Source organism: Haliotis cracherodii, unplaced genomic scaffold (assembly GCF_022045235.1).
Source record: "Haliotis cracherodii isolate W230 unplaced genomic scaffold, xgHalCrac1.p SCAF_6, whole genome shotgun sequence".
Classification (NCBI taxonomy): domain Eukaryota; kingdom Metazoa; phylum Mollusca; class Gastropoda; order Lepetellida; family Haliotidae; genus Haliotis; species Haliotis cracherodii.
The window spans coordinates 5894590-6122087 of NW_027266319.1; the positions used below are offsets into that span (position 1 = coordinate 5894590).

The 227498-nt window shown below is 40.1% G+C and overlaps 6 protein-coding genes across 8 annotated transcripts; 5 read left to right on the forward strand and 1 right to left on the reverse strand.

Moving 5' to 3' along the window:
* Window positions 1-4126: 4126 nt before the first annotated feature.
* Window positions 4127-7407, forward strand: LOC139446210 (C-type lectin domain family 17, member A-like). Its single transcript, XM_071227538.1, has 3 exons — window positions 4127-4439; window positions 4760-4939; window positions 7089-7407. The coding sequence occupies exons 1-3, from the start codon at window positions 4127-4129 to the stop codon at window positions 7313-7315; spliced, it is 720 nt and encodes a 239-aa protein (XP_071083639.1). The 3' UTR covers window positions 7316-7407.
* An 8340-nt stretch (window positions 7408-15747) lies between these two features.
* LOC139446215 (C-type lectin domain family 17, member A-like) lies at window positions 15748-19220 on the forward strand. Its single transcript, XM_071227540.1, has 3 exons — window positions 15748-16045; window positions 16379-16558; window positions 18994-19220. Exons 1-3 carry the CDS (start codon window positions 15748-15750, stop codon window positions 19218-19220), a joined length of 705 nt encoding a protein of 234 aa, XP_071083641.1.
* An 11999-nt stretch (window positions 19221-31219) lies between these two features.
* Window positions 31220-43607, forward strand: LOC139446174 (C-type lectin domain family 17, member A-like). The gene is made up of 3 exons (XM_071227477.1): window positions 31220-31532; window positions 42960-43139; window positions 43387-43607. Exons 1-3 carry the CDS (start codon window positions 31220-31222, stop codon window positions 43605-43607), a joined length of 714 nt encoding a protein of 237 aa, XP_071083578.1.
* Window positions 43608-51615: 8008 nt separating this feature from the next.
* LOC139444989 (cysteine-rich with EGF-like domain protein 2) lies at window positions 51616-80261 on the forward strand. Of its 2 annotated transcripts, none has more exons than XM_071226027.1 (11): window positions 51616-52169; window positions 52905-52987; window positions 53368-53425; window positions 54840-54954; window positions 55376-55464; window positions 57563-57689; window positions 58086-58187; window positions 59209-59292; window positions 60357-60452; window positions 63271-63411; window positions 80031-80261. In XM_071226027.1, exons 1-11 carry the CDS (start codon window positions 51993-51995, stop codon window positions 80123-80125), a joined length of 1167 nt encoding a protein of 388 aa, XP_071082128.1. In that variant the 5' UTR covers window positions 51616-51992; the 3' UTR covers window positions 80126-80261. The 2 variants fall into 2 exon arrangements, with proteins under 2 accessions (XP_071082128.1, XP_071082127.1); XM_071226026.1 differs by lacking the exon at window positions 80031-80261 and adding an exon at window positions 68563-70536.
* Window positions 80262-83495: 3234 nt separating this feature from the next.
* Window positions 83496-98246, reverse strand: LOC139445841 (serine/threonine-protein phosphatase 4 regulatory subunit 2-B-like). Its single transcript, XM_071227069.1, has 7 exons — window positions 98166-98246; window positions 98001-98082; window positions 90771-90941; window positions 89107-89200; window positions 88357-88394; window positions 86969-87711; window positions 83496-85375 (listed from the first exon to the last, which is right to left on the reverse strand). Exons 1-7 carry the CDS (start codon window positions 98230-98232, stop codon window positions 84900-84902), a joined length of 1671 nt encoding a protein of 556 aa, XP_071083170.1. The 5' UTR covers window positions 98233-98246; the 3' UTR covers window positions 83496-84899.
* Window positions 98247-103163: 4917 nt separating this feature from the next.
* LOC139444638 (uncharacterized) lies at window positions 103164-224684 on the forward strand. Of its 2 annotated transcripts, XM_071225557.1 has the most exons (20): window positions 103164-103260; window positions 127759-127845; window positions 142845-143039; window positions 148704-150078; window positions 198835-198987; window positions 199674-199780; window positions 201092-201136; window positions 201837-201980; window positions 202521-202613; window positions 204464-204604; window positions 207283-207343; window positions 208908-209056; window positions 211954-211971; window positions 213304-213384; window positions 218283-218475; window positions 218883-219025; window positions 219301-219416; window positions 220276-220422; window positions 221454-221553; window positions 222738-224684. In XM_071225557.1, exons 2-20 carry the CDS (start codon window positions 127759-127761, stop codon window positions 222888-222890), a joined length of 3501 nt encoding a protein of 1166 aa, XP_071081658.1. In that variant the 5' UTR covers window positions 103164-103260; the 3' UTR covers window positions 222891-224684. The 2 variants fall into 2 exon arrangements, with proteins under 2 accessions (XP_071081658.1, XP_071081659.1); XM_071225558.1 differs by lacking the exon at window positions 211954-211971.
* The last annotated feature ends 2814 nt before the right edge of the window (window positions 224685-227498 follow it).

Consider the following 227498-nt stretch of genomic DNA (forward strand, 5'->3'; position numbering starts at 1 on the left):
CTTTTACTGAATATAATTGTCTATGTGTCCAATGTCTTTCAAACATCCGGAATTATAGATATTCGTGTATGTAAGGCGGACAAGCAGTCCCATTTCATCAATAAGTCTAAATATTCCTGTTATTTGCATTTCTTTTAAACCGATGGAAACAGTAGAAACATAGTCCGAAAGATATCCATTAATTTCAAACATGAATAAAAATGATCACATAAAATTTCATGTAATTCTTTATATTTCAGCACCATTTGAAAAAAAGGAAATAATTCAATTTCTGAGTACAGGTGGCATACAAAGACATATGACAATATGTTTTTTTTTCCATAGGAGATATCGCCTTTGGCTAAGGAATCCAACAATTATTCAAAACATTGGTGCATAAATAGAACTCTTTCATGTACTCTTGCATACATGTGACCGCCTCCGTGGTCTAGTGGTGGAGCGTCTTCCGGAGAGCCGAAGGTCCGGGGTTCGATCCCCGACCGCATCATCTTCGTACACGCACGTCGCTATATAAGTGCAATAATCCTGATAATGTAAAAACAAAACTGATGCTCGCAGTCTACATTTAGAGAGTCATGGTTACCTTTGTAAAGAAGTTTTTCAAATGATTTTGCTATTATAATAACTGTTTACTTACATGTTGAATACAGGATTTGGACTAATTTATACAGACTCTCTGTTTATGTAAATATAAGACGGTATTCAGCATCTGAGTATACACACCGTCAGCAAAGAACAGGTTACCACACAACAAACAGCAGCTCATTGCTTAAACTAGTCATGACATAAACAATGCCTAATCACTACGCAAGTATTGATTGTTGGCTTATATCTAATGTCATAGAAAGTATATTGGCAAGGGTCCATATGGGTTACATCTGTAAAGAAGTTTTTCAAATGATTCAAGTCATCATTATAACTGTTTACTTACATGTTGAATAAAGGATACAGGCTCTGAGTTTTTGTAAATATAATACCATATTCAGATTCTGAGCACACAAGCACACACTAAAAGAATAGGTAACAACACAACAGCTCATTGCTTAAAATACCCATGAAATAAACCACGCTTAATCAATGCGAAAGGAAACGCATGTGTACATGTACGCACTGACATGTTACATCTGTACTCGGCAAACTCTTTTCCTTATTCCAAGAGACCCCCTCCGTGGTCTAGTGGTAGAGCGTCCGCCCGGAGAGCGGAAGATCAGGGGTTCGATCCCTGGTCGCGTCATACCAAAAGACGTTAAAAGATGGTTCTTGTTGTTACGGGGGCGGTCGGGTAGCCTGTTGGTTAAAGCGTTCGCTCGTCACGCCGAAGACCCGGGTTCGATTCCCGACATGGGTACAATGTGTGAAGCCCATTTCTGGTGTCCCCCGCCGTGATATTGCTGGAATATTGCTAAAAGCGGCGTAAAACCATACTCACTCACTCTTGTTGTTACCCTGTCTGGCGCACGGCAATAAGGGACTAAAACAAGGACTGGTCGGCTCGGAGTCAGTATACTGTGTCTGAGTGGGGTATTCATGTTAAACTGCGGCATGGTATCTCAGTGAGCTAGCACTATAAATCGGCATCAGTCCGGACTAGCACAAGCAGCCACACACACACGTACATGCACGTCGCTATATAAGTGCAATAATCTTGGACGCGACGTTAAACACCATTTCACCTCACCTCACCTTATTCCAAGAGTCTACAGATGAGTGAGTGAGTGAATTAAAATTTAACGTCGCATCGGCATTATTTCAGCCATATAGCGACGAGACCAAGATAATATATTTACAATTTAGTTATTAATTCCAAAAGCCTACAGATGATTGGTTGGTTGGTTGGTTATTTAACGCCGCACTCAGCAAGATTGCAGCTGTATGACGGCGGTCTGTAAATAATCGAGTCTGGACCAGACAACCCAGTGATTGACATCATGAACATCGAACCACACAATTTGGATCAATGACATGCATCAACCAAGTCAGCGAGCCTGACCACCCGATCCCGTAGCCCCCTTTACGACAAGCATAGTCACCTTTTACGTCAAGCACGGGTTGCTGAAGACCTATTCTACCCCGGATCTTCACGGGTCGACTCCAGATGAGACTACATTGGTCGCACTGTATATATGCAGAAAAATAACTACCACAGTCGTAGCGATGTATACTATACATAATATTTAATACAATTGTGTCAGAGGTATGACATGGTCCTGGCTTGTAAGAAGAAGATCTTCCTTTGGATATTTCATATATATTCTTCAGAATCACTTTCATTGGTATGCAACTTAATAATGATAGAGCATTAACACACTTTAACGAATGAACACAACTGTGTGCTTATTGGTATTAGTGAATACGCAACACACACATTGAGACAATGAAATAGTACATGTATAATATGTATTTTGATGATAAAATGGCACCTTTCGAAGACAAGTCAACAGCTGATCAAGTCGCTTTCTCAGTCACAACAGTGATCGACAGCTTGAGCACAAAGTAGTTCCTCATAAAAAGTTAACAAAATACAACACGCACTTTTATGTTATTATAAGTTTCAATATCAATTATAAATCCTCCATATCTGGAAGAACATGTTTAAAGCAACAAGTATACAAAATTTTTGAAAATAAATATCTGTACAAATAGCATATTTCTGTCATTTTTTAAAATACATAAGCCATGAATTATATAATAATGCTTATTGTTGTTCCAAAATCACATGAAGTATTCATGTATACTCCTACTTGATGGGGAAAACAATTAGTAATGTTAGATAGTCTGTGGAGATGATGGTACACCCACTGTCTTTATATCAATACCTGGGACTTGTACTCACCCCAGAGATTGGAATGTCCCGGGAGATATCAGTTAGCACTGGGTGAGATCAGAGTGAACTGAGAGGGATAAGAGTGTATCGGGACTGATAACGCATGGGGTGAGATTGGAGTGAAATGGGAGGGTGTGGAGTGCATATGGTGAGATTGGAGTTATCGGGAGGGGTTGGTGTGTATCAAATCTCAGCCCTAAGCTTCGTTGCCGAGGTAAACAAGAAAAGGGTGGCCGGAAATAACGGCGCTACTCGGGCTTGAACTCGCATAACGTTTCTGATTGGCTAAAATGAATAATAGTGGATCGAAATATTAGCACACAGTGAAAGGAGGGAAATTCAGAACCGTCAATGGTAGGCCTGCTTGCAAAATGTTGGGGTTGACAAGGAAATCTACAGCATAGTTAAACATTTCGAAGCAGATTATCATTGACGGTCTTGAATTTCCCTCCCTTCGCGACCCGTGAGGATTCCGGGGTAGAATAGGTCTTCAGCAACTCATACTTGCCATAAAAGGCGACTATGCTTGTAATAAAAGGCGAGTAATGGGATCGGGTGGTCATGCTCGCTGACTTGGTTGATACATGTCATCGATCCCAATTGCGTGGTTCGATGTTCATGATGTCAATCACTGGATTATCTGGTCCAGACTCGATGATTTACAGACCGCCGTCATATAGCTGGAATATTGCTGAGTGCGGCGTTAAATAACAAACCAGCCAACCACCCCCCCCCCCCCCACCCCCCCCCCCCCCCCACCCCCCACCCATCACCCCCACCCCCCCACCACCACCATGTGCTAATATTTTGATACACATTTTAACCAATCAGAAACGTTTGCAGAGTTCAAGCCCGTGTAGCGCCGTAATTTCCGGCCACCTTTTTCTTGTTTACCTCAGCGGCGCAGCATAGAGCTGACATTTGATGGTTGTTTTAAAATAAATATGAGGTAAGTTCGCCACAGATGAACATGATTGTATAGCCTATGGTTTGTTTAGCAGGTTCCAGTGGGTTGAAATAAGTGACATTCATATTTCATGCGATATCGAGCTGCAATTCGAACCGAGTGCGAAATCTTGAATAAGAACCAAGATGGCGGGTGTTACTCCTCGTCTCCTTGTATATAAGGGATTTGATTTTTTTCTATACGAATATATTATGTCTTACACGCTATCATCGAGTTCCTGTGCAATTTCAATACATTTCCATACTCATTTGCATTGAATCAATATGTGAATCCGCGACTCATCTCGGTACATATGTCTTGACTAGGCCCATAGATGACAGTGACTTCAGTCGTTGATGAGTGTGAGAAAGATGTTGGTAGCTCTGATAATCCTTCTAACGGGTACCTACACATCAGCCTTTATTGGAACTGGACGAGGAACTAAAAGAACAAACATGGCAGACGTTTTAGTAAATATGAATATCTTAAGTGAATTTTCAAACGTTCTTAGTGGCGTCCGATGCGTTGATCTCTGTCTCCAGAATGAGGCGTGTGTGTCTGTATTCTACAGACGGCAACACCGGCGGTGTCAGCTCCATGACGTGTTGTTCATGTCGCCGCAGGACGGAGAACAAGAGACGGGTACAGTGTACTACAGCGTCACAACAGGTCATTCATTCATTCATTCATTTATTCATTCATTTGAACTTACATTTCAAAGGTTTATTGCCTCAGAAATCTTCTGATCAATCCGTCTGAAATGTACATGCCCTGTCAACTACGTAACTTTATGTTCACTATAAGCGGCACTTTAAAAAAACGCAGACAGTACTATCATATTATTATATTTGTATTTTATCATCAATACAGTTGCACCACAACTGTGTTACCTAAAATGTTTTTATCACTCTGCTACCTGTTAATGTATAGGATGGTATCATATGTTCACTTTTTTACATATAGAAGATAAGTGCCCTTGTCTGTCTCAGGTGATTGTCCATCTGGCTACGTCCACAACCGCCTCCTCAACTTCTGCTACCAGCTTCATCAGGAGAGGATGACGTACGACAAAGGTCTTGCTGACTGTAAATCCAGAGGAGAACACTTTGTTGTTATTGACAGTGAGGACAAGCTGAACCACGTCGTCAAGCAGATCAACTCGTCACTAGGTTTGTATATTTTACTCTTACTGTTGTATGCACGTTTCATATATCAGACTGATACATTTCGTCCTCGCATTAAACATTTGTGTTGAAAACATGTATTGATTTGTCTATTGTTATCCGATATAACCATGTGCGAGCATAACGTCTTAGGTGCCGCAATTTGCTCTGCAGAATCGCGTTCTTTGGGCACGCCAGAAACCTATGATGGTGGGTTCAAAAACCGATATTGTTTCTAGGTTTGTCAGCACCATACCCGTGCTCGTGGGTTTCAATAAGGTGGTAAACTTTTGAACCCTGCATCACTTCGGTCTTTCCGCTCACATCAAGCTGACACGCCATGATATAACTGGAATACTGTTAAAAGCGGCGTAACTCCAAACCAACGTAAGCATGTGTTTATGAATCCGTATCAGATAATGATGATATCGGGTGTTCGCCAAAAGGGGAGCGTATTGGCACCCATCCAAAACACATTCAAAGGCAAGGCCAGTATTTACTTGAACAAACACGCAAACATTATCTCCACATAAATTAAATATACTGTATACCACAGTTTTTCTTGAAAGCTTTACTGATTCTTTTACTTATGTAAGCCTGATATAAAACAACAACTTCTGAGCCAGAGTCGTTTGACGGTCTTTAAAATGGATTGCTGAAGACGGGGCGTCAAACTTGGATCCGGGGTAGAATAGGTCTTCAGCAATCCATGCTTGCCGTAAAAGGCGACTGTGCTTGTCGTAAAAGGCGACTAATGGGATCGGGTGGTCAGGCTCGCTGACTTGGTTGATGAATGTCATCGATCCCAATTGTGTGGGTCGATGTTCATGATGTAAATGATGTCTGGTCCTCAGTGTGGCGTAAAACAACAAACCAAACCAAACCAAACCAAAACATGTCTTCAATAAAACACTTTGAAAATTATACTGAGGACTTACCTCTTTTTTTTATATTGTTAAACTCCGCAATCAGAAAAATCCCAGATATATGATGGCGGTCTGTAAATAATCGAGCCCGACAACCCGATCCCATCCCGTTAGTCGCGTCTTACGACAAGCATAGTCGCCTCTTGAGCCAAGCGCGGGTTGGGATCTTCACGGGACCAATTTAACATTAATTGACAATAACAATCCTCGTCAGTTATTCAAATATGGATCACAATATCTTGAGCAGCCTCCTACTAATTGGGTTTAGAACTGGTTAAATTATTATGGAAGTATATGCCAAAAGAGAGATGTGTGATGTTGTCTTTGGTAGAATGCACCAACTGAAAAAGGGGAAACAGAATTGGTACATACCCATTCTGTCCCAGCCAGCTGTCATCCAAAGTATGGCTATGAAAGGCTATACTACTTGTAACCATCACCACATTAATTGTTTGATAAAAGAAGTTTGTACGAGTGACATATCAAACAATGTCTTATACATTTGTAAGGCCAATATGTTAACTGGGGAAGAAATCTGCCCAAGCCATGCATCGGCATTATCAATTTTTGGCTTGGTTCTAAAACCTGAAGACATGTCCATTGCTCTTGTTTACTGGATTCTAAAGTTCCATAACAATTCATACAAAGAGATATATGTTACTGGGTCCATTCCTCATTGATAACATCAATGTAAAGTGTGGGGATAAGACAACTAGTAGCCTTTTACGGCAAGCATGGGTTGCTGAAGATCTATTCTACGCCGGATCTTCACGGGTCTAAAAGAATGGTGGATTGATATATCAAACATAAATACATTTCAACAATACACAAATAGTTGAAGTGATGCTGTATTAATTGTGTTTCAGTCTATCTATGACGTTGAATATCATATTGCACGTAGAAATAACTACTTCTCTGCCTTTAACAGAAAATGGGCTTTGTATACTCAAACTGTAAATAACTTATTCGCTTGCAACAAAATATGATGTACCATAAAAACCGCACCTTCTTAAATGTATACATAAATATGCCTTCATCTGTACCATGCTGTGGATTATGCCCTATACCTCCTCTGTACCACATCCTTTTGCGAATTACCTTTATACATGAATTTGTACTGTTATTCGACTGCATCTGTATCCTGTGTATATGACTGAATAAAAAAATAAAATGAAAAAAAAATGTGTTTCAGTCAAGCAGTAATCATGATAACACACTCTTATTTGCAGACACTGGGCCTTGCAATTACTACATCGATGGGTCGGACGCAGCAAATGAAGGGAACTGGGTATTTCATGATGGCCGCAAAATGACGTACTTTCCCTGGGCTCCGGACTATCCCCGTGGCGACAAAAAGAGGGACTACCTTATGGCTGGTAGTGATTATAACTTTCGATGGCTCAATGCGATTAGGGGGAAATATAAGCATTGTTACATTTGTGGAAGGGATGTGTGACATGATGTGAGCAGTTTTGCAGCCGTGGACATTAAAACGCCTCTCAAAATGTGATTATGACAGAACTATAGATAAGCTCTTGGTTATTTGAGTATTTTACCCAGGGATTTAATTTTGATTGAGTATCCACAAGTTTTAGAGGGTATTCAAATTTTTTACCCACCTGTTTCTTGACATTTGGCTATTTAACTTTAAACCTGTTTCGTAACAATCCTTGTAAATCATTTAAACTATGTGAATGGTAAAAAACTCATCTGCGTCTGTTTGCAGCTCCTGCTCCCGGAAGCTTTTTTTGTTTACAACCTAGCTTTGTATCTTTTGTCTGTTGTTTAACGCCGCACTCAGCAATATTCCAGCTATATGACGGCTAGCTTTGTAATAAAGACACCTTTGTACAAATCTAATAGATGTAATATACGCATTAATTTATTTCAATGGTGTATTTGTAGTTTTTTGTGTTTGATACCCTAGAATTCAATTTTTCTGCGTATTTCAGCTTATTTAATGCATAGTTTACGCAAATACGCAGCTGATCTCTGAATTATATAAGGAACATATCCTGGATCTGTAACATAATGATGGAATGCATGACCTTTAAACTTACCAAGAGCTCCCTTGTTACAAGTGAGTGAGTATGGTTTTACGCCGCTTTTAGCAATACTCCAGCAATATCACGGCGGGGGACACCAGAAATGGTCTTCACACATTGTACCCATACCTGGAATCCAACCCGTGTCTTCGACGTGAAGAACGAACGTTTTAACCACTAGGCCACACGACCGCCCCCCTTGTTGCTAAATACATGTAGGTCATAGATAATTCATCATATGTATTTTGGTACCAATGTGTCCATAAATCACTATCAAAAAGTGACTATACCAAGTGTCCTCGAAAAGGTGACAGTGTCCTGCTCCACCCGTAGCATCAGTCCCAAACACAACCCGTGAAGATCCGGGGTAGAACAGGTCTTCAGCAACCCATGCTTGCCGTAAAAGGCGACTATGTTTGTCATAAAAGGCGACTAACGGGATCGGGTGGTCAGGCTCGCTGACTTGGTTGATGCATGTCATCGATCCCAATTACGTGGATCGATGCTCATGATGTCAATCACTGGATTGTCTGTTCCGGACTCGATTATTTACAGACCGCCGTCATACAGCTGGAATATTGCTGAGTGCGGCGTTAAACAGAAACCAACCAACCAACCAACATGTGTGCTATTTATTATCCTTACTGTACATCTGGCTCCATTGCATGTGTGCTATTTGTTATCCTTACTGTACATCTGGCTTCATTGCATGTGTGCTATTTGTTATCCTTACTGTACATCTGGCTTCATTGCATGTGTGCTATTTGTTATCCTTACTGTACATCTGGCTCAGGCCAATGATCTCTGTGTTACTTGTTGTCCATTACCTATTGTTGTTGTTGTTGTTGTTGCTGCTAATGTTAACTTGCTTATCACAACATGTTATGCATATTTTAATCTCATCACGTGGTTGCATTCACTCCAGTTTGATAACGGTGTAAGAATCTTCATCGAAACATCTCTATATGCAATAAACCAGTTTTCCATTTCCAAATAATTGTTTAACTAATGTTACATTTGGGATAACACTTTCTTAGTTAAGTACAGATTCTAGTACTTTTTTGGGTTGAATCCCGTCCGGGATTCGAACCCACACCTGCCAGGGTGGGGCACCTAATCGCCGGCACACCTTGATTTTTGTTACACACACAAGCGAATTACTGTTTTAAAACAAGGGCAATAAATTGAATTCTTGAAGATTAAACAACTAATTTGTGTCCACTAATTACATCTCAGTATTTATAATGAGATGGTTATATAATATGGTGTAATTATAATTATATCACTAGCACAGTGAGTACAGGACCTCAAACTCCCAATCGCACAGCTGAAACGTAGTTGGTTACTTTTCTAAAATTATCAAAACGTTTTTGTGTTTTTGTTTTTTAGTGTATTCATAATAACCGTTTGATATGAAGATGAATGTCATAACAACTAATGTGTTTTCGCATCAGCGCCCTGTTTAACATTTCAATATGCATATGCAATAGGGTCACCTCGTTGGCTTGGCTGATGCATGTCATCGTATCCCATTTGCGTGGAACGATGCTCATTATGTACATCATGCGGCGTTAAACAACAAACAAACAAAAGCATAAACATTAGAGAAATATTTTGCGTTTATATCAATAAATATATCTCATGCACTAAGTCCCTTCTCAATGGGATTGAACGAGTGCAAGAATAATGAGCCTATTTGCTCAAGTTTTGATTGTCTTCAAGTTGTTTTTTAGTCAGTAATTAAGTAAATACTAGCTTAATGATTGCTAATTGGTGTACCTTGATGTATATAGGAACACACTTAAACTTGGTTGTTGGTTTTGAACCCGTGGATGAACCAGTGACTTCAGAAACGTGTCCTGTCTCTTTCGTCTCTGTAAATATGGCCGATTTGAAATAAAATGTAGCTTGATAATTATGAACATCCTCCTTCAGGTGAGTAAATATTGTTATGTGGTACTACATACTGCAACTTTATTTCTGATGAGTGTTAGTGGCAGCAAGACAAATACTCATAGAATGCCATTAGCTGTTATGGCTAGGTTTCTATTCAGTGGCATGCGTGTATAAGAAAGTGACCTCTCACTGTTGATTATACTGCACGCACGCACACACACACACACAAACGCACACACACAAAAACGCACACACACATAGGACCAAGCTTATCTACTTGTCTAGTGCGGACGGGATACTTATCGGAAAACACCGATTTCTTGCCTGCGTCCAACACAAGATTCAAGAACAGAGCACGTGCCTCATTCCAGACATTCGACTGTGACAAATTCTGGTCATTCGTGGGTTCATTGAAGTCATGATAACGGTATCTGTAGGTCCATATTTCAGTAATTATCATACATAATACACCATTTCCATGACAACACCATTTCCACAATCATAAGAAATCTTTACCAACTATACGATTCCGACAATACTACACTCGATAGGGATAGGGAGTGTCAAGATGGGGATACATTTGACTGGAAGTTTCGAGACGCTGAATGAATAGTAAACGATATGGGATGGAATTGACGCATCTTAAGAATAATTTCAGATTAAACAAAAGTATGAATACACAATGCCATTTAGAAAGTGGTCAAATGTAACTAATGTTATATTTGGGATAACACATGTATCAAAGTACGTGATCTAGACTACCAGTTGTCGGAATTTCATTTTTGAGGAAGGCTCGGTGGCTGAGTGGGTTAGATCGCTGACTTTGTGTTCTGGCCATTAGGTGCCTCACCCTGGCAGGTGTGGGTTCGAATCCCGCACGGGACTCAACCCCCAAAAAGTACTAGAATCTGTACTATACTAAGAAAGTGTTATCCCAAATATAACATTAGTTAAACAAAAGTAAATAATAATAAAGATCACTATCTCTCGACTTTCGTAAGTCCACAGATATTTATTGTATATATATATATATAGAGGTTATGTCGGCATATGGACAGAGAGGCTGGCCATGTTTGCTGATGATGACTCGGCAATGTCTGACACGTGTTCACAACTTAAAGGAAAGATAACAGCACTGGAAAGTTCTTCTAAACATACTGGTATGAAAGTAAATCTGAATAAAACGAAGATTATTGTGTCAGAAATAAAGTTGCAGTATGTTTTACAAAGGAGGTCTTTTATTGGTGCACACAGGTGCATTTAGCAAACAATATGTAACCAAATAAAAGCGACAAAACCCTTTCCATATTCACAAAATCTCTGTCAAAAGCAGAGTCGAGTGTAGGATTCCGACTACATCATGAGCATGTGTTTATGAATCACCATCAAACAGTGATGATACAAAGTGTTCGCGAAAAGATGAACGTATCCTGACCTACCGGTTGCACCCGTCACAAACACATACAAAGGCAAGTCAATTGTTCACCTGAAAAAAACATAGGAACATATGGTACAGGTCAAAATAGGGAATTCCATCGGACTTTATTCTTGTCACTGATGCGTCAAATTTGCAAATGTCCTCCACGTGTCTACCGTAACACTAAAAAGCGTTAATGAGGCCTTGAATGTTGTAACGTTGATCAAACATCGTTTTACGACGTTCTTTTAAATCTTGGTATGCACGCTCGATTGTACCTCAGAAGCTGTGAAAACCAAGGTGGTGCGGGAATATTGCTCGAAATAACTGTCATACAGTCTTGTGGAGAGTGATTTGGCACTCTTTATACATGATGATTTATGCATAAATCTCGGCAAATGTTATATTATTGTACATCGTAAATAATATGCGCATCCATGCTCTTGCTCTTGTATGTAAATTGGGCCGGAGTCCTTTTACTGAATATAATTGTCTATGTGTCCAATGTCTTTCAAACATCTGGAATTATAGATATTCGTGTATGTAAGGCGGACAAGCAATCCCATTTCATCAATAAGTCTAAATCTTCCTGTTATTTGCATTTCTTTTAAACCGATGGAAACAGTAGAAACATAGTCCGAAAGATGTCCATTAATTTCAAACATGAATAAAAATGATCACATAAAATTTCATGTAATTCTTTATATTTCAGCACCATTTGAAAAAAAGGAAATAATTCAATTTCTGAGTACAGGTGGCGTACAAAGACATATGACAATCGCCTTTGGCTAAGGAATCCAACAATTATTCAAAACGTTGGTGCATAAATAGAACTCTTTCATGTACTCTTGCATACATGTGACCGCCTCCGTGGTCTAGTGGTGGAGCGTCTTCCGGAGAGCCGAAGGTCCGGGGTTCGATCCCCGACCGCGTCATCCTCGTACACGCACGTCGCTATATAAGTGCAATAATCCTGATAATGTAAAAACAAAACTGATGCTCGCAGTCTACATTTAAAGAGTCATGGTTACCTTTGTAAAGAAGTTTTTCAAATGATTTTGCTATTATAATAACTGTTTACTTACATGTTGAATACAGGATTTGGACTAATTTATACAGACTCTCTGTACATGTAAATATAAGACGGTATTCAGCATCTGAGTATACACACCGTCAGCAAAAAACAGGTTACCACACAACATACAGCAGCTCATTGCTTAAACTAGTCATGACATAAACAATGCCTAATCACTACGCAAGTATTGATTGTTGGCTTATATCTAATGTCATAGAAAGTATATTGGCAAGGGTCCATCTGGGTTACATCTGTAAAGACGTTTTTCAAATGATTCAAGTCATCATTATAACTGTTTACTTACATGTTGAATAAAGGATACAGGCTCTGAGTTTTTGTAAATATAATACCATATTCAGATTCTGAGCACACAAGCACACACTAAAAGAATAGGTAACAACACAACAGCTCATTGCTTAAAATACCCATGAAATAAACCACGCCTAATCAATGCGAAAGGAAACGCATGTGTACATGTACGCACTGACATGTTACATCTGTACTCGGCAAACTCTTTTCCTTATTCCAAGAGACCCCCTCCGTGGTCTAGTGGTAGAGCGTCCGCCCGAAGCGGAATGTCAGGGGTTCGATCCCTGGTCGCGTCATACCAAAAGACGTTAAAAGATGGTTCTTGTTGTTACGGGGGCGGTCGGGTAGCCTGTTGGTTAAAGCGTTCGCTCGTCACGCCGAAGACCCGGGTTCGATTCCCGACATGGGTACAATGTGTGAAGCCCATTTCTGGTGTCCCCCGCCGTGATATTGCTGGAATATTGCTAAAAGCGGCGTAAAACCATACTCACTCACTCTTGTTGTTACCCTGTCTGGCGCACGGCAATAAGGGACTAAAACAAGGATTGGTCGGTTCGGAGTCAGTATACTGTGTCTGAGTGGGGTATTCATGTTAAACTGCGGCATGGTATCTCAGTGAGCTAGCACTATAAATCGGCATCAGTCCGGACTAGCACAAGCAGCCACACACACACGTACATGCACGTCGCTATATAAGTGCAATAATCTTGGACGCGACGTTAAACACCATTTCACCTCACCTCACCTTATTCCAAGAGTCTACAGATGAGTGAGTGAGTGAATTAAAATTTAACGTCGCATCGGCATTATTTCAGCCATATAGCGACGAGACCAAGATAATATATTTACAATTTAGTTATTAATTCCAAAAGCCTACAGATGATTGGTTGGTTGGTTGGTTATTTAACGCCGCACTCAGCAAGATTGCAGCTGTATGACGGCGGTCTGTAAATAATCGAGTCTGGACCAGACAATCCAGTGATTGACATCATGAACATCGAACCACGCAATTTGGATCAATGACATGCATCAACCAAGTCAGGGAGCCTGACCACCCTATCCCGTTGTCGCCTTTTACGACAAGCATAGTCACCTTTTACGGCAAGCACGGGTTGCTGAAGACCTTTTCTACCCCGGATCTTCACGGGTCGACTCCAGATGAGACTACATTGGTCGCACTGTATATATGCAGAACAATAACTACCACAGTCGTAGTGATGTATAATATATATAATATTTAATACAATTGTGTCAGAGGTATGACATGGTCCTGGCTTGTAAGAAGAAGATCTTCCTTTGGATATTTCATATATATTCTTCAGAATCACTTTCATTGGTATGCAACTTAATAATGATAGAGCATTAACACACTTTAACGAATGAACACAACTGTGTGCTTATTGGTATTAGTGAATACGCAACACACACATTGAGACAATGAAATAGTACATGTATTATATGCATTTTGATGATAAAATGGCACCTTTCGAAGACAAGTTAACAGCTCATCAAGTCGCTTTCTTAGTCACAACAGTGATCGACAGCTTGAGCACAAAGTAGTTCCTCATAAAAAGTTAACAAAATACAACACGCACTTTTATGTTATTATAAGTTGCAAAATCAATTATAAATTCTCCATATCTGGAAGAACATGTTTAAATCAACAAGTATACAAAAATTTCGAAAATAAATATCTGTACAAAAAGCATATTTATGTCATTTTTTAAAATACATAAGCCATGAATTATATAATAATGCTTTTTGGAGTTCCAAAATCACATGAAGTATTCATGTATACTCCTACTTGATGGGGAAAACAATTAGTAATGTTAGATAGTCTGTGGAGATGATGGTACACCCACTGTCTTTATATCAATACCTGGGACTTGTACTCACCCCAGAGATTGGAATGTCCCGGGAGATATCAGTTAGCACTGGGTGAGATCAGAGTGAACTGAGAGGGATAAGAGTGTATCGGGACTGATAACGCATGGGGTGAGATTGGAGTGAAATGGGAGGGTGTGGAGTGCATATGGTGAGATTGGAGTTATCGGGAGGGGTTGGAGTGTATCAAATCTCAACCCTAAGCTTCGTTGCCGAGGTAAACAAGAAAAGGGTGGCCGGAAATAACGGCGCTACACGGGCTTGAACTCGCATAACGTTTCTGATTGGCTAAAATGAATAATAGTGGATCGAAATATTAGCACACAGTGAAAGGAGGGAAATTCAGAACCGTCAATGGTAGGCCTGCTTGCAAAATGTTGGGGTTGACAAGGAAATCTACAGCATAGTTAAACATTTCGAAGCAGATTATCATTGACGGTCTTGAATTTCCTTCCCTTCGCGACCCGTGAGGATTCCGGGGTAGAATAGGTCTTCAGCAACCCATACTTGCCGTAAAAGGCGACTATGCTTGTCATAAAAGGCGACTAATGGGATCGGGTGGTCATGCTCGCTGACTTGGTTGATACATGTCATCGATCCCAATTGCGTGATTCGATGTTCATGATGTCAATCACTGGATTGTCTGGTCCAGACTCGATGATTTACAGACCGCCGTCATATAGCTGGAATATTGCTGAGTGCGGCGTTAAATAACAAACCAGCCAACCAACCAAGCACCCCCACCACCACCACCATGTGCTAATATTTTGATATACATTTTAACCAATCAGAAAAGTTTGCAGAGTTGAAGCCCGTGTAGCGCCGTAATTTCCGGCCACCTTTTTCTTGTTTACCTCAGCGGCGCAGCATAGAGCTGACATTTGATGGTTGTTTTAAAATAAATTTGAGGTAAGTTCGCCACAGATGAACATGATTGTATAGCCTATGGTTTGTTTAGCAGGTTCCAATAGGTTGAAATAAGTGACATTCATATTTCATGCGATATCGAGCTGTGATTCGAACCGAGTGCGAAATCTTGAATAAGAACCAAGATGGTGGGTGTTACTCCTCGTCTCCTTGTATATAGGGGATTTGATTTTTTTCTATACGAATATATTATGTCTTACACGCTATCATCGAGTTCCTGTGCGATTTCAATACATTTCCATACTCATTTGCATTTAATCAATATGTGAATCCGCGACTCATCTCGGTACATATGTCTTGACTAGGCCCATAGATGACACTGACTTCAGTCGTTGATGTTGGTAGCTCTGATAATCCTTCTAACGGGTACCTACACATCAGCCTTTATTGGAACTGGACGAGGAACTAAAAGAACAAACATGGCAGACGTTTTAGTAAATATGACTATCTTAAGTGAATTTTCAAACGTTCTTAGTGGCGTCCGATGCGTTGATCTCTGTCTCCAGAATGAGGCTTGTGTGTCTGTATTCTACAGACGGCAACACCGGCGGTGTCAGCTCCACGACGTGTTGTTCATGTCGCCGCAGGACGGAGAACAAGAGACGGGTACAGTGTACTACAGCGTCACAACAGGTCATTCATTCATTCATTTATTCATAAATTCATTCATTCATTCATTCATGTGAACTTACATTTTAAAGGTTCATTGCCTCAGAAATCTTCTGATCAATCCGTCTGAAATGTACATGCCCAGTCAACTACGTAACTTTATGTTCCCTATGAGCGGCACTTTAAAAAAACGCAGACAGTACTATCATATTATTATATTTGTATTTTATCAATACAGTTGCACCACAACTGTGTTACCTAAAATGTTTTTATCACTCTGCTACCTGTTAATGTATAGGATGGTATCATATGTTCACTTTTTTACATATAGAAGATAAGTGCCCTTGTCTGTCTCAGGTGATTGTCCATCTGGCTACGTCCACAACCGCCTCCTCAACTTCTGTTACCAGCTTCATCAGGAGAAGATGACGTACGACAAAGGTCTTGCTGACTGTAAATCCAGAGGAGAACACTTTGTCGTTATTGACAGTGAGGACAAGCAGAACCACGTCGTCAAGCAGATCAACTCGTCACTAGGTTTGTATATTTTACTCTTACTGTTGTATGCACGTTTCATATATCAGACTGATACATTTCGTCCTCGCATTAAACATTTGTGTTGAAAACATGCATTGATTTGTCTATTGTTATCCGATATAACCATGTGCGAGCATAACGTCTTATGCTCTGCAGAATCGCGTTCTTTGGGCACGCCAGAAACCTATGATGGTGGGTTCAAAAACCGATATTGTTTCTAGGGGTTGTCAGCACCATACCCGTGCTCGTGGGTTTCAATAAGGTGGTAAACTTTTGAACCCTGCATCACTTCGGTCTTTCCGCTCAGGGGGTACGGGTGGCCCAGTCGTCTAAGGCGCCACGATTCGCTGTGCAGAGTTGCGTCCCTTGGGCACGCCAGAAACCTATGATTGTGGGTTCGAATCCCGGTTCGCCCTAATTATGTTTCTAGGTTTGTCAGCACCATACCCGTGCTCGTGGGTTTCACCGAAGTGGTAAACGTCTAAAACCTGCATCACTTTGGGCTTTCCTCCCACATTAAGCTGACACGCCGCGATATGACTGGAATACTGTTAAAAGCGGCGTTAAACCCAACTCACTCACTCACTCACTTTCCGCTCACATCAAGCTGACACGCCGTGATATAACTGGAATACTGTTAAAAGCGGCGTAACTCCAAACCAACGTAAGCATGTGTTTATGAATCCGTATCAGATAATGATGATATCGGGTGTTCGCCAAAAGGGGAGCGTATTGGCACCCATCCAAAACACATTCAAAGGCAAGGCCAGTATTTACTTGAACAAACACGGAAACATAATCTCCACATAAATTAAATATACTGTATACCACAGTTTTTCTTGAAAGCTTTACTGATTCTTTTAGTTATGTAACCCTGATATAAAACAACAACTTCTGAGCCAGAGTCGTTTGACGGTCTTTAAAATGGATTGCTGAAGACGGGGCGTCAAACTTGGATCCGGGGTAGAATAGGTCTTCAGCAATCCATGCTTGCCGTAAAAGGCGACTGTGCTTGTCGTAAAAGGCGACTAATGGGATCGGGTGGTCGGGCTCGCTGACTTGGTTGATGCATGTCATCGATCCCAATTGTGTGGGTCGATGTTCATGATGTAAATGATGTCTGGTCCTCAGTGTGGCGTAAAACAACAAACCAAACCAAACCAAAACATGTCTTCAATAAAACACTTTGAAAATTATACTGAGGACTTACTTCTTTTTTGTTATTGTTAAACTCCGCAATCAGAAAAATCCCAGATATATGATGGCGGTCTGTAAATAATCGAGCCCGACCACCCGATCCCATCCCGTTAGTCGCCTCTTACGACAAGCATAGTCGCCTCTTGAGCCAAGCGCGGGTTGGGATCTTCACGGGACCAATTTAACATTAATTGACAATAACAATCCTCGTCAGTTATTCAAATATGGATCACAATATCTTGAGCAGCCTCCTACTAATTGGGTTCAGAACTGGTTAAATTATTATGGAAGCTGTGGAAGCATATGCCAAAAGAGAGATGTGTGATGTTGTCTTTGGTAGAATGCACCAACTGAAAAAGAGGAGACAGAATTGGTATATACCCATTCTGTCCCAGCCAGCTGTCATCCAAAGTATGGCTATGAAAAGCTATACTACTTGTAACCATCACCACATTAATTGTTTGATAAAAGAAGTTTGTACGAGTGACATATCAAACAATGTCTTATACATTTGTAAGGCCAATATGTTAACTGGGGAAGAAATCTGCCCAAGCCATGCATCGGCATTATCAATTTTTGGCTTGATTCTAAAACCTGAAGACATGTCCATTGCTCTTGTTTACTGGATTCTAAAGTTCCATAACAATTCATACAAAGAGATATATGTTACTGGGTCCATTCCTCATTGATAACATCAATGTAAAGTGTGGGGATAAGACAACTAGTCGCCTTTTACGGCAAGCATGGGTTGCTGAAGATCTATTCTACGCCGGATCTTCACGGGTCTAAAAGAATGGTGGATTGATATATCAAACATAAATACATTTCAACAATACACAAATAGTTGAAGTGATGCTGTATTAATTGTGTTTCAGTCTATCTATGACGTTGAATATCATATTGCACGTAGAAATAACTACTTCTCTGCCTTTAACAGAAAATGGGCTTTGTAAACTCAAACTGTAAATAACTTATTCGCTTGCAACAAAATATGATGTACCATAAAAACCGCACCTTCTTAAATGTATACATAAATATGCCTTCATCTGTACCATGCTGTGGATTATGCCCTATACCTCCTCTGTACCACATCCTTTTGCGAATTACCTTTATACATGAATTTGTACTGTTATTCGACTGCATCTGTATCCTGTGTATATGACTGAATAAAAAAATAAAATGAAAAAAAAATGTGTTTCAGTCAAGCAGTAATCATGATAACACACTCTTATTTGCAGACACTGGGCCTTGCAATTACTACATCGATGGGTCGGACGCAGCAAATGAAGGGCACTGGGTATTTCATGATGGCCGCAAAATGACGTACTTTCCCTGGGCTCCGGACTATCCCCGTGGCGACAAAAAGAGGGACTACCTTATGGCTGGTAGTGATTATAACTTTCGATGGCTCAATGCGATTAGGGGGAAATATAAGAATTTTTACATTTGTGGAAGGGATATGTGACATGATGTGAGCAGTTTTGCAGCCGTGGACATTAAAACGCCTCTCAAAATGTGATTATGACAGAACTATAGATAAGCTCTTGGTTATTTGAGTATTTTACCCAGGGATTTAATTTTGATTGAGTATCCACAAGTTTTAGAGGGTATTCAAATTTTTTACCCACCTGTTTCTTGACATTTGGCTATTTAACTTTAAACCTGTTTCGTAATAATCCTTGTAAATCATTTAAACTATGTGAATGGTAAAAAACTCATCTGCGTCTGTTTGCAGCTCCTGCTCCCGGAAGCTTTTTTTGTTTACAACCTAGCTTTGTATTTTTTGTCTGTTGTTTAACGCCGCACTCAGCAATGTTCCAGCTATATGACGGCTAGCTTTGTAATAAAGACACCTTTGTACAAATCTAATAGATGTAATATACGCATTAATTTATTTCAATGGTGTATTTGTAGTTTTTTGTATTTGATACCCTAGACTTCAATTTGTCTGCGTATTTCAGCTTATTTAATGCATAGTTTACGCAAATACGCAGCTGATCTCTGAATTATATAAGGAACATATCCTGGATCTGTAACATATGATCGAATGCATGACCTTTAAACTTACCAAGAGCTCCCTTGTTACAAGTGAGTGAGTATGGTTTTACGCCGCTTTTAGCAATACTCCAGCAATATCACGGCGGGGGACACCAGAAATGGTCTTCACACATTGTACCCATACCTGGAATCCAACCCGTGTCTTCGACGTGAAGAACGAACGTTTTAACCACTAGGCCACACGACCGCCCCCCTTGTTGATAAATACATGTAGGTCATAGATAATTCATCATATGTATTTTGGTACCAATGTGTCCATAAATCACTATCAAAAAGTGACTATACCAAGTGTCCTCGAAAAGGTGACAGTGTCCTGCTCCACCCGTAGCATCAGTCCCAAACACAACCCGTGAAGATCCGGGGTAGAACAGGTCTTCAGCAACCCATGCTTGCCGTAAAAGGCGACTATGTTTGTCATAAAAGGCGACTAACGGGATCGGGTGGTCAGGCTCGCTGACTTGGTTGATGCATGTCATCGATCCCAATTACGTGGATCGATGCTCATGATGTCAATCACTGGATTGTCTGTTCCGGACTCGATTATTTACAGACCGCCGTCATACAGCTGGAATATTGCTGAGTGCGGCGTTAAACAGAAACCAACCAACCAACCAACATGTGTGCTATTTATTTTCCTTACTGTACATCTGGCTTCATTGCATGTGTGCTATTTGTTATCCTTACTGTACATCTGGCTCCATTGCATGTGTGCTATTTGTTATCCTTACTGTACATCTGGCTCCATTGCATGTGTGCTATTTGTTATCCTTACTGTACATCTGGCTTCATTGCATGTGTGCTATTTGTTATCCTTACTGTACATCTGGCTTCATTGCATGTGTGCTATTTGTTATCCTTACTGTACATCTGGCTCAGTTGTTGCTGCTGCTAATGTTAACTTGCTTATCACAACATGTTATGCATATTTTAATCTCATCACGTGGTTGCATTCACTCCAGTTTGATAACGGTGTAAGAATCTTCATCGAAACATCTCTATATGCAATAAACCAGTTTTCCATTTCCAAATAATTGTTTAACTAATGTTATATTTGGGATAACACTTTCTTAGTTAAGTACAGATTCTAGTACTTTTTACTCACACCTGCCAGGGTGAGGGACCTAATCGCCAGCACACAAAGTCAGCGATCTAACCCACTCAGCCACCGAAGCTTCCACAAAATGAAAGTTCGACAACTGGTAGTCTAGATCACGTACTTTGAGTACCCCCCTGACAAGAGTAAATTGGCACGGCTCCCATGGCCGAAAGCTATGAATACACAATGCCATTTAGAAAGTGGTCAAATGTAACTAATGTTATATTTGGGATAACACTTTCTTAGTAAAGTACAGATTCTAGCACTTTTTGGGGTTGAGTCCCGTCCGGGATTCGAACCCACACCTGCCAGGGTGGGGCACCTAATCGCCAGCACACCTTGATTTTTGTTACACACACAAGCGAATTACTGTTTTAAAACAAGGGCAATAAATTGAATTCTTGAAGATTAAACAACTAATTTTTGTCCACTAATTACATGTCAGTATGTATAATGAGATGGTTATATAATATGGTGTAATTATAATTATATCACTAGCACAGTGAGTACAGGACCTCAAACTCCCAATCGCATAGCTGAAACGTAGTTGGTTACTTTTCTAAAATTATCAAAACGTTTTTGTTTTTGTTTTTTAGTGTATTCATAATAACCGTTTGATATGAAGATGAATGTCACAACAACTAATGTGTTTTCGCATCAGCGCCCTGTTTAACATTTCAATATGCATATGCATTAGGGTCACCTCGTTGGCTTGGCTGATGCATGTCATCGTATCCCATTTGCGTGGAACGATGCTCATTATGTAAATGATGCAGCGTTAAACAACAAACAAACAAAAGCATATGCATTAGAGAAATATTTTGCGTTTATATCAATAAATATATCTCGTGCACTAAGTCCCTTCTCAATGGGATTGAACGAGTGCAAGAATAATGAGCCTATTTGCTCAGTTTTGATTGTCAGTAATTAAGTAAATACTAGCTTAATGATTGCTAATTGGTGTACCTTGATGTATATAGGAACACACTGAAACTTGGTTGTTTGGTTTGAACCCGTGGATGAACCAGTGACTTCAGAAACGTGTCCTGTCCCTTTCGTCTCTGTAAATATGGCCGATTTGAAATAAAATGTAGCTTGATAATTATGAACATCCTCCTTCAGGTGAGTAAATATTGTTATGTGGTACTACATACTGCAACTTTATTTCTGATGAGTGTTAGTGGCAGCAAGACAAATACTCATAGAATGCCATTAGCTGTTATGGCTAGGTTTCTATTCAGTGGCATGCGTGTACAAGAAATTGACCTCTCACTGTTGATTATACTGCACGCACGCACACACACACACACACAAACACACAAAAACGCACACACACATAGGACCAAGCTTATCTACTTGTCTAGTGCGGACGGGATACTTATCGGAAAACATCGATTTCTTGCCTGCGTCCAACACAAGATTCAAGAACAGAGCACGTGCCTCATTCCAGACATTCGACTGTGACAAATTCTGGACATTCGTGGGTTCATTGAAGTCATGATAACGGTATCTGTAGGTCCATATTTCAGTAATTATTATACATAATAGCGACAACACCATTTCCGCAATCATAAGAAATCTTTACCAACTATACGGTTCCGACAATACTACACTCGATAGGGATGGGGAGTGTCAAGATGGGGATACATTTGACTGGAAGTTTGGAGATGTTGAACGAATAGGAAGCGATTTGGGCTGGAATTGACGCTGATGATGACTAGGCAATGTCTGACACGTGTTCACAACTTCAAGGAAAGATACCACCACTGGAAAGTAAACATCCTGGTATGAAAGTAGATCTGAATAAAACGAAGATTATTGTGTCAGAAATACAGTTGCAGTATGTTAGGTGGAGGTCTTTTATTGGTGCACACAAGTGCATTTAGCAAACAATATGCAACCAAATAAAATTGACAAAACCCTTTCCATATTCACAAAATCTCTGTCAAAAGCAGAGTCGAGTGTAGGATTCCGACTACATCATGAGCATGTGTTTATGAATCACCATCAAACAGTGATGATACCAAGTGTTCGCGAAAAGGTGAGTGTATCCTGACCTACCGGTTGCACCCGTCACAAACACATGCAAAGGCAAGTCAATTGTTCACCTGAAAAAAAACCATAGGAACATATGGTACAGGTCAAAATAGGGAATTCCATCGGACTTTGTTCTTGTCACTGATGCGTCAAATTTGCAAATGTCCTCCACGTGTCTACCGTAACACTAAAAAGCGTTACTGAGGCCTTGAATGTTGTAACATTGATCAAACATCGTTTTACGACGCTCTTTTAAATCTTGGTATGCACGCTCGATTGTACCTCAAAAGCTGTGAAATGTAGACACCATGGGCTGGAGGTGCGGGAATATTGCTCGAAATAACTGTCAAGCAGTATTGTGGAGAGTGATTTGGCACTCTTTATGCATGGTGCTTTGTTACAACCCTTAATGTAAAAATTACTCTTAATGTAAAAACATTTACATTAAGGATCACGTGTTAAGTCTTATTGTAAAAAAAATACATTGAGAGTAACATCCCGCAACCCTTAAAGTAAAAAATATTTTTTTTACTTTAAGGGTTAATATAATATATATTGCCCCTTAATGTAAAATATTCTTATAAACAAAGTTTGATTGGAAATATACGATACTTTTTTTTGTTATTTTCACGTTTTATATTGTTTTTGCTCGGTTTCTTGCAATTATTCGAGGGGCTATCATAAGAAGGACAGGCTCGTCATTGTGGACATGCCAGCTACTACTCTGGAAGGTGATGAGCATCAGTTGTCGGCTCCAATCGCAGGTCGCGACTCAAGTGGAACATCGTCAACTGTGGATTAGGAGCGGGTGCTGCCTTCAAGATCGAAGGTTATGCAAAAGCATATCTTACATTGCAAGGAATATAGAAGATTTAACCAACAAACTGTCCGACATTGGCTTTATTCTCCCCCGCCACGAAGTGGAAGGGGTATATAGGAATGGGTGCCGTCCGTCCGTCCTTCCATCCTTCCGTCCGTCCAGCTGTCTGTCACATTTTGTTTCCGGAGCAGATCTTGAAAACCGTAAAATATTTATTCACCAAACTTGGCACATAGATAGGTCTAGTGGTGAACTGGTGCCTTTTGATAGTTTGGGATTTAAAAAAGAAATTTTTCGAGTTTCCATGGCAACAACTTTGATTTAGACTACAAATTGCGGTAGTCCTCGTTTCTGGAGCAGATCTTTAAAACCGTAAAATATTTCTTCACCAAACTTGGCACATGGATAGGTCTAGTGGTGAACTGGTGCCTTTTGCTAGTTTGGGATTTTAGAAAAAGTTATTTTTCGAGTTTCCATGGCACCAACTGATTTAGACTGAAAATGGAGGTAGTCCTCGTTTCTGGGGCAGATCTTGAAAACCGTACCATATGTCTTCACAAAACTTGGCACATAATATCACCTCACAGTATTAAATACATTTCCTTTCTTGTTGGTAAGTTCTGCATTGCTTGAGTGTATGTTCCTCCAAAAGAAACATGGACACGGTTGTTGCATTCACTGACTAATTTCATGCAGAAACACAACTCATTACAAATACAACAGTGTAACTGATCTTAAACCTACTCAACTGTATAAACACTGCCTCCTATCCTGTATATATTCTTGTCAACCATACTCTGTTCTTCACTTGCTTGATAACGGTGTTAGAACCTACACCGAAACCATCGCTCCTAATTGTAATAAAGAAGTTGTTCGTCCATATGTCTCATCCTTACTCATTACAAATACAATTACATATTCTATCATAAACTGCAGATGGCAAAACAACACCAGTAATAACTTTTTTTAGTGCTGCAATTAGGTCCAGTGATCATAGTTCACAGAAGCTAATGCATTGTACACAACCGGACATGTCATACTGGCATATTCTGTTGGATAAAAGTTTGTTTGGTTTCTGTAGAGCTACATTATGTGTGTTTACATATATCCAGCCGGAGAGGTCGACCTGGTATCATAACAAAGATAGGTGGTGAGGAGAGGTGCACTTGTGTTTAACGTCGCGTCCAAGATTATTGCACTTATAAAGTGAAGTGCATGTGTGTGTGGCTGCTTGTACTAGTCCGGACTGATGCCGATTTATAGTGCTAGCACACTGAGATACCATGCCGCAGTTTAACATGGATACCCCACTCAGACACTGTTTACTGACTCCGAGCCGACCAGCCCTTGTTTTAGCCCCTTAATGCCGAGCACCAGACAGGGTTACAACAAGGACCCCGGACCCTCCGCTCTCTGGGCGGACACTCTACCACTAGACCTAGGAGGCACTCATAACAAAGATAGACAAAATGGAGTAGAGATTTTGCTGGATGAGAACCCAGCTTTTTTCTATCACTGTACTTGGATTTGTTTGTTTGTTTGTTTGTTGTTTAACGCCGCACTCGGCAATATTCCAGCTATATGACAGCGGTCTAAATAATCGACATCATGAGCATCGATCAACGCAATTGGGATATGATGACATGCATCAACCAAGTCAGCGAGTCTGACCACCCGATCCCGTTAGTTGCCTCTTACGACAAGCATAGTCGCCTTTTACGGCAAGAATGGGTTGGTGAAAACCGATTCTACCCCGGATCATCATGGGTCCATTGTACACGAATAATAGAACAGGTGTGTCGCGGGACACTGTGGAAAACGATGTTATTCACCATGTTGAAAGTAATAATTAGTTGATTTTTTACACAATTTGAGATGAAAAGATATTCATGTGATAAATTACTGCATAACTCTTTTGGAAAAGTGTTCAATTCTGAACATACATATTGTGAATGGAAGAGTTGGAACTGAGTATCAAATCGGCGACTGTACAATTATTGGGCAGTTAGTGAGTGAGTGAGTGAGTTGGGTTTAACACCGCTTTTAAAATTATTCCAGTTATATCACGGCATATCAGCCTAATGTGGGAGGAAAGCCCGAAGTGATGCAGGCCTCAGACGTTTACCCCTTCGGTGAAACTCACGAGCACGGGTATGGTGGTGACAAACCTAGCAACATAATCGGGACGAATCGGGATTAGAACCCACAATCATAGGTTTCTGGTGTGCCCAAGGGACGCAACTCTGCACAGCGAATTGCGGCGCCTATTGGGCATTTAGGGCATGTTCCCCGATGATGAACGTCCTTGTAAAAAAACATGAACGGTGCCATTATTGAAAGAAGCTAAAGATAACTCATACCTTATTAAGTATAACAAAGTTTGCAATGAATACAAATAACTGTATGGAATCAAGAAGTACCAGTTTCCACAATGTATAAGGAGTGACCTAGAAAATGCAGCAACGTAGACTCTAAACGTTTTGGGGACATCATATATAGAGCGTGTGTATGGACGACCGTAACGACCCAACCCTACTGATATACAAGACTGGGGGGACTATTCAGGATAATCTTGTTGAGGTGGAGGACATTGTGACATGTCAAGGTTATGTGCAAGAATTGACAATTGACAATCTGGTACTGTTACATGTTGCTCTCTCCAAACGTACTCATACCCGCAAGATTGGAGTATCTTTTGACACCCGAGGTCCAGTTATTTTTACCTCTGCAATCGTAAAGAATCATCATGTTATAACATTTCTTTGGGAATCTGGTACTTGGCACAATTTTATCCAATATTTCATTACTTTTATGTAACTAACTATATACATCCGTCATGCGAAATCTATTCACAATCCAGTACCATTTACTCATACAGTATGTCGAAAGATAGCATTTACAGCTCAACTGTACGAAGTTCCGTGGTGAGCTTATGTCAGCTCCCCCAGAAGATCGAAGAGTCGGTTCCTAACGGACATAAAATACACATGCCGTATGCCTAATGTTCTTTTTCGCTATTTTCAACCAACAATGGTCTTACCACAGGATATGCTGAACTGCTATAGAAAAAGGTATAGACTTCATATCCGAAAAATATAAACTTTAAGTGGCTTTATTTGACTCGGCACGGTACTTGGTACCTTTAACCACACATCATTGCATTGTAATTCCTGCCGTTTGTAATAATGATTCTGGTGTATGCTTAACTGTCACACCCGTAATACTGCAACAAAATGTCCATTATTTTATGCATAAAACTCTGTTAATGAACCATTCTAACAACACAACATCATCTACAACTTGGTCTGATCAGTTTGGGCTGAGTCCTCCTTACCGCTGTTGCGGTATTAGGCTAGTAACGAGGTTACCTTGCAGAATATCGAAAGAAAGTTTGATAAAATCGGTTAAGGGGGGTAGGGGTCATAAACCCTTTTATGAAGGCTGAATATAACAACCAGGTGGTCGTTGTGGAGGGGGAATCTAAAAATGATTAGTCATTTCACAAAGTAACGATCAATTAAATCTGCGAAGTTTCACGAAAGTTCGATAAGTATTATTTCATAGTGATAACCCTTAATGTAAAAAACAATTATCTATCACTTCAACCCTTAATGTAAATATGTTTACGTTAAGAGTAATTTTTACGTCGAGCGTTGTAACAATGCTTTATGCATAAATCTATCAAATGTTATATTATGGTAAAGCGTGAATAATATGCGCATGCATGATCTTGTTCTTGTATGTATTTTGGGCCGGTGAGGCCTTTTACTGAATAAAACTGTCTATGTGTCCAATGTCTTTCAAACATCTGGAATTATAGATATTCGTGTATGTATGGCGGACAAGCAATCCCATTTCATCAATAAGCCTAAATATCCTGTTATTTGCATTTCTTTTAAACCTATAGAAACAGTAGAAACATAGTCCGAAAGATGTCCATTAATTTCAAACATGAATAAAAATGATCACATAAATCCTTTATGTTTAAGCACCATTTCAAAAAAGGAAATAATTCAATTTCTGAGTACAGGTGGCATACAGAGACATATTTGCAAATGACAATATTTTTGTCCATAGGAGATATCGCCTTTGGCTATGGAATCCAACAATTCCAAACATTATTCCAAAGATTGGTGCATAAACAGAACTCTTTCATGTACTCTTGCATGCATTTGACCGCCTCTGTGGTCTAGTGGTGGCGCGTTAAAAGATGGTACTTATTGTTACCCTGTCTGGCGCTGGGCATTAAGGGGCTAAAACAAGGACTGGTGAGATCAGACTGTACCAAGGAGGGATTGGGGCGTATCAGGAGGAATCAGTATGCATGGGGTGAGATCAGACTGTACCAAGGAGGGATTGGGGCGCATCGTGAGGGATCAGTATGCATGCGGTGAGATCAGACTGTACCAAGGAGGGATTGGGGCGCATCGTGAGGGATCAGTATGCATGGGGTGAGATCAGACTGTACCAAGGAGGGATTGGGGCGTATCGGGAGGGATCAGAATGCATGGGGTGAGATCAGACTGTACTAAGGAGGGATTGGGGCGTATCGGGAGGGATCAGATTGCATAGGGTGAGATCAGACTGTACCAAGGAGGGATTGGGGCGTATCGGGAGGGATCAGTATGCATGGGGTAAGATCAGACTGTACCAAGGAGTGGTTGGGGCGTATCGTGAGGGATCAGATTGCATGGGGAACTGGGAGGGACTGAAGTGTATCCAGATTAAAGATAATCGGGTGGGATTCTGAGCGTAATGAAGGAGAAAATGCGTACAGTAAAACAGCAACATTCACACATTAACTTCACCGAAAGCTTTGTCTTCTTATGAAACATGGCTTTGCGTGTGTGTAGTGCACAGTGGTTCAATGCGCCGCATGCCGAATGAATATTTTATCAGTGGTTGTAGCTTGGTTTATTGACACCACAACGAGTTTCACCAAAGCGGTAAATATTAACATCCTGCGTCACCACAGGCTTTCCTACAACAGAAGCGTGACTGTTGTGATATTCTATGTGCATTAAACCCGACATAACGCCATTTGTTCTGACCAAATGTTTACTATCTTCTCTCCAGATGCTAATACTCGAGAATGATTATTCCCCAGCGTTCGGTTTTTCACATTTCCACGACCATCTCCATCAAAGCCCAAGCTGCGTTAGTTCATTGTCCTGCTTGATTTATACAGGCAAATGTTTTGTTGCGTTAACATTGTGTCAAGAATGTAAATACGAAAAAAACAAATCGATTTCTTAAACTGAAAAGACACATAACGTATATGCTCTTAAAATAAAGTAGGGGATCATGATATATAAATGCTAACACCAAGTATTAGAACAAAGATAAGTGTTGACGACAAACATCCTATGTAAGAACATTCATATATGTAAACCTTATAACCAAAACACATCATATAGTTATCACGTGCCTCACACAGTAGCGCCACATATGTGCGCAGGGTGTCATTCCTGATTTTGGAAGGTCGATTAATCTCTGTTGACCATGTGGGGGCACGGTTGGCCCAGTCGTATTAGGCGCCGCGATTCGCTGTGCAGAGTTGCGTCCCTTGGGCATGCCAGAAACCTGTGATTGTTGGTTCGATTCAAGGTTCGCCCCGATTATGTTTCTAGGTTTGTCAGCACCATACCCGTGCTTGTGGGTTACCCCGAAGTGGTAAACGTCTGAGACCTGCATCACTTCGGACTTTCCTCCCACATTAAGCTAACGCGCCGTGATATAATTGGAATACTGTTAAAAGCGGCGTTAAACCCAACTTACTCACTGTTGACCATATGTCTCTCAATCTTATTGATTCTGCTTATCATACAGTTATGGTTACTTGATTTCATCCAATGTTTGTGTGTAAACTAACGATTGGCGTCTGCAACGCGATGGGTACCAACAAACAGGTACCAACAAACACTAAATGTTGACACTCGACCCCATTCAGGGCTTCCCAGGTCAACGACAAGAGCACAGGAGCGACTGCTCAGTAACCAGACTCTACGGCGAATCAAATTGCAAACTTCCATCAGGATACTGCAGTACGAGTTAAAACGGTTCAAACGATCAGCAATAGTCAACATGCAGCTCCTCTCCATGCTCGAGAGCCGCGTGTTACAAATTCTCATCTTGCCAACAGACGTCAAAGGTGTGCGAAAAAGTCAAACTGTAATAATTATTGCTAGTCACTTGTCATGTTTACCCGATTCAACGGTGAAAATCCGGATAGAATAGGTCTTCAGCACCCAATGCTTGCTGTAAAAGGCGACTATGCTTGTCGTAAAAGGCGACTAACGGAATCGGCTGGTCAGGCTCGCTGACTTGGTTGATGCATGTCATCGTATCTCAATTGCGTGGATCGATGCTCATGATGTCAATCACTGGATTATCTGGTCAAGACTCGGTTATTTACAGACCGCCGTCATATAGCTGGAATATTGCTGAGTGCGGCGTTAAACAACAAACAAACAACCAAATTATCCCGATTCACCTCGCACTTCCTTAAGGCGTGGTCATGTCTGGTGACGTCGAAATGAACGTCAAGCCAATGTCAACCTGAGACCTTATCACAGATTTAGGGGCGGATTGGTGATGGAGTTGGTGGCATCTCTATGTCTGAGCGAACCCCTCTCCATATTGTGCAAGGAAGGGTCACTGGACAATACTATCGAGACAACATACTGGCAGTCTTTTTCGTCCCGTTTGCAAGGTGTGTTGGTCGATCATTTGTTTTTCATGGTGTCGTTGTACAAAACTACCTTAGCGCTACGACTGTCGTAAGTCTATGTTAAGGTCCGGGAGTTACGATCCCCTTTAGTGCCCTTTAGGTCCCCTTTTGTACAACACCAGGACGACACCGTGTTCACCGTGCACGGATCGTCAGTGCTCACCTCCAGCAGCACGACATCCATAGAATACCAAGGCTAACAATGAACCCAGAACCTTCTCCCATGCAACACGTCTGAGACATGATGTTTGCGTCAATATCATACATCGCCGACCACGTTGACTGAACTTTACCAGGCACCGAAAAAGCAGTGGGACGAACTCCCTCAAATCGCCATTGGGAGGCTCATGCGCAAATTGCTTTCTGCAAGTGAATTTTGGACACACCGTGGCAACATTTCGCCAAAAACGTCATGACATCTACTGTCAAACTTCTCTACTTGTAATGTGTTCCCAAATTGTTCATTACCAGACAACTATTAACAGAAATGATATTTCTGCCAATACTGGAAGTTTTTAGTTATTTCCGAATATCCCCTCCGTTTTTTAAGAGTATATGCTTTAGTAATTCATGTTAAAAAAACACACTAGGTAAACCCCTCAGGTCATTACCCTTTTAACACATTTCTATCTTCATTTGCATTTAATCAATATGTGAATCAGTGACTCGTGTCTGTACATATGCCTTGAATAGGTCCATAGATGACACTGACTTCAGTCGTTGATGAGTGCGAGAAAGATGTTGGTGGCTCTGATAATCCTTCTAACGGGTTCCTACACATCAGCCTATATTGGAACTGGACGAGGAACTAAAAGCACAAAGATGGCAGACGTTTTAGTAAGCATCAATATTTTGACTGAAGTTTCAAACGTTTTTAGTGGCGTCCGATGCGTTGATCTCTGTCTGCAGAATGAGGCTTGTGTGTCTGTATTCTACAGACGGCAACACCGACGGTGTCAGCTCCATGACGTGTTGTTCATGACGCCTCAAGATGGAGAACAAGAGACGGGTACAGTGTACTACAGCGTCACAACAGGTGAGGACATACACATTATTCCGGGTGGTCGGGTAGCCTAGTGGTTAAAGCGTTCGCTCGTCAAGCCGAAAACTCTGGTTCGATTTCCCACATGGGTACATTGTGTGAAGCCCATTTCTGGTGTCCCCCGACGTAATATCTCTGGAATATCTCTAAAAGCGGCGTAAAATCATACTCACTCTCTCACTACATTAAGCCACTGAGGTGTGTAGGCGAATGGTGCTGTACGCCATTGCATCCATTTTTGGGTGAGAAGCGATACATTTCAAAAGATAAGTTTTTTTAATTTCTTTGAAGTACAAAACATTTGAACTTTCCGTAATAGAGCTTCAGCAGTCTTGAAGATAATGATCTTTAAATATTTCTTGTACCTTTTAAGCCAGCCATTGTGCAGAACGTCAGTCATTAAGTAATCTTTTCACAAAACAAATCCACGAGAGTTTAACAGTCCGTGAAGCGTAATTAACTTGTATAAAATGTTTATTAATTTGGGAATATTCTTATTTGCCGAATAACGAAGCCCAGTTGCAGTTTTCAGAAGTTTTAAATGTACTCTTTTCATAATGTATGTATTTCCAAATCCACAAATTTCTCTAGTCAGGTATTCTCTGTGATTGTTGTGAAAATAAAGAATATAAGAACAAATGATGATGCCCAGCATAAAAATATCGTGTATATATACTCACACGCAAAAGAAACGCAAGTGGTATTAAGGAAATAGGTAACAAACAGGGAACCATAAATTGAGTTTTAGCATGTAGTGAAGCCTGATGGTGATGATGATGATGATTAGTAAAATGTTTTATAGGTGTTCGGGCAACTAGGCCCATTTACACCTTGCCGATAAAAAAGGTTTGTGAAGTACCTGGATATTTTATAAAGTATCAAAACTGCCACATGCTTTATTATAAGTGAGAATGACATTCTGAACATCATGGTGAACAATATTCCTAGAATAGAAAATACCCGACAACGAGAAGTCAATATTGAGAACTGTTAGAGACTCCACCATTGCCTTACACTGATTTACATACTTTTGGCAATGCAATAAAAAATTAGCTACATTATCAATCTGATTATACGGAACCTCCACTGGCTCAAAATCAATGAGAGAATCCAATATAAAGTGATGCTGATTGTTTTCAATGCAACACAATCAAAAACCAACTTATATCAGCGAGCTTCTTGAAGAGTACGTGCCTGGGAGATCTCTCAGATCAAGCTGCCAGTTCCTACTTTGTGTGCCTAGTGTTAGAACGGCAACTTTTGGAGGTCGGAGTTTCGCCTAAGTTGCCCCTGAGCTATGGAATAGGCTGCCATTGGATATCAGGAACATTGACAGTCCTACTTTGTTCCGATCAAGACTCAAAACCTATGTTTTCACCAAATCTTTCTTGGAGTATTGAGGCTTTGTGTTTTCCTAGCTGTGTAATGTCTCTTTTTTTGTAGACTCAAATGAAGCGATTTTTAGCAGTTCTTCGAACTGGATACCAGCGCTATATAAATCTGTAGTTATTATATTATTATATTATTACACACTGTACAATGTGCAGAAATGTCTTTATTAATAACATTTAGATAAGCACCAAGGCCACAATGCCCAAGACGAAGTCTGGTTAAGAGAACCTCCTCTCTCTGATTATTTCTAGATATGTGTATTTTAGTGATAAAAGGATCGATGCCAAAGAAATGACGTCCTTTTAAGGATGATGCCCATCTCTGCTGCCATTTTGTTTTAGAATGGGTCATACTGACGTTGCCTAACTCTGCAAGGTAAAATTGTTTCATCCTGTTCGGATTCATCAAATTCTAGTTCAGCTTTCAGCTTTCTCATTTCCAAGTAATCCAAAATGAGCGGGGATCCATAAAAATTCAACATATAACAGATCTTTACTTAAGTCATTATAAAGGACGAGAATAATGTTAATCAAGTCCTGCCTCGCTGAGGAAGAACCTAGCCGAATTGCTTGTAATGCACTGACAGAGTCACTGAAAATTCACGCTGAAACAGGCCTTAAAAAACTAATCCAACGCAATAGTTCAAGGATTGCTCCTAGTTCAGCAGAAAATACTGATAAGTGATCAGCCAGTCGGATAGAAAGTTCTCTCTTTTCATTAACGATGAATATACCAGCACCAACACGACCAGACACTTGGCACTTAGAGCCATCAGTGTAAATCTGCATAGCATTCAACCACTGTAGACTTCGGATATGTTCCTCAGCTGTAACTTTAACTCAGGGCGCTGGCTCACATTTATTTACCTGCTCCTGGACATCAAGATAAACTGATGGTAGTTCAAGCAGCCATGGTGGCTTTTCAGGCAGAACAGTAGTGTCATCTATTGCAACATCACGCACAATATTATTTAAAGCCGTTCTCTAAGATCGCATCCCAAAATGCCCCATACCATTTTTCCAAGTGTCATGAAAATATTCTACACTTTCATTCAACACAGTTGACGTTGAGTGTTTTCTCCCAAAAGATTTCAATTTTAACATATATCTAACGTCTAACATTTCACGCCTGAGATCTAAAGGCATTTCACCTGATTCAACTTGTAAAGCCTCAACAGAGATGGTCCTGAACGCTCCAAGACATAATCTTAGGGCTTTGGACTGAACAACATCAAGTCTTGCTTTTTGTGTAGCATATGCAGATCCATAGGCTTGACAACCGAAATCAAGTCGAGATCTAATGAGGGCTCTATATAAGATTAACAAACACTTCCTGTCTGCACCCCATTTGGTACTGGAAATACTTCTCAGAAGGTTCAGGACTTTATTGCATTTCTGAATCAGATAGTCCATATGCGGTTTCCAGGTGAGCCTCTTATCAAACCAGAGACCTAAAAACTTGACTTTATTGTCAAACTCCAATTCAGAGAAAATGATAGCAGAAGATTTAGAAGCTGAAATCTTAAAATCCCAATGTTCACACCAATTCTGTACAAGATAGAGAGATTGTTGAACGACTTTGAAGACAGTGTCAAAATTACCGGACCTTTTCCACAACGCTCCATCATCTGCAAACTGTGATGTTTCAACCAGGATATTAATATTCTCAAACAAATCATTTATCATGACATTAAATAATGTTGGGCTTATCACACTTCCTTGGGGTGTTCCATTCTCTAAAATATAAATATCTGACAGTGACGTTCCAATGAGAACTTGTATAGTTCTACCCGTTAAGACATCTTTTATCCAATCAGGCATTCGTCCACAAACTCTAAGGTTATACAGTTTAATTACCAAACCGCCCCTCCACAACATGTCATATGCTTTTTCAATGTCCATGAAATCAGCCATTAAATATTCAGTGCTACCTAATGCCTTTTTAATTTCAGTTTCAAGTTGCACTAAATGATCAGCACAGGATCTATTTTTTTCTAAATCCTGATTGAACTTCTAAATCTGAAAACAGATTGTTCTTTTCCATGAAGTACACCAGCCGGTTATTTACCATTCCCTCCATTATTTTACACATGTTAGAGGTAAGAGGTCTGCAGGATGTGGCTTCGGAATTGGAACTACTATTGCTTTTTTCCAAGAAGTCGGAAGTTTGCCTTCAAACCAAATATTATTAAACAGTAAAAGCATGGTTTCAAGGCTGATAAGGGGAAGATGTTTAAAAATATCATAGCATAATGAATCATCTCCTGGAGTAGTATTTTTCGGTCCAGAAATAGCATTCTTTAATTCCTGGAAACTAAATAATGAGTTGTAATCAGCAATATATGTTGGACAATGTAAGATGGCCGAGAATTCTGATTCAAGTTTTTCTTTATAGCGAAGAAAATCTGAGTTAAAGTTATCTGTACTCGATACTTTTAGAAATGACTGAGCCAGTGTATTACTCTTGTTTATACTTGTTGTTGCGGGCTTTACCAATAGACGGAATAGCACGATTGGAACTTGAACTACCAGAAATCTTTTTCACTTTCCTCTATACCTGGGTTATAGGTGTATTGTTATTTATAGAACTGGTGTAATTGGACCATGACAAACGTTTTGCTTCAATAACAGTACGTTTCAGTAATGCGGAAATGTGCCTATACTCAATTAAATCACACGGCAAAGCCGATCTTTCACCAATTTCTTTGCCCTCTTCCTGACACCATGTGCTGATTGACATTTATCCGTCCACCAAAAAACAGGCAGTTTTAGCGGACGTTTACCAGAACTTCTGCCTATAAATCTATTGGCAGCATCAATAATGTTAGAGACAAAGCATTTGGAAAACTACTCCATATCAATAGAGTTTATAGCAGGCGTGATTGTGTCAGAGCTCAAAGCAGTAAATGCAGACCAGTCAGCTTTAGAGAAAAGCCACCGCTAAGGTGTACCACTCAGTTCAGCGATTGGGTCAAGTTGAAGGCTAGTAAACACAGGATAATGATCACTACCAAATGAATCCTGCAAATACACTTCCCAATCAAAATGTGGAGCCGGTTGTGGACTGACAATGGTCAAATCCAGGGCCGAAAATGAAGCAGAAGCCAAGTCATACCGAGTCATAGAACCATCATTAAGAAGGAAAAGATTCTTTTCATCAAGTAGTGTCTCAATGGCTTAGTAGCTCCCCACAATGGACTATGACTATTAAAATCACCACACACAACTGCAAGATTGTCTGACATGTTCACAAGAGAAATATAGTCATCGTAGGTAGCGAGAGCATTATTTTAGACATTAAAAATGGAGACTGATCTTTTATCCTTCAAATGAATATATATTGCATTCACTTCTAATTGGGATGGAGGCAACGTAAGTTCACTAAATGATACAGTGTCCTTTATGAGCACAACCACCTCTAAAACCAACCTGACGATCTTTACAAAGGCAGACATAACCTTCCCAATGGAATTGCTGTTTAGGATTCAGGAACGTCTCCTGAAGACATATAACATCAGGCATTGGATCAAGACTGTTAATACAAACCTTGAATCCCGGACCATTAGCATTTACTGATCTAGCATTCCACTGAAGGATCAAGAGAGCCATAAGAAGGATTAAGACTTCCATTGTTGACCCTCAAAGGCCGGCATGCGGGTATAAAAGAGGCAGGGGGTGTGTCCTCCCAGTATGGCTTAATGCTAAGAGCAGAGCAACATTCAAATACATTTTATGAAATATTTCGAATACTATCTAATATTTCAAGATGATAATAGTTAGGACCATGTACAAGGGTGATAGGAATACATACTGTGAAAAACATTGGTACAGGATAGTCAAATAAGTCTGCATTTAGAAAAGAAATATAAACTTTGTGATTCAAATTTGAATTTCCCTCCTGTCAGTCAGACAGCCAGAGGGCGGTGAGTATCCATAGCAACTTGTCTGGATGGAAGGGAGAATCTCATTCATGGTTTCACATTACATTCTCCTATCAGCTGGGAGTGAAAATGACCCCCCATGCACTGACCTCCCGCTCTGTGATGATAGCATGGCACACTTTGGGGGACCCTTCTTTCTATATCAGTGGGGGTGGAGACAGTTGTGCAAGATATATTTGTTATTGGTATTGGGTCATCTTTCAGTAAATTTAATGTAAATATTTCCTTTAACCCCCACGTTCAACCACTGATGATTCTAGACACACTCTAATTACCATTTTCTGTACCATGGTTGTTTTGCCATGTATCTCCTCCCCTACCCTAAAAAGTGGACTCTGGCCAGCCCTTGTCTTAGTCACTGACTTCATTATCATTTTGTTTTCAATTGACTACTGACCTTCGACAACAAATCTCTTGTTTCTGAATTATCTAACTAATAAAAGTGATCTTCTGCTATGGCGGATCCTAGTGGGCGCTTCACTATTGAAGTACCTGGTAATGATGATGTGGAGAGAGTCATTCTTCAAAATATTAATCAGGCGAAGATACATTTGCGGACAGACACTAATATGCCTGCCAATAATGCTGCCGTCCTCGATCGTGTCTTGACGTACTATCTCCAAAACCATTACCTGACTGTCCCAGAAGATCCACCCGTGACACACGTCAGAGCAGGAGTTGGGGACACTGATGACAGGTTTTTCATCATATCCGAGTCATCCATGAAAATGTGCCTAGATGTAGCAGAGCAGCATGGGCGGAAATGTTCAAGTAAACTGTCTCTGAAGCAGACCAACTACAAAGGACATGCTGTATGATGAAAGTGCGGTGTTCTAGGTTACACCAGTACCGTTTAGCATCGTCACCTTATCTTCCCAACAACAAATTCCTGGTTAATGAGAAGCTTGGACATGCATTTTACAGCAGTGGTCTCATACCTGTCCAGTATAAAAGATTTTGTTCAGCTGCCGGTATTGGAAGTCTCTCACAAAGATATAGAAAGGATCAACTGAATTCTTACATGAACATTGTTCAATCTGAGTTTGAAGATTCCTGTGACACAGCCTTATTGGAAGAAGAAGCTGGATATGAGCATTTAGATGGTATTATCATTATGTCCGATGCCCGACATGGTTGGCGGAAGAATGCCAAGGACAGCAGCGTTGTTGCTATTGGAGATGCTAGTCACAAAGTATTAGTGTGTGAGCATGTCACCAAACAACATGATCCAGTATCTCAAAGACATGAACGCATTGAGACTGAAAGAATTTACAACTTTTTGAAAGAAAGGGATGTCCCAATAAATGTGCACACCCATGACCGGAACTTTTCAATTAATAAATTTGTTCGAGACACTGGATCAACGACAAACCAGAATGAAAGCAGTTACCAAATTGTTGACTGCTGTATCCACTGGGCCTCGCTACAAACATGGGAGCACATGGCATGAGCAGCTGTCAGACAAAGTCAAACCAATTACCACTCATTTTCATTTTGCAATTCGGAATTGTAATGGTGACAGTGCCAAACTGAGGTCTTCACTATCAAATATTGTGGAACATTACAAGGACAATCATTCCGATTGTGATGCATCTTCCAGATGTAAATTGGATCAAAATTATGAACCATCACGGATTGTCTTGACCAGTAAAAAAGCTGTGGCTTTATTGACGAGAGTTATCGAAAATTCGGTTGTCTACAATTATGCGGATGATGTCAATTTGGCAAAAGATACCTTTTATGTTGAAAGTTTTAATAATGTGATGAATGTCTTCCAAGACAAAAGATTATCATTTTCTGACACTATCTATAATATGCGTTCTCAGTTAGCCATGTGTCATTGGAAAGAGAATGTTGACCGGGACTTTACCTCACAATGGCATGCCAGTAACTCTTGGGCACCAAGATCTCGAACCAGGCAGAAGAATTATAAATCTGTCACCTATCACTGCCGAGGAAATATTTGGAGCCGTTATGTGGGAAATTTGTTCTTATTGTCAGACTTTTAATTATTGCCATCCTTATGGCAGCTGTCTATTGTAATTTATTGTCAGTTGTACTCTGTGGAGAATTGTTTTAAAATGCATTCATAGTTCTATAACTATTGACGATGGGAGAAGCATCGGAACACCAGTCCCTGACATTGATGGTAACCCCTTTACAGAGAGAGACTATTTACCATCTGTTTAACTACCACGACTGGGATATCATAGAGGTGCCAAGTATTGTGGCTGTACCATCAGCTACTGATATATCAACAACACCAGATGATGATCGTGATGATGAGCAAGAATTCATTGTGCAGCACAGAGCGGAAGAGGAAGAGCGTCCACATTGTTTATGTAAACCTTGCGTAACCAACCCATTGAACAAGCAAATGTGGTGGAAGGATGGCACAATGCCGGCACATGTCCAAAATTCATTTCTAAGGAAGGGGCATTATAGACGATTACCTAGACAGAAAACGACTGGCAATGGAGAGGCAAGCTAACCGCCAACATTACGTATGGAGTGGAACCAGACACAAGCGTGATTTGATGCCACATTGTGCAATAACGTTAGTTCGCACTTGGTTACCTAACCAACATGATCAACCATATATGTGGGAATGATATCTTAACGCACAGCGGTGTTTCCCAGAAAGTTTCAGACAGACATTTGAATATTTATGTTTAATGTGCATTTATTTTCTGATATGGAATACAAGCTAAATGATTCAATGATGTGAGAAATTATTTTTTTAATCCTCATTACATGAGAAGTCAAGCTATTTAAATTTATCACATTTCTTTTGGTAACAGAACAGAGGAAATGTATGTATAGTGTATATGAAAGAAGAGATATTTTGTATATTGACGTTAGATATTGAGTACATGTACATGAAATTAACTGACCTTTTCAACAGTTAAATTAATGAATATTAAATATTTAAATGTTTCTTTGTATGATCATATACTATGTCCACCCATCCATTTGTTAGTGTTTTATGTATTATATGGTCTTAGGTATTTCACATGTGGTATTTCATGTAATAAGTGTATATAGTCTCTAATGTGTTGTATTAAATATATAAAAGATGAGATGTTGCAGAGATTTGTGTTAGCCTTATCATTTTTACTGAAAACAATAATGTTGTATGCTTTAAATGGGATTTAACAGGCATATAAGATCTTCCCAGCAGAGAAGTAGCCAATCAGATGCTAATTGGAAACCCATTGGGTTTTTTCATGTTTGGATCCCGGCCTTCAACCATGCTCGTCAGATCACCCAGGGACAAGTTGAGAAAATCGACGGGAGACATTGTTAAATAGAGGTTTGCAAGATGATTCAGGCATGATGTCAACAGCAGGATCAGTCTGACATTCAACTTCCAATGTTTCATCTCTGAGTACTAGCAGTCACCATGACTGGAGAAGACACAACATCTGAAATTGTAACAACCTGAGACAGTTGTTTAGCTGCAGGAGGTGGTTTAGGAACTGCTGGAACCTGAGCGACATCTAAATCTTCACGCACCTGTCGAACAGCCAGAGAATAAGACAACTTACCCTCAACTCGGACTTTCTGAATCTGGACAGCTTCCTGGTATTTAATGCAGCCTTTGTTATGCCGCAGAGTGTGCACACCACAGTTCCTACATTTAAGGGGACTTTCATTGCACTCCTCATATCTGTGCTTCCCTCCACAATTAGCGTACACATGATGAGTGCTCCTACACTTAGCAGAGACATGCCCAAATGACTGACACTTGAAGCATCACAGAGCAGGAGGAACATACATCCAGATTGGAAATCTCTGGAAGAAAATGACAACATGATCTGGTAAAGACTGGCCAGGAAATGTAAGAAGAACAGATTTGGTGGGAACTTTATCAGGCCCACGAGTCAGACGCACATCAGAGCACATTAATGGTAACACAGGTTTAAACTCGTCCTCAAGTTCATTCATCTCAATATCCAGATCAATACCATAGATGACTCCACATGTTCTCATGAGTGGTGACAAACTGTTCATCAAGTTCTGTGACCTGCAAAAGTGTTTTGGCAGCCTCAACGGTTTTTGCTTTGACACTAACATCTCCCGTGGCCATCCACTTAACACTGACTATTTCTGTAGTGCTTTTAGCCAAGGCTCTAGCCAAAGCACGCTGTGTCATAAGTTGACAGAGGGTCGTTGAACCATCATCATATTCATCTACATCGGCTTTGAAGATAACAGTGGTTGATTTGACCTGCGCTGGCTCATCAGAAACAAAAGTAAGAGCAGACCATGCAGTTGGAGGGACAGTATTTGGTTGCTTGGCGACACAGGCATTTTTAAAAGTAGCATCTGGAATATGGCCGATTTGCTTCCTCCCTGAAGCCACCACTTCTCACATTCCATTCTGTTGTCAGCCATTGCCGAGGACAATCCCCAACAACTGACTGTTACAATCAGCAAACACCAAATAGAAATTAAAAGTTTGAATGCACTCCAACACAAGAGAAATCAAACGCCAAAAGAACCAAAGAGGAATTATAACACTAGACACGTTGCTGAGAAGCAAAAGACGTCCAAACTCGACGGCAGTCAAGAGCGAACCTCAAGCCTGATGGTGTTTTCAATGTTTGGTTGCATTTTGGAAGCCCCTAGTAAAAACACAACATAATAAATGAATCGCCAAAACGCACCATTTCAATGAATATGCGGGTATCAAGCACCCATTTCTCGCGAAATCGAAAATGCACGAACTGCCACGAACTGTAGTGGGTATGAAACTGAGGCCGATTCTTGGACCTACCACTCCTTGGTCAACAATGCCACGGAGAATTCAGAGAAACCAGGCTATCGGACGTTTGGAAGTTGGAGAGTCCGTCCAAGATGTTGCCCGTCATTTCAACGTTAACATAACCTCAATTTACCGTCTCCTGCATCGATACAATGCTACACAGACCACAGATGACCTTCCTCGGAGCGGTCGTCCTAGGTTCACAACACCTCCACAAAATCGGCAGATTACCCGTCAACAGCGACATCCGTTCCTAACTGCAAGTGAAAGTGCTCGACAGACCATAGGAACACATAATCGACACATTAGCCGGGACACTGTGATCCGACGTCTCCGTTACAACAACCTCAGATGTCGCCGACCAGGACGTCGTCCTGTTCTCAAACCACGGCATCGACTAGCACGACTTCAGTGGGCACAGGGTCATCACAATTGGCGTCATCTTCTCTGCTGAAAGTTGATTTTGTGTCTTCCATGCAGAAGAGTCAGAATTTGGCGGCGTCGAGGTGATCGTTTCGGATGACAGAAACGTTGTGGAAAGGGATCCATGGGGTGGACAAAGCGTCATGATATGGGCAGGGTTTGGACTTAATGCGAGACTTGAACCCATGTGCTTTCTGAATGTTGGTCAAGGTCGGGGACACGGCGTCACTGATCAGCGGTATATCGACCAAGTGATCAGACCCCACTTGTTTCATTTTTTTTCCATGGCCTTTCTGCAACAACACAACATCCGTGTTCTACCGTGGCCAGCCCTCAGCCCTGATCCGAACCCCATTGATTACTTATGGGATGAGGTTCAAAGGTGTCTGCACAATGTGCGCCCAGTCCCTACAACAGCCGATGAACTACGCACAGCTGCTCTGGACGTGTGCAGAAGGACCCCTAGGGCCTTCACAAATCGTCTGATCAACTCAATGTACAGGAGATGTGTGGCAGTAATCAATGCTAATGGTGGTCACACTAGGTAGTGACTGACATTTTGAGTATTGACCCGCAACTGTGTAAGCCCTTAACATTTGAAAAAAAAAAAATTATGTCGTCTGCCTTTTAATGCATTAAACTGTCTTCAGTCAAATTGTTGTCAATCTTGCCCTATAAGTATTTCTTGTCTTTACTGTTGAAAATAATGAACATGTATACTGCATACTCGACTTGCGTTTATTTTGCGTGTGAGTATATTTATCAGCAATAAGGGTGAGCTACAACTGTTTTTCCTCATACGGTTTGAATATTCTGCTTACTCTTAATATTTCGGGTGGTATCTATCTGTTTATTTTCTGTACATATCGATGTATATAAGTGCCCTTGTCTGTCTCAGGTGATTGTCCATCTGGCTACGTCCACAACCGCCTCCTCAACTTCTGTTACCAGCTTCATCCTGAGAGGATCTTGTATGACGATGGTCTTGCTGACTGTACGTCCAGAGGAGAACACCTTGTTGTTATTGACAGCGCGGACAAGCAGAACCACGTGGTCAAGCAGATCACCTCGTCATCGGGTCTGTATACTTTTACCAAATAATCACCGCCCCTTTAATGCCATATATACGCTTTAAAAAAACTTATATAACAGACTGCGACATATAGATCTCGCATGAAAGTCCCAACGGGACTAAAGAGAAAACCAAACACAGAGAAAACCAAACATATATTCATTTCAACATTACACAAACAGTTGACATGATGCTGTATTATTTGTGTTTCAGCCAAGCTGTAAAAATTATAATGGCATATTCCTATTTGCAGTCACTTGCCCCAGTTACTACATCGATGGTTCGGACGCAGCAAATGAAGGGCACTGGGTATTCCATGATGGCCGCAATATGACGTTCTTTCTCTGGGCTCAGGGTTTTCCCCTTACAAGCAATGGGAGAAACTGCATGGTCGCTGACAGGAAGGATGAATTTCTATGGCATGATTCGGCAGCGATGGGGGACAAATGTTACATCTGTGGAAGGGATGTGTGACTTGCTGAATACACATCTTTTGTCGGGTACTGCAGCAGAGGACATTATAACGCCTCTCAAAACGTATTCATGCCAGGTAACCCGGGAAGATCCGGGATAGAATAGGTCTTCAGCAACCCATGCTTGCCGTAAGAGGCGACTATGCTTGTCGTAAGAGGCGACTAACGGGATCGGGTGGTCAAGCTCGCTGAGTTAGTTGATGCATGGCATCGTATCTTAATTGCGTGGATCGAATACAACCTGCATCTGTAGCGAGTGAGTGAGTATGGGTTCAATATTCCAGCAATTTCACGGCGGGGGGACACTATAAATGGGCTTCACACAGTGTACCCATATCGGGATTCGAACCCGTGTCTTCGGCGTGACGAACGAACGCTTTAACCACTTGGCTACCCGACCGTGATGAGTGAGCGCATGACCAGCTCTCTAATCACTAATGACATGTAGGGTATAGATAAATGATAGCGATACGACCCTTTCCTTATTCATAAGATTTCTCTGCCAAAACCGCCGTGATATTGCTGGAATAATGCTAAAAGCGGCGTAAGATCAAACTCACTCGGTCTCTGCCAAAAGACACGAGCGAAATGCAATCTTAAAATAGCCTGAAAGTCAACTTAATGCTGGAAACGATTTTAAGATTAAAAGGTGAATACCGGTACATATCGACATGCTCTTTTGTAATGCGCCTGAAACTTTGCCGACCTGATTATTTTATTTACATGCACATTTTTTGTAAGCCTACACTTATATGTTACTTTTGCGTGTTGTTAATTGAAAACACCAAGCACAATTAAGTGGGTTTTTTATCTTTTGCACAAAAATGTAAATTGATCATGATTTGTTCAAAGTAATACGGAACAAAACAGAATAGAATTTATTTCCCGTATGTCGGCCACGAGGCCAATAGGACAGATCATCAGTCAGTTTGAGAAGAGGTTATAATCAGAGCGCCTTTGTTTTATCTTTGTTTGTCTAAATTGAACATTTTTTCAGAAAAATGATATACTGAAGCGTTGTTTCTGATCATTTAGACCCTTTAATCTTGAACTCAGCGTTTTAGCATGATCGTTCACGAATATCCTCGCTACGACCCATACTAGTGAATCTATGCAGGGAGAATGTAATCCAAGTTTGCAGGACAGAGAGCTTGCTTAGTTTTCTGTTGATGACCTCATGTTAGCTTATGAAGTCGCTGTTCTACATGCTTTCAGTGCCTGTCATACGTGAAGTATTACGGTGAAAACAAACTGCTTGGGCATATAGATCGCCATATTTTGTTTCCATAAATTCTCGACGACAACCCATTTGCTAACACCAAATAGTTCGCGTTTGATTTAGTCATGGTAGAATGGAAATTAACAAAACAGTGTTTTCAATATATAGCTGTGTTACCTGTAGCTTTAGCCGCTCTAAATATAACATTTGATACCTCCAAATCCAGTTTAGGTAAATCTGCAGATAACTTAGCTCTACATTGAAACACTGTTTATGTCCTACATGTATACAATATGCGGCTTATGTAATGGTATTCCCTCCCTGTTTCTGTAGCACTACCAATTGTTTAGTACCTCTGTCTACATGATAGCCGTGAACGTGTAGCTCTTTGCTTTTCATGTACTTAAGAAATATAAAGATCGACATGTTGTCATATGCGTTCGAGTATTGATTTCTGGTCGCAGTCTAAATTCAGAGTTAGTCTATTATCAAGGATCCATGGTTACCTATGTAAAGAATTCTTTTCGAATGATACTAGTAACTGTTTTTCATAATAACAGACTAGTTACAGTCATGTTAATGTGATGGATTAATCGATACAGACTGAGTATATGGAAACAGGAACGTACTAACATCTTACATCTGTATTCAGCAGAGCAGACAAACGAAACAAAAGCAGTAAAGCACAGTACGCTATTCCTTATTCTAAGAGTCTACAGATGAAGCTGCAATGGTCCCACAATGCAAACGCAGAATACTAACGACTACAATCGTCGCTAAGAAAAACTGCCTCTTCATCCTGAGGGATTCATCATTTGATTTACAACATACAACGTAGTCCTGCACCATGACCGTGGAATATATTTATTTTATGAAAAAATAATAATCTAGAAATGCATACAAAAGCAAGTCTAGCCAGCTCAAGCTAGCTCTATTCCACAGCATCAGCATAGGGAATTTTTTTTGTTTTTAGAGTCAAGAAGGATATTGTGTAATATAAGATTTCAGAGACTAAATGTTAGTCTACACACAACCTACAACACACACAAGTAAACAAAACAGTAAGACAAGGTAAAGAATATATTTCTAATATGTCTCCGCCTAACCCTGGGCATATCAGGGGGTTGTAGGTAAAGTACTGTCGGAAATGCTAGAAAAATGTTTTTCTGGCTTCATTTAATAAATACGAGTCCTTAGGCTATGAAAATAGCATATATCAAAGTAACGTAAATTGACCGAATCTAGCCTATCCTAACTGTCACTGTGATTACCCTTAAAATGTACCTATACAGGTAAAATGGTGATAAACTTTGAAAATATTTTGTGTTGTCATGCATGTATGAAACGGCCTATAACCTGAGGTAATTACCTAACACCTGTCCCAAGGCGATGACCTCACACCGGCCCGTGCATCCTCACCCGAGTTGGGGACGGTCTGGACATATTGCTAATATTGTACTCAATTGACAGGTGCGTTGGGGTAGCAATTTAGGATATGTACTGCATTATATTTGCTTGGATAAATGATAGAATAGTTAAAAGCTATGAAACGGGATGTGTACTGGAAGGTTGTGGTTTTGGAATCAAAAAGTATTTGTTTTTCTATAGATGATTTCTTGAGGTAGCATCTATCTTCGCTGATGACGTATTTGAATCTGTATTATCACCCAAAGGTATGATAACTGGTTCAACAAGGCTGACAGCAAGCAAAGACTGCTTTGATCCTCCCTTTGACATGTGTGAGTTTGAATGTTTCGTTATGTCTTGCCACGAACCTTGTAGCTAGCAAAGATAGGTTCAACAGGGCTGTGTCAAAATGTCTGACTGGCGTACGTAAGACAACGTCTTGTACTTTACTGGTTTCTTATTCACTCGAATTATCTCCAAGAACTTTCGTTTCAGATGGTCTGAAGTCGACAATGTCATATATTCCTGTATGGTCGGCTTCAGACTATTCATGGTTGGCTCGACTGTATCTGGTTCGCGAACGTTGTATTACCTGGCGTTATCCATGACTGACACTGCGGTTGTTTAAAATGGGCAAATGTTCCAACTAGTCTATGAACACGCCTGTAATTTCTTTATGGAAATCACCAGTTTTCCTTTTCACCTTGAAAACTAGCTCACATCCATCAATACGCCCCAGATCACGGGTTGCGGCGAGCAAAACACGATTACCTCTACCTGGTGGTACCATGGGTGCTTTTTGTCAACCTTCCGATAGCCACATGTAATCAGTGAAATGATATATCAGGGTAAATGATCTGGAAGCCCTGACTGTGATAGTTATGAATGGTGGGGAGAAACTGTGACCTCATCGACAGGATGGAATATTTCCCCCTGAAAACTGCTCTTAGGTACCTTCTGCTCATACAGCTTGTACACCTACTCACCCGGTATCAAAGCTATCTAATATCCTTTTATGTCCCGGTTTTGTTTTTGAGATCCCCCCCCCCCCCCCCCCCCCATACCTTTTTAATTTTATTTTTCATACCGTAGACTTGGTGGTATGAACTGAAAATCCCATTGCTTGGAAAGTTCGGTAATTCAACCCATCTAAACTAATACATGGTTCCCTATATCTCTCTAAAGTGTAAAGAACTTGTATGCATTTTCTAGTACGGGCTCCATGTCGTGTACCGTGGCTATGCCTATGCAAGTGTAATGTAACATGCATCATGGGAGCAGTGTTGATAAAACAAACTTCTTTAGAAGATGCACATCTAGAATTTTCTCCATGTGATTATTTTGTGTTGATTAGATGTTTTCGGAAGACTACATTATTATCATTATATCATTATAATTATCACGGAGTCACTTGCGCATAGTTCTATAGTCCGTTTTAGACCGCCATCATTGGACTAAATCTGAACTTACTGTTTTCGTTCTCATTTTTCTCCTGTAATATTGTTGATATGACTCCTTGTAGGTAGGCGGATCGGTAGTTATTCAATATTTCAATTTGTCAGCACCATACCCGTGCTCGTGGGTTTCACCGAAGTGGTAAACGTCTGAGACGTGCATCACTTCGGGCTTTCCTCCCACATTAAGCTGACACGCCGCGATATGACTGGAATACTGTTAAAAGTGGCGTTAAACCAAACTCACTCACTCACTCACTCAACATTTCCAAAGCAACAGTCTATCCTTTCTTAACTGACAAAAGGCATTTTCTAGCATTTCCTACAGTACTTTAGAATATCTGCCTCGGAATGTTTTGTGTATATTCTTCAGTATCATTTTAATTATTATGGTACTTAATAATTTGAAATGAACTTTTATGATTATATCATTATTGAACATTGATGCATTGACTTTAAGTTTCCGACTGAACACAAACGGTGTGTACATTAGTATTAGTTAAAACACAACATACATATGGAGACTATGAAATAGTAAATTTATTATAATATTTTTGTTTTGAATGCTCGAATCGACAAGCATTTGTCTCAGCGTAAAGGTAGATTCTACGTCGCTTTCGTAGATTTTAAAAAAGCGTTTGATTCCGTAGATACAAAATATTTATTATATCTCTTGGAACATATAGGTCTAAAAGGAAATATGTTTAATGCTATTAAATCTGTGTATGAAAAGGTTAGAAATATCGTAAAGTCTAATGGACAATTTTCAGATATATTTGAATCTCACATAGGTTTAAAACAAGGGCGTGTTTTAAGCCCCTTATTATTTTCTCTGTATAAAAACGAACTCGTTGATACTTTAGACAACGAAAACATTAGAGGGGTACAACTTTTTCCTGAATATATAGAATTGTTGATACTTTTATTTGCAGATGATATTGTATTGTAATGAGAGAGAGAATTTATGGATGTTAACTTCTTTATTATGAGGAATACAACGTTTCGGAGTATATGCCTCAGTCAAGACATTCGACTGTGACAAAGAATATCAATAAAGCTTTTGGAAGTCCAGTATACGATTCCAACTAAAACCTGTGTTTATGAATCAGTATCAAGTAGTGATGCTACCAGCTATTTGCGAAAAGCTGAGCGTATCCTGTCCCACTGGTGCCACCGTCACAAATACATGCAAAGGCAAGTCAAGCGTCCACCTGAACGTAAAACACGGGAACATAAGGTACATGTACAAGTCAGAAAAGAAAATTGCATCGGACATCTATTGTTTCATTGATGCCTCAAATGTTCTGCACATTCACTGGAAGCAAATTGGCTTTTGACCATTATTGAACGAGATCAGATCATCATATTCCTCAAGCATTAGTTGAACTTCTTGACCAAATTACTGGGTTTTGATTTTGACAATACCAGTAGAAATTCCTTCCTATTCATATACATAAAAAAGAGATGGGCAAGGGAGGGAGCGCAATTGGTAGCCATGGGGATGCTACCCGTGAAGATTCCGGGATAGAATAGGTCTTCGGCAACCCATGCTTGCCGTAAAAGGCGACTAACGGGATAGGGTGGTCAGGCTCGCTGACTTGGTTAATGCATGTCATCGATCCCAATTGCGTGGATCGATGCTCATGATATTAATCACTGGATTGTCTGGTCCAGACTCGATCATTTACAGACCGCCGACATATAGCTGGAATATTGCCGAGTGCGGCGTTAAACAACAAACCAAAGTCAAAAACATGGGGATGCCAACTCCATTGTTCACCACTCGTGTAATGAGCATTTAACTCTGCTCTGGGGTTTCGTGTCAGGTTGCAATGTACATAAACACTACACTAGCGAACTTTTAATTCATATGGTAAAAGGTGTTAATAACACATCACCAAGACCAGAGGGTGTCGCTGTTTAACTTTTGAAAACTTCTAGGCATCTAACTGTACAATTTCTTACTCAAATCTTTAACAAGCGTCTCTTTAAACTGACCCCAACAACTATACAACTATATTGGTACTTCTATCATTGTCTTATACTGTCAACTATCATTTTAAACAGACGTCTACAAACTTTGTGTGAAAGTCATAAAATTATTAATGAACAAGATGACTTTAGGCCTCATTACCCCACTATTGGCATGTTTTATATATTTTTTTATTTTTTATTTTTTTACATTTTTTTAATATATTTTTTCCAGGCTCGCTGACTTTGTTGATGCATGTCATCGATCCCAATTGCGCATATCGATGCTCGTGATATCATTCATTGGATTGTCTGGCCCAGACTCGATTATTTACAGACGGCCGTCATATAGCTGGAATTAAACAACCAACCAACCAACCAAGCATTTATTTTGTTATTTTTGGCTATTGTTCAGAAATGTATACATTGGTGAGAAAAGGGAAAGATTTTACTGCCTCTTCATTGACTTTATCAAGGCATTTGATGCTCGAAAGTTCTGCATTCACTGTGTGAAGGCGGCATTAAGGGCACATTTTTGGATATAACCACATCAATATATAATAATATACCTGCTTGTGATAGAATATCTATATTTATAAACAAGTTATGCACCCATATGAAAAGAGAGAGTGGTCAGAGTATTACTGGCACATCTTTAATTAATTATTTGTGTTCTCTCATGTTTGCTGATGATGTCTCAGCAATGTCTGACATGTTCATAACTGCAACGAACGATAACTCTATGCGTATACATGTACGCCGCTAAAAAACTATAAGTGCGATAATCTTGAACACGACGTTAAACACCTTTTTCACCTCACTTCGCCTGTACTAACCTCAATAATAACATATTTTAGGTGGCGTCAAACCAAACTGTCTCTCACGTTGTTTTTACGTTTAATTATTTTTTAAATATATACAAAAACGGATTGGATTTCTTATTCTCATTGTTCTTAGCAGTTATCATGATTCAGTATGATATAAGTACACTAAACGTAAATAATCATGGTTACTGTAACTTTAATCTTACGGCACAAATTTCTGCGTGTATTTTACAATATGTACACTCTAGACCCGTCAGATACTTGTTGCACATATTGCAAATAAATACATTCTCATTAAATTAGGCAGTGGGATAGCCTAGTGGTTAAAGCGTTCGCTCGTCGGGCCGACGATTCGATTCTCGTCATGGGTAAAATATGTGAAGCCTATTTCTGGTGTCCCCTGCAGTAAAACCAAACTCACTCCCTTTTTTAAATCGGATCGTATATTATTACTTTTGTTGTTCTTACAGGTACATACATACATACATACATACATTATCTGCTTCATAGCATTTATTCACTTGATGTAGGAGTAAGTATATACTCCGAAACGTTATGTTCCTCGTGATAAAGAAGTTGACAGCCATAAATTCTCCCTCACTTAAATTGCTGAATGCCTTTCAAAGACTTATACCTCTCTGGTTGTTCCTAAATGGGGAACTCTACTCGCTTCTGCGTTGAGCCGTTGAAACAAAAATTCACATGAAAAATTACGAGGGGTGAAAAGAACAGTTATTTTACCATTTCAGCATCGATACATGGAGTAAATAGCTCCAAACCATAATTTACGGTAAAACAAAAGTATGTGTGTTGAAATGATTGGCCGATCTCTCAAAGATCAAACATTTCCAGACATCTGAATTTAAAACCGAAATCGGCATATCCATCTTATGTCTGTTCGGTATATGACGTTTATCTTCAGTCAAAATCATTTATATGATTACTCGTACAGTTACATGCTGAATTCAAAATGTCGTAATATATTACCTAATGAGGTGTCATTTGCCTGAAATTAATTAAGTCGTTCGAGTTGGATCATTTTCCTAACCAGAAGTCCTAATTTTAGTTTAACCGTTATAGGGGAAATGAATGTCGTGGCCAGTTTTGATTGGATGAAATTAAGAGAATGTCGGCTGCTAGTCAACATGTGTAGGTTCGCTGTGTTTGCAGTCACCAAATGGGTGTCTTAATACTTACGTGAGCATTTGGACTGTGGATAAAGGCGCTCGAGGCTCGGGCAAACGTGTAGTAATCATTATAAGTTCATAATATTCCACTACCACGCTCCGAGCCGTTTAGATACAGCGTTTAGAAGCAGGTGCCCGTTCACAGATAAGGACGTTTTGCTCGCTTCTGGAATTATCGTCTCGGGTAACGCAAACAAGACCTCGTCGAACAACAAATACTGTGCATTTCTTTTAAACAGGAATCGTTGCAGTCATTTTCCATGTTGTTTCTTTGATTATCTTTTCAAAATCATCCCCAACTCGACAGGCACTAACTCCCCCAAAATGCATGGAGATATAAGGAAGGGGACAAGCTTAGCCGGGTGCGTGTCGGTGAAGAATGCTTTGGTTGTTGTGTTTGTGTTCATATTACTGTTAGGGATGCCTGTTCTTGTCCAAGCTAAACAGAAGAAGACGCCTGACTGTTCCACATGCAAAGGTTTAGTCAGCAGTTTTGAGGAGGTAAGTATAGTGCATGGTAATTGGGTTTAATCAGGGACCATGTCAGAAATAATGGTCTAGGCTTATTAAAGTCGGATTTTTGGACCAGTGATTAAAGTCCCTGAACACCACTTTGTCCGCTGACTCAATTCAGTCATGTGTGTCACTCTAGAAATTAATTGTGACTATTATATCATAAAGACATTCACATTGTCTAAGACATTTGTTGCACTCAACCAGTTTGTGTATGCTCACATGACTGTTTCGATTAAGGCTCTATCAGTCTATGTATTATTATTATTTTACAGTTTCTTACCTGATAGGCAGTGAAATAATACTAGACAGAGTATTGCAAAACTTATTATTGCAAATATTACTTTTGAAGGAATCAATAAAGAATTAAAGCATGAATGATACATAGATAGGCATACCATGAGCACAGTCAAGTGTAAATTTGTGTCATGCATTGATACATTTGTGAAGCCCAGACCTACTAAATAATGTCCAGGAGTGTCTGGGAGAATATCTGTGTCCACCACCAACTGTACAGAATTTTTTACACTGAACAGAATTAAACAATGCAAGTTCTAAAATTGATGTCAAAACATCTTTATACTTTACTAGTCTTTTTACCATGTTTACAATACAGAAAAGCATTACCTAATTCTTTCTATACAGGGTAGATGCCAATGTAAATTCAACTGTGCCCATTGCCCACAAGACTTTATCATCTCACGCGACATTGTTTTCTTTCAGGGACTGAAAAAGACTGCAAAATCAAATTATGGAGGTGGTAATACAAATTGGGAAGAAAAATCTCTGGGAAGTTATGCCAAGAGGTAGGATGTGATGTTCTGAAACAATTTGCCAGCGGCAAGTGATACTGTCGTCATGATTATAACTAAGGAAGAGAATTTATGGATATCAACTCTGTGTTCCTCATTAAAAAGAAGTTGACATCCATAAATTCTCATCCTTATGTGTATCAGTATTCACTTCTAAATGCCATACAATTACAAAGACTTCATGATTATAACTGGTTAATTAATAGTAAATTGCTGACGCATTTATTGCAATATTCACTCACTGCATTGATCATTTGTCAACACCTAGGCTTTTTGGGGCAGATGTATGAGGAGTGTTTACAACAAATGTAACACTTAAACTGAGTTGGAATATTGAAATCCTGTATGTTGTCACATGTGTATTTTTATGACAGTGAGGTTCGCCTTGTGGAAATCATGGAGGATCATTTATGCAAGGGAGGTGCAAAAGAGGTAAGAGTCTAATGTTTGAAAACAAATTTACAAAGATTAAACAAAGTACAGCTTTTCTAACACTGTAAAAAAAATATGCTGATCTTGCAATTACTAAATCTACACATTACTACATGTTAGATATACTGGTGGGCCAGTCATCTGGGACTCCACAATCTGCACAGTTTGCAGCACTCAGACATTCCAAAATCTTATCATCCTTGTTCAATCCCGGATAAGATTTGTCCTGATTGATTCTTGGTTTGTCAGCACCATATTTGTGCTCATGGATTTCAAAGTCACCTCTGTGGTAAAGTGTCAGCCCAGAGAGCTGATGGTCCGGGATTGGATCTCCGGTCGCATCATTCTAAAAGACATTAAAAGATGGTACTTGTTGTTACCCTGTCTGGCGCTCAGCATTAAGGGGCTAAAACAAGGACTGGTCAGCACAGTGTCAGTGTACTGTGTCTGAGTGGGGTATTCATGTTAAACTGCGTCATGCTATCTCAGTGGGCTAGCAAGATAAAGAAAATCATGGTGTGATAGAAGCAACTTTGTGGCAGTGTGTGAAAAAACACCTACAATGACAACTGTGGCATGTGACGTTTTATGTGAACAGTAGGTTTAATGTTCATAACACTTTTACCTTAATTTTTCTAAACATGCTAAAGGTTTGGGAATTTTTACTGACATGCAAAAATTATTGGTTAGAAACTTTTGATATTTGAACGCCTTTCCAACTCATGAAATGTTCACATTAATCTGTTAATTATTAATTTGTTACTTGATGGCTGAAACTATCAGTATATACATTACAATTACAATTCAAGAGTGTGAACAAAGATAACATAGATTGTCACATGGAAAATACACATGCAAATTGAGCCATGAAACAAGACCTGTGAAGATCCGGGGTTGAATTGGTCTTCAGCTACCCATGCTTGCCGTGAAAGGCGACTATGCTTGTTGTAAGAGGCGACTAATGGGAACGGGTGGTCAGACTCGTTGACTTGGTTGATGCATGTATCCCAATTGTGTGAATCGATGCTCGTGATGTCAATCACTGGATTGTCTGGTCCAAACTTGATTATTATTATTACATTTACATTATTTAATCCTATTACTGAATGCCCAAAGGGCAGGAAAATGGCACAGTTGTGTGAACGCCAGTGAATCCCCCACTGACAATGATGCACCATTCTAATGTTGATTAGCCCATTATTGAACAGGTAAAGAGCTTATGCCAACACATGCGATAACCTCCTTGCCAAAGTTTACCCATGCTTCTGAGCATTTGGAAACACCATTCTGATTTATGACAAGTCACTGTCTGTTATTTTTGGTTTTCATCATTTAATATTTAAGATATCAAACAATGTGCCATGATATGTATGTTTGTTGACAGTGTATGATTGTCTTATTTTCATCTGTATAGTGTCACTCAATGCTAGAAGAATTTGAAGATCGGATCGAAGCCTTCTGGTTCAAAGAATTTGCTAAAAAGGACAATTATGATTTCCACCAATGGCTTTGCATTGATAGTATCAAAGGTGAGAGTTTGCTGATAATGATTTGCCTCTTGGTTTCAACCAAACAATCGTTAACATAAAAGAAAAAGATGAAATTATGTGCATTCACGATAGCTCATTTTATTCTTACCTATTGAGGAAGGATGCAACTCTGAAGTCTGTCAAAGCTGATCTTTTTTCATTCTTTTTTTTGTAATAAAAGAATGTACTGTAAGTTAGTCTGTAACTGCTAATCAACATACTCTTTGCAAATATGTACAACCCAAGCTCGTATGGAAACAATGTTCTCAATGATCATTTGCTCAGAACATATTGACAATTAGATCAGTTTACTAGTCAGTATTTGTATTTCAGGGACCCAATAATCTATGATTATTGACATGAGATCTATGGCAAGGACCTGAGAACCGTGTGCTTAATGTCAAACATTGTTACTTTCCAGCATGCTGTCCAGAGAACACGTTTGGCCCTGAGTGTAAGCCGTGTCCAGGAGATCCCAACAGACCCTGTACAGGAACTGGCAACTGTGATGTGAGTCCCTCTGCCATTAATCACGCTGATTCTCTGTATGTTCAGTGAGTCTTGTGAAGAATGCAGCAATCAATATATCAGTTGGAGATCAATATATTGTAGTTAGTGTGTGAATGTGTGTAATTAGACATATAGTCGGACCCCATCATCCCAAATGTACCGATATGTCAAACCTTTTCTCCAGCCTCGACCGCCTCACTACATGAATATATATAAATTTGACCACTGTTATCAAATTCGAGATGAAACTTCTTAGGGCTATCTCGAACTTGGACTCGGCTTCTGTTTTGACTTTACTATATGATTTTACTATAGGATTTCTCAGTGTTGGTATTTGCCACATTTACAGTTTGAGAAGTGCAAATAGCATTTCACATAGTGGTGAGCAGTTCTCCGAGATATAACTAGTACCTTTCCTCACAACATTGTCCAACATCTTTGTAAAAGTACATTTAAATTTGAACCAAATGTTCAACCAATTATGTACTTACCTTTTAATTCAAATTGTAAATGGTAATCTTTATTGACAATTGAGACAACGTGTGTAGACATGAGTAAAAACATGGCTGCTCTTCCTGGTTAATCAAAAACAGAATAAAGGTATCAAACTATAGACATGAGTAAAAACATGGCTGCACTTCCTGGTTAATCAAAATCAGAATAAAGGTATCAAACTATAGACATGAGTAAAAACATGGCTGCACTTCCCGGTTTAATCAAAATCAGAATAAAGGTATCAAACTATAGACATGAGTATAAACATGGCTGCACTTCCTGGTTAATCAAAATCAGAATAAAGGTATCAAACTATAGACATGAGTAAAAACATGGCTGCACTTCCTGGTTAATCAAAATCAGAATAAAGGTATCAAACTATAGACATGAGTAAAAACATGGCTGCACTTCCCGGTTTAATCAAAATCAGAATAAAGGTATCAAACTATAGACATGAGTATAAACATGGCTGCACTTCCTGGTTAATCAAAATCAGAATAAAGGTATCAAACTATAGACATGAGTAAAAACATGGCTGCACTTCCTGGTTAATCAAAATCAGATTAAAGGTATCAAACTATAGACATGAGTATAAACATGGCTGCACTTCCTGGTTAATCAAAATCAGAATAAAGGTATCAAACTATAGACATGAGTAAAAACATGGCTGCACTTCCTGGTTAATCAAAATCAGAATAAAGGTATCAAACTATAGACATGAGTAAAAACATGGCTGCACTTCCTGGTTAATCAAAATCAGAATAAAGGTATCAAACCATATCCTCACAATACGATACTCACAATATCCAAGCAGTGAATTAACAAGTTTGAGGTTAGAGCGGCACTTTGTTGTTTCTGCCAAGTGAACAGACTAAATAAAAATTAACTTCTGACGTAACATCAAGTCAGAGATAGGTGATTATGAGCAATTTAGAGAAGGACCCAAGCCTTCACGCTCGTGTTATGTTCCTAATGTCTCAAGTATTCAATCTTGTTGACATGGACCTGATACTGTTACTTGATCTGTCTGGCTATCCATGCCTTGCTATCTCAAACGTCCGAATATCTCAAAGTTAATTCAACGAATTCCAGTTAGGTTCGAGAAAGCAGTGTCTGACAGTATGTGCATTTTGTGACTCGGGCATTTCCAATGATGTCTGTCAGGGCTTTACGCTGATTTACAAAAGTACTGGTCCAGAAGCCCACAACTGATTTTGTTGCGTTTTGGGTACAATGGATATTATTGTGCGTCCCATGGGTTGTAGTAAATTCTTTTTCTTTGTCCGTTTCTGCGTAAAACCTTGAACAATTGCTGTATATATGCTTATAACAAACTTCAGTTACAACAGTCTAAAATTAGTGGTCCCTTTGAGTTCATTATATCTGTAGTTTACTGTGTCTGGACTTAAACAATTTATTGGACTCATGCAATTACTATATTAAAGACAGAACCTAGTTCATTTTGTATTTGTCCTGGCAATTAAGCAACCTATCATTGTAGAGTTCAGTTATGTTCTCTTATTGTGAGCCATTTTGCACCAGTCAGATAATTAAGAAAATAGCTAGTTGTAAACAATTAGTATATATTTCTTTCTGTTGTCAGGGGGAAGGAACCAGAGGAGGATCAGGGGAATGCCGTTGCCATGCTGGTTACCGTGGTGACATGTGTGACGAGTGCTCGGATGGATATTTTGAACAACATAAAAATGACACACACATAGTTTGTAGATGTATGTAATTGTTGTAGCTCTCATTTTGCCACGTAGGAATACCCGAGTAACCAACAATCTTCCAGCTCTGATTCTCTTGATTGTCCCTTGTATTATACATACTTCTCTAGGTAATAATTTGTCAACCCATTTGCATTCAACCAAGTCAACCAAGATTAGAGGCCCCTGATGGGCTGAGTTGCTGTTTATGCCATCCGCCAATGGTTTGCCTACTTGAGGCTAAATTATAACCAAGCTGATATAGCTGGTATATTGCTGTCTGTGGCATAAACCAACATTCGTTCACTCAACAACAGTTAGGACACTTTGGTATTTCCAAGCTGCAAGTTTAGTTTACTTCATGTAATTTTGACTTTATCTTACATCGCCATGACAACACAATGTTCTGCATTGCAGCATGTCACATATCATGCAAGGGCACCTGCTGGGAAGATGGCCCCAAGGGCTGCGATGAGTGCAAGTCAGGCTGGCTTCACACGGAGGAACATGGCTGTAAAGGTATTAATTGTCCTGATTGTGTCGTGTACTGACTGAAAAGAAAATTTGATAATACTGTTTCAACACCCTTGCCTCTATTGGCTACATATGATAATCAGAAGGTTTTGATATCATGTGATTATACATTTTCCCAAAGCAAGGGCGTTAACTGTCTGTAAAAGTCCAGTTTCCAAGTTTGCCGAACTAGGTTGGAATTTCAGAGTTTGGCATCTTTTACGTAAACAATATGGCAACTGCCATGCAGATTTCGGTCCGTTGCAGGAATTGCAAAGCATGTGTACAGTCAACTGGGCATCAACCGATAGTCTCCAAATCTTTTCATGTTTTTATTATGTGCTCTAGTCTTGTGCTACAATACATACACACTGGGTGTCCTATGTAGGGAGTGTTAAACTTTTCTTCGATGAACTTGATCAGACCGTCTTGCCTGGGCGCTGCCCTCTAGGTTCAAGCTTATGCAAGTGTTTGAAAAGTGGAGTCTGATTGGTCAATAGGAGGGACATAGAAAGGACACAACTCGTAATAGACACTGGTGGTGCTACAGTACAATCGAGTCATGCAATTCCAGCCTAGTTCGGAAAGGGGGGGATTGAAAGAAGCACAGGATTCTGAGGAATGGATCCAGGAGTTAATGCAGCTTTAGCCCTGGAGATATAAGAGGATGTTATTGGAAATGCACCATGAGATAATATGCGTCATTATTGAAATACTTATAGGCGATGTAATGCCACACTGTTAAATGAGCATTAAAAGTTAATAAAATTTCCATAATCATTGTCAATAAAAGTACTGCTAAATGGAATGTTTTTACATCTTCACATTCACTTTAAGCATGTGATGAGGATGCATTTTCCTTGCATAAGCCCATTGAGCTGAGAATGCAATATGAATACACACTGACCCATTGACCGTTTGACTTGACGCTGCTTCCATGTGGAATCTGGTGCTATCTACAGTGCAAGTGTACCAATATAATTATTAAGTAATGCTGATTTTGACTTCTCCAACTTCATGATTGCAGATGTGGATGAGTGCAGCACCGACACGCCACCTTGTGATGAGGATCAGTATTGTATCAACACTGAGGGATCTCACTCGTGTCTGTGTAAGTTTCTCCACATCAACATTGGGTCTGCACTGGAAGAGAGAGAGTATCAATAGGTTTCATGTCAAACAAGATAGGCCCGAAGTAATTCAAACAAAGTATCTTAATGTAATAAATGTTATATTTGGGATAACACTTTCTTAGTAAAGTACAGATTCCAGTACTCTTGCTTTCTTTCAACTAGGTCAAGTAAGGGCTTATTCATGTCTCTCTCAACAAGCCTATTCCACTAGGTGATGCTTTTGTGCTGCTCTACTCAAAGGCAAAAGTTATTGTGACCGTCAATACAATTTACTGCAGTGGATGGAATTATATCCAATGAAAAGAACAATGTCTGAAGGTGTGGTTATGAGCAGCAGTCCATGTGAAGGGAGCTCCTGGATTTTCTAAACTTACACATGAATGTCATATTCTGAATGGCTGAGACCCATTCTATTATTATCCCCCGCCCAACAAAGTTGGCGGGGGATATAGAAATGGGCTCTGTACGTGCAACCGTTCGTCATGTTTCGTTTCGTTTCCGGAGCATAACTCAGAAACCGTTCCATATTTTTTCATGAAACTGTGCAGGTCTGTCACGTACATGCTGAACTGGTGCCTTTTGCTATTTAGAAATTTTAGAAATTTTTATTTTTTAATGTTTTCAATGCAACAAGATGGACTTAGGTTCTGTGAGGGTATTTTTTTTTTTTTAATAAAGTAGATCTAAGTGGAATAACTATCTAAGTTTCTTTTCTGTCCATGCTGTCATCTGCTTTAAATAACTGCCTAACTGTAGTGTTTGTACCGATTCCGACCAAAGCATGTATAGGACTTACCTGCAATATAATTAGTGTGCGCTGGTCTCTTGGTTGATTACCTCTGGGTTAGTTAATGTTCCACGAGCCCAAGCTTTTTCATAAACACTTTCCCTGGTTCAAATCCAGAAGTTCACATAAAGGTTTGCAAATGAAAAACATCCACATCACAATAATATTTGCCTTTGCGTTAAAGTAAGACTGAAAAAGAATGAGCCAGCTTGTTTTAGCCTGAGCACTCGTAGTTTATGTATGTGTCTGTTTCAGCGTGTGACATATCGTGTGAGGGCTGTACCGGGTCAGGGGACGCCAAGTGTAAGGCCTGCAGCGAGGGCTTCTTACAGGAGGGAAACATATGCAAGGGTAGGTGGTGCAGTCTTGTGACATACTGCTTGTCGGTGTAGTGCTGTGACAATATTTTGTCGCTATATATGATATTATTCCACTGAGATTAGTGCGAAAAAGATAACCTGAATGTGTTCCCTATGCTCCACCACAGATAACCTGAATGTGTCCCCTATGCTCCACCACAGATAAACTGAATGTGTCCCCTATGCTCCACCACAGATAACCTGAATGTGTTCCCTATGCTCCACCACAGATAACCTGAATGTGTCCCCTATGCTCCACCACAGATAAACTGAATGTGTCCCCTATGCTCCACCACAGATAACCTGAATGGGTCCCTTATACTCCACAGATTACCTGAATGTGTCCCCTATACTCCACCACAGATAACCTGAATGTGTCCCCTGTGCTCCACAGATAACCTGAATGTGTCCCCTGTGCTCCACAGATAACCTGAATGGGTCCCTTATGCTCCACCACAGATAACCTGAATGTGTGCCTATGATCCACAGATAACCTGAATGGGTCCCCTGTGCTCCACCACAGATAACCTGAATGTGTCCCCTATGTTCCAAGGATAACCTGAATGTGTCCCCTATGCTCCACCACAGATAACCTAAATATGTCCCCTATGCTCCACCACAGATAACCTGAATGTGTCCCCTATGCTCCACAGATAACCTGAATGTGTCCCCTTTGCTCCACCACAGATAACCTGAATGTGTCCCCTATGCTCCACCACAGATAACCTGAATGTGTCCCTATGCTCCACCACAGATAACCTGAATGTGTCCCCTATGCTCCACCACAGATAACCTGAATGTGCCTCTATGCTCCACCAGAGATAACCTGAATGTGTCCCCTATGCTCCACAGATAACCTGAATGTGTCCCCTATGCTCCACCACAGATAACCTAAATGTGTCCCCTATGCTCCACCACAGATAACCTGAATGGGTCCCCAATGCTCCACCACAGACAACCTGAATGTATCTGCACGGTTACACTGACAATGTGTCCCCTATGCTCCACCACAGATAACCTGAATGTGCCCCCTATGCTCCACAGATAACCTGAATGTGTCCCCTATGCTCCACCACAGATAACCTGAATGTGTCCCCTATGCTCCACCACAGATAACCTGAATGTATCCCCTATACTCCACCACAGATAACCTGAATGTATCCCCTATGCTCCACCACAGATAACCTAAATGTGTCCCCTATGCTCCACCACAGATAACCTGAATGTGCCCCCTATGCTCCACAGATAACCTGAATGTGTCCCCTATTTTCCACCACAGACAACATGAATGTGTCCCCTATGCTCCACCACAGATAACATGAATGTGTCCCCTATGCTCCACCACAGATAACCTGAATGTGTCCCTATGCTCCACAGATAACCTGAATGTGTCCCCTTTGCTCCACCACAGATAACCTGAATGTGTCCCCTATGCTCCACCACAGATAACCTGAATGTGTCCCCTATGCTCCGCCACAGATAACCTGAATGTGTCCCCTATGCTCCACCACAGATAACATGAATGTGTCCCCTATGCTCCACAGATAACATGAATGTGACCCCTTTGCTCCACCACAGATAACCTGAATGTGTCCCCTATGCTCCACCACAGATAACCTGAATGTGTCCCCTATGCTCCACCACAGATAACCTGAATGTGCCCCCTATGCTCCACAGATAACGTGAATGTGTCCCCTATGCTCAACCACAGATAACATGAATGTGACCCCTATGCTGCACCACAGATAACCTGAATGTGTCCCCTATGCTCCACCACAGATAACCTGAATGTGCCCCCTATGCTCCACCACAGATAACCTGAATGTGTCCCCTATGCTCCACCACAGATAACCTGAATGTGTCCCCTATGCTCCACCACAGATAACCTGAATGTGTCCCCTATGCTCCACTACAGATAACCTGAATGTGTCCCCTATGCTCCACCACAGATAACCTGAATGTGTCCCTATGCTCCACCACAGATAACATGAATGTGTCCCCTATGCTCCACCACAGATAACCTGAATGTGTCCCTATGCTCCACAGATAACCTGAATGTGTCCCCTTTGCTCCACCACAGATAACCTGAATGTGTCCCCTATGCTCCACCACAGATAACCTGAATGTGCCCCCTATGCTCCACAGATAACGTGAATGTGTCCCCTATGCTCAACCACAGATAACATGAATGTGTCCCCTATGCTCCACCACAGATAAACTGAATGTGTCCCCTATGCTCCACCACAGATAACCTGAATGTGTCCCCTATGCTCCACAGATAACCTGAATGTGTCCCCTATGCTCCACCACAGATAACCTGAATGTGCCCCCTATGCTCCACAGATAACGTGAATGTGTCCCCTATGCTCAACCACAGATAACATGAATGTGTCCCCTATGCTCCACCACAGATAAACTGAATGTGTCCCCTATGCTCCACCACAGATAACCTGAATGTGTCCCCTATGCTCCACAGATAACGTGAATGTATCTGCACGGTTACACTGACAATGTGTCGGCTATGCTCCACCACAGACAACCTGAATGTGTCCCCTATGCTCCGGAGATAACCTGAATGTGTCCCCAATGCTCCACTGATAACGTGAATGTATCTGCACTGTAACACTGACAACTTGAATGTGGCGGCTATGCTCCACAGACAACCTGAATGTGTCCCCTATGCTCCACCACAGACAACCTGAATGTGTCCCCTATGCTGCACCACAGATAACCTGAATGTACCTGCACTGTAACACTGACAACTTGAATGTGTCGGCTTTGCTTAGGCTGAATGTGGTCCTGTCTTCCAGATGTCGATGAGTGTGCCGCGGACGGTATCCGGTGTATTGGGATCAAGGAGGAGTGTGTGAACGAGCCGGGGACCTTCAGCTGTCAGTGTCAGGAGGGCTACCACAGGAACTCCGACGAGAGATGTGTCAAGAAGCCCAAAGGTGAGTGTGACACTAATGATGTTTACTAATATGACAGCCTTGTAATAGCTGGTGTTGTGCAGTATGGTGTCAGTAGCTCATGTTGAAAGTTAGCATTGCTCTGTAATGGAGTTATTGCTTGTGTGTATCATAATGATGCTATTGTGTTATGACAGTTCTGAAGGCAACATCAGAGAAATAAAAGCGGACAATAGAACATCTGTCAAACAATGAAACATTGTTTCTTGCTTTGGTCATAAGAATGCAATATTACTCAAAGGGGTAGAATGATAGTGTGTAATAACTTCCGATATTTGCACATCTGCATTTGAGCAATTCTCAATGCTGATCGGTTAATCGAAGCCATATGACATCACAGCGCTTTATTGTGGGAAAAAAATGTGATAGGACGTCATCATCCATTGGTCATAGGGGCGGTGGGGTAGCCTAGTGGTTAAAGCGTTCGCTCATAACGCTGAAGATCTGGGTTAGATTCCCTACATGGGCACAATGTGTGAAGCCCATTTCTGGTGTCCCCTGCTGTGATATTGCTGGAATATTGCTAAAAGCAGCGTACAGCTACAATCACTCACTCCATTGGTCATGATGTCACCAATTGCTTCCATGACATCATCTGAACAATAGTTTGCCTTAAGTGAAGTTCATCCGTAGGGTTGTCATGTCATACATTTTTTCTTCATTTTCTCTAAAAATATCAAAGAGTAATATGTAGAATAACCTACTCAGAACTGAGATTTACAGCTGTCTGTCCCTTGCCCAAGGCTCGGAATGAACACCATTCATTCACTCAGAACAGATAATCCATAATTCCTCATAGCTGGTTGATTATTCTCCAACCAATCAATGGTCAGAACAACAGAACCATACAACAGGGACTAGTAGCTTGTCACTGGGTGAAAGTTCAGTCCAGCAGCTGTCTAACCGGCAATGGAAGGAACTGTGTACTTATAGCCTTGACAGTGCATGGAGATGTGAAAGATTTCAGGATATGTAGGGTAGGATGCAATGCTTCGAACTACTGTCAATGACTATGTCAGAAGTATCTCCTGTGTTCAGAAACTGACTTGTCACAGGATATCAGGCAGGCGTTTTGAAGACTGATAATAATTTTTGTTCATGTGTCATCCACTGTGATAAAATGCAAAGAAAAGGTTAATGTTGCAAGCAACAACATTCAGATTTACAGGGAGTTGTCCAGGCCTGCTCAGATGCTGATATTTGGCCCGAAATGTCCTTCAAATAATATCATAAATTCCAAAATTGAATTAATATAGTCCCAATTTATGTTATAAGGTATAGAGATTATTATACGATTATTATGTTCATGTGTGTGTTCCAGACTGATTTTTCGAAATGAGGGTCAGAATTCTTGTATTTCCCAAGCGAGAGCTAGGGTAATACATGAATTCTTACACAAGTATAAATCATTATGACACAGATGTGAGTGTAATAATTTCTTTATTACCGATTATTCCTTAGTCCCTTTGAGTTCCCAGTTAGAAAAATGCAGTCACAATAAGATTTGAATGACATCACCAATGCCGTCCGGATGAAAGAATCGATTCACTGGTGCACAAGAAGTGATATTTGCACTGTGCACATACAATTTTTATGAACTCAGTTATTTCTAACCCTATAAGTTATAAATAGTTAAATAACGAATGTTACAGTTTTGCAGAGGTGACTTGAAGTTCACTGATAACGGACCTATATAGAGGAAGAGGCTTTGATGTTCAGTTTTATGTTATTGCACTGAATGATTTGTCCCCAAGTGGCAGGACAAGGGCACTTAGTTTGGAATCCTAGATAAATCCCATCATATTTTGTCCCCTTTTTACTTGCAGTGCTTATTAATCCCAACATTCAAACATCGACAGGAACTTCCGATGATGTGGAAATATTAAATCATGTATTGCAGATATGGTTGACGCACAGTTAGGAAATCAATTGGATTCATTTTATCATGAATGGAATGTGAGATTGTGACCTCATTTAGGTTAATTACTAACATAGTTTAGTTTTCAGTTATATCTACAGATGAGAATATTTATAGATTTGTAAAAGACAAGGAGTTGAACCTAGCAGATTTTTCTGTGGTTCTGGATCCTACCCACAAAGCGTGCATAGCGTTACGACCTATCGTAACTCTATAGTTTATCATAGGCTTAATGATGTTGTGGCACAACAATTGCTGTGTGGATCGGGGCTCTGAATACTTACCTGTGCACCAAGATAAAAAAATAAATAAATAATAATTTGATGCACTTCAACCAAAATTGTGCAATCCATGACCCTTGACCTACAACATGTCTTTGTTTTATATATAGGCCTCTATTTTTGGTTCCCTTGAACAAATGCATTAATGGCTTCCCACTGACATTATGGCTATGAACCATCAGCTGTACTAGTATTCTTGGAGTAGCAGTTTTGAAAGAAGGGGTTTGTGGATTGAGGTTTTTTACATTAGCATTTGACCCTTTTAGTATCCGGGATAAAATAGTTCTTCTGCAACACATGTTTGCTGTAAAAGGCGACTGTGCTTGTCGTAAGAGACGCCTAACGGGATCGGGTGGTCAGGCTCACTGACTTGGTTTGATGCATGTCATCGTATCCCAATTGCGAGGATTGATGCTCATGATGTCAATCACTTGATTGTCTGGTCCAGACTTGATTATTTACAGACTGACGTCATATAGCTTGAATATTGCTAAGTGCGGCGTTAAACAACAAACCAACCAACCAACATTAGCATTTTCACTATTCCAGGGATGGAAATTAACCAAAAATGCCTACTAGCCCAACATATAGCAATACCCTACAAAATTGTACTGCCCCTTAGGATAACTTTCACTAACATTTACAAGACTCACCTGCGTCAGCATGCTGGTGCTAATTACCATCCCTGATTTCAATGTATTGACCCCTGTAATACTGTGTTTCACTTTTTAACATGAGGAGTGTGACATTGACACTTTGACTTTTATCACAAGCTTCAAACACTGAATAAGATCAGTGTTGTCATGACACCTCCTTGCTGTAAGTTAGTTTAATGCTTTGAGTGGGTGTAAGTTAGAGCATGGTTTTTGTCTTAGTGTGAGAGGAACGCCAAAAGTGAGCCATTTTGGATAAGGCACTGACATTATCTTGGCTTATAGATCTAGACTAGACCTACGACCAGCAGATCCTGGCATAGCTAAGGGACTCAACTCTGTTGGCTTGTTTCAGAGTTTTAGACCACTGTTACCCCTAATGTGTTGATGAATCTAGACCATACTTTTACCATACAGATATCTCTATATTGTGTTGATAGTAGGTTGTAACATCGTAAAGTTCATAAAATGTTAATCACACAGGAAGATTTGATGATGTTTTAACAGTCAGACTTCATCTGATATTTTGAAATTGTCTATGTCTGCTTGTCCAGAATTTGTAATGGTTCATAATGTATTGTTTCAGCAAACATGTCTTTGAAGACATGTAATAGCAGTTTCAGCAGTAATATATATATCTGCAATAAAAACACTGTGTTGTATATGATGTGGGTTTAATAAGCATGTTAGGTTTCTTGTGAGAACTCCAAGCAGTCTCCCTTTTGAATCGGAGTCTCTGTAGGAAGGACATGGTATTTCCAAGTTCTTAGAGTTACGCACCTTGGTTGATAAGTTCTGAGTCTCACGTAGAAGGAATAACATAGTGAAATCTTTTGTCGTGGATTACATGATCACAGCACGTTCCTCAAGTTTCTCCTTTTCCCAAGGGGCACAGCCGGCCCAATCATCTAAAACACTGCGATTCGCTGTGCAGAGTTGCGTCCCTTGGGCACACAAAAAACCTATGATCGTGGGTTCGCCCCGATTATGTTTCTAGATTTGTCAGCACCATACCCGTGCTTGTGGGTGTCACTGAAGTGGTAAACGTCTGAGACCTGCATCACTTCGGGCTTTCCTCCCAGATTAAGCTGACACGCTGTGATATATAACTGGAATACTGTTAAAAGCGGCGTTAAACCCAACTCACTAACTCACTCACTCCTTTTCCAAAGATCACTGACCCCTTCATATTTTACTGACTTGTCAGTGAAACAATTTGCTCAAATCACTCAAGTTTTTGTGGATATACCTCTATTACATCATGTAATGTCCACAACAACAGATTTCAATGTTAATACGCAATTCCTCGTAACTAACTGGCATGACAATAGTCAATATTTCTAGCAGAGTCAACTGTAGATATGTAGTAAATGACACAAGGTTTAGTTTAAATTGATAATTGTATTAATACCATTTCCAGTCACTTTTCTGAGAAACAATTATTCCCGTTTTGATATTTCCTAGTTAATAGTTTTAATACATAGTGTATTAACCTACCTAACACTTTAGATAAATCCAGGGCACAGTCAATCTCATCCCTCGATGTTGCTGACTCAGCTACTTGCTCATGCCATCAACCACTTGCTTGTCTGGCACAACCTTGATTATTTACAGGCCGTATGTATGGCTGGAATATTGCTGTCCTCGGTAATACAGTCAAACCTACTTGTTTTAATGAGGCATGTTTATATGTAACTTGTTGTAAGGTCCATAGAATATGTATTGGCTCAGCGTAAAAGTGTCGCAAATGACTACTAACATGACTAAGATTTGCCTTACAAGATCCCCACTGTGATGTTGCTGGAATATTGCTAAATCAGTGTAACAAGAATATAACTAGTTGAGGTCTAATGTATTTTTCACAGTGTTGTTTTTGGTGTATGAAACTTATCTCCTTCAATAACAACTGTTCTGAAAGCAATATCTTTCTGTTCTAAAAAAAACAGTTTGTCATTTTCGATTCTTCAGTTCATTGCATCCTTTGGATGGACATTCATTTCAAACAACTCTATGGAGATTCTGTGCTGTCTACTTCTAATTTCTGAAGATGGATCTTAAAACTGCTGCCTCAGCTCGCTCTCCTTAAGACTTCTTCACCCCCTTGAACCCTAACTCTGTCCTTGGACCTGCCTGACCTTGTTTCTTTCTTAACCGACTACCAAGCGTGGCATTCCGACATGGTTCCTTGTCTTCCTTCCCAGGCTTCCTTGTCATGTGCAGAATGGTTGTTTGTTCACATTTCCAATATGAGTGGTATTTAATGTCGTCCCCTCTCTTTCAGACATGCCCAAATCGAATCATCCTCCACACTCAAGCATGGATAAGAAGAAAGCCAAGAAGCAAAAGACATACAAAAATAAAAATGCCCCCAACCTTCTGACTTTCATTGCTATATTGGCAGGATTTGGCATTTGTTTGAAATTTTCTCGAGGCAATATGATCATCATAGTGCCATTGACTGTCCTGATATCCTACTTTGTATACTGGTATGCGTCGTTTTACTGATGACAAGACTAGGGGTCTTCAGCCAGGATGTTCCCCAGACTGACATCCTAAGCAAAGGCTATTTTCCTAAAACAATTCTTCGATGACTGTTTGTAAATTTCAACATTTTCATTTTTGCATCAGTATACATTATCTCTATCTATAATAATGAAAATGTTTCTGTAAAGAATTGAACAGCACGTACAGCAATAAATGTGTTATGACTGACATGTAACTGATCAAATTGTCAAATCATTGTTTTTATATACCCTGTTGACAGAGGATGTAAAGCTGGTGTACAAGGTCTATGTATATATGATTGTACTATAACTTATGTCGTAGATGTAGAGTGCATTTTATTTATTTTTGTGGATGCAGTTTGATATTTTTGCCACCTTGTCTGTCTCTTGGTTTATCCTTCCTCAGTCTGTGTCTTTGCCTCGAGGCCTTGTGACAGTTGTTTTTCTTTTCACTCAGCTATGTAGACCCAGTGTTTCTCTGTTTGTTTTGTCCCTGCATGGCTGATACTAAATATATATTCAGCATGTCATAGACATAGTTACCTCCCCTTGTCATGTTTCCATGATAACAACAGGATTATTTGTTTCTGGAATTGTCTTAGACATCTAAATGACCTTTCCTGGTTCATGGTAGTGATTTTGTTAAAGACAAATGGCATAAGGACATTTTCAAGATTTTAGCAAATTGTGAAAGGTCATTCTGCCATACAACTGAAAAATATCTTCTGGACATTTTGGATGACAATCAGTCAGTCCTATTCTGTAACACTGCATGGAATAGATATGCAGAAGTTTGAAAGATCAACACACAGACAAAGGATACCCACTACCATTCTTAATAATATATTGGTTTGGCCCTACCCTGCCTGGTAGTGAGACCCGCGGAGATTCCTGGTTACATTTGGTCCTCAGCAACCTACGCTCGGATCAGGTTTATTGACTTGAGTGTAATTGTACCCTGTGGATCGTTGCTCATAATATCGATCATGTGATTGTTTGGTCCAGAATTGGCTGTTAAGGCTTCCATCATATAGCTGGAATGTTCCGGAGTACAGCATTCAACAACGAACAAATAGAACTGGGAAGGTGAATTACCGATCCTTTTGGGGGCTCAGCTTATTTTTAATGTCCTCTCTTAGAAAAAGATGTTGTCCCAGTGTAAAATACCCTTTATCTAGTTACTTTTGATAATTGATAAAGAACATAACACAAGTCGCAAAGATCATCATAATCAGTCACATTTGTTGATTGATTTGATTTCCTATGTAAAAAAGTGTGAATATTGTCAGATATTTTTGGTCGTTAACCAGTTCACTTTTGGTCAGTAACAGTCATAAAATCATTTGAATGAAGCCTGTTTTTATCCGATCCTCAGCTACGGGCATGGTGACCTGAGCAAAGGTCAAGTGGCCAATATTTTCTGCTGCTTATAATGGTCTATGATACTTTGCCAAATTCATCTCTGCTGAGCTATCACAATCAGGGAATTTTGTTTGCGTTTGAGTAACGGTGCATGTGTGTTCTGTAGTTCTAGCATGTTCTGCTGACTTGGCTTTTTGTTGTCATGGTTACTGTTAGTCCAGCGGTTTTGTACATACGAAGTCACTGATTCCCCTCATCTGTATATGCAACTTCATTGGAACTCACCCATCATGTTTACACCGCCATTGGCATCATGTATTTATTTTACACTTTCAACCGGTGTTTGATCATAGCTATGTACTGGTGGAAACGAATAAGGGAACAATGAAAGATATTGGGAAATAGTTGAGAGCTTTACTGTCAGTACAGAAAGTACACATTCAACACGTCAGAATCAAATGTTGAGATGTGTTTGTGTGCATTGTTTCCAACGGATATTTGGTAGACAAGGCTGGGAAGCCGTGATAGCATGTCATTTTACTGTGGCAGAGCGTATCTGCGGTCAGGTAGCCTAGTGGTAAAAGTGTTAGCTCGTCACGCCGAAGACCCGGGTTCGATTCCTGACATGGGTACAATGTGTGAAGCCCATTTCTGGTGTCCCCCTCTGTGATATTGCTGGAATTACTGCTAAAAGCAGCGTAAAACCATACTCACTCGCTCAAAGCAAGGGTGTCTTCAAGCTGACATGGATATATGGATGGAATGGAATAAGGGAACACTCTGTTACAGACACTGTAACATGATATGGCATCATGGGTTCCCAGCCTTGACTACAAAATATGCACTCAGACACATCTCAACATTTGATTCTGACGTGTTGAATGTGTACTTTCTGTACTGACAGTAAAGCTTATTGACCTAAATTGTTTCTTGTTCCCTTATTCATTTCCATCAGTATATAGCAGAAAATAATATGTGCAGTAAGTCAACGTTATTCTTTTATTTAGGGGGGCACGGGTGGCCCAGTCGTCTAAGGCGCCGCGATTGGCTGTGCAGAGTTGCGTCCCTTGGGCACGCCAGAAATCTATGATTGTGGGTTCGAATCCCGGTTCGCCCCAATTATGTTGCTAGGTTTGTCAGCAACATACCCGTGCTTGTGGGTTTCACCGAAGTGGTAAACATCTGAGACCAGCATCACTTCGGGCTTTCCTCCCACATTAAGCTGACACGCTGTGATATAACTGTAATACCGTTAAAAGCGGCGTTAAGCCTAACTCACTCAATCACTCTTTTATTTAGGAAATGGCATTTAACATTTTGCTAACATGGTGACAGGTTGTTGTGGAAGTATGTGACGTCATCCATTATTTGATGATAGCACTGCATTCCAAAGTGGTGCAAATTCTTTATACAACTGGTATTGAAATGTTGACACTCAATCACATCTTCATGTTTTGTCCATATCTTGAACAGGTGTTACTTTGGGGTTTTTAATAATGTGTTATGTATTGGATGTCAGATAGAATCACAGATGACTGAGTCGAATGTATTTGTGTTTAACATGTTTGATGTGTGTTTATTGGATTAACTTTTGCTCAACTGTATGAAGTGAGTCACCACAATGTGCTACATTGTATGGTTAAATCATCCCATTGCAGGGTTTCAGAGCAGTTCATTTTCAAGGACATCAACTGTTGTCAAAAATGGCCAAAAGATGTTTTTCAAATATGGTCATGATATTGAAAAATGTCCCATCAATAATTGATAAAAATGACCTTTTGTCATTTGTATGACCAAAACCACAGCATAGATTGGCCAAATGTATGTATGCATGCAAGTAATGTTTCAAAGAATGGTCTGTTCATCAACTTCAGTGGTGTAAAGTTAATGTTTGCAAGAAAGCACACAGGGATTTTGCTGAATACAAATGTTTTCTTCAGCTTTAGATAGGGCATCCTTCTGTTTCATGACCAATTGTTTATTTTTAGGTCATTTTGGTTGACAATCAGTCAATGTCCTGGAAATTGAGCTGATTTGAATCCCAGCAAGACTCAGAGAGAGAACTGTTTGGTATTATTCTTGATTTCTCTTTTCAATCACATCAGACAATTTTCCTGTGGCATTAGGAAGTCCAGAATTATACATCTATATTCTATGTGTCTACAGTTTGCCTAGTTTTAGAAAGTAGTCAAGAGATCCTTGTTATAACCTTAATGTTACAAGTAAATAGTTGGTCCTTTGATAAAGTACTAAAGTCTTCAGCAACCCATCCTTTCCGTAAGGGCGACTATTCTTGTCATAAGAGGCGACTAACGGGATTGGGTGGTCAGACGCGCTGACTTTGTTGATGCAAATCATCCTATCCAAATTGTATGGATCGATGAGCATGATGTTGTCAATGGATTGTCTGGTCCAGATTTGAATATTTACAGACCGCCGCCATATAGCTGGAATATTGCTAAGAGCTGGATTAAACAACAAACAAACAACACAAGTTCAGAAATATCACGTTTCTGATGACTTCAATTGAGGATGTATAATTTTTGTCCAACAGTTATTGTTTGTTTACAACAAATATTCCAGAAATGTATTAATCTGGACCATTTCTCTCAGAACAGTATCGTCAAGATTTACAAAGTTTGTACATTTGTATTTCCATGTAATTACTGAGTATCTGCCAAATGTTCTGGTGCTCAGTATTAATAGCCCATTATACTTGGGTACACAATCAGCCAGAACAAATTCTCCTCCATGTCATAGCTGTTTACATGTCATTAAGGTGACTATGCTTGTCGTAAAAGGCGTCTATGCTTGTCGTAAAAGGTGTCTAACGGGATCGGGTGGTCAGGCTCGCTGACTTGGTTGATGCATGTCATTGATCCCAGTTGTGTGGATCGATGCTCATGATGTCAATCACTGGATTGTTTGGTCCAGACTCGATTATTTTACAGACTGCCATCGTATAGCTGGAATATTGCTGAGTGCGGCGTTAAACAACAAACAAACAAAACATATCATTTAAACCTGTATCCTCCCCTGGGTTGTCCAGTTCCTTGGCATGCTACCCTCATTAAGCAATCAGGCTAAAAAACATTGGTTTCTTGTTAATTCATGTGCCGATTTTTGTCAATTAACATGGCAAGGGAGATAACTCTAAACACTGACTGATCGGGATTATGGGTTAGAATAGGCCCCCAGCAACCTGTACTTGGCTACTTAATTGATGGGGTGGCTTAGTTGATGGCATGTCAATGTACCCAGACAGTGTAGAGCGTTGCACATAATATCAATCACAAGGTTGTATGGTCCAGACTCATTATTTATAGGCCGCCGTCATAGAGCTGGAATTATGCTGAGTGAGGTGTTCTGCTACAAACACACATTATATATGCTACAGCAAAGAAACTAAGGACCTCCATGTTGGAGAACAAGCAAGCATTGCAGTCTTGTGTAGGACCATATTCACCCTTTCACTTATTAGATGTGAGATTTTTTTTTAGACTTCAGAACTCCATGTATTGATACTGTTGATATATGTATTTGTTTGATGGCACCATGTTAGTATTACAGACACTTACCGTCCACCCGTAGCTTGGCTCAGTGGTTCGTTATGGTTGTAACTTGTAGTGCAACTGGAGACGAATCATCAAGCAGTCACTTATTATTGTCAGGAAGGAGTGGTAGAAGATTGAATAAAAGTTTTTAAAAACTGAAAAAAAATCTTCCAAACTAGGCCTGACTTTAGTGGCAGTAGATAACATGTTTTGTGATCTGGTTGACACACAAAATTGTATTGTATAAGTCACATTAAACAGCATTTCAAAGCTGTAGGCATATTATTTGCCCAAAGAGGCGGTAAAATTAAGTTTTCTGTGTGAATTAACTATCCTGCAGGGAAAGTGGCCTTCAAAACTCAACCCTGTGAAATTATACAAGCCACATGGTAACAGGTTAGAGTGGATTGCCAATACTGGGAAGCTATGCCATTTTCACATCATACATCTGTAGGGGGCATGGCTGGCACAGCCATCATTAGAGTTACTTCCCTTAGAAGTGTGTGCCAGGTACGTCATCTTTGGTTAAAATCCCAGTTTTGCGCCTATTATGATACTTGGTTTGTCAGTACCAAAGCAGTGTTAAACCCATGTCATTCACTCACCCTTCCATCAGTCAGGTCACTATGAATAACTTAAATATCAACAGTGCAATATCGCCCTGAGTTGTTCACCAGTAACTGTGTGTGTGTGTGGAAAAATTATAAAAAAATATGGACTTGAATGTTAACATGTCTTCAAGTGATACGACTTTGAAGTTTCAGAATGGAATAGGTTCTTTACAATAATTATGATCAGCTTGTGAATTCTTCTAAATTTGTAGAGGCAGTGGGGTAGCCTACTGGCTAAAGCATTCACTCGTCACGCTGAAGACCCGGGTTTGATTCCCGACATGGGTACAATGTGTGAAGCTCATTTCTGGTGTTCCACGCTGTGATATTGCTGGAAATATTGCTAAAAGCAGCGTAAAACAATACTCAGTCAGTCAGTCTTAATTTGTAACCCTCATCCCCTCTTTCCAATATTGTAATTTTGATAAATCAGTTTAAGAATCAATGAGTCATTTCTCGAGACATTAGCAGTATATTTAGTTGGTCAGTTCTGCTTATTGATGTTTTAACCTGATTTTAAATGTTTCGAATGTAGATTTGTGTTCTTACTCATCTGAAAATTGCATATTTTTTTATTCCCAAACAATACTAAACCCCAGTTTGCATTGATCTATGGGAAAGGTGTACACCCCTTCCTGTGTGCTCGGATTGTCGTTTACAAATGACAGCTAAAATATAGGAGGCCTGGAATAGCTGACAACAATGGATGGCTCAGACATGCTGGGAGTCATGACAAAAACAAAACACTTTGCTGTCAGTATATTTTGAGTGATTTTCATCTTTATAAAATGGGGGCTTCATGGAATAAACAACAAGCATATGGTTAGGTGTTTGATCTTAGTGTACATATTAAATATGTCCTTGTTTCGGTTTTTAATCGAAGGAAGCAAATTCAGAAAAAGTTTCAAAATTTTATCATGGTTAATTTTAGGTCCAACATAGACAAAGTGAATTAAACTCGGAATGATATACGGCCACACTTTTTAAATTTGTTTCACGTATTTATTCCAACTTTTCCAAACAAGGTCATACGAAAAAATAAGTAGCTATCTCCATCATATATTTATTTATATGAAAGTCATACTGCCGTGAGGTTAAAACTGCAGCTGGCTTCTTGAATCACTGACAGTGATGTAGACATTGAATGTATATTGAACATTATATATTGTACTAAGGCGCCGCGATTCGCTGTGCAGAGTTGCGTCCCTTGGGCACGCCAGAAACCTATGATTGTGGGTTCGAATCCCGGTTCGCCCCGATTATGTTTCTAGGTTTGTCAGCACCATACCTATGCTCGTGTGTTTCACTGAAGTGGTAAACATCTGAGACCTGCATCACTTCGGGCTTTCCTCCCACATTAAGCTGACACTCCGCGATATAACTGGAATAATGTTAAAAGCGGCGTTAAACCCAACTTACTCACTCACTCACTCACTCACTCACTCACTCACTCACTATATTACTAGTGGGAGACATAATAAAAATTAATATTTTGATGTTTAATTTATTTCTTTTCCAGCTGCTTTTCAGTAGGGGCCGGGGGCCTGGGACAACAAAAAATAAAAATGTGTGGCCTTCTAAACAAGTAATTATTAACAAGTAATTAGAATAGTTTGAATAGTATTGATTTATGTTCTTAAACAAAATCAGTCTCTGGCAGGTCATCCATTAAACAAGGGATGGGGGTGGGGTGGAACATACACCAATTCTAAAATGTATGATTTGGTCACTATTATGTTTTGCCAAAAAGCTGTATCATGTTTGAAAGGAGAGATTTGTTCCTGGCGAAGATGCAGTCATATTTGCATGAATCATGTGTTACTAACAGGTTCCATGTGTGGACGCTAACACTGAACAGAGCCAACCATCTGTTCAGCCTGATCGTTACGTGTAGGCTGGTGTTTTTAGAAACATTTTAAGTTATACATGGAGAACAATAAACCTTTGTTAAAACTTCTCTTTGTTGCTGTTGAATTTGTTTTTCGTAGATGCTGTCAATCACATGATAGCTTCTCTGCATTAACGGGCATGGTGGTCTAACGAGCCAGAATTCCCAGATCTGCCTCAATTGTTATCCCCTGTCATGCATGTATTCTCCAAGGTATGCCTCCGTGTTCTGCATCACTCTGAGTCTTTGTCTCACATAAAGCTCACTCAGTGTATTAGTGTTGACTACTGGTCTGCCTGATACAGACTCACTCATTAACTGGCACACATGATTTTTACACTTGGTTTATGAATCTGCCAACTCAAGATTTCAATGTGAAAATAAAAATAAAAATGTCTATAAAAAAATTAATGCAATGTGTGTTTTCTTAGTAAAAATTAGTAAAAAGTTACAACAACGCAACCCATTTGCTGCTATCCAAATAAATACTGTAATTAAAACCTGTTGCAAATTAATCTTTACAACGTCATAGCACAGCAAATTATGATCATGATGGAGAATTAAAAAATATTTGAAATTGAAAACAATTTTATGTAATTTTTTTCGAATCTGTATTTTTCATGTGCAACTGTGATCGATACTTGTATCGAGAAGTTAAACATCACAATCCACTAATGCATCGGTGTATCATCCAAAAACTACCAAATATCCGTATAAAATGTTAAGCAGTACATATGTTGCTGTGAAGCAGGTATTGGTGACTGTCAGAGCTGTCTGTCTAGTGGTTAAAGCGTTCGCCTGTCACGCCGAAGACCCAGTTCGATTCCCCACATGGGTACAATGCGTGAAGCCCATTTCTGGTGTCCTCCACGGTGATATTGCTGGAATATTGCTAAGAGCGGCGTAAAACCAGATTCATCACTCATACTCACTCAGAGCTGTCTGCCGTGGTTTGCCGTCCTATTCAAGGTGTTTTTATCAGCAAGTGCATGAACCAATAGCCACTGTAGTTATAGGCAGAGTGATGAATGTCCACACTATAGCCTGGTTAGTGTACACAAACACAAACTATAGGGCTATCAGTGATTGGAGGGTTGAGTAAATAGGCATGAAACGATGCCATTAGTGCTTATATTACCACAGCAACCAGTTTCATATAATAGGCTCTTCCATCTGTTAAATTTCCTTTAGTTTTTATAAAACAAAGAAATATCTTTCTTCCTGTTATGACAAAAATAAATCATTAATGTTTGCAGTTACTTTATTTCTTTTAGTTGACCTACTTCATGAATCGTCTTGATTTCAATACTCGTCCATGGTATTGTTCTTTGGGAAATTTTCTGCCTGTTGTAGATTTTACTAATAGAATGGCACATGATAATTGCTTTGTAATCGTGGTACATGTATATAAAAAGGTAAATTGTATGCAATTATCCACATCCTCATTAAACAACCAGTGCAGCCATTGTAGTTTAATGTCAACAATGGGACTTGTTCAGTGACAATTTTTGCCATGAATTGATGGGTGTTGATGGATTGAGTGGAACATGTTTTTTCATCGCTATGCTTTAAGGGAAGGATAAAAACACAAATGTCAGGTCTTGAGGTTGTGATAGACTGCAAACAAGGAAAACAGTTTGACAGAATTTCCTCCCCTGTACACATCATACCACTCTCCTTCCCAGAGTTCCTTGCTGTTAGGGGCGGTGGGGTAGCCTAGTGGTTAAAGCGTCCGCTATCACGCCAAAGACCCAAGTTCGATTCCCCACATTGGTACAAAGTGTGAAGCCCATTTCTGGTGTCCCCTACCGTAATATTGCTGGAATATTGCTATTGAATGTGTACTTTCTGTACTGACAGTAAAGCTTAGTACTAAGTAAAAGACTATTTCCATTTGTGTATTGATCCTTTGTTGACAGTGGTTGTAGGGTTCCAAGTGCAGTCATCAAACACGTGTGGATAGCAAGAAAAACTGTCACTTTGATGGGTAAAGATAGACCCTCGTTGTGGCAATTGAAGTAGTATTTCTCTATAATTATGCACAACAATCTGTAAAAAGCAGTGAAAGTCTTTAATTATGGAATTTCAGAGTAAGCTTGTTTCTTCACAAACAGAACGGACATGCAAATAGCCTGTGGTAGTGGTGTAATACCAAGTCATTACTGCACAGTGCGTGGCTGTGCCAGTTGTCACACAAGACCTAATGTATCAGGTGGTTAGGCTCGGTGACTTGGTAAAGTTGGTTGATTGCATGTCATCATATCCCTCTTCTGGCTTTCCTCCTAATGGGGTTGGGTAGCCTAGTGGTTAAACCGTTCGCTCGTCACGCCGAAGACCTGGATTCAATCCCCGACATGGGTACAATGTGTGAAGCACATTTCTGGTGTACCCCGCCGCGATATTGCTGGAATATTGCTAAAAGCGGCGAAAAACCATAATACTCACTTTCCTCCTACTTTATGTTGCCTCGAGATACAGTAAACTATGTTTAAAACGAACATGATATAACGAACTGACATATAATGAACTGTTTTTGGTTTTTTGTCCCGTCCATTTGCTGTATATATGCAGTATATTTGTTTATAACAAACTACAGTTATAATGAACTGATATTTGTTGTCCTTTTGAGTTCATTATAGCCATAGTTTGTTGTATCGATGATGTCTTGTTCAAAACTATTAAAAACCCTGGTGTGCGGAGAAATATAATTTCAAACTCAGATTTGTCATTTGTATTCAAAATATTCAATCTGTAAACAGTGCTCATGATTGATGCCTTATCGGTGTATTATACTGATAAAAAGTAGTCAAATACAGACAGATTGCAAATTACAACTGTATCAATTACGCAGGCAAACAATACTACACATCTTCATGATTGTAACCGTACCCTGTCTATTTATTGTCAAAAGACGTTTTTCAAAACAGTGTTAAACATGACCATATTGGGCATTACCTTCTGATTAAACAGGATCAAGTCATTACGTGTCAACGGGATCGGGTGGTCAGGCTCGCTGACTTGGTTGGTGCATGTCATCGCATCCCAATTGCGTGGATCGATGCTCATGAAGTCAATCACTGGATTATCGGGTCCAAACTCGATAATTTAAAGACTGCCATCATATAGTTGGAATATTGCTAAGTGTGACATTAAAGAACAAACAAAACAAATCAAACAAACAAATGTGTCAGCAGCAAATGGATTCCTCCCAATCCTTCATTGTCATTGGCTAATAATAATTACATTCTTTAAGTTCCCCCCTGTCACTCTATTAGAGAAACATGAAATTTCCCTCAACGAATGAAATATCCGGTAACTTTGTTTACTAAAGAGACCACTTTGCACTAACGATCACATGACGTCATTACATATACATCTCAGTGTTATAATACGGGGTGGTATTTTTTCTTGAGTTCTCTTGTCTTGGTTATGTTAACATAAGTTTGACACAAAATCTGAATGTACAACACAAGATCTTTGAATGATCATACCAGTACTTGTCATTTCTAAAAACGAGCAGTACAGTATTTAATCGTTAGAAAAATGTCTGGTGTTCGTCAGTTCTGAAAATGACCTGTACTGTACAAATGGTTGAAAAATTATCTGGAGCATTTGTGTAAATCTGAATAGGTTGTCGTGTGTGCAATCTTGGTTATGCGGTCCTGTTGCTCTTGCAGTTTTGCGCATACTTTGCACAACTGTTAAAAAAGCAGCACTCTTCAGATTATATTTTATATTTTATCTTGACTTTAGAATTTTATACGGTTGGTGGATCTGCACACATTCGCCATATTCAGTGTTGTTATACTTTCTCATTGTTGGTTTTTCAGAAGAGGGTGAGGATGAGGAAGAAGAGGTTGAGGAAGAGCCTGCTGAGCAGGATGCAGAGGAAGGGCCTGCTGACCCCAGCAGGGATGAATTATGATACCCATTGTGTTACGTTAACATAGGACATAAAACATATATATGCATTTTCTGGAGAAAAATCATGGGACCACCTCATACAACTTCACACTGTAAATTGGGGGGGTTTGGATTGTTGACAATAAAAAGAGAAAACTTGTCGAGGATTGTTGTGTGTGAGAGGACCATTGACTGCATGGCCCACTAACCTTGAATCTAGTCAAGCATATTCTCAAAACAAGGTGTTCTGGGATATCTCTAGGAATCATTGTTTTTGTCTTCACACATTCAGATCCATTTATACATGTCACACTGCATCAATGCAATGTAAAACTAAGCCTCTTCTGTGTCCATGAACATGTCATACAAAGCCAAAACCTTAGTTACACTGTGTTTGCATCAGCTCTGAAATATTGATTCCTGTTTAGGAATTTTCGGCAACATTTGTTGCAGACAAATACCAGCCTCTGAGCAGGTCCACATAAAGCCCTGAGCAGGTCCAGATAAAGCCCTGAGCAGGTCCAGATAAGTGGACATGAGGAAATGTTAAATGCAGGACATTACACCATCTGAACTTCAACCAGACTGAGTTGACAGTAATGACACAAATAAGCTACAATAATGGACATACTCGACAGTGTAGAGAACTACAAGAAGTTTACTGTCCAAGATTATCAGCCGTTTAAAAATGTTGCACATGATAAAAGCCATTGTTACATGGTTTCTGAATGCTTGGGGTAGACACATGTAGCCTCTGAAAAATATTTTAAGATTTATTTTGTGAATTCGGTTTTCTTAAAGGCCCAAAGAATCAGATTACAAGCCCTGAAACTAAAGTGTGCTATACTTGCCAAAATATTGTAGACTTTCTCAGTAGTTATCCGATATTTTTGTTTCACGTTTCCATGTCTGTATGAGACGAGCTAAGAGCTGATTTACGTTATATTGCATACTATTTCTACATCAATCTTCTTCACACTGACAGAAACAGAGCCCGAATCATGTGACTTGTTATCTAGAAACAAACAAACAAACATTGTCAGGTCATAAAGTAGGTGTGTCCCTTCTAAGGTGTTTGAGTACTGACGTTTCCTAATTTACTGACACGGGAGTTTTATTGCATGTTGTGGGTCAGAGTAATTTTATACCTGTAACTTGCCTTGAAAGTGCTGCACAAGCCATTGCAGATGTAGAAAAGAATCTACACTCGGGCTTGTCTGTCGCTCCCTGAACCATATTATTTTCCCTTCCACCCAGCCCCTTCTGTAATGTCTAAATGAAGCAAGTCTAGATTTTCCTCAGATTCAGAATCTCACATCTCACTGGGGCTCCGTTTCAATTTAATTGCAGTTGTTTGTTTCTAGCAAAAAAAAGTCAGACTAAGTGTTAGTCTACACTCAAGCCTATTCACTGTCCTAGATTGTTTCAGTTAGGTCTTTCAAATGACACTGCAAACACAATTTAGCAATGAATTCTAACCCTAATAAAATCGACTAATTATATTGTCTCCCTTTGCACACTTAAAGGTTTCAAAACATTATTCTGAAATCTCGTAAATCTAAATTTCGAGAAGGTGGAAAGATTCAAATGTACATGTAGCAAGTATTTCTTTTTAGATCTCGGTCTCTGTCAAGGTTACAGTGAAGATCACAGAAGTAACATGTCTAGATGTATGCATTTGTGAGATTGGTCAATTGATGCTTCTAGTAATATTCACCTTGCCTGTAGTACCAGCAACACAGAAGTATTTGCACAATTACAGTCTCCAACATTTATTCATATCTGTATGAAAGTGAATTGGTTAACTTCCATTTTGAACAGTATTTCAGCTTTGTCATGGTGTTTATGTTTGTTTGTTTGTTGTCTAACACCACACTCTGCAATATTCCAGCTAAATGACAGTAGTCTGTGAATAACTGTGTCTGGACAGACAATCCAGTGATTAACATCACAAACTGACATGTCAACTGAACAATTGGTTCATCCTCAGTAAAATTTCTCTGCAAAGTTGAAATTTTTTATTTCTCGTCATTTTCTTTCTCAAACTTACAATGAGTAATCTAAAGAATAACCAACTCAAACAGAATAAAGGGTTAGTCGTCACTTTTGAAAGAATGCTGATAATTCGTAACTCTCAGGAGCTCGTTGGTAATTCTCTTAACTACTCATAGTCTGAAATATTGCCGACGTGACTTTAATTAAACTCACTCACTCACTCACTGATAGTATTCTGTTTCAAAGGTACATCCGCTAAATGTTTTTGCTGTTTAGAACTGGACTCAGTAATATTACAGCTATATGACATCAGTCTGTATTAATTAAGTCTTTACCAGACAATCCCATGATCAACATCATGAGCATGTATCTACACAATTGGGACACGATGACATGCATCAATCAACTCAGCAAGCCTGACCACCCGATCACATTATCATTGCACATTAGTCAGGTGAGGGGATTTGGGGTTTAATGTCGCATTCAAGATTATTGCACTTATATAGTGACGTGTGTGTGTCTGTGCTAGAGTGTGCTAGTCCAGGCTAATGCTGATTTTATAGTGCTAGCCATCTTCCCAAGATAAGGTGTTAAATGACTAAAAGTCTCGTTTCCACCCTTGCCAAACTAGACTGGAATTTCCAGGCTGGATTGCAGCTCCTATAGCGGCTAGTACAAGTTTTGTCTCCTCCATGTTCCTCCTGCTGACCAATCAGATTCCATTTCTCATATCACTTGCATATGCTTCAAACAAAATGGCAGCACCCAGTGAAGATGTTAACGCCCTTGCCTTGGGAAGAAGAGTGCTAGCCAACTGAGATACCATGTTACAGTTTAACATGAATACCACACACAAACACATTATACTGACTCCAAGCTGACCAGTCCTTGTCTTAGCCCCTTAATGCCGAGCACCAGGAAGGGTAACAAGAACCAACTTTTAACAACTTGTAGTTTGATGCAGCAGGGGATTGAACCCCTTGACCGTGTGCTCTCCGGGCTACCACTTGACCATGGTGGTGGTATCACAGTCAGCCTTATGTTGGAAGGGTATTGCAGGGCCTAGACCACTCCTAGAACAAGCAGCCCACAAGAACAAGCCCACAAGAACAAGCATGGTGCTGACAAACCAAGAATCATCCAACACTGTACTTCTAAAGGACACAGCTGCACATGAAATGCAGCGACTCCAATACACCTCTCTGCGAAGAGTTGGCAATACCTCCACACGGCACCAGGTGTGAAATGCCCCAAACTAGACTTCCGTCAAAGGTCATTCAACATGTACAAGGACCCAAAATCTAAATACACAAAAACATCAAACACATACAAACACCATATACAAACAGCTCCCTGCATAAATGACTGAATGATTTTATTGATGGGCACAATGTATTTTGTAAAGGCTGCCCTGAAACAATGCTTCATCCACAAAGACCACTGGGGTATCACAGTATGAGCCTTGTTCCTAGGTATCAAAAATGTACCGAGTCTTCTATATTAATAAACTATTGCAACATGCACACGTTCCTTTCATTCAGTGAGATCACAAAACGTTGGAACTCTTCACAAAAGATTAAGTCATTTATCCAACATATGCACACATCACTATTGGCATGTCCTCTTTGATACACCAGTATTAATGTCATTCAATTCAGGCAGGTGAACTGGAAAATGTAGATTATTTAAAATGCTCGTGAGGAATTTAGGTGCTTTTACTCAGATTATGTTTGACTTGTCAAACAATGTCACTGCGGACATATCTTTCATAAACCTTATAAGAAATGCTAATAAGCCAGACAACATGGTCAATGCTGGAACTGACATGAAGCATCCAAGCTAAGTAAAATACAGGCAGTCCCCTGATTCATATACTTTACATGCTAATGCAGCAAATCTCAAGGACCCCTTAATTTCAAACACTGCAATGTTAGGCCATATTTGTGTTTTTCTAGTTGGTTTACAAGACTGACCAACAAAAACCTAAAATATCAACCAGAAAAAAACAAAAAACAGTTTTGACAAATGTTTAACCACTGTTTCCCAGAAATGGCAAATTATTTGCATAAAATTCAGTATTCTGCAAAAGACACCATCAATATCTTTTGAGATAATTTTGCAATCGTACTTCTGTGATGGTATGACCTACATATTTGTTTTTCATTCCTTATAATAACGTAGCAAAACCCTTAAAAAGGGCTACTTTCTACTGGTCTTTCTGATACCTTAACTACTGGCAATTTGACAAGGACTATATAGGACTTGTGCCCAGTTCTAACACTGCATTATATACAAATAAATAGGACAATGTTTTAACTCCTAGTCACTACTGCCATTGGCTGTGATCTTGATCATGATGATCACAATGAAGATTTTGAACAGTAAATCATCTCTGGGACCACTGGCAACCAATACATAAATTACCATTCTGTTTATCATAGCTTTATTTCGGATAATTTGACAAATGTGTCTTCATGAATCATAAATAGGCATGACAATGAAGCCATGAAATGAAGATGTAAAATCAGTGACGTATTCACTCCTTGAGCAAGGCACAACTATCATTTCCTAGGTCGTTATAAACAGCTGTACACAAAATTAAAACATCTACATCAGTATTCGACAATGAAAACAAAATACCATCAGACAATGGATTGACTTACGACTTACATAAAATGTACATACAGATGACATGAGGGTATGAATAATTTTTTGGACCTGAGATTGGTATTTTTACAATTCATGGATTTAATTCAGCACTGATATTTTCCCCGATATATATGTAATGCACCATGACCACATCAGTCCTGATCCATCGGTTCCTCTTTCTGCGAGTCTGTGTCTGTCTGAGTGTCTTGTTGCACTTCCTTTGATTGCTGCTGTTCTGATTGGTTGTCTGTCTGTTCTGAAGTCCGACAATTCTCAGAATCTGTGTCCATACTCTGCTCCGAAGAGTCCACTTGGTCTGATTTTTCACAAGAACTCGGCGAGGAAGACGCACATTCCTTCTCGGGTGGATGTTCCGCACACATGGAGTCAGAAACAGGATCTGTGGAACTGGCCGGCTCACTACTGCCACAGTCTTCAGTCTGTTTGGAATCCGACTCACACAGCCGGTCGGTGGGGTCCTCGGAGGATGACGCTACACCCTCCTCACACACAGGGCCAGCTTCTGATGCAGATATGTGTTGGTTCTCGGGTGAAACGGGTGGATGTTCTTGTGATGAGGAAACCTGTTCTCCATCTTGTGTTGGTGATGGAGCTGACCCAGGGGCACCTGCAAGAAATGAATGAAGATGTCCAGAATCATTACCAGGACACAACAGCAACTGTGGATGTCAGAGAAAATATATGGAACTTGCCAGAGCCATTATGTCACTTTTAAAAGGTATATTTAGAAAAGCAGAAATGACACAAGTTTTAAATGTTAGATATAATGTTTGTAATGGCTCTACCCTTACTCAAAACATAGTTAGGGAAAGCTGGGATAAACAGCGATGTTAAGGTGTGTCCACTAATTTAAGTGAGTGATTGAGTGAGTGAGTTGGGTTTAAAGCCGCTTTTAACAGTATTCCAGTTATATCACGGCGTGTCAGTTTTATGTGGGAGGAAAGCCCAAAGTGATGCAGGTCTCAGACGTTTACCACTTCGGTGAAACCCACCAGCACGGGTATGGTGCTGATAAACCTTGAAACATAATCGGGGCCTACTGGGATTCGAACCCACAATCTTAGCTTTCTGGCGTGCCCAAGGAACGCAACACAGCCAATAGACAACTGGGCCACCCGTGCCCCCCCCGACCCACCCACTAATTTAAGACCATAATAGGGTTTCCTTTGTGATTTGAATGGATCCTTCACGGAAAAGGGACACAACTAAAACCAAAGCACCTGAAAAATAGCTCTTCTGATTTTACATAAATCCATTTATTATTGCTGCAGCAGCAGTAAAGCCACAGACTGTCACAGCAGACATCTTAAACAAATGCTCTTCATCTCAGCAGGGATGCAGCATCAGCACAATTGCCCGAATAGTTGTAGCATACAAAGACTAATGCAATCTCATTAAAATCCGATCTGAGTTCTCGCTGTAGCTAAACAAAGATCTGAGGACATCCCATTACGGGTCACGTGAGAACGACCTTTCGCGAACTTTGACCGACCACTGAAACGAATAACAAGAAGTCGATATCAGCCAGTGAGAAAGCAGCTTTCTCGAGCTTTACGGCATTCGTTTCAACCTGGCGACTTCCATTTCAGAGTATGCTTGAAAAATATGTTGACACAGTTCTCGATTAAAAATTTTAAAACTGAACAAATCAACATTCCGGAATGTCTAATATATGGTTGTGATTGTATTGCAGCGCTTCCCACGTACTGTGCAATGCTTCCCTCGTTCAAATGTGTATCCCAAGGAAGCGAGAGATACTTTGACGGAATCAGTCGTAAGGGCCGTAACTGTCGTTCGGAATACCCCATTTTAACGTTTTCGAGGTTGCATGATTGGTCGGATGAAAGGTCATTCTGATGTGACCCTTAATGGGATGTCCTCAGATCTTTGTTTAGCGAGAGCGAAAACTAAGATCTGATTTTAATGAGATTAAGACCAATGCTATTTGTTTAGGTTCTGCAGCTCATGGTGCAGAGATGGTCCCTTAACCATGAAGGATCCGTTGATCATGAGACAAAACTGACAATATTCTGAACATTCGCGAGTGCTCTAACATATCAATTCCAGGGCTAGTTACTTAATGACACCTATTTGACTTACTGCAATGCCTTATGAGTGCAAACAAATCACTTCTGAGCATTTCTGTGTAAGCCTTGTTAATTTGGAAATCAACATGTAACAATATTATAAAGGACCTTACCATTATCCGGTGTCTGTTCTAGGGTGGATTCAGGAGACTGTGATGGATCTCCCTTGACGTCCGTGTCTTCAGTCTTGACAGGATCCTCCTCGACTGCTTCACTCTCCGACACTGCCGCCTCACTGTCCGACATGGCTGCTTCACTTTCCAACACCGGGGCTTCACTTTCCGACACTGCCGTCCCGCTCTCAGAAACTGCTGCCTCACTTTCAGACACTGCTGTTTCATTCTCGGACACTGCTTCACTCTCGGACACCGCTTCACTCTCGGACACTGCTGCCTGGCTTTCAGACACTGCTGCCTCATTCCCGGACACATGTGGACTTTCCTCACTCTCCGGCATCTCAGCTGGAGTAGCCTCCCCTGATTCAGCTGCCATAGACTCAGGTTCAGTCTCTGCTGATTCGTCGGTTTTAATTGTGTCCATACATGCTGCCTCGGAATCATCAACCCCCGGAGATGATTCATCAGGCTGTGATTGTGAAGGGGGGGAATATTTTTCCTCTATCGGTGTTTCTGGTTCCATGTGCTGTTGCTCTTCCTCTGATGAATCCACTTCCTGTTCATTAGGACTGGGTGCTGATTCCTCGGAGTCGGACTTGGACTTGGGCCACACTGTTGCCACCCCCGGGTTGTTGAGGGGCCAAGAGGGGACAGGAGGGGGTGGGAGAGAATTGCCGGTCTGGGTGCAGCCATTGCTGTCAAGACCATTCACCAGATTCCGGGATTCAGACACAACTTTCCTGGAGAAACAAACGCAAACATAAGAGATTTAATTAGTACTAGAAATTATTTATGATAATAAAAGTCTGCCATTAGTCCAAAGCCCCAGTCAATTGGATTTCTTGAATAACTTTACTTATCATAGTCCATAACAGTCCAATCCTGTTCTACTGCAAATAATGCTGGAAGTCAAGGTCAAGCTATCAGTGGTAAGTGAACTTAATACAAATATCTAACAAAAGGGTTTGGGCACCAACTTCAAAGGGGTCTTTCTTTGTCATAAACTAATGTCAACAATTTAGGAATGAGCCAAAACTCTGCCAAAGTGCATCATATCATTTGAGCACGTTGATTAAAAACATGAATAGATTTGGAAAGTATCTGACAACGCCCAGTTGACAGTTCACGTTTTGCAAACCCTTCAATGACCAAAATCTGCACGTCAGTCGCCATGTTGCTTACAAACTAGATGTTGATTTCACTACACGATTCTTTTATTGAACTATGCAGCCAAAATATAACTCAGAAATTCCAGCCTAGTGCAGAAGGGTGGAAAGTGAACTTTTAAAGCCAGTTAACTCCCTTGTCTCGAGAAGGTGTTGACTAAAAGAAGGTAACTATCAACACCATCAGCATGATGTGAAGGTGACAAGAATTGCCCTTACCTTCCAAACGGGTCCACAGTGCTTACCACCAGCACATTCTGAAACAAACAAAAACATTGAGTGAGTGAGTAAGTATGGCTTTACACCGCTTTTAGCAATATTCCAGTAATATCACAGCGGGGGACACCAGAAATGGGCTTCAAAACATTGTACCCATGTCAGGAATCGAACCTGGATCTTCGGCATGACGAGCAAATGCTTTAACCACTAGGCTACACGACTGCCCCGTAACAAATGAAACAGGGTGAGGTGGAGATGTCCTGATGTTCGATAACAATCGATGATTGCTTGGTTACATTTACACTGATGTCATAACCGCTTGTAGTTTCCAAACTGTATGTGAAATGTTTTATTTCCAATGTTTAACCCAAGGCCATATGAAAGTAATAAAATATTTTCATGAAATAATATCTGAACTATACATTACAAATGTGAAACTAATAATAACAGCTGACTGATATAAGAAATGTTATATTTGGGATAACACTTTCTTTGTAAAGTACAGATTCTCGTACTTTTTGGGGTAAAGTCAAGTCCAGGATTCAAACCCACACCTGCCAGAGTGAGGCACCAAATCGCCAGCACACAAAGTCAGCAATCTAACCCACTCAGCTACCTAGGGTTCCACTAAAATGAAAGTCAGACAACTGGTAGATCATGTACGTCCTGTACCCTTCTTACAAGTGCTTCAAGGAGAGATGGTCAACGATTGACAGAAAAACCTCGTGGCCACAATATATATATATATACCTTTTCAATGCCTCTTAAAAACTTGTCACTTCTCTTATAATGTCTCTTGGGATCTGTGATCAACTCACACAACCTCTGAATTGTGAATGGAGCTCTGAAAATAAATAATACAAGGTATATATACACAGCTGTAGAAGAATGTACAAACTCAGTTTGAGGTTAAATTGTTTCATAATTCAGAAATATAAGTCATGACATTATCCATTGTTCATGACATCACAGTCATTACATAAACTGAACAACAGGTTCATTCAAGTTTCTCTGCAGAGTTGAAATTTCAATCCAGTGATTGTTTTCTCTGTTTGTTGTTTAATGCCGCACTCAGCAATATTCTAGCTATATGAAGGCAATCTGAAAAAATAATCTAGTCTGAACCAAACAATCCAGTGATTAACATTATGAGCATCGATCCACACAATTTGGATATGATGACATGCATCAACCAAGTTAGTGACCTTGACCACCAGATCCCGTCGCCTTTAATGGCAAGCATGGTGATCCAGTGATTGACATCATGAGCATCGATCCACATAATTAGGATATGATGACATGCATCAACCATGCCAACGAGTCTGACCACCCTATCCTGCTTGTCACCTTTTACGTCAAGCATGGGTTGCTAAAGGCCTATTCTTCCCCGGATCTTCAAGGGTCTAAACTATGCATAAACTTGTTAGTCCAGCCAAAACATAACTCCATAAAGCCAGCCTAGTTTGGCAAGGGTGGAAACTGGACCTTTATAGTGAGTTAACTCCCCAGCCTCGGGAAGATATAAAATATCTGAACTTGCCCACATCAAACGAACAATTTCAAATTTGGACATGTCAGCAGACTGGTAAGACCCTTCACATCAACTGACCTGCATTTTCTAAAATTAAGTACATCATAGTACATATTCATTTTGCGTTTACTTACAGCTTAGCAACAACATCAACAACAAAAAGTTATCAGGTGAAAAAATATTTGTAAGCGACGATTGTAGTGACCTGGTCAGGACAGAAATTACAGTTTCAAACCATTTTTTATTCCCTTAATTTAGGAAATAAAATCAACAACATGTAACAGTAAACTATGTTTATAATAAACGTGCTTATAACGAACTGACGGATATATAACAATCTTATAATTGGTCCCCGCCCTTTGCTGTATATATATGCTTTATAGATGCTTATAACAAACTATGGTTATAACAAACTAAAATTTGTGGTCCCTTTGAGTTCTTTATACCCGTAGTTTACTGTAATCTCATACAAAAGCTGATTTCAATATGCCCAAATATTGTGTTAATAAATGTCTAACCCCATGGAGATTCCGGGTCAGTATAGATACCCAGCATTGGGTGGTTAGGCTCGGAGTCTTGGTTGATTGCATTTCATCGTACCCCAAATGAGGATCATAGCTCACAATATCACACACTGTTGTCTAGGCCATGGGCTTCACTCATTGTACCCATGTCGGGAACACAATTGGGTCTTCGGCATGACATGAATGGGTTCTACGCAGTGTACCCATGTCAGGAATCTAACTCAGGATTTCGGCATGACGAGCTCACACTTAAACCATTTGGCTACCCGACCGCACCCCCTTACTTAGTAATCCAACATCAAATGCCTTTCAAAGAAGTAACAAACAAAACAAACACATGCGTAAAGATGGTCACCTACCCATGAAACCTCTCCACAGCTTTAATGATCCGGTCCCTCATATCATCGAACTTGACCTGTTCCATGTTGGTGTTGGGGGGGTAGTGGTCCACTGGGATCTCCTGGTGAAACTCGGTCATCACCTGGTCCAGCTTGCTCACCAGCAGGGGCTTGAGTCTGGGCCAAGGGAACCTGAAGTCCACAACAACAACTCAGTCCATGTACACTGTAGGCTGCCATCAGGAAGTGATGAGCTTTAATGACAAAGCTGCTGACAACTTTCTGCTTGTTTTAATTATTTGTACATCAGTGAGTGAGTGAGTGAGTGAGTGAGTGAGTGAGTGAGTGAGTGAGTGAGTGAGTGAGTGAGTGAGTGAGTGAGTGAGTGAGTGAGTGAGTGAATGAGTGAGTGAGTGAGTGAGTGTGGTTTTATGCTGCTTTTAGCAATATTCCAGCAATATCACAGCAGGGAACACAAGAAATGGGCTTCACACATTGTACCCATGTCAGGAATCGAACCCAGGTCTTCAGCGTGATGAGCAAACACTTTAACCACTGGGCTACCCCACCGCCCCTTGTACATCTGATGTCTGCAGTATAAATCTGGGTGTTATACAAAGCTCCTTTTGACACAAGTCCTTTTCATGAACCTAATATCAAAAATATTATTTTGGTGTCCCTGGATTCAAAGATCACAATGACCACATGGTCCCCTTTTATTTAAAAACTGCACATGCATAAAATAATACATCAGACGAACTACAAACTAAAATGAAAAGCGGAATTCATTCACAAACTGGTCACTTAAAATTTCTTGAATTAAGTTTTGCAAATCATATATGATGTCCTCAATTTAAGACTATTATTTCAGACCTAGTAAGGTGAAAGCCACTCTTAGCAGCCAAGTTTAGAGACAAGGAGAATGGGCTTCACACAATAATAGGTGAGGTGAGGTGAATTTGGGTTTAATGTCTCGTCCAAGATTATTGCACTTATATAGCGACGTGCATGTCTGTATGTGTGTTTGTGTGTGGCTGCTTGTACTAGTCCGGACTGATGCCGATTTATAGTGCTAGCCCACTGAGATACCATGCCACAGTTTAACATGAATACCCCACTCAGACACAGTATACTGACTCTGAGCCGACCAGTCCTTGTTTTAGTCCCTTAATGCTGAGCGCCAGACAGGGTAACGACAAGTACCATCTTTTAACGTCTTTTGGTATGACACGGCTGGGGATCGAACCCCAATCCGCTCTCCGGGCGGACGCTCTACCACTAGACCACGGAGGTGGTCCTCACATAATAATAATCTCAATATCTTCATTCAGACCATACTTTGGCAGTAACCATGACAAGTCCCCTGAACTTCATTGAACATTGCATAGGTCATAAAATATGGTTCTCCTTTCACAAGCATTACCTTGATTACACAAAATTATTTTAAGTCACTTCGCAAATGTTAATCACAGATTATGTTTGTAACAGCAGGCAATCAGGAAATCAAACAGATGCCCACAAAAAACATCACAGTTAGACAATGTTTCCCACATTTTGATCTTCATTTCCTTGTTTGTGATGTTTAGTCTACAGCTGCTAGGTAGTTGCTACTATCATGGTCTGTAGACTCTGTACTGAGATGAACATAAGGCTATGAATAAATATGCAAAGGACAATCAACGTATACATATAAATGAATACAATGATTCAGACTGAACTCCTGTATCCTGAGCATTATTTTACTATAAAAAAAATAACAAAAAATATATATGTTTCATATAGAGCAGTTAACTCAAAAGAAGTTCCAAGTACATGACAAGTAACATAATTCACTGAGGCTTAACATATGTAGAATATGATTAAATTGTGGATAATTTATAAATGAATCGGAATATGAACAAGCTGAATTAATGTGTATGTGAATGAATTAATGTGTCGAAAGCTGCTGGTTTGCTTATCTGAGAAGAATTTTTCAAAATCCATAGAGCAATTAATATTGTGATGGGCATCTATATGACAAGTTCACATGTTTAACTGGATGGACTTTGTTCTTCATTGTGGAAAATCTGAGGGTCAATTCACCAAAATCATATAATTTGCTCTCAATTTCACTTTGCAAAGACTGAAACTTTGTAAATGTGTCACTCATTCCTTGATCAAATCAGAAACAATTTATCTATGAACATTCAAAAGTAAAGTTTCATCACAAGATTTAGAGAAGAATTCTATTATTTTAGTCAATTGAAAATAAGATAGCTGTTTTGGGTACATGGTGTATGTCCACTAAATGCTTCCTTTCAATCAGGGACTGGTATATCCTGAGTGATAAGCAAACGGAAAAGTCACTGATGTAAATCCACAAACACCTGAAGAATTGAGTGAGTGAGAATGGTTTTACGCCGCTTTTAGCAATATTCAAGCAATATCATGGCGGGGGACACCAGAAATGGGCTTCACACATTGTACCCATGTAGGGAATCGAACCCGGGTCTTCGGCGTGACGAGCGAACGCTTTAACCACTAGGCAACCCGACTGCCACTAACACCTGAAGAAACGTGTCTTTCCAATTGGTCAAATCATTGAACAACGTGTCAGCTGGGATACTCTCAACACAAATCTTATGAAAAATATGTTGTGTACCAGGGCTGTTATGATTCACTTGTGTTTTCGGTGAATCGAACCGTATCCATTCATGAATTGAATTCGTTATTTGTCACCAATAGAATTGAATATTCATGAATAGACTGTCATGTTCATTTACATACCCTGTATCTAAAAATAAGAACATATTATCTGCATAGATTTCTTGAAAGACAACACTCTTATAACATTTAATTTGACAGTATTGTGGTCACTGGTCATTGTTGCATTTGAGCAGATACTAGTACCTGGATAGGTGAAGTATATAAATTTTTAATATATTAATAATTAACAAACTATGTCAAATAATTTGTGTTGCTTTTGTTTGATTTTGCAGTCCTAACGTGTATGTATAGCAATTGTAGAATAAGAACTCATCATAAGCATTCTTTCAGTAATTATGGTTCGTACAATGAAATCTGTGTGCATGTGAATGTGCATTTAAAATATTTCAACTGCATCTAGAGGTAAAATGCAAATAATACAGTATTTCAGTGATTAGGGACCCAATTCTGAATTGTGTTTCAATGTGAATCCTGAAGCTCGAGACAAATATACAACTGCAATAATACAGTCAAGTCCCCTTAATCGGACATTGATGGTTCCATATGATTATGTCGGATTAACAAGTTTGTCGGATAAACAAAATTTAGTAGTATCAACGTTTGTGATCGAAAATCGGACAAATACACGATAGATAAGGATTCAAACACGTCATAAAAAATATAAAATAATTAATCATATTGTTATGTTACATTGTTGGCGAATCATGCAACTTCTAAAGTTTAACACAAACCAACTGTTACGGACTGTATGACCGATTCAAAATACTTTAAAAAGCAAAGTCTGGAATGGAAGTCGCAACTTTGGAACTGGTACCCAAAGCTTAAGAAAGCTGCTTTCTAAGTGGCTAACGTTGACTTCCTGTTGGTCATTTCATTGGTAGGTCATAGTTCGCGAAAGGTTGTTCTGATGTGACCTGTAATGGGATGTCCTCGTCGATAGCGAGAACTTGTATCTGATATTAATAAGATTGAGGTAATCTAAGCATGTGAAGTATCCTGTTTTCTTTAATTAAAGCATTAATTGTTTATTGTTAAGCAAGTTTATCTCTGCAGCCGTTGCAATATGCAGCTACCAGCCGATTAGTCTCGCATCAAAACACTGGCTGTGTACTCGCGGGCAGATGACCACGGACTACACTGATCACTGTGTCACTGTGTTTACGAGACTGATTAATGAGTTATTTCGGTAGTTCGTTGCAAATTAGGTGTGTCGGAGTCAGGGTGCGAGACTGTCGGATTAACGGGTCTAAATAGCACTGATTTAATCGGTTCCCATCATTAGTGTCGGATAAAGCCGATTGTCGGATTAACAAGTGTCGGATAAAGGAGACTTGACTGTACTTATATATCAAGACGATATCAACGAAAGATAAAATTTGAATTGTCACTTTGACACTCACAACTTGAATGCATTTTGTCGTAGGAGAAGCTACTGTGTATTTATGTAAACAGCCAATAGTACGATATTGGAAGGGTTTATTGACATTTCATAACAAAATGCTATATTGAGAAACCAGTGTGTTTCTGTAGGGCAAGTCCTTAATACATTGAGAAAAATCGAAGGTTAATTATCTCCCTTGGAAAGAGAGGCATGACAGATTAAATATTGAATGTACATAAAGAAATCTTAAGTACACCAATGATGTTTAGAAGGCTGTGAAACAGTCACAACAGCATGACATCATCAAGTGAAGAAAGTCTATGGGGTAAACAGGTAAACACTTTTCTTCTTGTTAATTATCATTTTACCTGGCTATTTTTAAGTTAACTTATTTTTCCTGTGACTCTTCCGAGTATATCCAGAGCTACAGATAAGCTGCACGTTTTTTGAGTAAAATACCCCCCAAAACTATTCAAAACCCAATTACTTTCAATTATCCTGCGTACAGGAACGCATGCATTAAATGGAAAATGCAAATGTTAGAAGACAGCATGCGTAAATACCCAATGAAGTTTTTACAGCATGGGTACAACGGAGATAATTTTCGAAACACAATTACAAGCTAATTTGCTTTCCGAGTCAAGCCTATATTTAGGACTGTTATATACATCTAAGACATTATTTCATTATTTTTTAAAATCACAAAATGCCTACTCATTTAGGGAAAACCCTATAGAGTGATGAATAGATGAGTGAAAAAATATTGGTTACACAATGAAAAATGTAATAACCCAAATAAAATAGAAACCTTTGAGTAAAAACTCTGCTCAAAAAGTTATCTGAGGGTCTGTATCTCAGCAGAACATGCGAAACACCATGCTCAGACGAGTTTTCACATCTAGGAACACTACAAACAGACTTGAACCTATGTTTAAGGCAATAAACACTTTTGAAACACCTACTCAACCAACAACAACAATTATTTCTACAGTCATCACAAATCTAATTTTTTATCCAATCACTTTGTGCCCATGTCTGCGCAACAATAAAAAAATGTGCAACTGTTAAATATATAGCATGTTAAAACATCATCTAGTCAGATCCTAAGTTTTCGGACATTGTATGTTTTTTGGATGGCCATGGTTATCGCGATTACTCGCTCTATAACAAGGGGTGTGGCGTCACACAGACATTTTAAATACTCAGATGACCTGTTTTTTAGATAAAGTCGTCTATTATAAGTAAGATGCCTCACAGTTGTTCTTGTGATAAAAGAGAAAATGACAAATGTTTCATAAACATCCCGAAAACCCAATCTAGGGGATACTCCCAACATCTTCCCAAGGCAAGAGAGCTAACTGACTATAAAAGTCCAGTTTCCACCCTTGCCGAACAAGGCTAGAATTCCTGGGCTCGAATGTAGCACCACCAGTGGCTATTAAGAGTTATGTCCCTTCTAAGCCTCTCCTATGCACCAATCAGATTCCACCTCTCGTATTACTTGCATTAGCTTCAAACAAAATGGCGGCATCCAGTCCAGACGATCTGATCAATAATCAATATGTATAATGTCATAAAACAGGTCTTACATTGTGAAGTACGTCAAATCATGTAAGCACCTCGATTAAAAACATGAAAAGATTTGGAAAATATCTGATGACAACGAATTGGCGGTGCACATGTTTTACAACTCCTGCAATCAACCAAAATCTGCATGACAGATTACGAAACCGGATTTGAATTTGCACGATTTTGATTGGACTATGCAAAAACTTGCTAGTCCAGCCAAAATGTAACTAAATAACACCAGCCTAGTTCGGCAAGGATGGAAACTGGACTTTTATAGTCAGTTAACTCCCTTGCCTCAGTAAGATGCACTCCCAAAGGACAAGAGGCTTGTCAAAAATTATGGCCGCGAAACTGACCTTCAAAAGCATATGAATGACAGTTTCACTTTCATGTTTATCACAAGACTGTATAATCAAAATTGTAGAAACCGCTGAAGATATTCCCAATCCTAACACCTAAACAAACACATATCATTAAACAATTGAATCATCTGAACATTTGCTTTTAGCATACATTGGAACAAAAATCACGATCTTTTACAGCAAAACTACATTATCTTCAGACATTCATATAGCTCTGCCTTCACTCCATGGAAATTCATATTTCAAAGATCTCACTGTTGAAAATACATTATTAAATATATTTACACTTCACCTAAATTCATGGATAACCTTAATCTGTGAATTAGGCTTAACTAGCTCCATCCCGAAGGAAGTACTGGTGTTCTTCACCTACTGGGGTACTACCATTCTGAGACATAGTTGACAATAAATTATCAGTAAGTATTGAGGAAATTAGCACACATTCTATCAGTCTTTCTTCCCTTCAAGTTTTGCTGTTTTGCAAAGTTGAACAGCTTTAATGACTACTGTATGCAAGCATTACATATATCATTGTTGAGCTTTCTTGTTTCTGGGGTTCCATAAATTCCTATATGCTAATATCCTATGTAGCCCACAAATTTAGGTGACATCACAAGTTATGTAAACAATCTCATGTACTGTGAAATGGTGTGCCCTCACAGAAAGTCCATTTTCCACTTAAGTGTCATATGAATGATATAAGCATGACATTTGTTAGAAGTGGGTATTTTCAACTGAATCGTTTTAATTCAGAAAGAATGATAATGGTGTTACATCCACGATTTTAGGTTAATCTTGAGTACTTCATACTAAAATAATCTAAGGCTAATTATGGCTACGTCTCCACTCCAAAATTCACTTTCCTGTGAGTTTAGAAACATTCATATCATGTGTTCACGTCATTCGCACCGTCATTTATCCTACTTATGATCACGAATGGCATTTCAGAACTATGTAACAACCAAATTCCACCGTTTGCCGTTATGCTACACATAATTACACAAGCTGAACTCGACACTGCCCGTGCCACGCGTCGTTTGAATTATCCGCCACTCCGCTTTGTTTACACTCCAAGACGCTTCTTCATATATCACCACACCGGCTATGTTGATATTGCGTAGTCACATGTTGGCCGAAAAAACACAAACTATGGCAATCTGGAATGTTAGTTTACCATAATTTGATTTCGGTATCCATCATACAAACCACCAACATGTAAACGTGACAACTTACAGTGTTTCGCCCGTTTTGGCCACTTCGCTTAGAAACTGCTCCAATAACGGGGGAATATCTTTCGTTGGTTTCTTCTCAAAATCTGAAATAAGCAGAGACATGAATGTAAAAACCTGTCGACAAAACATTACAGATTCATTTGGTATGTATAATGAATCTACAAACCATTCAGGGCGTCAAATACTTCCTCCCGATTGTCCATGGTGGCCTCCTCTCCGGCTACTCGCACCATGAAGGTCAAGAAATGGCGGCGAGGAAGTGACGTAAGGGCAAAATGTCGGTCATTAGACTGAACCAAAAAGAGGGGTGTTGAGCCTGGTTCATTGACCTGCACGTCGCAGTCACGTTCTCCGTCGTCGATGAGTGAAGTCGTAGAATATTGGAGCTTTTCGCGATAAACGAAAATTTGATGCGGACATGAGTTGGAGAAGGAAATATTTTAGAAATTGATAAATCGCGTTACAAGGTTATTGCTGTAATGTATTGTAAACTGTTTTCCCGTTATAAAATCATACAACATCTGTTCGCACAGATGCTTTCGCCATCCACGTGACTTATATTAAAGGTAGAAAACATATAAACTAAAATAATCGATATGCTGTTGTTGTTTATAGAGCTGTGTATCTTTTTCATTTCGTTGTTTCTTTTTGAAAGAAATGTGCAAAAGGTTAAATAGATATCAATCGATGGTATCTCAGGTCCTTTAATAAAGAATGGACCCTGAATTAATCATACGGAATCCGAGGCAGAATAAGACCCCAGTTCCCAATGACTGACGTGTACTAAATGGGTGTCTGGGGAACAAATCGCCGATGTGTTTGCAGCTAAAATATAGATATCAATATTCTATTTACTCACAGTTGATAAGTGACGTACATTCAATTTCTCCCCTTCAATTTTTTCGTGTTAACATTGTGTACATTTTCGGGTTATGTCGCTTCATATCGCTTCATATCAACTATAGATGATCATGTACACAAATACACGTGACATATTAAATTTGATATCTCGTTAAATATATAGGTATTAATAGGGACGTCTTTCTCTTTTAGAATCTCCCCAATTTGAGTATGACCCACACTCTTCCGACCTCTGCTCCTAAAACCCTCTCACTCGCTCCGCCCTCACGCTCTTCACGACACCACTCTGACTCCGACCCCCTCTCAATCTCAGATCCCATCCCCTTTCATCAACCATCTTCCCTCACCTCAGCTGACCCCCACCACCGCCATCCCACCCAAACATCCCTACTCCACCCCAACCCAAATGCCTCTTCTCCACCCTTATACCCAACCCAGACACCCCTACACCACCCTAAACCACCCCAACCTAAACCCCACAACTCCACCCGCTCATGTCGCGCCTCTCTACCCTCCCATCTTCCCTCTACCCTGCCCGACTGACCTACGCCCCGCCCCGCCCTCCCACGATCCCGTTCCACCCTCACACACTTTCACATCACCCCCTACAATGTCCGGTATTGCTCGTACAGTTTCATATCCATGGCAACAGAGTCATGTCTATTTTCAGTTGTTCACACACTGTACAACCTATGTGGGCGAGGGTCTTCAAACACTATCGTATTCGAAAGATCTTAATTTCATGGTAAAAGTAAAACTACGACAAAATACTGTTTTAAAAGCGAAAATTTAAAGTTACTACTTACTGTAAAAGTCGAAAAACGAGAAATAGACTCGTTCTCGACCCACTGTAGCTATTGTAACTAAATGAAGTATTGTGGTGAATGGCGGTTGGTGCACGGTAGTATTTGGGGTCTTGGTTGACAGTGTTTTGGCGACTTCAGCCTCGTAATGTTTTCAAAGCGTTTGTATTTCTTTTTATATCGATCCAATTTTCAAGTGTATACGTTCATATCCCGGCGACCCATAATCGATGCTCATGATGTCAATCCCTGGATTGTCTGGTCCAGACTCGATTATTTACAGACCGCCGTCATCTAATCGGAATATTGTTGAGTGCGGCGTTAAACAACAAACAAACAAAAACAAATCTTTTTCCCGACAGTTTCTAGAGTAAACCAATGAATAAGTACTATTTTGTTCAACCAGTTACAGACGAAATAACATTTCAAAACCCATCTCGCGGTGATTGTTTTGATTTCGTGAAAGTAGTACTGCTTACAGACAATACAGTTCCTAAATACCCACATTTGGGAGTGAGTATGGTTTTGCGCCGCCTTTAGCAATATTCCAGCAATATCACGGCGGGGGACACCGGAAATGGGCCTCACACATTGTACCCATGTGAGGAATCGAACCCGGCACTTCGGCGTGACGAGCGAACGCTCACTAGGTTACCCCACCGCCCCGATCTCCTTTAGGCCAGTTATATACATGTATTGTGTCACTACATAGTATCACGGGTGCTTATCTATTAATGAATGCATCCCTAATTCACAAATCTCATGTTCCTTTTCTAGATTTGGGGAACAATTCACGATATTGTATCTTTATATTTACTCATCAAAACATCAGTGCATAGATAGTTCATCACACGCTCAACATGTATAATGTTGGAGAAAAAAAATTCAATCATCGCTAAATCCTTTTAAGTGTTAACTACAATGTATTTGAACATGTGGATGTATACTGTATATAATCAGTTGCTGCTCAGAAGCGACAGTACCTACTTTCGTGTTGCAATCGCGACGAATCATGGCAATCGATAGTCACAATAAGGGAGTTAACTCATTCACCCTTACTAATAACAACGTATTGGTAAGGATATTACTAACGTTTCACAACGCTCCCCTCGCCTGATTGAACACATGACATTTTATAAATCGTCGAATTGAGTTAGCATTCTTGCGCTGGAAATTGTAGATCCACTGATACCACTACGCAGTAGTGTTTAAATTCAACAAATGATTCAAAACAATTAAATTATATTAAAGGGTCGCATTCAAACATGAATGGCGCGATAGACGCATTGTGTTTTTCTCATCCAAATCTATCACGTTTTTTAAACAAACTAACGATCTCATTCGCGTATATCAAAAACAACTACATAATTTAACAAAAGCGTATATGTAGGAGACACTTATAAATATGAAGTTTCTTTTTTCATTGACAACACACCTACCTGTGTCAAAACCTACTTTTCTGTTCGTGATATTTCAAGTGACTTATAATGATTTACAATTTCAACGATGTATACAATTATTTAACTGTAGTGTTTATCCTCGACCAACTGACCCCGAGCTGAACCCAAAGGAAAAGTGAAACTCATACATGAAGAAAATTGGAAACAATTAATAGGTTGCCATAGAAACAAAAACAGTAGGAATATTTTTTAATACAGTGTAATTACATCGAATCACGAAATTTGTGATGTGGATGAAAGTTAAAATTATATTACTGTTACTAGTGGGTGAATAATAAATCAGTTGTAACCTGTCTAGATACCTAAACTTAAATAATATTTAGTTTTTTAGACTAAAGATTTGTATACATATTTTTCACCATTTCTTACGAAAAGTGGTAACAAATCCTGTGTGGTTTTTTTTCAGTTCACCTACTTGTTAAACAGTGGGAAATATTAAAAACAACATTTTGTATGTTTCTGATTTCATTTTGGGGGATAGGTTTTTCTCGTAAACCATCTAAAAAAGTATTAGACCTAATTAAGGAAATCATTAACTGATAAATTGATAAAATCGTAAAATTTGTGTCAGAAGACAAACAAATTGGTCTTTGTCGGCAATGGTGGTCTTAAATCAAATTTGCTGGGACTGTCATAGTCTGGTTCCCTGGGTAAGCTGCGCTTGCGATACAAACCAGGCTGGGACAAGCCAATTAACCTGACCGAGCGCCCCCTCAACCTATTATCTGACTCTACTCCATATTAAAATAATTGTTATACTGCAAAGTAATGAACCGAGAAAGTATTTTTATTACGATTTTAAGGTTTACGAAGCACGCATATCAAACGAATTATTACACCCTGGAAAGTAGCGTAGACTGCTAATTTTCTGATGGTTGTAACTTGATCGGGCTAATTTATTGCGCTGTAATTGAACCGGGCGTGTTCTAGCAGAACAAATACATGATATACACGGCTAATATAAGGGTCGCACATCGTGTATATTTCACCCTTAAAATAATAAGTTGCGTTAATTGCAATTAACCGTAAATCACCCAGATAAGACTTCACATCAAAGACGTTTCGGTGTCTACCGCGTTCGTCATTCGGGGTCTGTAATACATTACAGGTGGTTTTGTGGCATTTTTGTGTGTATGCGTTTAGGATGAAAGAAAGAAATTCGACAGTAAAGGAATTATATGTTTTTTGAAGGATTGCAAATTGATTGTCTGTTTTTCACGACTCTCCCAATGTAGATACAATTGTGTGAATAAGCATAAATGTGATTAATATTTACCCTCTAAGATGTTATTGGATAAATACTTCGTGTATTGGGAGTTTTCTATATTAAATATGTGGTGAAAGCAAAAAACGTTTCTAATGAGAATTTTGAGGGTGAGGAAATCAATTTGAAATAGAGAGTTGAATTGAACATGTATGACCACCACATTATAAGGAACTCGTTATAAGACTCTCTGATCACACTAAAGTGTTTGTTTCTAGTTTAGCGCCACACACAACAATATTTCAGCAAAATGGCGGCGTAAAATAATCGAAAATTTTAAGCCAGTGATTGATATCATGACTATCGATCTACCCGATCCCTTTTGTCGCCTCTTACGACAAACATGAGTTGGTGAAACCCAATTATAACCTGGATATTCACGGGGAATATTGAAGGGAAATCATGCTGTGAAATACCCTTTCTCTTCTTACGCTTTTCTTTGTCGCCATGTACCTATCATCCTCATAAATGTCTAACAGGCTATTTCGGTTATTCGTATTTTTGTTACGATTTTTTCTTCAAGGCGACGAGATATATATTCACACTCCTTTAAGGGATATCTACACGGTTGCTAAAGAATGTCTCGTTTTGTTAACACTCAGACGCGATTTGTGGGCTCAGATGTAAGCTTTTGTTTTGACAGACACTTCTCGTTTGTTTGTCAATACACATCGCAGACCTCCAGTGACCCCTACATTGTGAGTAATAATGGACTCTTCCGAGCAGGTTGCAATTTATTTTTAGCCTGTGAATTTGTAAATATGGCGCGGGAGCACTATGCGCTTGTCGATCGCAGTTTCTAAGTTTGTTATATTTATTTGGAGTTACCCGTGACATTATTTTAAGCTGCGGTTCGCTTAAACAATAATAAAGGTAAGTGTCTCGTTATTTCCTTGCTGCTTGTCAATGTCATCCATCAAGTTTTTGACTTTCTTTCTGATGGAGCAGGTGCCCTCCCACCGAACGAATCTGTCGAATCAATCAAGGTAAAGGTGTCATCTCACCTTCGAAGCCTTAGACAGGATTATTGTTTATCCGTAATTGTCAACGGGTCTATTTCTTATGTAGCGGCGAATAAGCGTCAATGTCGGTAAATATGTGGGAGATTTACAACAACAGGCGCTAACAAAATAATTTACCTGAGTAACACGATATGGTGTTTTCTTGACAACTACCAGTTCGGCCTTTGTATATTGGCTTCGTTTTCTGTTGACAGCCAGTATGTTATACCGACGGTCGGAAAATATTGATATGTTGTTGCTGATATTTTGTAGTGTATGTATATACTCAAGACTGCAGACTGCAGTGAATTTATTTGTTGTGACATTTACAGTGAATAATAATGCCATTTGTCATCACATTTGTGTCACAGCCTGTAGCACATCTATTGTTATCTGACAGTAACAGAAATTAAGAAATATACAAAGAAATGTCATTCGGGCATTGCATCCTTCCTAAGCTTCTACATAGAAATTAATAATTGTGGTTTACTTATACCAATTTTGACAAATAATGTTAGAAACAAAATCTCTGAAAGAGGTTTGAATCCAGCTGAAGAAAACTTGTAAGCTCAGTAAGCTTTCCAAATGCTCAAATTTTAAGACATCTACAATACCTTGTAAATTTTCTGTTTCATGAGTAAATTTTATTTCCAAAGTTGTGTTCAATTACAGTAATTGATTTGTGTATCAATTTCCAAGTTCCTTTTGTATTAGTTTTCTACAGAGATGTTTGGTGCCTTATTAGAAACAGCTTAACGAGATATACCTGTGCAGGTGTGCCACTGTCAGCCTGCCCGCCCGCCCTTCATACCTGTATCAGTGAAGAGATAACATAATCCTTTGATATATACAACCTGTCAGGATTGTACTACTATGAATATTTATTTTACCTACCTGGTGAGTACTAGGGGTTGTCTCAACATGATTATGGATCTTTTCTATTTTGCTCTCAGATTGGAAAAGGGAGATGTGTAGTATTTCATTCATTTGGATTATTTTATACTATTGCATTATTATATGATAGGTGATATTTTGATTTTGGTGGTGAATGTAAATTCCCTTAAGAAATATAAGTAGTCTTTCGTGGTGAGGTGTCCTTTGACCTGGGTCCAATTTGACACCTGTATTTGTACAATAGCTTAAATTTATTTTTACTCTTGATCACGTTCGACTCTTAACACTTCAAGTTTGTGACTGCTACTAAAGTTTGGCTGTGAAGTATTTGAGATGTTACCAGTATCTTGTAGACTTGTTGCAGTTAATGACTCCCACAGCTCATGCATTGCTCTTATATTGTGCTCCTAAATCTAAAAATTATATTTACGAATACCCCTAGTTCCCTGAAACTAGGGGACACTCAGCCTTTCCTAATAATCCATTAATACATTAATTCTTCTATGTTCCATCCATCCATCCATCCATGTGTCCATTCATTCATTCATTCATTCATCCTACATTCCTTCTGATGAGGTACAGACTCGAGGAAATCTTCCTCTTGAAGTCCTATGAACATCTTTACTGCTAGGAACGTAGATTCTGGTTATATTTCAGTGACGCTGACAAATGTAAAACATCAACTTTTAGGATGGTTGACAATGTCAGATGGTAACAAATTATGAAGGATAGAAATAAGTACTAGCCTCCGTCTGGCTGATTCATGTACTATCATCCTAAAAGGTACCCTTGGGTAGTAGAATTAAGAACCTTTTCTTACATAATTATTTGGGCAAGAAGACGTTCAGTATTAATGTCTATCACTGTGCAAGGTGAATATAAAAACTGCCTATACCATTTGAAAGTACAATTACAGATGACATTGTCAGGTGAAGTCCATCTCCATGCTAAGACCCCTGGAGAAAAACCCAGTCTTAAAGACGAGATAATGACCAATTTGATATAACAAGGACGACCCCTGCTGATGTTAAACCCGCTGATGTTAAACCTGCTGGTGTTAGACAAGGGAGGTTGTTGCTTGTGGGAAATTTGCTCATTAACCTGTAATGTGACAGGTGGAGTGGAGTGAAGGAGATTGTTGCATTTACAGGTTGTGGTCAGGCAGGTAGTACCATTTGCCTTATGAAGTTATTGTCAGTGGTTGGTTTGTAAATGTGAGGTATAAGCTTCAAGTTTTCTAAGGGTTGTCAAAATTAAATGTTGCAAGTATAGGTTAATTTTGGTGGAAAATTCATAGACAAGTGTAGATATGATTTTTAAAGGTAGGAAGTGGTGGTGGTGGGTGGATGTGGACAGTGGTAGGCGGATGAGGTGGGTGGTAGATAGATCTGGATGGTGGTGGTGGATGGATCTGGTTGGGGGTGGTGGTGGTGGGGGGGGGGGGGGGGGGGGGGGGATGTGGACAGTGGTGGGCGGATGAGGTGGGTGGTAGATAGATCTGGATGGTGGTGCTGGATGGATCTGGTTGGGGGTGGTGGGTGGATGGATAGAATTATCACTAAACTGCCCGCATGTTATCAGAAATGAGTGGGCCACTGTAACTTGAAAAGGCCTTCATATTGCTTGACACCCCCATTATCCAGCCTGTTGTTAGGTGACATCATATTGATGTTCAATAGTGACATCACCTGGTTTGTTCTGTGACGATTCCATATATGTAAAAGTGGGTCAGTGACATGCGTTGTGTGTTGATTGCTGTAAATGTTTCAAAATCAATATTATTGTTTATTTTGATTCAATAACAAAATCTATCCATTTTAGCGAAATTAACGGTAACACTATTTTTCATGGCATTAATCATTTGCAGAAGCCCTCGGTCTTTTCAACTGCCTTCCTTCATAATGGAAGACCTCAGACTTCTGCAGATGATAATGCCCTGAAAATAGCGTTCCCCTCACATCACTAGAAACTAGATAATTCATTGGACTGTAGTGGGTATTTGATGGACTGTTCCCTCCCTTGTTCAATGCAACACCATACATTGTGGTTAAAGTTTCACATAAATATCGATGATATGTCACACTTTGGTCTTTCCTCTTAAGTTAAGCATTACCATTTGACATACTCCCCGACCTGGCTTGTGTGCACTACTTTGATGTCCTCGTTAGTGCAAGCTCAGGTAAGGTGAGTGCTGTCAGTTCTCTTGTTTTTCACAGCAAGACCAACATGTCATATGTGTGAAGGATCACACTGCGCTTTGAATTTCCCACATAGTACAGGCTTCTGCACTTGAAGTGCGGACACACCAGAAACATGGAATGCCACCTGTCTCCTGTTCTAGGATCGACACGCTCCGATTATTTGGTTGTTATTGTTAAATAACTTGTTTATATCATTGAAGGATTATGAGATATTTACGCACATGTATGAATCAACATACATGCACCTTTTTTGTCAGAACACAAGGTTCATTTTAGACGAAATTAGGGCTGGGACAAGTCCAAATTTATTACCCAGGTACTTGACACCATATTACCCGCCCCTACCCGGATACCCGCTGTAGGTCTCAAGAGTTGGGTACAAAATGTCCGAATGGGAATCGTTTTACTGCAACCCTGGCAAAAACTATTTAGATACATGCACATGTATAAAACGATCTGATCATGCATACACTACAGTTGATAGATGCTGTATCCTTACTCGAACATATAAAAGTCAGAACGAATGCCTGCATAGTCAGAATGAAATGAAATGTGAACATTAGCCATACTTGTAGTGTAACCATTGAGTTTTATTGTTAATGCCATTAATCAGTATGTCACGTGACTAATCACATGTGGGTACCCTGGTCTTACATAAGACCCACCAACCTGAGTACCCGAGTTGCCCGTCCTAGCCCTAGAAGAATTCACATGAAACATTTTACTTCTCTGCAATGGCGTCTTGGCAATGACAGCCATTTTCTCAATGCCTGATGCTACGTAGAAAGTAATTGTAACATACCGCCAGAGTTGATGTTTTGGAAAAAAAGAACAATGGGTTCATAGCTATTGTCTTTGTGAATTCTGGGACAAACCATGGCACTCCTCTCTTTAAGATATTAAGGGTGCTTGAACCTAGGTACCAGAATTTCCAATATATCAGGGATTTACCTGCCTTGAGGCTGGTAATTGGACCAAAGCCTGACGCCAAATCTGTGACTAAAAACTCCCAATTCAAGTTATCACAGTCATAACCATTGTTATGGGCGGTCAGGTAGCCTAGTGGTTAAAGCGTTTGCTCGTCACGCTGAAGACATGGATGTTCCCTGTCTAGATATTGCTGGAATATTGCTAAAAGCGGCGTAAAACCATACTCTCACTTACTCACTCATAACTAATGTTATGGCTTTGCAGAAGAAAGACCAGCAGACGACATGATAAAGAAGAATACTTCCTCTCACAATATTCCGTTGAATGCAATGTTATAATACCTCTAAGATAACGAAAACAAAAACTTGAAAAATATCCATATTTTGGACAAACTTATTTTTGCCCAGATCACCTTTTTTTCCAGTTAGGCTGCCAAGAGCCCTTTGTTTGGAATACTAGATAAATCTGTGTATTTATTTGTAAGCACAGAATTATGTTGCTTTGTTGTTTAACACCACATTCAGCAATATTCCAGCTATTGATATGACGACGGTCTAAATAATCGATATGTTCCAGACAATCGAGTGATTGATGTCATGAGCATGGATCTATGGAATTGGGATCAATGACATGCATCAACCAAGTTAGTGGGCCTGACCACCCGATCCCGTTAGTCGTCTCTTACGACAAGCAAGACCAGTTTTAACCCGGATCCAAGCACAGAAACAGAGATTTGTGTTACAGTGGTAGGCATTACCAGAGTACCAAAAATTAATTAAAAATGTCTCAAGATATTTTTATGACTACCAGTTGCTGAAGTCCCTCTTTAAATGCAAGACTTCCACCTTTGCTTATAGCAAATGTAGAACCCATGCAAGCATTAAATACCTGTCCATTCTCCAGCTATTGTCTGCAATGTATAGAGCTATAACGCTCAAAAGCTCAAGATAAAGAAGTTGACTGGAACATGCTGACATATTCATCAGCCTCTGAAATTGGATAATCAAAGAGCTGAGGCGGTGTAATTTCCAGAAAGCAGCCCATCAACACAACATAAGCTACATCGCACATACAGTTGTAATGACTCATTGTGGGACCGGCAGATCAATAACTACATCATGCTGTATTGATTTCCTGCCGACTATATCGATAAATAACATGCACTTTTGTTACGGTCACATGGATCGACTCTTATACTACCGAGCTACAGGATTTATTGCTGTGATTGACAGAAACAAAATCAATGATTGTCATATAACATGCAATCATATTTGGTGTTGCTGCTTGACGTGTCATGTGACTGGTGATGACTTCGGAAATGTTCAATATGTAAATGATATAGTTTATATAATAAGTGGGATATCTTTGAATTTTGTGTCTTGTGACATGGTTGTGATTTCGGAAATGTGAGCTACACAGATATGGTCAGGGGTGTATTTCCAAGTCTGCAGTATCAGCACGTATTTCCAAATTGGAATGACAAATTTCCCAATTCATGTAGTTCTAACCAATGAAAACCAGTGTTATAGATTTGTAGAGCTGCCGTGTATTTCACTGATAACATGACCATTAAATAGGACTAAGAAGGCTTTAACGCTTAGTTTTACACTACTGCATTGAATGCAATGTTAATATACTGATACCTCCTATTTTGAGAAAATGGGAGCTTTAACAAAAATCCCAATTTTCAAAGAAATGCGTTTTGCCCTGTATATCTGCCAAGGGCGCTTAGTTTGGTTTGTTGTTTTACACCTCACTCAGCAATATTCCAGCCACATGACTGCAGTCTGTAAATAATCAAGTCTGGACCAGACAATCCAGTGATTAATATCATGAGCACCGTTCCACGCAATTGGGATCGATGACATGCTTCAACCAAGTCAGAGAGCCTGACCGCCCGATCCCGTTAGTCGCCTTTTACGACAAGCAGTCACCTTTTATGGCAAGCATGGGTTGCTGAAGACCAATTCAACCCCAGATCTTCACGGATGGCTTAAATTGGAATCCTAGGTAGATTTTTGATGGTATACATTATATTATAAATTGGGTTTTCTTTTTATTTTGTGGTATGTCTGGGTTTGAAATTCTATGTATTTGGGTGCCAATAGGACTGTCTTGAGGGCACACTTTTAGAATCAAAGTTTTTAGATTAAAATACCCTGTGGAAATTTGTATTTGCCAACAAATACAGCAAATGCAAATAAGTAATAGTAGTGACATAATTCTTTCTTGTTAACATTGGCGCCACCATTTTCAATTCTCACTGTACAGTACTCACACGACATATGACAGGCTTTCATGCATAGACCATGCAATAAAGACAATATGCTCAGAAGACTATTGATCCATGAAGCTCCAGGTTAGAATAGGTCTTCTGAAACCCATGCATGCTAGGGCTGGGACGAGTCCTAATTTACTACCCGGGTACCTGACCCCCTAGACTAACATTTAGTCTCTGAAATCTTATATTACACAATATCCTTCTTGACACTAAAAATAAAAAAAATTCCCTCTGCATGCGGAATAGAGCTAGCTTGAGCTGGCTAGACTTGCTTTTGTATGCATATCTAGATTATTATTTTTTCATAAAATAAATATATTCCACGGTCATGGTGCAGGACTACTGACCCCCTATTACCAGACCCTACTCGGGTACACTGTAGGTTTCGAGAATTGGGAACAAAATTTCGGATTGGGAATAGTTTTACCGCAGCCCTGGCAAAAACTAATTACATACATGTATCAATCGATCTTGACTGAAGCTTTATCATTACTCAAACATATTCAAGTCAAAAGAAATGTGTGCATCGTCAGAAAGAAATGCGAACTTGTAGTGTAACCACTGAGCTATAGTGTGTTTTTGTCATTAAATAATATATCACGTGACTAACCACAGGTCTGAGTAGTTCTATGGGTACCCAGGTCCTACTCAGGACCCACCCAACCTGAGTACCCGAGTTACCTGTCCCAGCCCTAATGCTTGCCATAAAAGGCGACTGGGTTTGGGATTGGGTGGTCAGGCTTTCTGACTTGGTTGATGCATGTCATTGTATCCCAATTGCGTAGATCAATGCTCATGATGTCAATCACTGGATTGTCTAGTCCAGACTCAATTATTTACAGACAGCGGTTTAATAGCTGGAATATGTGATGACAAATTGAAATGTATTTCACAGGCAATGACACATAACAATATATTTTTATCTCGAATTCGAAAGAAGCGAGCAAACAGAAATGAATATGCATTATTTAGTGATGTGGTCTGAACTGGGGAATAGGTACGAGATATTGGCCGTTTGAAATACCGTATTTCCTCTATTAGACGCTGGGCCTCTGATAGAAGCTGGGTCAATTGTTCAGTGCAAAAAATTGAAGCCGTGCCTCTAATAGACGCGGGGTCGATCAATTGATACAATTAATGATCTCGGGACATTCGTGGTCATAGTGAAATGGGGGTATTAATAGAAGCCAGGCTTCCAGTAGACGCCGGGCCTCTAATTGACGCGGGATCAAAGGCTTGTGGGAAATAAGCCAGAGCCTCTAATAGAGGAAATACGGTAACAGGGTTCGAGATAGTAGGGTTCGACTGTACATGGAGAGTCAAAGTTAACCACATTTTCAAATCTTGTGTGTGATGAATGGAGGCTTCATTTATTTGCATCCAGACACTATACACCGGTATATGCATCCAGACACTATACACCGGTATATGCATCCAGACACTATACACCGGTATATGCATCCAGACACTATACACCGGTATATGGTCTGTGCTGCAACATATACCGAAGGTAGTGTAAAAGGCAAATAATTATTCTTTTGGCACACGTAAATTCAAAAGAGCTCACATAAACGTGTTTATAAGTGCACTGGCCATGGCCCACTTGAAGAAAGTTTATGTCTGTCCCTGCATGTTGAAACGGTTCCATTAAGGCAATGTAAATATGGTATATTGTATCATGGTAGGGATCTCAAATGTGTGCAAAAACGTAAATCTGAAGAGAAAATATTTTTTGCAGGATGGGAAGTAAAAACACTCCCTGGTGATGTTTTGTGACTGAATTCTTGGGAAGATTAGCGATGAATGAACTTCTGTGACATTTAGGGATGGTAAACATGTAACTTGGTTTGGACTCGTTTAGAATCGTTCAGGTTAGAGAATCTCTTGCCCACATATTGAAGGTGTAAATGTTCAACAGGGCTATTTGAATATTGGATTAAGTTTGGTTTATGCTGGTTTGATTTGGGTGTTTATTTCCCGTAGACAAACGCTATAAAAAAAGGGGCGTGTTCAGTTGCGAGCCTCATGGAGTATGTCGGTCACATCCCTGTGGACGTTTTGCCTATTTGGTCGCAAGTTCCGCATGTCTTGTCAGTTGAATCCTGGTCTTAGTAAACAGTGTGGCTATCCACGGCAAATGTCTCCCGTATATGAGATTGTTGGACATGTCAGGGCAATGAAAAATAAAGAGAGTTCAGTACTTGCATTGACAGATATATACAGATATATATTTGTTTCCTTACATGTTATCATGGTTATAGAATCATGGTCACTGATTGGTCTGTCAAGATGTCATGAACATCTCAGGAAGTTGTGAGGACAACGGCTTCTGTTGCTGTGTACTTCAGTCTACAGTTTGTTTGTTGTTTAACGCCACACTCAACAATATTCCAGCTATATGATGGCGGTCTGTAAATAATCAAGTCTGACCAGTCAATCCAATGATTGACATCATGAACATTGATCCATTGAATTGGGATATAATGACATGCATCAACCAAGTCAGTGAGCCGGACCTGTGAGCCTGACCAACCAACAGTCGCTTTTACGGCAAGCATGGGTTGCTCAAGACCCATTCTCTAACCAGATCTTAACAGGTTAGTGGTCCTTTTGAGTATTTTGTCTTTATTGCATGGTCTATGCATGATAGTCTGTCAAATGTTGTTTGAGTTCTGGACAGTGAGAATTGAAAATGGTGGTGCTGATGTCAACAAGAAAGAAATATGTCCGCACTAAAATTAATTTGCATTTGCTATTTTTTTTCACTTCATATAAATCGAAACGCAAATTACCACAAGGTATTTTAAAAGAAATACTTTCTTTTGAAAGTGTGCTCTCAAGGCAGTCATACTGGCACCCAAATACATGGAATTTCAAACCCAGACAAAATTCTGACCCGTTCTACCCCGAATCTTCACGGACGTCACTATACATTTAACTTCTTTGATAGGCATTTAGAAGTTGGAGTACTAAGTAAGGATAAGAATTTATGGAATTTATGAATTCACTATACAGACATCAGTAAGTGGGTATCAGTAAGTAAGGATAAGATGGTAATGTCACGCTTTGAGCGTTCACACTAAAGCATTGAGTCTTTTAAGGCCTGTGTGACCAAACTTGGTCCCTGTGACTTGTAATCGTATTTCATACACACTTGTGCTATTGATAAAAGTAATGATCTCGTGATAGTAGGAAAACATTAAGTATTATACACTCAGCTAATGTAAGGAACAATTGCCAGCAACAGTGTATCCAGGTAGTTACAAATTATAAAAAGTGCTGCTCATTGAACATGTTGTACAAAGTTTGTAAAAATATAACGCAAGGCATTAAGGTTGAATATAAAGTTTATACTCTGCTCAAGGGTGTTTCTGGTGTGACTGGCGCATTTCAATATGTCTGAATAGGCTACTTACGATAAACATTTATCAAATCTCCATTTAGGTGGAATCTACAATGACACCCCCTGTGAAGCAAACATAGAAATACACAGGTAACATAGAAGTGAGTGTGTGTGAGAGCGCTCACTGAGAGCAGTCATGTGGAAAATACTAGATGTTTGTGGTGTTAGTTACAGGGATGAGACACATGACCTAGGGTGCAACGGCTTATCACTGTCAGTCACAGTGGGCTATCAGCTCCGCTCTGCTGTCCAGCCCAGTTCATGGTCACTCATGCTGGCTCAATTGTAGAAAGACGGATTAAATCAGACCACACAGTTCAGAGAACCAGGGTTAAATATCAGGTGCAAAGGATCCACAATATTAATGGCACTGTTCCTGGTGAGATGTGTGGGTTATACTAGACAATGACATGTCAAATTTGAGACTCTTAGAAATGACATGTATACGTAAATAAATTTGTTTGTTTGTCAATTCACACCGAACTTGGCAATATTCCTGCTATGTGACAGTAAAGTATCTGATTGTGGAAAGGTTTACTATCATGACTATAGGGAAAAAGTTGTTGCAAATATGTCATGTCCATAAAATTAGAACATTGTGCCAAGAAGGTTAAATGGATGATTTGAACCACAACTATTTAGCCTTATAGCCTTCTGTTAATTTAATTGAAGCTTGTATTAAAGTTCCAACTATGTACCACAAGATTCTTCTATCTTTGTCATGTTTATTCAAAATGTTCAATCTCATTTTCGGCTAAGACCATCAAACCTGAAAAAAGGACATGACTGGTTATTCCAGCGCTCTTTGTTGTCAGATTGTGAAAACGTAATTGCCAAATATAGAATATTCAAGCATTAATAAGTGTTTTTGAAAAGATACAAGATATGGCTTGACACCCTTCCACATATAGATCAGTAATGGGGCCAGCTACGGGTTTCTTTGTTATTGAAAATCCAGGGAGCTCAACTGACGTCAACATTGAAAGTTTAATGTTCTGTTAACCAGATCTGAGATGAGTTCCTCTAAAACAGTATCACCCATGTTATTGTTACACAGTTTGGGGGGACAATGTTAAAAAAATGTAGCAGGGTGACGATTGTTTCGTGATGGGATATTAATCTCTATAATTGTGTTGTTATCTCGTTTAGATTCAGTGAAGCTTGTAGAGGAATTGATGGGTTCTACTGTTGTCGTTGGCGGACTGGGTCACATTCCAACGCAGCAGGGGCTGTTCTGGACCAGGTACCGGAATAAATTGATCTATTATCTGACTGACAGTTGAAGGGATCAACAGTGATGACTAGTTGTCTGCTATATAGCATTGGTCATACCCAGATAGCTTTGGTGCGAGTTCAAGGTTGATGACTACCTCAGACAAATCTCTATATTAGTGAGTACATATTAAATAAGGGGGCGGTCGGGTAGCCCAGTGGTTATAGCGTTGGCTCATCATGCAGAAGACCCGGGTTCGATTCCCGACATGGGTACAATGTGTGAAGCCCATTTCTGGTGTCCCCCTGCCGTGATATTGCTGGAATATTGCTAAAAGCGGCGTATAACCATACTCACTCACTCACTGTTAAATAAGGTCTTTAAGGGTATAGATGGTATGTTGGTTTAAGGCAGCACAATCACCTGTTCAGAGTTGTGTCCCTTAGCCGCATGAACCTGCTAGTTCTAACCTTGGATTTCTTCTGAATATTGGAATCAGTTTAGAGTTTAAGTCACAATTGTGGCCATCAGACCCACAGTACAATTTTCAGTCGTTGTTGAGTAAAAAAAGCATACAAAACTTGACAGACAGTTGCCCCCAATAATGGTCCACAGTCTGCACTCTACCTGTGGGGTTTATCCAGGTGGTAAATGCCTTCTACCTGTATCAGGTCTCTCTTCTTGTATTAGGGGCGGTGGGGTAGCCTAGTGGTTAAAGCGTTTACTCGTCACGCCGAAGGCCTGGGTCCAATTCCCCATATGGGTACAAATACTACAATGTGAGAAGTTCATTTCTGGTGTCCCCCGCCGTGATATTGCTGGAATATTGGTAAAAGCGGCGTAAAACCATACTCACTCACTCACTATTGCTGAAAGAGGGATAAAAACACTCACAGCTAAGCATGAAATAAGTCTTTGCTCAACAGTCATTATGTATGTAATTACGGACCATATTCAGAAAGGGATTTTCGTCAGGACAGTAGTTTTATGACAGCCTTCATTTTTGTGAGACATGAGATGCTTCTAAGCAGTATCTGAAACTCAGCAGAGTAAACTGAGAGCCTTAAGGGCCAGCACATTTAAAAAACTTTTGGCACAGTTTGAAACACTGTGGACCCAAACATATTAGCTGAAGCAGGGGGACATACTCTTGCACTATAAATTACAAGACACAACCAGTCAACCAGAGGCTTTTACTGATATCACACCGAGTTCCCAGAGACTCGTTGGTGATAGATACACTTACATTCATCAGGAAATTATCAGCTTGTAAAACATCTTTGCAGCTACATGGCATACACCATTTGAAAGGTCTAATCCTACTGTTTATAAATGTGCAAGTTATGTTTATAACATTACTTAAATAATGCTTGATAAATACCTACTTAAAAATGCACTCTGTAAGGGCCTGCTGAAATTTAAAACAGCAAAGGAACAAATCTGTCGGTCTGTGGCCTTCGGCAAATGTTCGGGCCAATGTCGATTTCGAACACTGCTTCTAAGGTGTGTCAGACATGTCTGTTATGTAATGGTCCTGTTCAGGTAATGATATAATTAGGATTGTATATCCTCTGTGTGAGATGCCTCACACAGCAGGCTATTGTTAGCGTTGCATGGAGCTTTGGTCAGACTCCTGTGTGGAGCTTGTGGAGTACTGTGGCTGACATTCCTCTCGGTAAACCAGCTGTGGCAATCATAACATTACAGTGACAATGATTTGCTGAAGGCGGAGCAAAGCAATAGAATTACCCTTCAGCTGATTCTAAGTGAATAGCTTTTGTGGAGGACATCTTTGGAGAGAGTTTGATTTGACATAGTTAGGAGCCTTGTGAAACGGGACTGCTTTAAGGTTTTGTTAGAATTTGACCACCAGTGTCGCTGATTTGTCTAAATGTCTACTCCACAAAGATTATTGACATTGAAGATTATTCTTACATGGACATCTTTCACATGGCCCTGGGGAATTCTTTTGGCACATGTCATGAAATTGTCAAAGGTCAATGGAGGAAAAGAAAGATTGTGGTTGCACTTTCTCAAAAAATATTACTGCATTTATCATTAAACTTGGTATACCTTTTCTCTAGAATAGGGCCCCTGTTTGAAGAAGTTTTGGTAAAGAAAAGTCAAAGGTCAAGGTCAGTGTTCAGTTTTTTGTTTCTGGAGCAAGGTTACCTGTAAGAGCATGACAAGTCAAGGTCATCTTGAGTTTTTGTGAAATATGCTTACCATTACTATTCCACTTCAAATATCCTTAGATTTGGTAAATGATTGGGGCCTTAAGAATGTTTTGAATATTGTTTTTGAAATGAAAGTAATTGATCGTATTTTAAGACTTTAGATGCCTTTAGGAAATGGGGCTAACGCTAACTGGGGTGCTTCTGTTACTGCAAGTATCTGCAAACATCTTTCGTTTGAACTGTATTTAATTTATATTCCTTAGTGTCTGTGGAAGGACAACCCGAGGTCATGTTGGTCATAAACATCATTTCGTGAAAACCCATGAGCATTCCTGCTGATTCAAATTCCAAGATGTATTATGACAATTTTAATCCGTCGCATCACATTTATGTCCAGGTAGATAGCTGCCATAAAGTTTGAGACACATTTCACACTTTTAGCATAGTTGGTTAACCTTATTGGCTTTCTGGGGGCGGTCGGGTAGCCTGGTGGTTAATGCGTTCGCTCGTCACGCCGAAGACCTGGGTTCGATTCCTGACATGGGTACAATGTGTGAAACCCATTTCTAGTGTCCCCTGCCGTGATAATGCTGGAATATTGCTAAAAGCGGCGTAAAACCATACTCACTCACTATTGGCTTTCTATGTACACATTTCATAACTGACATGTTATTCATTTGGAAAAAAACCACATTCTTGTCTAATTTGGAATAATAGGAAAATAATATTGCAGTATTTGTGATATGTTCTAATTTGCTAAATTGTTCTTTAAAATAATGAACATTATACAGTTTTATACACTGTGGATAAACAGTTGAATAGAAACTTGACGTTTTCCGAACTATGCCAGCAAGTGCTTTTTAACAGTCGTAGTATGACCTGACCTGACATACAGGTCCTGTAGAACCACACATCCCTGTTATTAATCTCCACTGTAGGGAGTTGGGCACAGTGTAAGTACATGTATCAGTGCTGTAAACAGATTCAGAACGCTTCTCCTGCTTGTGAAAAATACTTCGCAGTTTCAATGTTCAGGTTGACAGGTCAAAGGCTTTTTGTCATTATTAAATCTTATTTCCAAATTACCTACATAACTTGAGCAGAAAAAATTGAAAATCCCTCTGACACAGTAACATTGCTGTCATGGCCACCGGTAAAGGTACAATTCTGGGTGCCATTGCACAGAGCGATCTTAGCGCTAAGGTGATCTTAACTCCCATACCTTAACATAGACTTACGACAGTCGTAGCGCTAAGGTTGTTTTGTACGCCACCCTGGACCAGACAAACCAGTCGTTGATATTTTGTACGCCCAATGCCATGATGAATACCAATCAACCAAGTCACCGAGTTTGACCTCTGACATTATATAGGTGCCTTTTACGACCAGCAGCAGAGGGCTGGGACCTGTTCTAACCCTGTCCTCACAGGGTTATTCTTGTAAGATATTTGTTGAAAGGGTAGGGTATGTGTGGGATAGTCTGTGTCAAGGATGACCTGAGCTGCGGAGGTGTAAACAGGGCCGATATGTCTTGCCCTTATACAAAAACAAACTGATGTGAGACAGGACTATTGAGACGGAACCTGCTACTGCCTCCACCCAGGACCGTACCACACAAGTCATTCTTACCAACATTGTGTTTGCATTGATAATGCGTCGAACTTACGGTTAATGAATACACAATGCCATTTAGAAAGTGGTCAAATGTAACAAATGTTATATTTGAGAGAACACTTTCTTAGTGTACAGATTCTCGTACATTTTTTGGGTTGAGTCCCGTCCGGGAATCGAACCCACACTTGCCAGAGTGAGGCACCAGTTGTCGGACTTTCATTTTTGTGGAAGCCTTGGTGGCTGAGTGGGTTAGATCGCTGACTTTGTGTGCTGGCGATTAGGTGCCTCACTCTGGCAAGTGTTGGTTCGAATCCCGGACGGGATTCAACCCCCCAAAAAGTACAAGAATCTGTACTTTACTAAGAAAGTGTTATCCCAAATATAACATTTGAACTTACTGTCGTCTCAAATTAAAGTTGGTCCCTGCATATTCAATCCTTATTCATCATTTTCGGTTGTGTCGAACCTCGGTTAACTAGAAGTATTTACGTAGGCCCGTTCAACTTCGACACAACAGTGTTCGACGAATTCAATTGGGAATTTGGTTTGTTTGATCTTTCTTGACAAGTGAAAATACCAATGTTCCTTACTATATGTTTTGATAATTCTGTCAGTTATGAATTAAGATTATATACACACTCAGTATTCTCATATTTTGAAAATGGAAAAGGCAGATTCTTTGTGATTTCCATCAAGTTGTCAAGAAGAGCAGGCCAGGTATGGTCCCTCCGAGGTAATACAATGGATTGTCTTTGTTGTTGTGCTGGTGTGAATGTTCTATCATGGCTGAGGTACACAAGGAAGGTCCGTCCAGTTTCACTTCTTTTCACCTGACTCGCCACAGGTACGCATACCTGCTGATCTCGTCAGGCTTGTTTTACCTGTACTGTCACCCTGAAGCCTGCCCCTCGTTAAGGTGCCTGGTTGGCCCAGGTACGGGCCGTGGCAGTTGACAGAGGTAATTTGCAATGTAAACTAATCTACTGTGTGCTTTCATATACCAGCCAGATTTAATTACCACTTGTGCAGATCATAGGCTTGTGTTGTGGTGCAAACTGTAGCTTTTGTACTCCATTCAAGAGTCTAATGTTTATGCATGTGCAGCTGTTTGCTGACACGTACGGTGAAGCTGTTCAGTCATGAAAATGATGAACAATAATCCTCTCTGGGTTGTTGTTTACTGTGAATGTCACCTTCTGATTGTCAGACCAGGGTTAGAAAATAATTTATAAGTCATAGTCCACAAGGAAGTGTCGCTTGTCCACAAGAATGATCTACTACAGAGTTGCCATCTACGTAATGGTACAAGTGGTAGTCCACAAGGAAATGTCACTGGTCCTGCTACAGACTTACCATCTACCTAATGGTAAGAGTGGTAGTCCACAAGGAAATGACACAAGTCCTTCTACAGTTGCCATCTATCTAAAGGTAAAAGTGGTAGTCCACAAGGAAAAGTCACTAGTCCTGCTACAGTTGCCATCTATCTAATGGTAAAAGTGGCAGTCCACAAGGAAATGACACAAGTCCTTCCACAATTTTATAGTCCTGGACTAGTAGACATGTGGGAATTTCTTACCCTGCTTGCCAGAAGTAATGGTCTGCAACTTAAGTCCTAGTCCAAAGCCGATGAGGCTTGGAGAAAATGTCTTCTTGTCAAGTAACATCAGATTAAACCAGTCCAAACACTAAAATTAAATCTACAGAGAAGAATGTAAAGTCTGAGTAAAATCATAAGTTTTTGGCAAAGACTGTAGGGAGCGTCATTCCAGCATTAAAGCCAAGAATAGAGGAAAGTCCCTACCAAGACATATTACTGTGTTCTGTAACTTTCTTGCAGACCTGTAAAGAACTTTCGTAGATTAGGTCTTCAGCAACCCATGCTTCCTGTTAAGGCTTAGTATGCTTGTCGTAAGAGGCGACTAATGGGATCGGGTGGTCAGGATCGCTGACTTGGTTGATGCATGTCATTGTATCCCAATTTCGTAGATCGATGCTCATGATGTAAATCACTGAATTGTCTGGTCTGGACTCGATTATTAACAGACCGCCGTCATATATCTTGAATATTGCTGAGTGTGGCGTTAAACAACAAACAAAACAAACAAAACTTTTTTCTTGGCATGACAGTACACTAAACATTCCTTAAAATATAGTGGTCATAAAATTGACGAGCACAAACATGGATTTGAACCACAGACCTGATCTAATCTGAGGGAACACCAAAGAGGTTAATTTAATGGCGTCCCAAGCTGTCAAGGTGAGGATGTCACCTGTGGGATGGCTTCACACCCTGACAGTATCACACCTACATAGAATGCTGGGGAAATCGGAATGTAGACGACGTCCCCTCTGCTTGTGCATATTGGTCCTAGGAACATTTATTCTTGATCTTGTACTTCTGACTGTTGTAAGTCCCACACTCTATAGTGAGTGAGTGAGTGTGGTTTTACGCCGCTTTTAGCAATATTCCAGCAATACCACGGCGGGGGATACCAGAAATTGGCTTCACACATTGTACCCATGTCGGGAATCGAACCCGGATCTTCGGCGAGACGAGCGAATGCTTTAACCACTAGGCTACCCGACCCCCCCCCCCCCCCCCCTCCACTGGATTGCCTGGTCCAGACGTGATTATTTGCAGACCGCCTTCATTAAGCTGAGGAATATTGCTGAGTGTGGCATTAAACAACAAACAAACAAACCCAGTGACATCATTGTGTTGTATTTTCCACCACTGTAACCATGGTAACCTCTTCCACATTGGTTGGCTTCATGTCAAGTACTTATCATTGCATGGGATTTGACCACGGTCGATCCACAGCCAGTACAGTAACCAGTACTTGGAAGTAGACCTAGCAATCCATTAATAGGCCTATCTTGCAGACTCTTATGGAGTCCTTTGAAAGAGAGACGGGCTGACTGCGAAGTTTGATGCCTCGTTAATATTGCAAAGGCTTGTTTGATATCGGGACATTGAATCTGATACAAGGTAGGATCCCTAGCAACAATGAAGACTCACTCATTAGCACAGAGGTAGATCCGTGATTGAAGACAAACTGATTCATCAGCATGTTTACATTTTCAAATTGATAAATAACCTTAGTGAGAGTCCACAGTAATGATTTACTTTTATTAAAAGACAGAATGTTGTCCATGGTCTTGGATGCCCAGGTGAGGTGAGGTGAAATTTGGTTTAATGTTGCGTCCAAGATTATTGCACTTATATAGCGACGTGCATGCAAGTGTATGTGTGTGTGTGGCTGCTTGTACTAGTCCGGACTGATGCAGATTTATTGTGCTAGCTCACTGAGATACCATGTCGCAGTTTAACATGAATACCCCACTCAGACACAGTATACTGACTCCAAGCCGACCAGTCCTTCTTTTGGCCCCTTAATGCCAAGTGCCAGACAGGGTAACAACAAGTACCATCTTTTAACATCTTTTTGTATGACGCTGTCGGGGATCGAACCCCTGACCATCCGCTCTCCGGGCGGACACTCTACCACAAGACCACAGAGGCGGTCCTTGGATGCCCAGGTGTAGATGTTGTGGTTAGTGCCATGTGTGGAACTAGGACATTGTTGTGAGGTACCTGGGTTATCATTGAGTGCCAGACATATATATCACCCAGCAGTGAGTGGGTACCAGGTAGGATGAGATGGCATTGTGGTTGTTTACTTTCTAGCACCTAACGGGGGGCAAGGGTGGCCCAGTTGTCTAAGGTGCCGCGATTCGCTGGGTGGAGTTGCGTCCCCTGAGCACGCCAGAAACCTAAGATTGTGAGTTCGAATCCCGGTTAGCCCTGATTATGTTTCTGGGTTTGTCAGTGCCATACCTGTACTCATGGGTTTCACCGAAGTGGTAAACGTCTGTGACCTGCATCACTTCAGGCTTTCCTCCCACATTAGGCTGATATGCTGAGATATAACTGGAATAATGTTAAAAGCGGTATTAAACCCAACTCACTCACTCTAGCACCTAACAGTCAGCTTCGGTTGGGTGATCCCCAGGGAGCTGTGAATGATTGTTGAGTGCAAACTGATCCAGTGACCGGGGTAATAATAGCACTTTGAGCATGCCCCTGTGTGGTGTGGAAATATGTGCTGTATAAAAGGCCTACTGTTACTGCTAATACTATATCAAAAAATTTGAGGTGACAAATTTGGTTTTGAAAGCCTGAGTCAAGTTGGTGTCTTCTTAAACCATGCACACCATATTGCAGGGATTTGGACAGGTAACTTACACCTGGAAAACAATTGGGGGATTTAAACGAATAGATTTTGGCATCTAAGGGATGTAACTCTGCACAGTCATTGCCATTGCCCTTAGTTCAGACGCAAGCTCTGGTTGACAAGTTCCACTGTCCACTGCACTGAAGACAACTAACTGTCACCCTTACAATGTCCGTCTCTGGCTAATCTTCATTTCAGAGAGTGGCATCAGGACATTGCTGTGTCAAGGTCAGTAATGATGCAAAAATTATGACCTCACTGCATCAGATGATGCAAGATGTCAAACACAAATTAATCTCTTGTCATAAACAAAACATGCACTTATTACAAGAATATTTGTCAACATGTTCAACTTGCCAGTATGTGTATTACAGAAAGAAGCAGGATGACTTGCTACAAAGCAAGCTCCTTGTCACTGCATGACACCCTATTACTCTCCAAGATAAGATTGTAGAGACTAAAGTGTTGCTGTTAGGAGTTGTGTTGTGAGGCTTAGAACCAATTCAGTCTCAGACACAGGAAGCAGGTTTCACTTAGAAAAAGGTTCAAGTCATTTGACATATGAAATGGTGGTTGAAAGAATTTTATGTCTCATATTATTTAGAAAAAGACATGACAATTGTGTCAAAATATCTTTGTCAGGTACCACAGTCAGATTGTGGACTTCATTCAAGAATGTCAGTGAACCAAGATCAGCATTGTTTTGGAAAATGGTTGTCTTCTTTTTTTAAAATCTTCTAAATTTTTGTGAGTGGGTAAGAACGGGTGGTCCAGTTGTCTAAGGCACAGTTGTTTTCTGTGCAGAGCTGCATTCCTTTGATCTGCTACAAACGTGTGGTCATGGCTTCGAATCCCAGATTTGCGCGATTATGTTTCTAGGTTTGTCAGCACCATACCTGTGCTCATGGGTTTCACCAAAGTGGTAAATGTCTGAGACCTGCATCACCTCTGGTTTCCTCCCACATAAGCTGACCTGCCGTGATATAACTGGAATACTGTTCAAAGCTGTGTGAAGCCCAACTCACTCACACATTCACTCACTCCCGCACTGATAGGTTGAAGGGCTAAACTAGAATCAACACTTGTCTTTTCTTCACTGACAGGAAAACATCAGTTCTGAATTTAAACATGTTAAACAACTCACAATTTATCAACAACTGAAATTATAAACATGATCAGTCAGAAGAAATACCTCTTTGTCAATAATCAGATATTATTCTCTTGAACACAACCAACAACAGAAAATAACATCCATATCTTGGGGAAGATCATGTCAGATTCACAATAGCATTTTCCTGACAACTAATATCAACCAAACAAGTCTGACTTGTCTTGTTGAAGGAGCTCCGTGGTATGTTTGTTGGTGTTGGGGAAGTTGGTGGAAGTCAACCAGACTTGAGCCACGTAATCCTCATCCTGATGGTTGTAAATCTCCTCTCAGATCTGGGTTTCAAACCTTCATCAAAGTGCGTTTGCTTTTGCTCTTTTGTGTCAAATGTGACACTTCGAGATCAGTGGATAATGTTTTTTCTGTCTGTCAACATTTCGTCAATTTGTTCTTGACTTGTGGGTTTTGACAGATTGTGACAGGAATTATATGTCATGGATTGAGAGATTGTCAAAGATTACACCATGAATGCAAAGACTGGCTTTGGCAGCCTCTGCTATAGGACGTTACAGGGTGTATTTTAACTTTTAAAGTGGTGTTCATGACCATGAGGTATCCTTGATAGTACATTCAAATAGAAATATATTTTTTGTCAACCTGATAATCCTGTGAAGAAATTGTTGTTTGAAGCGCACTCAGCAATATTGCACCTCTATCACGGTTGATATCGAGTCTGGGTCAAACGGAAATTGACACCAGCATTGTCAGAGTGTACGATGGCACATAATCAACCAAGTAACATGACCACCTGATCCAATTTAGTTAAAAGACAATAGAGTGTCGGGGACCTTTCTCACCTACATCCTACATGGTTGCATGTGAATCCCATTCTCGCGTCACCTGCCGTGAAATACCTGGAATAGAACTTTGGACCCGCTCATGAGATATTGAACCATTTTCACCTTGAAATGTCCTTCAAGACATGTCTCAGGACTATTTGAAGAATTCATTTTACATTTCCTGTCACTATTTCTCAGTTTCATTATTTCCCAGAAGACTTTCCAACAGAATAGTGATTGCCATTTATGGAAAATTCACGTTATTTTCAAAGTTCATTTTGTGTTATGCACACTCAACTTTGAATGTGTATGTTACATAAGGCAACAAAAAACATGCTTGTGTTTCCAGAAACCTCACCTTATGAATCAACCATTCTTTTGCAAATGATCTACCTTCAAGTTTTATCCGTTCGTATTCATGTGCTATTTCTGCTAGTCACGGGCCAAACACGAGCAGACATACACGAACACACGTCCTATAACCTTGTGAGAACCCATGCAATGGGTTACAGTGAACCAAACCCCTTACTCAGCAACCTGCATGTTCAATCTTAAAGTGCACACGTCCAAGGTGTTGTTCAAATACTATTTACCTGCTAGAAAGACTTGGACAGCCCCAACAGTTTTACTTTGCACAAAAACCGCCGACCTATCTGTCAACTGCAAATATGAAAGTGTATGTCTGTACACTGCTATTCACCCTTCAACATTATCAGTGTTTTCACAGGCTATTAAGCCAAGTGTGGAATGTGCTCGGAGTGTTTGCTCAGACGAGGCAGGCCCGTTTACTGTGGAAGCTCCATGGCTTACCTGTAAGGATTTGTCTATAAGAACGTAAATTAACCAATTAACCTGTCAGTTAACACAACTTTTTATTAGCCGGCTCTATTAGATATGGTATTTTGACTTTAAGCATGGAGGACTTGATGTTATTGTCACCCGACATGCAGACAGTCATCATGATTGATGTGGATGGGAGTTACGAAATTTTTTATTTTCAGGGGCTTGCTCAACAACACGATCTCAGCATTAGATAAATTTATCTTGGATTCTAAACTAACTGCTCTTGGCAGTCGAATTGAGACAAAAAAAAATTATTTTGATTTAGTTAAAGTTCTTATTTTTCTACATATTGAGGTATTTAATATTGCATTCAGTGCAATAATGTAAGACGAAGCTTAAAAGCCTCTTCATCTTTATAAGGGGTGGTCAGGTAGAATAGTGGTTAAAGCGTTCACTTGTCACGCCAAAGACCCAGGTTCGATTCCCGACATGGGTACAATGTACGAAGGGCATTTCTGGTGTCCCCTGCCGTGATATTGCTGGAATATTGCTAAAAGTAGCATAAAACCTCACTCACTCACTCACTCACTCAGTGATAAACAAGTTATCTTTAAAAAGTCATAACATTGGATATAACTATATTATATTGAATTGGGAATTTTTAATTCCTTTTGGGGAATTTTGACTGACATTTACTGAGGAATTGGGGTCGAATACCTGCCTCTGAGCAGGTCCAGATAAACCACTGGACTATGACTGGTGTATCTGCTATGCTTTATCAGGGCTTCAGAAATTTGTTTCAGCCATTTGAGTATTTCCCATGTTATCATTCACATTGGGTATTGATAGTTTTCTTTGGGTATTCATTGTATTTTTACTCCCTTGGGTCCAGTCTATTGGGTATTTTACACCAATGAGTAGCCAACTTTGAAGAGTCACAATAGATCTGAAAATCTCCAAGCATCTGAGACTCTCCATGCATCTGAGACCTACTATAGATCTGAGAATCTTCACAGATCTGAGACCTACTATAGATCTGAGAATCTTCACAGATCTGAGACCTACCATAGATCTGAGAATCTTCACAGATCTGAGACCTACCATAGATCTGAGAATCTTCACAGATCTGAGACCTACCATAGATCTGAGAATCTTCACAGATCTGAAACCTACCATACATCTGAGAATCTACATGGATCTGAAACTCACAATGGATTTGAGACTCACCAAAGATCGTGACTCACCATAGATCTGAGAATCTCCATGGATCTGAGACTCACCATGAATCTGAGACTCACCTTGGGTCTGAGACTCACCATGAATCTGAGACTCACCATGGATCTGAGACTCACCAAAGATCAGTGACTCACCATAGATCTGAGAATCTCCATGCATCTGAAACTCACCATGGATCTGAGACTGACAATGGATCTGAGACTCACCATGGATCGGTGACCTACCATGGATCTGGGATCTCCACTGATCTGAGAATCTCCATGAATCTGAACTCAACCTGGTTTAATACGAAATTACTTATGAATGTTTCCCCATAACTGCATCAGTAGTGAGTGTTTCAGGAGAGAGCTGCACCTGTCTGATGGAGCGATGTGTCACTCTGCACTGTCAACATGCAGGTCGTCATGCCTCAATATTGTTGCCTGTTAACTTGTCAAAAATAAGTTGATCCATGAAGGAATACTGTGGTGTACTTTTAAGCAAGCAGGATATTTGTTGAGAATGATCAGGTTTGTTATCTGAAGGGGTTTAGGGGATGTATAACTTTTTGTCATTTCAGTTTATCTTGAGTTAGTGATAAGTAGAGGTGTATCAATACAATTGAAAGAGATATTACTTGTTTTGAAATGAAGTGGTCGAGGTACCACGTCCCTGTCAACATTCTGGCTCAACAATAGGTCCCCAGTACCTATGCTAGTTCTAAGAGGCCACAAAATGGATGGGATGGTAAGGCTCACTGACTCGGTTGTTTGGTCGTCATAGGACCAGTGCTCATGATATCAACCACTGGTTGTCTGGTCCAGTTTTGATTATTTCCAGGCTGCCGTCATATATGAAGTATAAGCAATAAGAAAACAAGGTACAATGTGAATTAAGTTTGTGATGGTTGAAGACAGTCATTTCTTTCTGAGTGAGATTTAGTCCGTCAATTTTTCTTACATTATTCAAACCTGAATGCAGTTCATGCACGAGGTTGTCTCTATGTGCAAACATTTCAGAACATTTTTATATGGACATTTATTAGGTTACAAGACTGAAAATAATTTTGCTAGATTCAGAATTAGTGGCTGAAGTCTCAGAATGGAGCTCATGATCTTCCAGACTTGTTCAAATACTGTGTGACCATTATTCCCAGTTGCCTTGTGTCCTGCCTTAACAGTGATGACTAGACTAACATGTTGTCTGTAAAATCCTAAACAATCAATTTGTTTATTTTTTTCAAACTCTAATGTTGACTTGTTTTGAGTAAGTTATGCAGATGTTCTGCACTCATGGTGTAGTGATCATGGGGATCGGAGAGTTACGTGCCCTTGAATATTTCAGTTACATCATACGCGGTCAGTTTTTGGCATCAGTAGTTGCCAACTACAAACAAACAAACTACTTCCACATCCAGCCATGTACATACAGATAACTGGAGCCTTTGTTTTGAGTGTTTTGTTTTTTATGTTTCCAGATGACGGCAGAGGTTGTACCAGTGTCGCAGCTGTCGTCCTGCAATGATGAGGACTTCGATAAAGTCATCAAGGAAATGTCGCTCAAGGTAAATCAGCAATCATGTACCATTCTTCATCTACTCATCTGTGGTGAGCTGTGTCCATGTTGTGGGTTCACCAAAGTGACAGGCTGTGATATAGCTGAGTTACTGTTGGTGTGAAAGTAAACTATCTCACTCTTCGGGGATGCCTGAAATGGGCTTCGGGGGGCACAGGGTGCCAAGTCGTCTAAAGCGCCACAATTTGCTGTGCAGAGCTGTGTCCTTGGGCACGCCAGAAACCTATGATTGTGGGTTTGAATCCCAGTTCACCCCGATTATGTTTCTAGGTTTGTCAGCACAATACTTGTGCTTGTGGGTAAATGTCTGAGACCTGCATCACTTCAAGCTTTCCTCCCACATTAAGCTGACATGCCGTGATATAATTGGAATACTCTTAAAAGCAGCGTTAAACCCAACTCACTCACTCACTGAAATGGGCTTCACACATTGTACCCATATGGGGAATAGAACTCAGCCTTTCAGCTTGACGAGTGACTGCTTTAACCACCAGACTACCCCACCTCCCCCAAAATCCTTCACAAAGATGCTTTTGTTTGATGGAGTATTGTCAGACCTGTTAATTCCCCACCTCCTCACTTGTGGAATTAGGATATGATACATTAAACTCCACTGCTCCCTGATGTTTAAAAAGTGATTTCAGGCTGTAAATTGGCTGAAGTGCTCCTAACTTGCACCATTTAAACACTAAGAGCATGAGCTGTATAATGGTGAAATCACCATCACCACAATCTGTTGATTCTGGAAGTAGAATCTACACATTCAACTCATTTCTCTGACTAAAACCATGTTATGGTTGATATATTCTCTATAATTTTGCATAATGATAAATAGTTTCGTCAGTTTTACTTGTTTAAATTTTGTTCAGAATCTGCTGCTACAACATGTGCTCCCATGAAGATCCGGGGTAGAATAGGTCTTCAGCAACCCATGCTTGCCGTAAAAGGTGACTATGTTTGTCGTAAGAGACAACTAACGGGATCGGGTGGTCAAGCTCGCTGACTTGGTTGATACATGTCATCAATCCCAATTGCGTGGATCGATGCTCATGATGTCAATCACTGGATTATCTGGTCCAGACTCGATTATTTTACAGACCGCCGTCATATAGCTGGAATATTGCTGAGTGCGGCGTTAAACAACAAACCAACAAACAAACAAAAGTTATCCAGAGATAGCTGACTGTGTGCTGATCCCATTCATTTAATGCCGTAATCTGGGTGACATTGCTCGAAGCCTGTCCTGGCTGAGACTATAAACGTTGTGACCAGCTGCTCCAGCGTGACATGATATACCTACTCGCCTGGTCGTGAGTCACATAGTGGTGTATCCATCGGGTCATCACACCAGCCTTCTCTCTTCCCACACGGGCACTTGTCACTTTGCAAGCCTTCAAACATTCAAATTTTATTGCTGTAGACCTTTAGCCTCTTAGTCACTTAAACTGTGTCGGATTATGGGATGGAATAGGTCACCAATACCTCATGCTTGAGGTAAGAGCAGCTGAAACTGAGACATGGATGGTTGTCATCGTTGGTTGTCATCGTATCGGTGGTGTGGATTGACGATTGTTGTCATGCTCATCTCTAGTTTAACTAGCGTAGACTCGCTCACTTACTCACTCACTCACTCACTCACTCACTCCAAAGATCATATCCACTATTAATGTCGTATTTGTTTTGTAACATTCACCGAATATCAGTATAAGTAAGCCAAGTTAGTTTTGAAATGTTCGACACATATCATTTTCAGCAAGTCCTGTTTGTTTTTAAATATTTACCAAATATCAGCATCAATAAGCCATGTTTTGTTTGAAATGTTCACCAAGTATCAATTTCACCCCTGCTTGTTTTTAAACATTCATGAAATATCAGTAATCCCTGTTTGTTTGAAAAGATACCAAACCGTAGCATCAGTAGACCCGATATATTTTGAATCACTTATCATGGAAAGCCCACCACAATTTTTTTCTAAAAGCCTAGGCAAGTCTAGATCAAACTGAACCAGGTCTACAGCAGAAGCAATATTCCAGCAATATCAAGGCGGAGGAAACCAGAAATGGGCTTCACACATTGTACCCATGTCGGGAATCGAACCCGGGTCTTGGGCCCAAGAAGCAGAAAGATTTTTGAAGAAAAGAATTACAATTAGTTCAATGAAATGTTTTCACAGACTAAGTGGTGGTCTACGTATGATGAGATGACCCTTTTAACCAGCCACTGTATTTTTTCAGGGCAATGTGACATGCTTCAATTAATCAAAGAATGTTGTCATTGCTGGAAAAGGGGGTGGTGGGGTAGCCTATTGGTTAAAGCGTTCGCTTGTCATATGAAGACCCAGGTTTGATTCTCCACATCGGTACAATGTGTGAAGCCCATTAATATTGCTGGAATATTGCTAAAAGTGGTGTAAAAACATGCACTCACTCACTCACTCACATGTCATTGTATCTCTTTTGCGTAGATCAGTGCTCATGACATCAATCACTGGATTGTCTGGTTCAGACTGGATTATTTACATATCGCCGTCATATAGCTGGAATATTGCTGAGTGTGATTTTAAACAACAAAGGTCTGTTGGTGTTATTAAGCAGATATAACAGGATTAAAATGGATGGTTTTATTCAGACTACCAAAATTAAAAAATAGGGGAACTAGATCTGTGTGTGTTCAAGCCTTAATGGCTTCAATCCTTATTTGAACACAGCTTGTAAGTAAACAGCTGAACTCGGAAAACAGCAACTGACAAGTGCTGAAAGTCACCATCGGCTTAGACACCCTAGAAACAACATTAACATTGTCTGAAGTCTAAGATTCTCTTTTGCAAACACATTGTATCACCCATCTGATCTCGAACAAAGGACATCTCCGTGCTGTGTTCACACTTGACTTGGGAGTGTCACCAGCATGGAAGATGGGTGCAGGTATGTCGGTGCTCCCTTTGAACTGTTTTTCTTATGACCCAGTGAGATGGGCTTAGTATGTGGAGCAGACTTTATAGACCGAATACTCAGGCCTCAGCTGGCCTCAGCTGGCAGAGGCAGGCAGGCTGCAGCACATAGGTGTTTGATATCTGGCTACTTGACTGGCCAATCACTGTCTTATAAAAACCCGTGCATTAGTCTTTGTGAGCGGAAACTCGTAATGATAAATTCAATAGATGTCTCAGTCACTGGTTGTATAGGATTTTAGAAACTGAAAGTTTTTTTGTGCATCTCGATGATGTGGAGTAAAAGCACATTCTTGTTGTAAAATCCTGTACACTCTGCTAGTGACACATGTAGCTCATAGTACCGGTGACTATAAGATGTTAAAGGATGGTACATTTTGTTTCCCTGCCTGTTCAAGATTTCTAGTCTGGCACTGAACTTGATACGAGAAAGTTTGTACTGGCATTGACTCGAGAAATCTTGTATTGGCGTTGTCTTTAGAAATCTTGTATTGGCGTTGCCTCCATAAATCTTGTTCAGGCGTTGTCTCTAGAAATCTTGTATTGGCGTTGTCTCCATAAATCTTGTTCTGGCGTTGTCTCTAGAAATCTTGTACTGGCGTTGTCTCCATAAATCTTGTTCTGGCGTTGTCTCTAGAAATCTTGTACTGGCGTTGTCTCCATAAATCTTGTTCTGGCGTTGTCTCCATAAATCTTGTTCTGGCGTTGACTCTAGAAATCTTGTACTGGTGTTGTCTCTAGAAATCTTGTACTGGCGTTGTCTCCATAAATCTTGTATTGGCGTTTACTCGAGAAATCTTGTATTGGCATTATCTCGAGAAATCTTATATCAGCATTGACTTGAGAAATCTTGTACTGGCGTTGACATATTTTGTTGCGACCATATTGCTAGGCCTGTAGTTTTGGGCTACGTTTGAGAGAGCATGACTGGACCAGGTGGACTTGGCCAACCTGTGGGTTTGCTCTGAGGGCTTGACCTCACAGATGTGCTTACCTTGAGTCCATCTGTGAGCAGAGTGGTCAACAGATAGCACTATCGGCGTATCATGCAGACACACGCTAATTATGCAAACATCAGAAATGTAGAAGACCCTACATAATGAAACATGAAATATATTTTGCTCTTCCTAAAGTGACTTTTTCTTGTGATTTTGTAGAATTCAGTGATAAAATGGTAACAGTCTGGATGATCCCAGTATCTTATATTTTAAATCACATCAGGCCCCAAGCAAAATATTATTTGCCTGTTACTTTTACTTTTATGTCTTATAAAGTGTAAATATATATTTTGTAGAAATTTTGTTTTTACTATAACTATTGCTATACCAGCTTCCGACCCGTGAAGATCTGGGAGAGAATAGGTCCTCAGCAACCCATCCTTGCCATAAAAGGCGACTATGCTTGTCGTATGAGGTGACTAACTGGATCGTGTGGTCAGACTCGCTGACTTGGTTGATGCATGTCATCGATCCCAATTGCGTAGATTCGATGCTCATGATGTCAGTCACTGGATTGTCTGGTCCAAACTTGATAATTTCCAGACCGCCGTCATATAGCTGGAATATTGCTGAGTGCAGCGTTAAGCAACAAACAAACAAGCTATACCTGCTTCCTGACCTTGCTTAACTCATAACATTATATATTGAGTCTGGAAATACATTTCTGTTCAGGATTTGAAGGCTCAGTGAAAGAGATGTTTATACCTAAATCTATAATCAATAATATGTAATCATTTATCATCCATCATTTGATCGTGGTGATGAATGCCTTATATCATCAAAACAATAACAATAATACATACATGCTCGTTTTGACAGGTGTTGAGAGTATCCACACATCATTGTGATTATGTTAAAAATATTTCAACAACTAATATAGCGATTTTGGTATTTTAAGTATAAATAAAATATTAATAGTTTTTGACTGAATTAGTTCTGTTGTTGCATTGGACATGTTGAATAAACATCTGACTCTATGACACTGACAATATTCAGACACCAGAGGGCGCTTTCTACAGTGAGTAATCCCGACACACACACACACCTGTGCATAGGTCTGTTCAGCCAATGGACTACTTTCACCATTGAACAGTATAGTTCTGTTTGTATCTTGAACTGAAGGATATTAAATTTTTTAATAATGTGTAACTCCAAAGAAAAATGTCCTTTAAACTTAGGTGTAGTTTATCAATTTATTATGTCATAAAAAAATTATGCAGTGGATTTATTTGTGTTCTATCACTCAATTATTAATCCACATGTAGGAATACATCCAGTAATATGATGTGCACTATATGAAAGGCTTGATGTCAATTTTCTGGGTCCATCTGAACCAAGATTGCTGTCACATTGCTGTAACAGATGTGTGATTTTACTGCCATGCTAATGGTTATATTGAATCAATTTGTAGTAAAGTGAGATATTTGGTTGCAGTGTCTATGATCATATGTTTAATGGTAGTCATGTATATTCAGATTTATCACACACACTTCTAACATTACTATCATGTTTTAGATGATTGAGACCGACTGTTCTCTGGCGTTTACGTTATATATTAACACTGTGGATGGAGTATATGCACAAAGATACGCATTGTTGCTAATGATTGTGTTTGTACACTCCAACCACCAACAACTGCAAATGACAATTCTATTCAAAATCAACAAATCAAAGTTCAAATTTTGTAATGAAATTACCCCATAGGGAATCAAGGTTAACAGGCCTTAAAATTACGACTAAAATAGTCGCAAATGCGACCTAAATTTCAATTTGTCTACTGTCTAAAATTCTGAGGTAGCCAAATGACTACCTTGAAAAATAATATCACGTGGCGACTAACTTCTATTGCCTCACATATGTAGACAGAAAATAAACATGTCTGCTACTAATTGTACTTGCAAATTATTCCTCCTAAAGTCAACAATGAACCGAAATACATAATTTATTAATGCAATTAGTATTTTATTTTAGTTGATAGTATATTGGATGAGAAAGGATATACCTGTGTTACCCAGTAACATAAATTGCATCATTGTTCGAGACACAAAAATATAACTCAAGTACAGTTTCCACTAATATACAATTCCAAGACTAGTGCTATGACTTGTAGATATAATAGTTATCTGATAAAAGCCTACCTACAATATTGGCTTGTCTTGTTGATTTTAACACTGGCTACCCGGAAAAAAATACTTGTAGCCATATGGCTACTTGGTAGAAATTTAAACTTTGAGGCCTGGTTAGAACTGCTCCCCAGCGACCTCTGCTGGTCATTACAGGCAGTGTCTGAAATAACTGTTTGCCCGCCGGCCGTGGCTGGTAACTTTTCTGTCGGGCTGCATGAAATTTTCCTCCACCTGCCCCACTGTCTGGGTGGGATTCTTGGACAGGGAAGATCCCCAGTATCCAATACTTGTCTCCCGTGGGGTTCTTGGACAGGGAAGATCCCCAGTATCCAATACTTATCTCCCGTGGGATTCTTGGGCAGAACAATTCTACAATGGCCGATATCTGTTTTTCTTGGAGATTCTGGAGGCCTAACCCCAGGTTGGTTCCACACCAGACCATTTCTGCATGTGGCACCATGTATGTAGCTGCAATGCTGATTGAAGCAGTGTAAAACTACATCCACTCACTGATGTAAGGTTCAAATAACCAAGAGGGCCCAGTTGACCCAGTAGTCTTAGGTGCAACAATTCACTGTGCAGAGCTGCATCCTATGGGCATGCCAGAACCCTATGATCGCGTTCGAATCCCGTTTCTCCCTGCCATACCATTGCTCGTGGGTTTCTGCTGGTCGTTGCAGGCAGAGTCTGAAATAACTGTTTGCCCGCCGGCCGTGGCTGGTAACTTTTCTGTCAGGCTGCATGAAATTTTCCTCCACCTGCTCGACTGTCTGGCACATACATTTAAGACTACTACATATTCATTTTTATTATAACTCCTCATAGATTCTCAAGTAATTGTTTGCATTATTTAAACTGAATCAACACGAGATTTTGTCTCTAATTTTTCCCATCTTTTCAATATTAATAATGGGTGAATGCAGGCAGGTACCTGTGAAGATGAGCAGGCAACACGTATGGGTCACATCCCCCTCTGTCTTGTTGGGTTTTAAAATTATTTCAAACTCTGGTTCTAGGCACCCATATGGATCAGGCGGTCAGAGTCGGTGACATTTGTTACTGCGTATCAGTTCACCCCGATGGTGTCTATCACTGCTCATAATATCAATCACTGGATTATCTGGTCCAGACTTAGTTATTTACATCTAATTGGTGGAATATTGCAGAGTGCAGCATTAGACAACAAACAAACAAGCAAGAACGAAATTGTAACTGAATTAGTTTTATTGCAAATTCTTAAAATCACAAAGTGGAAGCTTTGTCGACATATTTATATACATAGAGAGCCCCAGTCTAACCTAAGACGCTGTCTGAAATCCCTCCTTTCATCAAAATGTGCTGTATCGGGTATTAAAAAAGAATCCCTTCGGCAAACACGTACCACCCCTGATGTATCTGTCAGACGATCAACTTCAAGGTCTAGCGAAGGCGGTGTATATTATCCGGTGAATATGTATATAGCAGGCCTATTGAATAAGCTGGGTGATTGCCTTAAGTGTGAATACAGTCACAACAGATGGCCGAACATCCACAGTGGAATCATTGTACATTCATGCATTGCTCCCTTGTATCGGATTGTAACTTCCTAGAATCCACACAAATTTATAGACTTATTGAAAGAAAGGTGTTGCATCATCTCAGTACTGTCAGCCTTGGAGCTGTTAACATCAGGTGATTCTCCTGGTTTATGAGGTGTTAAATCAATGCATAGCGTAATAAATAGATGGATTGTATTGGGATGGGGATTGCTTTCGTTGTCCGCATCAGGTACAGTTGGCGGTGTTGTTGAATGTCTTGGCGCCCCAGACTCTTTATGACAGTATGGGTGACACAGACTTTTGTAGCATCTGGATTACGGTCATTCAGTCACAGTGAAGGGGCAGGGAAGGTAGCCCCTACCCCATGCTCGTCTCCTGTGGGATTGTGGAGCCAAGGAGATCCCCACAACCTCAAACTTGTCTCCCATGGAATTTTTTAGCAGGGAAGATCCCTAGTATTCAATACTTGTCTCCCGTGGGATTCTTGGGCAGGGAAGATCAGTTCTCCATGCTTGTCTCCCATGGGATTCTTGGGCAGGGAAGATCCCCAGTATTCAATACTTGTCTCCCGTGGGATTCTTGGGCAGGGAAAATCGGTTCCCCATGCTTGTCTCCCATGGGATTCTTGGGCAGGGAAGATCCTCAGTATCCAATACTTGTCTCCAATGGGATTCTTGGGCAGGGAAGATCCCCAGTATCCAATGCTTGTCTCCCGTGGGATTCTTGGACAGGGAAGATCCCCAGTATCCAATACTTGTCTCTCGTGGGATTCTTGGAGAGGGAAGATTCCCAGTATCCAATACTTGACTCCCGTCGGATTCTTGGACAGGGAAGATCCGAAGTATTCAATACTTGTCTCCCATGGGATTCTTGGACAGGGAAGATTCGAAGTATTTAATACTTGTCTCCCCTGGGATTCTTGGAGAGGGAAGGTCCCCAGTATCCAATTCTTGTCTTCCCATGGGATTCTTGGGCAGAACAATTCTACAATGGCCAATATCTGTTTTTCATGGGGATTCTGGAGGCCTAACCCCAGGTTTGTAACCCACGAGAGCATTTCTGCATGTGGCACCATGTATGTAGCTACAATGCTGATTGAAGCAGTGTAAAACTACATCCACTCACTGATGTAAGGTTCAAATAACCAAGGGGGCACAGTTGGCCCAGTAGTCTTAGGTGCCACAATTCACTATGCAGAGCTGCATCCTTTGGGCATGCCAGAACCCTATGATCGCGTTCGAATCCCGTTTCTCCCTGCCATACCATTGCTCGTCGGTTTCACCAAAGTGGTAAATGTCTGAGACCTGCATCACTTAGGACTTTTTCCCGAATGTAAACTGACATGCCATGATCTTACTGAAACACTTTTCACAATGGCGTTAAACCCAACTCACCCATATAACATCAGATAGTTCTGTTTTATCTTGTATCTATGGCTTATTTCCACTTACAGATTTGATCCCAAAATATATGGTTGCTGGTTAACAAAATGAAATTGCAAAGAAATGAGTTAACAAATTTTAAGTAAGAAAATTTCTTACCGACCTGCAGTGGATGGTCTTCTTAATACTGTAGTTTGTAACCAGATACAGGGATGAAAAATAAAGACTTTTTATATACCATATTTGACGTAATAAGCTCCCAGCTCTAATAAGCGCCCACAGCGATATTTGCTAATATATTGGTTAATGAACAATCCCAATTAGCACCCCTTCCGATTGATCAATGTACACAAGACTTATTTATTCATGTATAATATGCACTCGTGTGTTATGTGCACCCTTAAGTATGGGCAATTAAATTCTGTAAAAGTATATCTGTCATATGTAAACATTTCAGGCTGTCAGCATAAACCACGAAATTTACGATCTTTCAATTCTGTTTTTTTTTCACCAAAATAATATTCTAATAAGAGCCCCCTATTTCGAATTTTGAGAGCGCCCTGGTCGCTTATTACGTCAAATATGGTAGGGTGAAATGTTTCTGTTTGTTTATCAGTTGACTAAATAAGCAAGTATAGAAAAGCACCTGCCAGCCCTGAATGGAGAAGGGTGGAGTTGATACCTGGATTAGTCTAAGTCTGCGATATGTAGGAATTACTCAAGGGGGGAGGTGGGCAGGATACAAAACAATGCTTGTGTTTATATTTGGATTAAACATTTTACTTTTGGGCCGAAAAAATATACTGAGACAACTGCTTGACAGGCTCATTACATATTTACCCACAATTCCACAGCAAACTGGGGCTGAGTTACATGACATTTTTGGCAAGATACGATTAGTATAAATATGCCTTCTAATGCCAAGAATGGTTTCACGTTTACCTGTTTCACAATCTGACAATGGGAAATAAACCCCCTTCGATATGATGTAAGAGGCGTCTGGAAGGTGAGACGGAGAATGTCGATTTCCAGATTTGAATGCAAATAATTTGTAGAGGTCAGATTGTTGCTGCAGGTGACACATGAGTCCGCTTTGATCTATCGGGTGGAGATGGTGTTGCATTTGAGGAAACAATGGACACCGTAGGATAACTTGGAAGTATTTATTGTAACAATTTTCAGTGTTTGGTTTTACATTTAGAGCCAAGGGAAAACTTGTGTAGTGTTAGTGATATTCATTTTGTTGTTTTGTTTGCTTGACTAAGATCAGTGTGATTTCACACGTTATTTTGGGCTACTTGCAAGGAGTTGTCTATTGTTACAAAGTTTTCTTTGAGGTGTTGTGTGCTTACAGATTTTATGGGCAAAGATGAACTTGAAGCCCACATTATAGCACCATGGGTGTAGGTGACATTTTGAGACTTGCTGTTTTGAGTTTGGGGATTTGCTCTTTTCTTTAAATTAAGGATAATTTTCAGCATGATTTTTTTCAAGATGTTCAAAGATTTGAAACTGTTTTAACTTCAAATTAATTTTTGTTAGCAGTTTATTGCTGTTCTGGTATCAATTCTTAATATCATTCAGAAGGTTCACATAGTATGTCTTTTTCTGATGTCTTACATTTCCTGCAAACTCACCATGATACCAGAAAAGAATCTCATTGCTATTATTGTCTGACATTTATCAAGTTGAAAAATGTAGTAGAAATAGTCAGATATTTACAGACAGTAGCATTGTGCATGTTCTTAGTGAAATTGTCCATATTAACAAATGTCAATATCAACAAATCTTGAACAGTTACCATATTCACTTTAATAAGAGTAAACATTGACAAAGGGCCCGAGACAATATGATAGTTAACAAACTTAGCTCAAACCTCGATGGAACTAAACATTTTTGGTAATTGTTACAAGGTGAGGCTGTTTTTTCTGTAAGAAGTCTGTAAAATCCACAAGAAAATATGGACTGTCATGTAATTTTCCAGTGTCAGTAGGGGGTACCGTATTCAACGTAATAAGTGCCCAGGGCCCTCTCAAAATTAGAAATAGAGGGCTCTTATTAGAATATTATTTTGGTGGAAAAAACAGAGTTGAAAGATAAATTTCCTGGTTTATGCTGACAGCCTGAAATGTTTATATACGACAGATATATTTTTCCAGAATTTAATTGAACATGATTAAGGGTGCATATAACACACGAGTGTGTATTATACATGAATAAATAAGTCTTGTGTACATTGATCAGTCGGAAGGGGTGCTAATTGGGATTGTTCACCAGCCAATATATGAGCAGTTATCGCCGTGGACGGTTATTATGTTGAATACGGTAGTTATACAGATAGTTTGGATGGAGAGGCTCACTGGAGCAGCACACTATGTCACGTAAATTAATGTTTGTTGACTTTATCAGTAGTCATTGGAAATCCAGGTTTCCTGATAAACAAGGTCTGGACAAACGGGGATTCACTGTAAGGGGCCAAAATGAGCAAATACTTTTTCTTAATTTTCTTTTGCGTTTGGAGCGTTAAATGTCTTGAGGTGAGACCTGGTAACCTTGCTGGATATCGGGCCTTAGACACGTGTAATTCTTTAGTTATGGAGACGTGATAAATAGGTTCATGGTCGTAGACAAGTTGTCGCATAGTTTCCGTATGTTTCGTCCAGTGTTTTCCGTCTTCAGCTCCCCCTGTCTGCCACTCGTGGGTCACCGCCTGTCAACATTCTTTATTTGACGTGTTCGGACTAAGCAAATGTAGGAGTTGTGGCGGACCTTTGTTGCAGAATTGTCGACTATGCCAGGTCAACATTCTCGCCACTTGCTTGGGTCTTAGAGTAGCTGCCACTTAGAATAACACAGACGTGAATGTGAAAATACACATAAAAACCTTTGACAATTAGGTAAATATTTTACAAGGGAGCTATACATTTTTTTTATTCGTGTTTGCTGCCTCACACAAAAAGACTATTTGTGTTTTTATCCATGATCATACTGACAATCGATTGCTGATGTTGGTATCACTGATGTTTTGCCGTGTTATTGGATCATTTAATTGCAAAGAAATTAATGTGTCTTTTTATCAGAACAGTACAACATTGTTATTGTTTTTACAAATAAATAACTGTCCATCCCTTCCTCCCTCCCCCTATAAAACAGTTGACATCATGTGTTATAACTGAAGTATGGGTACAGCAGTGCATCATCACTCACTCACTCACTCACGGCCAGAAACAGCTGGATCACACAAACATGTGGTCGATAGTGTGAGCACACTTTTTGTAAGGGAGCATGGCATTTCCATGATACATGTCACAATTTCATTTTTTACTGTTCAGTGTATTATAAGGGTAAGCCATTTTTCAGGGCATTATCATTTGCAGAAGCCCGAGGTCTTCCATTAACTGCCCGACGACAGAGGGCAGTTGAAAAGACCGAGGGCTTCTGCAAATGATAATGCCCTGTAAATTGGTGTTACCGTTATTATAGCTAAAATGGATGGAATTTGTTATCAAATAAAAAGAAACAACAATATGGGTTTTGAAACATTTACTGCAATCAACACGAATGTAACTGACCCAGTTTTACAAATACGGAAACGTCATAGAACAAACCAGATGACGTCAATATTGAACGTGACGTCACCTAACAAATGGGGTGATAACGGCCCGTTGTCAAGCAATATGAGGGCATTATCAAGTTACAGTGGCCCACTCATTTCTGGTAACATGCAGGCAGTTTGATGATAATTCTATCCATTTTGGCTATAAGGGGTGATTTGAAATAGCTATTTTTATCATGTGTTTACTGTTACGCACTTGCCAAATACCTGGAGGGTGCATCTGTGCATATTTATTGAATGAGGATTTAGTGTTTTGAAAAAACAATTTTCCGAGTAAATATACACAGAAAAAAAAGTACATGGTATCCCTTCAGCAAATTCAGGTGACAAAAAACTTGATCAGTACAAAATTGAAATTTGAGTTAAACATCACTAGGCATGTTAATTTTCTATTCAAATTGTATTTCATGTATGGCTCACTAGCTCGCAATTGTGAAAACTTTATGTTGACATATAATAGTCAAACTACAACAAATATGACTCTTTACGAGTCAAAGTATGGCAATTACGAAATATGTACCCCTTCTCTGTCAATTAAAGTTTGTTCCAAGGCATTAATAGCAGTAATCTGACCGTTGTTGCTGTAAATAACGGTGAGTTGTGCGATCTACCAATGACTTCACATATAATTTGGCCGAAATTAATGTAAACAACATTAAATGAAATTGAATAGAATTAATAATATAGATTCCAAATGCAAGTCCAGATATACAATGAACACTTATAATAACCAGACAATGTAATTACAAGATTAAATTTTGTTAAATTTGTTGACATGGTATTCCCAGTGTTATGCGCTCACGGTAATGTCTTTGCATAGGAGAATAAACGTCAAAACTCATGAAGGCGTGTATGATGTGCACCTCACTAACACAGCTGTGTTGTTGTTGTTGTTGTTGTTGTTGTTGTTTTTACCAAACAGTGTGCACTATACTCAAGAAAATAGGGTAAACATTATGTTGTCCCAGCATCTTGTTTCGTTGCATTTATGAACTTCAATTCATACACTGATGTTTCAAATTGCTTCTGAATTCAAAATTTAGAATTATATGATTTAATGAATCACATTACGGCCTTGTGCATCCTGAAATATTGTGATATCAGGTCACTCCTGAGAGTCATGGTGTTCGACCAATTCCCTTTGCGTTCCACTTCTGATATTGAACCCCCTAGGATGTTTTTTTAGTTCCCCGCTTGACTATCTGTCTGAATGAGTGGAAAAACTATCAACTTATGGAAGAGATCCTGATATTAGCCTATTTATGATTAAATATTGACATAGTTCACATCTGCTGATTTTAAGGAGACAAAAGGCTTTGCTCTCCAAACTGATATGCTAGTGATCTTGCTTGAAAGTACATAGAGTAAGGGAGACAACTCCATTTGTTCATCTATTGTTTACAACTGAAAGTAAAACTAGGTAAAGTTGTTTAATGGTTAGAGCTCCCATTCATCAGCATTAAGTTTTGTGGTCAGTTGGTTAGGGTTCAAAGTTCAAATGTTTATTGTATGACAGGACAAAGGCCCAAATACATGAAGTGCATACAATACACTACAGGATAACTTTACAAGTCAATCACATGTTTCATTTCTGTACATTTCTGATCTTAAGGGAATATTTGAAATATAGCAGAACTGATTTTTAATCTTGATAAATTGAGGTTGCCTTAAGGCGAATAAATTGTTGATCTTCTGTTCCACACATAAAGTTCATAATTGTCAAGTTTCAAAAGTGTCCATACCCGTGCTCGTGGGTTTCACTGAAGTGGTAAACGTCTGAGAGCTGCATCAATCCGGGCTTTCCTCCCACATTAAGCTGACACGCCGTGATGTAACTGGAAGACTGTTCAAAACTGTTAAACCCAACTCACTAACTCACTCACTAATGTGCAGAATTACATCTCATAGGGATCAGTTCAAACATTTAGTGAGAGTTGGATTAGAGCTGCTATTTATTGACGGTAACTATAACACTGAGCGAAGATGGATTCCAGTGACCCAGGAGAGGGTATGAGGATATTATCTGATTATGGGTTTGTTTAATGTAGGTTTGGAGGGGGGGGGTCTCAAAAGTGAAGGAACTAATATAAGTTTACATGTCCCAATCTTGAATCTGACGATCCCTATAAGTATCCTGGGTAAGCTGGCATCAAGCCAATGCTCCTGGATTTCATTGCGGGGGTAAACGGCTACAACCTTCATCCCTTTGGGCTTTCCTCCATAATTAATCTGACATGATCGAACATATTCACAATAATAAGCACCCTGGGTGCACAGAAAATAGATGAAAGGGTGCTTAATCTTGGGAAATACGGTAATTGAAATACCGTCAAACAGCATTAAACCTGACTTACTTACTAAAGCCATTGTCTCCGCAGACGCTGATGGAGAGCATCTCGGGGCTGCAGAAGGAGATGGCGAGAGAGCAGGAGAACTTTAACTCCTTGAATGCAGAGCTCCAGAGCATGAAGAGCCGGAACTCCTCCCAGTACAAGTCCATCTCCAGGGAGATGGTGACGTCACAGACGAGGCTCACACTGCTCATGAACAGAAGCATGAAATGTTTTGCACAGGTATTCATCAAACATTTTGTTGATCCTCTCATTCTTGTTCAATTACACTTTCTAATATTTGTTTTCATTTTTAACTAATTCAGTGTGTCTCTTTATTTTATAAATCTTCCACATTAATTAACATGTCCTAAAGATAAAGTAACTTTTGAAAATATATTTCGTGTTGAATTTATTCTTACTGCACATGACTAATAAATCAACAAGTGTCAAACCTTTAAAGTTTTCTTCAATAATGTAACATGATTTATTAATATTTTTACATTTTCTACATGTCCAATTTTTCTCTTAAATTTAAAAAAAAATTAAATAATTTTTGTCGATATCTGTGTGGTATAAAGCTACATAGAAAAGTTGTTCTTCAAGCATGACAGTAGCTATTGTTTAACGTTTTCTTGGTGATAAGTACCTCCATATATCTCCATGAAACAGATGCGAGTCACAAAGGTAGGATTCAAACTGTTGGAATGGCCGCCTCTGCATGTGATTGTCTGGCATTTTACATCACAGCTCTTCTGTATACTTGGGAATCAAACAACTCTACAGAATTATTTAAAATCACAGTTTTTCATAAATAAGAAGGAATAGTATCACTGTACAAAATTATCCCACCACCATCTTGAGTATGGGCTTGCTTGAATTGGTCACAGTCATGCACAGACTTTAGTTGTCACTGATATTTAATATAAAAAAAATATACTGGGGTTGTATGAGGTAAAAAACGTCTTTTTTGTGTCTCATTTTCACCTTTTATGTCATGATTTTCGTACCTGGAATATCAAGCTCCTCACAGCGATAGCCCGTTCGCAGAGCTCTCTTTACTATCGCTGCCACCAGTCAAAACTCCCCACTGTGATAGGTGGTCCACAACCATGCTTGGAGTTGAACTTGCAACCGACGGACCTTTATGTTTACAAACAAGCGATGACTGTCGTGACGCCAAATACACTTACTGCTGCTAAATTACTTTCTTTGTTGGTCAGTTTGAATTTCTATTTCATTAAAACTATCATGTTACTGAAATAGTAAGAATATAAGGGGGAAGTTAGTTGATTTTCCGTTTGTCTGCAACCTCGAACCAATCTGATTATACAAACAACAAAGTAAATTCATCTGGAAAACATGGTCAGTTGTAAACCTTTTCAAAATGAAATATGATGGCATTCCAAAAGACATAAACAAAAGTATGAACGTTACAACATTTGGGGTTAGAGGGAAAATTTTAAGATTCTTGTAATGGCCGCGCCCACACTGGGGTCAGCGATGTTACCGAGAGTGTAACGAAGGTGTCATGAGCTGGGAAGGAGCTTGCTGGAATATATGCATGGGCAGATAACTCTGAACACACTTGGGGCGAATGTTTCAAGGAGATAAGTTTATCACAGTTCCATAGTTCAAATCTCTATTTGAACAATCAAAGATGAAATTTTACAAAATGTTAATTTTGTCATTCCTTCAATGACAACAAAGAACAAATTATTAAAAAAAAGAACGTTTTTAACCTGGTTATTTTCACAATAATGATTCACACCTTCACTGAGATAGATCACGTTTAATATTACCTATCTGGATATATGATGAATGAAAAGATGTTTCTCTCTTTTCTGGTTTCAAGTGATACTTGTCTGCAAATGTTCTAATATTAATGAAAATGCCTTTATTTGTCTTGTTGTTAAATGTGGTATGAATAACGATTATGTCAGATACAATTCATTATCCCGTCAGAAGAAAAGGATTTTGCGATCTCGAAATGATTCCGAGCAAGGTAGTATTCTCTCCTCCAAAATGGCTCCACTCTCTTTCTCATGTCAAACTTCTGCTAGGCTGTGGGGTAGCCTAGTGGTTAAAGCGTTCACTTGTCACGCCAAAGACCCAGGTTCGATTCCCGACATGGGTACAATGTGTGAAGCCCATTTCTGGTGTCCCCTGCCATGATATTGCTGGAATATTGCTAAAAGCGGCACAAAACCATACTCACTCACTCAAACTTCTGCTGAGAGATACTGTTGACTTAAACTTTGAGCATGAAAATATATATGCATGATCAACATTTCTGTTTCTGTTCCTTCTTGTCACGACACAGAAGTCATGCAGACATTTCTAAAATATTATTGTTATTATTTGTTGGAATTTCCTAAAAATGTGTATATACAGACGGGGGACATTTCGTCACTTTGTGACAAATACTTGCTCTCTATGTTTTTATTTTATTTCATAATATTAGTAGGACTGGATACTGCACACTGTATGTGGACATAGGGGGATGTGTTTTGTCTACAGTTGTGAACTGAATGTCTGTACTATCTCATTCATACCCCGAATGGCCATGTGTGGATCGGATGTCCACAATGGCGGCTGTTCATGGACAGTGGTTGGACTGTAGATCAGTTGTTTGGATAGTCTGGTGCTTAAAACAAACCATATGCACCTGGATTCCATACATTGGTACACCCCCTGTGAAGATTCGGGTTAGAATTGATCTTCAGCAACCCATGCATGTCGGAAGGGGCGAATAATGTGATTGGGAGGTCAGGCTTCCTGACTTGTTTGATGCATGTCATCATATCCCAAGTGCGTAGATCGATGCTCATTGATGAATCACTGGATTGTCTGATCCAGACTCAATTATTTACAAACCACCATCATATAGCTGGAATATTGCTGAGTGTGGTGTTAAACGACGAAACATAGATGCAATGTGCGATTAGGCTATCACTTCCTGTCAATCAAACAACAGGATTGACCAATCAGAAATGCTACCATTTGTCCAGAGACTTCAAACCTATCAGACTTTCCCACTGTTCCTATTGATAGCCAGCAAAGGCCTTAGTTCAATAGGGGGCACGGGTGGCCCAGTCGTCTAAGGCGCCGCGATTGGCTGTGCAGAGTTGCGTCCCTTGGGCACGCCAGAAACCTATGATTGTGGTTCGAAACCCAATACGCCCTGATTATGTTTCTAGGTTTGTCAGCACCATACCAGTGCTCGTGGGTTTCACCGAAATGGTAAACATCTGACACCTGCATCACTTCGGGCTTTCCTCCCACATTAAGCTGACACGCCGCGATATAACTGGAATACTGTTAATAGCGGCGTTAAACCCAACTCACTCACTCACCTTAGTTCAATAAGTGACATCGTATATTGACAATATGGGTAGATACCTGCTCCAGGTGTATTACCTTTAATGGCTGCCGATGCAGTTATGGTTAAGATTTTTCTGACTGTCACTGAAAATTTAACTGACACCCCAGCTGTCACTAAACATGAGGGTAGCCCAAGGGTTGATGCATTGCTTGTCATGCCTGTATTTGATACCCATATAGGTACAATATTTAAGATTGTGAAGATCCGGTCTTCAGCAACCCATGCTTGCCATAAAATACGACTTTGCTTGTCATAAAAGGCGACTAACAGGATTGGGTGGTCAGGCTTTCTGATTTGGTTGATGGATGTCATCATATCCCAATTGCTTAGATAGATGCTCTGGTCTATCTCTGGTTTAGACTTGATTATGTACAGAACGCTGTCATACAGCTGGAATATTGCTGTGCTGCGTAAACAACAAACAAACAACAATTTATAAAGCCCTTCATTGGTGGTCACTAGCATTGGTTTGCCTGCAGTATTGGTCAAGTTAAATCAAACCCTATTCACTCACTGGCCTGTTCACATCTTGTTGACTTCTCTGTACCTTACTTAGATGCCTCCTGATTCCATTGTTCACCAGCATGGTGTGTCCGCATGGTACTGGAGTCTAATGAATACTACTTCCCTAACACTAACATTATGTTTGGACTTATTGTAACTTTACTTAAGCATGTGTTACATGTTTAATGGCTTATGGCTGCATACAAATTAAAATGTTTAAAATTATTCAACATTTCATGTTTTTTGTTAAACTTTATGTTTTTTATTGTTTTGTGTGCGAGATCTTTATCTTAACCCTGAATATATTTAATGTACTAGAAAAAACAGTAGTATGCATATTTTTACTAACAGTGTCTAAAACATACTATTGGTGAACAGGTCTTTTTCAATGCTATGTGTAAAATGTGAACCATTGACTATTTTACATTAACGTGTATATGTATTAACTTGTCAGAGAACATTTGGTTTTATTAATTATTTTCATTGGCCAGAAACCATGTACAACTTTTGATCAAAGAAGTTAAACAGTTAAACAATCTTTTTGTCAGATTTATGTTGTTGTCATGTTATTTTTTCAGTCCATGAAAGAAAGAGCTGCCTCGCAGAAAAAACGATAACTTGAAACAAATTTTTCTAAGTTTTCTTTTTGTAGCTTTTGGTCTGGTCAGTTGAATCTGTTAACCAACAAATATGAAAAGTGTGGCCAAAATTCCTCCTGTGCCTGCTTAGTCCTTGTGTCCTTGTGTCCTGTGCGGTCCTTGTGTTATGCTTTGTCCTGTTTGACTTAAAGAGGAAATCAATAAGCATTCAAATTAAACCAGAAAGTGCTTAATTCCAGAATCAATCTAATTATGATCCGATGTTAGTGGTCACTTCGGCAAGACAAATATCGGAGGACATCCCATTACAGGTCATGTCAGAATGGACCCTTGAAGATGCGGGGTAGAATAGGTCTTCAGCAATGCATGCTTGCTGGAAAAAGCGGCTATGCTTGTCGTAAAAGGTGATTAACGGGGTCGGGTGGTCAGACTCGCTGACTTGGTTGATGCATGTCATCATATCCCAAATGAGTGGATCGATGCTCAAGATGGAACTCACTGGATTGTCTGGTCCAGCCTCGATTATTTACAGATCGCCATTATATAGCTGAAATATTGCTGTGTACGGCATTAAACAACAAACATGTCAGAATGACTTTTGACAAGAATGACAATGATTTTGACAGAATCAGTCACCCAGCCTGTAACTGTCATTTCGAATGCCTCCTGTTAACCTTTTAGAGGTAGCATGATTAGAAAACATTCAGACTTTCACTTTCGTGATCTTGTAAGCGACACTCTGATTTGTCAGATGAAAGGTCGTTCTGACGTGACCTGAAATGGGATATCCTCAGATCTGTATGTAGAAGTAGCAAGCATGAAGATCTGATTTTAATGAGACTGTTCCAGAATCAACCGTTTACTTGTGTTGGTTTGTCAGTAACACCATGTGATTTTATTGCCCAGGGTGGCAAAAGAGTTGTTGTTCTTTGTCTTTGTGATTGAAATTGATTTTTTGGTATTTATTCCATTAATTTGAATAAGCAAAGACCTTGAAAAATTGATCATTTGGAAAGTATAACTCACCAAAAAGAACGTATGATGTCCAGTGTGCTGTTGTTTGTAAATTAGGGCATGCCATGCTCACTACTTTCAAAACTACCGATTTAAAAAAAATGTGTGGATTAATCAAGGATTTATGGAAATTATGTTTAGAAATGTTTTGAAAATCATAGAGAGTACTGACTTTTACTGCATAATGCTGAAGGTACTGTAGCTCACCTTTCTTCGTGTAGGAAATATATTTATTAATAAAGTGATATATCAAGCTTTAGATATACCTGCATATGTACTGAGAGCCTTATTTGATAGTGAATGTATATGCCATGCTTCTGCAAACATACTGGTGAATAATGTCAAAGAATATATTGATGCTCCATGTGCAATGTCTTGTAACTTGTCCTGCTTTTTGCCTAACAGCAAAACTTACAGCAAGGAAAACAGGGTCCGGTCCAGCTCAGGAGACGAAATTCAGCAAAAGGGGACCAACCCTCACCTACCAAATCCTCCACCTCCGTTCAGCGCAGCAAATCTATGTATATTCCACCCCAACCCGATCCAGACCCGCCTGCAACCCGAATCATAAAAGCTGGAAGCAGTGCTCTTATTAACCAAAACCCAAACACGTCAAAACCCTACACTCCCGTCATCGCCAATGGCGTCTTGACAACCCGACCTCCCGCTGGTGCACGTGTTCCTGCTGACAGGGTTAAAGGTCAGGTGCATATGGTTAATGCAATTAATAAACCGACTAGCAATGGTATACAGAAGCTTATCATGCAGGACAATATTCAGAATAACTTGGCGCCGGTGACTAATGGGTCTAATGGGGAGAAAGAAGCTTTGCAGATATTGCCCAGTGTCCGAATGTTGGCTAAGAATTTCAGTGTGTCTGAGAAATCCATTGATTCTAATGTGGCTAAGAGTAACAAGCCAAGATTGGTGAAACTTAGATCAAGCGAGTCAATGAGGATTGAGAGGCCTGTGTCTGATGGGTTAGTGTTTTCTTCTAAACAGAACAATGATGCTGTTATGAATGGAACACGAAGCGAGCAGACGTCATCTGGGAGACATGTTGTGTCAACTGTTCTAAAGTTTGATCCGTCTCCGAAGTACAAATCCACTGACAACTTGTCCACTATAGATATGGCATCCCCCCGACCTAGAACCAACTCCATACCGAGGGTCATTACGGTTGCGAGTAGTGCAAGGGAGGTAACTCAGGCTAATGATGTCAATTCATCTATAAATAAAGTTACTTTGACAAGCAATGGTAAGACTTGGAATAGTACCCCAAAGGAAAACCAACAACCCAGAACAACAGTAAATGTCAAAACTAATGGAAGCAAAGCTGTTTTGAACAATTCTGTCAAGTCAAATAAAGTTGAGTATAATATGTTTCCTGGCAAAGATGCCCTAATGCAGGAGATAGTGTCTCGTAGGAAGGACAGTGACGTGGAAACAACAAGAATTGAAGTCACTGAACATGTGTTGAAATCCAAACCAGTTGTCACGGCACAGTCGACACAGCAGACGGACACGACTAGAGAGCAGACGGCAACAACCACTCAGCAGACCACAGCATCTACTCGGCAGACGGCAACATCCATGCAGCAGACAACAACATCCACGCAGCAGACAACAACTTCGACTCGGCAGACAGCAACATCCAAACAGCAGACCCCAGTCAGCAAAACTGGAATAACTCATGTGGTCACAACCAAAGTGTTCGTCCAAGCACAGGATCCCAAAGCAGCACCATCTCAAGGGATTACGGAGAACCAACAGGGAGGAGGTAGGTGGCAATTGTGTTTCTATTTGAATGTTTTAACTACTCACCTGTACATCATGTGCTGTGTAACTCTTGAGCAAAACGCTTAGCACCGACCAATAAATATATGTAGTAGGGGAGCTGGGATTTCCCCCTATAATATTAAATTATATCTCTTTCATCAATCTAATCTCCCTCGGAATATCAAATGGTTGGTTCCTTCCACACTATTTAGACAGATGTTCTTTTATATAAAACGCAAATTTTCGTAATCCACTCAACTGAAAGGAAAAAGAATGGAAATCAAAAGAAAACGAAAGATGAAATCAAGCCACAAGTGTACACTTCCTGTGCTCATCAGGTTTCATCGAGTATTTGAGTACTCAGCAAGACTCGAGTCCATTATTGAGAACTTAATTAAGGGGAGACCACTCTAATTGCAGATTTATTATTAGGAACATGGAGTAGTGATGTATACATGTACAGTGTTTCTTCTCTGTATCGTGTGTCTCTTCAAATTGAAGTATCTCTGCATGCTGGCGTGTATTTGTAATTGCTGGTAGCAAGTATTAATTGCATAAAAAGTTATCAGGGTTCAATAATGTATTCGTGTATTACGTGTCTCTTCTTTGTAGATTTCAGTGATTCAGTTTCACTGTTATTTACTGCTCAGTTAGTCGGTGTTGAAGAAATATGAACACTAGTTTATAAGCGTGGGATTTACACATATGCTGAAGTAACTCTGTTGCTTGTGAATAACCATAAAAATTACTTTCTGTTCTGTAATTTCATTGGATGACTGTTTTGTTATTAACCAATCAAACACAAGCATGGATTCACAGTACATTTCCAATATAGGTCTATGTCATATCATCCAATAAGGGGCGGTCGGGTAGCCTGGTGGTTAAAGCGTTCGCTCGTCACGCCGAAGACCCGGGTTCGATTCCCGACATGGGTACAATGTGTGAAGCCCATTTCTGGTGTCCCCCGCCGTGATATTGCTGGAATATTGCTAAAAGCGGCGTAAAACCATACTCATTCACTCACTCACTATCACCCAATAAGCATGGCCTGGCTAGTCCATGTTGTCTGATAAACAGGTTATTTAACAGATAATAGTATTTGCTGCTGTTCAAAGCAAGAAGGATGTGGTGAAATGTTGATCCATAAGCTGACGTTATCAGAAATTGGGTACTTAAGTCCCAAGAGACGTGCTGAAGCCCCAGCTTGTTCCTTCACGTTTAGCCTGAAATCATAAAACAAGGGAGGTAACTCTTATCGGCCTAGTAGCAAAATTCATGGACCTCCATCAACATTCCAACACCTCATAAGTCTGGAATTATTTAAGTCTTTGGACCTCTTGTTGATGATAATCATGAGATCTAAGGAAAGTAAACAGAAGTATTCCTTTATAAACTTTGATTGAAGGCTTCAATGCTTTTGACTCAAAGCAAAGAGTTAACTGTAATAGAGTTCCATCTACCTGGAACTAATTTGTTTTGGAAGTGTTCCGAACCCGTCTCAAATTATCAAAAATGGAATATGTATAAGTAAGAATTTTGTTAAGTAAGTCCCTGAAGTCTAATGAGGAAAGCTGTTTGCCAAGATTCATATATTTCATGGTAATATTATCATTAGTCTGTTTTACCGACCCTGAAACAAATATATCCAATACAGCCCATGCAAGTCTATGTTTGTCAAGTCTCGATAACTGCAGTATCTGAAAATGAAAAGAAAGTCTCTGGGCCCCTTTTTAGTATATTTTATAACTAAAATTTAACAACTGTTTTTTTCTGTAAAATATGTTCTTTTCAGAGACTAGATGTTAGTCTAAAGGGAGGTAACTCTTGACAGATTGTCATTCCTTGAACTTTAAGAGCTTTGTAGTGGTGTTGTTTTATGATTTATGAACTGTTTTATTGGCAGGTAAGAATCAAGGGAGGTCCACTAAAACAGCAGTTTCAATAAAACAATAAAGGATCCGATTACTGTTGCATAGACTGGCACTGGTTAGGTGTGGTATGTCGGCACTGGTGTGTATCCGAGGATCAGTATAAAATGTCAAGTATTACAAACAGTATGTCACAGATAGGATCTGTCTGGGGTTGTACCTATCTGATAATGGTAACGTGATCATTATTACATGGTTACAAATATGTTCAGTAAACAATAATGGTCAACAATTATCCTTTGTATGATAATAATGATATCAAAAATCATTTCATTTCTTTTTGGATGCTTCAACATATCAGAATTCAACGATGAACTTTTTAATCATTTTCTTTCAAGCAAAATGTCACAATAATTTTACACCAAACAAAAAATAAGTCATCAATTTTGTTATGACATGTAGTTGACAGTAAATGTTTGATTTTGCTATGTTTCGACTTTCCATTTCCTTGACAGTAGGGGCGGTGGGGTAGCCTAGTGGTTAAAGCGTTTGCTCGTCACGCTGAAGACCCGGGTTCGATTCCCGACATGGGTACAATGTGTGAAGCCCATTTCTGGTGTCACCCGCCATGACATTGCTAAAAACGGCGTAAAACCACACTCACTCACTCACTCACTCCTTGACAGTAATGGGTAATGGTGCACAGTTACCTCCCTTGCTTAGACATCTTGTCAAATGCATTGAACAATCAATGTATAATTAGCAATAACATGAAACGGCTACTTACTATTGGCATTTTGCAGGACATTATCATATAGAGTTGATATTGATTACACGATCCAGCTATTATAGTGATGTAGGGGGCCTTGTATTTGTCACCCATTGACTGCCATTGTAAGGAATTAGAACCTACCTGGGCTTCTGTCAATGTGGATATAGAATGAGATAAAACTAATTTCCTGTCTGGATTGAGAACATGGGTGTGAGGTTTCTGATGGTTTGGCTGATTAATGTGGCTGTTGTTTACAGTCACAGCTTGTGTTGTGTAAACTTGGTGGACGACAGTGTAGGACATACATGGTTAAACACACTGATGAGACAGGATAACATGCGCAAGGGACAGGCCTAGATTTTGGCCCTGAATATCGTCAAGAGTCTATTGTGTATGTGTCACTGATTTTACTGTATTCGACGTATTAAGCGTCCAGGGCACTCTCAAAATTAGAAATAGGGGGCTCTTATTAGAATATAATTTTAGTGAGAAAGAAAACAGAGTTGAAAGATCGTAAATTTCGTGGTTTATGCTGACAGCCTGAAATGATACAAAAGAAAAGTCTGTGCGTATTATACACGAAGTATATTTTCCAGAAGTTAATTGCCCAAATTAAGGGTGCATAAAACACACGAGTGCGTATTATACACGAATTAATAAGTGTACATTGATCAATCGGAAGGGATGCTAATTGGGATTGTTCACTAGCCAATATATTAGCAAATATCGCCATGGGCGCTTATTATGTCGAATACTGTAACAGAAAATGATGGGTTGTTTGACTTGAAGTTTGAAAATGCCATATATGTTTGATCTGATCATAGAGATCACCCACAAATATAATATGATTCCTCCATTTTATTTTACATCCTTGTTAATCCAGAATATTATAATCTTTCAATCAAAGGTGAGGTGAGGTGAAATTGGGTTTAACGTCGTGTCCAAGATTATTGCATTTATATAGCAACGTGCATGCACGTGTATGTGTGTGTGTGTCCGGACTGATGTTGATTTATAGTGCTAGCTCACTGAGATACCATGTCGCAGTTAGACATGAATACACAGCTCAGACACAGTATACTGACTCCGAGCCGACCAGTCCTTGTTTTAGACCCTTAATGCCGAGTGCCAGACAGGGTAACAACGCTGCCAGAGATCAAACCCCGGACCTTCCGCTCTCCGGTGGTCGCCCTACCACAAGACCACAGAGACGGTCTCTTGCAATCAAAACATGGTCATCGTGATGGCATCCAGGACATTTGGTGACAGTACTTTTCAACAGCAGTCCCCGTGGAATAATCTATCTTTGCACAACCAGTTAGGGAACTGGCATTAATACCTCTTTTTCGATTGTTTGTTTGTTTTGTTTAACACTGAACTCAGCAATATTTCAGCTATATGACGACGGTCTGTAAATGATCGAGACTGGACAAGGCAATCCAGTGATTAATATCATCAGCATCGATCCACGCAATTGGAATACGATGACATGTATTAACCAAGTCAATGAGCCCGACCACCCGATCCCAGGTTAAATTTAAAATAAATATTTTTGTTTAGGACAGAGCTCATATATCTCTGTTTATGAATATTTGATTTTGGAAATTTTCCCAACGAAGGTATTATTTGAAGTTGAGCAATGATATTTCAGAGTATGTTCATGATCAAAATATTTTAGTTGTGGATTTTATACATTGGAATTTTTATGTACAAAAGTATTATCTTAGGCTGATAAATGATTTCTGTGGTCTTGTCTAGTCATGATCAAATATTTGAGTTTTGGATTTAAGGATTATTTGATATTGGAATGTTATCTCCACAGGGATTAATGCGGGATTGATAACTGATTCCCTGAGTTGTGTATATTCATTGTAAACATACCAAGACAGCTGAATAAACCCTTGGGGAAGGAGTCAGGTTGTTTACATACAAGATGTGCTTTTGCCATGGAAACCAGGCTCTATGTCTCCTGTACCCCCAGGGCCTATACCTGCTGAGGTGTGTTCTACAATAGTGTTCAAGCTGTAGGGTCAGCTAGGTGGCTATTAAACCAGCTGACTGGGCAGTTTAGCTTTGTTGTGTGTACCGAGACTCATTCTGTGGAAGGTTAAGCATGATAGCTGCCGGGTAAGGGGACTTTGTGTCAACATATTTGTAGCCAGGCGTGTTGCTCAGCATCTGAATGAAACCATTGGTCTGAAATTTACAACAGGCCGTACTTGATCTCAGGACCCGTGAAGATCCAGGGTAGAATAGGTCTTCAACAACCCATGCTTGTTGGAAAAGACGACTATGCTTGTCGTAAGAGGTGACTAGCGTGATCGGGTGGTGAGACTCGCTGACTTGGTTGATGCATGTCATCGTATTCCAATTGTGTAGATCGAAGCTCATGATGCCAATCACTGGATTGTCTGGTCTAGACTTGATTATTTACAGACCACCATCATATACCTGGAATATTGCGAAGTGCAGCATTATACAACAAACAAACTGGATCTCAGTCAAAACCAACAATCCCATAACATTCTCTACTCCACATCAATGATATAGTCACATCTTGAAGCTCCTTGTAATTCTGAGAGTTCTGTGGTTCTTAGCCTTGCTCCAAGTAGTTGTATCCTCCTAATGTTCAAGTCCAAATATGTGGACAGTACTAAGGACTCCAGTCTCTTACAGGACAAGTTGTTCTTATTATTAAAATAATCTAGAAATTATGATTTAAACTAATAATTATTGCCTTAGAGACTTGTGCAAGTCTATGTGGTTCTGTAACCCGTTGCTTCCTGAATTGAGCATCCTTAGTTTCTCAATGCAATTCAAATGTTGGTGGGTTTCACCAGTGTCAAATGTCAGTGACCTGCATCACTTTGGGCTTTCCTGCCACAATAACCTGATGTACTGTTCGAACACCAAACCAACTCACTCATTAGCCCCATGTTGCACACAAGTACTTCCTAAAAACATGTGCATGTTTCTGTAATCTCAAGCCTCCGACCCTAAACATTTTTTTCATTTTGCTCGCTTTTCCATATTTTCTACAACTAGCATGTATTGATTGCATTCAACTAAACCAGTCACCATCTTCAAAATACCAACACCTTATCGTCACTTGAAAACAGGTTTTAAACTGGTAGTTTTCAAAGAAAACAAAAGTGAAGGATTAATAACCCCAAATCTGACCTCCCTACCCTTTTTGGATGAGTTTAAAGGGGAAATAATGCTCTTTGGTGCTGTTATTGTTTTCTGGACAAAACAGTCAGCAACATCACAGACCCTGACCAACAATCCTATTTTATTTGCCCTAGCAACAATCATGACGTAAATACGAAGGTCTTATTCTCATCCAAAATACCCACAGGATGGTAAAGAAGATAACTTTTTATCAAACAACAAATGAAATTGCTTTGTTTCAATTTATCTTCAAAGCATGACAGCTCATATGATATTTTTCTTCTGAAATTATTGCCAATATTCTCCCATCCATAGCTCACAAGCAGAAACTATAGCAACAATTAAGGAATCTCACAGCGAACCAGATGCCTTGCTTGACAGTTCGAGAAGCCGGCAGCTTCTAATGCAATAATACAGCCGCAGATGAGGGTTCCTGCGTACAGTCGACGGACCGTAATTACATCTGAAGTCCGTCTGAGACACGGTAGTGATACAGCAGGCTGTGCACGCACTCTGATCACTGGATGCCACTATTACAGATGATGATGAAGAGGATCCCTATGATGTGTAACATTGCACAGATGATAGATTTTCATGTTCCTTTGAAACCATGTTGAAAATTCATGTTGGTATCGAAAAGCTCTGAAAATCTTGATGATGATAGCTTCTTATTTAGTTATTCCAAGACATTCTTGAATTGGAATGAGATGACTTGCTTGCATGATGTGAATGTAAGTGTCTAGTCGGCAATATTACAGCTATAACATGGCCGCCTTTGAATAATCAAATATTTGGAGTAGTCAACCAGTCGTTTTAGCAGCTAACCATTTGTAAATGTTGGAGATGGGGCAGGAATTGTTTTGCAAAAGAAATAATCTGTTCCTAACAATACTGGATAAATATTGTTTGTCCTCAGGTTTTTCCCTAACATCTTTGTTTGTTTGTTGTTTAACGCCAAACTCAGCATTATTCCAGCTATAGGACGGTGGTCTGTAAATCATCGAGTTTGGACCAGACAATCCAGTGATTGAAATCATGTCCATTGATTCACGCGATACGATCACATGCATCAGCCAAGTCACCGAGCCTCACCACCAGATCCTGTTAGTCGCTGATTACGAAAAGCACATTTGCCTGTTGCTGGGTTGCTGAAGACCTACCCCAGATCTTCACGGGTCCCCCCCAAAAAGAATGTCTCACTGGCCATGCTTGATGTTTTTTAAAAAAGAATGTGATGTGGGTCCATAAATATATAACAAGGCTTTGTGTAAAAACTGAACCGATAATCTTTAGTCTCATCCAGCATCGTAATTCGGACTTGTAATGTCAATAACAATGAAACAATGATGATCGTTAATTATTTCTGGTATTATATCACAATGGGCATATAGGGCAGATTATGTTCCCTGGACCCCATGCGTGCCACTGGAGCCAACCCTACTGGGGATTGGTTGGTTGCAATTGGGGATCAGTTGGTTGCAGTGTGCTCCTTGGATGATTGTGTATAATGGTTCCCTGATGGTGTATATTGTTGATCATGCTATCAACCACTGGTTTGCCTGACCAAGACTCAATTATATACAAACCTCCATGGCATAGCTGGGGCGGTCAGGTAGCCTAGTGGTTAAAGCTCTCGCTCATCACGCCGAGGACCCTGGTTTAATTCCCAACGTGGGTACAATGTGTGAAGCCCATTTCTGGTGTCCACTGCGGTGATATTGCTGGAATATTGCTAAAAGTGGGGTAAAACCAAACTAACTCATTCACTCATTCCATGACATAGCTGCACTATGAAACAACATTCACTCACTCTCTGGTATTGTGAGCTGAAAAAAAACCCCACTACAATGTCCTGATTTGACCTCTAGTTCTTGAGAAGCTCTGAGTTTTCCCGAGCAGCTCTCCCCATGTCTGACTGGTTGGGTTAACAAGTATGAATTGCTTGTCGCACTTGTCAGTTGGTCAGAGAGACAAATATGATTGATCCATGATGGAAAATTAAAGACACTTATTACCATTTTATGAGTCCGCACTATTCATTAAGTACAATCAACCTTACATGCCCACACATTCCATGGCCCTGGAATCCCTTCTCCTGGTCAGGCAAACAGTTTACAGTTAATTTCTGTCAATGTTAAATGTACTATAATAGTTACAATATCTCATAGCCACACCTTGCACTATGTGTACTGTATGTATAAAATGCTTTGATAGCTTCAGATAGCACTTGGTGTTGTGGCTGCTATGATAAATCATTATCATGAGTGTTGTATCCTCTCCTTCCCCACTTCACAAACCCTACTTTTTATTTCGGGAGGGACCCGTTAATATCCGGGGTAGAATAGGTCTTCAGCAACCGATGCTTTCTGGAACGGGCAACTATGCTTGTCGGAAGAGTCGACTTACGGGATCGGGTGGTCAGGCTTGCTGACTTGGTTGATGCATGTCATCGTATCCCAATTGCATGGATCGATGCTCATGATGTCAATCACTGGTTTGTCTGGTCCAGACTTGATTATTTACAGACCAAGGTCATATAGCTGGAATATTGCTGAGTGCGGCGTTAAACAACAAACAAACAAACAAATTATGAGGTGGGTAGCCAGCATTGTCAACTTGAAGACCTGAGTTTGAGTCCCATAGGGATTCCAGGTTTTAATGGATCCCAGAAACCTATGCTGGTTGTAACAGGCGACCAAATGGATTGGGTGGTTAGGCTCGGTGACTGGATGCCATTAGACCCGACAGCGTGGATAGTTCTTTTCAATATCATCACTGGATTGTATGGTCCAGACTCGATTGTTTACAGATCACTGTCATATAGCTGGAATATTGCTGAGTGAGGCATTAAACAAAACCGGGTTTGATGCCCCACATGGTAATGATCTGTGAAATGGGAAGTACTTTGCTAAAAGTGAACTTAAACACCACGACTCACTCATCTGTCAGCTAAAGCTGATTCAACACAGCTCATATTTTTGGTAACTTTCTCCAGTTTTTTACCAATAGACAAGGTTTTTTGTTAAGTAAAATACCCCTGCCACTTACATTTAGAACAACATCAGTATATATGAAGGCAAAGGCAATGGTCCAAGTCACAAAACTCTTCATGCAGAGTTGCATCCCTTAGCCATACCAGGACTCTCTGGTCATGGATTCAAACTCCACATTTTCCCAGATTATGTCCCTTGGTTTATGAGCATCATACTTATGCTTGTAGGTTTCAGTAAAGTGTTAATAATCTACAACCTGGCTCACTTTGGTCTTTCCTCCCATGGGGCTGTCAGGTAGCCTAGGGTTTGCTTGTCATGCCGAAGACCCGGGGTTCGACATGGGTACAGTGTGTGAAGCCCATTTCTGGTGTCCCCTGCTGGGATATTGCTGGAATATTGCTAAAAGCGGCATAAAAATCAAACACACACTCACTCACTTTCCTCCCATATTGGGCTGACACGAAGTGATATTACTGAAATTATTCAATCAGAGTCAAACCAAACTCATTCTAATGATGGATTTATTCCAGACTTGTATTGCCATATAACATATCACTGTTATTTCATTCCTACATTCTAATGTGTACATATACCTATTGCGGAACTCAACTTAATTCCATTACATACACAACTGGGGTTGAGAAGTCCAATATCTCTTACTGAAAGCGTGACAGAAGTCCTGCTCTATTCGTGGGCTTGTGTGCAGCTGTCAAGGATAAGCCCATGTAATCCTTCTCTCGGATTTACGGCGGGTTTACACGTGCCCTTTTCAGTCACAGTGGTATTATAGCCATATATATTTACTGTTATGTATTGGGAATAATTTCATTATAAGTATATCCCCATTATATAGTGAATAACAGTCAGTTTTTGGACAGTTATGTTGATTTAGAGCTTAGCCGTTCTGAAAGCCATTTGGATATTGTTCGATCTATTACCATGTTTATGGAGGGTTAATGTTTGATAGTTAGATTGTTACATTGTGTGTGATGGATGATATTGTTTGTCATAAAGGGTTAACGTTCATCAGTCATATTGTTGATGGTATGTAGAGTTAATGTGGTTGAAATTTTCATGTTTGTTTTATAAAGGGTTTATGTTTGATGGATGATAAGGATTAATGTCAATGGGTCGTAGTGTTGATATTTGGTGGTTGTCATGTGTGTGTTATGTATAGGTAAGAGGAAGAGGGCCTGGTGTCTAATCGTTGAAATGCAAACAAATGGCTAAAAGCATGAGCAATGATCCATGCTACTGGGTCACAGTGACCTACAATCAGCCAAGCAGGACAACCCATTTCGCATGACTAGGACTGTATGTTAAAAAAACCCTCATTCTTTGGCCCATGGTACGGAAGCCTTTTAGGGCCATTTGTTTTTTGGTTGTTGTTTTTTATACTAAGTTGAAATTTCTAGTTTTTATCTTGAAATTTCAAGATGATTGTCTGAAAATTTCAACTTAGCATGTATCTTGAAATTTCAACTTAGTATAACGTCTTGAAATTTCAAGAAAAAAAGAAATGGCCCTGAAAGGCTTCCGTAATATGGGCCAAAGAATGAGGGTTTTTTTAACATTAAGTTAAATAGAAAAATTGATCTTCAATATGTGTTGTAGCTTGCTTCTATATGGCCAGTTTGCACCACTATTGCACCTGATGCGCTGTGTGACACATTTGACCCCTAACGTAGGTGGGGATTGTGGGGTAGCCTTGTGGTTAAAGTGTTCGCTCGTCAAGCCAAAGCCTTATAGGTTCGATTCACCACAGGGGTAAAATGTGTGAAGCCCATTTCTGGTGTCCCCTTTCATGATATTGCTGGAATATTGCTGAAATATTGCTAAAGTGGCGTAAAACCATACTCATTCACCTCTAACGTTGGTGATATTTTGGATGCTCAGTGTGACATTTTGAATGCATATGACAGGCACACATATTGGTTTGTTGCTTTGACTGTGTTCTTCACTTGTAACGTTCAAGGTGAAAATGTTTAATGTGAAAGTATTACAATACAATCTCGACAATATATTAACATTCCAGAATGTTCTTTTGTACAGTTTTCATTATTTTTATCAAGAACTTTGTCAACATATTTTTCAAGCATAATCTGAAATGGAAGTCGCCAATTTGAAACGTGCAATAAAGCTCGAGAAAGCTACTTTCTGATTAGCTAATGTCGACTTTTGTTGGTCATTTCATTGGTCGGTCAAAATTTGCGAAAGGTCGTTCTGACGTGACCCATAATCCGATGTCCTGAGATCTTTGTTTAGCGGTAGTGAGGACTAAGATCTAAGATCTGATTGATGAGATTGCCGTAGTCCCCAAGGATTGTGTCCTATTTATTGAAGATAGGAGACTTGTTTCACTAAAGTACACAGCAAACATTCAGCAGTGGGCTTTTGTTATAGGTATCTGTTTTTCATAGCAATAAAAGATATAAAATAGAATACATGATTTATTAAAAAAGCATCCTCTTTTGTAAAAATTCATAAAAACATTATTCATTGCATATGGATCTGTTCATGTGTTTTCAATAATAACTATTGCCCTTAAATGTTTACTTTCATTTCTGGTGTTGCTATGGTAACATTTTAGTTAGAGCTCCACAGGGAGTTTTGAGGTTTGGCAGGCCACATAGCCATGTTTTGTCTACCACAATTATTCAGTGATGCAGAGGGGAAGTGAGTTTGAGATCTGCAGCATGTTATGTATAATGTTCCTGCCAGCATCAATACATGGGGACATGCTGGACCTGTGTTGTGAAGTGAAGTTTGCTGTGTATGTCTATGCAATGATCCAGGTAGTTTGTAATGGGATATTTAAGTGTTCAGTACTGTTTTGTTTGTTTGTTGTTTAACAAGCACTCAGCACTGTTCCAGCTATATGACAGCAGTCTGTGAATTATCGAGTCTGGACCAGATATCCAGTGATTGACATCATGAGCATCGATCCATGAGATTGGGATACGATGACATATATCAACCAAGTCAGCGAGCCTGACAACCCGATCCCGTTAGTCGCCTTTTACGACAAGTATAGTCACCTTTTACGGCAAGCATGTTTTAGCTGAAGACCTATTCTACCCCGGATCTTCATGGGTCAGTGTGTTCAGTTCTGAGGCAAATTTGTAAAACTTTCAGATTGATGCTCTTTGTTTGATATTTTTCTATAAATATTGACACTGTTCGTCATGATTATTGTTGTAGATTAAAGAAGTAACATTCTATTGGCCAGCAGCTCCATCTTGTGTTTTAGAGAAAATTTAAAACACATCTCACCAGCCAATATGGCCATCTTTACAAATATGTTGCTGTGCAGTCAGCGACATTACCCTACTTGGTTATGTTGTTGTTTCAGCAGGTTATTTTTCTTTGTAACTGTGTTTTTAACACCTCACACAACAATATTCTAGCTGTATGATTGCGGTCTGTAAATAATCAAGTCTGGACCAGAAATTTCAGTGATTGACTTCATGAGCATCTATCCACGCAATTGGGATACGATGACATGTATCAACCAAGTCAGCGAGCCTGACCACCCGATCCTGTTTGTCGCCTTTTACGACAAGCGTAGTCGCCTTTTAAGGCAAGCATGGGTTGCTGAAGACCTATTCTACCCCGGAATCTTCACGGGGCATCAGTATTTGCACTTGCTGAAGTTGAACTATTAGATATAGATGAGAGGGGAGTTTGCCTAGCTTGGTTCAGGGCTTCGCATGGTGTAAAGTGCATCTTGTGTAGAGACCCCCTAAGTTGGGGATATGAAATCATATTAATATTCAATGAAACCATATCACCCTTCAGAGGGCACTAATATATGCATCATAGCAGGCCCGCTGATATTTTTACTGGACACAGGCCAAAGGACCAGCAGTTAAGTTGACCCCACATGACCAGCGCGGTACAAGTTACTCCCATGTCAACATGTATATGTACAGAGAGAGCTTGACAAACTATCGCTCATCTGGCTTAGCGTCAACAGTAAGTCCAGGGGTTATGACACAAGCTGTTGTTTTGACCTGATCTGTCTTAAGGCTGATTCCTTGTGACCTTTTCACTTGTAGGGATGTTGGCTTTCAAAATGGATCAGATGTACTAATGTACATTTTTTTCAAGCATTTTGTTTGAATTTTAATGTTGTTCATTTCTTTTGTACAGGTGTTGGTATATTTTTTCAAAATAGCTGTATACTAGTCTGCCTGGAGAGTGGAAGGTTGGGCGTTAGATCACCGGCTGCGTCATACCAAAAGATGTTAATAGATGGTACTTGTTGTTACCCTGCTTGGTACTAGGCTTGGGCTAAAACAAGGACTGGTCAGTTCAGTGTCAGCAGTATATTGTGTTTGAATAGGCTATTCATGTTAAATTCTGGCATGGTATCTCAGTCGGCTAGCACTATAAAATCAGCTTTAGTCCGGACTAGTACAAGCAGACACACACGCACACATGCATGCCTATTCATGGGGACATTGCACTCTGTATCTATCGGGGTGGTCGGGTAGCCTAGTGGTTAAAGCATTCGCTCGTCACGCCGAAGACCCGGGTTCGAATCCCGACATGGGTACAATGTGTGAAGCCCATTTCTGGTGTCCCCCGCCATGATATTGCTGGAATATTGCTAAAAGCGGTGTAAAACCATACTCACTCACTCACTCACTCACTCACTCACTCACTCACTCACTCACTCACTCACTAGCTATCACCAGGGTTTCATTGTATAGATCATAAACATGATAAACAATTGAAGAAAAAATAAACATTTTTAGATCCAGTACAGTTTACTGAAGTGAAATGCAACAGATACACTACACTGGTTTCCATGTTACCATATTCGCCATAATAAGCACCCTAGCAACTTCGAAATTGACAGAGAAGGGCACTTATTGAAACCATACACAGCAAGTCATATTTGTTTTCAGAAACTGAGCGGTAGTGAAAAAACTTAGGTTTAAACATAAATGTAACTAAAACATCAATCATATACCTCTTCTTCTCTGCTGTTTTCTTTTTAAAAAGTTGTGTAATATACACAAGCAATATGGCCTGGCACATAAAGTATGGGTGCTTATAATGATTATTTACAGTTTGGTCAAGAAAAAGTTTGGCATATTAGAGCAGGGTGATATACGCACCATTCTGATTCAGACACATTGAGCGTAACAAGACGGATGTTCCGATAGAACATTTTAGTCAGGCATCGGTTACCTCCTTTTATCGGCTTGTCGACCAGTCACTTGTACGCGAGACGGTTCGTGCAGTTTCGAAGAAAGTAAACATGTTTCAACGCGATGGCAAACGGGTGTGCATTGATGTGCGTGAAATAATTCATATATTTTGCAACTCTACGATGAATAAGCTTATTGAAAATACTACATGTTAGTTTCTGTAAAATATGTACATAGGAGAAAATCGCTGTCAAAAACAGAACATTTTGCACAAATTTTGCACATTTTTCTCCCAATTTGACCGTTTATTATTTTTGTTATGACATTTTTTCATGTCATACGATAACTAGTATGATGATCAATGACTCTACGTAATTTTGTTTTATTATTTTCACAAATAACACTTGTAGAGACATTTGCAGAAATCCATGGTCCACTGACAGACCGTCACGCATACGAGTGACCTCTCTCAGGGAGAACCGTCTCGCGTACACGTTACGTCCTCTACTGTTAATACAGTAAATACGGTATATGCTTATAAACCAACCTAATTCAGTTGATATGAGTTGTGCAGTGGCTAGTACGGTCCAGTGATCTGACAGTGTCTAATGTGTAACACGCCTCTGGCTTAGGGAAAAGGCTGACTGCTTGAGACGAAGGTGGAGGTGCTGTTTAATTTACGTCCTGTTGCATTTAGGATATTTTTTCTCCTGCATTAAATTCTGAATCAACCAAACAAAACACTCTCTGAAACTTTGCCCATCTGTTATGCAAATGGGGTTAGATGTGGCGCCATGCTGTCTTCAGCCGACACCTTCTCACCTCACATAAAACATGCAACAGCCACACAAACACTAATGTGAAGATGTTATTTAATCATAAGCCAGCATGTTTGGGAAAGTAGTATCAATATTCATATGCATCAAACAAACAAGACAGTCATATGTTATGTATACTACTCAAAAGAAGTTAAGGACCACCTGATTCTTTCATATTACTATTAATCTATTAATCTGTCATGCAAACAACACAGTCATATGTTATATATACTACTCAAAAGAGGGGCGGTGGGGTAGCCTAGTGGTTAAAGCGTTCGCTCGTCACGCTGAAGACCCGGGTTCGAATCCCGACATGGGTACAAGGTGTGAAGCCCATTTCTGGTGTCCCCTGCCGTGATATTGCTGGAATATTGCTAAAAGCGGTGTATTAAAACCAAACTCACTCACTCACTCAAAAGAGGGGCGGTTGGTAGCCTCGTGGTTAAAGCGTTTGCTCGTCACGCCAAAGACCTGGGTTTGATTCCTTACATGGGTATAATGTGTGAAGTCCATTTTCCGGCGTCTCCCGCTGTGATAGTGCTGAAATATTGCTAAAAGCGGCGTAAAACCATACTCACTCACTCAAAAGAGGTTAAGGATGACCTGATTCTATCATATTACTATGGTTAATCTGTCATGCATGACATTACCTACGGTAATAGGAAACAGGTGATCCTTAATTTATTTTGAGTAGTATAAGTTCTACACGACAAAAGGGAGACTGTGTAGAACATTTATAACATGCTCAGAGAACATCAGTGATATTGAGGTTTTTGGTTATACAGTAGACCGCGTTATATCGAGGGACAGTGTTTATCCCTCCCCGGTTGGTAGGTGATTCAAGTAGGTACATTGTAGCACATGTTTACAGTGTATATCGATCAGTGAGGGGATATACGCTGGGATATATCATTCACACCAGGATGTCAAGATAAAATAAATACGGATGTTTTAATGTAGCTTGCTACATAGCCATGATTTCAAGGGCATGCTGTGAAAAGGTTTTTCGTCATGCATGGAATATATAATGAAACGTGCATAATTGTGTCAAATTACCGTGAGCAAATTGTAGGTAGCGCTCTAACTTAGCCAAATATTTGACAACACCTAGGTACAGCTTACAGTTGGGACCTGTAGTTGACACTTGATTGTGTGTTTAGTGTGCTATTCGAAGCATATAGGTCTATATATAATTACCACCTACTTGTGTGTAGGAGCGGTGAACAAGCAAGTATATCCTGTGTTAGGTGTGACTTTGGAGTATTAGTATAACTGACGCCTACTTTTTGTTGTAGTAAAAGCTCATGGATGAACTGTCTTTTTGAAGCAGTTTTTAATGATGTGTAGAAATATTTTATGATTTGTAAATTCAGTGGGTTGTTTGTTAGTTGTTTGATGCTTCACCAAGCAATATTCAGCTATATGACCTTCCACTCTGTCCACCATCTAATGGAGGCAGTTCCTAGCCTGTAACTAATGATACCCGGACCAGACAAACCAGTGACTGAAAGTAGGATGATTGTCAACACCACCAACGTATTGACTGTTTGATTGGCATTCTAGAAGTTGGTGAGTAAGTAAGAAAACATACAACTTTATGGATAACAAATTCTTGTTTATTGCATATTGTTACATTTTGATGTAGATTCGCAGCTTGATAACGGTGTAACAATCTACATGAAAAACTTCGCTACATGCAACATACCAGAAGTTGTTGTCCTTAAAGGTGTACGTTTTCATACCACTAACATATGAGTGAGTGAGTGAGTGAGTGAGTTTGATTTTACACGGCTTTTAGCAATATTCCAGCAATATCATGGCAGGGGACACCAGAAATGGGCTTCACACATTGTACCCATGTCGGGATTAGAACCTGGGTCTTCGGCGTTGATGAGCGAACGCTTTAACCACTAAGCTACCCGACCGCCCCTCACTAACATATGATGTTTCTGGTTGATTGATGTGCATAACACCAAATTTAAAAGAAGTTTAATGTGTGTAATAGATCTTTCACCAAATCAAAATAGATGATCAAAACAACCTTTAAAAAAACATTCAAGGAGTCGAAAGCAACAGGGTGGAGTTGAAATACTGTACAATATGAGCAGCCTTGGGTACTCAATGTTCACTGTAGTGTGAAGTGTAGAGCATTCATCATCAATACAGTATATCGGTCATGTACGCATGTTGTGGGATACACCCTTCATCTTTCTGGCATTAAACGTTTTTTCGTAGTGATGAGGTTTTAAAGGGTTATGGATGCACTTGGAGATGATGTTTGTATTGTTGCCGAGGGCACCTACCGTGTGACTCATTACATTTAATATGGTGAATAAACTCTCACGTATTGACTCTCTTAGTTTCCCTGTTTCTGCGACTGTTTGCCCACCCAGCTTCATGGCAGGGGGTACGCAAGGTAAGATCTATTTTCACACCTGTCCCATCTGTACACAGGTGAGATGCAAAATCGTATACTGATCTGATAATTTCAAATTGTGAAGATGAGTGAAGTTGAATAATTTAGGCTTGAACTTCAGAATTTGCAATTAGCAGAAGTTGAGAAACCTTCTTAAACAACTGAAGGTATATCGTCTCTTTAGCCAAAGTTGTAAGGTCGCTTTTTTATGGGAATATTATTCTGTACATTTGTTGTGGATTTATGGTAATAAATATTGATCATAATTTGTGAAGCATTGTAGAGTATTTGTCAGTAGTGTATTGACTGTTGTGAGCTGAATGTCACGTTTGTACCAGTGCTTATGGGGCAGCTCAATGGTGAGTATCACTGAAGTCTGTATTGTGGATGTGTGTAGTGGGTACTGGGAGGCAATAAGGGGAAATGTCTCAACTGACAACCCTCTTGCCTACATATCCACTCATAGACACACAGAGAACATGTCATAAACATGGTAACAGTATCGAGACATGTCACAGTCAACTGACAACCCACTTGTCTACGTATCCACTCTTCACCACACAGAGAACATTACATAAACATGGCAACAGATAGAGAATCTCACCCGAGTGTCTTTTGATATCAAATATATCAACACGAGTTGATAAAAGTGGAAAAATTCCGAGGCTTGCCGAGGATTTTATCCACTTTTATCAATGAGGGGGTCATCATAGGGGTCCTATGTATATTTGATATCAAAAGACACGAGGGTGAGATTTTATTTATCTACCAACATCATTCTTTCAACTTTTCAATTTGTAGACCGTAATTAGCAGTGTATTCAGTGTAAAAAGTACTGCAAACAGTTTCATCCAAGCGATATCTCCTGTGGGAGCCAGTTTTGGATGATAAAGACATTTCCCAGTCAACTGACAACCCACATTCCTATGTATCCACTCTTAACCACACAAAGAACATAACAGAAACATGGCAACAGTTTCGAGTGGATAGGAAGGCAAATGGGTTGTCAGTTGACTGTGACATGTCTCGATACTGTTGCCATGTTTCTGTAGTGTTATCTGTGTGGTTAAGAGTGGATAGGCAGACAAGTGGTTTGTCAGTTGACTTGTCCAGCAGTTGTCAAATCTTGCATGTACTCAAATCATTAAGTCCATCTCAATTTGATTTAATCAACCCAACATTGGGTATTACTCTCGAGATACTTTTGAGATCTCTTCATACATTGGCCATTACTCTCAAGATACTCTTCAGATCACCTCAACATGAGGCATTACTCTCGATAAAACTCTTGAGATCACCCACAACATCAGCCGTAAGTCTCGATGATATTCTTGAGATCACCCCCAACATGGGCCATTACTCTGGAGATAGGCCCTTACTCTGGAGATAGGCCCTTACTCTCGAGATAGGCCATTACTCTTGCAATAGGCCATAGGTTTGTTCCTGCTTCAATAACCTACAGAAGTCATGATAAATCTAAACAGCTGTATCACGCCTACGTACTCCCTCACTCATCAAGTCCCTGCAGGGATTCTGGGCTAGAACTGCTCCCAAGTACTGAAGTGGACCGAGTGGTCAGGTTCATAGACTTTGCCGATTGTGTGCTACCGTGCTCGCTGCTCATTGGCTCAGTCTTTGGTTTGCCTCTTACAGATTATCTACAGCTGAAATACTGCTGGCTGCAGCATCAAGTAACACTCACTCACTTACCAAGTTTCAAAAGGATTTATCTTTAAAGTCCCATTCCTGTTTGAGTATTCTGAATTCCTGCTTGACCTGGGTCCTGTTCCCTGATCTTAGGGAGCATGGGTGGCGCAATCTTCTAAGGTGCATTAATTCGCTGTGCAGAGTTACTACCCTTGGGCATATGGGCAACCTATGGTCATGGTTTCTAATCCCATTTCACCCAGATTATGTTTCTCGGTTTGTAAGCACCATACCTGTGCTTTCATCAAAGTGGTAAACATCTGAGACCTGCACCACTTTCCTTCAACATTATGCTGACATACTGTGATATAACTGAAATACTGTTCAAAGCAGTATTGAACCCACTCACTCTCTCTCCATGAGGGGGCACAGGTGGCCCAGTCGTCTAAGGCGCCGTGATTCGCTGTGCAGAGTTGCGTCCCTTGGGCATGCCAGAAACCTATGATTGTGGGTTCGAATCCCGGTTCACCCGATTATGTTTCTAGGTTTGTCAGCACCATACCCGAACTCGTGGGCTTCACCGATGTGGTAAATGTCTGAGACCTGCATCACTTCGGGCTTTCCTCCCACATTAAGCTGACACGCCGTGATATAACTAGAGTAATGTTAAAAGCGGCGTAAAACCAACTCACTCACTCACTCTCTCCATGATCTTACTCTACGACTGTCCTAACTCCTACACATTATCAAGGACTTGAGATAGTTGTAGCACCAAGTTCACTTTGAGGAACACGACCTGGGAACAATATGGCAGTAAACACAAGTGCATAATTCTGCAGAAGTGTTTTGGAATCAATATGTCACCCTGACCCAGATTGTTTAATTAGTTGCAGCTTTAGGAAGCAATTGTGTGAGACTGAATCGTTCATTGATTGATACACTCGGGGCAGATAGTACACTTTGGACAGGTCAGTGAAACATTTGTAGCAACCTGCTACTGGCATGTGTGAAAGGACATTCAAGCGCTGTGGTGTCATTTCACATTTGTTATCCCTCCGGCATATAATGCAGGGGGATATAGCCAAGGGCATGCCCGTCCGTCCGTCCGTCCGTCCGTCCGTCTGTCTGAATCGTTTCCGGAGCAGAACTCGAAAACTGTTAAATATTTCTTCATCAAACTTTGCATTTATATCACTTAAGTGATGAAGTTGTGCCTTTTGCTATTTAGAAATTTTAGAAACTTTTATTTTTTACGTTTCCATGGCAACAAGATGGACTTAGGTTCTGTGAATTTTCATGTTAAAAAAACCCCACAGAAACACACTTGTTTTACTTTCCATTTCATATGGATGCGACCATGGTGGATCTTTTGTGGGTAAACAATGTATGCTTCTTCAAGAACATTCAACTCTTGACTCATTACATACAGAATTGCACATTTACTTGTGGTTACTTTACAGACAGCTGCCGGGGGGATATGTCATCTTTCTGATGACTCTTGTTCATATTTGTACCGCGAATTACTTCGTAACACCTTATTACTTCCAACCAATGAGGATTTGAGGAAACATTCTGATTATCCATTTGAAAGAAGGATCGTTAAAAGGCACAAAATACCCCCAAAATAATTTTAATTGTGAAACTGACATTTTATTACTTATGATCCATGGTATCTCGTCTCCAAGATAAAAGTCTTAAGTCTTCAAAATGATGAAAATCTATGTATAATTAATGTCTTCCAACCCCTAATTGCTTATTTTTGTCAATTTGTACTTTGTATGGTAGTTCTTTGAAAAGATGGACAACACAGATCAGTTTGTAAGTTGCTTTTTGGTCGGAGCTCTGTTAGAATAGGTCTTCAGCAACCAATGCTTGCCATCAGATGTGATAATGCTTGTAGTTGTAGGCGACTAACGGGATTGGGTGGTCAGGCTCACTGACTTGGTTGATGCATGTCATCGTTTCCCAATTGCGTGGATCAGTGCTTATGATATCAATCACCTGATTGTCTGGTCCAGACTTGATTATTTGCAGACTGCCATCATATAGCTATATGACGACGATATAGCATAGTTGCCTTTTACAGCAAGCATGGGTTGCCAAAGACCTATTCTACCCTGGATCTTCACGGGTCTAAGATAGCATGAAACCCTACTCTAAGTGAAACTTCATAGAACTACACTGCACACATGACAGCCATTTCCTTCCAGTTAGTTAACACTTTCATCAGCAAAGGACAAAAGAAGGATCATTAGTCAATAAAGGTAACACTTAGAAGTTGATCCATCGGTTTAACGCCCTCGCAAGGCACCAGCGTGTTCACAGTAGTTATTGAACCAGTTGTGTTGTCTCTGTTACCATAATAAATGCCCATCCACGTAACATGTGGACTGCTGACGGTGCTTTCTCCGTGACACATTCCGCCAGGGTGGCTCGGAGAGGTGCTATCTGTGGTGATAAGAACCGACCCCTCACTAAGGAGAAGTACAGTACACCAGCTACCTGTATATTGAGAACTGAAGATATACATGGACACATTCTTTAGTCAAACTGTCAAAGTGATTGATAAATCACTAGCCTCTGACAGCTTGAGGTCAATACCTGTGAATGTCACTTGGCAGTGGCGAGGCTTTGAAGTTTCACCTGGATTGCTTAATTGGTTTTATTACCGAGGATTTACTACCTGGCATTGTGAGGTGGTAAAAGTTTGTTGTGGGACATCCTCTCGTTGTGCTGTAGTTAATGACACGTGCGGACAAGCCACATGGGATATCGTGGACGCAAGCCAATCAGATGAAAGGGAGCTGGCACGAAGTTGAATGCTTTTGTGGTGGCAATTTCATTAAAACAAAATGGATGTGGAGCCTGCTGTTTGTGAATTCCATTAAGACTACATTGGCAAGCGAAAGTGTTTGTATCGATATGCATTTCATCAGAACTGTATTTTATGACCAGGTGTTATTAAACTGGTCCTCCTGGTGATATGAGTGACAGCAGTTTGAGGGGAACTAGATGCCGGTGTATATAAGTAACGGTAATGGTGACATCTTGGATTATGGGTCAGTTGCTTTTATGAAGACCTGGTCTTGATGGTGTGAGTGAAATCATGGTTAATGGGAATAACATGAGGGATACGCGATGAATTATTCATGAATGGATGACCTCACCTAGATCTACCTATACTCCATCAATAGGGTCAGGTTCTTTCTATCTGTAGTCAGGCTCTCAAGACAAGCTTGAAGACAGATCATATCTTCAAACCTACTTTGATTCTCTGGTTCAGTTTCCCATGCGTTAGCTTATGCGTGAAGCATATTTAAAAATGGCATCCCATAATGCATTTGTTGGAGATAAACAGATGAGAATGTCGTCAAACAATGCTCACAACAGATAGGGTGATAACATGTCAATATTCCACGCCTGAGTGATTTTGCTGTTGACTCGACGACAGACTGTTTTATTTATACGTATCTGTGATCATATATTATCGTGGAGATGATCTTTAACAAACACATCATTTGGAACTATTATCGATTGTTTTTGCAATCATGCTTCGTTGGTTGTGTTAATGCTGGCTGACATGCAATATCTGCGATATACAGGGGTGACATACATGCAAGCCAGTGGAGCCTCGGTCTGCTTGTTATATTGATCTCGACTTGACGAGTTGATGCGGTTGCAATATGTGGAAGGTTTATGTTTTCATGCAATGGACATGTGGGACACAGAAACTCTAGACAAAACAAGATTTCTGTATGTGTGATACACCTGCAGTGTTCTTCATCAAGGGATGGATTGTGGATCTGTGGATCCGATTCTGAATGCTGAATAGCTGTTTGTGTGTCACGCTTCATTGATGTTATGGCCGGAGGCTGCAACTTAACGTGTGTATTTTCATGCATGGTTGATTTTGCTAAAATGAGCAGAAAACGTGGAAGGAAGTGCTGTTAAAGACTGAATCTTGGATTGTTGATAATGAATGTGTTCTGTGAAAAGACTTGCCAAATAAACCTGGAACTGATTTTCAGCGAAGTAAAATCTGTAGGCTGTTGTGTCCAGTGCACACATACAGGTTGTACCTCACCTCCTGGACCTGCACATGAGATTTTTACTAATTAATGATGATGAACTAATTAAGGCCAGGTTGGTGTGAACTGATCACAATCTCTCAACGGGCACCACTCGACCATCTAGTCAGTACAAGAGTATTGATTGATGAAGGAAAAACTGTTTAATATTTGGATGTACTCTGAAAACATTGATTGACATCGCATATGGACTTCGGTAGTCATTTTACATTGATGTTTATTGAAGCCTGTGTCGTAAGGTGGTCAGTGAAGAGGTAAAGTCTTCAAGGAACTTCTTATGATATACCTCCACTGTGTACAGACTTATTTCCGAAAAAGGAAACGATGAACACACATTCTGTGATGTAAGATACTCTAAGATCAGCAGTTTAACATTTATCGTTTACAGAGACGAACACAGCATCTGACAAAATTGTCAAAAGATTTAAAGTTGTTAATACTTACTCTGTGGTGGAAGACACTCCCAGATTGGTTTTCACTGTGCATGACTGGGAATAAAGAAATAAAGATTACGGATTTCACCAGTTGGCTTTAAGACCCTGGACTTTAGACTTGGGCATAGCTAGCCATGTTTCTCCTGTTTCCTGGAGCAGGTGGACTCATGGAGTTGTGAATAAACATTGGGTAGATCTTGTTGAATTACACTGATGTGTTTGAACAAGGAGAAAAAACGCAGTGGCAGGTACACCCCTGTTTCTGATGTGAGATTCTTGCAGTACACTTGAACAGAGGACACAAAAACCGACCTATTTACTTTGGTGTATTTATTAACATTGAACAGTGTATTAAAATTTCAATCGGTGTAGAAGCGATGTTGACATAGAAATGCCAGTCCGACAAAACCCGTGTTACATGTGCGTGGTAGGTGTGTGACTGCCTAGAGACAGACTGTTTGCTGTGACTAACAATGGAATTAAAAGATCCCCTTTACTCTGCATGAATTAAAGTTTGAATTATATGAGGCGAGAGCTAGCGGATCTCTTGTGACTTGCTATTGCGTCTGTGGATAGGTCCTTTTATTGCCAACTCATGAGTGGATAGAAATTCAATGATTGAAGATCTGTCTTGGAAAAAAGTGACATTTATTGAATAGTGTTGGGTGTTTCTTAGACAGACAGTACAAGAGGTTTGTGGTTGACAGACTTTGGGATCAAGTGTAAAATGTAGCTGTCATGAGAAGTTTATATGGAGCCTCTGGTTCTGAATAATCGTACTCGATGTTGAGGTTTTAAATGTCAGTCTTTGTGGAGGGTAAAGTATTGTGAAGTGAGGAATTACTTCCCAAGAGACCAACACCGGGAAAGCAGGTAGTTTCGACACACAGCAAATACTAAAATTTGGATCACTGGTGTGGTTTTTGACAGAAGTCTGCCGCGAGACACTTCATCAAAGACAGTGTTGCTGGATTACAAGACACGTGGACTTAAATGTGTGTCAATGTCGACTAACAACTTGGCATGAGAGAAGACTGACGTGTGATTTGCAAATTTGGTCAAGTAATTGAAAAAGTCTCTGCTTTTCAACACTAGTATTGACAGAAGAGAGTCAAGAAAACTGTTCAAGTTTGTTCAGAGTGTAGGAGCAACCTCATGTAAATTCTACCAAAAATCACAAGGCTTTGTAGGAAAACTGTGACATTGTATCATTGAGGGGAGCATTTTCGTATTTCGCTTTCAATGATAATGGACAGAAATGTGCAGCGAAGCATATTATAGCAGATTACTACAATACCTCCATTGTAGATTATTGACGTGCTTGTAACCCTGAATGAGGCTGCCAAGGTTAATATTTCAACTGCGGTATAAAACTTTACAGAGCGGATAAATGCCTACATGAACTATATCATCATGTACACAGGCTGAAAGGTGTGTTCAACAACGTTCTCTACTAACAAGGGTCTTCTTCTCCCTTCACTGGACTTTTAGAGGTTTAGTTTAGGTGTGTGAATTATAACACGGAAATCTGGAAGACCATCATTCAGGCAGAGGACTGATCCTGTTTTAGGTATTTACAATAAGAGACGTGACAAAACAAGCTGCCTCTTGATTGACGGACCACAAGGGCGTGATCGGCGTTATGACCCATGCCTGATTACACGACCTCCAAAGTCTTTCAGTGACCTGTCCACTTTCACCCCAAGTATCAACACTGTTCTTACCTATGATAACATACACCTACAAGTGGTCTGATTGGATAGACATGGACTCTTATGTGCTGTTTTCCTGCAACTAAGGTTGTCTTATGTAAGAAGGTTTCTGACAGATTTACGAGGCTGTTATGTTATATATGCTATGTTGAATACTCCCAGCTCTCTTACCCTGTGAACTCTGCTGTTGTCGCCTCATGAATACCGCAGATATAAAGAGTCTGTGTATATGACACATAATAAATACTGATGAATTCACTGGAGAGAGGTCATTGATATCAAACAGGTTTGGAGATTCAACTATAACTTGGCTCAAGCTCAGTTCAAACTCAAGACTGTTTGTACAACTTTAGGGGAAGAACATGGACCATGTTGAGATTCATTTAAGGAGATAGGCTCAGTCTATTGAAGATCTATCAATGTGAATTTGAGTTCAGTTTCTCATCGTGTGAAATCTGAAAAGGTCGCAGATTCTCACGGACTGGGGAAGACATTGACATCACTGGAAGTTAGACAAATTTACATTTGGGAGACTTTGTGCCCTGCATGAGAAACAGTGAGAATGCTGTTGACATTGTGTATGTAAGCAGTAAGTTACACCGTGTTGTGGAGGAGCGAAGGTATTCCCTGTTTATTGGCCCTGATGGGTAACATGTTACTGAGGATGTGGAATATGTGACAATGTCTTATGATGAATGTTTTTTTAATTTGATGAAAAAAGTTCATCAGTTCTACACTATGAATGTACATTGTCGGATCAGAAATGCTATTATGAAGATTGTTGGCGACACATTATGATCCTCTGGGAAATAATTCAATTTAAATTCTAAAGCGAACTGACGGTAACATGATGAGGATGACGATCCCTATAGCATGCACGATAATGAAGCGTGGTCTTTCAATGTAAAACCACAGCCCTTGTCGGAGTGCTTGTTTATTTGGGGCAGCATATACCGTGAACAGATAAAAGGCAGCAAGTTGTGTTGCCTTGACAAAAAACTTTTTGAACAAAGGTGAGACTGTGTTGTAAGTGTGCTATATACCCCTTACTGGTGACGCTTGGTCGACCCCGTGATGGACGGCTGCTGACATGACTGTATAGAGAGATTGCATTTTATGAGAGCATTATGGGTAGGAACAACCATTCACCGGCTGTAATCACGCGGGAACCACAGGTGGACGTCTATATCTGATCATTTCCCACCGATCTCTCATTGGTGCATCACATGTAATGGAAAGATGGATGCTGCGGAAATGGTGACATTGCAAGCTTATTGGATTAATTAATTGAATCATAGCTGTTGATTCAAGTGTGTGGTCAGTGGAAAACACTAAGCACTAGATTAATATTTCTCAATAGTTTCCAAGATGGAGTATAGAAGCTTTTCATCGAGGTCCAGTCAGTCGTCAGGTCGTGCACCGTTCCCTCCCAGTCCACTTCAGAGGTATCTAGCTACACCTCGCTATGAAGCAAAGTACAAGAGACGGTCATTCCAATACACACCAAGGGCACGTCACAGAATGGCATATGTAAATGGTCAGTTGGTGAAGGTGTATAACAGTGCGTGGCTCACAGATTTTGAGAATCATGACAAAAAAGTGACTACTATTGGAAAGACCCAGCAGCTTCTAATTATCAGTCCATTTAAACGGCACGGATCTAGTCAAGACTTGTCTACCATAAGGAGGTCTCCAGCAACGTTAGAATCGCCAACGTCTCAGGGATACCACTCCAGTCTCAGTGTGCCGAGCTCTCCCTTTCTGACCCGAAAACTTGGCACCGAGCCCAACAGATGCTTCTCATATAATGAATTGTACTCCCCTAAGTCTCCGTCTACTCCGCGGAAGTTTGGTTTGGGGGCTCGCAGGACCTACTCAACTTCAGACTTATCTTCATCTCCATCACTAGACCGAAGTTATGGATTCCCTCCTTATAGTCCAAACTACCGTAGGTGGACGTCAAACTACGACATCTCCTTCTGCCCCGAGCACTACAGCTCCACTGACTATCTACATGGTAATCGAAAAGCAGGTAGCTGTGACGTTCTCTTGCCTCCATCGCCCACATACTGTGACTGGAGGACATTTTCCCGTTTGGAGGGTGGAAGCTTAGGATATGATTTCCGTTCTCGTTCTGGAAGTGGTAGTTTTTTCCGAAGGTCAAGGTTGGAATTGGAAGACCAACATGGCGGCTACTGTTCCCATACTCAGTCTGAATGTGACTTTCCTGTCCGATATCAAGGTCCTTCATCTAAATCAGAATGTGGTATTTCCCCGAATGACATTGCTACAAGATCAGAAAGTGGAATATCAATTACTCTCAGTGATTTTGACAGTTCATTTGTGGCTGGAGATGAGGAAACAGCTTCAGTTGGATCTGTAGATCGGTCCATAGATCGATCTCTTGACAGTTTAGGTGTGTTTCCATTTGATAATGATATCGACCGATGTGACACGGAGAGTGTCATGTCTCACGACAGGACTCTGGATATCGTGTACGAGGATGAAAACAGCGACCATGACCAAGAAGGACATTGTGGCTCAGGGAAACAAGATAGGGGAAAGAGATCCGTGAGTGCCAACCTTCTGAGTCGGTTTGAGAAGACGCGTGTTAGGACAGCTGGTTCAGATGTCCAGGAGTTGGATGATGACGTGTTCCGGCAACATACAGACATCTTGTATCTCAGTGACGGAACCAATATCCAGATGGATGATCCAGAGTCACAGCATACACGTGTAAGAAGCAATGATAGTGGTGACTGTATACAACGTACACAGACTCTATATCTTGGTGATGCCTCCAATAGTCAATCCGGTGACCTGGATTCACCGGCTGACATTTCCAGAAATGGTGCTCACTTTAGGCCACAAACTGACACGCTCTATCTTGATGGAGCCAATATTAATATGAACTCCAATTCTCAACACATACAGACAGCAAGTGGTGATGATGACTTCAGAGAACATACTCAGACATTGTTTATACATGAGGGGTCTGACATTCACTTGGATGATGGGAATACAAGTATCAGAGATCATGATGATGGTGATTTTAGGCAACACACAGAGACACTTCATCTCATTAGTGATAAGTCTGATGACATGGATTCACAGCATGTCTCAGACATTCCTGATGACGACTTCAGGCAGCACACAGACACATTGTATATTACTGATGGGGCCAATGTTCAGACTGATGACACCGATTCACAGCATGTCTCAGACATTCCTGATGACGACTTCAGGCAGCACACAGACACATTGTATATTACTGATGGGGCCAATGTTCAGACTGATGACACGGATTCACAGCATGTCTCAGACATTCCTGATGACGACTTCAGGCAGCACACAGACACATTGTATATTACTGATGGGGCCAATGTTCAGACTGATGACACGGATTCACAGCATGTCTCAGACATTCCTGATGATGATTTCAGGCAGCACACAGACACATTGTATATTACTGATGGGGCCAGTGTTCAGACTGATGACACCGATTCACAGCATGTCTCAGACATTCCTGATGACGACTTCAGGCAGCACACAGACATATTGTATATTACTGATGGGGTCAACGTTCAGACTGATGACACTGATTCGCAGCAGGGAGTCCAACGTGGTCAAGATGATGACTACAGGGAACACACAGAGACACTCTTTGTTACTGATGGGTCAAATGTATGTGAGGATGATCCTGAAAAATCTGATCCGGACCTACGTGTGACAAAGAGCCAAGTTGCTGTTGCTGATGATGGGAGGCACCACAGCGGAACTGTTATAATGGAGGGAGGGAGCCAACAGTACGGTCCTGATCTCCCACAGCATGTGGCAGGGGATGTGGGGCACCACACAGACATAGATGTATCAGATGCCAGGAATGTTCACACTGATGACCACCAACAGAACGTTGCCTGTGAATCTGAAACTCATAATAATCTCGGACAACATGCAGAGACAGTATATGTGACTTATGGCAGCAGTGTGCATCAGGAGGATATAGCTGATACCAAAAGTGAAACTGTTGCTGAAATGGAAGATGATACTTTAAGTCAACACACAGAGACAATATACATGATTGATGGTGGCAATGTTAATCACGAGGGTGCTGGTAATACCAAAAGTGAAACTGTTGCTGAAATGGAAGATGATACTTTAAGTCAACACACAGAGACAATATACATGATTGATGGTGGCAATGTTAATCACGAGGGTGCCGGTAATACCAAAAGTGAAACTGTTGCTGAAACGGAAGATGATACTTTAAGTCAACACACAGAGACAATATACATGATTGATGGTGGCAATGTTAATCACGAGGGTGCTGGTAATACCAAAAGTGAAACTGTTTCTGAAACGGAAGATGATACTTTAAGTCAACACACAGAGACAATATACATGATTGATGGTGGCAATGTTAATCACGAGGGTGCTGGTAATACCAAAAGTGAAACTGTTGCTGAAACGGAAGATGATACCTTCCGGCAACACACAGAGACAATATACATGATTGATGGTGGCAATGTTAATCACGAGGGTGCTGGTAATACCAAAAGTGAAACTGTTGCTGAAATGGAAGATGATACTTTAAGTCAACACACAGAGACAATATACATGATTGATGGTGGCAATGTTAATCACGAGGTTGCTGGTAATACCAAAAGTGAAACTGTTGCTGAAACGGAAGATGATGCTTTAAGTCAACACACAGAAACTGTGTACATAACTGATGAAGGCAACCAAGTCAATGCTGAAACTTGTGACGGAATGGATGATGAAAATGATGACGACATTAAACGTCACACCGACACTATCTATTTCAGTGACACAGGAAATCAGATAGTTGATGACGAAAGTCTGGCTACAGTACGTAAGGATGAGGATAGTGTTGACATCGTCAGGCATCATACTGAGACACTCTACTTGACTGATGAAGATAGCATAGAGGATGATGAAGATGAGTCTGGCGAGTCATCAGAAAGTGATGATGAAGGTTTGACTCAGCATAGACAGATAGTTTACGTCACTGATGAGGGAGACAGGTGTGTAGATGATGAAGTGGAGTCACATGTTACACCAGCTGAACAAGATGAAGTGTCGGTTGATGTAGACGATGTTAGAAGTGACACACAGACTGTGTATATACACCAGTCTGCAATAGGCTGTGATGAAGTGTTAGTTGATGAGGACGATGTTAGACATGACACACACACTGTGGATATGCATCATTCCACAATGGGCCGTGATGAAGTGTTAGTTGATGAGGACGATGTTAGACATGACACACACACTGTGGATATGCATCATTCTACAATGGGCCGTGATGAAGTGTTAGTTGATGAGGACGATGTTAGACATGACACACACATTGTGGATATGCATCATTCCACAATGGGCCGTGATGAAGTGTTAGTTGATGAGGACGATGTGAGACGTGACACACAGACTGTGAACATGCATCAGACTGCATCAGCCCTCATCCAAGATGTACCCCATTCTGCTGAAGCGGACACACAGAGATTCACAGATACATTCCAAACCAGAGTGGATGATAAGGAACAATTAAACCCTGACATCACTGAATTGGAGATAAGTGCAATAGAGAGATCGGAAGAGTTTGAAATCATAGAAATGCCAGCGACTTTGCTCTCTTCATCATTCATGGACAGTGGTGAGAGACATGGTAGCATGCTGGAGGACAGTGTAGATTACACGGACTCGCTCAGTGACAGTACGGGTGTGTACAGTCGGAACATATCTGTTGAATATGACCGGGCCGACCAGAAGGCCATGGATGAATTTATTGATGAAAGGGAGATAACTACGTCCTCCCAGATACATTTGGCTCTTGAAGAGACTGACGATGAAGAGACTCATCACAGGTCAGATAATGTTGTCAGCGGTCAGAGTTCAGATGAAGATTATGACGATAATATTTCATCCCACAGATTGCTAGTTCAAAGTCATAGCAGTCTGTCATTAGAGAGTGAAGAAAATGTTTCTACTTTATGTAGCATGGACGTGAAACAGACTGTCTCTACGGTGAATGAGTTTGATATTCGTGAGAACTTGGCAAGTGGATTATTGCCAGAAACAGTGCCAGCTGATAGTGAAAGTAGTTCAAGGTATACAGTGATTAACCAAGTCACTATGGAAACTGTGGACGGACGTGCAGGTGTCACAGAGCTGGCTCAGAGTCAGGTCATGGTGAAAGCTGATAGTGACATCCAGTCTCACAATGTGACTGAATTTACTACTCAAAGTACGTCAGAAAGAGATGAAAATAAAGCGCCAGATTTGTTTAACACAGTTTTCAATGAAACTCAAGACGGAGCCACGAAACCCGAGCTGAGTCTCGAGACTGATGAGCAAAGCAGAAGTGGGAATAGTAGTGAAAACTGGAGACTGACAGGTAAAATAGCAGAAGATTGGCCCAAGGTAAAAGATCCCCCACTGTCAGAAGGAGATAAATCGGTGAAACACACTGGTCAAAGCTCAGCAACAGCTGACCAGTATAGATTAAGTAGCCCGTCTGCTGCAGGGGCAGACGTAAAACTGGGCAATGAATGGGGTGATGGGGCAGAAAGTGCAAACAGCCTGTGGAAAATAGATAATGTGGTGGAACAGCACGTTACTGTTGAAATTAGGGAGGACGGTAAAGATGAATTACTTGGGAAGGGGGTTGGCTATAGCCCGGTGATCACAGCTAAGACCAATGCCAAGGTGGAATTAGCAGAAAGTGAGCAGACGGCATATGTTGGGGGAGCAGTGATTGGACCCTGTGGTGAGGAAACGGTAGTTATTGAGAACCCTGACACTAGCACTGACGCAGATTCTCCGAGAAATGGTAAAACCCAGGAATTATTAGAAACAGAAAATGTGGAGTTTAGTTCAGGACAGAGCGTGGACGGGTCTGGTTTTTCAGTTTCTGGGTTGAGTGGGAGTCGCCAGGAGGGAAAAGGTGTTTATGGTGAAGAACTAAACAGCGATTGCAGGGGAATTGGAAGTGGTGTTGAAGTCGTGAAAAACACGGGTGAATTGACATACGGTGTAGTGGGTGTTGTAAACACTAGGCGTTCAGATGCTTCTTCTGTCAGCACTGGTGGTGAAAGTGATTTTACAGAGAATTTTAATGCCAATTCCAGACAGACAAGTGAATGTAGTGAAAGGCTGTTGAATGTAACTGACAGTTCAGTGACACTTGGCAATTCAGATCCAAGAAACCTGGAGACGTGTGAGCAAATTGCCGTATTCAGTAGTGAGAATTTGGCAATAAACACGGTGTCTCAAACAGCTGCTATTGAAACTGAAAATGGGACCCATTCTGGCTTGAAAGAGACTGACAATATTACAGAGTATGCTACAAATGTGAGGGATAGTGATGAAAAGGTTAATGAAAGGACAAGTTTGTATACAGCCACAGAGGAACTCAGTAAATATGCCACACAGAGAGAGGAATCACCAATAAGTTCTGATGAGCTCAAGCAGGTAAATACAGCCAACTGTGAGACTGTGAATACCTGTGTAACTACACCAGGGGAAGCTTTGAATGCAACAGGTGGCGTGGTGAAAGAGCCTGCCATTCTGCACAGTGATAATACAAACACGCTGCATATCGATGAATCTGACAATGAAGTTTTAAGCTGTAGTGTGCAAGCTGGTTATCTGGGTTACCTGTCGAACATGGCGGATTCTCCTAAAGTGTCGTCTGCCGAAGGTGAGCAGACGCGGGAAATCATGGATGATGGAGATGGGCTGTGTTTCACTGACAGGTCCGAAAGTATATTACCAGTGGAGGAGAGATCAGTTATCAGGACAAAAGTTCAGTATAAAGTGAAGAAAACCACAAAAACTGTGACAAAAACTAATGTGGATGTGAAAAAAGTTCAGAAACATTCCACAGGTGACTCTGTTGAACATGAACATTTGACGAAGGTTGAGCAGACGACAGTTGTTCGTCAGAAAGTTTGCAGCTCAACTGAATCCCTTGACACAGATACATATGATGGGCAAAATGTGAAGGTTGAATACAAAGCCATTATTGATGCAACAAAAGACAAAGATGGACGCCAACTGCCGTCTGCTCATTATGAAACAAGTTTTGAAACTGTGTTGCCAAGTGTGGTGGCACAGAATGTTCTGCATGGTGAATCAGAAGATGTTTTAGCAATTCGTGGTCCAGAAACAGAAAATGTTCTCTCAGATGAGTGCACTGTGACTGCAGAGCATTTTACTATTGAACCATCACCTGGTCTGATCCAGGCTGTGGGAGACAGTGAGGATAGGACATCACACAAACCATCCGACATGGCACCACGTACAGGGACATGGGCAGGCAAGACACTAGAGATGACAGAGTCACATTTTGTGGTTGAATCCGACAATGTAACACGTGATGTGTCGCCTCAAACTGCAGAAATAGATAACAGTCATGAAACCACTTCAGGTAGCCAGAGAGTGACCTCCCATGTGACAAGAGTAACAAATTCTGTGTCAGCTGATGTATTTTCAAGAAGTTCCAATGCATCAGTCTCCGAATCGGATATAGCTGACAATACGGCCAGTGACGAGGGCTTGTCATCGGTGTACACAGAGAGGACAGAAATATTCATCCAACCACATGCCCTGTCCCCCATCACCGTCAGGAAGAAGAGATGGAGCACTGAGAGAAACTTCAGTGACAATAAACTGATCTGTACCCTGTTCGAAGACACAGACAGCCCTTCACAACAGAAGGATCAGGCCCTGTATATATTAGAAGACAACATTCATGTAACAACCAATTCCACGGACAGAAGGGAAGAATTTATTGCAATGTCATCCAAACATTCATGTAATAATGGGCCATGCCTTGAAAGAAAACCCATGTGGACGTATGATTTAGCAAGTTTGTCTTGTGATAGAAATGTTGAGGTTGGGAAAAGTGTTGATGAAAATGGTTCTGATTCTGATTCGACTCTTGTGGATAGTGAAAGGGGTGAGACGGACAGGGTTGTCTCCCCTGATTCCACACGTAATGATGTACACATTGCAAGTGTAAATGATGGAAACATCGAGGCAGAAGATTCTGTCTCAACAGACAATTCAAGATCAGTTACATCTGAAGTTTTACAGTCGGATCTTTTTACAAATGTGACAACTACACAAACGAAGCAGGTCACTATTACCAATATATCTCAAACAAGAGAAGGATACAGTTACAGCTCCGAGGATGGAAGGGATATTACTGACAGTAGAACAGCATCAGCCACAGAGGCTAGTGTACAGAGTTTACATAGTACAAATGATAGTACGCTAAGCCTGACAGGTAAAAGTGGTGTGAGGAGTGGAGCTGAGCTATCTGATACCCCTGATACGGTCACAGTATCTGCACTTCCTGAGGATCAGTACACACCATGGGAGGAGACTGAACTAGGAAGCGAGGATAACGACAGTGGCAGCCTTTTTTTAGGTGGTGGATCGAGTGAGAGAACAGTTGATAATGTGGAATTGACGAGTGGAAACACAGAAAATAAATTAGTTTTTGTGACCGGAACTACAAAATCAGAATCAGATGATAGTACTAATTTCTCACAAACATCCAAGGTTATTACTGTCAAAACTGATATTGATGAAGGAAGGGAGGAAGGATCATGGAAAGATGATTTGTGGACTGATGATAATGGCAACGTTCTGCAAGGAAAACAGGCCGATATTGTTTCATTAAGACTTGAGAGTGAGGCGTGTGATTTATCTAGCTCATCTGTGGTGGAGGAGAGACCGGAGACAGAAGATCGAAGTTCTACGTGGGGGGGCCAGGAGGGGGGGCAGTTTGTTGATGAGACCGAGGGTGGGGTGGAGTCAGAGGGTAATAGACATGCTGAGACGACAGGGGGACAGAGGCATTTGTCGAGAAGTGTTGAAACAAACAAGGATAATTTGCAGAGTGAATCCAGTCTTGTGGTCACAGATACTTCACATACAGTATTGACACACCAGCAAACTCAAGCCTTCCAGATTAGCAGTCAGACGGAGGGGCTTCATACAAGAGGTGATAATGAGGGGGATATTTTTGTCCACAAGGAGACTTTGAGTGGATTAAGTGACAGCCATGACAACCTGAGGCATACAGGCAGGACAGAGGATAATAAACGAGACTTGGTGGCGGAGGGGGGCCGGGTACATTCCAGTCACACTGGCTTGAGCACAGAGTCCTCCCAGCAGCGTCTGTTTACATCCAGTGAGGGTGGGGTGACACAGTTTCATGGGTCAGGAACTGCATACGGTGTGCTGGAAACAGGTGCTAGTATTGATGGTAAACAAACCATCCTGTCCACCCCTCATTCATCGGTGGACTCTGCCAGTACAAGTGATGGATTAGCCCATTCAGGTCACAGCAAGGTGGGAAAGTTAAATGCTGAAACTGAACAAAATGCCGTCTGCTCTCCATCAGTTCTATCTGATGATGGAATGTTGATTAATAGCCCTAGTTTAGAGGATCAGCAAGCAAAGGATCTAACACATGCAAATGTGACCAGGGCGTGGAGCCGTAATGAATTTCCAGCAGAGAATGTTAACAGTGTGAGTGAAGTGGAGACAGTTGACGGCAGCAGTGTAGGACACAACGTTGAGAGAGAAGTGACTGCGACTGGTGAGCTCAATATTAATGCTATTCACTCCATCGAGGATGATTCATTGGATTGCGATAGAGAGACTCGGATCCAAGAATTTTCAGAGGCATTTAGGCAATATTCAATAGAGGAATTGCCATTACGACTTAGCCAGTGTAAGGATGAGTCGAGCGTGGAATTGAGAGGCAGGCTTACAAGTGACAATGATGGTGAGAGTGAAGAAATTGAACATTCTGAGTTAGATTATGACGATTGGGCAGAAAACGAGGCTGCGCAGGAACAGATACATTTAAATAGCATGGCTGACGATGGTTTGAATATTATTGAAGAAATTTCAGATTCACGGTTAGTGAAAATGGAAGATATTTCATCAGACGAAGTTAATAGGAGCATGGGATCTGATCAGCTTGACCGCTTGGACTGGCTGGAGAGCCAGGTCCACGTTGACGAAGACCCGTGGCACGGAGGTAGCACCACCAGATGTGTGCGCGTCACAGGCCAGGTGGAATATGACAGTGATTTGGAGGAAAACAATAACTTTGTGAAGGAATTAGAATCCTGCATGGCTGACGATTCCGACAATTCTGACCTGGATGTATCGGACTCTCAATATTCAACGACTATGACATGTGAACTGCGAGATGGTCAAAACTATGGACGACCACCTTCCACGTCGAGTGATGACCGTTCTACATCGGTCAGTGAACATATGACAGGTGAATTAAAGATCTCTGAATCTGACATGACGTCGAGATATTTGTCAACATCTAGTGAAGGGTATTTTTCATCATCTGAGCATGTTACAGGAGAACTGAGACTAAATATTCCTCAGGAGAAATACCGCCATTATTCATCGTCAAGCGAGGGGTACCAGTCAGTCATGAGTGATCAAATGACTGGTGAGCTCAAACCAAGCCCCACAGATGATGTGTTAAATTCATCTTCACTTTCAACTGAGCAGAAAACATTAGAAATGATTGACGAGGATCTGAAAGATCAAATTAAAGATTTTGAAAACTGGTCAGAGCATCTTTTTGAAGGTGGACATACTGAAAATACAAGATCATTTTCATCAGCAGAACAACAGACTCGAGTGCTCATGAATACTGGCCAGACTCAGAGTTTTGGACAATTCTCAACATCAGCAAGTGGGCAGACTAGATTTGCGAATGAAAATGTTACCCAGTCATATTTGTCATCTTCAGAACAAATGACACGTCAGCTCCCTCAGGGTGATTTAGGTGTGACGGATGGACATTTTACCAGAACTAGTGATCAGACGCATGTTGAAATGAAACTTAATGAATTATCATTAAGGCAAGGACATTCCTCATCTGATGATATGACCCGGCAGGTATCTGGAAGGTCAGAGACAGTTGACCATTTGACCACTGGCACTGACAGGGCACTTAACATGACACTCAATGAGCAGACGATAACCCAGAGGAATTCATCATCTGATTGTGTAAGTAATGAAATGAAAGAATTTGGACAGTCAGTGACTCTCAGACATGGTACTTCGACCATGGGTCAAGTTAGTGATCAAATTCAACATGGAGGCCAACAAATAATGACTCAAACCTCGTCTTCAGCAGATGACATGAGACGTGAATCACGTCATGAATCTGAGACAACTGAGACACACATCTCATCATCATCAAGCACCCTTGTGAGACACACTGTGAGAGAAACCTGTGAGAAAGAGACGTATGAAAATGTTCCGGATTCTATCAGTGAGAAGGTGAAGGATGAGCTTCTGCAGAAGGCGCACGGATACTTCTCGTCTTCGGTCAGCGTCACGTTGAGTAAAAAGTGGAAAATGTTTGAGAAGTTATGGCACAGTTTTGACGAATCTTCTTGGAAGGGGGCCTTGACGGCTCATCTGTATACCTTTGTGTTCCAAAAATGTAACCTCGGGCAGGTTGGGTCTGTGAACCAGTTTGAGAAACTGTACCCACTTCTGCTGATGGAGGATGTTGAGAGGTGTCAGAATCACGTGTGTACCGCTCTCTACAGTGACGAGTACCGGAAACAACGAAAAATGCAGAAATACTTCCTGCGAGGATTCACGAAAGACATCCATCGCTTGTGGCATTCGCAAAGGAAACAATCACTTGCGCCACTTTGTGAGATTCCCGAAGACCGCGTTGTGTCGTTCAGTGATAATGCTGGCGTGGCTCTCAATACATGCCATGCGACCAGTATTCATCCGTCTGTTGTGTCATACTCGTCTGTGTCTCCAACACAGTTCCACCGGTTCACCCAGGATGGGGACAAGGGAGATTCGGGGTCAGTGCCATCAGGGGGAGATAACTCTCCAGATTCAAGGAGTGATAACTCTTGTCTACAGTACATATGTCAGGGTGACGTCACAGATCCAACCACTATGTTGTCCAAGAGGCTTCGTGACTTGAATATAGACGAAAATGAAACAGAAATTCTTGATGATGTCCTGCTCCGATGTTTAAGACATTATCGCAGCAAATTCATCAAGTTTAATCCCTATATTCAAAATGACTTCAGGAAGTCCGTGGGGAGGAATCCATCCTTTCCCTACCGAAATGCCACCATCTATGAAGAAGAAGAGGATGAAAAATATATGGACTAATGCAAACCTGATATTGTCTTAACTTCAGTATTATACATGCGGCATTGGTTAACACGGAAACATATTTTTGGATATTTTAAAGTGTTCTTGAAACAGTAGTGCCAGTATGTACATTTTTCTTGATCATGACATCCGAGTTTGACATGGCTGTGAGTTGCTAGTCCATGACTGGTGAAATATTTCTCTCTCATACAGACTCTACGACAAAAATATCCTTGCAAGTCTGTATTCCTTTGGCAAGTCTAGATATCTTTAGTATGAACATATTTTCAGGGCTCCTTTAGAGTACATCTTATAAGACAGTTTGACCAATCTTTTTCTTAAATTATGTTCATGTCAGAGACTCTGTTGGTCAATGAAAACTTTAAGAACTTCTTTTCTTCCAATGTAGTAATGTCACCTAGATTACTGGTACAAAATGAATGGTGATATCTGTATTTAGCTCATGAAGTCTAAACGTAGGAAGAGAATCAAGAAAGTACAATTTGAAGTGGTACAAATGTATGCAATATTAGAAATTCTATTTTTGGAAAGGTTTAATATATACCAGAAGCGATGTGTAGGATGCAGTGTGAATGATGACGAGGTTTTTGAGGGGGCGTTGTCACGCCCAGTACAGGCTGCCAACATACAAATGTCTCTTCATCATGAATCAAACGCTGACTTCATCATAACCCTAACTAGCAGCTCGTTGATTGATGACAATTTCTGCTCTGTAAGCCCTCTCGTCAAGGGTGGAGTCGTCTTTGATAGATATTTGAAAATTGGGCTTCATGATGTATTTATCTCTTTTTCATATCTCTCGGATATTAATGATATTGTGAAGTTGGGTGCAAGTATGTATTTATGCTGTGTAAGCGTATTTTAAGCAGCTGTGTTGAGGGGAGGGGTTGTTTTCTTAACAGTTGAGCTGGCAGTGTCTTACAAGCCAAGTGTGAAGAAGCTATTTACTTTCTGGGTTAATTACATCTTCATGCTTTCCATGTCCTGAATTTGTATACTTTCCAAGAAAAGTGGAGTGTTGGGGAACAGGGGAACAACAGAAGGGGAAAATACAGGTTTAAAAACATTAACCTCAATCTTTCATATTTATCATTTTGTTTTTGTTTGTTATAAATCTGTTTGAAAAACATTCAAATATAAACAATAAATTTCATTAAATGTGCTGCAGTAAGAAAAGGTTGATTATTTGCAAATAGATATAGAAAGGCACTTTATTTAAATATCTGAAATATATGTTTTAGACTTACAGTTTATTAATCTGATACATATTTGACTTCTTCAGTTATTTTCATCAGCTGAGGGTTTTATATTTGTTATGTAACATAGGATCTGTCAAATGAAATAAAAGCTCTTTGTATTTGATTAACTATTATCTAACTCATATCTAATATTTTACATAAATATATTTCAATAAAACACCAACAAGTTAGTTTCATGAAATATTTCAATACCTAAATTCATAAAATAAGGAGTTTCAATAGACACTAAAACAATATAAATCCATATAATATTTCAGTTTTAAAATACAAGTTGTAATGATGAAGTTAGCCTTGCTTCAAGGCTGTACTGAAAGAAAAGTCCATGGATATGTAGTAATTCTATCCTCCTAATATAATAGGCAAGTCTAGATATGTGGACAGTACAAAGACTCCAGTCTCTTATAGGGACAACCTGTTATCATTATTTCCATAATCTAGAAATAATGATTTAATTATTGTCTTAAAGACTTGTGCAAGTCTATAATGAAGTGTACATGACCCTGTGTGTAATATACCATAAAGCCAGTGTTATTGGATGCTGTCCAAGAGGTCTCTGTGTACAGTGTACTGAATGTCACACTGCCCTGTACAGCACTGAAGGCCTTGACATACCGTATTCGACGTAATAAGCGCCCAGGGCGCTCTCAAAATTAGAAATAGTGGGCTCTTGTTAGAATATTATTTTGGTGGGAAAAACAGAGTTGAAAGATAAATTTCGTGGTTTATGCTGACGGTCTGAACTATTTATATACAACAGATATATTTTTCCAGAATTTAATTGCCCATAAGTAAGGGTGCATATAACACATGAGTGCGTATTATACTTGAATAAATAAGTCTTGTGTACATTGATCAATCGGAAGGGGTGCTAATTGGGATTGTTCACTGGCCAATATATTAACAAATATCGCCATGGGCGCTTATTAGAGCAGGGTGCTTATAACGTTGAATTCGGTATGTGGATATCTAACAGCTGTCTCTCTACTGCTGGTTCGATTACATGCTCTGTTGAGATTCTAGGCCACTTCTTTTCACATACTTTTCAGATAACTGTTTCTACTTAAGAGCAAGAATGTTAGAGATTGAAGAAAAATGTCATAAATTCCTTCAGTTTTATTGACATATTTTTTTATATTTCTTTTGTAGATTGAAGTGAAACATATTTGGACTTATGTTTGTTAAATAGTAAACAAAAGTAGAATTAGGAAGTTAAAATAAAGTTGCTCAAATGTTAAAAAACTATTTTTAAGTTTTTCTCATTTCTGAAAATATTCCAAGAATAATCAACAGAATTCAGAAAGAAAGTAGGTTATTCCGTGTAAGCATCACATTCCCATGCTCGTGGATTACACCCAAGTGGTGAACGTCCATGACCTGCATCACTTCTGGCTTTCCGCCAGTAAAGTAAAAAATACCATTAAGTGTGCAGTTAAATCTCGCTTTGCTCACAGTGTTTTTATAGTGATAAATGAACAACAGGTGTTTTTTTAGAATTAATTAGCAGTGGTAATTAACATTCCTCCTTGTCCAGCCTTGCCTAATTACTGGCACTAAGTAACGGCATAATGCATTAATTAGCTGTACATTCTACCACAGCACTCAGTCAACTATGAATCTATGAACACACAATGCCTTGTAGAAAGTGGTCAAGTGTAACAAATATTATATGTGGGATTACAGTTTCTTAAACTAGAATTTGTACTTTACTAAAAGTTTAACCTCAAATATATCATTTGGTAAATATGAATTTACTTTGTCACAGCAGTTGAATCAGTAAAGAGAATCTTGATCAACTTATATGTTGTTTTATGAATCGATACAGTTGTGTTACTGCCATTGTCTGGGGAAAACTTATATTTTGAGAAGCAGTTTTATTTAGAGTCATTAGAGCATGTGAGTTTTGAGAGAAAAGTATTCTGTGAGATACATCCAAATGTAGACACTGACATTCTTGTAGAAATAATTTAAGGTCAACCCCTCAATACCCAGTTCACACAACTAAGGATGCAGGGTTGTAGTGTAATTTCAGTGATATTCCAAATAATATTAATCCAGTTCATAATGGCAGAGGGACAAGGTTGGCACCGTTGTCTAGGGTGCAATAATTTGGTGTGCAGACATGCGTCTCTTGGGGACACCAGAAACCTCAAATCCTATATTTCTTGGTCCTTTAGCACCATGCATGTGCTGGTGGGTTACCCCAAAGTGGTAAATGCATCTCTTCAGGTTTTCCTCCCACGTTAAGCTCACACACCGTGATGTAACTGGAATACTGTTCAAAGTGGTGTTAAACCCAACTCACTCACACGCTATAGACAGTCAGGTATCAGCACAATCGCGATGTAATATCGTTTCCGGCACTTGCACCAATGCACCCTGGGTATTTGAATCTGGTCGCGATTCATGTGAATCAGGGCATCCACAGACTGAGATTACCCAATTTTACTTATGACATTTATAAGTGTACAAATTCATTAGTGTTGCTGTATGCTGATTATGAAATATGAAATGTCAATGATAAATGTGGGTCAGTTATTTTTGACAGCAGAATCAGGTGCTAGTATGTCATATCAATCCCAGTGCTGTAAACCATGGGACGTGAAAGTGTATATATGTACGTAGGTGTATTAGTTGGTAGGAATATAGGATCACACACATATATAGGTATGTTTGTGTTTACCGATATGTCATGGATTTGTATCAAAACATCTTTCATGGCTGAAATTGTAAATAATAATTTCATAAAAAGATTATAAAATTTAACTTAAAATGCAACTGTTTTAATCATGTTATCTTTTCATTCTTGATCTGAATATACTTTTTGATATTTAATCACTGCATTGTTTAACTAAATATGTACCAATGATTTTGTAAGTATAGGAGATGATGTCCTCTAAGTAATTGTGTCTAAAGACTGACCATATAGAAACATTTAAAAAAAGAAGCTAACAAATAAAATTGAAATATTTAACATGTAAATAGGTGTTCTTTTACAGAACTATACCAAATTCACAAGAAATAATCTTAAACTATACAAACACACCTTTACCTGAACAGGACTATTTTTGTCCTTTGAAACTGCAGTATATTTGATCTCATTCTTGTATCAAACAAAACAAGGTAGTGTTTAGTCCACTAAATCTTTACTAACTGTTTAAACCATTGGCCTTACTCGCAACAATGGTATCAAATAGTCCTGGAATATTTATTCAGAGAAGCTTTGTGCCGGAGGCATGCTCGTGGTAATTTGTATTCACGGTGCGTACCCCATTGTCGTCCTTGTCAGCCCGTGGTTGTGTTGTAACAGTGAGACACGGGTCATATATCTTCCATCTCGGGCTATGTCCGCCGGCCCGCTCACCGTGTCACTTGTATTTGACCAACACTGTTGTGTTAATATATGGTGCTTAGCTTCGACAGAACAAACTCCCTCTGGTGTTGATGTATTGATGTGAGGGCATCACTTTGTTCAAGTGCTGTAGTGAATTGTTTAGTTTCTTTGTTTGTGGTCACAGCTAGTGCATTGATTGAGTGAATGCACTTTGTAATATGTGTCTGAGGAGTCTAGGATTGACAATAACAATGATTATCTTATTTATTTATCATGTCTTTTCAAGGAGGAAACAAAAATTGATATTATTTTGATAAGAGACGTGCCAAATGATACAATACTCTCATATCATGAAATGTAACAGTGTGGTTATTGAGGGTGTCTTGTTTGAAATATATTATTGAATCACAAATTTGATATTCTTGTTTTATCAAAGTTTATTAGTATATTGAAAGTGAGTATGGTCTAACTTAGATCTGTAATTTAGGTGTTTTCAATGATTAGATGAAATTTCAGTCAAAATTTGATTAAAATTTTTTAACATGTATAGTGCTCCTTATTGGACGTCATTTTATTAGGATTGTTAATGACGGATTGATAGATTTCAGTTGCTAAATTTTGCATCATTGACAAACTCTTATGTTATCTATGTTTCATATATCTTGTATATTTCCAAACATTCCATACATTTCTGAATATGAAAGGATTCATTTTGTTGTTCCACTGTCTCATACAAATGTCATAGAAGTCTCCAGACATCTTCCACACTGAGAATGATGGCATGGTGGCCCAGCGGACACTGTGCAGAGTTGGGTCAGTTTGTCTTGGGTTTGAGTCCCATATTCACTCAATTATAAACTTTGGTCTGTGACACCATCCTATGCTTGTGGGTTTGACAAAGACTGAACCATTTACAACCTGCCATTTTGGGCTTTGCCATGCTAAAACTGAAATACTGTGCAAAGCGGCATTTAAACCCAACTCACTCACATCCTTCCAAACAAGACATACCATACCTAAGGCAGCCTATAGCGGGTGTTCCTGATCTGACTGAGTGAAGATGTTGGTGTGTTTGTGTTGGTCATGTCTGTTGCTGTCAGTCTGTTGTACACGCTAGTGGTGATGAACGTTGGAAACCGTGCGATGTTTACCTCAGTCTATTTAACAATCTTGTAGACCAGTGCACAGATATTTACACACTTTATACATTTCATATCATATGTGTAAAAATAAAGCATAATCATTATAAACCATGTGTCTGTTGTCAATGTTGTGACACCTAGGGTGGTGGAGTAGTCTGGTGGTTAAGGCCTTCGTTCTCATGCCGAGGCCGGGGTTTGATTCCCATGCGTAATGTGTGAAATCCGATTCTGGTGTTTGAAGTCCAGTTCTGTTGTTTAGGGGGGGCAGTCGGGTAGCCGAGTGGTTAAAGCGTTCGCTCGTCATGCGAGGACCCAAGTTCGATTCCTGACATGGGTACAATCTGTGAAGCCCATTTCTGGTGTCCCCCACCGTGATATTGCTGGAATATTGCTAAAAGCAGCGTAAAACCAAAACTCACTCACTCATTCTGGTGTCTAAGGCAGTGGGGTAGTCCAGTGGTTAAGGCATCAGTTCTCATGCCAAGGCCTGGGTTTGAATCCCATGTATAACGTGTGAAATCCGGTTCTGGTGACCCGACCATGATGTCAGAATATTGCTAAAAGTGACATAAAACAATACTCACTCAATTTGACACTATGGCTGATCTTCGCACATAATTGTGCTTATAATCTAAAGCAAAATGTCTTGGCATCATCAACAAACTGTGGTTGTGTCCTGTAGGAGGAAAACCAGTGGTTGATAGTATGAGCATCATGTTGGTAGGGTCAATGACAGCAACCCATACTTGCCATAAAAATGGCCTTTGCTTGTCGTAAGAGGCAACTAACAGGATCGGTGGTCAGATTTGCTGACTTGGTTGATGCATGTCATCGTATCCCAATTGCTAAGATCGATGCTCATGATATCAATCACTGGATTGTCTGGTCCAGACGCGATTATGTACAGACCGCTGTCATATAGCTGGAATACTGCTGAATGCAGCGTCACTCACTCTCACTCACTCACTCACTCACTCACTCACTCACTCTGTTATTCTCCACCTCATTATCTTGGAAATTAAGTCCCTTCTGTTAGGATTTGTAAATCTTAACTATGTAGGACTTTGTTTTAGTGCCAAGCTCAATCAGGTATTATTGATACCATCGTAACCCTACTTCAAATCTTCGATCGTACAAGTTTTTTATAGCTCTTGGCCCCCAGGGTGATTATGTGTCGGACTTTGTGTGACAGTGCAGAGAATCAATACAGGGCATGCTTCTAATAATAGCTTGAAGAAATCCGCGAAGAAATGTCCAGAATTAACAACAAAAAGTAGCGTTCAATGAAATATTTGTTTTCAATCTGTGCTGTAGTCAAGTGAACATGCACGATCAACATTTACACATTTTGCAAAGATAAGACACATGTTTATGAAATTTATTGCTTCTTTCTTCAAAAGAACTGAAATTTGGCATCAGATTTTCATAGCCTGGCCACCATTTGGCATCTGCAAAGTGATTTAGGACCGGCATTTAATAAGCCCTGGGATGTTATCCGAAAAAATAAATTGTCGATGAACCTTCTTGAAAAAAATAATTATGCTGCAGACTGTTGAAAAACAGAAAGAAATTGCCTGGCACCAAAAATACATTGTTGCAAGATGTTTTAAAAAAACAATAACAAATATTTAGACTGATACTCTAATCAATAAAATTATCTGGTTTTGCAGCTTTAATGAAAAAATTAACTATGCTTCAGGGTGTTGGAAAAAAAGAAAGAAATTGCCTGGCACAAGAAATAAGTTGTTGCCAGATTTTTTTAATAGAAACAAATATTTAGATTGATACTTTAAATTAAAAATATATATGGTTTTTAGTCCCCATACAAAATCTCAGCACCACAGCCCAAACATCCCCACCCCCACCCCCGAATATAAAATAGAGTGAATAGTGTTTTAGTCGGGGGGGGGGGGGGGAGTATATCTTGGCAGCATCAATGAATTAGTGGTTCTGTCCGGGAGCAGGCAAACCACTGGTTGATAGTATGAGCATCATGATGTAGAAGACGATGACATACTGTATCATTTACAAGGACCCTGACCTTCCAAGACACAAGGGTGTTCAGACTCAGCTGTGTGGGAAGCGGAGACCGTAGCGCTAAGATCGCTTTGTGCAAGAGGACCCTGTGGCCACATTAGTGAGTCATAGGTTCTTGTTACATTGTAGTGAACAATTAAGGGATGTTTACGTAGAAATATAGCTGAAGTATTAATGTACCTTTCTGAAATCTTCTGAGGAAGGATGATTAATAGACACAGAATAATAGACTAAATAATGAAGTATTTATGGTTTCAAAAATACGATCTTTAGTTTGGGTTCCTTATTATTCAACTCAAAAGACATGACAGATTAACTCATGAAAAATTATGAGTTCTTTATCTTCTTCCTGATCTTAATATAACACTGAACAAAGGATGTGTGTATGTTTACTGGTGTACCTTTTGTGATGGCTTCAAGTATTTTTGTGTCTGAAAGGCAATTAACTAAACCCAGAAATACAACACATGGCTGTTCGTGAAATTTCTATCGGCAACAACACATCTCCATTCTCTTCACGATACCTGAGAAACAGAAAAGAATAAGAAAATCATTAAAGCCATTGGTTATGACGGTCTACAATACTCCAGTAGAGATAGAGATGGATGATTGTCCTTTGTTTGGAATAAAGCTATTTCCGGATTGATTAATTCTCATAATACCAAGTAGAATCAGATTATCAAGATGTCAAAAGACATTAAATAACAGGCTGATATCAGTGTTTGTCAGGGAAACATGAGATGGGTCTGGATTATGCAGCAACTCGGGAACATTGATTCTCAGCCATATTTCCTGCATTGATAATTGCATATCAGTTCGCCAACACAGACCCCCACCCTCATCAGCAACATGCAAATTGTTAGGGATGGGACAGCCGTGTGTTGTTATTGACCAGTCGGATCAATACGAGATTGTAAATGGGTTGTTGTTGGTTCGGTTCAGAGGACGGGCTGGATTGTAAATAGCGGGACATGCTCGTGTAATACACAGAACTGCTACATGGAATCGATGGGGATTAGAGAAATATTGGCCTGAATACTGTCCTGTCTTGTTGACTGATAATTACATATTGACTGATTGACGTGAGATTAATGATTAATGTTCGAGGTGTCGTGTCTTTGTGTTGAGTCATCCCGTATTGGTTGATGCTGCTGAGCATGAATAGTGTTGCCAGGGTCGAGGCATGTGTCATTGTTCTTGAATTTTGTACCACTTGTTGTAATTAGCTTGTGAACCATTTGCAGTTGAAAATATTTACTGACATAGATAGGCATGTATCAGGAATGATAATTTAGTTACTGATTAGATAAGTTTTTATTTATGATTTTGTTTATTGATCTTCAAATCCAAATTTTTCAAATGTGAAAAAATATTTATTTTTTGAGAGACTTGTTTTTCTTCTGTCAAATTCTGTAAATGATTTCAGTGAAGAAATAAATTCAGAAGAGGTTGATGTGGAAGGTATAATGAACTTAGAATAAGAAAAGCGACAATGTGTATGATTTCTGTTTTTTCAAATGATCTCCACTCTCAGAAATTGCTTAAGAAACATGTTTTTGATTTTGATTTTGACCACTGACCCAATGGTTAGGGAACAAATTTGTTGCCCAATGGATACATAAATTAACATGAGAGGCTTTGCTGATGGTGACCTAGTTTAAAAGGATTACACATTGTATTGTAGTATAAATTCCTGAGTCATGACCTGTATATATAAAACATACACCCTTCTTCAGAGCTGTATTTTCTGTCTGTTATAAGCTTTTCAGATTGTTCCTTTAACATTTTCTGACACTGGAAGTGGAATTTGAGAAATCATTTTCAGGGAACGTGCAGAAAACAAAGAAATTGGTGTGTGGTAGTGAGGCCTGAAGAATGCAACATCGTGATAACGTTGTGAGGTTGAATCCTCGTTCAAGTTGTCATACCTGGACCTAAGCTAAAAGCCACTTGTTTCGTATCAAAAGTCAAAATCAACTACCATATTCGACGTAATAAGCGCCCAGAGTGCTCTCAAAATTTGAAAGAGTTGAAAGATAAATTTTGTGGTTTATGCTGACAGCCTGAAATGTTTACATACGAGAGATACATTTTTCCAGAATTTAAATGTCCTTAATTAAGGGTGCATATTTATCGACAAATGATCAATATTTAGTTAGTGTTATTGATCTCTATGATCAAAGTCAGCCCTACAGTTCTACTCTAATGTTATCTGTAATCTTCACATTCCAAATATAGACTCTCATGTAAATTTTGATATTAAGGTGCATGAACACCTAAATTTTGATATTTAGGTCTGAGTATGGGACGCTTATAAAGATGATTGCAGATTGGTCAAGAGTTTCGTCTTATTGGTAGTTATTAGAGCAGAGTGCTTATTACGATACATTATATCCACATCTATTGGTGGGGCAGGCCGGTAGCCTAGTGGTTAAAGCGTTCGCTCGTCATGCCGAGGAACTGGGTTCGATTCCCCACATGGGTACTATGTGTGAAGCCCATTTCTGGTGTTCTCTGCCTTGATATTGCTGGAATATTGCTAAAAGCGGCGTAAAACCGCACTCACTCACTCACTCACTCACTCACTCACTCACTCATCTATTGGTTGTGATCGAACTAGAACTATATATGGCAGCATTGATATTTGTAGAGCAGGTTTTTCAAGCTGTGTTGTTGTCTTCACTAGGTGTTCCGAGTGACGGCAATGCCTCCACCACATCCGTGCCCGTGGTCGTCAAGAGTGGAGGATCTCAGGGACCTCCCGAAAAACCAGCCCGGAGATCCCGGCCCGACTCCCAGAACCTGCTGGACAAGGGGAGACAACCCAGCCAGGCACCAGGTACCAACATCGGTTGTAATAATAATCAAATTATGATAATCATATTGAATAAAGGGAACAGTCTGCTGAGGCCCTTGAAGTACTAATGTCATATATAAGATATCTACGTGATAAATCACAAAGGTGAGGTGAGGTGAAATGGGGAGATACCATGCCGCAGTTTAACATGAATACCCCACTCAGACACAGTATACTGACTCCGAGCCGACCAGTCCTTGTTTTAGCCCCTTAATGCCGAGCGCCAGGCAGGGTAACAACAAGTATTTAACAACAATCTTTTAACGTCTTTTGGTATGACGCTGTCCGGGATCGAACCCCGGACCTTCCGCTCTCCGGGCGGACGCTCTACCACTAGGCCACGGAGGCGGTCATAAATCACAAAGAACAATGAAGTACGAAGCATAGTTTACTTTATGATAACATTGTTCATGATGTCATTTCTGGAGATTCAAACATGAGCTCACAACTTGATGACATTGTAAATTGGAAGACACTGTTTTTGAGAGGGAAGTGTCTGGTCCAGATTTAGATATTTTCTGGCTGCTGTCATATAGATGGAATATTGCTGAGTGCGGTGCTAACCAACAAACAAACAAACAAACAAACACGGTAGAAGTAACTTCTGTACACATTGTCTCTCCCTGTTTTTGTGAATTGATAAAGTTGTGACCTCATTGATCTGTCAGGTCCCCCAGTAGCAGCACCCCCCACAGACCCCAGCACCAGGGTCAAGCTGGTGGACCAGGACGACGACGAGGTCACGCCCAGGATCAACCTCCGCAACTGGGACCCGGTGAGATGACTACGACTTGTTCAGTGCCTGCTTATGTTTAAAGTTGACTAATGGATGGCTCCTTGATTTAAGGATTTTGTACCCTATCCTGCATGAACGAACCCCTTAAGTCAACATAAAGTTATCAATATAAATGATTTAATTGGTACTTGATTGACTGAAACTGTACACTGTTCTACATGAAACATAAACACATTCCTGGGGCAGTTGGTTAGCCTAGTGGTTAAAGCGTTCGCTCGTCACGCCGAAGACCCGGGCTCGATTCCCGACAGGGGTACAATGTATGAAGCCCATTTCTGGTGTCCCCCGCCGTGATATTGCTGGAATATTGCTAAAAGCGGCGTAAAAACATACTCACTCACTCACTAAACACATTCCTTTAATCGTCATAAAATTATAAAACTATTACTGTATTTGCTGTTATAAGCATCCAAGGTTCTTAGAAACTTGACTAAGGGGGCGCTTGGAAAAGTTAAATTTGTTTTCAGAGATCTAGCGGTAGTGAACAAACTCATGTGTTGATGAGACTAGAATGTTTTCAGTTATTGTTACAATACAGTTATATACCAGTACCCCTCCTATGCTACTGTTGTCTGTAACATTTACACAACAATATGGAGTGTCATGTAAATTGTCAGTGTCAGTAGTGGAAGCAGATGAAGATTACATACAAATTGGTCTAGAATTTTGTCGGGGGCACTTAATACCATGACTATGGTAATATGAGTAATTTATTAGGTTCTTGATTGAATGATTATGTACTTTGCCCTGCATGCTAGATTAAGATTGATTAACATAATATCAAAATGAGTTGACTTTGAAATGCATGTACTATCTGACTCATGTAGAGTACAGAGTGAGTGAGCTAGTTGGGTTTAACGCCGCTTTTAACAGTATTCCAGTTATATCACGGCATGTCAGCTTAATGTGGGAGGAAAGCCCGAAGTGATGCAGGTCTCAGACGTTTACCGCTTCGGTGAAACCAACGAGTACGGGTATGGTGCTGACAAACCGAGAAACATAATCGTGGCGAACCGGGATTCAAACCCTCAATCATAGGTTTCTGGTGTGCCCAAGGGACGCAACTCTGAACAGCGAATCGCGGCGCCTTAGACGAATGGGCCACCTGTGCCCCCTGTAGAGTACAGACATAGATTGATGTTGATCAGCTGTGATGATATTGGTCACTGCTTTTTGTTTGTAGCAAGTTATAGCTATAAAATATATTTCATTCTCTGCACCAAAATATCAGTATGTTGTCCATGTTTGTGTACGAATGAGATGTTTATACTGTGGTCTGTCTGTTCACAGAGTCTGTTGTTGAAGGAGGTGTATTCGGTCCGGCTGATGGAAGATGTGAGTAGACCATGGATATTAGGCTTGTTCAGTTACACAAACAACTTGTCTGGTGTGGCATTGTGGATTTAACTTGTTTTAAATTCTTGTTGAGTGACCGTCTCAGTGGTCCAGTGGATAGATTGTCTGCCTGGAGAGAGCAAAAAAGACGTTAAGAAATGGTACTTGTTGTCACCCTGCCTGGCACCCAGCTTGGTATTGCTGGAATATTGCTGCAACTCACTCACTCACTGTTGCTGACAAAATTTTAATTGAATTTCTGATTAGTAGCTATTAATCGAGGTCATATTTCAAATAGAGTTTTGTAGCCATTATATACCTATATATCAGTTTCAAAATATTATTATCAATATTAGTTTATATCTATTTTAGTTCTAAAAGATATTCTAACATTTTTCTCCAGTTTTCTATACAATTTATGTTACTATTAAGAGATATTTATGACTCTATATATATATATTTAATGAGATTTTTTACATGTATCAATGTTTGTGTTAACAGATGAAAACAGACATAATATTTCATAAATCAAACACAAAAAGAGGATCCTCTCATAGCGTACTAGTTCACTTCACAGATTTGCAGTGGTCAAGGGGAGATAATCTAAAGTATATGTGGCAGAGAAGTGCCTCTGTGTACAATAAATGTACTCCACAACCAAACACATTCACTGCTGATTCCTTTCATAAATGTATTGCAGAATGCCGAGGACATCTCTCACCAGTTCATCGCCATGGAGGGCTACATGGAGAAGTTGCCCATGAACAAGAAGAAGTCGACGCTGCTGAAGACGTGGAAGAGGAGGTTCTTCAAGGCTGTTGACGGCTGGCTGTACTACTATGAGGTAGGAGTGACATCAACTGGCGTTGAGGACAAATGCTGCTAGTTTTAAATGAAACTTGACAAATAGGCTTGTTTTGCATCAACAAATGTTCAAAAAGCACTTTTTCTGTCTTAATCCAAACAGGTTTCTGAATGATCTACTGTTCCTCTGAAAATGTAGGGGTGGTCGGGTAGCCTAGTGGTTAAAGTGTTCGCTCGTCATTCTGAAGGCCCTGGTTCGATTCCCCTCATGGGCACAATGTGTGAAGCCCATTTCTGGTATTCTCCGCTTTGATATTGCTGGAATATTGCAAAAAGCAGCGTAAAACCATACTCACTCACTCACTCTTAAAATATAGGAAATAATGTCTCAGTGTGTAATACAAGTTTGTACAATTTGTATAGCACAAAATTATAATGTATAGCACCAATGTCACAAAACACATGAGATATACTGATATTACTTGGGTCAACGGATCAGTGTACATTTCTCAGCATTCTCAGCTCCCTGGGGAGTATACCACCCGAGCTGCCTGTTACCTGTATCATGTTGTTCCTACAGTCCAGTAACCGGGACAAGCCGAGCGACACCGTCCAGCTGATGGGCGGTCGGATAGACGACATGAGCAACAGAATCCTCGGGATCGATGATGGAGTAGGTGCTACGTTTGATAATCTACACTACACAAAAGAAGTAACCCGTGAAGATCTGGGGTAGAATAGGTCTTCAGCAACCCATGCTTGACGTAAAAGACGACTATGCTTGTTGTAACAGGCAACTAACGGGATTGGGTGGTCAGGCTTGCTGACTTGGTTGATGCATATCATCGTATCCCAATTGCGTAGATTGATGGTCATGATGTCAGTCAGTGGATTGTCTGGTCCAGACTTGAATATTTACAGACCACCATCATTTAGCTGGAATATTGCTGAGTACAGCGTTAAACAACAAACAAACTCAAAAGAAGTAAAGAAGTCCCATTTTTTTTATTAACTATAGAAATATGTAAAAACAGTTGGTGTTCTTAAACTTCTTTTGAGTAGTGTATTTTAATTTTATTGCTTGAAGGTTACATATTTAATAACCTTTCTTTGTTACGGATCAGAATTTTTTTTAAATTGATTGAAGAATCAGTTTGTTTGATGATTAAATATTAAATAACCTGTTACAGTCGTGCCCCGCTTATACGGACTTCAGATATCCGGAAACCTCGGTTCCCGGACGATTTTCATTCAAAACGAAATAATTACTATATAAATTTACCCGTATATCCGGAAATTCAGTTTCCGGAACCGGACGGTCATTTTCATACACAAAACACTGAAATGCACTCAAAATTGTCTCACTTATCCGGACAGTAAATTTCCGCTGGTGGTAATATCTTTGATTCGTGAGAAGTCAATTAACCAAGTGACACTGAGTTACGTTTGAGACGAGCTTGTTTATTGTACATGTAATCCCCTTCGATAAATATGGCGTCTGTGGTCAGAGGTCAAAGTTGAACTTCATTACGTATTACGAGAACATTACGAGGCATTGTTTTATATCTAGGGATTAAGATTACCTTGTGTATTTTCTCGTGAACTAAGCCGGAAACAGCAATCAGCTGTACACACGTTTTCTTGGAATCGACCGGTGATTCGGTAAAGACACACCCAATGATATAACTTTATAGGATTTTTAATGCAAGGATCGACAACAATTGTATCTGAAACTATTTTTTTTATCAGGAATAATATATTCCATTATTTTCTTAATTATATGCAGCCTTTACTAAACATATTTAAAATAATAATAACCCTAAGCGAAGCAGCTGATCGCTATTCTCTGGTATTATTTTCGACATGGAACCAGTCTGACCAGTCACCGTAAAGGCTCACGCGCAGGTGATCGCGTGATGTCGAGAATTTCATGTTGACATAGAATCGTCAAACAAAAACAAATATGACTTTTAACGAGTCAAAGTATGTCATTTATGATATATGTATCCATTCTCTGTCAACTAAAGTTCGTTTCAAGGCGTCAATAGCGGTAGTCTGACCGTGGTTGCTGTTAATAACGGTGAGTTGTGCGATCTTCCGATCGCTTCACACACGATTTCGCCGAAATTAATAAAAACAATATGTATAAGGAATTTTGTCATGAGTTGCATAATTGAAGGGAAGTAACTCTTCCAGTAAGAAGCTGGTTTCAGTTATACGGAAATTCGTTTATACGGACGAATTGTGAAATGACGCAAGTGTCCGTATAAACGAGGCACGACTGTAACATTATTTCATGATGAGAATTCGTGAAATGAAAAAGTGTATCAACGGTATCATGTATTTAATTTTTAAAAATTTCATTGATTGATTATTACAATTATGACTTCATTCAATGATACTGATCACAATTTTTTTTTTAAAAATTCTAAATTGTATTTTGCAAAGATAAATAGTTGACAATAGGATAATTCCTCACAAATGTTAAGAAGATACAGTAACACTTTTGTTTTCATGATACAGAGAGGCAAGTTCCTGATGGTGCGCTGTCCCACAGAGCGTGAACACGGGCAGTGGAAGTTGGCACTGGAATCTCAGACAGCCGACAACACCAAGGCCAACTACATCCGCCCCGCCCTGAGAGCGAACCCCCATCCTCAGAAGGTGGCCACCCTACATATACCACTCACATTACTGTTGTCTCGGGTTAAGGGTAATCATTTTGTCACTATAAGCTTGCTGGCATGGTGGTCCCTTGCATGGTGGTCCCAAGCTTGTTGGCATGGTGGTCCCTTGCATGGTGGTCCCAAGCTTGTTGGCATGGTGGTCCCTTGCATGGTGGTCCCAAGCTTGCTGGCATGGTGGTCCCAAGTTTGCTGGCATGGTGGTCCCAAGTTTGCTGACATGGGGGTCCCTGGCATGGTGGTCCCAAGCTTGCTGGCATGGTGTCCCAAGCTTGCTGGCATGGTGGTCCTAAGCTTGCCAGCATGGTGGTCCCAAGCTTGCTGGCATTGTGGTCCCAAGCTTGCTGGCATGGTGCCCCAAGCTTGCTGGCATGGTTGTCCTAAGCTTGCTGGCATGGTGGTCCTAAGCTTGCTGGCATGGTGGTCCCAAGCTTGCTGGCATGGTGGTCCCAAGCTTGCTGGGCATGATGGTCCCAAGGTTGCTGGTCCCAAGCTTGCTGGCATAATGGTCCCAAGCTTGTTGGCATGATGGTCCAAAGCTTGCTGGCATGGTTGTCCAAAGCTCGTGTGGTCCCAAGCCTGCTGCTGAGGTTTTCATTGAATGGTGTAGCACAAGCTTGAAAATGGAATGAATTTAGAGGTACATGTACTTGGAACGACATGGAATGGCTGTGAAGTCAGACATCTGGAGCCTTGAATAATTTAGGAAAATAGGTTAACTATGTTAAAATCAGTGTATACTTATTATAAAATGTAAATTTGAAAGAAAAATGATTTGATCACATTGATGGCATTATATGCTTGGACCATCTTTCATATGGGTTGGAATTGTGCACACATATATGTCTGTACACTTTGATGACCAGATATCTGTAAGCTTGGCATGCTGTAAGGAATTTAACACTTTTAGTTGTTAATTTTGTGAAATTGTGCATTGAATTTGTGCATGGTGATCAAGAAATCTACTGACAACAAAGTCAGTATATATAAGCACTTTGGCAAGGTTTTCATAAGCTTGAAAAGGCCTTGAATTTGGCCGTGTAGCCTTCGAAGAGCTTTAAACTTTTAATAATCAGCATGGAAAAGGCCTTAATATTAGATAAACCTCCTTGCATTTAGTATCCATTGTTAACTCTGCTGTTAAGTAAACAGATGTAGCAAAAGATTGGTCAGTAACTTGATGGATGAATGATATTGAAAGACAAGTGAATTGATTGGATTATTTTAATAGGCTATTTTGTTGTACAAATGGAGCCCTTCTGACAATGAAATAACGGAATAATTAAATAAACTAAGAATGTCATAATAAATCTGTTTAAAAGCATTTTTCAGTCAGTCTTTATAAGTTGTGCATGATCTTTGCCTTGAAAATGTACCAGTTTTGTGTGTAGCATGTTTAAGCAATATGAACTTTTGCAAATTTCCCTGTAGTATTTAGTGTTTGTCCCCCTGCTACCGAACTTCCAGGCATGGAAAGATCCTGCTTATTCACACTGTACGTTTGTCTACTTGAGGTCTTGCATGGATTCTCTTTGAAATTTTGAAGATTTGGTTTAGAATTGATCTTCAGCAACCCATGCTTGTCGTGAGGCGACTAACAGGATTGGGTGGTCAGACTCGCTGACTTCGTTGATGCATGTAATCGTTTCCCAATTGTGTGGATCGATGCTCGTGATGTCAGTCACTGGATTGTCTGGTCCAGACTCAAATATTTACAGAGTGCTGTCATATAGCTGGGATATTGCTGAGTGCGGCGTGAAACAAAAAATAAACAAAATAATTCTGGAATTCTTGTGTGAAAGAGTGTTGAATGTTGTAGTCGCTTATCAAGTTTTAATGAGGATGAGGCATTGTGTGTACATGCTGAAGTTTACTTCTTTGCTCTTCCATATTTCAGATAGATCTTTGTTGTGTTTGTAAATAAAGAACTGCATGCAAATTAAAGTGTCATTTTAACAGAAATAATTTGCAAGTGATTCCATGGCAGTTGATTGGCTAATGGATAAACCGAAAACAAATTATGTAGGCCACACCCACTAACTGAATACTGTTTCTTGATTGGATGGTAATGAAATGGCTTGTGTGCATTGTTGTGCATTATTAATTAATATATTTAATTTCGGTATGTTATTGCAATTAGGGATTTGAATATAAAAACCGTGCACTGTTTGTGTAAATCCATAAACGCAAAGTACCGTATTCGACGTAATAAGCGCCCATGGCGATATTTGCGTATATACTGGCTAGTGAACAATCCCAATTAGCACCCCTTTGGATTGATCAATGTACACAAGACTTATTTATTCGCGTATAATACACACTCGTGTGTCATATGCACCCTTAATTATAGGCAATTAAATTCTGGAAAAATATATATGTCGCATATAAACATTTCAGGCTGTCAGCATAAACCACGAAATTTATTTTTCAGCACTGTTTTTTCCACCGAAATAATATTCTAATAAGAGCCTCATGTTTCTAATTATGAGAGCGCCCTGGGCGCTTATTACGTCGAATACGGTATATTGAATTCTTAAATGAATGTTTGATCTTTCGAACAACCTGGTTGGAGTAAGGACTGTATCAGTGGTGTCATTTACAAATAAACTTGATTTCTTTATTTCTTTAATCCCATTTCTATCTTGTATTTGTTGACAGAATGTTGTGATCATCGATCTTGGCAGCACATCAGTGCGAGCAGGCATATTGGGTGATCAAGGTTGGTATACATTCATAATACATGTTATTTATTTATGTTCTTTATCCAAATACTATTTATGCACATTGTTTGAAGATGATAGATGTTGCAGTGACAACATAGCTGTCAACCCCTGGGTGTCTAAATGAGTGAGAAGCCAGGGTCCATGGGCTGCAAGCCCCGCTGGGTCGAGGGCTAACCCTTGTGGGGGGGTGAGGGGCGAAGCCGAAGTCGAAAAATGGTTTTGAATGAGTTTTCTCGCCGTGTTGGTTGCAATCGCGATAAATCGAAAGAGAAAAGCGTTTCAAAATATTTTTATGTACATTTTATATGAATGTGTGAGAATTTCTCAACCTTTCGTGTGAGAGTGACATAGGTGATAAATGTGTGAGACACGCGAGATGCGTGAGACACGCGAGATGCGTGAGAGTTGACAGGTATGTGACAATAGCCGACCCACTTCACCAGCAGGACCTCGGCCCAGCATACCAGGGGAGATAACTCATATATCTCTCTTCAGTTCTCTACATTTCTTAAACTTCAAATGAATAATCACTGTGAAGCTGTTTAACACACCAAACTGCTAGTTCAAAATATTATTAGCCTTGTGTGATTTCTTATTGTTAATATATATACTGTAAACAGCTATATTTCTGCGCCGTTAAAATATTGCGAATACCACACCAAAGACAATACTGCGACGAGATATTTTTGCGAGTTGCCGTGTTTAGATGACCCCTCGATTACCAAACAATAGACAGCTTCTCTCCGAAGCTGCTTAATTAATCTGAGTTGGCCGGAAAATTGACCGGAAGAGATTGCAAGGGGTAACAGTGACACTAATTGGTCTGCTTACACTGTCATTTGTGATGTATTATGTGACCATTCTGCATTCATTTGTGTTTTCACCTTATTGAGTAACTTGTGGTTTTGGTTGATGATTTCAACATTTGATGACGTGTTGCAATGAATAAAGTATGTATGTATTATTTATACTTATTTTTGCGTTTTTAATTTTTGCGATTGAGGCTAGTTCGCAAAACTCGCAATAATAAAATGGTCGCAAAAAATTCCCTGTTTACAGTATTATAACTATCAAAATATCATAACAAGCCTGCAAGTCTTTTGGCACTATATGGTTTGTTTATATTGGGTGGTTTACTAAAAAAGTGTTCATGCATGGGTTCTAAAGCTTTTTTATTCAGTGAAATTATATATTAAACGTTCATTATTTTATGGATATGTGATAAAGACGTTAATACCCATGTGTGTTTTCGAGTTGTAAATATCATAAAAGATAAAAATCTGTTCTTCTTTAAGTTCTTGTGAGTATTATAATTATTAGCATGTGTGTTGTAGGAAGTATAGTTTCATGTTAACATTTGTTCACACTGACAGCCCCACTTTAAACACAAGTTGATATCATTGCGCTTAACAGGTTTTATTACTGACTTTAGATGACAGCAAAGTAATATTTATGTATTTGATTTCTGTATTTACAATTCCACCAACTGACTAAAAACTATTGATTTTATTTACTTCAAATTTTTCCCATGGAAAATGAGTTCCTGTTTCTCTCCGCCAGCAACCATGCCAGCGTTGTTCTTCCCAAGTGTTGTAGCAGTCCACAAAACAACAGATGCGCTGGTTGTTGGAAGCGACGCCTACAAGCCGAGCGTCCGACACGAGTCTGTCCTCTCTCACCCCATCAGCCCTTCCAACAAAGTAGACAAGGTGGGTGTGGGTAGTGCAGGAGGTAGTGGGTGTGGTCACGTTGGAGGCTAGTTGTGGGCGGGGCAGGGCGGGGCAGGGAGGGGTCTAGATGTCAACAGTAGTGTTGTTGTACAGTCAGGCAACAGCTGTGGTGAAGGATTAAGATTTCTCTTTGCACCAAAATAGTTTGGACTTTATCCTTCTTATCTTTTTTCTTTAATTTTTTTTTTTTTTTTATATCCCTGTCTAATTTGTAAGTCATAGATGTGACATCTATATGAAAAAAAGATACATTAAAATGAAAATCATTTTTTATTTATTTGATGCAATGTTAAATACAGTATACAATAAGATAAAAACATTAAATGCAATATATATCTATCTATGAACTAACAATGGGCCAATATACTAACTGCACATCCTGAATTGTGATCTATCTCGGAAGTAAGCCCAGTGGGTTTAGGTAATGGTTGTTAGAGAAAATTAAAAGCCTTTTGAGTTAGCGAGTGAATGTTGTTTTACACCAGTCAGCAATATTGTACCTATAATAGCATCATGTATATCATCATACCTGAGTCAGATAAACCAGTGAATGATAGCATGAGCAACAAAAGACTTTATCAGGGTATGACGACCCACCAGATCTCTGTTTTACTTGGCTTTTGTGATTGTCATGGGTTACTTGGGTCCTACCCTACTTTGTAGTTCGTTACGTGTTCTCCATTAGATAATTGTATGTTGGATACGGGCTTATATCTGAGAACTTGTGTAATTGGCCAGCAATACTGCCGCTGACTAAAGGTGCCTGCATTTAGCAATGATATATTTAGCATTTAGGATATATATCACAGGATATACTAATATCATCCAGAAGGCTATGTTATTCATATACTGCATTCCTCATATTCATCACGCTTTATCGATAATAACATACAGTTTGGTGTATAATTCTACACCTGCATTTGTATTGTCCTCATCATAAAAAAACAATTATTTTACATCAACACAAGTTGCACCATTATTTCATTTGCATGATCTGGTGTTTCAAAGTTTTCAATCTTATTTATAGTTTTTCACATATTTATCACTGAGGTAGAATCTGAAATGTAGCATTATGAATATATGGGATTTTAAAAACATCCGCTTTTTTCATGAGACTATAGCTACTCTGTCATCACATAATTAACTATAGTCATATGAAAAAATCTGGTATTCTTTAACTTCATTTGAGAAGTATGCATAAAACTCTTGAATATCTTTACTGAAACAAAAATTATAAAAATTATAAATTGGTTTGTTTTAAAACTGAAATTCATTAAAATGGTTCATGTACAACAGATTCGTGTTACAGTTTGACAGACTGTCATAATCTGTTCCATTGATCAAGCCTGTTTGGGTTTTATCTTATAAGAGTCTTTTTGAAAGTTTAATCAATTAAACTTAGATTATAATGCTTCAGGTTTTGCCTCTGAGTATAACATGGTCATTGTCTTGTCTTGAACACACTTAGTAATATAATATTTCTGCATTGGATTTTAATTTTATAATATGGAAAATAGGTGAAAAGCACAAATTCTTCTTCTCAAGCACAAGTTAGGATAATTCACGAAAAAGGGAATATTGCACTAACGTCTATCAAGTTAGATTAACATTAATGTTGATTATTGCTTATAGAATAAACATTTAATTCATATGTTATATGCATTTGTTCAATCAGATTGATATATAGAAATGTATGTTTTATATCCAAAAAGAAATATTTTGAGATAATGAGTATAATTAATTTATGATGAAGGACTAAGAACAGTTCCGATGTTAATACATCGTAACATTCATTATCAGGTCATAATTGATATCTATTTATATTGTTTGGGCCAGACCAGTTTAATTTCTTGTTTTCCAAATTCTCTGTGTCAGTCAAAATTTAAAAGATGTTGTCACGGTTGATTTGGGGTTAACTTTTCCCCCTCAAAAATCGTGAAATATAGATTACAAACAAGTATTTGTTTGAAAAATAGCATATGTGACCAACCTTGACATAAGGGACCTTACGGGTGAAAAATATGACATTTTGACTTCTTATTTTATTTTATTTTAACTACAGTATCTTAGTACCACGAAAAAACCAAAACAATTCATATGCTTCAGTCGATATTTATTACAGAGATGCATGGCATCATCCATTTGGACTCATTGTCTGTGAAGTTCCGTTTTCAGACTTATAATTGTTTTTGTCATGATTGCTGTTTTTAGATATAAAGTCTGATTAATTGAAAGTAGACATGTATGCTGCAATGTTTTGAAATACTGTTTTTATTTCATTAAGAACTGACCCGTGAAGATCCGGGGTAGAATAGGTCTTCAGCAACCCATGCCTGCCGTAAAAGGCGGCTATATGCTCGTCGTAAGAGGTAACTAGCAGGATCAGGTGGTCCGGCTTGCTGACTTGGTTGATGCATGTCATCGTATCCCAATTGCATGGATCGATGCTCATGATGTCCATCACTGGATTGTCTGGTCCAGACTCGATTATTTACAGACCCCCGTCATATAGCTGGAATATTGCTGAGTGCTGTGTTAAACAATGAATCAACATTAAGAACAAATGAGAGAAAAACAAGATATTTTTGTGTAGTTCACACATATGGCGATTTATACGGAAGTAAGGTGACGTCAAACATCTTTCTTTATGACGTCGGCACAATTGAATCTCAGCACCCATAAGCTCCCTTTTGTCCTGGTGGGTCACGTGTATCAAACACTTTGAAAATTATTTTTTTATTGAAGTAAGCAAGAAGTTATAATGGTCTAGCTTCATCTGATGTGCGTGCCGAAGACAAGGCAATGTGTAGTGTTGTAGCTGTTTGTTTCTGAGTGTTCTTGTTGTTGACTTGTTTGTTTCTGTGTTCTCTTTCTAGGATCACTGTATTCTCCCTGTAAGTTGCATGACATGCAGGCTCTCGGCGCCGTGCAATGATAAGACTTTTCTCATTATTTCTCACCAGAACACCTCCGTCACCTCTTTGAGCAGGCAGTAGCCTTGGTTACCTCATGGCAGATTATATACCAGGCGTCATGAATGATATCATTAAAATCCTTAGCTCCGATACGATACCTCTCTGACTGATGATCTCACGACCCCCTTTCACAGGTCGCAGCTGCTGAAACCATGCAAACTTGGCCAGCCTAAATGAAGGACTCATGGTCCTTAAGCCAATCGGATGTCAGCTTTTTAAACTAATTTGTCTTCATTTTGTTACAACCTTGAATCAGAAATTTCAATTTTATGAGAAGAAAACCCATACAGAATATAAATATTCCTTCGATTAGGGCTGGGACGAGTCCAAATTTACTACTTGGGTACCCGACACCCTATTCTCCGTCCCTACCGGGAACCACTTATAGGTTTCAAGAATTAGGATCAAAATGTCCGAATGGGAATTGTTTAACCACAGCCCTGGCACAAACTATTTAGATACACTTAAAAATGATCTGATCATGCATACACTGAATTGATAGACGCTGTATCCTCACTCAAACAGAGTCAGAACGAATGCTTACATAGTGAGAAAGAAATGGGACCTTAAGCTATACTTGTAGTGTAACCATTGTCATTAAACAATATATCACGTGACTAACCACGGGTCCGGGTAGTCCTGTGGGTACCTGGGTCCTAGTCAGGACCCACCTGACCTGAGTCACCCGTCCCAGCCCTACCTTCGAGGGTTTTTCCTTTAGGATGTAGATGCCGTGATACTCAGAAATGACATAAAACCCACTCCAGGAAAACAGGTATTTTCTGCCATGAGTGTAATGTAAGCATTGTTATTTCCGTATGGTGCAAGTGTGGTGGAGATTATTCTCTGTCAATTTCTTCAAATCATCAATATATAAGTTCGGAGATCTCCCGCTCAACCTTGTCATATCATTTTACATTAATTTCATTACATTTCCATATCATTGAAGTGGCATGCCTTGCTTCCGTCATATATTCATGCTATATATTCATACTCCTTATTTGGCATAGCTTCATCGCTGCATCACTCCTTGTTGGGAGGGGTGTTTGCTTCTTCAGTGAATGTCTCACAATATGTAACAATGTATCTTTATAATCGATGTTATATTACATGTAAATGTTGAGAATTATACCTGATATTGTGGCATACATATTTCAAAGTTAACTTGTAAACATCTTTTAAAAATTACAACAACGAAAAAATATTTTGAATTTTTTTGTGTGGATATTTAGATTTTGGTTATTATTTCAGTTTAACATCGACAGCAAGCAGATGCCAGCTGTGTTCGATAAGATCTTCAGAGACCTAGGGGTCAACCCCTCGCAGTATATGGTGAGGCTATTGTAATAATAATAATCATCATAATTAAATTTAATGACTGTCCAACACATTGTCAGTGGATGCCCATCTTTGGCACAAACCAGTATCTTAAGTGACATGATGACATGGCTCGATCCTTTTATTAACATCTTCGTTGTGGTTGTGGTTTTGACACAGAGGTCCATCCATGGTACCCAGAATATGTAGAAGAGTTCTGGGATGGTTCGACTAGGAAGCGCTTCCTGCAAGAAGTCCTATAATTCGCTGTCTGGGCTGTATGTAGAGGGGGCAAGGGCCCTGGGCTGATGATGAGCCTAACCAGCCTGACTGTGCCAAAATCACCCAAACCCTCTTGGCTGCCTTTTGTTTGATCTGTAAAGGGTACCCTTTGTTTTGTGAACAGTGACATCTGTCAAAAAAAGTTACAGCGCATGTAACACGTGTTTCTCCGGGACTGAAACCCCAGAAACTGTGACCTGTGACCTGTGCATGACACCACAAGCCACCACAATTTATTTTTTACTTTCCTGTTATTATCACAGGACTGATTGTCACAATTATCTTAGCGTTAAACATTCCTATAGCTTAAAGCCCCACCCTGACTATAAATATTACAAGCGTTAAAATCACTTTGGAGACACGGTCAAAGGCTTAAAAAATCCTTTTTGATCATGTGTCATGTTGACCTTCAAGCAAGTGTAATTTCTCAATTGAATCATGCTATTCCTTTGAGGGGAATATTTTTTCTGAGATGTTCTGATAAATAATTAAACATGCTGGGTCCAATACATTTTGTGTTCTTGGTTATGTTGTGTTTTTCTGCTGTGTGATGCAGAGAGTAATTTACATGATGCGTAAGGTGGACAAGACAACATGGCATGGGCAATGAAATGTGCTGGAAATCTGGTTAAAGTTATTTGGCTCTAGGCCATAATAACTTAATTATTAGAATTTCATCCCTATCAGTGCCAAACACATCTTTTTATTGTCCCCAAGTACCTGATGACAAAGACAATCAGCACATGTTCCATTTGGAAGCTCAACGGACTAATAGTGAAATGAGGTATTTGTCATGAACAGTTTGTCATGAGAAAGTCGACATGCTTGTTGTCAGCCACCAGTCATGACAACCCAGTTTGTTCAAGAGTTTGGAATCTGATTTTAAATATGGCCACCGTGGCAGCCATGTTGGGCAGACCAGATCCTCTGTGCTTCATGGCCGCTCATGAGGTGTGCCAGATGGAACAAGTCTACTGATGTGGGACAGTGAGTTGCAGCACCCTAGACCTTTGAACCACCCACGTGTAATTGATGCTTCATGTACTGGGCACTCGCCCATCCTCCCATCCACCCATCCACCAATCACCCATCCACCCATCTATCAATCTTACAATCGTTCAGTCCATCCATACACCCATCCTCCCATCCACCAAATCAATTATCTTCCAGCCATCCAGCCATGATCCATCATCTCATTGATCCTTCTATCCTCCCATTCATCAATTATCCCATCAATCCATCCTCCCATCGTTCTAACCTCCCATCCTTCTAACCTCCCATCCTCCCAACCTCCCATCAGTCAATCAATCAATCTTCCCGTCCTTCAATCTTCCCGTCCTTCAATCCTCCCATCCATCCATCCATCCACCCATCCATCCATCCTCCCATCCACCCATCCTAAAATCCATCCATCCTCCCATCATCCATCCATCCTCCCATCCATCCATCCACTCACCCACCCACCCATCTATCCATCCACCCATCCATCCACCCATCCATCCATCCACCCATCATCGATCCTCCCATCCACCCATCCTAAAATCCATCCATCCATCCACCCATCATCCATCCTCCCATCCGTCCACCCATCCACCCATCTATCCATCCACCCATCCTAAAATCCATCCATCCACCCATCATCCATCCTCCCATCCACCCATCCTAAAATCCATCCATCCATCCATCCACCCATACATCCACCCATCACCCATCCACCCATCCTAAAATCCATCCATCCATCCATCCACCCATACATCCACCCATCACCCATCCTCCCATCCACCCATCCTAAAATCCATCCACCCATCCATCCATCCACCCATCATCCATCCTCCCATCCACCCATCCTAAAATCCATCCATCCACCCATCCTAAAATCCATCCTCCCATCCATCCATCCTCCCATCCATCCATCCATCCATCCATCCATCCACCCACCCATCCATCCATCCCAACCACCCATCCATCCTCCCATCCATCCATCCTCCCATCCATCCATCCTCCCATCCACCCATCCATCCATCCTCCCATCCATCCACTCACCCAACCAGCCAGCCATCCACCCATCCATCCTCCCATCCATCCATCCATCCTCCCATCCATCCATCCATCCTCCCATCCATCCTCCCATCCATCCATCCTCCCATCCATCCATCCACTCACTCACCCATCCATCCATCCATACATTCACCCACCCACCCATCCATCTACCCATCCATCATCCCATCCATCCTCCCATCCATCCATCCTCCCATACATCCACCCATCCATCATCCCATCCACCCACCCATCCATCCATCCACCCATACATCCACCCACCCACCCATCCATCCACCCATCCATCCATCCATCCATCCTCCCATCCATCCTCCCATCTATCCACCCATCCATCCTCCCATCCATCATCCCATCCATCCTCCCATCCATCCACCAATCCATCCATCCATCCTCCCATCCATTGTCCCATCCACCCATCCTCCCATCCATCCTCCCATCCACCCATCCATCCACCCATCCTCACATCCATCCACCCATCCATTATCCCATCCATCCTCCCATCCATCCATCCTCCCACCCATCCATCCTCCCATCCATTGTCCCATCCACCCATCCTCCCATCCATCCTCCCATCCACCCATCCATCCACCCATCCTCCCATCCATCCTCACATCCATCCACCCATCCATTATCCCATCCATCCTCCCATCCATCCACCCATCCACCCATCCATCCTCCCATCCATCCATCCATCCACCCATCCTCCCATCCATCCTCCCATCCACCCATCCTAAAATCCATCCATCCACCCATCCAAAAATCCATCCTCCCATCCATCCATCCTCCCATCCATCCATCCATCCATCCATCCACCCACCCACCCATCCATCCATCCCAACCACCCATCCATCCTCCCATCCATCCATCCTCCCATCCATCCATCCTCCCATCCACCCATCCATCCATCCTCCCATCCATCCACTCACCCAACCAGCCATCCATCCACCCATCCATCCTCCCATCCATCCATCCATCCTCCCATCCATCCATCCTCCCATCCATCCATCCATCCTCCCATCCATCCACCCATCCATCCTCCCATCCACCCATCCATCCTCCCATCCATCCACCCATCCATCCTCCCATCCACCCATCCATCCATCCTCCCATCCATCCATCCACTCACTCACCCATCCATCCATCCATACATTCACCCACCCACCCATCCATCCACCCATCCATCATCCCATCCATCCTCCCATCCATCCATCCTCCCATACATCCACCCATCCATCATCCCATCCACCCACCCATCCATCCATCCACCCATACATCCACCCACCCACCCATCCATCCATCCATCCTCCCATCCATCCTCCCATCTATCCACCCATCCATCCTCCCATCCATCATCCCATCCATCCTCCCATCCATCCACCAATCCATCCATCCATCCTCCCATCCATTGTCCCATCCTCCCATCCATCCTCCCATCCACCCATCCATCCACCCATCCTCCCATCCATCCTCACATCCATCCATCCATCCACCCATCCATTATCCCATCCATCCTCCCATCCATCCACCCATCCACCCATCCATCCTCCCATCCATCCATCCATCCATCCATCCATCCACCCATCCATCCATCCTCCCATCCACCCATCCTAAAATCCATCCATCCTCCCATCATCCATCCATCCTCCCATCCATCCATACATTCACCCACCCACCCATCCATCCACCCATCCATCATCCCATCCATCCTCCCATCCATCCATCCTCCCATACATCCACCCATCCATCATCCCATCCACCCACCCATCCATCCATCCACCCATACATCCACCCACCCACCCATCCATCCATCCATCCTCCCATCCATCCTCCCATCTATCCACCCATCCATCCTCCCATCCATCATCCCATCCATCCTCCCATCCATCCACCAATCCATCCATCCATCCTCCCATCCATTGTCCCATCCTCCCATCCATCCTCCCATCCACCCATCCATCCACCCATCCTCCCATCCATCCTCACATCCATCCATCCATCCACCCATCCATTATCCCATCCATCCTCCCATCCATCCACCCATCCACCCATCCATCCTCCCATCCATCCATCCATCCATCCATCCATCCACCCATCCATCCATCCTCCCATCCACCCATCCATCCATCCTCCCATCCATCCATCCTCCCATCCACCCATCCATCCATCCATCCTCCCATCCATCGTCCCATCCACCCATCCTCCCACCCATCCATCATCCCATCCATCCTCCCATCCATCCATCCACCCATCCATCCATCCATCCACCCATCCTCCCATCCATCCTCCCATCCATCCATCCATCCATCCTCCCATCCATCCATCCATCCATCCATCCTCCCATCCATCCATCCTCCCATCCATCCATCCTCCCATCCACCCATCCATCCTCCCATCCATCCATCCATCCTCCCATCATCCTCCCATCCACCCATCCTCCCACCCATCCATCATCCCATCCATCCATCCATCCTCCCATCCATCGTCCCATCCACCCATCCTCCCATCCATCCATCCTCCCATCCGTCCACCCATCCATCCACCCAGCTACTCACTGACTCACATTGTATGTGCAGGTGATGATCAGCACCCCCCAGAGTCTGGGAGACAACCTGCGGAAGAGTCTGATGGAGCTGCTGATGTCTCGCCACCAGGTGGCAGGGGTGTGCATGGTGCAGCAGTCACTTCTCTCCCTCTACTCCTACAACGCCACGTCTGGCATCATCGTCGACATCGGGGAGAGGATAGAGATCTTGCCCATATTCGATGGTAAAGTTCATGAACCGAAGACTTCTGTTTCTGGTATCAGGTCATTGTTGAAGGCTTGTGTCAAGTTCCTACAGATAAATTAAATTAATATAAGAAGACATTACATGTGTGCCTTACAGAGTTAAGTCCCCTGGTTCACTGACCTAACTGGCAGTATGATTCTCTCTTCAGTTCACCAAAAGGTTCCGGCACACACGTTCTGGCACTTTTACATTTTTTCCATGAATTTCTGCAACATCTCTTCTGAAACCTTATTGCCTGTAAAGCTGAAATATGTAGTACATGATCGCAGTTATTGTCTCTCTTTGATTATACCGCATTGATAATGACATAATTCAGCCATTCACAGGTTATGTTAATATCAATGGTTGTTAACAATGGTTGATAATGCTTGACCTGTCTCCCAGGTTTTGTGATCGAGGGTGGGATGGCCCGCCTCCCGTACGGAGCCCAGAAGGTTCAGGACACATTGCTGCTCTCCCTCCTGGCTGACAACTACAAGTTCTCCTCGTCTGTAGAGAAGCTCCTCGTCAGATACGTGATGGAGAAGGTAGGTCAAGGTCAGACGAGATGGAGATGTGTTCAGTCTCAAAGCAATAACATGCCAAATTTTGAAGAACACATGAAAAAAAATAGGAAGGATAAATATTCTTATTTTCAAACAGACCTTTATTCTTGTTGTTCAGTTGATTTCTCATTCAGGAGTATTAATCCTAATATCCTCAACCTTACTTGATTGAAAATAGGACCATATATTGAAATGTTCATACAGATTATTTTCAATGTGGTACACCATGTATATATCCTCTTGCCTTGTGCCCCCAGAGCTGCTACGTGCCCCAGAACTACAAAGAGGAGGTCCAGCGCTGCAAGATGTCCCCAGACTCCATCAAGTCCACCGTCAGCCTCGACAACTTCAACCTGCCACCAGAAGCTTACAAGTGAGAAAAATCAGCTGATAGACAAAAGTTTTTGTCAACTTGTCATCAAAATTCCTCATGACTGAATTGGGCAGAGGGGTAGTCCAGTGGTTAAAACGTTCACTCGTCACAACGATTCCCCACCATGGTGTCCCCCGCCATGATATTGCTGGAATATTGCAAAAAGTGGTGTCAAACCCAACTCACTCACTCACTCAGTCATGATTTGAGGCTACTCATAAGAAAACATGTTTACTTTGAAGCTGCAGAGATTTGCCTGCAGCTTTTCTTGACAGATTTAGTTTATCATATAACTGTTATGTTCTATCTATTCCTGAGTTATTCTACTGAAACCATGTATGTAACTATTGATCTATGCCCATGAAGATCCAGGTTAGAAAAGGTCTTCAGCAATCCCTGCTTGACGTAAAAGGTGACTCTTGTTGTCAAAAGATGTGACTAACAGGATCGGGTGGTCAGGCTCACTGACTTGGTTGATGCATGTCATTGTATCCCTATTGCATGGATTGAAGAGCATGATGTCAATCACTGGATTGTCTGGTCCAGACTCGATTATATACAGACAGCAGTCATATAGTTGGAATATTTGCTAAGTGTGATGTTCAACTATATATATATATAAAAAAAAAACCAACACTATAATTCTAGGAACATGTGTGATTTTTGGGCTTCTTAACACTTTGCATTGACAATAAGGTAACATTATTTGTATATATTTCTTGCACTCGAGATTTGTTTCAGTGTGTGTTAGTTTCACTAACTCCGGAGTGCTTTCCCCATGGAACAATGGAACAGTGGCTCTGAGAAATGTGAAATGTGGATTATGTCAACTAACAAATCTTTGTTTCCTGTTCACAAGGAGTGTGACCCATGACGAGAGTCGGTTCCGGAGTCCGGAGGGGCTGTTTGACACAGACATGTGGGAGATGGACTTCCCCAATCTCCACAAGCTGGTGTTCCAGGCCATCCAGGCGTGTCCCATGGACAGTCGCAGGCGCATGTTCAGGTGAGTTGATGGGCTGTTACAGGTGAATATTCAGGTGAGTTGATGGACTGTTACAGGTGAATATTCAGGTGAGTTGATGGACTGTTACAGGTGAATATTCAGGTGAGTTATTGGAATGTTACAGGCTCATGTTCAGTTGAGTTGATGGACAGGCGCATGTTCAGGTGAGTTGATGGACAGTTACAGGTGCATGTTCAGGTGAGTTGATGGACAGTTACAGGTGCATGTTCAGGTGAGTTGATGGACAGTTACAGGTGCATGTTAAGGTGAGTTGATGGACAGTTACCGGTGCATGTTCAGGTGAGTTGATGGACAGTCGCAGGCGCATGTTCAGGTGAGTTGATGAACAGTTACAGGTGCATGTTCAGGTGAGTTGATGGACAGTTGCAGGCGCATGTTCAGGTGAGTTGATGGACAGGCGCATGTTCAGGTGAGTTGATGGACTGTTACAGGCGCATGTTCAGGTGAGTTGATGGACTGTTATAGGCGCATGTTCAGGTAAGTTGATGGACTGTTACAGGCGCATGTTCAGGTAAGTTGATGGACTGTTACAGGCGCATGTTCAGGTGAGTTGATGGACTGTTACAGGCGCATGTTCAGGTGAGTTTATGGACAGTCGCATGTTCAGGTGAGTTGATGGACAGTCACATGTTCAGGTGAGTTGATGGACAGGCACATGTTCAGGTGAGTTGATGGACAGGCACATGTTCAGGTGAGTTGATGGACAGGCGCATGTTCAGGTGAGTTGATGGACTGTTACAGGCGCATGTTCAGGTGAGTTGATGGACAGTCGCATGTTCAGGTGAGTTGATGGACAGTTACAGGTGCATGTTCAGGTGAGTTGATGGACATGACAGCCAGGTTGGAGAGGAATGTATCTATGTGGGGACTTGTTTCAGGTATCTATTTGCTACCCCAGACTTCCCTGCCACTGATGTTGCAATGTGTCCTGGTTCTATACAGTGTGTTGTGTCGGGAGTTAAGGAGAAGATACCTTGTTCATTGGGCACTACTTGGTGTTGTTATTTCAGGGCTGTCTATCTGAGTGGTGGAGTCACAATGATGCCAGGATTTGTGGACAGACTTCAACATGAGCTGATGAAACTAGCGCCACCTAGTGTTCCCGTAGAGGTGAGTCGTGTAGCCTCAACATCATCTTGACCTCATGTACCAACGTTAGCTAAATCTGATTACTCCCGCAAGAGTTGTCTCCCTTTGACCTATATCTACATTTTCCCTTTGCTTACAGTCTTAGACTAATGTTTAGTTTCAACTGCATTTAAACACAAACAACTGCATTTAAACACAAACAACTGCATTTAAACACAAACAACTGCATTTAAACACAAACAACTGCATTCAAACACAAACAACTGCATTTAAGCACAAACAACTGCATTCAAACACAAACAACTGCATTTAAACACAAACAACTGCATTCAAACACAAACAACTGCATTCAAACACAAACAACTGCATTCAAACACAAACAACTGCATTTAAGCACAAACAACTGCATTCAAACACAAACAACTGCATTCAAACACAAACAACTGCATTCAAACACAAACAACAGCATTTAAACACAAACAACTGCATTTAAACACAAACAACTGCATTTAAACACAAACAACAGCATTTATACACAAACAACTGCATTTAAACACAAACAACAGCATTTAAACACAAACAACAGCATTTAAACACAAACAACTGCATTTAAGCACAAACAACTGCATTCAAACACAAACAACTGCATTTAAACACAAACAACTGCATTTAAGCACAAACAACTGCATTTTAGCACTAACAACTGCATTTAAACACAAACAACTGCATTTAAACACAAACAACTGCATTTAAACACAAACAACTGCATTTAAACACAAACAACTGCATTCAAACATAAACAACTGCATTTAAACACAAACAACTGCATTTAAACACAAACAACTGCATTTTAGCACTAACAACTGCATTTAAACACAAACAACTGCATTTAAACACAAACAACTGCATTTAAACACAAACAACAGCATTTAAACACAAACAACTGCATTTAAACACAAACAACTGCATTTAAACTGAAAAGGAGCCCTAGTGGAAATAGTGATTCAGAACCTGAGGAAAATCTAGACTTGCTTTATTTTGGGCTATAGTAGTACAATGATGGGCGAAAGTGAACATAATGCGGTTCGGGACTGTGGTACAGACTACTTACAATCTATACAAGTGCCTTTGATTATAAATTATTGTGATTTTGGATAATCCCTTCCTTCAGGACATGTTTCTATGTCTCCTTATCTCGTTGACAGGTCCACGCCGCACCTCAGCGTTACCATGCAGCTTATGTGGGAGCGTGTGCAGTGGCGGGGATGGCGGAGTTTGAACACATGTGTATATCTCGAGATGAGTGGCGGGACCACGGTGTCAAGGCTTTCAGAAAGTGGAATGCTCCATCGTCTTAGCATCGTAATAACATCATGACTTCCTTAATTGGGATACATGAAATAATCCTTATAAGGTCTTGGATGTGTACAGCATGACACCCCGAAGATTTATGGATTATTCTTGTTAGGCTGCGAGTCTGTACAACCAACCTTACACCCCTCGGATACATGGAATATTCCTGTGGATCTGTACAACCTTACACCCCTCAAATACATGGAACATTCCAGTTCATGGATGAGCAGACGGACAGTTTCTGTTTCATATACATGTGTATATCAAAATAATTGTACAATTCTGTAATTTATTTAACAAGTACTATTGGATTGTATTTATGTATACACAGAATGACGTGGACAACAGTGAGTATTTAGTATGTATACATGTATATATGTATATGCATACTAGGGCTGCCATTGGTCATTGAAACATCAGTGGGTATTATGAGTTGTCAACCATTCTCCTTAACCAATCAGAAGCTAGTATCTAAATGAAATAGCTAGCTAGATAAATATATATGAGAAAATTGATACAGGTTTTCTGTTTTCTGTAAGGGCTTAAAAGGATAAGTCTCCGATAATGTATTCAAGTGATACACAATATACAACACTACCGATCGAAATGCTGCACCTTGAGATTTACATTGACGCCTTGTCACTAGTTTGAGTATTAAGTGCCGCACAGCTCCTTCACAAGACTGAATTTCATCATGTATTTTGAAAAATTGTCTTTAATAGTGTGCAGCATTAATTGATATAGATATGAGGATACTCAAATTTCAACCAGTGACAGCCCTGTGGTGTGTATGTATCTACAGACACAAGAGAGGTTAGTAAGATGAAAGTGTGTGTTAGATAGCCCAGCGGGCCGTGTGTCAGCTTGTGATATGTTTAGGTTTGTTTCCTACGTCATTGTGTGGATAATAGTGTCAAACTAACATGTTTACTTTGAAACTGATCTTAGCGGTTTTCATTTTCCTTGCCATGGACAAGTATTTTGTACATTGTAGGTCTCCATTTTATGTGTAAATAATTGATGTGACTAAACAGTGATGCGATGACTGTAATAGGATATATCCTTCAGATGGATGGAAAGTAACAAGGCCAAACAAAAATGATTCCAACACTGACTTGCTCTCATGTTGCACAACTGGTATTAGTTGAAGCGTTAATGTGTGAGTTGACATCTTCCCGAGGCAAGAGAGTTAACTGGATATAAAAGTCCAGTTTCCACCCTTGCCGAACTAGGCTGTAATTATGGAGTTACGTGTTGGATGGACTAATGAGTCTATGCATAGTCCAATCAAAATCGTGCACCGAATTCGAAATCCGATCCGTAAACTGTCGTGCAGATTTCGGTCGATTGCAGGATTTGCAAAGCTTGTGCGCTGCCAACTTGTTATCAGCAGATATTTTCCAAATCTTTTCATGTTTTTAATCAAGGTGCTGACGTGATTTGATGCATTTCGCGATGTAAGCCCCGTTTTATCACAATAAAGATCTCGATTATCGATCAGATCGTCCTGACTGGGCGCCACCATTTTGTGTGAAACAAACGCAAGTGATACGACAGGTGGAATCTGATTGGTCCATAGGAGAGGCTTAGAAGGGACCTGATTGGTAATAGCCAGTGGTGGCGCTACGATCGAGCCCAGTAATTCCAGCCTTGTTCGGCAAGGGTGGAAACTTGACTTTTAAAGTCAGTTAACTCTCTTGCCTCGGGTGATATATTCTCATCACATGTTCTCTGGTTTTAATCAAAGATCACCATTGATTTGGAGTCTCTTAGCTTCAATTTCTACAAATATGCCCTTGTGTGGTCATATTCTTATGATGATGATGATGAATTTTGAATGATGATAATGGTGGTGATGATGATGATGATTATTGATGATGACGATTGATAATGGTGGTGATGATGATGATGATGATGATGAGCCAAGATGCTAAGTATGAGGCTTAGTGTTCATGCTGTGTGGGAGACTTTTATTGTATACATTTGTCTGTTCATCTCACTGTTCTTCCTCTCTGTACATAGTCAAAGAGTGTTGTGTGTGTATTTGTGTTTTTATTTGTTCATTGAATGTTGTTGTCTCTCTGTGGGCACATACAGGTAATGAGGGGAGCTTGGGAGGATGTATTTCTTTCAGTGGTTTTATTTGGTCTTCCTTTGTCAATGGAATGTGCTTCAGTTTTATTTTGACTCACCAAGTTAAAATTGATTGCGTAACACTGATGTTCCGATTATATTCTTCACACACTTTACAAAAGACGCCATTATCAAGGCATTCTGTAAATCAGAATTAAGGATTGTATCATGGCATTTCTTTCTAAAAGGCATCTGAAGTTCATCATGTGGTTGCAATCTTATTTTGTGTTTACTATCTACTAACAGTTGAAGTTTCAACCTCCCTTCATTACTCTTGTTAACAAAAAACATAAATGGTATTTATGTCATTATTTTTGTCTATAACATCACAGTACATGATATAAGGAGGAATGAGCTACCATTTAGTTACGAATTCATTCCTGTAGCTACTGATGTGTTAAGATTGCTGTATTGTAAAACAGAATTCCGTCACGACGGTAAGGGTGCACTGTAGTTAAAGTGTTTGCTTACATGAACAAGACTTCGGTTCCTTCAAACCATTTGCGCCGAAGACCTGGGTTAGAATCCGACATGGGTACAATGTGTGAAGCCCATTTCTGGTGTCGCCCGCCGTGATATTGCTGGAATATTGCTAAAAGCAGCGTAAAACCAAACTCACTCACTCCGAACCATTTGTATGTTCAAATAACAGAATCACCCTAATTATGTTTCTAGCTTTGTCAGCACCATACCGTTCTTGTGGGTTTCACCAAAGTGGTAAATGTCTGAGACCTGCATCACTTTGGACATGAAGCAGAAAAGCCACAATGAGTGGGATGCCATTCAAAGTGATGTTAAACCAGACTCACTCATTTCCAAGTGAAAATCATTCTAATTCCGACATTTGCTACTGATATTCCTAGAGTGGAATTAATGTTGAGAATGTTCAACATACTTATATGATATATACTACTCATAGGTTAAAGGACACCTGATTCTTTCATTCTAGTAATATGAAGGAATGGTATGTTCTTTAGTTGGTTGGTTTGTTGTTTAACGCCGCACTCAGCAATATTCCAGCTATATGACGGCGGTCTGTAAATAATCAAGTCTGGACCAGACAATCCAGTGATTGATATCATGAGCATCGATCCACACAATTTGGATCGATGACATGTATCAACCAAGTCAGCGAGCCTGACCACCCGATCCTGTTAGTCACCTTTTACGACAAGCATAGTCGCCTTTTACGGCAAGCATGGGTTGCTGCAGGTATGTTCTTTAACTACTTTTGCGTGTTATAGATAAGTGTTAGGTAGGTAGAGAAGTGTCTAGATCAGTTTATCATGCAATACTGCCCTGGTATTATCGGATATTAATACACTTGCATTTATGATCTAATCAGCAATGTTAATAAGTTTTACACGATTCCTTTATTGACGTTTCTTCTACATCAAAACAACAGCTGAGAATGTATTTGTTGTACTGACTTTGACATGTATGTCGGTTGTCATGAAGATATTACCGTATATGAGTACATTGTGTTCAAGTGTGGCATTGTATGATTATTTTCACGACAGGGTCTGTAAATGTAACTCGGAGAGAGTTGGTTTTTTAAATAGAATATTTAATAAGATAATAGACAAATTAAAAGAGCTCTTTGAGTAGATTCCATGTGCTTTACATATCATGTAGATTTTATTGTACTTCATGAAATAATTGTATCTTGTAATAAGTTTCTTTAAACAATACTGTTATGAAGATGCTTTGTTTGTCGTATGTGTATCTCTGTGATTTAGAGACAATGCATTTGGAATCTCTACCTGTGAAATACTCCATCTTGTTGAAGGGAGAGACAAATAAGCTATTGTCATTTTATGAAACTTCATTCAATAATGACTCTATGCTCTCAGACAAGACCCCTGAAGTCTTCTTGCTTGGAGAAGGATTTGCTTAATAGATTGTGTGTTTTCAGGATGTGAATGAAATGGTTGAACTTTCCCAAAGCCAATGTTTTAACTATCAAAATGCAATATTTCATAGTTCTATAACAGTGTGTGTTACATCTTTGATATCAATATTTCAGACGAGCAATATTTTCAACTTAATGCCTTTTTATCGTGACTACGTTTCACATAGCAATCACAGCTGTATGTTTAGCTATGGCAGTTATGATCATTTAAGCGCTACTGTCCTGTTATTGTGAACTGATAAAATCACATGGTTATATCTATGGTATATATTCATTATTTATGTGAGGACCCAAAACACAGAATGACAAGATCAAACCTACATCACTTCTATAAGGGATGAAACAGTCTTAATTCTTTAGTACAAGTGGTTATTGAATTCTATGCCTGTGGAATATAATATTTAATTGGATATTAAAACATACATATATTCATTTGTAATGGATGTGATCTTACTGAACTTCCAACACCCATATTTATGTGAAATAATTATTTCGGAAATATATATACAAAAACATTTCATCTCAAGTAAATCATCAGAAAAAAATGTGTGTCAAACATTTATGTCTT

What these genes read in the sequence shown, in the direction of transcription:
- LOC139446210 (XM_071227538.1), top strand. Translation starts at nt 4,127, where the DNA reads ATGAGTGTGAGAAAGATGTTGGTAGCTCTGATAATCCTTCTAACGGGT. An exon ending in GTACTACAGCGTCACAACAG is followed by an intron (nt 4,440 to 4,759) that starts GTCATTCATTCA and finishes TGTCTGTCTCAG; the next exon opens with GTGATTGTCCATCTGGCTAC. An exon ending in GCAGATCAACTCGTCACTAG is followed by an intron (nt 4,940 to 7,088) that starts GTTTGTATATTT and finishes TCTTATTTGCAG; the next exon opens with ACACTGGGCCTTGCAATTAC.
- LOC139446215 (XM_071227540.1), top strand. Translation starts at nt 15,748, where the DNA reads ATGTTGGTAGCTCTGATAATCCTTCTAACGGGTACCTACACATCAGCC. An exon ending in GTACTACAGCGTCACAACAG is followed by an intron (nt 16,046 to 16,378) that starts GTCATTCATTCA and finishes TGTCTGTCTCAG; the next exon opens with GTGATTGTCCATCTGGCTAC. An exon ending in GCAGATCAACTCGTCACTAG is followed by an intron (nt 16,559 to 18,993) that starts GTTTGTATATTT and finishes TCTTATTTGCAG; the next exon opens with ACACTGGGCCTTGCAATTAC.
- LOC139446174 (XM_071227477.1), top strand. Translation starts at nt 31,220, where the DNA reads ATGAGTGCGAGAAAGATGTTGGTGGCTCTGATAATCCTTCTAACGGGT. An exon ending in GTACTACAGCGTCACAACAG is followed by an intron (nt 31,533 to 42,959) that starts GTGAGGACATAC and finishes TGTCTGTCTCAG; the next exon opens with GTGATTGTCCATCTGGCTAC. An exon ending in GCAGATCACCTCGTCATCGG is followed by an intron (nt 43,140 to 43,386) that starts GTCTGTATACTT and finishes TCCTATTTGCAG; the next exon opens with TCACTTGCCCCAGTTACTAC.
- LOC139444989 (XM_071226026.1), top strand. Translation starts at nt 51,993, where the DNA reads ATGCATGGAGATATAAGGAAGGGGACAAGCTTAGCCGGGTGCGTGTCG. An exon ending in TAGTCAGCAGTTTTGAGGAG is followed by an intron (nt 52,170 to 52,904) that starts GTAAGTATAGTG and finishes GTTTTCTTTCAG; the next exon opens with GGACTGAAAAAGACTGCAAA. An exon ending in GGAGGGAAACATATGCAAGG is followed by an intron (nt 60,453 to 63,270) that starts GTAGGTGGTGCA and finishes CCTGTCTTCCAG; the next exon opens with ATGTCGATGAGTGTGCCGCG.
- LOC139445841 (XM_071227069.1), bottom strand. Translation starts at nt 98,232, where the DNA reads ATGGTGCGAGTAGCCGGAGAGGAGGCCACCATGGACAATCGGGAGGAA. An exon ending in GCCAAAACGGGCGAAACACT is followed by an intron (nt 90,942 to 98,000) that starts GTAAGTTGTCAC and finishes TGTGGACTTCAG; the next exon opens with GTTCCCTTGGCCCAGACTCA. An exon ending in GCTGTGGAGAGGTTTCATGG is followed by an intron (nt 89,201 to 90,770) that starts GTAGGTGACCAT and finishes ATTTATTTTCAG; the next exon opens with AGCTCCATTCACAATTCAGA.
- LOC139444638 (XM_071225557.1), top strand. Translation starts at nt 127,759, where the DNA reads ATGACGGCAGAGGTTGTACCAGTGTCGCAGCTGTCGTCCTGCAATGAT. An exon ending in GCATGAAATGTTTTGCACAG is followed by an intron (nt 143,040 to 148,703) that starts GTATTCATCAAA and finishes TTTGCCTAACAG; the next exon opens with CAAAACTTACAGCAAGGAAA. An exon ending in CGGTCCGGCTGATGGAAGAT is followed by an intron (nt 201,137 to 201,836) that starts GTGAGTAGACCA and finishes AATGTATTGCAG; the next exon opens with AATGCCGAGGACATCTCTCA.